This window comes from Halichoerus grypus, chromosome 5, assembly GCF_964656455.1.
Source record: "Halichoerus grypus chromosome 5, mHalGry1.hap1.1, whole genome shotgun sequence".
Lineage (NCBI taxonomy): Eukaryota > Metazoa > Chordata > Mammalia > Carnivora > Phocidae > Halichoerus > Halichoerus grypus.
This window is the reverse complement of record NC_135716.1, coordinates 115,660,497-115,948,854: the sequence shown is the minus strand read 5'-3', so window position 1 is coordinate 115,948,854 and position 288,358 is coordinate 115,660,497. Positions and strand designations below refer to the sequence as shown.

At 39.7% G+C, this 288,358-nt stretch overlaps 1 long non-coding RNA gene and 1 other non-coding gene across 6 annotated transcripts; one reads left to right on the top strand and one right to left on the bottom strand.

Moving 5' to 3' along the window:
* The first annotated feature begins 77,112 nt into the window (after positions 1-77,112).
* Positions 77,113-201,628, top strand: LOC118523599 (uncharacterized). Of its 5 annotated transcripts, none has more exons than XR_013447554.1 (6): positions 77,113-77,378; positions 108,131-108,213; positions 109,194-109,280; positions 111,177-111,368; positions 151,193-151,319; positions 201,288-201,628. It is a non-coding gene; the product is annotated as an uncharacterized LOC118523599 (long non-coding RNA). The 5 variants fall into 5 exon arrangements; XR_013447553.1 differs by lacking the exon at positions 201,288-201,628 and adding an exon at positions 173,676-174,288; XR_013447556.1 differs by lacking the exon at positions 201,288-201,628 and adding an exon at positions 154,801-154,847 and having other exon boundaries at positions 108,135-108,213.
* LOC118523616 (U6 spliceosomal RNA) lies at positions 90,810-90,916 on the bottom strand. The gene has a single exon (XR_004911205.1). It is a non-coding gene; the product is annotated as a U6 spliceosomal RNA (small nuclear RNA).
* Positions 201,629-288,358: the final 86,730 nt, after the last annotated feature.

Sequence of the window (288,358 nt, the reverse complement as noted above, 5' to 3'; positions counted from 1 at the left end):
AACAAATAATATTTGGGAAAGTGCTTTGTAGACTGTGAAACCTTGCACAAATGAAAAGAGGATGAGGATAATTGCTTATGAGGCTCAGAAACTGAAGTGGAACTCTTGTTCTAATGTTCTAGACACACACACACACACACACACACACACACATTTGCCCTTGAATAGTAGCTACATTTTTTTTTTTTTTTTAAATGGGAAAGATATTGGGACACTGGGTACTTTTTTTTTTTTTTTGAGATTTTATTTATTTGACAGAGAGAGAGAGAGAGAGCACAAGCTGGGGAAGCACCAGGCAGAGGGAGAGGGAGAAGCAGACTCCCAGCTGAGCAGGGAGCCCGATGCGGGACTCGATCCCGGGATCCTGGGATCATGACCTGAGCCGAAGGCAGACACTTAACCGACTGAGCCACCCAGGTGCCCCTCAGGACACTGGGTACTTTTTAAAAATTTAAATCAAAATGTATTTGCCTACTTTCTTATTACTGGTTGTTCCATTTGCTCTTCTGGCTTTTTTGGCAACCATATATTTATGTACTTAGTTACCTCGAAGCCTCCCCATCTTACCCATCTTGGGTCTGTGGTACAGTTTTGACTTGGATTTTCCAACTGTTAGACTGTCAGTCTTTCAAGGATGCATTCTTGAAAATCACTTTCTTTGGAAGCGCTTGAACCAGAAGTCAAATGGCATGATGTAAACGCACAGTTTTTCAATGAAGAAATGAAAAGTCTCAATAATGACAAACAAGAAATCTAACCTATTGACACCAATTTGGTTATACTGTATTGATTCCTACAAAAACATTATAAAAGAGAGTGCTACATATACTCTACTGATCAGATTACAAGTGTACTTCTCAGTAAAGACACAAATAGTGTAGGGTATAAGGGTTGGCCTTAAAGTGTCACCTGATGTTAGCTCTCCCTCACTGACTCGGGTATTTTCCTGGACTCAGACGGATCAGGCTGTCAGGAGAGAACTCACAACCTGCATGGGGCCATGGCTACACGATGGAGTGGGCATGATCTGGAGTTGCAGCAGGGGAATCTAGCATGAGGGTAGATGATAATGACCTAAAAAAACCCCCGGTTTTGCTACTTACTAAGTGACAGTGATTAGTAGGGTGTAAGAAAAGATGAAAATTCTAAAGGTTTCCACAAATGTCTCAGTTTCTTACTTAGGGCTTCAGGACCTTTAGAGATAGAGTCCAGAGTTGTTTTTTGGCTGTTTCACTTATTCTTGTGGAACCGGGTAGAAGTGGTGGTGGGTTGGGTGGGTGGGCGAGGCTTCACAGGCCCCTCATTCCTTCTGAGCTAAATGTACCAGGAGGGGTCCCTAGAGAAGCCAAGACAGTTCTATATATGCCAGCTTCCCACAGCTCAACAGGGACTCGACACTCGCACACTGTGCAGCTCTCATCCTTCTGGGCACTTGGCAAATCCAGAATTCCTAGATAGCACAGTTTAGGGTGGCAATCTGGAAAGTGGGGAGGATCGGGGGCCCTGTCTTGAGGCTGCTTTGCCTAGCAAGCATAAAATTTTTACTTAGCTCGAATGCTTATTTTGGCATATTTTGGAGATGAGCAGATGGAGATAATGGAGGGAGATGCTGAGAAAGCCCCAAGTCACCTGTAGGTGCTGCCTGTGGAACCCAGATTTGACGAACACTGCAAAGCCTCTCGTATCTGACTATGCTGTATTTGTGGACACATCTGTGCATATACTTTTCAGAGTTTCTACTGCTTTAATTTGATCATCTTGATTTAATCCCTGTGAGCTCATATTCTTTCAGTAAAGTCATCAAATTAAAGAAGGAAAAGGAACCTTGGGGGCCCATGCTGGATTTCCCTGAAGACAGGCCAGTGGGCACCCATCCAGCCTCTGTTGTGCCCTTCCTGTGACAGGGACATGCTGTCAGAGGATGCAGCCCATGATAACTAGACCTCCTCATTGTCACATAATTGTTTCCCTATGTTGGGCTAAACATTTCAACCTTTATCCTCCACACGCTGTCCTTATTTTGATCCCTTAAGCAATACAGATACCTTGTTTCTTGTTCTCATGTGAGAATGCTTCAAATACAGGAGCCAGTCACCATGTAGGGCTGGAGTTATAGAATTTGGGGGTGTAATGGGCTGAATTGTATTCGCTTCAAATTTGTGTGCTGGTCTTAAGCCCCAATAACTCAGAACATAACTGTATTGGAGATAGAGTCTTTAAAGAGGTATAAGTTAAAATGAGAATACTAAGGTGGCCACTAATCCAATATGGCTGGTATCCTTGTAAGAAGAAATCAGGACACAGAGACACATAGAAGAAAGACCATGTGAAGGCACAGGGACAAGACAGACTCTACAAGCCAAAGAGAGAGACCCCAGAAGAAACCAACCCTGCTGACATCTTGTCTTGGATTTCAAACCTCCAGAACTGCAAGAAAAGAAATGCCTGCTGTTGAAGCTAACCAGTCTGTGGTACTGTTATGGCAGCCCGAGCAGACTAATTCAGGAGTCAAATGTAGATGGGGTTGGAACCAAGGCCATGGGTGGGATCATCTAGGCAAATGAGTCGGATGAAGGGTAAGAGGGCATTGGAGGAAAATATGGGAAATAGGCCTACTTTTGAGAGTAGGCATAGGGAGAAGGCCCCAGGAGCAATCCTGAGAGAAGAATCAAGAGAAAGTGGAGTTAAGGAAGATCAGGGAAGAGAGAGTTCTCTGCTTCTTTTATATTGGGGTCTAAATTTCTTCACCTTGCATCCATTTTTGTCAAAGTTGTCTTCAGCATTGAAACTCTCTCTCATTTCTTTGCCTCCAAGCACCAGGGTAAGGCGTGAGTTTTAAATATGAAAGTCAGTCATCACAACATTCAAAGGTAGAGTGAAAGTGTTTATATGAGTGTCATTGAATTAGAGGTCAGTCTCAGAATTTGCTTGGCGAATTGTTGGAAGTGCACATTTCTTTGGCACCACACTATGAAACTAGATTTCAGTAGAAATTTGTGGTGGGGGTACTACCACATATTTTGAAAATAAGCAAACAAAGAAATAAAACCACACATAATTCCCCAGGTGTTCCTGATGTGCACACTGAGCTACATGAATCCAGATGAAAAAAAAAAAAATTTCTTTCTGCATGCCTGGAAATGATGCCAGACAATTATAAATTTCAAACTTCGCGGAAAATTGGCATTTCCCTCTTTTTGGGAGATTGTTTTATGAAGCCAGCAGACACAGCCTAAGTTTCCTATTCCTATTACCTTATTACTTTTAATATAATATTGAAAGCGAGGGTGCCTGGGTGGCTCAGTCGGTTAAGCGTCTGCCTTTGGCTTAGGTCATGGTCCCAGGGTCCTGGGATCGAGCCCCCGTGTCAGGCTTCCTGCTCAGTGGGGAATCTGCTTCTTCCTCTCCCTCTCCCTCTGCTCATGCTCTCTCTCTCTCAGACACTCACTCTTTCTCTCAAATAAATAAATAAAATATTAAAAAAAAAATAACATTGAAAGCGATAGTTGTCCTGGTAACCTTATGGGATGTTTATGCTCCTCTTCCCCACAACGGCCTCCCGTGGCCAGTGGGCACTGTTCTTTTCCCATAGTTCAGGATCTCAGTCTGAAATGGGCTATGAAAGCTTACAAGAGTCAATCATATTGACCATCCCATTATTCTTTGTGACTTGGGAGAATACCCCTGTTTCCTCAAATGCTCTACCTGTTGAGAATTAGGAACCATTTCCATGTAATAAAGAACTACTGCTCATCGGGAAGTATACTCTGCCTTCTTGTGGAATAAAACTTATGACATTGAACTTGATAAAAGCCATCATTTTCACAAGCTCAAATAAAATAAGTCTTATCTGTCTCCCCTCCCACTGCTAAATATTCACGTATGTGGAGAATACCAAACTGGAAAGAAGGCATCGTAGGCTTTAGGCTAAAATAAATCAGGGCTAACCAGGGTAATCCAATTTGTTATAGAAACAGTGAATTGCGCAACTTTAACTTAGATGTTCTAAAGAAACTCTATCATGCTTTTTATTCATTTCTGGACAATTGTTTAACCACTGCTTCATTCTTTCTGGGAAGGTGAGAAGGTAATAGGGTCTTGAGAAAAACCAGAATAGCCAGACTCTGTTAATTTAGTTCAGGTAATCAGGTGTTAGGTTAATTAGAATTAATTAGTATTAGGTTCCGAGTAGGTGGGTAGGTATAGCTCTTACACACTCTGCCTAAAACATCACAGTGGGAAGTTGTGTGTTTGGGGGGGCCGTGGGGGAGGGAGGGCCCTGTCCTGAAATTGACCAGGTATGCCTGATCAGGACTAACTTGACTGGTCCCTCTACTTTAGGGATGCTGCGAATATATTTCCCTGCCCAAAGTATATGTTATCCAGGTGTCACAGTGCCTGACATTCCACTTCTAAAGATTCATTCCTTTGGCTTTCTCCCCTTCCTTTCAAGTGGAAATTCTCTTGGTTTGTACAAAACACAAAAACTAATGCATGCAGGCAAACACACTAAGGTAGTCATCAGCTTTGTTTTCCAATGGCGAAAAGGGACTAGCAGAACTGAAAGAACCTTGGAGTTTCATCAGTGGGAATGATGGGGAGGTTCGCTAACGAGATCTGGGGAAAGCACCGAGAGAGGAGGGCAGGGCAGACAGACACACACTTTGCCCACTTGGGGATTTTGAACGGGGCTGAGTCTGCCCACTCAGTACTGACTCAAAGCAAAACACAACCCACGACATACCTTCAAGAGTTGCTTTAATCTCTTGCACAATTTCCATAGTTGAACTGGCCAGGACTTCTAGAGTAGAGAAGGGTGGTTAGCTCTGCAACTAGAGTGTGAGTGTAAATCATGACATTTATTTGGACCCAGAGGCTAGATCATTAATGTTCGAGGAGCACCTTTCAAAACTCAAATGCGGAGAACAGAAAACGGTGTCGGTCTTTTATACCACTTCTCCCTTTTTGAGGCAAGTTAGAGAGCTTGAGTCATGAAGCATTAAAAGATCATTTTGTTTCCACATTCCATTTCCTTCCTTTCACTTAGGAGAAAACTTTCCAGGCCAAAGACCGTTTGAGGTGGCCGTGGTCCCTCCATTTTCCACTCACCAGTCCCTCATTTCTGCCGGACCTGCATTTCAGTCGACCGTGTCTTGGGAGGGAAATGATTCTAGTGACCTCACTTTAGGGAGACAGGAACCTCTGGCATCCTCTCAAACTGCCCGGCTGTGCTACACAAGCCCGGCGCTTTGCTTTGGTGCAGGAAAGTAACGCAGTAGGTCACCGCTCAAGCGTCTTGGCGAAGCTGTTAAACGCGTGGGGACCGCTAACCACTGTTGTTGGCACAGAGACTGGGCACTTGCCTCTCACCTTCAGAATCTGGCCCTGATCAAATTCAGCTATGCAGGTGGGGTCCTGGTTCGTGAGAAGGGTACAGAGCCCGAGGATGTGCTGGCATTTCTTCCTCATCGTGCGTTCGGGGACACAGAAGGGTGTTCTGGCCAAAGTAGCCAGTTATTGGTCCCCCGGATAACTCTAGACTGAGACACCTGACTTGACTCTGTGAGTGAGTGGGAGGCTGTGTTCCCTGAGTGTTTTTGCCTCTCGGTTTTCATGTCACTACATGAACCTTCAGCCCACAGAGTGCTGCTATCTAATCAGGTGCATCAGTCCGTGGTGGAGACGAGAGGGGAGGAACGCCCCTCAGACTCAGATTCTGCACAAACCAACTCAGCCTTGTTAGCAAAGGCAGGGGAGAGCACCCGAGGCTGCTCGGATCAGATCTCTCCCCAGCAATCTGCTGGGCGGTGCAAATGGGTGAGCTTTTATGGCAAGATAAGCAACGCCGGGCTCCACTTTGGTATGCTAAATAAAATTAAAATGTCAATATTTACACATGACCTTCAAGGCTCTTACACTCTTGCTTTCTGAGGATTCCGTACAGACTGCGCTGTCTTTAGTCCGTTACCAACAGCTTGGAAATTCAGTTAGAGGACATAACCCAAATGTTCTCCAAATGTTGCTTCCAAATGGTCATCTTTGAAAAGTGCAGTTTGAAGGCGTGCACCCTCTCTGCACCGAGAGGGAGCTGTCACTCTGCTTGCCCAACTGCAGGGGAATTATCCAAAGACTAAAACCACCGATGATAAAGACAGTGCGGTGCAGCAGACTTTAATTTGTTGATAAGTAAAGCACAAGAGGCCTTTTTACATGCTTCTGGAAGCTTCACTATTGTGTATTGCACATTCTGCCCCTGCTTGTGTGCTGACACAAATAAACACGATCATAGCGGTTGAAATGTAGTTAGAAACACAATTGAGAACATCTGTATTGTAAGCAGAAATAAATGAGAAATACTGAAGTGTTTTGTAGCTGTGAAAACGAAGAAATAAAAAAATAACCCACAGTACCTGGATTAAGCGGTTATAAATAATGTATAAAGCAAAAATCTCATTACCCCCTGTGTAAACTCCCCCCTAATGAAATATATTTTATGAATGTAGTAACACTGTAATAACCAAAGCATTTGTTTTTCCCCACAAACTTTCCACTTCATAACTGTGGGATTGTTTGGATTTACAAGTTGGGGACGAAACATCACAGAATTTACCGGGTTGGGTTTCTTCCTTTTGACCTTCAGCTCCGGGACTACTGTGCCCCTTCACACTCCACCACATATCAGAACGCCGCTTTGCACAGGCAAACTTTCCCCTAAACGCCGTCACATGAAAGCCAACGGAAGTGAACACAAACCTCCCACAGACCTGGAGGCAAAGGCACTGAGGCTGCTGGCGTGCAAAAACCGTGGGGAAGGCAGGTGAATTTTACTTGTGCAGGTCAGCAACACCTGCCGCGGCTCTGGGGGCCCACGCCGAATCCAGGCTGCCGGGGATAGAATCCATCATGGTGCTGATGTCACCGTAAGTAAAGTGACAACTGTCCGGTTAGTGAGCTCTGTCCAGCGGAGCTCTGGGGCCATTCCAGGGGTGGCCAGAATGTTCCACTGGGCACCATCCTTAGCATTTCCAGGAACCAGAAAGAAAGCAGTTCTCTGCCTGGCCCTCTCACTCCTGCCTGCTGCAACTCTTCCCTGTAAGGTTTCTTGTTTGTTTGTTTGTTTTTAAAATCATAAACCCGTGGTCAGGCTCTGGAACATCATGGACCTCAGTAGCACGCTGAAGGGTCAAGCATGACTCTGGAGTCCTGTTATTTATGAAACCCTGTGTTCCTGGGCTAGGCAAGGTGAGCCCCATATCTTTAAGATATCCTAGGGCAAGAAGTAAAGCATGGAGAGCTGGCTCAATATATTCTTTGTATAATGGGAGCTACTGTAAGCCTAACTGTGTCCTACCTCAAATACCTACTGATTCCTCTGAGCTTCTAATTAATGAATTAATGTATTTTCTATCTGGCTCTCCTTATGCCCTTGGAATGTTTCCTAAGTGAATCACAGATATCCATACAGATAACTGCCTGAATCTAGCCTGATGCTTGAGCAGGTGAAGCTCATACCTGCATGACTTTTATCCATGTTCTATTTCTGCCCAACCTCATTGGGACGGCAGTGGGGGCCAGTGGGTAAGCAGAATAGACCCCATTAGATTCCCTTCTAGTATGATGTCATGCATGGACTCGTTTTTGGAGTCATAGTCAAAAACTTGAAATTTCTCCTCACTTTGGTATGCAGCTATGGCATAGTGAAGGAAATTATTGGATGCTGAGTCAAAAGACATGCTCTTAAGTCCCATCTTCCCTCTCACTACCTGAGTGATGTTGGATCAGTCCATTTCTGAGCCTCGAAAATGGGATTAACACTAACTCGTACTTTTTTTAGTGAGACTCAATAAGGTAATGCAAATAAGAGACTTTAGACCATTTAAAGTGATATTGAGTTATGGAGCAGTGTTACCTATTTGTCTTAGTCTGTTTGAGCTGCTATAGCAAAATACCAGAGGCTTCCAAATGGTCGAAGGGTGGAAGGTTGCTCTTTGGAGCTTCTCTCTTAAGGGCACTAATTCTGTTCGTGGGGTCTCCGCCCTCTTGAGCTAATCACCTCCCAAAGGCCCCACCTCCTAATACCATCACCTTATAGGTTAGGATATCCACATATGAATTTTGGGGGGACACAAACATTCAGACCATAACATCATTATTAAAAAGAAATGTTTATCCTACCTACATCAAATTAAATCAAATCTGTGAGGAGGGGCTTTGAAAAGTGTAAAGAGCTACACAGTGCAAAGTGCGTCACTATGTGGTGAATGGAGCGTCGTAGGTCAGCTGGATTAGCTGTGGTCCCTAGCTCCGAGTCTGCATGTGCCAGAGCAACAGTCTCGTAGACCGAAAAGGAGCTGCAGGGCCTGGAGTTGCTTTATCAAACTCTATCATGAGCCCCGCCATTAATTGTTTGGGATCTTTGTTTCATTTCTTTTACTTTGAACATGAAGAGAAAACTGTCCCCTCCTAATATAGTTGTTGGGGAAACATAATTGAAATGAGTTCCAAAGACAGCTTGAAGAACAAAGTTATGTGAAGGACATAAATTGTGCATGGACTCTTCCAGCAACGAATAGGCACATCTCCACATACCCCTAGGATCTCAAGCTGATAATGTAACAACAAGAACCTATTGAATCAGGACAAGGTGATGGTTCTGCTCGTGTGACAATCTAGGTCTCCGAGTCTGGTATGCGGGCAGGGTGTGAAGAGCAGATTGCATTTTTGAAAGAAAGGTTAAGCTTGAATGTTTTGGACAGGAGGTGGTTAGATGCATTTTTAAAAAGTCCTTGAATTTACCTGATGAATTTTGTGTCCTTGTGATGTTTGTAACCCATTCCAGGTTATGAATAAATTTAGCAACACAAAAGAGGTCATTGAAAAATCTCTCTGCTCAGATGCTCCATTTCCTCTGAAGCCCCCCCTCCAGCTTTCTCCTCTTCTTCACTAATTTGGCTGCCTTCCAGGCTGCCCTTCTGATCATCGTGAGTTTAAGATTAGTGGTATGTGGTTTTAGAAATGTTTTGAAACTTTTATAGGAGAGTTGTGGAAAGGTGGAGGTGTCCAGAAAAACCCTGAATAGAAGTTAATTAATTTTATTTATTTAGTTAGTTAGTTTTGGCTGTCAAACAACCTTTTATTTTGAATTAAGTTTAGACTTAAGAAATGTTGAAAAAATACTATAACAGAGTGTTCCTTCCTATCCTTCACTCTGCTTATGTTAACAAGTCTCATCTCCATATTATAATGATCAAGAATAGGAAAGTAGCATTAGTACAATATTATTAACTAAACTACAGACCTGATTAGAAATTCACCAATTTTCCTTCAAATCTCATTTTTTGGTTCCGGGATCTGATCCAAGACCCCACATTGCATCTTACCTCCAATCTGTGACAGGTCATCAGTCTTTGCTTGTCCTTCATGACTTTGGCACTTTTTGAAGAGTAACGAAGGGTGAGTAATTTTGTGGAATACCCTTTAATTTAGGTTTATCTAATAATGCTTTCTCACAAATGCAGTTTTGGCAAGAATACCACAGAAGTGATACTATGTCTCTTTTCAGCACATTAGATCAAGAGATTGATGATGCTATATGTCTTATTACTGGTGGTATTTACCTTGATCCCTTGGTTAGGCTGGTGTCTCCTGGTCTCTCCACTATGAAGTTACTATCTTTCCCTTTGTATTGTAAGTATTTTGAGGGAGATACTTCAAGTTTATGCAACTCCTGTTTGTGTTGAACTTCTTTTGCATAAAGGGGCAGACACCTGTGTATTTTCTTATATCTAAGTTCTGACACAAAGGATCATATACGCTTAGATACTCTTTGGAGTGTTAAAGAACAAAGATCCAACTGAATGAATTTAAAGATCTAATTGGCTTTATTCAACGATTCAGGAACCAGGCAGCATCCCCTCTAGCAAGTAGAAAGGAGCTCCCAGGAGTTGTACAAACTGGAAGAAGGTTTTTATAGGAAGAAGGAGGGTGATACAAGGAAGTTAAAAGAGTGGATTATTTCAGGCAAGGTTACTTTCCCTTAGGGGAAGGCAGGGGGTCTCATCATGCAGATTACCTCACTAGTGCTGATCAGGGAAATTCCAGAGTGATTGGTTTAAAATTCCACTCCTGGGAGAGGTTGAAACAGCAATTAGGTTTGTTAACCTTAAAATTAAAACTGCCGGTTATTCTACCAACAAAAATGGGTTTGTTCGGGAATAGCAGAGTATTGTTATCGAAGACAAGCAAGCTATGGCAAAACCATAGGCAAGTCCAACCAGCAAAAGAAAGGAATATCATTTTATAGAGAAGAAGGAGGAAGTTGGGAGTTGTTTTGAGTAGAAGTCCATGGAGAGAAGCAAGTGTTAAGGATGATGACAGTCTCTCATTGGCTGAGATGCAGGGGTGGTCTATTTCCTATAGAAGATGCAATGCTCATCTTTTCCTATTGGGGCCCATTACTGACAATTCTTTCTGTAATTGGCATTGAATGGTATGGCTCCCCCTTCCAGCCTCCCCTTCTAACATCCTGAGTCCACCTTAGTGAGGTTTTCCTTTATTAATTTTCACAGGTTCGGTATGAAGTCTTGATGGCGCTTAGCAAAAGTGACTCTATTTTGGGCCTGTTGTTTCTTTTAAACAGGGGTTTTGCCTTTTTTCACTTAATAATGAATGTCATGGTTTTTCTCATTCTTTTATACAGTTGTATAGTACTCTGCTGTGTGGGTCTACCAATTTATTCAAGCACTCTCCTACATATGGGCATTTAAGTGCTTTGCAATTATAAACAGTGCAGCAATGAATACATTTGTGCATATATATTTTCATATTACTGGAGATATATCTCCTAGAAGTGGGCTTGCTAGGTCAAAAATAAAATGTATATGCAATTTTGTTAGATGTTGCCAAATATCCCTGCAGGAGGTTTGTACCAATTTGCATTCCCACTGGGAATGTATGCAAGTGCCTGTTTCCCCGTAGCTTCACCAAGGAGCTTTACTCATAGAAAGTACTCTGATGTTTTTAGTTTTGCCAATTTGAGAGGTGAGAAATGGATTTCTTTAATTATGAGTGAGTTTGAGCATTTTCCCCTATGTTTGAGGGCCATTTTTAATCTCTCTTTTTTCAGTGAATTATCTGTTTATGTCTTTCCCTCATTTTTCTATCAGGGTTTTAGTCCTTTGTCCCTCAATTTTTAAGATTTCTTTATATATGGGGAATATAGCCCTTTTTCTCTAGTATATGTTAAAATATTGTCTCCCCATTTGTCTGTTGTCCTTTTACTTTGTTTATAGTGTTTTTGTCATGCAAAAGATTTAATTTGTATGCAGTCAAATTTATCAATTTTTGTTATATCTGTATTTTAAATTATATTTAGAAGGCCTTTTTCTTACCATGGTTAAAGAATAATTTGGCTATGTTTTTTTCTGTACTGTGTGGTTTCAATTTTTACATTTAGATTCCTAATCTACTTGGAGTTTATTCTACTGTACGATGTGAGATATGGATTTAATTTTATCTCTTTCCGAATGACTACCTAGTTGTTCCAGAGCTATTTATTAAAAAATTCATCTTTACCCCAGTGATTTGAGATGCCACTTTTCCCATATACTAAATTTCCATTTATATTTGGGTCTAATTCTGGACTATTCTATTCCTTTAGTCTGTTTGTCTATTTTTCTGTTCATAGTCCTGCACCACACTGTTTTAATTATCAGGGTTTTATAGAATGTTTTATTTTCTGGTACCACACACATTTTTTCTTTTTCAGTGTTTTTCTACCAATCTTGCAATTTTTTTTCCCCATATGAACTTTAGTAGCAAATTGTCTAACTCCAGAACATAGCTTGCTGGTATTTTATTGTAATTGTAGCAAATTTATAAATTAACTTAGGGAGAACTGATATTTTTATAATGCTATATAATCCTATCCAAGAACATGGGATGTCTTTCCATTTACTTTGAACTTTATTAGTATCTTTCAGGAGTGCTTAAAAATTTTTCCTTATACAGGCTTGCACATTTCTTGTTAAATTTCTTTGTAAGTATTTAAGTACTTGCTACAGTTTGAGGCTGTTGTAAATGGGGTTTTCTGTCATTATATCCCCTATTTATTGTTTGTTTGTATAAAGGCTATTGATTTTTATGCGTTAATTTTACATCCTATTACTTCAATAAATTCTTTTCTTGTTTGAGTTAGTTTTAGTATGATTATCTGGAGTTTTCCAGGTATATTGTCATATCTGCAAATATAGTTTTTTTTTTTTTCTTTAATTATTCTTATGCCTCTAACTGATTTCTCTTGTCCAATTGCATTGGCTAATTCAGTACTAACAGACATAGTGGACATTTGTAGCTTGTTCTTGATCATAATGGAAATGGCTCAAATGTTTCTCTATTAAATAAGATACTGGCTTTAGGAGTAATCATTGTGTTGAGAAAGTGTGCATTAATTCTATGTACTGGAGTAGTTTTACCATAAGTGTATGTTAAATGTTGTCAGTTGCTTTCTCAATGTCTCAATGGAAATAGTTATATTATCTTTCCCTTTAAGGCTCATTGCTGTGCGTAGTAGGCTGAATAATGGCCATCAGGCCCTACACCCCCAGAATCTGTAAATGTTATTGTCACCAGGTAGACCCCAAGACCTGACCTCTGCCATCCACTTGCTTGTACTCACTGACTTTTGTTTCACATTTTTGCTTAAGCTCTTCTTTCCAGCTTATCTCTTAACTCAGGGAAATGGAAAGTGAAACCACCCCTCCAGTGATAACAACTGCCCTGCCAGGACAAGACCTCCAGCCAGCCCAGACCACCCAGACCAGTTTGGACTTAACCCCTGAATCAAACCTGCGCAGATGGACCGTGGAGTGACCCCTAGAATGATGGAAAACTACCCTTACCTCATTATCATACTAAAATCTCCGCCCAAGGAGTTGGACAAGCCTCATTTACATAACACACAGTGTGTGTATTGGCATGTTTCCCTAAGGTGTATGCGTGACCTGTACATTATGATGACAGGACTTCCCGTTCTAAATATTCATCCTAACCCTAAATGAAGGGAACCCATCCACCCTTGCCTGGAGAGTCATGGCTTTGGAAGCAACTCCTGATGATCTTATTTGTTGCAAGTCAAGTATGCTTTGTGCCACAACTCAACCTGGCACAGTTTCTGACTCACCAAGGAGTGAACTCACATTAGTTTGGTCACATTATCTCCTATGATGAAGCTTTTGCAGGTGTGATTAAATTAAGGCTCTTCAGATGAGGGAATTATCTTAGAGATATTATATTCAATACTGGGTTATCCACATGGGCCCTGAAGGCATTAAGCATGTGGTTATAAGAGAGAGGTAGACTGGGATTAGACACATTCCCAGAGGAGAAGGTGATGGGGAGATAGGAGGATGGATTGCAGTGATGCCACAAGCCAAGGAAAGCTGGCAGCCACCAGGAGCCAGAGGAAGCAAGGAATAGATTCTCTAAGAGCCCGTAGGAGGAACGTGACCCTCCCAACGCTTTGATTTCAGACTCTTCACCTCCAGTTTAAATTCCTGTTTGAAGCCATAGAGTTTGTGAACATTTCTAAGACTGGCCATAAAAAAACAGGTGGAGATTTTGGTACTGGGAAGTGAGGTGTGGATGTAACAAATACCTAAAAATGTGGACGTGACTTTAAAATTGGATAATGGCTAGAGGCTAGAAGAATTTTGAGGTACATGATCGGAAAAGCCTGGGTTGCTAACCAATGTTAGTAGAAATATAAATTTTAAAGGTGCTTTTGATGAGGATCCAGAAGGAAATGAGGAGTCTGTTATTAGACACTGGGAGAGAGATGATCTTTGTTATACAGTGGTAGAAAAGTTAGCCAAACTGTGTCCTACAGTTGCGTGTAAAGCAGAATTTGTAAATAACGAAGCTGGATATTTAGCTAAGGAAATTTCCAAGCGAGGTATTGAAAGTGTGGCCTGGTCTCTTCTTGTTGCTTATAGTAAAATGACACAGGAAAGAGATAAATTGAAAAGAGAATTGTCAAGTGAAAAAGGAACCAGCACTTGATGATTTGGGAAGCCTATCTAGATTGCAAAGGAAGCCCAAATGAGGGGATTTAGGAATTTAGGACACTAGGAGTGTTTGCTCTGGAGAGAAGGCCAGAGGTGTGGCTGGACAACCTTTGGTTAGTGTCAAAGAGATGTAAGCATGTTGGATCATGTTTGCTAATCCAGACGGTTCCCCCATGTAGGATGGTTCGACTTGCAGTTTTTCAACTTTATCATGGTGCCAAAATGATATGCATTCAGAGGAATCGCACTTCGAATTTAGATCTTTCCCTGGACTAGAGATACGCCGTGCCATCCTCTCTTGTGATGCTGGGCAGAGGCAAGGACTGGGGCCACAGCTTCCAGTCAACCATGCAATCAGGAGGGTAAACAGCTGACACAATGACCATGGTGAACCACACAACCATTCTGTTTTTTACTTTCTATACAGTATTCAATAAATTACATCCAAGATTCAACACTTGATTATGAAATGGGCTTTATGGGAGATGATTTGGCCCAAGTGTAGGCTAATGTAAGTGATCTGAACACATTTAAGGTGGGCTAGGCTAAGCTTTGATATTCAGTAGGTTAGGAGTACTAAATGCATTTCTGACTTCAGGTATTTTCAACTTATGATGGTTTGATCAGGATGTAACCCCATCAAGTCGAGGAAGATCTGTATTTTGTTTAGAATTTTTGCACTGATATTTGTGAATGTTGAGCACTGTGGGTTTCTTTGTATTTTCTTTATTTGTTTAGATAGGAGTATTTGCACCGTAAAAAGGATTAAAAGGTCTTCTCTCATTTTCAGTGTTCCAAAGCAATTTATAGAGCACTGGGACTAGCTAGTATTCGAGGGTTTGGTACAATGCCTTGTGAAATCAGCTGTGCCTGGTGATTTTTTTGTGGGGAACTCCTTAATAACTGTACTTCTTATATGGAAATTGCTGTTTAAGCTTTTAACCCTACTGAGATCAATAGGTATTTCCCTAGGACGTTACCCATCTCATCTAGGTTTTTGAATTTATTTGCACAGAGGTTTTTAACTAAGTCTCACATAAAAAAAAAAAATTTCTGAAAAAAATTCTGTTTCAGTGATTATTTCCCTCTTTTCATTTCATTTCTTTTTTTTTTTCCCCTTGTACTTTTGTACATTTTCCCTTTTGAGGGAGATTAGGTTAGTTAGTGGTTTACCTATTTAAAAATTTTTTTTTCCTCCAGATCAGGATTTTGATCCTTTACCATCCACTGAATGCCTACATGGTAATGTAGGCATATCCACTTTTCTACCACTTCTCCTATTTTTTAGCTGCAGTATTTCTACTTTGTCACAATATACAACAGCTGTATGGTAGCCTTTACTCCCACCCCCACCTTTTTTTAGTATTATATGCACATTTATATGTTTTAAAATGCTCCATATCTGTCCTTTTATTGAAGTTCTCCCAGGCATGATTTGGTTGGAAGAAGCTTATTCTTTAGTAGATTCTTCACGGACAGTTCATAGGTCTAACATTCCATAAGTTCCTGTATATTGAAAATTATATGATATATTAGATATATCCTAATGTTAATTGATGTAGTCAAGGACTTTTTGACTATATATAAAATCCTTTTTTCACAATTTCTTTCATTGAACTCTTAAACAATGTTACTCTGCTGTTGCCTTCTTTGTACATTGGTTTTCAAAACTGATGTCAGTCGGGGCACCTGGCTCAGTTGGTTAAGTGTCTGACTCTTGATTTTGGCTCAGGTCATGATCTCAGGGTGGTGAAATCAAGCCCTGCCTTGGGCTCTGTGCTCAGTGAGGAGTCTGCTTGAAGATTCTCTCTATCCCTCTGCCCCTCCCGCTTGTGCTTTTGCAAATAAATAAATAAATAAATAATCTTTAAAGAAAAATTTAAAAATAAAATGAAAACTGATACCAGTCGAACTCTTCTACTGTTGTTAATTTTGCAGAAAAGAGTGTTTTGCAAAAATTAGTTGTTTTTTTTGCCTGGAGGTCTTGAAGATTATATCTTTGTCTTTGAGATCTAATGCTTTTACTAGAATTTGACTCTGTTTTGATCATTCTGGGTTAATTTTCCCAGTTACCTAGAAGCCTTTTCAAAGTGGGGTTTCAGGTCTTTTTCTATCTCTGGGAAAATTTCTTGGATTATCATTTTAAACAGTAGTTGTGTTTCATTTGTTTGCACTTTTTGTTCTTTAGGGACTCCAATAATACAAATATTACTCCTTCTTTGCCTGTTTTCTATTGCCACTATTTTTCTCTGATCCATTTTATATCCTCCTTTGTGTCATTTGCATGCTTTTGGATGTTTTCCTGCCTTTCTTTGATGCCCCTTATTAAATTTTCATTCAATTCTCTTTTCTCTTGGGCATTTTATAATTTCTTCTTTATTTCTGAGATAATACCATCTTTTTTCTTCCATTTTTTTTCCTTGAGTTCAATCAACTATTTTTTTAAATTTCTCTCTGCCTTTTTTTTAATTCTTTTGTCCATTTCTGTTCCTAGTGTTTGAATTTCTAATTTGAAGTGGTTTTTCATATCCTCAAATGCTTGTTAGGATATATTTAATTCGGTATTGAGCGTAAACTTAAAGTTTCCTTCTGCTTCATGTTTTTTTGGGGAGAGGTTGGCTTTTCCTCAGTTGATTTGTGTGAAAATTCATTCTGCAATAGTCCTTTTTGGAGTTTATTGTTCTGTCTTTCATTTTCACGATACTGGAATGTTTTTCATAGTTCCTAGTTACATGACATTCTTTACTGTCTAGTAAAATTCAGGTACTTTGGCAGGTTTTTGTTTGTTTTGGTGGTGGGGGAGGGATTATGAGTTCACTAATTTTGTTGATCTATTTTTTTTTTCTTGCAGGACTCTACATTTTTCTTCTTTTCTGCTTCACTGCCTAAATTGCTAAAAGATACTTCTCTCTTCTTCTTCTTCTTCTTCTTCTTCTTCCTTCTTCTTTCCTCCTAGAAGCTGTATGTTTGAGGCAGTCCCTTTAAATCACACTTGCTCATTTCAACTGTGTCTATCCCTTTAAATTGTGTGTCTGGCCCTTTTAGTAGCTGCCTACCTTTGTAAAAGGCACATACTTTTAAATCCCCTTCCTAAAGTCCTGCTCTATTTAATCTTTCTGGTGCACTCTCCAACTTTCCCTAAGGTCCTCTTGCCTACCCCTCCTCTGGATTCCTAGCAGTTTTTATTGGTCTGCCTTTGCTTATAGCCCAGCTCTCTGGTGGGAAAAGAAAGGGGCAGAAGGGCATGGGATTTGTTTCTTTTTCTCTTTTTACTCACAATTTTTTTTTTAAGCACTTTCAGCACTCAGCATTTTCTTCAAGTAGTATTGAGAGTGTGATTTTGCATAGAGATTTTATAGTTCTGAATTTATTTTATATTGTTTGGTGGAGGGAAGGGTTGGGAGGTTACTTACTAAACAGCTGTCATTGTTTTCAGCTACTCGAAAGTCCTCAAAGAATGTATGCTTGCATGTTAAAATAGTAAACTCATCCTTGCCAGTGGTTTAACTTACCACCCATATCACTAATGACTCCGATTTTAGATTTTGAAACTAGACTTTTTCATAAGTTTCGGGTCCATGTATCCAACTATAATCCTACAACCTCAAATTCACCAAATTCAAAACTCAACAATTTCCCTCCCCCACAATATTGATCTCACCTCTCCCCTCACACACATTCTGTTTCTTGTTGAAAAGTAGCATTCTCCATTTGGAGACTCAAGCCAGAAATTATGGAGTCATCGGGAGTCATCTAGCTCCCTTGCCTATGCATCCCATTGGTACTTAATAAATGGCTATTGGATGAAGGTCCTTAAAATTTCTGGAAGAAGATGAAAAAGAAACACTTCTGTCCCTGGACAACACCAGGCATAAGCCTGGGTGGGGTGTCTTTGCTACTCAGGCGTAGATCTTGCTAGTGGTGGGAATAACAGCACAGAATGCTTATAATTTAATAAAGAGTTTATAGGCATTGTAAACTTCTTATTAGAGTCCAAGATCTTGGAGGCAGGGACAATGTCTTATTCATTTGAGAATCTTTTACAGTACTTGGCAGAAAGCTTAATAAAGTTCATTAGGGATATTTTAAATAAATGAATGATAAAATGAATGGATGACCATTATATCATCTGTGATAATAGCATACATCTCCTAATGCAAAGAAAAAGTGATCTGAAGGATCACTCAACTTAAGCAAGTCAACTTAAAATCCTGCAAGCATTAGGGATGATACAAAAATGAATGACATGGACACTCAGGAACGTGGGCAAAATGTGAAATATAAAGGAAGCTTCTGACCCATTCTTTGTGTGTGCTTTTGGCATCTGGTGAAGCCTATTGACTCTCTCAGAATAATGATTTAATATGCATAACATAAAATACATAGAATTACAAAAGAAACCAATTACATAAATATAATTACCGAAGTATTAAAAAACACACAAATGTGTGATATAGTAATATATGTGCTTCTTTATTAATGTAGCAAATAACAATATCTAGCTGCCAGACCAATAACTATCATATTTTCAAGTATAGGTGAATAGAAGCAATTTTTCAACATATCTTCAACCACTGTAATGTGATATGAAAACATCTGCGATATCTGGGGCCCCCCCAGGGGGCTCAGGTGGTTAAGCATCCGACTCTTGATTTTGACTCAGGTCATGATCTCAGGGTTGTGAGATCGAGCCCCATGTTGGGCTCCATGCTCAGTGGGGCGTCTGCTTGAGATTCTCGCTCCCCCTGCCTCTCTGCCCCCCCACTACTCTCTCTCTCTCTCTCTCTAAATAAATAAATCTTAAAAAAAAACAAAAATAAAAACACAATCTGTGATTTCTGTTGGTGACACAGTTAAGCACTGTTAATACCACGGTAGTTTCTTGCCTATATTCATAATTGACTAAAATGCTAAATTTTAGTTAGACATTAGTAAAAGTAAAGATGCAATTTTTTCCCCATCTGAGTTCATAGCTTTCTGAATTCTAGACACACACCTGCATCCATGAACTCCAGGTTAAGAACCCCTGGTTTGGAAGGAGCAGGTGCTACTCAGCTCTGACTAGAGGCATGCAGAACTGGGAGACCCGTGGCCTGTGGGGGCTGTTTTTTGTGACCTCTGAACTAAGCCCCAGTGAAATTATGGGCCCATCATCCATATTCCCTCTATAAGAGTTGCCCTTGTGGGGAGAAAAGAAAAAAGATTGGAATGTGACAGCTAAGCTGTTCTTTGACGGGCAGAAAGGTCTGTTTTGCCTAAGACAAAATAGACTTGCTTTTTACAGAGTTAAAGATGATGTCCCTGAGACATTCTCTGTAAATGCCGGTCCGCGGGCTCTCTCGTGGCTCTCTCGTGGCTCTCTGGGCCATGTCAGAGGAGAGTGTGGAAAGTGATGGGACCTGGAAAACAAATTCTACAACTTGTAGATAATAAACGAGAATGGTGGGGACTTCCCACTGGCTGATAGAAAGAAAATGTCACAAACACGAAAACATAATAAAGCTGGGTTTGAGTCCTTGGTGCCGTCCCTTCATGATTAATGATTGGTCTCAAATAGGATGGGTAAAGGAAAGTGAAGTTCCTCTTGAAGTAGCTTTAAAAATGCCACAGCTTAAAAAAATTATTGTAACATCAATTTAAGAAAAAAAAAACTCGCTAAAATGTAAAGGTCAAGAAAGATTTGGGTGTTTTTAAATGCTGTCTTGAAGAAATTTTTATAAAGGTTAAGGTGTCATGTAGTTTCAGAGTTATGGGCATAGGAGGGGGTCTGGACCAAAGCAGCGCTGCCTCCGGGCCCTTGGTGACTGTGACCCATGCTGATAGTGGGCAGTAGGCAACAGTGTCGCTGTGTCAGTGGGGAGAAGCAGGTACCGCTCTCTTAGAACCTGGAAGCTGTGGGAACACTTCCCTTCCAGAGCTCTGTTCTGACGACGTGCAGGCCTTAAGGTGACCTGCCCCAAACCCCAAGCAGTGGTACTCAGAACAGCACGTACAGCCCCCAAGGTGAGGGGATTCTGAGCTCCTGCTGTCTCTCTTGCCTTCTCTCCCTCTGCCCTGAACTCCTGAATCCTTCAGCAGGAAGTTTCCACAGAGGGCCAGCCTGGGTTTTAGATTTATGGGATCTGGGAGAGTCTCCTGACATCCACGTATAGAGTGTTCTGTGAACACGGCAGAGGTTTCCATGACTTCACATCTAAGTGGTCTGGGAATAGCTGTCCATGTGGTCTCAGGTGTTCGAGTCACTAGCTAACAGACCCCTAAGGGACATCTCCTGGTCATGGCAAGCCTCCCCTGGGAAAGCAGAATAGAGTGCCTGTACACGAGGGCATCTGAGCAGGACCACACCTCAGGAACTGGGCGGGGGGGTGGGGGGGTGGGGGGTCACCTGGTCTTTGGAGACCAGTGGTTCTCAACCCTATGAACCTAATACTCCAATCACCTGGAAGTTATCCAGTTACACCTCTCCATGTCGTTTGTGGAGAAGCAGCTTTGGCATTACTTGGGAGCCTGTTAGAAGTGCCGAACCTCAGACCTCACTTAGACTTACTGAACCGAAAGCTGCATTTTAATAAGATGGCCCAGTGATGCATATACCCACTAAGAAACGCTGCTTGCTCAAGACATAGCTTTTGCATAAGTGCGTGCACCCCCAGAGGTCAGCTCCCCCATTGGGAATCTCTGTTCAATGGTAAGAGTAGGCCATAGCCCTCTGCCCTCTGAGGAAAAGGATGGAAAATACAATTGTAGAGAGTTCTAATCTGTCTTGCCAACATCTATGAAAAGAAACAAGAGCTTGACATTACCCCCTCACTATGGGCAGTTATCTTAGTCAGCTTGACCTGGATGATGTGGGGGCCTTTGAAGTGCGAGCCAAGTCATCTGACCCCTCACACCACCTCTCCACACAAGGTTCTAAGGGACATTAATTGATCATACGAGGGAGGACTGGGCTTTTAGGTAGGGTGCTAGATCTTTGCATCATTTGCGGAGTATCAGGGAATGATTTTCAAAACGTAATCTGAATGTCTTTCTTAACTGAGTCTGGAATCAAAGAGTCAACCAACCATTTATGTTAACTTGGAGTTTCTTGTTAAATACGCAAGCCTCACTGTCACAGCTCGGACCACTTCCCTAGTGTGGGTGACGTGCTTTCCCCGTTCTTCACCTGAGGGGGCTGTACCAAACTCTCTACCAAAGCCAGCTTCACTAACAGGATACTTCCTACTTATTACTGCTGCTGCTTCTTTCTGATTGTACTGATTTTCTATTTCGAAAATTCATTTAGCACTGGAAATATACTCTTTTGCTGTTTCATGTAGCCTGTCTTTCCAACTAGATTTATTTTTTCTTTAAAGATTTTATTTATTTGACAGAGAGAAACACAGAGAGAGAGGGAACACAAGCAGGGGGAGTGGGAGAGGGAGAAGCAGGCTCCCTGCGGAGCAGGGAGCCGGATGCGATCCCAGGACTCTGGGATCATGACCTGAGCTGAAGGCAGACGCTTAACGACTGAGCCACCCAGGCGCCCCTTTCCAACTAGATTTTTAAGCCGATCAAGGGCAGAGACATACCCTATTTCTTATATTTCAGACCCCAGCCCAGGATGCTATATCCAAGAGGGGTCTAATAAACTTAAAAATATATATATACTTTATATATATACACATATTTTATGTACATAAAACTATATAAATATATAAATATTTTATATATGAAATATATAAATATATGTAATATATGTTACATGTTGTATGTGTGTGTGTGTGTGTGTGTATAAAGTATCATAATCAGATATTAATGGTTCTAGTGCCAGTGCTTTCCAGATGCTGGGCGTTTCGCACATGTCAGCTCACGTGATCCTCACAGTTACCCTGGGCGGTTCCTGTGATCCCCATTCTAAGAGGAGAAGACCAAGGCTGAGACCACAGGGGACTTTGCAAAGTTATGTGGCCAATGTGGGGCCAGGCCAGATTTGAACTCAGATTTATCTGCCACGTTTCTCCCCTCCTCAGTAGTACTGTCGTGGGGATAAGTTTTCCTTTGGCTGCTATTGAGAGCAGATCCATAAAGGCTCTGGGAGAAGAAAGGCTGGCTTGGTTGGGAGATGCAAGACCAGGTCCCCATGAGCCGTCATTAGGCGTATGATAGTGGGAAATTTGTATCTTTCTCTGTATCCCTGCTTTGCAATCTCTAGCACGGGGGGGGTGGTTATCCCTAACTCACTGGGTGACTGAAAAGTTCAGCACTCCAGTGGTTCAAGAAGAATCAAGGAAGGGAAAGGACACTGAATGTGAGCACCAACCTCAGGGCTAGTCCCTTCCCGCGGAGGGTGGTTCTCCACACAGCGACTCGAGCTGCAGCATCTGGCTCTTTCTCCTCTTGTTTCTGGTGTCTTACAGGAGTTCTGGGCGGCCCTCGTAGCCTGAACGAGCCTGCAAAGGTCTAGCTCTCACCTTATGACATCAGAAAGAGCAGCTCTCCTCTTCACAGCACGCAGAAGCCAAAAACTGCTCATTTATGAACCTACTCACAAGGAAACAATTCAGGCTGAAGGGGCCTGGGGTTCTTTGACATTCACCACAAAAACCTTTGCTTTTGCAGGCATCCAAAAAACAAAACAAAACAAAGCAAAACACACGAAACAAAAACCTCATGACACCACGGATTCAGGAAGAAGTAGACCTAACGTGATTCTTCCCCAATCAATAGTCAATGAGGGACTTTAATTTGTGAACACAATTACCATGATTACTATGACCCCTATGGAGTCATTGCATTTTACTACTCATCCTGGGAACTGGATTTCCATATTTAGGAAGGAAAGTAAATGATATCAGGAATCTAGTGTAGCTATATAAAATTCTTTCCTGGATATGTAGTGCTTTTCCGAGAACCCTTTCTGACTGAATGATTCAATGTAATATCAAAATGTTTTACAGATGTATAATACAGCACCCCAATTAAAACAGTGCTAAGTGAAAGGGAACAAAGTTCAGGGGTCCCCCGTTTCTGTCAGAGCTGCCCTGACTCCACATGTGCCCTCTCGGAGCTGCCCATCGCGGCTGAGATTCTTGCATTTGAATGGTTCTCACCATTAGAGCAATTTATTTGGGTTAAGGCATTGTCTCTAGAAGGAACTTATTAAAAATACAGGTTACTTGGGCCTACTAACACAATTCCCACAATAACCATTATTCTAGCTGCATGAATTACTTTATCAGATTAATTAGCTGTCACCTATCAGACAATATGGCTCTGAGGAAATAAGGCATATTTTAATGGACATCATTGTCTGAAAAATATGAAGCAGTTCTAGAAGAGACAGCCCTGCTTGGGGGCCCTATGCTGGGGGTCTGGGAAGCTAGAAGACAGAGAAAGACACTGATTAAGAAGGGAATGCAGAGGAGAGAGAAGTGAGGGGAACATCAAAATCGAGCCTCTATCCTCTTCAGGTTTGCCTCTGGTTGCCCCATTCTTATTCTCTGTTGAAATGTTTTTAATACAAAGTGACCAAGATGATTTCTCTTTTGACCTAGGCCTCCAAAATATAGGTCCTACATGTATCAAAATTAGAAGTGAAGTGATTCTCGTGCCCATCCCTTCTGACCACGGTCACCCATAACTAGTTCTCCTCTCCTTCCTGGGCACACAGATCAGCAGCATTTTCTGCCCTCTGTGTCCAGATGGGCTCATGTCACTGAGGGCGGGGCACCAGAATGTGAGTGGCCATTAGACATTTCACATGGACTTCTCTCCTCTCTCTCTCTCTCTCCTCCCCTGAGTGGCTGAAAGGCAATAGCTAGAAGTCACAAGAGAGATGCAAGAAGGCCCTGGGTTACCACTTGGAGAAGAACAGCCCCGGGGTGTGTTGGACCAGGAACACCTACCTTGGGGACTTGCCATTAGTGAGAAATAAAACTGGATTGTGTGAAGACATTGAGATCTGGGTGTCTTTAATTATGTTTACCGTGACCGCTATAACTTTTACCGTCTATATTGATGTTTGTTATCACCAGCTTGCAGAATATTTAAATCTCCTGAGCAAACACGGCCTTTCAATTGATATTAAAAATAATATTATGCATATTAGCAGTTCCAGTTTGCTCGAGACTTTCTGTCAGGCACTAAGAGCTTTGCATTCCTATTTAATCCTTACAACAATCTTTTGAGGTGGATTTATTATGCCCATTTTATAGATGTGAAATGGACTCAGGAAGCCTATTAAAGAGCTTGCTTTAGGTCATACTGCTAATGAGTGGCGGCATTGTGACGGTGGGCCAAGTCGTTCAGTGTTCACACTGAACTCTTTGCCAGTGTGTGATTCTATTCTCACAGTTACTCAGGGGAAACAGGATTAGACCATGGAATGACACGGCAAGGGCACGCCAAGAACTGAGGAAAGGTCTTGGCCTTCAAGAGGAAAAAAAGGATCCTATCTCTCTGCCCACAAAATAGTTGAGAGAACATTTCCTTTACCTCCCTTCCACATCTCAAAAATATTGAGCTGATTTTCTGTGATTTCCTTTTTCTGCCCTCCATTGAAAGCCTTGATTATGCCCCAGTTTTCTGCAAAGAGAAAATTCTTGCTGCTGATTTTTAAATTCTGCAGATGAGGACGTTCTAACTAGGTTTCAACCTTGGGACTTTTATCTCCCCATTGATACATGCATAGAACTCCATCAGGGGAATGCTTTTCTGTAGGGGAAACAACATTCTGTTTCTGTAGAGGCAAGACAGGGGAAAAGGTGGGTGCAATGTGCGGGAGAGACATGCAGCCTGAAGGGAGAGGAAAAAAAGAATGTAGCTAAGGAGATATAGTTTATTGGCCGTTCTTGTGGATAGGGAATGTGGAATTTCAAGTTTTCTGTTTTAAGCAGAGAAGGCAGAGTTTTGCCTGACTGATCCCTATCATGACTGTTGCCATTCGAATTCAACAAGAAATTGCATGTGGAAGAGGCTTCCTAATTGTGTGGTGCCTCACACACAAAGGATCTGATGATTGTAGACTTTATTGATAGAAAATCTACCTATGGTGCTGTGTTAGAAGGCCCCCCCAGGAGCCCATGGCCGGATCAGATGGGAGAAACTAGAGTCCCCGGTCGTTTAGGGCACAGGCTATGGAGGCAGAGACTGGGGTTTAATCTGTCAGCTCTCCCCTGTCTAGCTGTACCATAGCTTGGTCACTTACTTAATCTTTCTAAGCTCCAGATTCCTCCTTCATAAAATGGGGATAATGTTATCTCCCTTATTGTGTTTTGAGAACGACACAGGATAATACACAAAAGCACTCATTAATCGTCACTTATTTGAGGGCAATGATGACGATGACTCAGACACAAAAGACAAAAGAGAGACAAGCCAGCTAATAACAAGAGCATGTTGGCTTTTCTGCTCTGATTATATAAGTTAGCATCAGCTTTATGGATAGGAAGGACAAAACCAAAATCAGACTAGCAGGAATCCCAGAGAGATTTGGCCAGGCAAGGACACAGACAGCTGGTCGACGCGGCACCCTGTAGGAGTTGGGACTTGAATAGTGGGGTGGTAGAAGGAGAAGTGAATCCTTTGAGTTTTGCACGAGAATCGTTGTCAGTTGAGATCTTGTCCAGGTCTCAGTAAGCACCTGCTCATCCGAGAAGGAATGAGTGTCCACAGAACATAGCTGGAAGCAGAAGTGGGCTTGTGAGGGATGATGGGGCTTCACATGGGCAGGGAGATATAGACAGACACTCGGACAGACAGAAAACTCTCACAATAGTCTTATAAGATCAGTTGGGATGTTAGGGAGGGGCTGGAGCCCTCCCCCGGGCTTGTCCTTTGGGCCAATCCTTCATGTTCCAGCATTTGATGTCCATCCTATGGTAGGGACCAATCATAGTCATTAGAGTTCAGAAAACAAAAGTTCCATGTTGTTTATTCTGGAATTTGTTTTACCCTTTCAATATTCTACAGGTTTCCCACCAGTCTCCTAAAGAATATCGCTTCTCTGAGGAACAGAATGCTCTGCTCTGATACTAAAAGTAAGATGTTTGTTTTTGAAGCCACATAGATTCAAATAGCGATAACAATTCTTTGTGGAAAATAAAAGCATCTTTATATTTATTTGAGTAAACAGAAAAATAGCACAATTGAAATGATTTCCCACCTGCCAAACAAAACCGTTTCCTTTTGTAAGCCGTGTTCCATATACGAGGGTGGTAAAAGCACAAGGCTGCACAAAGGGAACTGTGGTGCGTTCAGCTAGCGCGAGCACTGTCTGCTGACAGGAGTTCACCTTGCGCCATTATATTCCTCCTCAGCCCAAAATGCCACGGAGCACCCACCGGACTGACAGGCTCGGCTGCTTGGCAAAGGGTGTCCGCTCTCTTCACAAACTGCTGTTTTCCCTGGGAGTTAATTTGTGGAGATTCATGCCTGTTGAATTGGGCCTCAAGTCGACGCAAAACCTGGGTGAGACGGTCATGTAGCCCAGGCTAAACCAGAGATATTTACTGCGGTTCCTTTTTCAGCCAGATAGCTCTCGTCCTGGAGAGGGGCTGGGGTTTTCCACCTCGGGGGTGCGCTTGTATCTCGGGAGGCTGTAGTGAGGACATGTAGCCTTCCTTTTCTTCTTCATGGTTCCCTTTGCGGCTCTGGCAAGGCTGACCCACTGGGGCTCCACAGGATCAACCAGGCAGGATTCTGGGGGACGTAAAGTTTACACCCTCACAACTGAATTATTTTCGCTCTGTTCTTAGGGCTTTCCAGACCTAGTCCAGGGGCTTCTGGCTGGTTCCTGGCTCCCTGAGCCCTCCACTAGACACAGTAAGCCTAGGTCCAGGGACCTTAATTTAAAACTAAGAAGAAAAGTAGCAACGATAACAATTACGATGACCATTTTTTGGCTCTTTAGCAGGTGCCTAACCTTATAGGAAGCACTTTATTCACATCGACCTCCGAGACTTTCCGCAACAACCGTATGAAGCAGCTGTACGTGTGGCAGGTACTCTTGGTGGCCCTCTCTAACTCCTGGCCTGCCCTGGGAGGTCCTGTGTAGGCAGGCTGCTCTCCTGCACGACAGCAGTGGCCCTCTGGCCTCACGGGAAGATGCTCAGCCCAGTCACGGGAGAGTCTGGAAGCGCCCGTGCGTCGTTGGCCCAGGTGTGACCCTCAACCTTTGAGGTATGGGAGTTCCTGCATAAATCCCCCGATTTCCTCTCCCCTTGGTGGGACGAGTCTGAGGCAGTTTCTCACAGTTTCCCGAAGGGTCCTCAAAGGGACTGCATCAGCTGGCTGCAGAGGTAAGGCCCTCATCGAAGCTACTTTTTCCCTATCACACCTTCCCCATTCCCTCTTTGTGCTCCCTGGGATTACCACCCACACTTGCTCGGATCCTGGACTCCAGATTTGCCCTCGGGGGGGAATCCGAGGCAAGATACTACACAGTTGTTCTCACTTAACACAAGAGAAATAGAGGCTTACTGGGATTGACTCGCCTGCTGAGGGGTAGCTGCTGGTTGGCCAGGCAGGACTGTCTCCTCTCGTTACATTATTCTGCTTCCATCAGAAATGGCCCAAGTCTATTTTTCTAATTAATTAATGTAATTAATATGTTGCTTTTTTCTACAAAAGGACTTGAGTATGTAAAACATACTATCCTCCCTCCTTCCTTCAAAATATATTTGCCTTGTGTTTTGTTCCACTGAGACTCAGGATGCAGCTAACAATATAATTAGAGATAAATTGAATACATTAATTAATATTGCATGCTATTGTCTGAAAGTGGCTAAATGTAGGATACCGCCAGAGGTATTTACATTTTGCTGGGGGCTTTGGAGATTGCGACATCATAACTTCAAGAGAGGACTCTCTGTTACTGGAATTTCTGGCATCTCGTGGTCGAGGAGATCTCCTCTGCATGTTCACTGGGGCTGGGCGATGGGCCTTTTCCCACACCCCTTCGCCATTTGCTTGTTCTGCCTGCCCAGGCCGATGCTCTGTCTAATCATCAACAAGATTCCTCTTGAATTGGAAGGCAGAGTTCAACCCCGAATGTGTGCTAGCCTGGCTCCTTCTGAGTGACAAAGACATGCAACCCTCCTTTCTTTAAGTCCCAGCTCACCAGGGGACATAGAAGACCTGTTTGCCTGCCTTGGTTCCTGGGCCTGTAGGAGGAAGATAACCATTGCTCAACTTGCTTTTCAGGGGGCGATGTGAAGATAAACACGAGAATGTCTACAAAGTCCTCCGGATTCTTGGGATGAAAGACACTATGTAAATAGAACACAGTCTTCCAATGATTAAACTTTAATGCTGCAGCGCCCAGGCCTATAAAGGGAGCACGGCCTGGCTGGAAGGCAAGACTGCAGGGCTGTCCCCTGTAATCACGGCCCCTGTGAGTTCGCCATCCGGCAGCCGCATCTTAGAAGTGCCCATCCTTTCTGCTCGTTCAATTTGGTTTTTATTTTCAAGAGGCCAGTTAGGCGGTTATGTGTTTGCCCTTCACATTCTTCAGATTTGGGGTCAGGTTTCAGGAAACACGTACGTACAAACCTACTTGGGTCACCTAATAGATGACCCAACTCCGGCAACGGCCTAGGGGCTAGATCAAGAACTAGACATTTAGATATAAATTTTACTCTGAAGACAATATTCTTGACCCCCTGCAGGTCTGTCTGTGGCCTGACATACACTGGAGCATCTCCCATTTTCAAAACAACAAGCTATACAGTTTTCCTCTTTGTGACAGAATTAGAACTGGATTTCTCAGCAAAAGCAAAACAAAACAACCATAGAAAAACACCACCTTTTCCTTCCCAAATTAATTCTTTCAGTTTATGCTCCTGACTCCATAAAAATGTGGTTTAGCTTTTGAAGTTTTTATTAATATTTATAATGCCCGTTTGGTGCCCTTGAACCTCACAGAAACAGAGCCCTGATATAAATACTTACCGTCTAGGTGGTAGTACACCCAAGCCCAACCATAAACTTTAATGTTTATACATATATATGTTTGGCTTTGCTTTGTTTCTCCTGTCTCTGTAGAAGACTTTTTTTTAAAAATACTTTTTAAGATGCAAATTTTAATAGCTCATATTTTATTTTCAAAAATAATGCATGCTTGTAAAAAAAATACAGATGTGCATATAGAAACAAAGGAAAAAGACCCCCTTCCCCGATCCATTTCTAACAATCCCAGTGCCAAGAACTAAACAATGTAGTTTCAATCCTTTGTAAATTAGGGTCCTCTTAGTTTGAGAGATTGACATTGTCTTAAGAGGCTGGTAACCAGTTGTTTCTGAATAGAATTGTAAAAAAAAAAGTTGTAGAAAGTTTCAAAAAGGCAGTAAAACAATAAGAAAATAAAATCCCCCATCAAATCCATTACTCCCAAATAACGAATTTTTAACCTTTTGGTGTATTTCTTACAGAATTTTCCTCTGTAAGGAGGAATAAAACGGTACCCCATCCCCCTAACAATTTTGTGATGTCAAGGAACGGTCTCCCCAAAATCATGTTTTTGAATGGCTGTCAAATATTCTTTGGCAATTGCTTCACCTTAAATTGTTTCCACATAATAAGATGGGGGGAGGTGGGCACTGCTGATCCCTCACCTCATGTTTCCATGGTGGGGGTGGGGTGGGGAGGGCTTCCCCTCCACTGACCAGAGGGAGACATGTAGGCAGAACACTTGCTTGGTCACCTCTCGGGATCCCCAGGCAGAGTGATTTTCCTGGCAGGTGACATGAAGTTGTCAACTCAGTCATTCTCCAACACTATCCCATGAAGTCCCAAGACTGAGTTTCAGCCCCTTCCTTCATCCCCTTGGAACTGCTGATCTCCAGGATGCAGCCAGCTTCTGTTTCTCTTATTGTCTAAATAAGACTCGCTTATTTGGGCATGTTTTTGCCAAATGTTGAACAAAACAGGGGTGTTTAATTCTGAAGGAAAAGTAGTAGGCTTGTGGCCACAGGTGGGGCTGCTTGACTAATCTGGTTTAATCAACACTTAGGATTACATATGGATGCTCATCTGTTGGATTCTTGTGTTTGTCTCTCACCGTATTCTAAACACTAATGGGGAGACACTGAATTGAGAGAAAAAGTGTAACTGATTGTACCCCTAAATCCCAAATAATATTACTGTACTTAACATTTATTTACTATTGACTCGGTGCCAGGCTGCATTTTCTCATATAACTTTCTCAACAACCCTGTGAGATGGTATTATTCCCATTTTATAGATGGTAAAACTGAGGCATGGTGACACCCTGCCCCCCCCAGCTGAGGTGTGCTCCCAGGGACTTAACCACTTTACTGTATCACTTTTCATCTCTTCTATATCATAATCAACATGTGAACTTTTTTATATATAAATGGTAACTTGAGCTTGTAAACTACCCAAATGTTGTCTCTCATTATTGAATATATGTCTGTCATTACTTTTATAATATTTTATTGTAGTTATTGAATCCCTTTTAATACTATTTACAGTGACTTTTTTGGTGTACAGATTTCTATTTTTATGCAGCTAAATCTATTCTTATTTTCCTTCATGACTTTTCCATCTTGGCTTTTGTCCTTGCCTACCCCAATAGATTTTCACATATATTTTACTCTAAATTCCTATGGTTTTAATATTATAACTTTACCTCTAGAAATTATTTGGTAAAATAAAGTCTTTCAAAATGCTGGTTTTTTTCTGCTTTTTTTTTTTTTTAAGGAGAAAAAGAATAGTTGGCTCAGTATCATCCTTTCTCCCCTGATTTGTGATGCATATACCTGTTTTTGGTCTCTGTTTTTTTCCACTAGACTATACAATGTTTTATTGTAATTTCAGTCTATTTCTGTTTGCTTGTGGAAGTTTTTACTGTAGCTTTATGGTATATTTTAATATTTAGAAAGGTTAGTTTCTACTCATTACTCTTACTTTTAGAAACTTCTTTATTATTATCACATGATATTATTCTACATATATTTAAAAATTAGTTTATCAAGTCTCTACCCTAAAATCTTACTATGAATTTAGTAATATTTGTAACTCAACTTGGAAATATTTAACATCTTTATAAAATTCCTTTCTCCATCTAGGAACACGCGATTTATCTATTTTTAGTATTTTCTTTTGAGTGTCTCAAAGTGCCAAATATATCTTTATGTATGTAGGTGGTATTCTTTTTTTGTTGTTGTTCAAGTTATTTCTATTACTTTATGTTTTTTTGAGACTACTGGGAATGGAACTTTTCATAAATAATTATAATGATTTAATATTGATTAAACTAACTTGTTATCGCTGGCATATAGACATTTTAAAAATACTTTGTGCCTTCTTTATTAAACTCATTACTTTTGAAGTTTTTCCTTACATCCTCTTGAGTTGTCTATATATAACTATGTCACTTAAAATAATGATGATTTTTGGCACTTACAATTCTAATGGTTTTATTTTATTGACTGAAGCTTCTGAAATAATGTTAAATAATAGCAATTATAATGGGCATCCTTATTTTGTTTCTGACTTGAATGGGAATCCTATAAGATTTCACTGTAAAATATGGTGTAGTTTGTTGCTTTAGGATAGACATTTAATAGATTTAAATAGATAGATTTTAATAGTTTTGGATAGGTAGATTTAAATTATATCTGACAAGAAATAATATTTCTATTTATAAATATGAAGACTAGATACTGAATTTTATTATGCTGTTTTTCTTTGTTCCATTTATATTTTCAAACATTAAACCATCCTTGCATTTTTGGAATACTATCTACTTAATCAGGCAGGAGGCAATTCTTCACGGGTTTCTGCCATTTCTGTATATCTTGTAAGCAGAGGCACTGACTCTTCTTGGTTTCAAAGTATATTGTCAAGGATAGAGATGGTCTTTCCTTCCAGAACAAAGGTCAGGTTTGCTCAGAGCCTTGAAGATATAGTGTCTCCCCGTGGGGCGAACTGCAGGCAAGCTTACTGTCCACTATAACAAAGATGATGTCTCCCTTTGGGGTAATAGGCAGATGCTTAGTGCCCATTTTTAAAGATCCAAGTGCCCTAAGCTTAGGGTTCCTTTCCTGTAAGGCAACCCACTGACTGTGCCACCACCTACCTGGGCCCATATTGCATCAGCTCCCTGAGAATGCAGGGGCGGGGCTAAGGGGCATGGACATTCCTAAGGGATGTGCAGGCTGCTTCCTGTGTAATAAAATCCTTTGTCTCTGAACCCAAAGTCTCATTTTTCTGCCACATGAAGCTGTAGCTGGCTCACTTGTCAACTTGCAAGTAGGGTGAAAGCTCCAACGCTCACAGTTCTTACTGTTTGAGACTTTCCATCGTCTAGAAGTTTACTTACGAATTTACATCTCTATTCAGAAGTCCTATGAGTTTGTAATTGTTTTCCTCATACTATCTTTATTAGGTTTTTATGGCCATGCTAACTTTAAAAGGAATTTGAAAGTTTTCTATCTCTTTCTGTGCCAAAATGGCATATATCATGTGTGGATTAAAACTTGCAAAGGCTGGTGAAATAGTTTTGACTTAGAAACCTTATTGGAATTAACATCTTTTTCAATTTGTTTTTCACTGACAAAGGTTTATTTAGTTTACTCATTTTTAATTAATTTTAGCCATTTATATTTCCCCAGAAATCAGGGAATTTTGAAAATTTAACAGTATATGGTACTAATTTTGAAGTGTCTCACATCCATAGCTATATCTCATTTCTCATTTTATGTGTTGTTTTACACTCCTTCCCTTACTGACTTTCTTTTTTCTAGAGTTGCCAGAACATGCAAGACTATTATATTTTTAATGTTGGCTTTCATTACTCTTTGCTTTTGTTTTTGTTATTTGTTTCCTTCTGCTTTCGAAAGATACATATTTTTTTTATTTTCTAACTTCCTAAGTTTAAGCTTAATTCTTTTATTTGTGTTACTTCTGATCTAATAAAGCAAGCTTAGAAATCCGCTCCGTCCTCTGCATAGTGTCAGCTCAGTCGTACAAGATTTGATAGGTAGTGTTCCAATAGTCACAGTTTGTATTCACAATTTTTATCTTTTCCAAAAGTTACTTATGCACATGCTTTCTAATTTACAAGGAAACAGTTTCCTTTCTAAAAACGCTTGTTACTTACCCTAGTTTGTCTCTTTACAGTTGCGGAATGTAGGCTGCCTACTTTTCCTTGATGGATTTTATCAAACTTTTGTGTCCAGTTACACGATTAATGTACGATTAACTTCTAAAAATATTCCACAGATGTTTTAAAAGTATATTTACCCATGCAAGGGCGTAAACTTTGTTATAACAATTACATCAACTAGCAATTATTGGTTAGATCTTTATATTAGGCCTACTTGATTTCTGAGGAAGGAAAAGAGTTTCAAAATCTCAGTTGAGTGCCTGTTTCTCCCAGGAAATCAAAGAGTGGTGTGTTGATATAGTCTGACCGTAGTTACTAGGTACATGATGGCTCCTACCTACTCTACTTTTGTTGTGACGTCTACTTTTTTTAAGTACTCTAAATTTACAATCTTTGTTTTGTCCAGTGCCTATTGTCTTCTTTTTTGTGCTATTAATCTTTTTATTTACACAACATTGGTAGATCTTTATCTTTTTAAATTCATATGTATATTTTTAATCCAGCATATAGATAGTTGAATTTTGTTTCTTAACCTAAACTGAGAGCCTTGATCTTTTAATAAAGAGCTTTAATTTGTTTATATTTACTTTCATAACTGACATTTTTGCTTTTATTTATTTATTCTTGTTTGATGCTTTTCCTCTCTCTGGGAAGTTCTTTGCTGCTTTTTCTTTTGTTTGATATATGGACTAGGTTTACTTTGCTCTTTTTCCTCTTATGATTAGAATGTTTGCCAGTGTTTCCTTGAAATTTTAATTAACATATTTAATCCTATATTTCTTTAATCATGCCAAAAATGAAACAATCTACTGACCTTTTATTTTGTTAGATAATGAAATTAGCATGAATCAACCATTTTCTTGTTATCATGAAAAAATAATTTTACTTTCAAATATTAACTATGGGACAGCTCTGAAACCTTGGCTTCATTTTAGGAGCTAGTCAATGTTGCTAGAATTATGGAAATGTTGCTAGGGAATCTTAGATCTTCAATATTATCTAGTCCAAATGTATAATCCAATTTTTTTTTTTATTATACCACAAATCTCTATGTTTTCACATAAGTCTCTGGGCAGAGCATTGAGGCTGTTGGTCATTTACAGAGGACCTGCAGTTTATCCGTGAAGGATTTTTTTTTTTTTTGGTATAGTACATGATAAATACCTGATGAAATATTCTAGATTTGAAGAGGTTGAAGACAGATATAGAGATCTGGCCTGGTTCCTAGAATGTCTGAAGCTTATAGAGGAGGGTGTTAGGGTGTTTTTAAGGACTATATTGTCCTTATCCAGCTCCCCATTTCTTCACACACCTCTTTCTGCCAAGGAGCTTAGGGTGCTTTGTAGGTTATAACGAAATAATTGTCTAACATTCTGTAGACAGTGTTATCTCCATTTTGAAGAAAACACTCAAAAGAGAATTAATCAAGACCACACACAAACTTTCTCTCTAAATTAGCAAATGATCCACATACATTTACCTGCTGGCTTGTATGATTCTTAAATTTTAGAAATGGTGACACTAGATATGTGCTTACATGACCTTCAGTCCTTTTCATGCAGTGTCACCGGTCCTTGGGTAAATATTTGTGTTTACTATGATGGTCTGTGTGGTATTTATGCTTTAAAAATGGCCCATTCCTTTCTGGCTGGCTGGTGGCATCATTTCCAACATGACTTCAGTTGGGCTTGACAATGTAAATAGCTAAAACTCATTTCTTGATATCGGGTGTCACTGTGTTTGTCTTTGGAATCTCTTCAATCCATCCTGTTCATGTTCAGTTTTATGAACTATTTGGGAATCATGTCACAATCTCAGCTCAGCAAACCTAGCTACTGGGGAACAAGCTTGATGTTCATGTATGGACCATATCTTGACCATACTTTTTCTTGACTTTGGGTGATTCTCAACTTGAATGTGACATCACACCACTACTAGGTGGGTCAGTTCTACTGCTTTCTAGAACCATGGTTTTAAAATCGATGCCAGGCTGACAGTATGCTTTTTATTTATTTATTTATTTATTTATAAAAGATTTTATTTATTTATTTGAGAGAGAGAGAGCGCTCAAGTTGGTGGGGTGGGGGAAGGAACAGAAGGAGAGGGAGAAGCAGGCTCCCCACTGAGTACGGAGCCCGATACGAGGCTGGTGAGTGTTCAAAAGATACAGATCCTTGAACTTCAACAAGATCTGCTGAATCAGAATATCAGGAGTTCTAAAATCTGAGTTTTGGAACAGCAATTTAAATAATAGCAATGTTGCTGGATCCCTAATGGGAAGGACCACTGGTCTAGAAGCTGTGGAATGCTGCAGGTGTGTATGTATCTGTGTGAGAGGTACTAATTGGTAGTATCTTGGAATTAGAAGGAACCCTCCCAGCTCATTTCTCATTTTATGGGGGAGGAGGTCTTGGCCAGTTAAGTTACATGTCTAAGTACACACAATGGCTCAGTGGAGAAATGTGAAAAGCAAAGCAGAACAAAAACCAAGTGTCCCAATCCTTAATCTAAACTCATTTTCTTTAAATTAAACTATCTTTGAATATTTTCATAAAGTGTTCCCATTTATAAGTTCACTATTTTCACTAGGAGAGATAATTTAAATATAAGCTAAATACTTCCCTCCCCTGAGCATTAGAGCAAAAAAACAGAATTTGAGAAGCAATGAGTTAATGCAGCTTTACCACATCAGCAGCTGGCAGACGTTCACCAATTATTCAAAAAGGCCTTTTGGGCACAGGTTGGAATCAGCAGAGGCTGATGGGTGCACTGAGAGACGTGGAGGAACAGTATGGAACCAGTAAGCCTTTGTTGTCATGTAGCCTTAGGGTCAAATCCGGACTCACCTGTGTGGTTCTGGGCAACTGTAGGCCTCAGTTCTGGATCTATCAACTAGGTTCGATACCTTCCTCGCGTGGTTGGTATTAGGGTAAACAAAATAATGTATGGATGGTACCTGGTACATAGTAACTAATGACAAGTAATTTCTCATTTCTTCTTCCTCATTTTTTCTTTTTTGTTTCAAGTTTTTATTTAAATTCCAGTTAGTTAACATACAGTGTAATATTAGTTTCAGGAATAGAATCCAGTGACTCATCACTTACATATAATACCCAGTGCTCATCACAAGTGCCCTGCTTAATCCCCATCATCCATTTAACCCATCCCCTGCCCATGTCCCCTCCAGCAACCCTGAGTTTGTTCTCTGTTGTTAAGAGTCTGTTTTATGGTTTGCCTCTCTCTTTTTTTTCCCCCAAACCATCTGTTTGGTTTCTTAAATTCCACATATGAGTGAGGTCATATGGTATTTCTCTTTCTCTGACTTATTTCACTTAGCATAGTACACTCTAGCTCCAACCACATTGTTGCAAATGGCCAGATTTCATTCTTTTTTATAGCTGAGTAATATTCCATTGTATATGTATACCATATCTTCTTTATCCATTCATCAGTCAATGGACATTTGGGCTCTTTCCATAACTTGGCTAATGTTGCTAATGCTGCTATAAACATTGGGGTGCATGTGCCCCTTCAAATCAGTATTTTTGTATCCTTTGGGTAAATACCTAGTAGTGCAATTGCTGGATCATAGGGTAGTTCTATTTTTAACTTTTTGAGGAACCTCCATACTGTATTCCAGAGTGACTGCACCAGTTTGCATTCCCACCAACAGTGTAGGAGGGTTCCCCTTTCTCCACATCCTGGCCAACATCTGTTTTTTCCTGTGTTGTTACTTATAGCCATTCTGACAGGTGTGAGGTGATATCTCATCATGGTTTTGATTTGTGTTTCCCTGATGATGAATGATGTTGAGCATTTATTCATGTGTCTGTTGGCCATTTGTATGTCTTCTTTGGAGAAATGTCTGTTCATGTCTTCTGCCCATTTCTTAACTGGATTATTTATTTTTTGTGTGTTGAGTTTGATAAGTTCTTTATTTTTTTTTTAAGATTGTATTTATTTATTTGACAGAGAGCGACACAGCGAGAGAGGGAACACAAGCGGGGGGAGTGGGAGAAGGAGAAGCAGGTTTCCCACGGAGCAGGGGGGCTCGATCCCAGGACCCTGGGATCATGACCTGAGCCAAAGGCAGACGCTTAACGACTGAGCCACCCAGGTGCCCGAGTTTGATAAGTTCTTTATAGATTTTGGATACTAACCCCCCTTTATCAGGTATGTCATTTGCAAATATCTTCTCCCATTCTGAAGGTTTCCTTTTAGTTTTGTTGTTTCCTTTGCTGTGCAGAAGTTATCTTGATGAAGTTGCAAGAGTTCATTTTTGCCTTTGTTTCCCGTGCCTTTGTAGATAATTTCTTCTTTCTTTTTTTTTTAAGATTTTATTTATTTATTTGACAGAGAGAGACACAGCAAGAGAGGGAACACAAGCAGGGGGAGTGGGAGAGGAAAAGCAGGCTTCCCACAGAGCAGGGAGCCTGATGTGGGGCTCGATCCCAGGACCCCAGGATCATGTCTTGAGCCAAAGGCAGACATTTAATGACTGAGCCACCCAGGCGTCCTTTTTTTTTTTTTTTTTTTAAGATTTTATTTATAATTTCTTATTTCTTAAGTGCTTATTAAATTCCAGCCACTGGACAGACTATTAAAACTCACACTAATGCTATGAGTAGGTGTTATAATTATGCCCATCTTAGAGATGAGAATCTGAAGGTCAGAAATGTCCACTAACCTGCCTGGGTCATGGAAGTATTAAGAGGCCAAGTGTGGAGTTCTACCTGTCTTAAAATCCCCCGGTTTCATGAATCTATTATACTGTCTTTCAATAAATGATAGTTATCAGTATTGCCCCCATCCTCGCTCAGAAGTCAGTATAATTAGTGGTCAAGCACACAGCTAAGGAGCCAAAGTCATGGTTTAATCCAGTGCCTTCCCTTTCAATATCTAATAGCTACATGACCTTGGGTGAGCTCTTTAATTGCTCCATCAGTTTCCTCATTTGTGAAATGAGGATGACAATCTCGTTTATAGGGTTGTTGTGAGGCTACCCCGTAAGTCTCAATACTTCTTTTGCTTTTTACACACTAGCCAGTCTAATATTCTAAGTGAGAGTGCATGCTGAGTCTTGTCCTGGCCGTGTTTTGGAAGATTGTACAACAGCCTTTTAGGACTTTTCCCAAATCCCAGGTGCCGTCACAGTAGAAGTGCTTGCTGGAGGGCGATGGAAGAAAAGGTCGGTTGCACCTCCAAGGTTTCCCCAGCCAGAGCTGGTCTTTCCTCTTGCAGAGAGGAGACGCTACTCAAGGTCTGTGACCCTGAAGCCCTCTGAAACTCCAGAGGTTGCAGGGGAAGATGGGCCAGTATCTGAACAGCATCTTATCACCTCCCTTGTGACGTGCTTGGCGAGCATGCTTACAGAGAAGGGGCTCAGCTTTCTGGAGTCCTGGCCGCTCTGCCGGATAGAGCCTGGCTCCAATGAGGCAGTGATAACTGAAGCCACTGCCGAGAGGGCTGCTGGGATGCAAGGCTGAGGCACTGGGCCTGCTCGGGTACCGTCCATTCAAATGAAAGGTTTTGGCTTGTAAAAGCGGACGCTGCTAGTGACAGCCAGGGATATGTGTGTGTCTGTGCACTTGTGTGTGTGTGTGTGTTCACATGCTTTTAGCTTTCTTTTTGGTACTGAATCTAAGGAATGATCTTTTAAACACCATCTTTATATATTTTAGCTCTCTGAGGAGTAGAACTCTCATGAAAGGCATGAAATCACTGACTGTATTTCATCTCAGGAACCCGACGTTGGACAAGTCTCCCCCGCTCTCAGCCTTCCTAACAGAAACGCTGCACAGGTCCGCCTCGAGGCCTTCATAAGGCTTTGTTCTTTGTCATGCAAGAAAGGATTTTAAGGCTCCTTTATCTTCCTCCTTTGCGCACACTGTGCTCCTCAGCAAGTGCCAAGGTGAGGTGGCACCACAACCCGGGGTAGGGTTTCCATCTCAAGCCAGTTCTTTCCTGCACCTTCCACCTCTGCCAAGAGTTACATGCTTGACGGAACTAACGAAAGCCACTTGTGCTTTACTTACCTAAGTTAAAATATACCTGCTAAGGTCAACATTCTACTAAAATGTATCTATACGGTTCTATTAACAAGAATTGCTTTAACTCAGTCCTGAGTTAGATTAGAGGGCCGCGATTTTCCATGCCTATAAATACCTGGGTGCATAGAAAAATCAGATATGTGATGAGCTGAACTTACAAAATTGATAAAAACTGGGTGGTCATTTGAATTGCAAAGGAACCCTTCACTTTATTCAAATATTTCTTCAAAAGTAATAATAATGTCTTTACATTTGCACAGTGGGAAAGGCTTTGCGGATGTCTTTCACATACATTATCTCATTTGCTCCTCTCAACATTCCTGTGAACTAAGTGGAGTAGTGACTATTATCTGCATGCTTTATGGAGAAGAAAAATACAAAACATCCTTAGCACATTTGAGATGTAATTACCTTTACAAAGAAGTCAACTCATCATCACGTTAGGATGTATAATCCATTGTGAAAATGATGCCTACCTGTATTTGCTCATATGTATGGAGAGTTAGTGTCTTGGTTATCTCTTGCTATGTAACAGATTACACCCAAACTTAGTGGCTTAAAATATCATTTTATTCTATCTCACTATTTTTTTGTTAATAGTTTGAATAGGGCTCAGCTGGGTGATTCCTCTGTTCCTTGTGGAATCAACTGAGATCACTGGGGATACTCACCTGGCAGATGAGCTGGTCTGGAGATTCTAAGATGGCTTCATTCACAAATTTAGTGCCTTGGCTGGAAGACTGATTGGCTGAAACTGTCAATCAGAGTGCTCACATCTAGCCTCTCCAACATGGGAGCAGGGTAGTTGGGGATTCAGGGCTCCCAAAGACATCATTCCAAGAGAATGTAAGAGTAATGTAAGGCCTGGTTGGGTTCAACCACTGGCTTCGCATCACTTCTGCCATCTTTGATTCTGTTAATCAAAGAAAATCATGAAGCACACCCAGATTTAAGGAGAGGGGATATACACCCTATCCTCAATGAAGAGGTATCAGAGAATTTGTGGCAATCTTTAATCTGCCACAGTCCATTCTCTGGTCATGGATTATTCACATTCCTTCCTTATGTAAAAATACATTCACCCTCTCCAAAGAACCCCCAAATTCTTATCCATGATAGCACTGGGACCCAGGCAGCATGAAGGTTAGGTTCGAGATCCAGGAGCTTGCCATCCAAATCAGGTACAGGTGTGGATGAGACTCTTCAACTGCAACTCCAACAGTAGTTACTGTCATGCCTTTCCAGTATCACCAACAATCCCTTGCAGGTCCCCTCCAGCTTTCACTAGCAGTGTCTTTGAGGTCTTTCCAGCTTCTGCCCCATTGTCTGGTTCCAAAACCACTGCCACATGCTTTTGGTTTTATTATGGTGGCACTCTACTTCTGGGTATCAAATTCTGTTTCCATCATCTACTGCTGAATAATAAATTATCCCTAAACTTAGTAGCTAAAATAAGAACCATTTTTATTATATCAGGATTTTATTGCTCAGGCATTCAGGCATGGCTCAGTTTAGTGATACTTCTGCTCCCTCCTGAATTGAGGGAATTCTCCAAGTAGTCTTCAGCTGGTGAATGAGCTTGTCTGGAGGGTTCAGGACGGCTTCACTCACATGACTACCACCATGGCAGTTTTGCCTGGAAGGTGGGGCTCAGCTGCAATGGTTGACTGGGGTGTCTATATGTGGCCTGTCTAGCATGGAGGTAATAGGACTTCACATATAGTGATGCAGAGTTTCCAGAGAGAGCATTCCAAGAGATAGGATGTGGAAATTGTCAATATCTTAAGCCCTAGGCCTGGAATCTGGCACAGCCTCACTTTTTCTATATTCCATTTTATATTCTGTAGTCACAGAGCCCACCCAGATTCAAAGGCATGGGATATAGACCCCAGGTCTCTATGATAGGGATGTCAAAAAATTTTAGTAATACAGAAAAATAATGTTTAACTTTTCATTTTGAATTATTTACTAATACTTATAGGACTGCCTGACTCAATAGATTAATTCATGATTAGGAATTAGATGTTCAAATCCTGGTTCCATTTCTCCCATTACTTGGCTATGTTTGAGCTGAGGTAAAGGATCTTTGGGTTTCAGTTTCCATCATTGACAAAATGAAGATGAAGAAAATTGTTGGTACCCACTAGGCTTAAGGGCATGTTGTGCCTGTTAAAAAAAAAATCAGGGGCACCTGGGTAGCTCACTCATTAAGTGTCTGACTTGGGCTCAGGTCATGATCTTGGGATCCTGGGATGGAGCCCCACATAGAGCCCCGCATCATCAAGCCTGCATTGGTCTCCGTGCTCAGTGGGGAGTCTGCTTCTCCTTTGCCCCCTCCCTCTGCCCCTCTCCCCATTCTCTCTCTCTTTCAAGTGTTCAAAAAAGTACTCTCTGAAGTGCTCTAGGAAGTAGAATAATAAATTATTATAACTAATTGAGCCATTATAAATTTACCATATTTTTCTTTTAAGAGAGAAAATTGGGTCTTAATATTGCGTAGGATTAACAGAACCACGTAAGAATCTGGTCTTCCAACACTTACAATTCAAACACATGATCCCATGCCATTGCATGCATTTCTGCTGTTCCCGTGTGCCAGGCAATGTACATTTTCTCACCGAGTCTTTGCAACACCCCTGTGAGTAGGTGCCATTAGTAACATCTTAATCATGTTTTCTGAAACATTTTTGTTCTGGAGTTTAAATTCTAACACATCTTTTGCATATTTATACATAATACATCTTAAAAGAATCTAATGAAAACTTTAGTAGAGTCTGTAGGGGTTTTGTTTAAATTCTATGGAAATCTTCCCTTTTTATTTTATACAAATATTCTTGCAAAATGAGATAAAAGCAGATTTATGAAGATATCAAAATGATATAACTAAGGAGAGAGAGAAAATAAAAGCTGCAGAAGAATTAGCAGAAGCTAGTTTTACTTACTGAAGCCAGAAGGAAGATGAGGCAGTTGGTACTGTGGGAGGGCAGCGGGCTGGAGGCCAGGGCTCCTGGCCCTACCATGCTATTAACTACGAACTAGGTGTGCAACCTTGAAAAGTTTCTTCTCTCCTCTAGGCCTGAGTTTCTTTTGTGTCAAATGAGAGGGTGGAATAAGATGAACTCTAAAGACCATCTCAACTTTAACATTGTTTTATCTGCCAAGTGAAAGGATGAGGCACTAAATAAACATAAATATATGCCCCTATCAAGGAAGTAAAGATGTGAATTAGAAGATAGGTTTGGGAGGTGAAAAAGAGAGAGAGAGAGAGAGAGAGAATGTATGGAATTTTGACCTGGCAAGTTATAAGTAGTAGAATGACTATAGTGACTGAAAAACAAACCAGCAGACAAGGAGGGAAATCAAGATTTTATATATATACACACACACACACACACATATATATATATACACATACACACACATTAATATATATACAGAGTATATATATACACACATATAAAATATATTTAAATGTACCTAAAATATAAATATATATTTAAATATATTTAAAAATTCATATTTTTAAAGATTTTATTTATTTATATCACAGAGAGAGAGAGCGCGCTCATGCGAGAGAGCACCAGCAGGGAGAGAAGCAGAGGGAAAGGGAGAAGCAGGCTCCCTGCTGAGCAGGGAGCCCAAGATGAAAATGGGGCTCTATCCCAGGACCCCAGGATCACGACCTGAGTCGAAAGGCAGACGCTTAACTGACTGAGCCACCCAGGTGCCCTAAATATAGATATATATATAAATAGATAGATAGATAGATAGATTTCCCTCCTTGTCTGTTGGTTTGTTTTGTTTTATATATATGTATTTACATATCTACATCTATCTATCTATCTATCTATCTATCTATCTATCTATCTATACACTGAACCCAACCACCATGAAGACAATTTGTAAAAAAGAGGAAAAAATTGTATTTATTCTTTCAACAAATGTTTGTTGTGCCTGCTATGTGCCAGGGCCCATTCTGGGTATTTAGGGTATAGTAATTAACAAAAAATCTCTGCCCTCATGGAACTTACATTCTAGATTGAGGAATACAGGTGATAAACAAATTAAATAAGTAAAATATATAGTATGTTAGGTAATCGTAAGTGCTCAGCAGAAGAATGAAGTGGAGAAGGAGGGTTGAACGTGTTGAGTGGGTTTGTGACATCAGATAGTGTGGCCCAGGGAGACCTCCCTGGGTAAAGATCTGACGGAAGTCAGCAAATGAGCTGTGGTGACTTTGCTTCCATGTAGAGAATAGACTAAAAAAGGAGAAAGACAGAAAAAGGAGGAACAGTTAGGAGGTTACTGCACTAACCCAGGCAAGAGACGATGGTGGCTCAGACTAGAATGGTAGCAGTAGAAGCAATGAGAAGTGATGGGATTCTGGATATACCTGAATGTAGAATGAACAGGATTTGCCGACGGTTGGGATGTGGGGTATGAGAAAAGAGGAGTCAAGGAAACCTCAAGGGGTTTTGACTTCAGCTAAGAGTTGCCAATTGCCAAGTAAGAAAGACTGTGGGAGGAACAGTCTTGGTGGTTGTGGTGGTGGTAGGGTTACTGAACTTCAGTTTTGTTTTTTTTTTAAGATTTTATTTATTTATTTGAGAGAGAAAGAGAGAGAACAAGCAGAGGGGAGAGGGAGAAGCAGCCTCCCCGCTGAGCAGGGAACTCAACGTGGGGCTTGATCCCAGGACCCTGGGATCATGACTTGAGCCGAAGACAGACACTTAACCGACGGAGCCACCCAGGCGCCCCTGAGGTTTAGTTTTAGATGTGTCACCTGTTAGGTGCCTATTAAGTATCTAATCCATGCATGTATCATGTGTTATGGATACATGAGTGGATTTCAGGGCAGAGAGGCAGGCTGGAAGTATAAATGCATTCCAGCCATGAGGTTGGATCAGCTTCCCAGGAGAGTAAGCATAGATAGAAAAGAGACAGGGTCCAAGGATTGAACTTGGAAACTCCAATGCAGAAATGGGGACAAACATTGAGAATAAACAAAGAGGAATGACCAGAGAAGTAAGGATAAAACCAAACAAGCAGAGAGTCTTGGAAACCCAGGGAGCACTGAAGAGTGTTTCAAAGAGGAGACAGTGATTATGTCCAATGCTAATGATTGAGTGGGTGAGATGAAGACGGAGAAATGGCCACTGACTTAGCAAAGCAGAGGTCTTTAGGACCCTGATAAGAGGGGTGTTTCTAGAGAGGTCCAGGTGAAAGCCTGATTAGGGTATGTTCAAGAAAGAATGGGAGGAGAGAAATTGGAGAAGAGAGTATGGACACTCTTTCAAAGGGTTTTGCTCTAAAGGAAATGAGAGAAAGGTAAATAGCTACAGAGGAATTATAGTAAAGAGAGCTTTTACAAAACGTACGAGACAATGACACATTTGAACATTGAAGAGAGTCATCAAATAGAAAGAAAGAGACAATTTCTGGAGCAATGTCTTTTAGTAGGTGAGTGTTCTGGGATCTAGTGGCAAGTGGAGGGGTTGGTCTTGAGTAGGAGCATGGCAAGGAGAGAGGGTTGAGTAAATGGGCACAAATGCAGGGAGGAGAGCAGATGTCGTGGTGGAAGCTGAGTGACGTTCTCTTGGGTATTGTCATTTTCTTAGTGAACTAGGAAGCAAAGTCATCAGCCCAGAGTGAGGATGATGAAAGTAGAGGTTTGAAGAGTGAGGAGTGAGTATGAAACAATCATCTAGGAGAGTTGGTCCTTTTCAAACTGGTATTCTCAGAATAAGATATTCCTTGGAGTACCAATGGAGAGGAGAGGAGAAGGTGCCTAGAAGTTCATAAATGTCTTAAGTTGGAGCTGACAGAACATAACCTTTCTTCTAGAACACCACCAATATTTCCCTGGGATTTCTTATTGTAAGTCCCTTCTTCATTCCTCTCCCCCAGGGTCCCCTTCCTCAGTTTCCACAGTACAAATTGAGATGTAGCTAGATCAGTCACATATGGGTTTCAGAGAGCAGAACCACTTCCTCTACCTGACATGTTTGTTTTACTTTTGTATCAGTCAGCTTTTTCTGTTATTCTCTGGTAACAAACAATCCCCAGTTTTCAGAAGCTTACAAAAATCAGGATTTTTATCTTTCTTGTTACAGGATGGCTGTAGGGCAGTTTCAGTTCTGTTCCACATATCCTCATTCTGGAATTAAAGCTGAAGGAGGAGTCCATATTTAAGTCACACTATTTTCTGGGCAGAGGAAAAAGAGCAATGGTGGAATTAACCTGATGGCTCCCAAAGCTTCTGCATGGGAGTGGTAATTGCCACTTTTGCTCACATTTCATTGGTCAAAGCAAGTCATATGGCTCAGCCTGATGTCAATGGAATGGGAAAGCATAAACCGCTTTTAGGGAGGAACAAATAATTTGGAGCAATCATCATTAGCCACAACCTTTTCCATATGTGACAAGAGAAGTCCTTCTCAGGCAACACAATGGGTCAGATTGCTTCTTCCCAAACAGAATTGACATTTCGCCCTCAGGAGTAACCTCAGGGTGATTAGACAGTTGGTATAAATTTCTGGGTGCAATTTTATGTTTGGCACTGTGAGTGAGATTATTTAGCTTTAGAATTTAGGAAATATTTTATTACCTTCAGGGAGTCATGTCAGCTATTTTGTCACATACGTTATAGGTATTATAATATTAAAATCAACCATGCCAAGTTTTACAAAATATATCTTATAAGCTAGAAAAGAGAGTTCTGTCCAGACCTGTCTTTTGAGACCTTCTTAAGTTCCATGACCAATTTTATAATAATAGAAATATAATACAGGAAAGAGCTCTACCTGCAACTCAATAAAATAAAAATCCAGATAGAGAATTCCATATGTATTCCTTGTCTAGATGGAAGAATTTTCCAGCTTGATAAAGAGTTGGCATATTGCTTCAAGACACTGTGTAACCAAGGTCTATGACTCAAGACTTCCCATGCCAAGGATGGTGCCCTGAAGGACACAGTGTGTTGTTCTGAGTGATTGCCTAGCCCTGGCCTCCTAGAGATGAGAAACCTGAGACCAGCCATGAAGGTATGAAGGTTGACATGGATGCCTGGTACGTCGGTTTAAACATTTCTGTGTTTGGCTATTAACACAGAAGGAACCAGGGTCTGCTGCTGTTTGTTCTTGAGTTTCATGTTAGGGAAACTTTTCTTCTTTGTGTATGAATATATGATTCTGAGAGCTGACAAAGGACATTCCAAGAAATTAGCCAGAGCCCAAATTGTGCACTGCTGTGGGAATTTCTCCTCACAGATTTGTCCAATGACCCTGCTCTGGAGAAAACACTCAGGTAATGCATTCCCAGTGGTGGCTGAGCTCCCATCAACTCACCGCTGGTGCTCTCATTAGGGTGTTTTTCTTTCTTTAGGTTTTATTTTTTTTATGTATTTATTTTCGTAGCCCATCTCAACCTCCCACCACAGTGATTTCAGTGTCCATGAAGGGGACTGGGTCGCCATCCCCGGAGACTACCTTAGGTTTACTTTGAGTGCAGGCAGTTTGGAAAAATTACTTTCCCTTGCTGACTGCACTAGCACTGTCTTCACTCTGACTTTAGAATGCTGGACTTCTCACACTGGACTGAGGCTGAGCAGGTCACCCACACCTTCATCTTAAAGATGGCGCAATCACATTACAATGAGGATAAAAGATTTGCCAAGAGGTGCCCAGACATCCAAGAGTGTTTTTCTTTGGTCTTTTGGTCTCAGATCTGTAAGATGTTTAACTGTATAAAATTGTAAGTTTGTCTGACTAAATTGGACAGATTGCAGGTAAAAACCCTCACTCCCTAAATCCCAATTGATCCCCTGGGCCATCCATACTCCTTAAAAGTGTTATTATTACTATCAAGCTACATCCTTAAAAATTATTTCCCTTGGGAACACACATCTAACCTAGACAAAAAGATTACTGTTTTTTTTTTTCTTTTTTTTTTTTTACTCACTCAATAGGCTTTGTCCCAGCTTTCTTGTTTGTTTCTTTCTTCCCACCTTATGTCTCATTCAAAATGGTATCGAAATTCTATGATCGCCCTTGTCTTCTGTTTACTATCAAGTCGAACTGTATAATACTGCTAGTGTTCAGCTCTTTTTGACCCATGAGTGTGGCAGTTTCATGTGGTCTTTGGCCTAACCCAGTCAGAATGGGAGAGCCAATTGTGAAAACTTGCATGCAGAAAAATGCAGATTATTGACCAAGTTGATGGCAACTCATTGATAATAGGTAGTAGAGTTGAATGTGTATCTAAGCTTCCATATAATCCCTTGTAAAATGAAGGCTAACTAGCATGTTAAGTGAGAATTTTAATTTGGAAGAGAATTTCAACTTCTAACAAAAAAAAAATGCATATAACTGAGATGCACACGTACAAGTTAACGTGCCAACTCTCTGTGTGTGCGCTGCTCTGCACGTGCATCTTGTTTGGGTCTTTGGAAAAGCGGCCCTTCTATGCTCACGCTCTCTCTTTCTCGCCCACCCTCCCTCCCTGGCCTTTCATGGTTGGACTTTGGAAAAGAACAGTTTACACTCACTTTCTCCACATTCTTACTCTTACTCACTGTGTAACACACCGTAATCTGGCATCTGTCCCCAACACTCCACTAAAACTATTTTTGCCGAGGTCACTAATGACCTTTGATTGACAAGTTCAAGGGAAGCTTTTCTGTCTTTATCTTACTTAACTTCCCCGTTGCATTTGACAGGACGGGCCAAGATTTGCTTCTTAATATTTCATCTCTTTCCCTGACTTTCAGTGGTCTCTCTTGGTTATCATTCACTATGTGTCCTAATATCTAGTCTACTTATTAGTACTGAGAGGCACTTATCTAGCTTTGTTGAATAAATAAAGCCTGAATTAATGAAATTATTATTTTTTTAGTTAATTATTATTAGTCATTGCCAATAATCAATATAATCCACACTTCTAGCAACTTCTCTACCCACCATCCAGCGTACACATTTTTAGCAACATACAACCTTCAGCATGCCACGTTCTTCATGTTTCCATCTCAGAAATCCTCCTAGGTAGCTGGGGGTAAGGCAGGTATGACTGAGGAGGCTGCTGGTTCCTTTTTACATGACTCCCTCTAATTCTGAGCGTTTTCAGTATGCCGGGTCATCAGTCATGGTTTTTAGTAACCCCTCTTAGGAGAAAAGATTCATGTTCTTTTTCTTTCCTCCCCAGGATGTATCACTTAGAGATCCAATAAACTGCATTCACAAACAGCCACTTGTTGCTCACTTAGAGATATGACCTGACAAAATGATAGGGAAAAAGCCCAACACCAGACTCCGGGAGAACAAAAGAAACGCGCCAACAGAAAATGTGACACACGCATACACTTTATGCATGTTTAATTTCTGTTGTTTTGGTTGGAAAACAGCTGCAGGTGTCCTCTAATTATAACCCCATTTTCACAAATATCAACTGTCATATTTAATCTGTTATATTCACCATATAGCCTACTGTTACAGCACATTTCTTTCATTACAAATTTAGTAGCAGAGTTTCAAATGTGCAAGCTAACATTCAGGCTAGTCAATTAATGCATTATTTACAAGTTAAATGTTATTAAAAACAGGTTCTTAATTTGCTAATGATTTAGTAGACCCAAGGCAATATTCCAATTTTTTTTTTTTATTGAAAATGGAAGAACATTTAGAACAGTTGGGGTGGGGAGGGATGTCAGGCATATTTTGGCCTCCCTCACTATTTTCTGAGTCTCTTTTCTGCTTCCTTCTTTATTGTGTGCTGTTTTTGATGCTATACTATACTAATCAGTTGCAGCATGAGTGAGAAGAAAGACATATGAAAAATAAAAACAGCATAAATACTATTGTGAGCAGTGTTTGTAAAAACCACCAGGCAGTTTGGAATGACTCAATACACATGTTCGCCATACAATTCGGCGTATCTTGATTGACAGTGCTGTTCTAACAGCGCAGCAGGTTAGGAAGGTTAGAAGTCAAGGAAATTAAAGGTTATTAGCATTCCACTGTTGTCAGGCTACACAAGCGGAATATATGTCTTTTCAAATATACTTTGAAAAATTAAGAGTTTCTGAGGTTCAAGGGCCTCAGGATCATCACCACAATCTGGGTTTTGTTCTTTCTTTCAGTTTGTTCCTTCTTTTTCGTTTGACCTAGATCATGATCCAAATCCATATCTTTCGTGTTCTGTAATTCCATGACATGCTACTTATTTATGAAAGATAACTTGGGGTGAGCTCTTTGGTGACAAGGGATCTTGGCTGTGTGGAGCTAGCTGGTGACCCTGTCTTCATGCTTTTCTCTACAGCCATCTTCCTGGCTTAGCGCCACCCCTTTTCTCCACCCCACTTCTCCCCTGTCCTCTTCTACCTTTTTTTTCTTTTTTCTTTTTTTTTTTTTAGTGGGCAGGGAGGGGCAGAGAGAGAGGGAGAGAGAGAGAATCTTAAGCCCTGAGCTCCACGCGCCCAGCACCAAGCCTGACGTGGGGGTTGGGGGGGGGGGCTCAAGGTCATAATCCTCAGACCATGACCTGAGAAGAAATCAAGAGTCTGATGCTGAACTAACTGAGCCACCCAGGTGCCCCTACCTTTTAAAAAACTTAATGGAGATCCACCTTCTTCGCGGAAACTTGTCAAGATGATGTCTAGCTCACAAGAATCTTTTCCTTCCCTGATTCCTTTTTCATGTCTCTGTCACATAATCACTCACTCAAATGTGCATTACCCTACATTTTTCCTCTAGTTGTTTCTCTATCGGACAAACTCTAGAGTCAGAAAGACCTGCCATCGATCGGTGGTATGACCTAGGGCAAATTCTTTCTTTCCTCTTGGTCTCCCTTTTCTCTTCTCTTAAATGGAGATAAAAACCCTTATTTAATTGCTGTGAGAATTGGTGAGATCATATGTGGGAAGAATCCAGCTGAATTGTAGACTGCAACATGCGGTGGCTCTTGTTGCTGTAATGAAATAAGATAATTTATATAAATCTCCTAGCATAGTGCCTGGCTCGTGTTTGGTACTCGGTACAATAAATAGGTCATAAGCATTTCTTGTTTTCATTTTCACTCAGAGTCAAGTTTTCTCAAGGGCAAGACTAAATTTTTTTTTCATACTCCAGTTTGTGTGGATTAACGTTTCACCCTCCATATTTTGGAAGGCATGGTAGCTCAGGAGCTCGAGGTGGAGTGAGTGCCCACTGTCCATATCAGCAGCCCAGGCAAGGCTCTTCCTTATCCCTTGCCTCACTCTCCCTATCCCTTCAACTCCTGGGATCATCTTCCAAATAAACTACCAACACCCAAAGCTCTTGTCTCAGGCTCTACTTTTGGGGAAACGCAAACGAAGTAAGGAAAAGTTTCAAATGACAGAGAAAGACAATAAATTTAACAATGTGCAAAATAACAGAAGAACTTTCCGGGTTGCCCAAGGCAGAAGCAACAGGGGAATGTCAATAGAACAAAGCCAAGAATGGAATTCACTCATTCATTTATTCAAAAAAATGTGTATTGAGCACCTAGTAGGTGCCACAATAGATAAGGTCTTTTTGCCCCCGTGGCATTTACAATGTTGTGAAGGGACATGCAATAAACACATCAACATGCAAAATCATGTCAAGGAGTGCTAGCAGCTCTGAAGACAAAAAAGGCAAGGTCAGAGACTGTGTGCAGGAGAGGCTGCTATATTAGATAGTGTGATTTATTTAAAGTGAATCAAGGCCTGTTTGGGGAGGTGATACTTGAATGGAGACCCAGCTAGAGTGAGAGTGGCCCACCTTTTGTCCACTGCCTATTGTCTTCTGTAGTGAAAGTGGAAAACAAATGCTTTCTAGCCTGTGGATGGGATCATAAGACAGAATCATATCCCTGCTGGTTAGGAAAAATGGGGTGCAGAGACTTCTCAGGGTGCAGTCTTCCAAGCGGAGTGCTGGGCTGCTTCCAAAAGGCCCTGAAGACCCAACCTTGGCCTGCACCTCTTGTGAAGCCCTTCCTTCAGGAATTCCTCAGGACCCCTGCAGCCTTTGATCTTCTCTCCTGACTCTTGTTCGGTGTGACGCTCTTTCCAATATCTTAAATAAAAAGAATGCTCTTATTAATATACAATGTTAGGGTACATACAGAGCATACCTTGTCTCACTTAATTCTCACACAACTTTGTCCATTAAGTGTTTTCATCCTTTTTTTATAGATGAGGGAACAGGGACCTGGGGATTTCACTTGGGACCACTCAGCTATGTCCGAGACTGAACTCAAACTCAGTCATTTGGCTCCAACCCAATATTGGTGTCAATGCTGAGTCCATGAGCCACTTAATCGATTTTCACCCCTTCTTCTGCCACCTCCACCTGCCGGTCCCCATGGCAGCTAACATGCGTGGGCTGATGAGCTCCTCCTTCTATAGGATCCTGTCATTCTCACTTTCTAGCAGATCCCAGTAAACCCAGAGGTTTATTTTTTTAATTTTTTTTAGAAGATTTGATTTTTTAAAAAATTTTTATTTTATTATGTTAATCACCATACATCATTAATTTTTGATGTAGTGTTCCATGATTCATTGTTTGCATATAACACCCAGTGCTCCATTCAATACATGCCCTCTTTAATACCCATCACCAGGCTAACCCATCTCCCCACCCCCTCCCCTCTAGAACCCTCAGTTTGTTTCTCAGAGTCCATAGTCTCTCATGGTTCATCTCCTCCTCCGATTCCGCCCCTTCATTTTTCCCTTCCTACTATCTTCTTCTTCTTCTTTTTTAACATATAATGTATTATTTGTTTCAGAGGTACAGGTCTGTGATTCATCAGTCTTACACAATTCACAGCGCTCACCATAGCACATACCCTCCCCAATGTCTATCACACAGCCACCCCATCCCTCCCACCCCCCACCACTCCAGCAACCCTCAGTTTGTTTCCTGAGATTAAGAATTCCTCATATCAGTGAGATAATATGATACATGTCTTTCTCTGATTGACCCTCTATGTGTATACCACATCTTCTTTATCTATTCATCTGTTGATGAACATCTTGGCTCTTTCCATAGTTTGGCTATTGTGGACATTGCTGCTATAAACATTGGGATGCACGTACCCCTTCAGATCACTACATTTGTATCTTTGGGGTAAATACCCAGTAGTGCAATTGCTGGGTCGTAGGGTAGCTCTATTTTCAACTTTTTGAGGACCCTCCATACTGTTTTCTAGAGTGGCGGCACCAGCTTGCATTCCCACCAACAGTGTAGGAGGGTTCCCCTTTCTCTGCATCCTTGCCAACATCTGTCGTTTCCTGACTTGTTAATTTTAGCCATTCTAACTGGTGTGAGGTGGTATCTCATTGAGTTTTTTATTTGGATTTCCCTGATGCTGCACGATGTTGAGCACTTTTTCATGTGTCTGTTGGCCATTTGGATGTCTTCTTTGGAAAAATGTCTGTTCATGTCTTCTGCCCATTTCTTGATTGGATTCTTTGTTCTTTTGGTGTTGAGTTTGATAAGTTCTTTATAGATTTTGGATACTAGCCCTTTATCTGATATGTCATTTGCAAATATCTTCTCCCATTCTGTCAGTTGTCTTTTGGTTTTGTTGACTGTTTCCTTTGCTGTGCAAAAGCTTTTCATCTTGATGAAGTCCCAATAGTTCATTTTTGCCCTTGCTTCCCTTGCCTTTGGCAATGTTTCTAGGAAGAAGTTGCTGTGGCTGAGGTCAAAGAGGTTGCTGCCTGTGTTCTCCTCTAGGATTTTGATGGGCTCCTGTCTCACATTTAGGTCTTTCATCCATTTTGAGTCTATTTTTGTGTGTGGTGTAAGGAAATGGTCCAATTTCATTCTTCTGCATGTGGCTGTCCAATTTTCCCAACACCATTTGTTGAAGAGACTGTCTTTTTTCCATCGGACATTCTTTCCTGCTTTGTCGAAGATTAGTTGACCATAGAGTTGAGGGTCCATTTCTGGGCTCTCTATTCTGTTCCATTGATCTATGTGTCGTTTTTGTGCCAGTACCATACTGTCTTGATGATTACAGCTTTGTAATAGAGCTTGGAGTCCAGAATTGTGATGCCGCCAGCTTTGCTTTTCTTTTTCAACATTCCTCTGGCTATTTGGGATCTTTTCTGGTTCCATACAAATTTTAGGATTATTTGTTCCATTTCTTTGAAAAAAGTTGATGGTATTTTGATAGGGATTGCATTAAATGTGTAGATTGCTCTAGGTAGCATTGACATCTTCACAATATTTGTTCTTCCAATCCATGAGCATGGAACGTTTTTCCATTTCTTCATGTCTTCCTCAATTTCTTTCATGAGTATTCTATAGTTTTCTGAGTACAGATTCTTTGCCTCTTTGGTTAGATTTATTCCTAGGTATCTTATGGTTTTGGGTGCAATTGTAAATGGGATTGACTCCTTAATTTCTCTTTCTTCTGTCTTGTTGTTGGTGTATAGGAATGCCACTGATTTCTGTGCATTGATTTTATATCCTGCCACTTTACTGAATTCCTGTAGGAGTTCTAGAAGGTTTGGGGCAGAGTCTTTTGCATTTTCCACGTGAAGTATCAGATCATCTGCAGAGTGAGAGTTTGACTACTTTTTTGCCGATTTGGATGGCTTTTATTTCTTTTTGTTGTCTGATTGCTGCGGCTAGGACTTCTAGTACTATGTTGAATAGCAGTGGTGATAGTGGACATCCCTGCTCTGTTCCTGACCTTAGGGGAAAAGCTCTTAGTTTTTCCCCATTGAGAATGATTTTCGCTGTGGGTTTTTCATAGATGGCTTTTATGATATTGAGGTATGTACCCTCATTCCTTACACTCTGAAGAGTTTTAATCAAGAAAGGATGCTGTACTTTGTCAAATGCTTTTTATGCATCTATTGAGAGGATCATATGGTTCTTGTCCTTTCTTTTATTAATGTACTGTATCACATTGATTGATTTGTGGATGTTGAACCAACCTTGCAGCCCAGGAATAAATCCCACTTGGTCACGGTGAATAATCCTTTTAATGTACTGTTGGATCCTATTGGCTAGTATTTTGGTGAGAATTTTTGCATCCATGTTCATCAAGGATATTTGTCTGTAATTCTCCTTTTTGATGAGGTATTTGTCTGGTTTTGGGATCAAGGTAATGATGGCCTCATAAAATGAGTTTCAAAGTTTTCCTTCCATTTCCATTTTTTGGAACAGTTTCAGAAGAATAGGTATTAATTCTTCAAATGTTTGGTAGAATTCCCCTGGGAAGCCATCTGGCCCTGGGCTTTTGTTTGTTGGGAGATTTTTGATGACTACTTCAATTTCCTTAGTGGTTATAGGTCTGTTCAGGTTTTCTATTTCTTCCTGGTTCAGTTTTGGTGGTTTATACATCTCTAGGAATGCATCCATTTCTTCCAGATTATCTAATTTGCAGGCATATCGTTGCTCATAATATGTTCTTATAATTGCTTGTATTTCTTTGGTGTTGGTTGTGATCTCTCCTCTTTCATTCATGATTTTATTTATCTGGGTCGTTTCTCTTTTCTTTTTGATAAGTCTGGCCAGGGGTTTATCAATCTTATTAATTCTGTCAAAGAACCAGCTCCTAGTTTCGTTAATCTGTTCTGCTGTTCTTTTGGTTTCTATTTCATTGATTTCTGCTCTGATCTTTATTATTTCGTTTTTCCTGCTGGGTTTAGGCTTTATTTGCTGTTCTTTCTCCAGCTCCTTTAGGTGTAGGGCTAGGTTGTGTATTTGAGACCTTTCTTGTTTCTTGAGAAAGGCTTGTATTGCTATATACTTTCCTCTTAGGACTGCCTTTGCTGCATCCCAAAGATTTTGAACAGTTGTGTTTTCTTTTCATTTGTTTCCATGAATTTTTTTAATTCTTCTTTAATTTCCTGGTTGACCCATTCATTCTTTAGTGGGATGCTCTTTAGCCTCCATGAATTTGAGTTCTTTCTGACTTTCGTCTTGTGATTGAGTTCTAGTTTCAAAGCATTGTGGTCCGAAAATATGCAGGGAATGATTCCAATCTTTTGGTACTGGTTGAGACCTGATTTGTGACCTAGGATGTGATCTATTCTGGAGAATGTTCCATGGGCACTAGAGAAGAATGTGTATTCTGTTGCTTTGGGATGGAAATTTCTGAATATATCTGTGAAGTCCATTTGGTCCAGTGTGTCATTTAAAGTCTTTATTTCCTTGTTGATCTTTTGCTTAGATGATCTGTCTGTTTCAGTGAGGGGGGTGTTAACGTCCCCCACTATTATTGTATTGTTGTTGATGTGTTTCTTTGATTTTGTTATTAATTGGCTTATATAATTGGCTTCTCCCATGTTAGGAGCATAGATATTTACAATTGTTAGATCTCCTTGTTGGATAGACCCTTTAAGTAGGATATAGTGTCCTTCCTCATCTCTTATTATAGTCTTTGGTTTAAAATCTAATTTGTCTGATATAAGGATTGCCACCCCAGCTTTCTTTTGGTGTCCATTAGCATGGTAAATGGTTTTCTACTCCCTCACTTTCAATCTGGAGGTGTCTTTGGGTCTAAAATTTCTCTTGCAGACAGCATATCGATGGGTCTTGCTTTTTTATCCAATCTGATACCCTGTGTCTTTTGATTGGGGCATTTAGCCCATTTACATTCAGGGTAACTATTGAAAGATATGAATTTAGTGCCATTGTATTGCCTGTAAAGTAACTGTTACTGTATATTGTCTGTGTTCTTTTCTAGTCTATGTTACTTTTAGGCTCTCTCTTTGCTTAGAGGACCCCTTTCAATATTTCTTGTAGGGCTGGTTTCTTGTTTGCAAATTCCTTTAGTTTTTGTTTATCCTGGAAGCTTTTTATCTCTCCTTCTATTTTCAATGACAGCCTAGCTGGATATAGTATTCTTGGCTGCATATTTCTCATTTAGTGCTCTAAATATATCATGCCAGTCCTTTCTGGCCTGCCAGGTCTCTGTGGATAGGTCTGTTGCCAATCTAATGTTTCTACCATTGTAGGTTACACACCTCTTGTCCCGAGCTGCTTTCAGGATTTTCTCTTTGTCTCTGAGACTTGTATGTTTTACTATTAGATGTTGGGGTGTTGACCTATTTTAATTGATTTTGAGGGGGGTTCTCTGTGCCTCCTGGATTTTGATGCATGTTTCCTTCCCCAAATTAGGGAAGTTCTCTGCTATAATTTGCTCCAATATACCTTTTGCCCCTCTCTTTCTTTCTTCTTCTGGGATCCCAATTATTCTAATATTGTTTTGTCTGATGGTATCACTTATCTCTCGAATTCTGCCCTCGTGATCCAGTAGTTGTTTATCTCTTTTTCTCAGCTTCTTTATTCTCCATCATTTGGTCTTCTGTATCACTAATTCTCTCTTCTGCCTCATTTATCCTAGCAGTTAGAGCCTCCATTTTTGATTGCACCTCATTAATAACCTTTTTGATTTCGACTTGGTTAGATTTTAGTTCTTTTATTTCTCCAGAAAGGGTTTCTCTAGTATCTTCCATGCTTTTTTCAAGCCCAGCTAGTAGCTTTATAATAGTCATTCTGAACTCTAGTTCCGACATCTTACTAATGTCCGTATCGATTAGGTCCCTGGCAGTTGGTATTGCCTCTTGTTCTTTTTTTTTTTTGAGGTGAGTTTTTCTGTCTTGTCATTTTGTCCAGAGGAGAACAGATGAATGAGAGAACAAAATGCTAACAGGGTAACAATGACCCCAGAAAAATATACACTAAACAAATCAGAAAAGACCTTCCAGAAAGTGGTTACTTTTCTGTTCAGAGTTGCTGCTATTCTTTTCTTCGATCTCCTGTTGAGTTTGTAGGTGTTCAGAATGGTTTGATCCCTATCTAGCTGAATTCCTGGGACCAGACGAAATTTAGGTCTCCTACTCCTCCGCCATCTTGCTCCTCCTAGAAGATTTGATTTTTAAGTAATCTCTATGCCCAATGTGGGGCTCTGAACTCACAACCCTGATATCAAGAGTCACATGCTCCCCTGACTGAGTCAGCCAGGGGCCACCAAACCCAGAGGTTTATAACTGGAAAGTCTGAGGAAAATCCTTTCAAGAGACCCGGTCTTCAGTATTCCAGCTTAGCCCAGGTGCTATACTCTTGACTGGATTTTCTCACTGCCATATTAAAATTACCAAAAATTTTCTTACAAGTAATAATTATATTTAAGTATGTGCTAAGGTAGCTGATCCTTAATTCTCCTCCTTTTGAGAAAACATGTAGTGAAATTTGACATAATTGCTCCTGGATCGGTTCCACGCTGCATACGGGACTGTTTGTTTTTGTTTTCTTGTAGGACATTGCACTAGATTCTGAATCTGAAAGACTTGATCCCTCAGCGATGGTTCCTCTAACATCTGTGGGAACTCAGAGGTGATTTCCTCTGTTGGGAACTCTGCTTACAGTGTCAGGCTGAGTGGGACTCTTCCTTTGGTTTGCAGTTGGAAACTGTACAATTTTGTTTTATTTATTTATTTTTTAAAGATTTTATTTATTTATTTGACAGAGAGAGAGAGAGAGTACAAGCAGGGGGAGCGGCAGGCAGAGGGAGAGGGAGAAGCAGGCTCCCTGCTGAGCAGGGAGCCCAATGCTGGACTCAGTCTGAGGACCACAGGATCATGACCTGAGCTGAAGGCAGCTGCTTAACCAACTGAGGCACTCAGGTGCCCCTTGAAACTCCACAATTTTAAAAGTTTAAAACCCAATGTTCTAGGTCAGCATCTCAAAGAATATATGGGCATCTACTGCACTTTTAAGGAGATTGCTCTTAAAATGTTGGAAATTCAAGATGACAAATGTCCACTTAAGGTCATTTCTTCTGGCATATAAATTGATAAGGCTGAACATTTTTAAAGTTTTGGTGTTTTGTTTTGTGGTATGCAAACCTCCAATGAATAATTTTCAATCATCACAATAACTCAGTGTGAGGTAGGTATTTTTCCAATTTCCATTTTATGCTTTGGTAGCACTTTCTACTTCCCCTTTAAGACACTGTGCTCATTTATAATGATTTAACAACTCAGCTGTTGGAACTATTTGTTCAATATGCCCGAGTTGAAAAGGCAAGTTCTTGAACCAGACCGACTTTGTTAGGATTCCTGGTTCTGAAAGCTGTATGCCCCAGGACCGTGGGAAGATATCTTAATGCCTCCCTGCCTTGGTTTCCTCATCTGTAGAATGTGAACAATGACAGTATTGGCTTCATCGGACTGTTCTGAGTTTTAAAAGTGATCACGTGGGGCGTCTGGGTGACCCAGTTGGTTAAGCGTCTGCCTTCTGTTCAGGTCATGATCCCAGGGTCCTGGGATCGAGTCCTGAATCGGGCTCTGTGCTCAGCGGGAGCCTGCTTCTCCCTCTGCCTGCTGCTCCTCTCCACGTGCTCTCTCTCTCTGACAAATAAATAAATAAAATACTAAAAAAAAAAATAAGGTGATCACGTGAGCAGGGCTCGGTACAGTGCCTGGGATACTGCAAGCATGCCACAACTGTCAGCAGTCGTTATGATGCTCTAGTTCTGTAATAAGTAGATGGCCATCTGTCATGGGTTGCTAGGGACAGTCCTGATTTGCCAGTCGTCTTGCCATAATTATTAATAGTATCCCTCTGTGCTCTCAAAAGTGCCCCCGTTTGGAAACACTATAGAAATCGTGGGACTGATTAGTGGTTGCCTGGGTGAGGGAAGGGAAACTGGGAAAATCTGAATAAGGTTAGTGGACAATATCAATGTCTACATTTTGGTTGTGCTATTGTGCTATTGTTTTACAAGCTGTTCCTGTCAAGGAAAATTGGGGAGGAAGTACACCGCATCTCTCTGTGTTATTTCTTACAATTCCACATAAATCTATAAGGATTTCAAAATAAAAAGTTTTGTTAAAAGAAGAAAACAAGTCCCAGTGTGAAAGTTAAATCATTGTGTGGTCATCCTAGAAACAACAATCATTGTCCCACCAAGACATGACCACCTTTTATGAAAAGACCTGCCATTGGTTCCGTCTATTTCCTTTATTGGGTTTTATTTTTATTCAGAGTACTTACCTCCACTTGACATACCATATTTATTTGTCTCCTCTTTCAACAACTCTATTTTGAATGTCTACTACAATGCCTACTACGTGCTAATGAACAAACAATGTATCAATGAACAAACTCCTTGTGAAGCTTACATTCTACTGGAGGAAATAAATAATAAACCAAAGACATAATTGATAAATTATTTAGTATGTTGAAAAATGATCAGTGTGTTGGAGAAAGAATATAGAGTAGATGTATTTATTAGCCAGGGTTCTTCAGAAAAACTGAACCAACAGGATCTATATAAATATTTATTATAAGGAATTAGTTCACATGATAATGGAGGCTGGGAAGTCCCAACATGTGCAGTTGGCAAGCTCTAGACCCAGGAGAACTAACGGTATAATTCCAGTCCAAGTCCAAAGGCTGGAGAAGCAGAAGAGTTGATGGCATAAGTTCTAATCTGAAAGCTGCCAGGCTCAAGACCCATGAAGAGTCAATGTTTCAGTTCAAGTCCAAAGACAGGCAAGGCAGTCAAAAGCTGATATCCCAGTTCCAAGGTGGTCATAAAGGAGGAGTTGTGTTGGAAGGGTCAGGCCTTCAACTGATTGGATGAAGCTCACCTCCATTGGGCAGAACAATCTGTTTTGCTTGATCTACTGACTCAAATGTTAATCTCAGCTAAAAACACCCTCACACCCAGAATAATGTTTGAGCAAACATGTGGCCACCTCATGGCCCAATTAAGATGACACATAAAATCAACCAACACAGCAGGATAAACGGAAATGGATATTGGGTCATCGTTAAAATTTTGAACAGGGTGGTCATGTCGCATTTTTGGGAAATGGATAGTTGAGCAAAGACTTGAAGACTTAAGAAGTCTTCTTATTATCACTTACTGACTTATTGCTCAAATTTCCTTATCAGAATGAAAGCTTTATGAAGCCAGAGATTTAATTATTTATGGCTATATTCCCAAAACCTGGTGCTTATTAGGTCCTCAAAAGTATTTGTTGGGTCGATGAGTGAATGGTTGGGAATGGGGACTACGGTCTGCTGTCTTTAGTGCAGTGTTTGACACATCCTTAGCCGTCGGTAAGTATTATTTTTTTATTCCTATGATTGTTAATAATAGATGATAAATGTCACTGTGGACACGGGCTTACTCGTTTTGTTTGCTGTTATGTCCCAGCACTTCAGCACTCAACACTGTGCCTGGAACACACGGAATAATTAGTCAGTAACGACCATTATTGCCTATGGGCTCAGGTATGGAGACAGACTTGTGAAGTGGGTCCCATGGTCCCATGGCCAGGAAGCAGCAGGGCTGGGGCCTTCACATTGATTTTCCAACTTTCAAATCGCAGTCTTTTATCCATACCCAACTGCTTTTAAAACCATCCTGGGGTCTCTCATTTGGCCACGGCCATTCTGTCACACACCCCGCTTGCGCCTTATGTGCTCACACCAGGCTGTGCTGTGACGTGCCCCTGAGTGACAGGCAGGCAGGTTATGTTGCATTGTCAGTGTACACACCTCCCCGAGGACAGCCACCTTCCCCAGACACCGCAGGGTCAAGGGATACCCCCTCACGTTAACTCAACGGAGAAGTAACGTAACCTTTTGGCGACCATTGACTTTGTCAGACAATAGTGGGTGCAGTTCAGTTTGAAAGACTCCACCGGGAAGTTGTAGACTTTTAAAACTAATTTGGTGTTTATTCAACTTTGCAATCACTTCTATGTACTATCTGTGTTTCACACACCGTGAAACGGCGCTACACTGTGCAATTGAATTAGTTGTACAGTGACTCAAAGGCATTAAACAATGACTTTGATATTTTAAGTACTGACTAGGAGGGATTTTTAATTCCTTCCTCATAATGAAAGCAACAAAAAAACCCAGTTACACAACCCTGGAACACTTATTCTCTTTTCTATTCTGGGTGGACCCCACTGAGACAGAAAAAAATCTCTGAGCGTTTAGTTTGCTTAATGGCAGAAGAAAAATTAAACAAGCATAGACGTGCAACCTTAATGACACCCAGCAACACTAGAATAACAGTTCCCAGCTTCTAAAACCTGTTATTTAATATAATGGGTAAATCTTGTGGGAGCTTTTCAGGTGCTGCTGAGTCTGAAAAAACAGCTACTTTGTGAGAAGGGGCGGGGGCAGAGGCAGGGCGCGGGCCCCACTTGGCGCTCGTTGGCCTGGGAGGGTTTCCGTGCTCTGTCCAGGCCGGGCAGGTGCTGGCCGAGACCCAGCATGGGCCGGACGGTCCCTGGAGGCTGCGGCCTTTCTGGAAACAGCACCGTGGCTACGTGGGCCACACGTGTTGTCGGCCCTGCCGGTGCCAATAAGGAACTTTCACGACAGAGCCTCTCTGGAGATGGCATTGACAGAAAGGAAGAAGAGGGAGAGAGAGAGAGAAAGAAAAAAAAAAAAACAACAGCAACAAAAAAAAACAACACAAAACAAAACCACAGCAAGTGAATTAGTGCCGTGAACCTACAAGCATTAGCTGGTAGTAGTTCAGGGCAAAGCACCTAAGTGATGATTCACATCTGACAATAAATATATGAATAGCTGTTGAAAGCTTGTTTGATTTTCACAAAGAGGTTTGAACAAACATTCGTTTGTTCATTAGTCTTAAGCAACACTTTTATGGCAGGGGATGCATTAAACCTAACATATGTCTGCTACCGAGATATTTGGTGGTTTTAAAGATGAAGACACAAAGCCATGCATATCATTTTGTGGAGCAGCCTTGAACTACCTGTAATGGAGTGAGATACAGTTATTATGTATTAATGCTGTGAATCTTCATCCAGCGAGAGAAAACAAACAGGCGAAAAGGACTGCCGTGTCTTTGAGGATAAAGACTTAGAGGGCCCCGTCCTGCCATCGGTATGGAGTTTGCATAAACTCATTTTGTTGTTGTTGTTGTTGTTGCATAATTTTTAAAAACGCAAGTGGCTTAAATCTGTTCCCCGAGGTAATTTATGCTAAACTAGCATTCCAACACCATAAATTCTCCGCTTATGGCAATCTCTGCTTGGGTGTCAGGTCGGCCTAGGTTACTGAGCAAATGGCCGCTTCAAAATTTTTAGGGTAATTGCCTCTATAACTCGTTTAGCAAACGCCCTGTCAGGAAATCTCTCATTGTCACTGCCGCTTCTGTTCCCTGTTTCCCTCCTCCTCCTTTTCCACACTGTTGTACTGACGACCACTCTCCGGGGCAGAATGACACTGGGCCTTTCATCTTCTGTAGCACCTGCATTTTGTCACCATCCCAGCCTTGCTCATGACAACACGATGTCATGCCTGATGAGGCCCAGAGGGTGGTGGTTTGGCTGAGCACCCTCTGTCCCACCCGTCTCCATCTTTGCCGAAGAAATCATCAGTTGAGAGGAGATAGGTCGATTGGGATAAAATGAAGAGCAGATGACCAGAAGCCCAAATTCTTCCAATTCTGTTTTGCTTTGTTTTGTTTTACAAAGCTTGGGTTGGTTATTGATGTCTACCAGAACGGTGTGAGCGATTTCAATGGTGTACTTTGATCTCTTCTCTCGTGGTCTCAGGGGTGTGGACAGGGGGCCTTGGCAGGAAGGATGTCACTGGGACTGTATCTTGGACACACGTCCTGGAGCTTCTATTGATAGGTGGCTCCGTATGGGGATTTTTCATCAAACTGCCTCATAAAATATGTTAAATACCCAACTCCTAAATCTAATTCATTAATTATCGTGCTTAAAATATACTTCAAATATATCACATTTGACATGGTATGTCACTGATAGCAGAGGGAAATGATAACCCTTAAAATCAATAAATGTTTTAAATTTATTTTACTTATTATGGTTGTCATAACATTTTGACATGGAGGGCTGATATGTCAACAATGCTGTTATCACGATGTAAAGCAATGGCATTGAACTGTCTCACCTTCCATGTTGCTGTTGCAGGGGAAAGTGGGCCCAGGGGGAAAATACAGCTAAAATCTCCAAGGAAGCATCTGCTGATGGAGTCAATACAGGTCATCACTGAATAAAGCAGCCTGAGTGCAAAACAAAAGCCAGGCGAGAAAGTCCTTGCTCTAATCTGTTACCTTTCTCTGAGTGGATTAAAAAATGATCGGAGTTAAAATGTATGGAGGGCTTTCTATGTGCCAGACCCTGTATCATGTATTTTACTTCATTTCATCCTGTGAGGTGAGGTCCTTGTATTTCTGATTCATAGATGAGAAAACCGAGTTCTGCAAAGAATACGTAACATGTCCAAGGTCACAAAACTAGCAAGAGGTGGAGCCCAGGTTTTGAGTATCAATGCTTGGTTCTACTGAGACACCAAGGCCAGCAGTGTTCCATGTGGTTTGGAACTCCAGTTGATTCTGGCCTCTGGCTCAGCCTGACTTCCTACCAGAAGACGGCCTCATTTCCAAGCACTTACCATCTCCAACTGCCGGATGCTGAGATGGTAGCTACTGAATATGGACCGTGGGTTGGGGTTTACAAAATGCTTTCGTGCTCCTAGAGAGGAGAGGTTTGGAAGCTACTAGCACTCTTTTCTTTGTCTCCAAGCTTTAGAGATTAAAGGCAGAGTCAAAGGAAACTGCAAGAAAGGAGCACTTGAGAGCGACGCTTTTTCTGCTAGTTAGGACACAAGCGAAACTAGATTTTTTTAAAGGGTTAAATGTAGGCTTGACCCTGCTGGAACTAACTCCAAAGCAATGAGTAATAGATGTGACTTGGAATCCTTCGGAGCAGCAGTATTTTCGATGCCCAGCTAATTAAAGTTCAGCAAAGGGCTCCTGGTGGGAAGGGTCAATGTCTTCTATACCTCGGTCTCTGTATTGTGTGCAGTGGGTGCCTAACGAATATTTGTTCAGTGTGTTGTTCATCCATGGCCAGCGATCAGCAGCTTTGTTCATTTCTTAAGTCCTCTCCTTTCAACTGCTGATTTGTTTGTAAAGTGTTTTTGTTTTTACTGGGGGGTCCACACCAGCTCCTTAACAATTAACCTTGGCAGCTAAAAGGTAGTCATTTCTTTCACGGATACATATTTGCTGTTACTGTTATGGACAAAGCTCTGGGTGAGGCACTGGGGAATACAGCAGTACTGAATAAGATAGACAAATGTGGGAGATTGACGTCAGTCAACTAATGAAACAGTTCTCTAATTATCATAGTGACAAGTCTTATGGTATAAGACTTCAGGAAAAACTCAAGGTATAAAATGTTATGGGTGCCCCTACTAGGAGAACTTGGCCCCGACTGGGGGATCTAGGAAGGCTTTCTTGGAGAAATGACGTTTGAGCTGAACTGTTAAAGGTGGATGAGAATTAACCAGGGCAAGCCGAGTAGGGAAATGATAGGAGGCAGGGTGTCAAATAAATAATCCAGGGAGAGAGAATGCATGGGTGAGACCACTTTGCTCGGAAGCAGCTCAGTAGTATTCTGAAACAGAAACCAGATCTGTTTGGCTGGAATGGGAGTGGTGTGGTAGAGAGCAGGGCAGCAAAATGAGACTTTTTTTAAACCAGTTAAAACTTTGGTTACGATAATAAGGGGACTCTGTTAGCTTAGTAAACAGAAAACTCCAGAGGTAGAATGGCTTATGACCTCGTCAGAGTCAGAACTTCATCAGAGTTCTCCATTCCTCCCCGGTTTTCTTGGCCCTAATCTCCCTCATGTGTTGACACGTGTCTCCTAAGGGAGTTAAGAAACTGCAACGGCCCCAGCACCCACGCCTGCCTTCTACACCACCCGGAAGAGCGAGAAATGGGTTAGATTCCTAATAAGAGCCCTGACGATTCACCCTGATAGGAGCAGTGGTCGTCACACGGCCAGCCCTGAACCACACCAGGTGTTGAGGAGGCAGGAATGGCCTGCTGAGTTTGGCCTGGAACAGGTGGGCTGTCTCTGGAGCCGAGGGACAAGTCAGCTTCCCTGAAAACACTGAGATTATAAAGCAGAAGTCAGGGCTGCTGCAAGCACACGATGGGCGATGGGGAGGCCACAGTGTCTGCTACAAGGCTGGAGAGGTCAAGATAGGCCTGTGCGGTGGGATTTGGGGCTTATTAAAACCATCAGGGGTCATTAAAGGACTCTCAGCAAGTCAGTAATGTCACTAGATTACAGTGAGATATTTAAAAACAGCATTATGAACTCCATCTTGATGTTCCTACGTCTATAGTTCCTAAGAAGACAATCATTGCCAGGCAAACAAATCATTAGGTTAAAAACAAAAATGCAAATAATAATTTTTTTTAGTGTTCCTAATAATAATAGCAATGGCTAATTCTTATTAGTCCACTCTACTGTTAGTAATAGCTAATAATAGTAATGAACCAGCCACTTTGATGAACAGAGCTTTACAAGCATTATTTTATATAATCTTCACTATACTCCTAGAAGGTAAGTCCCACTATTACCCCATATTAGTGATGGAGAAGCTGAGGTCTGGAGAGATTAAGTACCTTACCCAAGGTTACACAGCTAGTAAAATAGCAAGACTGAAAGCTGCCCGAATTGAAATATTGTGCCTATTTCCACTGAACTCTGGAATATCACTGGGGCAGTGGAAATCGTGTCTTTATTTATTTGGCAAACAATCACTGAATAAAGCCTTGTGCCAGGACTCAGGAGTCTCAACTGACTAGCCATCTGCCAAAATTAAAAAAATAAAATTGTGATAAAATGCATATAATGTAAAAATTTGCCACTTAAACCATTTTTAAGTGTACAGTTCAGTGGCATTAATTACATTCACAATGCTATGCAACCACCCTCCCCATCTACTTCCAAAAGTTTTTCATCATCTCAGACAGAAACTGTAACCATTAAGCAAACGCACCCCACTCTCCTCTCCCCCCAGCCTCTGGTAACCTCTTATTGACTTTCTGTGTCTATGAATTTGCCTATTCTAGATATTTTATAGAAGTGGAATCATACAGTATTTGTTCTCTTGTGTCTTATTTTATTTTATGCTTTACTTCACTTAACATAATGTTTTCGAGTTTCATCCATGTTGTAGCATGGGTTAGAGCTCGATTCCTTTTCCTGGAAGAATAATCTGCCAGCAGTTTGACAAAACTATTTTTGTTAGTACAGTGATGACAAAATATTTGAAGTTGAAAAAGTATAATTTTAAAAGTTAGCTTTGCATTCTCTAGTTTTCACTGTCCTTATAATCTTCTGTTGTTTTTTTTTTCTTAGAGAGGGGGAGGGGCAGCGGAAGAGGGAAAGAGAGAATCATAAGAACCTCACAGCCCCGAGATCATGACCTGAGCCGAAACCAAGAGTCGGGCGCTTAAGCGACTGAGCCACCCAGGCACCCCAATCTTCTGTTGTCTTAAAGTTAGTAACTTACTTCCGCTCATTGATGTCCCCTGCCCGGCTCCTGAGGCATTTGTGGTTGTAACCACTGCGCTTGCCGTCTGGGGTGACAGAGCTCTTGGAGATTGTTGAGACTGAGTCCTCTCCTCAAGAAGGTAGAAACTGGTCTCTGTGCTCCTTTCTGCCATCACCTAATGCCATGGTGACTTACATGCTAGGTGCTTAATGAAAATTTGTGGGTTCCAGTTCCAATTCAACGTAGCAAATCTTTATCAAATGTTTGTAATATTCCAGGCACCCATGCAAAGGGTTATATAAGGATACAATGGAGAGGAAAAGAAATGTGTTTCCTGTTAGCTCAGAGAACTATGCTATAGGTAGACAATAATGATGTTAAGAGCTGAGGATCTTAAAAATAGTCATGTCTTCTATTTTTGTAGTTTTTTTGTTTCCAAAGAATGTTCTTGTATATTAGCTCGTTTAGTGCCATGATGTTTGATGTATATTACTTTTGAAAACTAATGGCTATGTTTTAGTTTATTCCAAATGGAACAAGTCGGGAGAAGTTATTGGTTAACCAAGATTTTAAAGTTTGATTTGATGGGGTGGTAAATGATGAATTAATTCTCTCAGAAGGTTTTTTCAAATCTAAAAATAGTTGGTGTAAAGGAAATTGTTTCTCAGCCAAGTTGGGAGATGTGCCAATTTTTGCTGTGCTCTAAGAATCCTTACCAACTTTCCTGCCATTTTATGGGCCTCACTCTCTTGACAGCTCCAGGATTTAAGTTAAAAGGGTGCCTTAAAACAAAATCCAGAGTGCACTGCCCTTGTCTCTTCATGTGTGTTATCTGTGCCGAGATCAGTCGTGAGGGCTTTTAGAGAGTGAGCAGCTTCGGAGTGTCCTTGTGGAGGTTTCCTGAGTTCACCAGACTTGCTGTCACCTGGAACTGTCCCACTGATTTGGTCATCAACAGCATCCTCGTGGAAAAGGGAGTAATGCAACCACAGCTGCCACCCAGCCCTCAGCAACTCTCCATCCTGCTGTGTAGCTGAAAGTGTGGGTCTCTGTCTTCATGTAGCACAGCCTCCCCACCCTGGAGATGTGGGAAAGAGCCAGCATTCAGTCAGTGGGATGACCGAGAGGAGCTGGTGTCTGAGTTCTCTATAATAACGTAGTCCTGTGTCGTTACCAACGAGAGCGAAAGGGGCCCGCGGAGAGCAGTGGACTAGAATCCTTGAAAGAATCCAGATGCAAATTACAAAAAGTGCTTTTTGTCAAACATTAGGAAAGAACATTAATACATCTGAACAAACCTACCTAAGAAAATTGTGTAGGAGGCAGAGGAGATTCTTGGAATGGGAGGAAATGCCAGTTCAGTCTGGTTTAGAGAAACTCCAACCACAAGCTCTTTTCAAAAGGATATCAGGATTCAAGCATTACATCATCTAAAGAAATTCTCATTGGTGTTCAGACCCTGTCTGGCTGGAATCTGATTCTCTTTATTTAACCCTTTCTCAGCTGAGACATAGCCCATTCTAACTTTGGGAATGTATGTTCCATGTTGTTTGCAACAGCCGTTAGCATTTGAGCAGAAAGCATTGGGAGGGAGTTGCTTTCTATAAACCCCTCAGCTCAGTGTAAGTTTTTATGCTTAGAGTGTCAAAAAGTTATTTCAAACGCTTTGTTGCTATGTAATTGCAAAAGCAGCATTCCTGGGAGAAACGCTTCAATGAAAGCCTTTGAAAAATAGAGAACATCTAGTCATTGTATGATTACTTTTCCCACACCTCAGTCTCCTTTCTCTGATTGTTTTTTCCAGCTTTATTGAGAGGTAATTGACACGTAACATTGTGTCAGTTTAAGGTATACAGCAGAATGATTTGATATGCATGTGTATTGCAAAATGATCACCGCAATAAGGTTACCTCTGTCTCCTCGCATAACTATCATTTTTTAAATAGTGAGAACATTTAAGGTTTACTCGATTAGCAACTTTCCAGTATATAATACAGTATTGCTGACTAGAGTCACCATGCTGCACATTAGATCCCCAGAACTTATTCATCTTATAACTGGAAGTTCGTACCCTTTGACTAACATCTCTCCATTTTCGCTATCTTCCCAGCACCTGGCCACCACCATTTTACTCCCTGTTTCTCTGAGTTCAGCTTTTTTAGATTCCACATATAAGTGAGATCATGCAGTATTTGTCTTCCTGCGTCTGACATATTTCACTTACCACAGTGCCCTCAAGGACCATCTGTGTTGTTGCAAAGAGCAGAACTTCCTTTTTAATGGCTGAGTAATAGTCCATTATCTATGTATCTATATATCTGCACCTATATCCATATCATCTTCTTTATCCATTCACCCCCTGAGGGACACTAAGGTTGTTTCCATACCCTGGCGATTGTGAATCATGCTGCAATGAACAGGGGAGTGCGTCTATCTCTTCATGAAAATGATTCCATTTCCTTCGGATATATACACAGAAGTGGGATTGCTAAATCATAGGGTAGTTGTGTTTTTAATTTTTTGAAGAACCTGTATACAGTTTTCTGCAGTGGCTGCACCAGTTAGCACTCCAATCAACAGGGAACAAGGGTTCCCTTGTCTCCACATCCTCACCAACACTATATCTCTTGTCCTTTTGAGAACAGCCATTTTGAAAGGTGTGAAGTGTTATCTCACTGTGGTTTTGATTTGCATTTCCCTGATGATGAGTGATGTGAAGTATTTTTTCATGTACACATTGACCATTTATATATCTTCTTTGGAAAAATGTCTATTCAGGTCCTCTGTCCATTTTTTAATCAGAATGTTTGATTTTTTTCTATTGAATTGCATGAGTTCCTTATATATTTTGGATATTAACTCCTTATGAGATACATGATTTGCAAATAGTTTCTCCATTTCCTGGATTGGCCTTTCATCTTGTTGACTGTTTCTTTTGCTGTGTAGAAGCTTTTTAGTTTGATATAGTCCCACTTATTAATTTTTTGCTTCTGTTGCTTATGATTTTGGTATCAAATCGAATAAAATTGTTGCCAAGAACAATGTCAAGGAGATTTTTCCCTATGGTCTGTTCTAGGAATTTTATGGTCTCAGGTCTTACATTTAAGTCTTTAATTCATTTCAATTTAATTTTTGTGTGTGGCGTAAGACAGGGGCTCAATTGAACTCTTTTGCTGTGAATATCCAATTTTCTCAGCACTATTTATTGAAGAGACTATCATTTCCCCATTGAGTATTCTTGGCACCCTTGTCAAGTATTAGTTGACCATATATGGGTGGGCTTATTTCTGGGTTCTAGATTCTGTTTTGTTGGTCTCTGTGTTTATGCCAGTACCATATTGCTTTGATTAATATAGCTTTGTAATATAGTTTGAAATCAGGTAACGTGAGGCCTTCAAATTCATTGTTTCTCAGGAATGCTTTGGCCATTTGGGTTCTTAAGTGGTTCCATACAAATTTCAGTATTTTAAAAAAAAATTCTGTGAAAAAATGCCATTGGAATTTTGATAGGATTGCACTGAATTTATAGATAGGTTTGGCTGGTATGGTCAATCTCCTTTCTCTTATAATCACACTCTTAACTTTTGGTCAACATTTATATCAGATTGTTGCTCTACCTTGTCTTTATGGGTGAATTTTAAAATTATGGACTTATAACTAAACAACCATTTACAAAAAGTGAAGTGACATACCATGGCCACCAAAGAGATATGTAAGCATTTTGGCTAAATGGTGCCATTTTACTTGGGTATTTCCCACCTAATCTAGGAACAGGCACTGATACAGTTAATGATTTCAAAAGTATACCATTCTGGAATTGGCCTGTAGTCTTCTTGTCTTCCCACTGGATGCTTGAATGGAACCAGATAGACACAGTAATTGTGGGTCAGAGTGATAAAATGCCTCATAACAGCTTGGGAGTTGTGAAACTTAGGGCTATTATCTTAGTTTCATATCACTTTCCCTTTCTTCTAATGGTGATATTGGAAATACATGTTTTCCAGTTAATAAATTAAAACCCTCTCGACTTCAATCATTTTTGGTTTTCATGACATCCCTAGAGATAAGTGGAGACAACTAACAGAGGTAAGAAACATAGGTCTGGAGGCATGACAAATTGTATAGGATAGAGGAAAATAGGGAAGAGAAATAGGGCACTGTGATCCCCTACCCATTTGCAGGAGGACTGGTGGCTGAGATATAACTGACAGCCAGTCGACTAGGGAGCAAGTAGCTACTTCTTGGGGTTTTCAAGCATGATGTGCTTACCCTCCCTTCTGATTCTATTACTACCAAAAAAAAAAAAAAAAAATCATAATCTTGGCCCCAGCAGTCAGGATTTGGTCCCCAAAAATAGGAAGAGAAGGGTGGGAGAGTGAAACTCCCAATGTATTGACCTTCAGAGGAGATAGAAAATTCAGACAAAGAGTATGTGGACTCGGGGAGTATTAGCTGTTTCTTTACCTTCTTCCACACAGACACCTACATTTCAACTGATACAGAATTGGCAATTGACTCATAATGATAGAGTGTTTATACTATAAAATTATTTGTGTTTGAAAGAGTAACACATATATTCTTTACCAGCCTTAACAATGTTCTTTTGCCACCTGCAAAAACTATTTTCTAGAATGAAGATTCCCTTTTAGCCCAAAGCTCAAAATTATCAGTCATTATTGAAAAGAAGAGTAAAAACAAGCCAATAAACTGTTGTGCATTTGATTCCAGCTCAGAAATCCATTATCTTTCAAATGTTCATGTTGTAAGTCAAGTTCTTCAAGAAGCAGACTCAGAGGATGTACTGGGTAGTGCTCTGCCTTTGGGGGAAGGGAAGGGAATAGGATTGGGGAAAGAGAGAAGTCAAACTGTGATACAATCCCAGCAAAGGGCTCAGAGTCCTGTGACCTTCATCATAGGGCCTTTTGGGGATCTCTGAAGCTGGGCTACCTCTGCAGAGTTGTCCTCAATTGGGACTAGAGGACTGGGCCTTTATACCCCTGTAGTGACCAGTCATGGGATGTGGGTGGCTCTAGGGGTAGGGTATGACCCTGGATGAGGTGAATCTTTAGAGCGAGTCCTAGAGAGGCACTCAGCTAAGGGTTGTAGGTCGTCAACACTGCCAGTGGCTGAGGGAATGAGTGTCTCAGTCCCAGAGGATGGATTTGGGTGGTGCACCACAGCATCCACCACAATGCAGACAAAAGGTCTCAGCAAAATAAACTTCTAAGATTATTCAGTCCTTTCAAAAGTTGCCAAAGTAAATTAAGGTGATAAAGACTTCAAAGAGAACCCTGAATGGCCCAGAGATGGCAGATTTCTTAGAAATTATAGGGCAAGGCTCTTATTTAGAACCTTTTTACTCAAATCATCAAATGAATGACTTTTCCATATACTAGATAGTACCAAGAGCACAGGGTCTTTTCTGGTTTTTGATGTGTAGTATAGTGGGGGACAGAGGTAGGAGTATAGCTGCCTCCATCATGATCCGCTTGACAGAATAAAAAGCATTTGGCTTAACCTTCACCACCTCAGCTTGAGTCCGCATTCTTGGAGGATGAGCTAAAGGTTGCATTCTGGATCTTTCTTTGAAAGAAGGGGCGAAATCTGCTGCCAAGTATAGGAGCACTGGAGCCTTGAAATGGACTCCAAAAACTGGTGGTGGATTTGGAAACAATGCCTTATATGGCATCGCTGTTCAGAGCCACTTCAGGGAGCTAGGGGATCATCATGGCATTGCCTACGGTAATCAGGGCCTGTCTGACATTCAGGAGGTGAAGCAAGAAGATGTGTGTGCCTAATGTTGAAGAAAAGCATTTTTATGTCTGTTAACATTTCTGGTGTCCGATTGAGTGGGTTAGCAAAATAAAGACAGATGGCAACAGATTAATGCGAACACTTACAATACCTACAAGATTGCACCCACTCCAGCCGAAGCTCTTGCGCTCAACTTCCTCTACAACTCACAGTCAAATGTCACTTAGTGACCCTGAAGAGAAGAGCAATTTATGATGGATCAGGAATCAGGATTAACCATACATTTATCATGGAATGAGGAATCAGAAACTTCATTTAATGTATAACTGTGATGTTTGTCTGGGGCTGGTGGATCATTACTTTGCAATCACTCCTTGTGTTAGGAAGCAGGAATTGATTAGCCTAGGGTCATTAAGTCCATCCCGTGCCTCCAGGCTGTACAGTTCGTGTAAATGGTTCCAGCTGGATATGCCTTTATGCTATTCTTAAGGAGCTCCTGAAGAGGAAATTACGAGATGTCCCAGAGGAGCACATTGTGAGGGTCTCAGAGCCCTAAGATCCAGAAGTTCTTTTCCATATTTAAGGAGCACTGGACTAGGGAGTCATGAAACCTGGACTCTCTTATCAGCTCTGATATTTAGCAGTGGTTAGACCTTGGGGTAGCTATTCTTTGACCTAGTTTTTTCATATGTAGGAGAAGATTGAAAGTATTTTTCCAGACACGCCTGACACTTCCACAAGACTGTCGGGAGCATCAAAGGAGGCAGTGAGATGTAGAACACTGTTGAATTTCTAAATTAGGTTGTGATTCACCAATTCAAGGGTACAAATGGAGATCAGTTAGGTACAATTAAGGACTGATCAGGCCATGGAGAAGCAGATGCGACTTTACGGTGAAAAGCCTCTGCGAATTTAGATTGAGAGAACAGGTCTAAGATGGAGTCAGTCACGCTTACAGTTGAATGCTAAGTGCATTCGACTTGGTCATGTTCAAGCCTGTTGCCCCCATCACAATGTGATACCAAAGGTTAAGTTATCTGGTATGACGGTTTCAGTCGTCATTGTTGGGTTTAAGTACCATTTGGAATGAGTTTTGTTTCTAGCTTTAAGATGCTCAGTGACCTGGAATGCACTGTCCTGTATTCGGCTGAATCCAATTACTAGTAGGACAGTGTGGGTTTGGTGTTGAACCAGAAACCCACCCACTCACTGCACATGTGTTTCCATATCACATAGTGAAAAATACATTGTAGCTTCAAGCCTCTGATAAATGGTGGTAAATTTTTCCAACGCTGGAATTTTTCTAATGTCTGATAAATGTCTTTCATAATTCACCAAAGCTTTTTGAGTACAAGAGAACATCCATTATAAAGCAGAGATATGAATTTTCCCTGTATATGCCTTCTGACATGACCCCACCTTTGCTTTGCCGGCACTGAGTCAAGGCTGTTTTGTTCTTGCTGCCCAATGGGCTCCACGGCTGCACTGGAAGAGTTGTGACCCTCTCTCCCTCGACACTTGGACACAATTTGTCCTGTCTTTTTCACCCTTGGAGAGCCTCACAGCTGGTCTGCATGATACCCGATATCATTTTTATGATAAATGAAGGCCTTTCTTAAAGCGCAGTATCTCTGTCCTGCTATGGTGAACGAAATGCCTCCTCCAAGGACAATGCACTTCCTATTCGTTGCAGCTATGCACAGCCATTTCTGTTCTTGGATTTTTGCATCTCCCAAAGTTTGGGTATATTTCCTTCCGTCCTTTTCTATTTGATTCCCGGGGCGTGATAGCAGAGTTTGTTTGAAGCTCCTGTCTTTCAGAGGCTTTTTGAAGTTTTTTATTTATTTACTTTTAAAGTAATGAGTGGAGGGTTATGAAAAACAACAAATTGTGAAGATGGAAAATAATTTAACAGCACATACTGTTAGTATTTAACAGTACATAATAGCATTAGAAATAATACTTAATAATTCATAATATTATCACTTAGCAAGAACTTCCATTACCAAGATAGACCCCGATTTCATTGATGCTCACAATGGTGCCACAAGGTAGGTAAGGAAACAGACCAGAAAACTGGGGCTCCATGAATTGAGGTGTTTTCTTCATTTTCTTATTTCTAGTAAGGGATGGTATCAGTATTCAAGCTCAAGTCTTCTCATTATTTGTCTCATGTCTTTTCAACTTGATCACAGTGTTTAGTACTAAATCAAACTTACAATGATATTTATTTGACACAGTTAATGACATGAATACTGGTGATTGGGCTGGCAGCCATGGTAAGTTACATCAAAGAAAAGAGTGAGTGTGCTTTAAGTACAAAGTCAGCATTCATAAGGGTGGCTGGGGAGTGAGCAAAGAAGAACAAAAGAGGTTGTAGCTCCAGGAGTTCTTCCTTGCAGGCTTTAGGAGGTTCATTTTAGGGAGGGTACAATTCTGCTTCAAGTCAGTTCTGGTGCCCCAGGCTTGGGAAGTGAGACAAGACAGGCTGGGGGTGGTGAACCTCTTCCCTTTCGCAGAACTTGCCTTGTGAGGGCCATCCTTTAATTCTAGAAGACAGAAAGAAAATATATGCCCCAGAGAAGCCTATTTTAGGGTTTAGTAGGTGACTAAGGTGACAATTGTACATCTGTGATGGTTCATTTTATGAGTCAACTTGACTGGGCTGTGGGGTACCCAGATATTTGGTCAAACACTATTCTGGGTGTGTCTGTATGGGTGTTTTGGAATTAACATTCGACTCATAAGACTGAGTAAAGCAGATTGCTCTTCCTAATGTGGGTGGGCCTTATCCAATCAGTTGAAGGCACCAATAGAGCAAAAAGGTTGATCCTCCCCTGAGTAAGAGAGAATTCTTCCTGCCTGACCCCCTTTTGAACCAAGACATCAGCTTTTGCCAGGCTTCAGACTCGAAGTGAAACATCAGCCCTTCCTTGGTCTCAAGCCTTCCAGCATTCAGACTGGAACTTTATCATCGGTTCTCCTGCGTCCCCAGGTTGCTGACTGCAGATCTTGGGACTTCTGGGCCTCCACTATCATGTGAGACAATTCCTTATAATAAATCTCTTTCTATATATACATCCTGTTGCTTTTGTTTCTTTGGAGAACCCCGACTAATATAACATACCTCCAATGAGGTAGGTGGTAAATAGTAAATGATGAGGCAGAAGTGAGTTTACTATGGAAGTCTGGTGGAGGGGTGTTGGGGCCCTGGCAGAGAAGGTACTCAAGAAACAGGAGATAAAAACGAGAAGAAGCTACACTCTCCGTACAGTGTATGGGTGCAATTTCTCAGGTTGCTGTGACCTATCAGGGCAGGAAGGCTGATGGGGAAGTGGTGAATGGAAGGAGCTGGAGAGTGAAGGCAATTTGGGAGCATAAATGGGGAGGCCTGGGCTAGGTTCCAAGCAAGGGTTTTGAGCAGTCACAGGACAGTATGAAGTGTGGGGGGTGAGGAGCATTAGAGAAATGTAGAGAGGCAGACAGGGTGAGGGAGAGCTATTCTGAGAGGATGAGTGGAGATCACACACAGAGAGCACCTCCAAGACTCTGACCTTTGCCTCAGCCAGCCTTGCTTGCTCCCCTCCTAGAGATGAAGGTAGCTGCCATTTTATTCTATCAAAACTTACCCTATTGTAACTCAATCCAGCAAACACTTGCTTATTCATTTGCTCAACAAACATTTATTGAGTGCTTACTGTTTCAGACACTGTTGTCAAGTCCTGGAGATACAGCAATAAACCAAAGAGATAAAATTCCCTGCCCTCCTGGGGTTTCCATTCTTATGCTCTGTCAGGCTCTGGGCGATCCATTATAGACAAATACACATCTCCCCTCCTGTACCTCAGATCATGGCTCCTGCTCTGCTCAAAGCCCAAATTCTGAACAAAATTATGCATGTGTAAATCACCCTATTGGACTATACGCTCCTTCAGATCAGGGAGTGTATCTGAAGGAGCGTATAGTCCAATAGGGTGATTTACACATGCATAATTAACGATAAAACATAATATGACACATGGGAAAAGGTTTGAGGGAATGAGACTCAGTCCCTCCTAATGTTATTTGACCTACTTTGAGATCTTGCCCTTAAAATGTGACTATCTAGTGCCTCACAGATTACAAACTGCATTTGATATCTATTATCTCACTTCATGCTCTGAACAATCCTTTAAGTTAGATAAAAATAGGTATTATTAGGGGCACCTGGGTGGCTCAGATGGTTAAGCTTCTGCCTTTGGCTCAGGTCATGATCCTGGGATCTAGTCCTGAATCAGGGAACCTGCTTCTTCCTCTGCCTCTCTCTCTCTCTCTCTCATGAATAAATAAGTAAAATCTTTTTAAAAAAATAGGCGTTATTATTATTTGAAAGTTTGAGAAAATGAACACTCAAATGTTAATGGTTCTGATTTTATGCAGAAGTCTGTATTTCCCTTTCTATCAGGCCAGACCACTTGTCCCACCTTTCCTAACCTCTCCCATTGGCAGGAGAAGTGAAGTATTGGGTGCAAAGCACTGGGCAAGTCAGTGGCAGTGAGCTGGTTCTGAGGCGTTACTAATTGCGACTAACCAGGTGGGTGGGCGCAAAGGGCAGTATGGTGTGGTGGGTGCAGGAGTGGCATTTCGTGCTGCAGTTGGCCATGCATGCCCAATTTATGTGTCATGCAATGTGAGGGAGGAGTGTTATATGGTATTAAAAATTTCTAGAGAACATACACCCTCCACCTACAGACAACCTTTAATATGCACAGATGTATGGCTCTTTCCCTGTCAGGCAGATCCCACATAGGGAAGGCTGAGCAGTGGGAATGGAAGGCAGCCTGAGAGAAAGGGGCCATCCTGTTTTGGAAAGCTTTCCTTGCCTTTCCCAAAATATGGGGACAGGAGGACCAGTTCTCCCAGGATGCTCCTAGGACGGACCCAAGGAATTGCTGCAGCCCAAAAGTCAAGGAGACTGCAGAACAAGGACTCCGATTTTCCTCTAGCAACGTGTTTAGAAGAGTTTGCCAGACCCTTTCATCCTCACCATCCTCCTGAGAGCTGGGTGACACAGGTACTGATATCCCCACATTATTGGTGAGGAACCTGAACCTGAGAGCTTCAGTAATTTATGGAGATTATACATGAGCTGCAAGTGGAGTGGAGATTTTGAATTCAAGTACGTCTGACATTTAAACCACAGGTTTCCTCTTCTATGCTACATTTTTTCCCCCATGAATAAAAAGTGAGAAAGAATTGGTGATTAAATTAAATATTATAACTAGTTATATATGTGTATAAATTTAATTATTTAACAAGCCCACATAAGGTTTACTCATATTACTGTTTTTATTTTTCTCCATTAATTGTGGCTTATAGAGTGTTAGAGTCTCAACCTTGCTGCTCATCTGGAACTTTTCAAAAACATAGATGTGTGCATGTGTGTGTGTGCGTGTGTGCATGTGTGGGTATGTGTGTGTAGAGAGGTATCAGCTTTGATATTGAATCAGAATTTCTAGGAGAAAATTTCCAGGTTGTTCTGTTGGGCAGTCAGGTTTAGAAGCTACTAATAGGTCCCATGCTTAAGCAGATTCTAGCTCTGATGGTGTATGGCTTGACTAAGTCTCCCCAAATGGTGTCCAAACAGTGACCATGCTTGTATATACTCGTAACTTAGCAAGACCCATACGGTTGACAATCATAGAACAGCCTACTTGTAGTAGGTAGAATTCTAAGATAACCCCAGTGACCCATACCTGGTATATGCCTCTACCCTTGAGTGAGGGCTGTAGCTGTGAAGATGATGAGATAGTCACTCCCTTGATTGATTACACAGTATGGTGAAGATGAATGGATTTTACAGCTGTGATTAAGATCTCCAGTCAGTTGACTCTAAGTTCATCAGAAGAAGGATTATTGTGGATGGACCTGACCTAATTATATGAGCCATTTAAAACAGAGTCTACAAATCAGGATCAGAAAAAACAATAGAGATGCTTTTCTATTACCTGTGAAGAAAGCAACTTTCATGTTGTGGAACAGGCCACATGGTAGGGAAGGGTGGAGCCTCGAGGAATGGAAGGCCTCAGTCCTATAACTTCAAGGAACTGAATTCTTCCAATTAACTTGGAAGAGGACTCTGAGCCCTAGATGAGATCTGCAGCTCTTGCTGACACCTTGATTTTAGCCTGGTGACACCCTGAACAGAAGACCCAACTCACCAGTGCTTGACCCCTGACCCATGGGAACTGTGAGATAACAAATTTATGTGGTTTTAAGCCTCTAAGTTTGTGGTAATCTCTTATGCAGCAATAAAGATTACTAATACAAATATCAAAGTCCAAATGAAAATTTTGAAGTATGTAGGTTATATCAATTTAAAAATTATAATACATTTTAACTTAATATTTCTTGCATACACATCATGGGTTAGAGGTGAGTGGAGATTTGATTGCAAGGATGTCTGACATTGAAGTTTGTTTGCTTTTTTTTTTTTCCACTATGTAGTTCTTTTTTGACCTAGAATACCTAAAAAAGGAAAGCACTGATATAGTTCCAAGATTTTTGTAAACCTGTACCCCTTAGCAATCATTACCCATTTCCCCCCTCTATAACTCCTGTGATCACAAATCTGTTTTCTATCTCTATGGATTTGCCTATTGTGGACACTTCATAGTCATGGAATTATACAATATGAGGCCTTTTGAGTCTGGCTTCTTTCACTGAGCATAATGGATTCAAGATTCATGTGTTATATAATACGCAAAATGTGTCATATCCATGCAATAGATATTATTCAGCCATAAAAAGGAATGAAATACACTTTTGCTTTATAGATATTGGTTTTCTGTTGTTAGGTATATAATGTTTAAAATTATGTCATATTGATGGATTGATATTTTTGTTATTTTAAAGTGTGCTTCTTTGTCTGTAGTAACAACTTTGTCTTAAAGTCTATTTTGTCTGATATTCTCATTGCCACACAAACTCTCTTCTGGTTGCTATTTGTACGGAATATCTTTCTTCATATTTTTACTTTTAACTTATTTCCACCTTTGAATCTAAAGTCTGTCACTTGTAGACAGCATATAGTTGGATCATGCTTTATAAAATCCATTCTGCTGATCTTTTTTTCTTTTATTGGAGTGTTTAATCTATTTTCATTTAACATAACTACCAATAAGGTAAGATTGATGTCTGCCATTTTTCTATTTGTTTTCTGTATGTCATATGTCCTTTTGTTCCTAGTTTTTCCATTAATGACTTCTGTGTTAAATATTTTCTAGTGTGACATCTTAATCCTCTTGTTGTTTCTTTTACTATATTTTTAGAGTTATTTTCTTAATGGTTGCCATGAGGATTACAATTAACATCATAATTAATCACAATTTAGTTTGTATGAATACCAACTTAATTTCAGTAGTATACAAAATCTTTGTTCCTAGCTACATTCCTGGCCCTCTCCTTTGTCATATTATTGTCATACAAATGACATCTTTATACATTATTTGCCTAAAAACAGCTATAGTTATTTCCCTACACAGTTTTATTCTAAATCTTATGGAAGAAAAGAATTACAAATAGAAAATAAATTTATACTGTTTTTTATATTTATCTGTAGTTACCTTTACCAGTGCTCTCCATTTCTTCATGTGGATTTGTTTTACTGTCTAGTGTCCTTTCTTTTCATCATAAAGGATTCTCTTTAGTATTTCTTGTAGGGCATGTCAGCTAGTGGCAAATTCTCTGCTTTGTTCATCTGGGAATGTTTTGATTTTTCTTTTATTTCTGAAGGATAGTTTTTCTGGATATAGAATTATTGCTTGATAAGTCTTTTTTTTTTCAGCACTTTGAATTTGTTAACTCGCTTCCTTCTGGCCTCCAAGGTATTTTATAAAAAAATTAGATGTTAATCTTAATGGTGATTCCTTATACATGATGCAGCACTTCACTCTTATTGCTTTCAAGATTTTCTCATTGTGTTTCAAAAATTTCATTGCAATGTATCTCGGTGTGGATCCCTTTGAGTTTTATCCTATTTATTTGTGGGATTGAGCTTCTTGGATGTATGGATTAATGTTTTTCATCATATTTTGGGAGTTTGGGCCATTATTTCTTCAAATATTTTTTTCTGCTCCTTTCTTTCTTCTACTGGACTCCCATTTTGCATATGTTGATACCCTTTTTGGTGTGCTACTAAGTATCTGAGACTGCTCATTTTCCTTCATTCTTTTTTCTTTCTGTTCTTCAGACTGGATAATCTCAATCATCAAGTTCACTGATGCTTTCTTCTGCCAGTTAAAATATGATATTGATCCCCTTTTAGTGAATTTTTTATTTCAATTATTGTACTTTTCAACTCCATAATTTCTATTTGTGCTTTCAAAATAGAAATATCTTTTTATTGATATTTTCTAAATGGTGAGACCATCATTCTCATACTTTTATTTAATTCTTTAGATGTGGTGTCCTTTAGTTCTTTGAATATATTTAAAATATCTGATTTAAAATCTTTGTCTACCAAGTCTAACATCTGGGCTTCCTTGGGGACAGTTTCTCTTGATATTTTTTCTTTTGCAAGTTTCACAACTTTGTTGAAAAAAAAAAGATGTTTAAAATAATACAACATGGTAACTGTGGAAATCAGATGCAGAATTTTTTGTTGTTTGTTTACTTAGTGATCCTCTTGAACTAATTTTTAAAATCTGTTTTATTTGTCATGTTTAACCACTGACAGCTTGTTTGGTTAACTTAGAAGAAACCTAATGATTGGGAAGAGATTTTCTTTTTTTTTTTTTTTTAAAGATTTTATTTATTTATTTGAGACAGACAGAATGAGAGAGAGAGAGCACATGAGAGAGGGGAGGGTCAGAGGGAGAAGCAGGCTCCTTGCTGAGCAGGGAGCCCGATGCGGGACTCGATCCAGGGACTCCAGGATCATGACCTGAGCCGAAGGCAGTCGCTCAACCAACTGAGCCACCCAGGCGCCCTGGGAAGAGATTTTCTTAAATACCTGGAGCCAGTAAGTCTCCCAGCCTTTGCTGAAGGGCTTTGCATGTGTATTGGGATCCATCTTCAACACTCAGGTTGGAGGTCTACAACTCTACATTAGCCTTTGCATCTTGCTTCCAGAGAGCCTCAAGATTAGCCAGACATGTAAGTTTAGGGCCTTCTCAGCTCTTACCTAGATATGTGAACAGCTCTATACATGCACATGGATTTCTAGATTCCCAGAAATATGTCAGCATTTTTAAAGCTGCAATGAACATTTCATTCCCAAGATTTTTAAGTTTTTTTGGTTAGCTTCTAATTTGTCCCAATTATTATCACTGCCTCAGGTAACTGCAATGTTATACAATTGCTGCTGATTGTTTTTGACAAACACAAGGCTTTTCACCCTAAGTGAGCTCTGAGTCAGGTCAAATAGAGATAATCCTTCAAGTGGGGGTTTTCAGGAAACTGGCAGACTGGTAAAATAATGACAGTTCACTTCGACCCCTCCAGTGGCTGCTAGGCTGCTGGTTTTTACTGTAATTGTTGGATTGTTGGTTTTCAAGTTTACATCAGCACTGAGGAAAGTGGGATGGGAATAGGACAAGTTATCATACCACAAAGCTTGCTTTTCTTACGGAGATTCAGCTGTTTTTCTTGAGTAAATACTCCTCATTGCAAGCCTTTGGTTAATTTCCAGAGTTTTGAAAAATTTGATTCTGACAATTTTTGGCTGGTGTTGTTTTTGCTTTATGATGGAGCAGAGTTTTGGAGGTCCTCACTCTACCATTCCCATTGATATCATCTTCTTCAACTCATGTTTATCCTTCAACAGTTTTCTAAGATTCCATACTTCCTCTATTTGGAAAGTGCACCTGTCTCATTTTAGGCTTATGGTAAGAACTAAATACGATAATACACCTGGACTATAAAAAGTTCAAAATAAGGGCAAATTGAAATTGAATATATACTGTCATAGTTCTTTTGTTTATATATATGTGAACAATATGTTTTATATATATATATATGTGCACACACACACACATACATATATATATAATCAGCCTAGTATTCTGGCAGAAGTGGTTGGCTGTCCTCAACATTCGTTCTCCTCTTCCAGGGTATAGAGTTATCGATTGGAAATGATTTCTCAGCCATGGACTATATTTTTAGCTCCCCACCCCTTATATCTAGTAGGGATGATATAATTGGTTTTCACCAATGGATCGTATGCAGTGTGTTGATGCTGAGTCAAGAGCATTAAGAAACAGTGTGCCTCTCTTTCCCCTTCTCTCAGTTTGATGTCAAAGAGTGTGGTGACCTTGGGGGCCATGTGTTAAAGACAGTGGAGCTATAATGTGGAATGAGTCTGGGACCCTGGATCATTTTCCTGAAAAAGCACCCATTCTGGGGTTTTTCAAGTGAGAAATAAACTGTTATGTTTTATCAATTAATGCCTTTTGGGGTTCTTTTGTTATAGCAAATAGGATTTCCTTAATACAAGAGGCAGTCCTACAAAAACACTGATGTTACAGGATAAGGCTGACAACTGGGTCAATATATTATCCTGTATGTAGTAACAACATTTTTGGAAAAATTATTTCACCTGATCATTTGTATTTGAGGATCATGGAGTGAAGGTCTCCACTGTATATATGGGCATACTTAGACATGTTTATCTGGGTTCATGAAATTAGCTGGTGAAACTTTCTTTGGACAGAGGAGAGGATTAATAGCTGTCAGGTTGGAGTTGATGACTTGCCCCCCAAGGAGAAAACCCTCCCAAGAATAAATGGCCAGCCTTTAACTTCCTAGATAATATGTTAGACAGAGGAAGAATGGGCTCCTTTTATTTAGGCCCAGGAAAGCTTCTCCAGGCCAAGGTCACACTCTTAAAAGAGATTATGTTGGGATGGAAATATTTGGCTAGAGGACTGATGTCAGTTTTAACATCTGGAGTGTCATTCTAGGAGTCAGGAATGACAGAAAGTTGAGGAAACGCCATAAAGCGGATGCAGAGGACACTGGCAGTGATCTGGGACACACACGAGACACACCCCAGGGACCCCTTGAATCAGAAACGGACGAGGGAATCTCGAGATGTTGCCAGTGAGGGTTATGTAAAGGACAGGTCTTTTGTTGCTTTATTGTGACATACATTTCTGATTGAACCATCAGGCTTTTGAAACCTGAGGAAATGTGGCCTACGCATATATGCCATGATGAGCTGGGTTATACAGCTTATAATGGAGGTAGAAAAAGATAACTGTGATTCGTGTCTGTCCTTTGCTCATTCTCTTTTATTGTCTGAAGTTCACTTTTTTTTCCTAATTGTATGACCACTGAGACTAGAAATCCACTATGGATGGAGTTCTGAGAAATCCAGGGGAATGTTGTAATAAGAAAGTGTTTCCTATTGATCTTCTCCCCTCCCAGTAAGCTCTGTATTTGGATTGCTTTGGGCGTGGGGGGAATGGGGCGAGGGCAAACATCCAGTAACTTACATTTTCAGGAGCTTTGTGGTTTATACTCAGAAACTCAGTGAACTGATAATGATGGCAAGCAGAGGTTAAATCTCCATTTCATCATCAAACTGGGAAGAATAAAGGATTTGTATTCAGTCACACAATGTGGAATGAGGGCAGCTCTTAAAATGATTGCTTAAGGTGCTTTTTTCACACAGCCTCTGTTTGGCTGGTTGTGACAAAGTCTGCTCAAAAAGAAACTTTGGACTAGATATATAATAAATGAGAAATGCCCTTGGGAAAAGGGAAACACCTGTTCCCCCCACCCCCTCAGTTCAATTCCTACCCAGTAATTACTTAGGAATATTTAGGTGGCAGACGTGGAGAGTACAGCACCCCCATCCCCTAGCCCCCGCCCCAACACAAGTCCCTTTGGCATTTTCAAATTAAGAGTTTGGGCTTTTGTTGTTGTTGTTGTTGTTTTTCTGCTTTGGCAACCGGTTTGTTTTTATACTGCCTCTATGGGGCCATAGGAATACCCTGTCCCTAAACATACACAAACCCAAATTTGAAAAGCCCGATGTGGGAATGATCCATAGAAACAAGAGAATGCCTTTGCTTTTGACCATACATGGATCTTGGCACTGCAGCGCGGGGAATTTGCCCGGTCTGTCACACAGCCTCTGCCCTGTGCCCTCAGCGGGCAGGCAGCTGTGCTTTCTTTAGCATGGATGCTTCCGGAGAGTGACCGCTCATAAACCTCAGATGCTTTCCCTTCACAACAGAAGGGCCCCGCCTCAGGATTTTAGCCAGAGCAGACATGACTCAAAGGGAGATGTTTGCGGAACATCCTCTCCCCTTAAATCCATTCTGCTCCTCACCATAGCCTTGCAAGGATCCTTTTTTATTGCCGCCTCCCACAAAAGTTTAGAAAATGTTTCTTTTCCACTTAATTTACTTTCCAGTTCCTTACTCATACTTGGCTTCCATCTTTATTTTACTTCCGCACGACTTGAAGGTAATAATATTATTTAATAGTCATATATACACCTTCCCACGTGGGGTCTACATCCTTGTTACGTTACAAGCCCGCAGCTCCCCATTTTATTCCTCGACATCCAGAGGAAACCCCCCTCCCGCCCCCCACAGAAGGTGCTAGATAATTAGCTTGGCTACCGTTTGCTGCAGAAAGCGTTTTTGGTTGGCTCTGGTCACAGCGCCTGGGCTTTGGGGCTGGGCCTCCCGCTTCATTGGAAGGACAGTGAGGACGGCGGGCTGCCGCCAGACCCCGGCTCCCTCACCACAAGCCCTTAATTGTTTATTAATGAAGCTTTGGCCAAGCAAATCTACACATTGTCTAAACCCTCCGCCCCCGGAGTACATTCCAGCCCGCCCACGAACGTGTACTGTGAGGCTGCTCTCTGCGAAGTCTCATTCCTTCCCTGGCAGAGTTGGTTAGGATTCAAACTTTTTCTTTTTTTTTTAACTTTTATTGTCAGCACCGGCTCCATTTGAGATTGTTTCTGATCCCCTAAAAATGGCAGCACAGGTGTTACGGCTCAAAGCTGAGCTCGCATCCCCTTGCCCCGTATACCCCCTGAGAACGGTGTCCCTTTCTGCTCCTCAGCTGGTCTCTAGGCCTAGCAGACAGGAAAGCCCTGGTGGAAATTCCTCCCAAACGCCCAGTGGATGGAGCAATCCAGCAGGAATAAGCCAACAGTTGCTGCTTGGTATTTGAACATCATTTAATGAGTGCCCAGAATTCATCTGTAAATGCACATTGTTAATTTAGGGCCTGCTATTCATTAATTAGGGGTTTAGTGGCAAGTGCCATTGAGCTATCTGCAATGTTTAAGGTTATGTCAAGCCCTAGTAAACGGCTTGCTGATAACAAGCTGCATCCATCTTCATTACTCGGCCACTCCTGTCTGACTTTGCTCAGCATCTTCGAAGGGCTATGCCTCTTGGAACTGAAGAATTAAACTTTTATCCAAACCAGATTCTGCTCTTTCACCTCTTCTGATTCCTTGAGTACTTCTCATTTATTTTGCCTAAATGACATCTGATTACCTAACATGGAGTGGAGCAAGGTCTTAACCTAAAACAGCCTGCAGACCTCAGTTCTCAGCTGGAGAATTCCAGTGGGTTAACGCTAAGGAAATCCTTACATTTCCATTTCATCTGATACTGGGCTCAGTGTAAAAGAAATAGTTTCTGATTTTTCTTCTCATAAAGTTGCAGTTCCAGTAGAATTTTTTCTAAAGCCAGAGAAATACAGGAAATTAATTTTAAACCTGGAGAATAAATGTCCCTATTGGTTCAAGTTTACTTTCGCAGTGTTTCTTTCCCTGAAAATATGTATCATTTGAGGCGATCGTGGTGCCAAATGAAATAATTCCAACCATCTAAAGAGCCCCGCGTGCCAAGCCTCAGCTGTACAAACGTGGTCATGGTGGAGGTACCTGCTCAGTCCCCAGGCGGGCTCCAGTACCTGGCCTCCTCTCCTGTTTCTAGGCCCACGGTGGAAGCAGGCTGCTTGAGAGGACAATTAGGGAGATACTTGCTCTTAGAGAAAAACTATACACGTACAAGTTTGTATATCCTTCAAATGCTAGGTTAGAGAACTTGCCTAAAAACGCACTTCCACTGACAGATGGTCTCTATAAGTAGCTGGTTCGGAGAAGGGAGGGAGCTACCTGGCATGGCTGTTTTGCACATTAGGGTGCTTGCGGGGAGAGCCTACTACTCCCCTGAACCATGGTTCAATTTTAAGCATCACTGGCCAGGATGGGTTATTGTAACTATGTGGAGAAGGGCACTTGAGAGCCCGATGCTCAGTGTGTGTGAGGGAGAGGGGAGGAGGAGGAGGAGAATGAGAGCCCAAGGGAGGGTATCTGAAAACCTTTGCACCACTGAACTGGCACACTTATCACAGGGTGACAGTCTAGACCACAGGCCTGCAGTGCATTGCTGTTGGTGGTGCATGCTGCCAATTGGCTTAGAAAATGCAGATCCCCCTCTCAGATAGAGAGAGCAGGAGGCAGGATGTCAGCTGACTGACATCCCCCACAATAGGGCTTCCCAGGCTCTGGATGCCAAGTGTGGCTCCTCGCCGGGTCGGCCAGGTGGGAGGTAGCTCTTCCCAGGGGAGGCGCTGCTCTCCAGGCCTTCACCACGAACTGCCCCCCCACCCCGAACCCAGGCTGGCATTCAGCCAGAGGCCCCCCCCCCCATCCCTTTCCCCAAGGTGGATGGCAGGAATGCCATCTTGTCTTTAACTTGGTAATTAAGTTCCACAACACAAAGATTTAAAAAAAAAATTGAGTTGTATTTGTGGATCATCATCTTGTCCTGCATCTTGCATCTTACTAAACACAAAATAGAAAATGTCCTAGAGACTATGGTAAGAAAAAAAAAACCAAAACAACAAAGCCAACAAAAGGCTTGGTTTATAACATTTAGCCATGAAGTTATCTGCATTATATGCAATTGAAAGAGACAATCTTAAGCTGAGGATTTCTTAAATTTACCATAATGATGCACTGGACACTTGAAGTAAGAGCCCTTTGAAGCTGACGTTCTGCGGGAGGAAGCACACTCTTTCTTTGGAAAAGAGAAAGCCAATATATCGTGGTGGCAGAAGGAACAATGGAGCCAATGAAACAGAGGTCAGAGCTGAAGGTTTCTGCTAGAAGCAAGCTACACACAGGTATTTTAATTTTTTTTTCATTCAGACAGAAACTCTGCTCTGGGACCCGCAGCACTGCATGCAGACTGCTGGTAAGAAAAGCATTCAATTGTTCAATTTTTATTATTCAATATTGTATTAAAATTTTTTTAGGCTCTTCGGGTCAAGGCAACTTTTAAAAGGTTAAAAGCTATTCAAAAGGGTTACCATATCCATAAAAGCAAATGAGATTAAGCCTAAAGACTGATGGAGGAAAAACAATAATTTAGATAAACTGCCACCGCCTCAAAAATGTTTTGACTTTTACCAGAGAAAGGGAATGCAGAGATTCTTGGATTGGTTGTCATATCAAAGAAAGATTCATTAAATTTGAAGTATTTATTTTTGTGCTTTTTATTGTTTGGTGTGTTTTAGGCCCGCTTCCACCTTTCTTCAGTTACATTCTTTATAATGGTTTGGGAAATGTAATTGCTTGGCTCCAACTTCCATCTGTCAACTATTGACCTTGCTCGTTGGGCATCTGTAACATCAGACACTATTGTCATGGAAAGAATTATGATGTTTCAATCAAATGTATTGCAAAGTTAACAAATCCATAACATGGGCTGGGCCACATGGAAGAGTTTAGAAAATGTGTTTCAGAGACCTCAGGGAAAAGCAAATAGGCTATCCCCATTAATGGTGATCTCCATCGCTTGCCATTCATCGTGGACGTTATCGTATTACAACAGAAGAGCTAAATTTGAACCTCGGACTTGAAGGGGAGTACTTCAAATCAAAATGTGGGGTTCAGCAAGGGAGACCAAAACCACTATATGCTCCCAATGCGAAGTTCTGCATTCATACCCTTGATTGAGCTGGTGGCAACCTTGGGATATCTGCGTATGCCGATTCTCCTTAGTTTCTTTCAAAGCACATGAAGATAGGCTTTCGTCTGGTTTTTGTTGCTGATCTCCGAAAACTAAATCTGCCAGAGGGTGGGACTCACAGAGCTGGTAGATCAGTCAAAGAGGTGATTGCAGCAATCAGGGTTAGCTGATATTTACTCGAAAGTCTAAGCATATAGAACAGCAAATTTCTTGACATTAAAGTGAGAAGTGAGTTGATATAAAAATTTAATTTCATCTGCTTTGGAAACTGGGTCTGGCCTGACAAAATTAAAATGGATAGAAATAATATTCTGGACCCTCAAATTTTATTTTCACTGTCCTGTGTCTGAACAAATAAGCATTCCAAGTAAGTAAGAGGAGCTAAAATTTCCATTTCACGAGAAATATTCCCTGACAAAGAGTTTTTGTGCTACATATCTTTCACTTTTATAAACTCTAAAAGGAGAACGGTTGTTGTGGACGTTAAAATAATCGGGTTTCTTGAATCACAAAATGGCAAAGCAAAGGTGATGCGTCTGAGAAAAGCTAAAAAAGCATGAATCAGTTTGGTCCTGCCTGAAGAAAATCTATTATATGCAAACAAAAATTTACAGATGAATAAATTAGGGGGTGATTATTCATATTGTAAAAGCATCTTTAAAGGATTCCCCTAGGATTCTTTTAAAAGGCTTAGCTCCACTAGTTCATGTAAGTGTTTGTGTGCAGATCATTAACTATCTGACAGGCAGCCCGGAAATGCAGGTAGAGAACCAGTGGGGGAAGGGAGAGAATGTTCAGGAGGCAGAGGAATAGCCGACAGACACCTGAGGCTTGCGAAGCCTCAAGATGAACGTTGATGAAACAATGATGGAAGTCAAAGTGAAAATATGATATTTATTTCCAAGTTATGCTTTATATACCAGGGCAGGCTGCTTGGGTTCAGATGCCAGCTCCATCACCTATTTAGCTGTGTGACTTTGGACAGGTTGTACAACCTCTCTGAATGCCAACCCTCTAGGGCTGTGTAAGTATTACATGAGTTAATATATATAAAGCACTTAGCACTGTGGCCCGGCAGTAAATGCTGTATACATGTTTCTAAGATGATTCTGGAACAGGCTATTACAAAATATCAGGTATTCTCTAAAGCAGGGACTATTAGTGTGATTAGGATACTGGAAGTGATTTAACAAAAGCAAAATACTCCCTCCCTAGCCCCCCAAAGAAAAAAACAAAAAACCCCACAAAGGAACATTGAGGAATGAATACTGCTGTCTTTTTGGGTTTCCCAAGGAAGTCAATCTGAAATTTAAACTTCTTTGAAATTATTATCCTAATTTCAATTTTCCTAGGGGTTTGGCAAAATTTCCAAGATGGAGATGCACATAGAGGCAATCAGCAACCTAGTGTCTGTTGACTTTTCTATGTTAAAAGGCTTTGATTTATCTATTATTGCATTTGTCATTTTAAGAACTGTAGTAAACAAGTTGAAGTATAACTTTTTCATTTGTGGGAAAGAAAACTTTTTGCTTGTTAGGTTTTGCTTGGTTTGCACAAAAATGAACTCTTTCTATGCATCCTATCCAGTGCATCTGTGCATATGGAGTTGTGGGCTTGGAATAGACATTCATTGATTCTTTCCAAAGGAACAACCAGTAACGAAGTGTCCCAATCTGCCCTTCTAGTCTGATCAAATAGTTAACAGATTGCCAAACCAGAAGAATCAGCAGTGGTATGTGTGGGTGCAGATAGTGTGGCCCCAGGAATCTCAGTGTCAGGTAGATAGATGGAAGGAAGGGTACAAATGTTCATTGTCGTTGAGGTGGCCCATTTGGGGGTCTTGGCAGTTGATAATTGGCTTTACCATGTCAGTTTTGACATGGCACATGAGAAAGCCCAGACTACTTTAAGGGCCGGTCATGACACTTTTATTAAATTATAAAATTATTTCACCAAAATTCTCTTTGGTATCCCCCCAAAACTCTTCTGTTCAAGACAGGCCTCCTTGACTGACTAGCCCTCTGATCATATCAGAAGACCTACTCCTTTCTCACATTCTATTCTGTATCCCATTGGATACAGGCTGAATAAAAATATGCTTTCTGGTCCTCACACTTAGTTTATATGAGTGAATGCTGATGGAAATGGGTAAGTAACTAGTTTTTAAGTGCAGGAGATCAAATTACTTCCTTCATAACTTGAAGTTCTTGACAGCTCTGGAAATACTAGGCTTTTTTTTTTGCATGTTAAAGTGGGTTGATCTTTACCTAGCCTTACAGCAGATTGCCAAATTGTCAGCTTTCAATATATTATTTTTTGAAACAAAATTATGTGACCTGATTCATTTTGGGGAAAAATTTCTCAAGTCAGAAAACTTAAAACCATGGAAATCTGTAAATGCTTTTTGAGTTATATAGAGTAAGGGACAGAATTTACTTAAGTGGGAACTAGTTTAGTTGCTTTTATTTTTTAATTTTTGCTTGTTTTTTTAAAAAAATGTGGAATGCTTCATGAATTTGCATGTCATCCTTGTGCAGGGACCAGGCTAATCTTCTCTGTGTCATTTGAATTTTAGTATGTGTGCTGCCGAAGAGGGCACTAGTTGCTTTTAGTTAAACATTTGTCTCTTACTGGTTATTTCCTGTGTCCAAAGAAATATGTTAGTACCAAGAATTCAGATTTTGTTAAACTTTGCTTATTATACAACTTTGCCCAAAGCAACTTGGTTTCCCAGGCTTACATTCCCCTGTTATATTTTCTCACTATATATTCATCCTTCACAGCATGTAACACAAGTGTATTGAGCAAGGTATTTGTGTAATTATTTGTTTAATTCCTATCTTAATGGATAGACAGTAATCTCTTTCATCATAGGGGCCGCGTCTATCTGGCTCACTGTTATAGACTCAGTGCTGAGCACAGGAACACACACAGAGTAGGTGCTCAAAGAATTTGTTGAATCAACAGATATTTGCTAGTAAATTTTCTGTGCTGATTCTGCTTAGTAGTAATGAAATATCTATCATATATATAAGTTCCATTGAAGTTTTTCCTATTTATGATTTTTTTGCTTTTAAATGTTATACACACACACACACACACACACACACGTAATATTGTATATATATGTGATAGTTAAAATATTCAAACTTGTATAGATGGGAACTGGATGAAAAGCCAAATTTATCCTCACTGCCCTTTACTGATGTCCAAAGATTTCCAGAGTTAATGACTTTAATTGCTTCACTTTTTAGCTCTTCTGGTATTTGCCATCATATTTCTAAAGAACACATTTTATTCTTGATTTTCTTAAGACTTCAGGTAGTATCTATGGATTTCCAGATGAAAGATGTGAAATTTCATACACTCATACTTTTACTTTCTCCCTTCTTCCCTATTCTCCTCTAAGTTCAGGGTTTTTGTTGTTGTTTATTGTTTTCATTTTTCTATTAGTTATCTTTGTTACTTAACATTATTCTTAACCTATGTTTTTTAATCATCAGCTTCAGACTGACTCTATTTTCCCCATACTAGGTGAGATGAGGAAATCAGTGTGCCTATACTTTCTTCTTTTCTTCTTCCCTGTTGACTTCTGTCAGCTAAGTTACTATATTTTACTTTTTTTTAGTTTAAAGCAATTTATATGCAAACATTATTATTTTAATAATTTATACTTGTATATTGTGCCATTACATTTCCTTCTATATCCAGTGTCTTTCAAACATTGTCTATAGTTTTATTTTAAACATAGGAACATCTGAAATAATCAATATATAAACATTATGAATATTACTCTTTCTATAACCACATAGTATAATTAAGCACATGGAGAAAGTAGTGTAATCCCACATAGTCCCAAACACCAAAGTCTGAGAGATTAACATAGAAATAATATAATTAATACTACATATTATTTATTATTAATATAAATTAAATAAATATGATATAGTTATATATTAATATGTTATATATATCAACAATGGCTCAAAATAATGTCATGTTTTAGTTTGCTTCATATGATACCAAGACTTTCTTTTACATTTATTTTCATATGTACACTACCATCCTCAACCCACCTCCAGGTTTTTTTTTTCCATAAAGTTCTCTGGTTTCCTTCTAATTTCTATTCATTACTTTTTGGGTGTACTTCTCATTCTGAGATTTCTTTCATTGTACCTCTGGATTAGATGAAACTGTTTCTTAGATTCCTTTTCTTCCTCTTTCTTATTTTTTCATATTACTGGAGTACATCCTCATAATATTTTCCTTAAAAAAGGTGGATGAGGGGTTTCTTTAAAAAAGGTGGCTCAGCTGGTTAAGCATCTGACTCTTGGTTTCGGCTCAGGTCATGATCTCAGGTCATGAGATCGAGCTCTGCATCAGGCTCCCTGCTCAGTGTGGAGCCTGCTTAAGATTCTCTCTCTCTCTCCCCCTTTGCCCCTCTCCTTGCTCAGACATGCTCTCTCTCTTTCTCTCTAAAGTAAATAAATAAATAAAATCTTTTTTTTTTTTTAAAGGTTTTATTTATTTGACAGAGAGAAAGACAGCCAGAGAGGGAACACAAGCAGGGGGAGTGGGAGAGGGAGAAGCAGGCTTCCCGCCGAGCAGGGAGCCCGATGCGGGGCTTGATCCCAAGACCCCGGGATCATGACCTGAGCCGAAGGCAGACGCTTAACGACTGAGCCACCCAGGCGCCCCATAAATAAAATCTTTTAAAAAAATAATAAAAAAGGTAGATGTGGAATAGACTATTTGAGTTCTTTATGTCTAAAATGCCTTTATTCTTCACTTGAATTTTATTTATAATTGCACTTCATATGGTATTCTAGGTTTAAAGTTGCTTTATAGGCTTTTAGGATCCAGTGTTGTTGTTAAGGCATTGATGTAGATCTGATGGTCATTTCTTTTTGAGCACTTTTTATTTCTCTCTTTTTAAAATCTTTTAGAATTTTTCTCTTCAAGCTTAGTTCTGAAATTTTACAAGTATGTATCTAATGCATTTTTGTCCACTTGCCATTTGGTGAGTCTGCCAATCGTTGAGTTGATACGTTTCCCAGCTCCAGAAAATTTTCTTCATCTATTTTCTTTTGTTATTTCTTTGATTACTTCAACTCCTTCATTGTTTATGTTGTCTTCCTCTAAACCACCTTTTAGATACACGTAAGACCTTCTTAATATGTACTTTATATCAGTGCTTTCAAGTTTTAATGTATGTGAATTACCCACAGATCTTTTCAAAATGAAGAATCTGAGTCAATAAGTCTTAAGTGAGGCCCGTGACTTTGCATTTCTAATGAGATATCTAGATAATGCTGATCCTGCCGGTGTGTGAACCACATTTTGAATAGTGGGGCTTTATATTTCTTGAAATAACTTTTTGTGCATTTTTTTCTTTTTTTTTCCCCTTTCTGTTATGGAATGTTTTATTAATTCCACTTTCCAAATTAAATTTCAGTCTTTACTTCTGTCTGCTATGGTTTAGCTCACAGTTTAACTTATTTTTATGTAATTATATATTTTTTTTAATTTTCAAGAACTCGTAGCAGCCTCTTTTTATATTATGAACACAATATATTCTTGAAATTTTGAAGATACTAATAAGAACCTTTTCAAGTTCTCTTTTCTTCCTTGTATTACCACTGTCTCTTCTGTGGTCGGTTTTTATTTACCTTTGTCTTTCTTTTTCTTCTACTCGATTTCCCTTAAATATCTGGAAATCCTTGGTTCCTCACTAATTTGGGGATGTAAAGGACTATATTATAAATACATTATGTTTATGTTTATATTTATAACAGTTGGTCTTCATATCCTTTGAGGTCTAATGAATCATTTTACCCAAAAGGCCTGTGTTCTGAATGAGGGGGCTGCCTTTAGGCTGTGTCAAAAGGTGAATGCTACTGACAAATGGCTTCTTTTTTTAAGCACATTAACAAGCATGGGGCATCACAACTGCCAAATAAGCCAACTATTCCATATACAGAGGAAGAAGAGGGGCTCTCTAGCACAGCTGTTCTGAAAATGGTCTTCCCGTTAACAGAACTTTATTACTACCCCTTAGCAATTTGTTCTTTCTGTACCTGTTTGGAGCCTCTCCAGATGTATTTTAAAGAAAATGAACACCACCTCCACTACACCTCTTTTCTATGTGTGTATTTTGGGTTGTGATTTACTCTGCTAGTGTTTATCCAACAATAAATCCAAACTACTTCCTAGCTTCCGAGACTTTGTCAGACTTTCTGGCCTGCTAATGTCATCCCCCTGTTGCCTCCTTTTTTTTTGGCTTGTTTCAAGTGTTGTCAAGGATTTATTTATTTTTATATATAAATTGTCATTTCAATGGGAATTTAGCATGGAAAGGAGGCAAAACAGGTCCTGTCCATCATCTTGAATTAAGAAACTATATGGCTATCTTAGAACTGTTCTAAATGCTTATCTGAACCTGGCTAACACTCATCTGGCTGTTCACAAACAGACAGACCTAACTGTAAATAGGTAAATTCCCATACAAGTTACCCAGACCTTGCTAATTATTCTTCATGGATCAAGTAGGATTTAATAGTGTTAAGGGCTTTGGATGATTTTAAATTGTTCCCTAAGCCTCTTGGCAGTCCCTTGTGTGTACAGAATAGCGTGATCACAAAAGAAAGTAACTATAGAGAAGTACCTAACCTAAAAAGGCTAGGATAAAAATTAAAGTTAAAAAGGAACTTGAACTCGCCTACAATTTACTTTGGTGTGTTACATATTTTTATGTTAGTTGAGCTTGACCAACTCTACCTTGGATTTGCCAAGAAAATAATTGATGTAATCACAGAGCCAAGAATGATAACATGTGAAGATCTGTGGAGGATTGGCAGGACCCCAGATCACTGGGGAAAAGCCAATGGAATACCTATTTTTAAAAGGCAATAAAAAGTTGCTTGAGAATTAATGACCTTTAATAGAGTGAAAAAGCAGAGCATACGGATTACCTTGACCCAAATAAGTTTTAGATAGTCTTACATAGTAATGGCAGTAATGAGTAGAGGAAATATGTATTCGTATATTATACCAACATAACATTAAGTATCCAAAACTGGATAAATGTTTTTAATGTAAAAATATTAGATTTTTATTTATTTTATTTGTTGCTATCATTTTGTTAGGATTAAGTCCATATCTTGTCAAGCATCTAGATAATTGAAGACATCTAGATTTTGGCCACATTTCTCAATTTTTGCATAGACATGCATTGTTATGTAGATGGTCCTAATAACATAGAAGTATGACGTTAAATTGAAAATACTAATAGAACCATTATTCAGATGCCAAATCCTTCCTTGATAACATATGTAGGGTATATGTTAAAATTTTGCATATAGGACTGAAACCTGATGGTGGCTGCTTTACTCTAGAATTTAAAATTAAATTCAAGATGATTTCAATAACCTAAGTCATTATTCTGAAATAAAACCAAATAAAACAGAACAAGTGCTGATCATAAGTTGTTTTAATTAAGAAAGAAGAAGGAATCCCCACATTTTTGAAATAGGGGATAACTATTAGGCAATAATTGGGTAGAAGAAAAAGATTAGGAGTTCTCAGAGTCCCCAAGCAGTATTATCCACTGACTATAATTTGATGAGATCTTTCACACCTCTGGCCTTTGTCTATAATGCTTCCACTGCTGGGATCTATTTCTTTCCCTTCTTTATCTTGCAAATTTTCCACTGGTCCTTCCAGTCTGAACCCTGCAAAGTCTTTCTTGCTATACATTTTGAGTTAGTTTCTCTGTCTTCTGTGTTTCCTTGATATTTTGGACATTGAGATACAATTAACATTTGTTGAGTGCCTACTAACCTACCAGGCAGGGCACCAGGAAATAATAACTATATCACAGGAGCATGTAGTGGACTTGCATTAAAGGCAAGCTGGATTTAGTTTTAAGTAATTACCTTTCTCATCTCTCAGAAGTAAGCATTCGATAGATACTCATTAACATTCTTACCTCCATGTTTTATGCTAATTTTGGTTTAGGTAGAAGCGTTATAATGAGTAGTGATGAAAATATGGACAGTAAAAAAAAATAAATAAATAAGGGAACTAGGTGTGCTTGAGGTAGGACAATGCTGATGGTTTTGTTCTAGTGCCTCAGACAATATTAAGAATGGATCAGTTCATTTTTATTAGATATTTATTTATTTATTTATTATATTTAATGTGCATAAGTACTTCATCAGTCATTATGGAAATAATAAAGTATATAGACACAGTCCCTGTCTTCAGCATAAGACAAGCATGTAAGAGATGCGTATACATAATGACAATCCAAGGGAGTTTGTGTTGGTGCTACAGAGTCAGAAAATAATGTGCATAGTGACCAGGCTAGGGTGTCTAAAGAGTCGGTATGCAAGCCAGGCCTTCGACAGGGCCTAACAGGTGGTAGAGGTGCTCAATGTTTGCAGAATGTTGAGTGACATTTTGAAGGTTGAAGTTTAGGGGACAAGAGTGTTCACTCATCCATTCATTCACCCAGTACGTATTTGAATGCATGCTAGATACCAGACACTCTCCCTGGCCCTGGGATATTGACTGTTATCCCAGATATGGATCTTTCTTCAAATACATCCTCATCATGTTAGATTCTTAAATAATAATCAAATTTCAGGATTGGGAAGGATCTTTAAAGGTCATCCACCTCACTTTTGGTTTAACTTCTAGAATAGTGGTAGCTACCAGAGAATTAATATAAATGCTGGATTTTAAGCATGCATTCATTCCTCACTCCATTCTCAGAAAATTTACCAAAACAACCATAAGAGAAAACCACAAGTATGACCTAGTGCTCCCTTTCACATGCTTCCAGCTCCATGGCTCACCACTGTAAGTGAAGAATTAAAGCTGCAACAAAAGATCAGCAGTACTTTAAGAAACAAATTGACAGTTAGTCCAGATAAATCTTTCTTACTGATATTAGATACTAGCTACTAGTGCAGCAGGATCTGGGTAAATAAGTTTAAAAAGAATTATCTGTCACATTGAGAGAATTTGAAAAATATTAAAAAGTACACATTACTTAGCCCAAGATGATATTAAGACAATCACAAGAATATCATCCATTAGTTCTAGTCATTCCCTTCCTGAGTATGAGAATGGCTGGCTACATTTGAGAGCATCCCACTGCACCGTAGACATTTTGAAAGAGGGTTAGTGGCTCTGAAAGAAGGGGGATAGAAAGTCCCCATTGGTTCTGAGGCTCTCACCAAGAGAGCTCATAAAAATTTGGCAAGAATCAAAATTCACTTGACCAGCTTCTGCCTATAGCCACAGTCCTTGATGTTGAGCTGGGAACAAACACTCTAATTTCTTTTTACCATCAACATTTGTAAGAGAAAGAGAAAAAGAGTCTTAGACACCTCAAAACAAGACTTATCTAACAAAAATTATTTTGTAGAAATAAGTGTTCACTTCCTGACTGAAAACCTGCCACATTTCACATTAGCCTAATACGTTTTTAAAGTGATGAAGTACTTGACAATTGAAAAATGATTAACAAGTAGGAAAATGCATATTGAAGCGCTCATCTTGTGGAGGGTCTCATAAGGGGAGGGGTGGGCACATGAAGACTCAGGTTGCAATGTCTGTCTTGAACTTCAGAATAATTGTATCAGTTATTTTGCAGATAATTGTTGAGGAAAAACACTGAAAGGAAGTGTCCAATTGACTTCATCTCTCTTTCACTTTGTCATAGAGCCACACAATGAATCTTCTAGTTACTCTCTTCATTTTGTGGCCGTTTCCTCTCTCCTTTTGCCAGAAGAGCTGGTTCTGAGTGCTACCCTGGCCTAGCGCTTCCTTTCCTACCTGCACACCTAGGAGGTTATTCCTTTTCCCTACTCCAACATCCAGAAAAGAGAAGCTCATTGCTTATGCTGCAATTTTGATAACCTACCTGGCAGAGCAGTTATTCAAATTTTAAGCTTCTGAATGCAGCAAGATCAACCTGGCCTATCCACATAAATAATTTTGACACGATAAGTATGCGAGAGCGATGATAACCGATAAGTGAAGCAATTACCTTGCTTTTTTGGATTATATTAAATGAAGATTCTGATAGAGTAATGAAAAGAGACAAAGCAGACAAAAAGTCGGCTGCAGAGCTTTTGGGCACTGTGTTATCTCTATTATACCATATTGAAATAGAGAAGCTATCACCAATCATGCATTTCTATGTAACTTCTGGCTTCTAACAGTGAACAATGAATAAATTGTCACAAGACAGTAACTGATAAATTGGGATTGGCAGTGCTTTTTAAAAAGCATAAATAAACTTACTAGTCACCTTTTTCTTTCTCAAAGCAGTTTTTAGGGGACTCCAGGAGAGGGAAATGCGGTGCAACTTATGTTCCCTTCTGTTCCCTGTCTCTACCCCAGTCCCTTTGCTGCCCCTGTTCTTTGTTTGCTACTCAGTTTTAAGGAGTCAGGACTGTGTTCTGGTGTTATCACCAAATTTCACCAATCCGTGGTCCTTTTCACCTGGGATGTGGCTTGACTGGGTGGAATTCACAGCAACATCAAGTTAGTTTACAAAGTTTACTTCAGGTGACGCAAGTTTCGCAAATAAGAGTGAGTATAAAATATGGACAATTAGTTCCATGAGCTCTGGGTTCCAGCAGAATAAAAGTTCTTTAACAGCCCAGAGATGCTTTAATGATGGCCCTGTCCTGTATTCACAGATTGTTCAGAAACAATATCCCCTTGTTGGAGGGAGTAGCAATAGGCACTTCTTCCATCAGAAACCACCTAAATTAGAGAGGGCCTTAGGTGTGAGTGAATGAAGTTTTCTAATTCGAATCACTCTAGCCCTTTGCTGGTTTAAGGATGACTTGTTTATTTATTTATATTTTCTTTTGAGACAGTCTGTGGTCTAATGGGGTATGGTTTAGGAATGAATAGAATTCAGTTGTTTTTACAATTACAGCACGGGCCACCTAAGCTAGTTATAGTGACGCACCACCCGCCATGGTGTAGACGCTGGGGCTCGAATGTGGAGGTAGAAGGACAGGGTTCAAGTCCCAAAGTCACCACTTACTTATGGTGTGGCATTGGGCAAGCCAGTGTTCCCTCGTGTATCTCATCTGTGAAATGGGAGTCATAGGATTTAAAAGGAGTGCATGTTAGCGAAAGTGCTTTGTGAATGATTAGGCACAGTGCGCACGTGAGTACTGACCTGCCTGGTGGATACCTTCAAGATTCCGGGAGAGGACCAGGCCCAATGCTGCCACTGGTTTTATCAAGGCCAATGGCTTATTAATGGCGGGGTTTGCTGACTTAGTTCCACGAAACAAAGAGTGTGCGAATAAGCATCATTAGTCATTTATTTCCTCTTTTGTTAAAAATGCAAAAGCAAACTATTCACATGGCCACTTTTCAAAATGAAAGGGCCAATAAGGTTATTAAAAGCAAATCACATTTGATTAAATTATTATCATGATGGTGTTTAAAATAACATTTGTTCTGTTTATCAAACTCCGGTCTTACCGCACTAGTAAAGAATTTGCCTTTTAAAAGAGCAGAAAAACAAGAAAATGGAAAGGAAGGCCAGTGTCCTCACCAAAGACTGGATCCTTGGATCATTTTTCACGAGTTCTTTACAAGCCTGCACTGCTAGAGCTCAGCCTTCCAGACCAGTCATACAAGTTAACGACAGTGGGGTTGGGAGAATCAAAGAATGTGGAGGGAGAGATGGGAGGAGAAGAAAGGAAATGTTGACATTGCTAACCCCGGTCTGCTTTTACATTTGCTTGGCAGCTCTTCCACTTTTATGACACATTTAGCTAGCTGACCTTACATAACTATTTGTTACTCATCCCGGTCTTCTTAAATGTATAATTTCTTCCCTACAATAAAAAAGATGGGTTGTTGGTGTCACTTGAAATAAAGGGAAAGAACATTTGTCAGTTTGTAGATGGTCCACCAACCTTATCCCTCAACATTAGAAATCAGCAATTATAAAGTATATTGCAATGAGCTTTACCATGACTGGTCATAACTGGAAAGACAGGGATTCACCAGATGTGGACCAGGTACATGCCTCAGGCACAGCGCCAGTTATGAGGACTGGTCAAGAACATCAGCCAGGAGCTCCAAAATTACTCCCCCTGCCAAATTACTGCCACCAGAGCGGCCCCCATGCTTCTTCCAGAACTCCCTGCCACCGATAACTAAAACTCCATGTACCCATTCCGATTGGTTAGTAGGTCCTACTGGTTGTTAAGTATTTGATATCTTGGATATCCACTTAGTATTACACAGTTAAGTAGACCGAATAGAGAGCTGTATTTCAGCCCATGGAAATGAACTTATGTCTGCAGTCCTTAAAAGAAATCAAGGTAAGCCTAACAGAATTCAAGCAGGAAAACTTAGAGACATATAATACTTTTAATCTATGTCTTATATTTATGTTTTTATAGGTTACTCTGGGTATACTTGATAAGGATACATGAGCTTTCCACTTCGGATGGGTATTAAACACATGGAGGGAACCAAAGTCATAGGGTTTTAGCACTCACTGACAAAGGTTTTTGCACCAGTCAAACACCTTTGCAAATCTCTTATGGTATTATACCTTTGACAACTAACCTTAAATAACACGGGGTAGATCGAAAGGAAGGAAGCTTGACCCAGCACATGCCATTTAAAAGAAGAGCACTGACATATTATAAGACCTGCAAAAACTATGCCAGGCCTGTTTATGTCCCAGGACCGAAATATGGTTTCTATAAAACCTAGAAAGTATTCCAAGATAGTCCAGGATTCTAGCTAATAACCCATTGCTTATGGACTGTATCCTTTTTGAGCACTTGACTTCAGAAGAGGAATAAAAACAAGGGCTTCTGATGAGACAGTAACAAAGGATCTGGCCATGATTGAATGAGTGCGTTTGGAGGCTGGAGCTCGTGCGCTGGGGAAACCCGGCATTTGCCACTGACTCGCATCTGAGTTCACCAGTATTGGTTCTGTCACATGAAAAGCAGGAGCCGTGGTGATATTTGTGTGAGTAGGGCCTAAGGAGTTAGGGGAGGCAGGCAGAGTCTCTCTCACACTACGGAGAGTATAAGCTCTGGTATATTCTCTCTCCCATTCCCTTGAGGGTTCATGTTCCATATCCCTAGTGTCTAGCACATAGGGGACGTTTAGCAAATATTCACAGAAAAAAATAAATAGTCTCAGAGATGAAATGTTAAGTTTTTTTTTCATACCTCATACGGGGTCTTCTCCTTGGAATGATTTTCTTTTCATTCGCTTTATGCCTACTCCTTCTCATTCTTCATTTATTTATTCATCAAATATTTACTGAGTGCTTACTGTAAGCCAGGAGCCATGTCAAGCACTGGGATCCAGCCCTGAACAAGACCTGGCTCAAAGGTCACTGCCTCTGAGAAGCGTTCCCCAAGTCTCTTGAGCAGGAGTTGCCCCACATCTAGGTCCCATATTATCTCTGCTGTTATTTATTACATCGCATTTTAATTAGCTGTGTCTAGTTCTTTCCCCACTCTAAAGCGATTTTCTCGAAGGCAATGATTGGATCTTGGTTATCACTATATTCTCACAGCCATTAAAACATTATCTGTGACAGTGGTAGATTGGTGGCAAACATGACTGATTCTTCACATTTTCCTGCAGCCTTGGCCTTTGTCATATGACCTTGTAGCTCTGTTCATCAAGAGGCCAATCTTATTTCCCAATTCCTGGAATCTGGGTTGACCTTGTGACTTGCTCTGGCCAGTAGAACATGGCAGGAGTAATTCCATAATAGTTCTGAGCTTATTTCTCAAGAAAGAATAAGCCTCATCTAGCCTGGTGGGTGATGGGAGGCCCATAGCTTCATCACCTTTGTCTCCCCAGCTAACAGCCAGCCAAATGCCACACATGTGAGCAAGGCTGTCCTACACCAGCAGCCCTCAGCCAACTCACCAGCTGAGCACAAACATACGAACATGTCCTGTTAAGGTAAGTTGAGCCTTGTCCAGATCAGCCAACTGCCCAGCTGATCCACAGACTTAGAAAAACTAATCAGTACTTATTGTCTAAAACCACTGAGTTTTGGTGCGACTTGCTACCCAGCACTGGCTAACTGATACAATGATATTTTAAGACAAATTTTCTTTTCTTTCACTTAAACAGCCACAACCAAAGATGGTGTATACTCTTGATTAGAAAGTTTAACATTTTGTTTGGGGAAAAGCAGTCAGTTCTTTATCTTTCTGACGTTAGGGGCTGCCAGTCTTGGCCCTGGTAAAGATCATGAACACCTGGATGTCAGAGCTGGAAATAACCTAGTGGTCATCTTACTTACACCCCTCAATTTCTTGAAAAGGAAAATGAGCCAAGAAAAGTGGTGTAACTTACTCAAGGTCACCCAGCCTCTCACCAAGTGCAGATTCAACCGCAGTCTATTTTGGCATAGTACTGGAAGAGAACTGTGGGCCTCCACAGCCACAACACATTTCTCACCCCCCAACCAAGCTTTGGTAACTGAAGTCTTCCATTTATCTTCTTTTTTTTAAAAGGTGCAGCTGGCACAAACTATTCATAAACATAGTCGAACTTAATGAGGAACACTATAAGCATCCAAGAACAAGGTTATCTAAGTGCTTCGATTACTAAAGAAATGCAGTATGTGTATTTTCTTCTGCCCCATTTATAATGTTTTTGGACCCTCACTGCAGGCTAAATTGATGCCAAGAGTTCCCCAACAGACAGATGTGTGTTCATGCATGCCCCCTCAGCTTGGAGCTTATTAGTCTTACAAAACACCAATTTCTCAACTGGCCACACGATTATTAAACTCTGACTCGGGGGATATGATCACTCCTAAAGTTTGTTTGGTAGAGGAATTTCCTTTGCTGCTGGATCATGTGATTCTAGGAGGACTATAATCAAGCGGTGCTCAGGCACAGGAGCTCTTCGAGGAACATTGTTTTCCAGCAAGAAAACGAGCAACTTCATCTGAAACACACTTCGGCGTTTGGCTTAGTAGGATGTAACGGAAGCCTTCTTTGCTGAGTAGGCAAAGGAACCATGGATTGGAGATTGGGAGGAAAGAGCTGAGGGTTGTGGTTGAAGCATCTAGGTGTTGGTACAGTATTTTCCCAATGAAAGTCAATGGCTGAAAAACTGATACATATCCCTGGTCTAAATTTATAATAATCAACAGCTATGAAGACAAAGCATTTGGTATCGATCTTCTCTTAATCAGAAATCAAACTGAACCTTATCTCATGACAAAATAAAATTAACTCTTTTGTTAATTACTGTGATTATCTTCCCCACATTTATTTTGACAGCAGAGTCAATGGTGGAAAACTATCTCCTTAAATTGCCTCTTGCCTATTATGGATTACAAATTCATACAATTTTGATAGATGATTTTATTCTCTCTTTTACACTTGCTTTGGGGTCTTTTGCAACACATGATTTTTTCACAGAAATGCCTTGGTGACTTAAAAATAAAGAAATGAGAGGAAAGCTCATATCCAAAGGATGAACTATTTGGAGAGACACCAGATCTTAGAACTACATATCAATCACAGGGATTCTCATCTTTCCTTTAAGTTTCCCTCTAAGGATGTTCCAGAATTCTGGAATGTTATAAGCAGAAATTAAAAGATTATTGTGATTGGTTTAGGGGTTGTCAGTCCAGGATTACCTCAAATGTGATGTTTGGCTTAAGGCCTAGTGTTACCCCAATGTTGCATTACTTCCTTAAGGAGGTAGAAGAAAATTCTCAGGTCACCATAAGCATTCAAACTCAGGAATAAAGGTCGTTGTCTGTGCAAATCTCCATCAGTCACCACTGAGACTCCAGACTTCCCTGACTTTACCATAGTTCCGCTCTTGGGCTTTACAAATCATCCTTCAGCTCCCTTTTCTGGTTCCTTCAGAAGCCAAAAGAGCTTGGATAAGAGAATGGCCTCTGTCAGGATCAAAGGGAACATATTATTTGCTAATTTAAACCCTTTATTCTCTGGAGAGGCACAACTTCTCTGAAGAGTTGGCTGTTGGCAGCATTTTCCCAAAGCACAAGTTCTTTACTAAAAATGTTAATCCTCCAAAATGGCCTTGTTCACCCAACTTGTGAAGCAGATGGGGGAAAGGTAAATGTCAAGCTTTACTGCTATTTTATTATGATCCTCAGAATATAATGAAATTCATTCATTCATGCATTCACTCATCAGTTATTAGGCATCAAGTATGTGCCAGGTCAGTATTAGGAGGACCCATATTTTTCTTTCCAATGTTCAAAGACCAGTAGGAGAGGCATGCACATAGGAGGTTGTAGAACATTGGTAGGGACATTTTTTTTCAGCTCTTATGCTGGGTCCCTCTTAGTAAACCTAATTTCTGTGTCTTACTTGGTATTCACAGGAAAATAAAGAATCTGTACTTTGGAAATCTGTAGATTGGGGAGAATGCCAACAAAAAAGTAAAAAGTTAAGCTAGAGTCAGGCACAGGAGAACATAGAAAATGCACCTCATCAATGTTTGAGAGTGGAGTGGGAGGACGAGAAAAGGCGTGCAGGAAAAGGTAGATTCTTCAATAAATCTCAGTATAAATATGAGTTCATTTTAAAGCAGTTCCACAGACAGAATATTGGAGAGGGACCCACTCTGTATCTTCCCCATGCAACCTCTACCCTTCCTAAGCCACTATGCTCTAGAGTGCTCTGATGAACTGGAAGCCTCTCAGGGTTGCCCATTTTATACTCTGGCAAGCCACCAGAGAACTTTCTGTGCACAGATCAGCTTTGTCATGCTGGCAAGTCTATTAACTAGCGTGGCCTACCCAACTGGAGTGTCATGTGGTTTGTACTGTGTTTTGTGGTTAATGTTCATGTACGTTATTATTACTGATATTATCTGCTGTCGATGCTCTAGTGAAAACCTTTTTTTGCTTCCTCCCTAGTGGCTCAAGGAAAAGGAGAGTTTTACAAACAAATAAATAAACTTAAAATTTCCCGACACATAGAAAACATGGAGAGGGCTGTTCCTGGATAAACACATTGGCATTTTCATTTGGAAGGTTCTTGTTTTCTAACGAATGACTTTCTTATTGTCCCCAAGTAGTTCTACAGTACTTTACAATAGAACACAAAAGATTGAAAAGATAGGTAATTTTCTCAGTTAAATTGAGACTTGAAAATTTCTTTGGACTTTTTAGTGATTTTTCTTGCACATTTTGCACATTTTATACATTTTCAATTTAATACACTCACGAAGGCAGTTCTGGCTTATCTATGAGTAACTAGGCACTACCTTGGCTCAGACATTCCTAAATCCATCTATTTTAAGAATTTTAAAGTACCTCTTATCATTTCAGAATTCAGATTCAAAGTCAGGGAAAGGAAGAGAGATATTTGTTCTTGGCCTCAGTCCCATTCTGAACAATATGAGGTTGATATGGTAGCTTGGAGAATGAATTTGGGATGTGTATAGATTTTATTTTAAAACTACTTACATTTCCTCTTTCATGAACAAGCAAATGGTGGTTTTTGCAACTGTCTTCCCCAACTAGGAACACATCTTTTGTGAAAGGAACACTCTCTTAGCTCACTGTGTCTTTTTTTTTTTAAATAAAAATAAAACTGTATCTTATTTTTGTGTGTGGGAAGATTAAGATACTTTCCTTAGAAAACCTCTAGTATAGAGAGAAAGTCAATAAAAAGCCTGAGATCATTTATCTCATGAATTCTTGGAAACTTAGGTACCTGGACCGGAAAGGTGAAACACGGAATCAAGCCCTATTTCCAGTTCATAACTCAAATGAGCTGGGCAAACTGAGGCCTCCAGGCTCTTTCAGCCCCATGAAAAATCGCACAGGAATTCTTTAGGCCATCAATTTTCCTCTGTGTTTTGGAGTTTTACTATTTCTAGAAATAACTAAAATGACTCCACAGTGAGATTAGAAAGACCACAGAGTCTCTGCTTCCTAGACGACGCTGTCCCGTTGTCAATGCCATTATCCTCTTCTGTGTAGAAAGGTATAGCATGTGTGGAGTCTCTTCCCTTCCTTCCCAATATCCTGGGATATTAAAAGTTAAAAGTTAGTCTTCAAAGTCAGTCTTAACCTTAGAACTATCGACAAGTTTTAGAGAAACCCTCAAGTCCCCTCTTGTGGGTCCGGTGGCTGTGTCTCATTGGCTCTCACGGAGGCTGTGGACCACTCTTTCTGGCAACCCGCACATGCTCACATCCCAGTAATTTCTTTCATGTCCTGGCTCTTCTATTTCATTATGGCTCTTCCTCCATGGGCTCTTGTTTTCAATCAAGTTTTTCTTTAGTGAGACGTGAGAAATGGCCCTTTCGTTTTCTTTGCCGTTTGTACTTCTCTTCACCATCACCGTGGGGCCGTTTCACACTATCATTTTTAAAGGTCACTTGTTTTGTTCTATGTGCAGTTGAGCCTGACAATGGGCTAACGACACCCTAACAAGCCATATTAAAATTACGGGCTGTATGATCGTAAACAACTATTGAGTAAAAGGAGAAGAAAGTAAACACGCTCCCTTCCAAGAAACCGACACTGAAGATATTAGTTAAAATGTTAAAGTATATTAGCCAATTACATAAAATCCTTTTAAATTGCCTTGCTTCATTTCAAACATGGCATGGGCTATTTTGTCTGTGAACTCAAGTGGAACAAAGAGCTACAGAATGCAATTTGTGTCAGGAGCTGGACTACAGAAGGACAACTAATTCTAATTAGTACGAATTCCCCATGGGCCAGAGGGAGGCCAAGTGCAGGAACCAACTGCCTAATGCTCTTTCTATCTTGCAACAGGTGGGCCGAGGCCTTCTAAAGGTTGTCATGGCAATAGCTAATGGTAGACCTTTAGCTGGACACCAGTAATTAATTGCAGGCATGTCTAGCCTTTGAATGTGATATCTTTTAATACATTTCTGAACGAAAAGAAGATTGGCTCTTCTAATTGGTTAAAATTAAAACAGCAGAAGCCTTTGCCAAGAAGTACTGCGATATAGTACAAGTCTGATTTCAGCTTCTCAAACTCAGATTCTTTGCCTATCACTACATGAAGGAGTAAAGAGAAAGGTATTCACTTCTGATAAGGCTAATATTCAGTTGAATGTGGGCTCAAGAGCAAAATATTCACACAATCCCCTGCTCAGCCGTGCTTATGGCCTTTACAAAGCGTACCTTCAAAATTCTGACAGATGATCAGAAATGTGCATTTGATCGCCCTGAGCGTTTATAGCCTGCAGGGCAGCTAGCACTTAGTAGCGATCTCCTGTGATGGCCTTCTGCTGGAAGGGTGACCTCGGCACACCGCTTGACTTGCAGATGTGGCTCAGAGCTGGGGAGTGCTGGAGCCCCTTGTGGGATGAGGGGACTTCAGAAGACAGCTGAGCCAGGTACTCTACGGGAGTCCCCTGGATGCCCAGCTGCAGACCCTGGGTGGACACTCTCACCTTGGTAAGCAACCCTAAAACCTGGGCAAGGCTGTAATGGTGGCCCACTGGAGCAACAGGGCCTGGTCCAGTTTTCCCAAAGTGCCTGCGGATAGTGTAAAAGAGAATATTCTCTTCCTTTGGGTTTGGAATTGTGCTGTTGCATATTCTGGAAAAAAGACCAACCAGGACAGAAATTAATAGCTAAACGTGGATTGAGTCTTCCTATATGTCAGGCATCGTACTAAGTACTTTGCGTGCGTGATTCTTCCAGGAACATCAGGAAACAGGTGTTATTATGATTCTAGTTTTAAGGATTGGGAAACTGAGTCATAGAGAAGTTGACTTGTTTCTTGTTTCCCAGACAGGAAGGGACAGAATCAGGATTTGAATCCAAGCCTGACCCCAAGGCTTGAGCTGTTCACAGAACAGAAAGCCATTGAAACGGTAAGTTGAGTTGTGTTTATTTATTGCAGAACGCAACCGATCCCCCTTTTAAATGATTCAATCCAAAACACAACATGTAATCTTTGAACTCTGAGTTCTGAGTTCAGGAACCTGAATTTCTGAACTTTGACCCCATGTATTAAAATGATTTTTTTCAAGGGACCCTGTATTAAATGCTTATATTTCTAATTGCAGGTCCATTCATCCTTTTTCCCTTTCTGTTGAACAAAATGGGAAGTGCAACTATTCTTTTCCCTTGTTCTAATGGTAGAAGAAATAAATAAATAAATGAGGATCTGTCCCCCTTCTCACTGTATCAGCCAAAAACACATTTGAAATTTTCCAGCCACTTCTCTTTTATGTCTGATGTTTTAAAAAAAAAATAATGTTTTAGTGAAACAAACAGATTCAATCCATTTTAAGAAATGGATGTTTTAAAAATATGAGGTTCTAAGCGAAATTATGCTGAATTATATATTTATGAGGATTAACTTGTTTTCATGAATAGTACAGCTTTTCCTGGGTGAATAATTTCCTTTTGGCTTCATTGGATGAGAAAAATATACATAGGAGTGTTTTTTTTTTTTTTTTTTTTAAGAGATCTTCATTCTTTAGGTGAACACTTGAGTTCGAAATATTTATTCTTGCTACTCTCCAAGTGTGCATGAATAAAAAGTATATGAGGGAAAAGAAAACTAAAGCATCTTCAGGAGTTCGGTTCCTTGAAAAAAAGTCTTAGCACAGTTCTCTGACCATCTTACTGTGATACGTTATGTGGGCAACAGACTCCCATCCCGTGTTACGACACGTCCCCTATGTTGATGTACGTATGTGCTGGTGTAGTCACCTTTACCTACGCATGTGCAAAGCAGAACAGTTTTTAATTCATTGTAACAGATGGAAAATTTCTGGGCTGTGGACCACAAAAGGAGGAAGATATTTTAGAGAGTGTTATTGCTTTAATACTGTTTCTTTATCAGGGCCTACTCCTCGGTAAATAAGGCAGCAATCGGATTCCCCGTGGATTTACTTTTACTAAACAACTGGACTGAAAATGCTCCAGAGAGGTATGCCCTCCCCCCACCCTCCACACACCCCCTTCTGTTACTAGAATCGTTTTATTAATAAAATGCTTTTAACATGACCTCCCAAGATTTTTGACTCTTATTGCTTGGGTGGCACTGGAGGCTAAAACGAGGCTCCTTTTAATAACACATTTGCATAAGTTGATCTGAAAGATCCCCATGCGATTACATGACTCCAGGGTTGGCCTGTCATCTCAGAAAAGCCTGAGGTACTCGTCCCAAAGAGATCAAAACTCAAGAATTAACTAGTCTTCATAAAACGAGAACATCTCTAGGAGCAGTAAAACAAATGATTATCATTTCTTTTTGGCGTTGGACTATGCCAAGCTAGAGAAAAACAGAGCTTTCAAACGTTGACAATCTGGTATATTGAAGTATGACCATTATTTTTTATTTTCCACATTTTTGGTCCAAAGACAGTTCTGAGTAATTGATTCCCATAATGAGCTATGGTTCGTTAGTCAATTTAATTTATAATTGAATTGGATGGATGTAACTCTGTGTAAAATTGTCTCTGAAGAATCTGTTTTGTTCGTCTGTTCAACTTCTGACAGGGATGGAAGAAAATCTAAATTATTCCCTCCTGCAAGGGGGAAAAATTCAGAGTCTCAGCCTCCCTGGTGAAATTAAGAGAAAAAAATATTTTTAATAGTTGCCATGCAAAAATATTATGGCTTTACTAAAATTTAGACAAGCATGTCAATTAACACATTCATGGCGAGGTTGGTGGATTCAGGCGTCTGCGTGCTGCCTGAGGCAAAGGCCTTTCCCGAGCGCCGAGAAGGGTTTCTCATTATTAGAACGAGCACCAAATCTCCCTGCATTTATTTTTATCAGTTATTGACAAAGATGGTCGCATCGCTACATAAATATGCCCAGAAAACAATAGCTCTAATTCTCCAGGTGTTTAGCAATCATCACAACTTGTATTTTCTATATACATTTCCGCTAATGGTGTAAATTTGGGGATCAATTATTAAAATAACCACGTGGCGTTTTTTTCTGAAGTTTTGAAAGACTGTCCGGAAAAAAAAATTTTTTTAACTTTAATTGTTAACAACAGGCTTTCATTTTTGTTCAAAGATTTTTCCTCTGCTTCCCCAAGCCCTTCACATTTAAAACTTTTACAACCATCTTAGCACACACTCAAAACAAAGCCATAATTATGTAAAAAGAAATGTTTTACAGTTAATGCCATCTAAGACACTCACCAAGTGCCAAAATGCATAGGATTTTGGTAAAAGGCAATCTGTTCTTTGAGGATAATGCATGCAAACCAGTCTTGTGCAAAACCTGAGGCAGGAATAGTATACCGCCTCGGATCACACCTATGGAGCTGACTTTGATGCTATGCCCAGAAGTGGGTTACAGGCTGGGATTTGAATGAAGTTTAATCATTTTTAGAAGCGAAGGCCCTTCAGGGTACTCTTGTTCCATAAGACTTATTGTATCTCCGACAGACGAAGGCAGAGGCTGTATTCTTCCTTGTTAACAGTAGTAATACAGTAATGATCTCTAATGACGGACTGTTGTATGGAATAGACTGACTGGGATGAAAACAGCTATCATTTTCCCGTCGTCAAACCCCGTCCTTCTGTGGCGAAAGGGATCATGAATGCACATCCCAGAATCCGACGGAGAAGGCATTCTATCGCTGTGTGTCCACTGCCATTTGTGTGGGCTTTAATCTAATCCCTTGCAAATGTTAAAAATATATATTTCAGTTAGCTACAATGATATGAATAAATAAGGTCGAATTAAGGTGGGTCAGGATCTAAAGTTCAAATGTTCCAGTTCCCAAGAGACAGGTACACCTGACTGTTCCATCTTTCTTGGACCTTCGTGGGGTTTTGAGCAGCTTCTTTTTTTTTTTTTTAGTTTCTGACATGGACAAGAAAGATATTTCACTTGGAAAAATACCACGCAAATGAGCCAGGCTTGACGTCAGCCCCCTGATTCTAAACAAAGCAGGAATTAACTTTGTCGGATGAACAAAATCACAGGAGATCACTTAAATTCATAATTGTTACAGTCCTCCCAAAGAACTTTTCAGGAGAACTCATCTTTTATGTAAGTCAGCTATGTAAAATGGATTGAAAGTTGAATCTAACAAAATATTCAAACCCACATCAATCATTCATACATAATGCACACAGTTCAATGAGGGCCGACTCCAGGGCCCAGATAAGCAGTGTCACAGTAAGTTATGTTCTGTGGCAGCAAAATCAGTTGTGATCAATCACCTAGTAACCAGCGTAAGTTACATTTTTACTTTAGTCCTTAAACTCTTTGGAGTGTACTTTGAAAAGTATTGTTTTTAACTAAAGTAGTAGATCAATACTGGTGATCGATAAGCACTCATTTCCAACTAACGAGGACAATGGTGAGTGAGTTCCTTTAAACATTTTCATAGCGGCAAATGTTGGGTTGAATAGGAGATCATTAATATGTCAAATTTTAAGCAGGATCTTAAAAATCTCCTCTGGGACCACTCTCAAAGGGCGCCCACGTTCTTCAAGACAACTGTTCCGTTTCTAGGATTTCCGGTAAACTCATCAAAACCTTGTATATTGATAGGTCCTGCAGTTTCAGTCCAGACCCAGGAAAGTCTAAATCATTAGGTATTGAAAGTCTGGGGCGTTGTGAAACTTCATCATGCATTTTGTGAGATGAGGTGAAAGCCCTTGGGATGGCCCTCGTGAATATCAAGAAGAGAAAATAAGGGGTTCTCATCGTGGGCCCACGCTTCCTGTCAGACGTGAGACCATGGAAAGAAGCTTGTTGCCCACTCTTAAGAGTAGGAGAAAGAAGGAAGGTTTGGACACTGGTGACATTAATCGATTTTTCCACAGTTGACACATTCTCTCTTTTAACCAATTCCTCGAGGGCAGGGACTATGGCTTATATTTTATTGTATTCAGGAGTTGCTAGTGTATTTTTGGCACCAACAAAAATATTGAAGGAATATCCACCGGTGATATTTCTCCAGCACCTTACAGTTTTGACTTAAAAGCCACAGCTGGCCATGGATCCAGTGGCTTGACTTCAACAACAGTAGAGGGTTGACCTGGATGAGAGATACATGGAAACTGGGTAGTTATCGCAAGACAGGATGGACCATAAAGTGGCCTTTAAAGGAGTCGCAGGTTTTTGGCTTTGAGAGAGTGGAGGGGGACAGAAGGGAAGGTAGAAGGTGGAATGGACAAGAAGGAAGGGACTTGCTCCTCCCTGGACCCATGTTATTCAAGCTTTTTTTTTTTATTGCACAGCGTTCAATTAAAAAAAAATCCTTTGAGCATACAACTATCCGTGTTTGTCTATAAATTGTATACATGTGCTGGTATCATCAGTTAATATCTCAAGCACAACACCCAGAGCAAAATTTATCATTTCTAATAATGAAAGTGGCTGACTTAAAAATTTTTTTTTCCTGTTTTTGGTTGATGTCATATAGAATTATATTGTCCTTATTTTGGTTAGTAATGTGGCCGTGCTGAGCTCCTGCTTGGGAGAGCGTGTGCGGCAGCTCCACCTCGGAGTGCCGGCATCAGTTTTGATCTGTAGGTTTCGCAATCTGTATTAATTTCAACCTGTAGTTTTGCAGCAACTTTCAAACATAAGGTGACTACTTTGTGAGGTCAGTATAGCTAAAGTTAGATAACAGACTCCATAAATCCATCTTCTCAGTACGGGTAACCCTCAGTGATTGCGTGTTGTGTGTGCTCTCACTGCTCACCTCAGAATCCAGCGGTTCCCACACTACTCGAGGCTGTCTGGGGTACATACAAATCGGGTGGGCATTTCGATTCATATGGCAATTCATATGGCGCATACTTGTAAAGCTTATTTTTTATGTATGTATGTATTTATTTATTGGAGAGAGGGAGAGAGAGAGAGAGAGTGTGCGCACACTCTCGTGTGAACTGGGGGGGAAAGGGACAGAGTCGGAGAAGGAGAGAGAGAAAGTCTTAAGCAGGCTCCACACCCAGCAAGGAGCCTGACTCAGGGCTTGATCTCACGACGCTGAGATCATGACTTGAGCTGAAACTGAGAGTCAGATGTTTAACCGACTGAGCCACCCAGGCCTCCCCGCAAAGCTTATTTTTAATATAAGTATAAATGAACATCCTAGCACTTTTCTCTGCATACCAAAAGATCATCCTGCACAGCCCATTTTAGAGAACACTGCGCTTGACTACAGGAAAATGCCCAACTGTTCTCTGGGTCTGAATAGACTTCATCTGACATGAACACCAAAGACCCTGACTTCCATACTCCTATGTGGGGGAAGGTAGCATTGTATTACAGACAAAGAGAGTCACTTCTGCCTCCTCCTCCTTTAAGCAATACATAGAGATAGGAATTTATTCATCCATTCATTGATTCTATAAATATTTACTGGGAGCAATCTGTAAGTCTGGCATTCAGTCCTCTGTCCATATGGAATTTATGGTCTAATGGAGACTATGGAGGCAGGACATTATAATGCATCAGGATGAGCGCACCAATGGCAGCAAGCACAGGTGCTCTGTGCACCAGGAGGGACGGCTCACTGAGATGTGGAAGGTCAGGAAGAGCTCCCTACAGGAGGTGGCATGGGCATTGAGACCATCAAACGAAGTGAGACTGGTACTAAAGGGAGGGAGAGCAAGGTGTCTTACGACCGAAAGAACTCCTTGAAGGCTGGCGTGTAGAACATTAAGGCAGTGAGAAGTGAGACCGGAAGGTTAAAAGAGAGATTAGCTTTAGCAAGGCCTTATCTATGTTGTTATTAAAGTTTAAATTTCATCCTGAGGGCAAAGGAAAGCCATTTCAACAGGGGACAATATGATTAAAGGAAGTCAACTATGGAGAGTATTTACTAGGATGCCCGGCTCTTGCTAAGTACTCAGTAAGTGGCAGCTCTGATGAACGTTATCAATACCAATATCATTATCAATCTTGGTTTCTCAATATTATTATCAGCTTTGATCTGTGGAGTCATCCTTCCAGTTGCAATTTGGAGAGTAGATTGAAAGGGACAAGACATTTTATCTGAGCTCTTTGTTCTTAACTTCTTTTCTTCTGGAGATTTGCTGAGCCCACTTAGTTCTATGCTTTCCTTCTTAAAGAATCTTTTATAAAATTTTAATTTTATCTACATATTTATTACTGAAATGGATTTAATGGGAAGAGGTAAATAGAAAAGGGTAAGACTTGGAGATGTGTTTTTGAAGAGCTTTGATCATAGAGAATCACATATCTCATGTGGAAAGCATTTCACACTGGGCCAGTTAGGTGCACATACTTAATAAATACTTGTTGACTGACATAGTTTTTCTGCTAACTTGAGGAAACCTCTCACTCTCAAAAGCCTGGATGACTTATTCTTTTCCTATATGAAAATGTCTACTCTCCCCCCTTTCCTTTGCAGTGTGTGTGTGTGTATGTGTGTGCACGTGTGCATGCATGCACTCATGTTTGTGTTTGCATGAGATGTGGGGCTGTTTGGTAAGTTTATATAACTGCGGGGTCAGCTCCTTTGGCCCGCCTTCCTGGAGCAATTAAAAAGGCAAGTGCTTTCCCTTTTAAATGTTGTACTGAGCACATTAGTCTACCATTTTGTAAGAGCTTCACGAGTCACATCTCATTGAGGGAAATTCTTCATCAAGCACTGAGGATTGAACATTTCTTTAGATTATGCAAATATTAACAAAGATATTGTCAATGGAATTGCCGATGATTTTGAAGATAATTTCTCTTTGTGTCATCAACATCTGCTCAGAAAAATTTGGAGAGCCTGTTTTTCTTTGATGTCCTTAGGCTGCCATCTTGTCAAAGGAAAGCAGCCCCCAACCTTTCTTCTGTGTGTTAATCTCAGTTCAAAAAGTGTCCAAATGAATACAGATGTGGAGTTTTACATCCTTAGTGTGGAAGATGGACTATGGAAAATTATCTTAGGAATGATCATGAGAACCCATAAGAAGTACCATTTTTACAGGAACAGGCACTGGTTGTTAAGGGGATAAAGAGCTAGATGATGTAAAAACCTAGCTGTGTTTTAGGCATTTCATCATTCAAGGAAACAGGCGGCTTATTCCCATTTTTGGAAACAGCAATGCCTGCTGTGCTGAAATTAAACATTGCATGAAACAGGTATTTAGAATGCCCATCAGTAAAAAGATTAAAAACAGTAAATCTCAGGCCCGTGAGGCCTAGACTCAATCTGGCAAGCAGCCTATTCTGCAAAAGACTTCCTACTTTTGAAGACAGCAAACTTCAGTCTGGCCAGGCAAAGACCAAACACAAATACGGCGAGGGAATCCTTTATTTTTCTTTCTTGCTTGAAGGGTACTGATACCTCAATCCTTTTCTTAGTTAACACGGAATCTAGTCCCAAAGGCAAGAACTTAATTCCCCGAGACAAAAGTGTGAAAAACCTACCGAAAGAAATAATGTGCAAGCAAGAAGCACACCTCTTCAGATGACGAAGGGGGCAGTCCACATGGAGGCGTCTGAAGGAACGGGTCTGTTTGTGGGACGGATCATGTCCACCTGTCAAAGTGTGTGATTGTGAGATCCCACCTTCACTGAGTTATACACAAGGAGAGATGATTTTCCTCCAAATAAACAACAAAACAAATATTAGTTTGTGATTCTGCTTATGTCTGAAAATGCACGAGAAAGTCAAACATAATTTAAAGTTGGCATTACAAAGCTAAGGGTATACAATCTGGAATGGATGATCTTTTTTTTTTTTTGTGCACATTGTCAAGTTATAGTTTATCTTTGACTTTTATGTGTGCTTTCCCTTTTGGGTGCATTTTCATCCAATACTGTTCCAGATTTATATACGTAATATCACCTAGAGAATGAGGTACAATATGCAATACTGGTACTGTTGGTATAATCCATTTACAATAATAAAAAGTTAAAAAGACAAAATGTAAGGATAATAGTGAACAACAAAAAAAATCAGTGCATTTCTAGTTTCCTACTTCTAACTTTTCATTCTCTAACATGTCCTCTGGCGCGTATGTGTTAAGAAGTGGAGTGTCTTACACCCTTTCTCTTTTCACCCCCACTTCCATTTTGTCCCCCTTGTCGCTGTATTCATCCAGGACCTTAACTCCTCCGACACTTCCTCTTGTTTTCATATTTATAATATGCTTTAAAAATTTCATTTGACATCCTCCATTACTCGATTTCATTTTAAATACTCAAGATTTTTCATTTTTAAATATTCAATCTGCCATATTATTATTATTATTTTGCCATTAGCTTCCGTTTATTTCTCGGTTTTTGCAGAGTGCTTCTGAAGCACCGCTTTTGTCTCTACCCTTCCTTCCCCTTTTTCATATTCTCCCTTTCTCCCAGCTTCTACTGCCTCAGCCTGTGTCTCTCCTCTTCACTCTTCATCTTCAATGATGCCTTTTCCTCTGCTCCTTTCATCTGCTTCTTCTTCCTTCCCTCCCTCCCGGACTCTTTTCCTCCTTGTATGACATTCTTTTTTTCTATTGGTTTATTTCTACTCAGAGCAAGTACACCTGACATTTCCTCTCATTTCATTGGCTCAAGCAAGTCACATGCCTAAACCTGACACCAGGTGGGCAGAATTTACTTCTCCCCGGGAAGGTGTTGTAAGTCACATGGCAATAGACTGGAAATAGAATATTCTTGCAGGGAAATGGGAGTGAATAACTGTGAACAATAATATGATTATGATACCTAATAAATGCTACTGAATTGAATTATAATCAGAAACACTTAATGACCAATGTATTCTATTGAGAATGTGCAGACTTATGAGAGTTTTAAGAATTATTCTTATTTTTTATTTATTGTCCTCCTCAAAATCCTCCACTCACAAGAGGATTTGAAAAACATCAAACTCAGATTGAGTACTGATTCAACAGGCATAAAATTGATCGTGAAGTGTTTAAACAACAAAGATAATATGACACAGGAAGAAACTACAGGGTTATTTTTTTAAGCACCGGGGAAAGATTTTTGGTGGAGTGCTCACATCAGAAATTGTTCTACTTGCACCCAGATCCAGAGGAGTTTTTTTTTTCTTTTTTTAAAATCCTGTTCACTACAACTAGCATGGAGGGAAGAAAGAGGATGACTCTATAGATTGTCCATCCTGAGAAATATGAGCCAGTCTTTGCACAGATTGGTGCAGCAGCTAATCAAAACGTACTGCTACAGCAAAAGACTTAGGACCGGAAAGTCTGCACCTTCTCTCACTTACCAGACAAGGGACACTTCACAGCCTAAGCGCCTCTCTTCTCTAGCTGCCGGCACAGTTTGCATGTTGTTCTTGGATCACTCTTTCTCCACGGGGCTGGTGCCCTGACCAGGGTAGGTAGGTGCTCAATAAATATGTATTTGTCCAGTGAATCCATGACTGTGTAGCAGTTGCAGACAGAGAGGCTGAATATTCTCTACCGGTAGTGTATCAGTCTTGATAAAAGAAAGTGACGGCTCTAGTTTAAATTCCTGTTGGATGTAGACGAGTATGTGTGATAGTGCAAGAGACCAGAAGTGAGGTGTTAGGCAAATAAGCATTGCTTTAACTCACTTCTAAATACAAGGGAACTTTAGTTCATCCCAGACACATACTGTAGTTAGATTTGTATCTTAATTGTAGCCTGTTGTCTATGGCCATATCTATAATTAAATTTTTTAGCTTACTCTGTATATTTCATTGCATAACATGCAATTGGCCCTTCTAAATTTTCCCCTTTTTAATTTTAAAATTTTTTTCTGAATTTCTAAAATCTTTTCTGGTATGGCTAAGAAGTTCTAAAATGGATGGAGCTAAACCAACCTTCATCATGTGTCCAGATGGTCAGAGAGGGAAGATCACAGGGTAAATAACATCCCTCTCAGACTCGACCTGAGTAAGACCTGAGTCCCTCTGGGTCATCCCCATCTACACAAACATCTTACATACAATAAGCACTCAATAAAAATTTGCTGGATCAAATAGGAGAGTTAGAGACAGGTTGTGGTGATCAGAAAGGCTAGCTCGCACACCACCCAGAAATCCCAAGACTCATCACCAGCTGAATATGTCTGAACAACTCATTAAAAACCAGGGGAAATGCGGGAGAGCATTTCTTCCCTACCCCATTACTCTGTGGGAAATATAAATGAAATAGATCATTTACATAACGGCATAATGTGCCTAGATATAACAGATTATTTGCATAACTGCATAATGCCACCAATCAGGAAAAAAAGCCTTAAATATTTCTGGGATACGAACATACAGAATTATAGAAGGTATGCATATCAACCAATAATCAGAGCCTTATCTTTTTTGTAACTTGTATCCCAATAGAGTGAAACAAATCTACAGAAATGAATGAACCACCCAGCACCATGAAATGAAGGGGGCAGTGCTTGTGAGACCCAAAACCGCATGGTCTGGGTTCAGTTTCCCCAGACCAACGTTCTCTTCCTGCATAATGAATGATTGATAGGGACCTGTACTGATTGGAATACAAGAGCAAGGCCTTTTGAAAATAATTTTAGAGCGAGTAATGAGGAAGGAAGGACGAGATTGTTCTCTTAGGTATCAAATGCCTTACCTTTCTTGTTAACAATGATAGCACTTCGAGGCACTAGCAGGATAAGGAAGAAAAAAAAAAACAGTACGGTTTAGAGAGCTTTAATAATCTTTTTTTTTTTTTTTTTCCATAACCAGAGTAGCTATGCCAGGTTATATATTTACCTTAGTGCAAAAGTTCTTTAGTGTGTACAATTCCGCTGAGTTCATTATATTTTTAATGTATCTCAGACTCATTTCAGATCTTGATTTCCCAGTACAAACTAGAGTAACAAATATATAATTATTCTCATAAATAACTCAGCACCTTATATTTCAAACAAGTTTCCCCACAAGGCACAAGTGCCCTATATTGAATTCTTTTAAGTGTAAGTTGATTAAGGTAAAAATTAGTTGTTATTACCTTATGGACATTTTAGTTTTAGCAGCAATTCAAAGCCAGATCTATCACAAGTAGATTTGTTGCTGCCCACAGGTATAATCATCAGGAAAATTAATAATCATGTTCAGTATGACTATAAATCATTGTGGTTTAGGCAATTAATTTCTGTAGAAAAATGAAAGATCTATAAGTATTATTACTGTGCAAACTACATGTTGTGAAAACCTAGATCCAACACAGTCAAATTGCAAATGCAGGGTTTCTAATTTCAGAGTGTGATAATATGGGGTCATCAGGGGAAGCTGATGGCTCTGAATAAATAATGTGGTAATTTTTAGCGGTTTATGGCTGTAGTTTTCAGTGCATACAGCATCCAGAATCTCTAAACCAGATGCGGTGGAAAGAGTTCTTAATTTCTGGTAAAGGTAGAGAAAACGACTAGACAAAAATGCACACGGGGATATTTGAGAGAGTCCACGCTGCGGGCGGGGCATGTGCCCTGAGACCCCAGGCGTGAGGCACACCCCTGCTTCCATGAGACTGCTCTCGTCCTCGTCCATCTGTGCGGGGCGCGCAGGCCCACCGGGGACACAAAGACCTCCTCCGGTAAAGCAGCGGCCACACCTACTCATCTGCGAGTGGTCACTGCGGACCCGAAACTCTCCGAGGCACTTACCTTTTGCATTTAATTCTCACAACCACTTTAGACGGCGTGTATGATTATCTGCATCCATGGGTGAAGAAAGAAGCTCAGAATGGTTAAAGAATGTGTTCAAGGTCAAAAGGCCCAGAGCTGGTAGAGTCATGATTCCCACCCAAGTTGACCTCGGAAGTTTATGGTCTCCTTCTCTAATTTTATTCTCTTCTTTTTCTTCACCCTTCCTCTCTCCTCTCCTTCCTTCCTCTTTCCTTTTTATGTGTCTATTATCTGATTTTCTTTTCCAGATTTATTTTTCCTCTATCTTAAGACTTTTCCCTGATGTTTCGGGTCCCCTGCTGATGCCTGTGAGTGTTTCTTAGCCAGTTGGTGGCCTCTTGGCTCAAGAGGCTGCTTCCCCTTTGTGCAGTTGTGGCATTGGTAGGGATGGCTATTTTTATTTTTTTAAGATTTTATTTATCTATTTCTCAGAGAGAGGGGGAGCGAGCACAAGCAGGGAGAGTGGCAGGCAGAGGGAGAAGCAGGTTTCCCGCTGAGCAAGGAGCCGGATGCGGGGCTCGATCCTAGGACCCTGGGATCATGACCTGAGCCGAAGGCAGATGCTTAACCAGCTGAGCCACTCAGACGTCCCAAGGGATGGATATTTGAAGGACAGTTTGTTTCTCTTCATTGTTGTGGGTATTCTCTTTTTTCAAGCCTGCCTCAGTCTGTAGAGTCTTGGTCCCATCCCATCCCAATTTATTACAGTTTCTTTTCTAAGAGGTACTAATCTTTGTTTTATTTGTGTCTTGCATTTCCCAAGATAGGTTCTGTCCTGCCTCGTGGTTTAAAGAAACCATACAGGTAAAATGAGGAAAAAAAGGAAGACACGAAGGAAGGAAGGAAGGAAGGAAGGAAGGAAGGAAAGAAGGAAGGGAGGAAGGAAGGAAGGGAGGGAGGAAGGAAGAGAGATTGTAGAATGACTGTTCACATTAAGAACGATGTCACTTTCTAAAAGATTCATAGCAGGTTTCTTTTTTTTTTTAAATAGCAAACTAATTTAAAACGTCGACTACTATTTGATTTGTGCAACTTTTTGGGAAGTCACTCATTTGCATAAAGTGAGCCACCTCTGTTATTAGTTCAGCAATACCTCCCCTTACAGAATACAATTTATAGTTAATGATGTATTTTTACCAATCTAATTCATTTGACTCAAAAAACACATGGGGTGGGCAGGGAAAAGGTCTTATTTCTGTTTTCACCTGAGGAAGGAATTTAGACTCTGAGGGACTAAGTGATTTGCTTAAGCCACAAACGGAGAGGAGACCTAAGATAAGAACTCAAACCCCGGTCTCTGACTCCAAAGCCATGGCTCTTTAAATTACACAAACTAACTGGGCTTCTGTTCCCATGATGTTGCAATTGCTCTGATTAATTAATGCAACCAGAACTCAACCAACTTACTCAATCCGTTGGACACCATGCAATCCTTACCTTACCTGATCTCCGGACAGCCTTGACACCCTTGAAATTTCCTTGTGTTTCAAGGACTCTTCTCTCTTCTTTCTCTTCCTCCTTCTCATATCACTCTTTCTCACTCTCTTTTAGTGGTTCTTCCTTCTCCACACACTTAAATGTTAATTTGGTTTTGGCCCATTTCTCACTTAAACTCTCTCCCTGTACATTCTTCTTTTTTCCCAGAGTCAGCTACTGCTCATGGCTGAAGGTGAATGTGTATTCATACCTTCAGCCCAGATTCTGGCCCTTAGCACCATGTCTATAGTTTCAACTGATAAATGGATATATTCGTTGGAATATCAAAAAGGCAACTCAAACTCAATTATATCCCAAATTAAACTTACCTTCCCCACCAAATCAACTTTTCCATTTGCTTCCTACCTAGGAATGTCACCATCCCACAATCCTGACTAGAAACCAACCTTCAACAAAAGTGGGTCACCAAGCTCTGTTGGATCTTCTTTCTAAATATGTCTTGGGTCTGTTCCTCTCTATTTTCCACCTTTACTCAAGAAAGCATATCAGGAACGTGGTTGAGCTTCAGATTAATGGGAAAAACATCAGCTTGACTCAGGTCTTTATCCACCAGGACCCCAAGCCAGCCCCCAAACTCAGCCCCTGTAGTTCACAGCTGCTTACTCTTTTTACCCTTTTTTCCCCAGCACATAAATTTTTAAGCATTATGTTATACATGCACATTTATCATTGAATGTCTCCTTCACTTTAAACTTCAAAACATGAGGGACTTTGTCATCTTCACTACTGTTTGTCAGGGCTAAGAAGAGTTCCTGCTTCATAGTAAGTGTGAGAGAAGTGCATGAGTATCAGTCATCATCCTTGCAGAAACAGAAGGCACACTTAAACTGGATATGTTAAGATTTAATAAAGGGACTATTTACTAAGGTGTGGATAAAGTTTAGGAAAAGGGACAAAAGGTCACATGGGATCTCAGGCTGGTAAGAGCTGGGAACACATACACCTGTTGACTGAGTGGGTAAAGGAGGGGTCAGTTACTGGAACAATTGCTGGGATGTGGAAAGAAAGCTGTGTGAGAGAACCACCTGATAGGAGCTGTGACCTTCTGTAGAGAGGCACCAACCTAACAGGGAAGGAAGAAAATTCCTGATTTATCATCTTGCCCTCCAATTTCTTGCTCATGCCCCTATTGTCCTAACCCAGTTGACAGCTAGAAAGCAAGGGAGCCCATGAATGTGGTTAATAACAGTTCCCAGTCCACAGTAGCATGGAGAGAGACACAAGGCAGATCTCAGCATATGTGTTCTAAAGTGAATCAATGAGAAACTGGTGAATGAATGATAATCTTAATTTTATTCTAATACATATAAAAGTAGTATGCCACTCAAAACTGTATCAATTTAACTGGAGTGAACACAAAATTGCTTTTGATGTACCTCACACCCTGTGCAGATACACCCTGGCTGAGAACCACTACTACCCACTGAGGCCAATGGCCTCAGTTCTTCTCTGAACTTCTCTTTTTAAAGTTCTTCTCTGATCACATCAGTGTCCTTTTTAAACTGGCAACAGATCCTCTTAGCCTAGGAAACATCTTCCAGGCTCTTTGCCTGTCATACCAAGTCCATCGTGATTTGACTCTGTTCCTTTTCTGGGCTTATCCTCTCTTGCCCAGAGCACCAGAGCTACTCACCCAGTGCATTTGGAGAAAGGACTACACCAGTCCTTTACGCTACCATGTCTTGGTTCATGTTCCTTCTACTGCCTATAGTTTTTTTCACCCTGATCTCCTTTCCATCTTGCATACCCCTTCCCTGGCTAAATCATGATTTTCTTCAAGAATGCCTGGAGTATAATGTCTCTGATGCTTTCTATGGCACTCTATCCCACTCTGCATGATTTTCTTTGCTTATGATCACCTTACTTCATTCCAAAGAGATTCAAGGTAGGGATCTTACACAGTTAGACCTCCTTCATTTGGACTCTCATAACATTTTGAAATGTTTTTATTTATACTTTCATCCTTGTATTGTATTATTTAAATTTCTGTTACAGGATTGTCCTTGAGAGCAAAGACTCTGGATTTATTTACAATGGAACTCCAACATCTAGAAAACACCCAGCACACAGTACTCAGTACTTACATAATTGTGTAATGAATAAATGAGTAACAAAAAGGAGACTAAAGTACTGAACCATCCAGTATGACTCCAACTCATGGGATTCTAAAGTTTTAGAATCCAAGGAATAAAGCAGAATTGAGTTTTGTGATTGTAAAAGTGGAAATGGAAGCGATTCTTTGGATTCTTACGTACAAGTATATGGATAAACAAATCATCCTTTGATGTTCATTCATTAGCTGAAAATATGAGTAGTCCAAGGAAGCTAAAAACACTTAGAGAAGTAAAGGAACAAATGGAAGGTATAGATCTTAAAATAGCACCAAAGCATACCTCCTTTCACATATTAAACACCCTGTCAATTATAAATCACTATACAAATATTAATGACTTATCATCATTATAATTGGTCATCATCACCCAGTAAGAGATACACTTAATTCTGAAAAGTGTTAAATATTTGCAATGATAGAATAAAATACGTCCACTCTTCCTGCCTGGCCTTTGTGTTTTTCCTCTGTAACTTTAACATTTCATAGACTTGTTCTCCTTTTGGAGACTAGATAAATCCCTGAGATAGAGAGAGAGTGGTAGAGAAGAAATATTTAGTGAGCTTAGAGAACATTTGGAGGCCAGAACTGGGTATTTTACAAAGTTTGGAGCAGCTCAGTTCACCTCTAGTGTACTTTTCCTTCACTATTTTTCTTTTTTACATTTCTTTTGAGATAAAATATACGTGCATTGGAATTCATAGATCTTAAGTGTACAATTCTATAAATTCTGACAAATATATATACACATGCTACAAACATCCTTATCAAGAAATAGAGCATTTTCAACACTCCAGAAATTTCCCTTGTGTTTTCTTCTGATCAATCCTCATCCCTATAGGCAACCACTGTTCTGATTTCTAATACCATAGATTAGTTTGGTCTATTCCTGCACTTTATATAAATGGAACTTATATAGTAGGTATTCATTTGTGTCTAGCTGTGCATCAACATAATGGTTATGTGATTCATCCATACTATTGTATGTTTCAGTAGTTTGTTCCTTTTAATTACTGCATACTATTATAATGTACGAATATACCACAATTTCTTTATCTATTCTCCTAGGTGATGACTTGTGGGTTGTTTACAGTTTTCAGTTACTATGAATAAAGCAGCTGTAAACATTCATGTATAAAACTTCTTGCAAACATATGCTTTTATTTCTCTTTGGTACATCTCTAAGAATGGGATTACTGGGTAGGTGTATGTTTAACTTTATCAGAAGTCCCAAATGTTTTCCCCAAATTTTTGTGCCATTTTATACTCTCATCAGCAATATGTGAGAATTGTAGTTATACCACATTCTTGCTAATTTAGTGTTATCAGTCTTTTTAATTGTAGCCATTGTAGTGGATGTGAAGAGGAACCTCACCAAGATTTAATTTGCATTTCTTTGACCATTAGTGAGGGATGTTGGACACCTTTTCATGTCTTACTGAATTTTTGTGATGTGTCTGTTCAAGTCCTTTCTCTTTTTTTAAATTGAAGGGTTTGTCTTATTACTGAGTTGTAAGAGTTCTTTATACACGCTAGATACATGTCCTTCATTAGACACACACACACACACACACACAGCTGGAATGGGGAAAATGAGAAAATACTGAAAGGTTAATTTGCTTAACAGTGCTTTTAATGAGGAGACATTTTTATTTTTGATGAAGTTTTATTTAGTTTTTTTCTTTTATGATTAGTGCTTTTTGCATCCTCTTGAATTATTTTCTGAATATGAAAGTCATTTTAGCCTTCATGGTTAGATCTATGGGGATCTATGTCATATTACTGTTTGTGTGTGGTATGAAGTAGTGGCCAATGTTTGTTTTATTTTTTCATATGGCTATCCAAGTGTTCCAGTACCAATTTTTGAAAAGGCTTTTTTTCCTCCATGGAACTGCCTTAGCACCTTTGTCAAAACCCAATTGACCAGGTGTGTGTGGGTCTATTTCTGGACCCTCTATTCAGTTGCATTGACCTATGTGTCCATCCTTTCATCAATACCACACTGTCTTGATTGCTGTGGCTTTAGAGAAAATCTTTAAATCAGAAGACAAGTGGAGTCCCTCAACTTTGCTTTTCTTTTTCAGGATCGCTCTGTCTTTTCTAGGTTCTATCATCAGGGAAATTTTAGAGTCAACTTGTCAATTTCTGAAAAAAAGCCAGTGAAAACCTATTTGACCATGATTTCATTGAATATCTAGGTGAGTTTGGGAAGAATTGACATTGTAATAATATTCATATTCAATATCCTAATATTGTTAGTATCAATAATAATACTGAATTTTCAAATCCAAGACTATTGTCTTAGCTCGAGCTGCCATAACAAAATACTACAGATGGGGTGGCTTAAGCAACAGAAATGTATCTTCTCAAAGCTCTGGAGGCTGGGAAGTCTAACATCAAGGTGTTGGTTGAAGTCTGTCTTCCTTGCTTGCCTACAGCTATTGTGGCCATGAGAGAGAGAACTCTGGCATCTCCTACTTCTCTTTTGAGGCACCAACCCAATCAGAGTAGGGCCCCACCCTTATGACCTCATTTAACCTTAATTACCTCTTACAGGCCCTATTTCCAAGTACAGTCACATTGCACGTTAGGGCTTCAGCATGTGAATTTGGGGAGGAGACAATTCAGCCCATAGCAACTATATTATATCTCTTCATTTATTTAGGCCTTTTTTAGTTTCACTCAGCAATATTTTATAATTTTCAATATAGTGGTCTTGCACATCTTTTGTTAAATATATTCCTAAGTATTTTGGGTTTTAATGTTATTTTAAATGTAATTTTAAATTTGATTTTCTGGTTTTTTGCTTCTAGTACATATATAAATACAGTTGATTTTCATATATTCCTTCTTTTAAGGGACATTTTTGAAGGAAGACTTGGCTGTGAAAATTTGACTTAGAAGAACTTGAGAATGTCTAGCAAATGAGACACAAGCATTCCGTTTCACAGTTATCTCTTTAGAATTAGGCTGAGGTAGACACACAGTTCTTAACTTATAAATCCCAGATGCAAGGGGCAAACACCACCTTCTCGTAGTGAAGTAGCCATTCTTCACTTTCTCCCAAGGAGCCAGTATTGCCTCTGAGAGATCCTTTCAAGATGGCTCCTGTCTGGGATCCTGTTTCTGACACGAGGGCAACAAGAAAGCTGTGTTTTTGTCAGTCAAATATTATTGTCCACGTGGGTAGCTGTCCAGTCCCGTGGTCTAGCTCCTTGACCAAAGACACCATTGTGGTGCCACATATTTTTGTGACAGATTCTGTTTTTAAGCAGTAGAAAGCATACTGAATATAATAATTGAAAACTTTTCTAGGACCTATCTACAGATTTAAAGTTTCTGGGTAGCCAGGGTATGCAGCTGTGGGTTTTTTATTTTTTTAAATTTTTTAAATGGGTTAAATGGAGATTGGATAAACCATGAACCACAACAAGGAGAAAATCTAAATGAGACCAACAATTCTTTATGGAAAATTTAACTCTGTGGTCATGGTATTTCTGATATTTTCACCTTGGGCACAATGTTAGAGGAGTCCCGTATAGAAGAAAACATATTGTTTATAGGTTGTGTATGCCTCAAAGACACTTACTTGGACCTTTAAAGACCTTTTTCTTTATTTCTTTATTTTTATTGTGGTGGGGGAGGGTCATAAACCTTTAGGTGAGAAAGTAAAATTGTTTATTCCAAACAAGCTTGAATTTTTGCCACATTCTTCTCTGAAATGTAACCAGTACTTAAGCTGCAGAGGAAGACCAAAGATAGGAGCAATCAGGGCTTTCCTAAATGAAGTCATACACCTTCTGGGGAGATATTGAACAGAAGCACTGAAAATTCAGCTCTTCATATTCTCCTCCATTTGATACAGGGCCAACTTTTCTATTTAGGTGAACTCACCTCATGTCTTCAAATAAAGTGTCTCACTAAATACTAAAGAAGACGCTGATTCTCCACAGTATATTTGTACGATGTGATTCTTACTGTCATAAAATAACTGCAAGGACCAGCAAATTTATTATAATCTGTGAAGTAATACGCAGTGATTCACTTGTCATTCTCAGAGTTTGTATTGTTGCTAGATACCTCAGTAAAGACAGAATTGCAGTAGGCCATCCATTCAGTCTGGTGATGTTTATTTAGCCTCTTTTAGTTTATCCTCTGGAGAAGCTTTTGATTCCAAAGAGACAGGGGCCATAAATCCATCAGCAGGGATTTAGGACAAATTAGGTTTAATAGCCACAGAGTTGAAATTTTGCCACTGTACTTTTTAAATATCCATTCCAATTTGTTAATACAGCATAGATTAGTTTGAGGATGATTTCAGACTCCCCTGTCAAGAGTTTTACATATGTAAAATCTCTTTAAGGTCAGAAGTTAAGTGTTCATAGTTACAAAGGGACTTCAACCTCATAGGATAATAATACAATTTTGTGGTCTAGGTTAAGAATTCTTCTCCCAGTTATTAAGGCTAAAGAATGAACCTTAGACCCAAAGAAAACATGCCTAAAGAGTGAGAAACGTGGCTACTGTTCATATCCCAACAGCAGAGCTGCCACAGGGAAGGCAGAAGATAAAAGTAAGAAAAAGAAAACAAAAAGGCTTCCAACAGACAATTCACACATGTCACAAAAATCCACCCTCCTGTGTCTGAAGTCACACATATGTCTCTGTATTTCTATATTTAGGCTTATCTTTGCAATATCTTTGATTGTAGAAGCTATAGAGCTTTTTATTCAAATGGGCATTTGCAAACGATATGTTTCCATTTGCAACACACATCATTTCAAATCATCCAGATGCCATGAGCTCTTGCTTAGTCCACTAATTTATGTGACTTTGGAATTGTCAGATTAAAGCCTAATTTGACGACCAAATTTCCTTGTAAATGTAATTAGAAATACAAGGCATGAGGCAACCATACGGCAGCTCTAGCTGAGTTAAAAGTATCTACACATCCTAAAACTTTTACTCCTTTTTATTTGAATCATCCATGTCTTATTTTAGATATGTATTTCATTGCCATCAACAATAGAATTATTTTCATGTTGTGCCACACTGTCTTAAAAGATAATGTCAAATCTATGTGGCTTTTATCAAGGTTTTATGAAGAATGCCACGTGACCTCTGCAGATGGAAGAAAGCCACACAAGCATTTGCAAACTGGGTAAATATTCTGTGCTTGAGTTTGTATGTGAGGGAAGCTACCATTAGCTGATTTAGTGCGTCTATCTCTATATCTAAGAGGTGAAACTTAAAAGGAGTTAATTTCTCTCCTATGTGAAGAGTAAAATAAGTGTTCATGATGGGTGAGGTGACCCTCGTCCAAATGGGGGTTCAGGGACCCAGAATCCTTTCATCTTGTGGTTGTACAATCCTCAGCTTGTGACTGTTGAGGACACCTTCCTCACATGCATCAAGCTGGTGAACGTCGCAAGAATATGATGGCTAGCAAGTGGAGGTTCTTACAGGTCAGGCTGGGAGCTGGCATGTGTCACTTCTCACATTTCATTGGCTAGAAGTCAATCATGTGGGCTCATGTAACTGCAACGCTGGATGGGAAATGTCGTCTGGCTTTGTGCCCTGGAGAACAGGGACATCTTTATCAGTAAAGATAGCTGTGCGTACTTTTTTGTCATATCAAAGTAAATAACTGAAATTTTTTCACAGAGGATCTTCAATAGAAAATCTAAGGATGAATATTTTTCTCTAATTTGTGGGCACACCAGAAATTGAGAGCTAAGATGAGAACATTGTATTTTCTGTCTCTCTTAGAAGGAATGTTCCTTACAGAAGTGGTGTGGCATGGTAGAAAAAGAATAGACCCAGATTCATAAAATCTGAATTGTTTTTTCCCATCTGCTGCTAATTACTTGAGTGACCTTAGGCAAGTCACTTTCTGGGCTTCATTTTTTTCTCATTGGTAAAATTAGACATTAAGTTAAATGATTGGTTGGGTTCCATTCAAATGCTAACAGTTTGTGATTCACTGACCTTGTTTTGTTTTCTTATATTATGGTATACCTACAGTAAGGGGAATGCTAAATGAATATTAGGATGTTACTTATGCTGTATAGTGGAACTATTATTTTATCTTTAATTATAGGGCTTATATGAGTATTTGATACAATTTTTTTTGCCTTTTCCCCTTCTGCACACCAAAGCTTTTTTTTTTTTTTAATATTTTATTTATTTATTTGCCAGAGAGAGAGAAAGAGAGAGAGAGAGTACAAGCAGGGGGAGTGGCAGGCAGAGGGAGAAGTAGGCTCCCTGCTAAGCAAGGAGCCCGATGCGGGACTCCATCCCAGGACCCTGAGATCATGACCTGAGCCGAAGGCAGACGCTTAGCCATCTGAGCCACCCAGGAGCCCTCTGTACACCAAAGCTTTTAAGGATTCACCCTTTTTCAAGTTTCTCACTGCCTATTTTTTGTGGAACAAAGGTTAACAAAGATACCACTTTTACAGATAGCTACTCATTAAATCATTACAATCTTAGGTTTACAGAATAAACTGGGTCATGAAGCTTACTGGCTGTCATCTGTGAGGACAGTGAGTGAGGAACTGAACTTAGGTCTTTTCAATCCCCAGCTGTCAAATTGCCTCTAGACAATAGATGGGATATTGTTTTACATTCAAATGTTTCTTGAAGGTCTTTGTGCTCCCTATATCCAAAATCATCATAGAAAACAGATTTTCACAGTAAGATTTTTACTCTTTTCCCTAATTTCTTATTTCCTTTACTTCCATGGGCATAGATGGTGTGTGTGTGTGTGTGTGTGTGTGTGTGTGTGTGTGTGTTTATGCGGGTGTGTGTGTGTATATTAAAATAATGCACATGCTTTCCCATTTCCTTCACTCTTGAGCATATTTTTGCTGCCCTGATATTCTCAAGAGGGAAATGGATTAAGATTTTTTGCAACTTAATTCTTCCAGACCTTTCTTATCCTGCCCAGTGTTTTACAAAAGCCTATCTTCTCATTTTAATAAATTTACGTAGGACAAGATCTGGAAAGTCTCCCACTGAGTGGCAGAAGATGATATGCCAGTGGGCTTCATTTTCTTGGATCAGAGCATATAATTGTGGCCCATGGATCTTACAGCATTTTCTTTTTTTGCTAGTGGGGAGAAAACAAAAAGAAAGCAAAACAACACAACATAAATGTTTAAGGACCTGTTTCTTTTTGCAGGATAAGTATCATAGTAAGAGGCCAGGGCCTCACCCTTCTCAATCCTCCTAGACAGATATTTCTTTAATTCCCACTGGGCTCAAGGGAATAAGGATCTGGATAAATACCTGGTTTCACATTATCTGTTTTCATCACAAAACTTCAAGACACTTTACCAACATAGATTCATTCCCATCACACTTACAAGAAGTAATATTGTCCTCGTTTTGCTGATGGGAAAAGTGGGGCACCGAGGAAATAAGGGACAGACTCAGAGCATGTGGTGGAGCAGACAATCGTACCCAGGGCTCTGGAGAGCCAGGCCTCTACTCTAACAACTACATAAGACTTCTTCCGAGGATGTGGCTCACATTTAAAAAAAAAAAAAGTCTTATTTTATTTTTAAGGCACAGAGAAACTGTTGAAGAGACAGAGGGATGAAAAAATTTAATAACTCTTACTTAGAAGGTTGAATGATGCATATTGTTAGAACGTAGAAAATATCACCCACCTGGAACAATCCAAGGCACTGAAAAGCTGTGAAACTATTAACAAACAGCAAAATAGGAAATGAAAAATATTCATAGGGGTTTTTAAAAATAGAAATGTCTTGGGCTAAACACTAAATTTGAAAATGAAACTATCCCAGCTTCTTTTAAATATACAACTTCATTACTGATTCTCGCCAATGAAAACATATTTGGATGCTTTCAACTAGACACATTCTCCGTGCATCTATCTCTCCATCAGTATATTCCCAGTGTGATCTTTGTCATTTGATACTTTCATTTGGACAAGATAGGCGTGTGTATTAAGCAAAAACCAAAATATGCCAAATGTGATGAACTGTTTCAGTTTTGAAAACATCAGCTTAGGTAAGCTTTTCAACAATAAGACATTAATAATCTTCTGCAGATGATATGAAGGAACTTTTAATGATTGATTAATAACTCTCTGATGCAAACAGTGGTAACAATGAATGTACATGTTCATTGTCGTGCAGGCAGATAGAGAGATCGTGATTCAAATAAAAATTAACCCATAATTAATAAGCACATGTTAAAGTCAAATATTTGTGCCTCCAGCCCTATATACATACATACATACATATATATATATATATATATATATATATATATATATATATATATAGTGAACATATATAAAGTTTGTCAGGATTTTTAATTTCACTTAAAGAACAAGCATGCATAAAGTGAGAGAAGGAGGACAGAAGGGTAGCTTTGTCAGGAAAGGATGTGCTTTTAAAAACTTGCCCAATAAAATCATGCAAATAAGCAGATTTTCATAAGCCCTAGCTGAAAAAAAAAAAAAAAAACAAATCAAAAAAACAAACCAAAAACATTTCTGGACTTACAGGGAATCAGGCAATCCACCCAAAAGAGATGTTCCACTTTGCTTCTCTTACTTTTTTCTCATTCAAAAGTCTCTGTTGACAGAGCGGCTCTGACTCAGTCTCCTGCGGGGCTGGCGTTTGTATTCCTTTATGGTGAGAGCACTTGGAAGAAGTGATGGTTGGGCCTGGTGACCAGGAGGAAGCGTGGGGTGGTGAGGCCCATGCAAACGGGGGAGTGGGGGGGGGTGGGAGGAGTGGGAGCCCAGTAAGACTTGAAGGATGTTTATGGAATTTTTCAAATCCATTTGGAAGGAGAGGATACAGAACCCAGCTGTTGGAAGGATGTATAGAATTGTAAACCTTTTAGTAATTGTGTCTCTGCCAAATTATATTTTCTTTTTGATTTACTCGGCTAAGTCCTACACAGTCCAGAGGAACTCAATATGTAACAATGATAGAAATGATGGGAATTGCAAATTGGAAAAGATTTGTATTGTGGTTTTTGTAGAGCAATGGTTCTCAAAGTGTGGTCCCTGGACCAACAGAATCTGCTCCCGGGAACATATTAGAAATGCAATTCCTGGGCCCCACCCCAGACCTACTGAATCTGGGTGTGGAGCCCAGGAAGATATATTTTAACAAGCTTTCCAGATGATTCTGATCCACATTGAAGTTTGAGAATTGGTGTTACAAGAACCAAGCAGGGCTCCTGGGGTAACCGTCGACTTTAGGGGAGGGTCAAACCAAATGGGATCTTCTTCAGAAGGTTTGAGTCTTGGAGCTGACACGAAGGTTCTAAACCTTCATCAGGAAGGACTCAGGAAGAGTCTTAAAACCAAGTACACGAATCCTAAAAGGTCTTTAAATCAAATAACAATTTGTATTTTGAGAGCTGGCTTAAAATTTTCCTCAGTGGTACACTCTGGGTTAAGTGGTGGTGAGCCAGGAGCAGCCCTAGCCAACTTCCCAGAATATCCTGTAGAGAAACAACAAACAGGGTTTCTTACAACTTTTTTCTTGTTAAGGCGATAATGTTAATCCCTCAACCCAAATTCCTCTCAGTGATCTTTCTAGCTGTTACTGAAACTAGAATTACAAACATGGATTGGATTCCTTTTATACTGTAGTAAGCTCACTGGACATGTTTGGGTTGGACAGAGGGAGGTTTAGCAAATCAGATTTTATACCATATCACCCCTTAAAATATTAGAATATCAAACTCAATGTGAAATCTGTGTATTGTAAAAACAGAGAATTTGTGACATAAATTTAAAATTATCCCAAAAGTAATAAGCAAATATTGTGTCTATCTCCTTGTCAGTATAGTCTCAGTGTTATCTTTGCCACTTGCACAGAAAGATGCAGAGGGATAAGTATGATAGCACAAGGGTGATGCAGGGGGCTTTTGATTAGTACACGGAAGCACTTCTTTAGCCACAAGTTTGGTAAGACGTAGAAACTGGCTACTAAGAGAGATGATGCCTACCATCTACAAATATTTTAAAGACCTCATCAATTCTGAAGAGTGTTTTCATCTTCTTAGCCTGGAGGCAGGGCTTGGGTGTACTCCATCTAGAATCCAGACAGCTTCTCAAGACCTGTCAGAGCACTCTGTGATTCATTCCATGGGTTTTGTTCTCCCTCACCTCCTTCCCACCAGCTTCACCTTTATTTCTTGCTCTTTCTCTTCCTTCCTTCTCAATATTGGCCATATCTCTGACCTTCCTGTTTCTTTCACTTCAGTCCTCTTTCCTGTGTCTCCAGACTCTTCGTTGGCAGCTATCTGGGGGGATGTGGCAACTGGGCTCATCGTGTTCCAAGACCAGCCCCCACCTCAGCTCACCAACAGAGCTTGTGAAATGTGTTTCAGACCACCTGCTCAGCCTGGGACTGGAGGACAATCCTGGATTTGGCTTTGGATCTGGGGTGCAGCCCAGAGGCAACTGGCAACAGAGGAGACAGCCTGCTCTAACCAGCTAGGGAAGGCCATACCCAACATGGTGACTGCCCTGGACGGGGACACTTACCAACTCAGACAATCACTGGAGAAAAAAGAGCTGCTTCTGCTGTTTGCGTGCCTAAGTATAATTCCCACAGCTGACCAGTGGAAACCAGGGAGTACCTGGGCAGCAGGGGATGCTGATTTCCATGTTTATTCACTTCCCCTAGGCCTCTTCTGCTCTCACTCTCCTCTCTTAAGAATCCAGTGCCAAGAATGTAAATTGGTACAGCCACTGTGGAAGACAGTGGAGGAACCTATGAAGGTTCCTCAAAAAGTTAAAGATAGAACTCCCACAGGATTTAGCAATCCCACTCTGGTTATATTTGAAAGGAAGGAATCACTATCTCGAAGAAATTTCTGTACTCCCATGTTTATCACAGCATTATTTACAATAGCCAACACATGGAAACAACCTAAGTGTCCATCGATGGGATGAATGGATAAGAAATTGTGGTATAATACAAAATTTTTTTTTTAAAGATTTTATTTATTTATTTGACAGAGAGAAACATAGCGAGAGAGGGAACACAAGCAGGGGGAGTGGGAGAGGGAGAAGCAGGCTTCCTGCCGAGCAGGGAGCCCGAAGTGGGGCTTGAACCCAGGACCCTGGGATCATGACCTCAGCCGAAGGCAGATGCTTAACGACTGAGCCACCCAGGTGCCCCGAAATTGTGGTATAATATTATACAGTAGAATATTACTCAGTCACAAAAAGAAAGAAATTATGCCATTTGTAATAAGACAGATGAATCTTGAGGGCATTTTGCTAAGTGAAATAAACCAGACAGAGAAAGACAAATACTGCATGATTTCACTTATATGTGGAGTCAAAAAAAAAAACCTGAATTCATAGAAACAAAAAGTAGATCGGTGGTGGCCAGGGGTGTGGGGTGGGGGAAATGGAGAGATGTTAGTCAAAGAGTACAAATGTCCGGTTATAATTAGGTTCTGAGGTCCTTAATACAGCATGATAACTAGAGTTAACAATACTGCATTATACACTTAAAAGTTGCTAAGAAAGTAACTCTTTAGGGGCACCTGGGTACCTCAGTTGGTTAAGCTTCTGACTCTTGATTTTGGCTTAGGTCATGATCTCAGGGTCCTGGGATCGAGCCCCACGTCAGGCTCTGGGCTCAGCAGGAAGTCTGCTTGGGATTCTCTCTCCCTCTCCCTCTGCCCCTCCCTCACCCCCCCCACCCCGCTCCACTCTCTCTCTCTCTCTCAAATAAATAAATAAAATTAAAAAAAAAAAGAAGAAAGTAACTCTTCCAATTTGCCACGACACACACAAACACACACACACAGGTAACTAAGTGAGGTGATAGATGTGTTAACTAATCTTTTTTGTGGTAATCATTTTGCACATACAGACATGTACCAAATCATCATGTTGTATACCTTAAACTTACACAGTGTTATGTGTCAGTTATATCTCGGTATATCTGGGGGGTGGGGAAAGAGAATTCAATGCCTTCCTGTTGCCTTGGGCACATCAGACCTACTTTTGTCCCCATCACTTTGGCTTTTCCTCTTGGGATGGCACCTCGTGCCCTGGACGCCTCCAACGTCACCCCATCACTCCTCCCGTGCTGTTGTCTGGTCTCATCGGGCATATGCCCTCTCTCTGAAGTGCCTCCTTCTCAGGTGAATTTCTTTGAGAGCCTTTTATTTTTGAACCTTTTATTTTTGTGTTCCCTACACTATCTGAACCTGGACACAGAAGTCCCCCAGTAAGTGTGTTTGATAAATGTGAGTTTATTGAAATTACATTGCTGTCCTATCCCCAGCTTTCATCTCCTCCCTCATTCTTTCTGAGAGGCACTAGAAAGGGAACTGGCCCCAGAGTCAGGACACGGTGGTGGCCCTGGACCCACACCTCGTTTCCTGTGAACCCTTGGGCAAGTTGCTTTACCTTTCTGAATCTGGTCTCCGATTACAACACAAGAATCGCAGCCGTTTTCTGTTTTATGTCTCATAATATTGTTAGGATTAAATGAGAGAATGTGGTTGAAAGGGTTTTATGAATTAGAAAATGCTCTATATTTAGAGCACTTCTTATGGCAAAATCTGAGTTAATGACCGACAATTGCTTAAAATATTACTTTTCTCAGATAACTTGCATGCTTGCATTATGAGAGAGGACATCATTTTAAAAATCTAATTCTGTTCAGCAAGGAATTATTCAATGTCTATTATGTGTCCAGCAATTTCGTATACACTGTGAAGGTTTTAGAAGAGGTGTAAGAAATGAATACTTTCTGAGAAATTATGACATAATTAGAGGGTACACGTGACTCTGAGGAGCTGCCTTCTTAGGGCTTAATGCCTGGTCCTAAGACTTTGGAACTAGACTTCTCAGACCAGTAAAAATACGAAAGAAAACAAATTGGGGGACCAACATAGAGCTACCAAGTTTTAACTTGTCTCATCTATTCAATAGTTTTACAGTTATATTTGGACTTTGTATACAACGGCATGAAAAACTATAACATCAGGAAAAATCTGTAAAAAGCTAAAACTTGCCTCATTTGAGCTTTATGGAAAACATAAGATGTGGCCAGATCTTTCTTGCTTCACTTGGAGCCACTCTGTGTGTCGTTCCGGAGAAGGAACTGGGGCCCACCGCTGAACAGACAGAGCTGCTGACTGGGCGTCAGCCCCCTTGCTCTCATATAGATTGTTTTTCGTTAAGTGTGTGTGAGCCCGCACAAGGCCTTGGACTTCTCTAGCTCCCTTACCCCTTCGTAAACCAGAGGGTTGAACCAGGATCTCTTCGGTGCTAGAGGCTATGGTAGCCACCAGCCACCTGTGGCCATTTACTTTTAAATTAAATAACATTAAAAATGTAATTCCTTAGTTGCGCCAGCCACATTTCAAATACCTACTGGCTATCAGTGGCAAATGGTGATAGTTCCAGAAAGTGCAGATTTAGACCATAGCCAGCACTGCAGAGAGTTCCATTGGATAGTGCTAGACTACGTGAGCCCCCAAATTTTCTTAATTTTAAAATTCCAGGATTTTCGTGGTTATATGTAGGTTACATTCTTAGCTTCTGAGTCACACTGTGGCCTAACCCATAGTAATGTTTTTCAATTGCCTCTTAAATTCAAATCGTGATGATAATTCTTATTGAATTCTGATGGATGACAAAGATACCAATTACTGCCTAAGAAGTATTATAATTTTACTGTAAATGCTATGTAGTTTGGTTAAACCAAAGTCTCGTATTCAATGTTCTGTATCTTTCTGAAAGGTTTCCCTCCATTTGAATACCCACTTTTTCTAATCCATACCAGGTATTGCTTGCTTGCTTTCCCTCTTTCTTTCTCTCTCTTTCTTTCTTTCTCTCTCTCTCTTTCTTTCTTTTTCTTTCTTTCTTTCTTTCTTTCTTTCTTTCTTTCTTTCTTTCTTTCTTTCTTTCTTTCTTTCTTTCTTCTTTCTTCTTCCTTTCTTCCTTTTTTCTTCTTTTGGTCTGAGATTAATCTCTCTTAACATTTTCACAATCTTATGGGGAAAACTAATCTAAATGATAAGTAGGTTCTTTTTGCTTCTTCAATCTACCATAAAATTGCCAATGTGTTGTTAAAACCACTATTTTTATAGAACTTGTGTAAACACTGTTTTGGACTCCATCTGTTGAATCGGTCCCAGCCGCTAACAAGTATTGTTGGGAGATGTGCCGTCATCGGTGATGTGGCCGGGGTACAAACTGAGATGGCTTGGCAACATGCAGGGCCACATAAATTAAGCCATTGTTGTCACCGTTAAAGGAAAGCACCAACGCCACTTCAACTCTGCGCAAAGTGGATGGTGGGGGGAAGGACCCAGCATTTGCTTTCTGAATCCGAAAGAACAAAATCATAGAAAAATACTAAAGTGATGTCCAAATTCCCAAGGTATTAAAACAAAATAAAAGGAACAAGTGTGAGAGGGGGAGAAAGAGAACTCGGGGGTCCCTAAAAATGACCCAATAAACTCTACTACGGAAACATATGGCAGTTTCTGAACATCCACACCAATCCCCTCAGTATTCTTTCTTAAACTTGACCTTTCTCTGAGCAAGCAGGAGTTAGCAAGGAGGAGCCAACACCATTTTCCTGCACACCCCGCAGGAAGCACGATGAAACAAGGGAAATCTGACTATACCTGGTTATTATACACTTGAGGCCGGACCGGCCAACAGAACTGGCGAGAATGTTCAGCAAAGACCTGTGACATAATCCATCCCAGCTTTGCAAACTCACGCGCTCTGACCTTCATGCCTGCTCAGACTCTGCTTCTTGTCAGTGAGGCGCTCTTGCCCGTTTCCCACATTGCCCACGAGCTGTGCTTAGAGCAGAGAAAGTCTGCCCCTGCAGTGGGCTTGTGTCAACATTTTTATTGCAAATTCCCATTTTCTGATCATTAAAAAGCTTTCGGCACAGAAGTAGCTTTGCGAGAGTTCAAGCTTTGAAAGGATTCATTTAATGGCTTAAAAATAACACTTGGGCCACACCCATAATTTAAAATGGTCTAGCTGGCTTTGTGGCCTGGGTTTTTTCAAAATGCGTAAACTTAAAATATGAAGGGACTCAGGACTTGGAGCAGTTCCAAAGATTGGTTTTTAGTGTTTGGTGAGCTGGAATGAGGTTCCTTAATGGTGAGCTTTACTTGCAGAAATGAAATTGTAGGATCAATTTAGTTGGAATGTTGTCTAGCTTCAGCTGAAAGGGGTCTCTCAATCCATTTCTCACAGGGTTATGAGGGAAGAAGGGCTGGGCCTAGGACAGGCTACATAATTTGGGGGGCCCAGTGCAAAGTGCAAATGTGGGGCTCCTTGTTCAAAATTATTAGGAGTTTCAAGACAGTGACAGCAGAGCATTAAGGCAAGTGTGGGGCCCTTCCAAGTATGGGGCCCTGTGCTCCCACCTAGGGTGCTTGTCCATGAAGCTGGTCCTAACGAGGCCCTCTCTTGATTTCCTTTCCTTCTTTCTTCCTTCTCTACTTTTTCCTTTCTTTCTTTCCTCCCTCCCTCCCTCCCTCCCTTCCTTCCTTCCTTCCTTCCTTCCCCTCTCCCTCCCTCCCTGTCTTCCTTTCTCCGTCTCTCTGTCCCTCCCTCCCTACCCTTGCTTCTTTCTTTCCTTCTTGTTCACAAGGCATACTAGAGATTTTGCTCTTACTAAAGCGCTAATAATGGGCAAAATCAGCTCAAGTATAATTTATATATGAGCACTGTTATTTTAACAGTGTCTGTCTTCTTTCACAAAATACAGGTATTCTTTTCTTTCCAAAGTTATTTAAGAACAACCATGAAAACACATACGAAGAGATGGTTCTCTAAAGCTGGTAAAATGTTTTCATAACTGTTTTCAAATGTGATCTTCAAAATAATCCCATAAGGTCATTAAACTAAATGAACCCATTTTTTTCAGATTGAGGAACTGAGGCTTCATTGTAATATTCAGTGATTTGCATAAAGCTTTCCAGGTCTCTCTTGGTCGAATCAAGATCAGAATGTCAGTCTTTTGACAACTTAATCCTATTTTGAGTGCAAGGGTGCCAGATATCACCAAGCTTAACACCAAAAGGAAGGAGCCTTTGGACCAAGAAATGATGGAAAAATTATGAAATGAGCTTGTTTCCCATAATTCTGGGACTGGACCAAACTAACTCCCTGCAAAGACTTTAAATGTTCAAGTTTTTATGAAATTTGATCTGCCCCTGGAGACCAGTCCTGCAGCCTGGCTGAATTCATGTGATATGACATTGTGCTCTAATTGGGCTCGTTTACAACTTGGTGAATAAAAAGATGGAAGGGGCTAGCCATGGATTGCTGTCGAATACCAAGAAAAACTTTCAGAAAGACTAGATAATAGAGCTTTGAGGTTTGAGGCTCATATTTGTTTACTGACATTTTGTGGGTCCTGCACTTCCCAGTGCATCCCGTAGGCCATTAATAATGTGTTACTTAAAAATAAATAAATAAATAAAATTAAAAAAATAAAGAAGAAGCTCTTTTTGGTCAATTAAGTTTAGGGAAACAATGACTTTGACAAAGTTAAATAGCTTCCTAACTGCAGGACATGTCAAACCTTTAATGAGCCACTGTGATTTGTGACTTTTTAAGAGTGAATGCAGCTTTCCAAACTTTGTTGACCACAGTACATCTTAACTCACTTTCTTTCTCTTTCTTTCTCTCTCTTTCTCTCTCTCTCTTTCTTTCTTTCTTTCTTTCTTTCTTTCTTTCTTTCTTTCTTTCTTTCTTTCTTTCTTTCTTTCTTTCTCTCCCCTTCCTTCTTTCCTTCCTTCTCTTCCCTCCCTCCCTCCCTTCCTTCCTTCCTTCCCTCCCTTCCTTCCTTCCTTCCTTCCTTCTTTTATGTTCAAAGAGTCTCAAGGAGCTCGGGCTCCACAGAGCTTACTTTGTGAAGTGGGGCCTTGGATTAAGAACCAGCATCACTGATGATAGTCTTGGAATGGGGTGCATTGTGGCCCTCAGGGGATATGTCTACCTGGAACCTCAGAATGTGACTTTATTTGGAATGAAGGTCCAAATATAGATGTAACTAAGGTAAGGATCCTGAAAGGAATTATTCTGGACTTAGAATGGATGCCCTAAGTCCAATGACTAGTATCCTTATAAGAGCAAGGAAAGGGACATTTGAAATCCAGAGGCACACAGAAAGCCACATGAAGGTGGAAGTAGAGACTAGAGTCATGTGGCCACGAGTCATAAATGCCAGGAGCCAACAGAAGCTGGAAGAGGCAAGGAAGGATTCTCCACTAGAGCCTCTGGACTTGTAGCCTTCAGAACCGGTTCTTATGGGAGCCCTAGGAAACTAATACAAGACCCACTGGTAGAAGAGAGCTGAGCACGTGCCCCATCTACGTGTGAGGAAATAGGAGTGGCCTGACACACTTGGAAATGCAAGTTTGTTGTCAGGCAAGCAGCTGGACCAGAGCTCAGCTGTCCTTGCTGGGACTGCTTGGGAGGAATGGGAAGTTGCTTCCCAGAGAGTTCACGTAAGACCTTGGTAAGTTGAAGTGAATGAACCCTACAGAAAAGGCCAAAGCCGTCAGAAGTCCAACTGTTGTGGAAAGGGAAATGATGCTATGTGACAAAGAGTCATTGGTGGGCTCCTGACAATGTCACTCCTGTCCTAAGGGGATTCTCCCACGGGTCTCCAAGTTGCCTGTGGGGTGAGAACCCTAAATGCTCTCAACCGTCTCACCCCTGCCTCCTGGCTCTCACATAAGACTGGGAAAATTTCCAAGCTCGCTTTGTGTGCTGACCCTCTAAGCATGCTCATGGTTTGTTCTCTTTGCTCTTAGTTGAAGAGGGCATTTCTTTTCTTTGTCTCTCTGCAGCCTTTCCCCCACATTGTTGCCTTAGTCATTTATTTCTAACCTATAATTGGGCAGCATCATAAGGGCTTTCTTTGGCTCAGAGCAAGGAGGAGTTGTGTTAAATAAACGAAACTAGTCTCTAATTACTGGCATGCTTATTGTGTATTAGCAGAAGTGGCTAAAATGTCAAGGAAGCTTTTGCTCAATGGCTTTCACTCTGGAGATTTAGAGGTTATAGCAGCCCGGGGGGGAGTGGTACTTGAGCTACACTGGGTTTTGTGACTCTTATTAATGCAAAATAAGGCAAGTGGAAGGCTACAACTCATACACTCATGACCCTCCCATTCTAGAAACTCAAAGTAGTGAATCTAACTGGACCCACCGTTCTCAGAAGGTGATGGACGTTCTGGCCAGGACTTTCAGAAACCCACTCACCCAGTTGCTTCCAGCAACTGCCTGATGCTTGCCTCCTAAAGGCCTTTCTAGAGTTCCTTTCCTCTGTCACACCAGTAGGGGGCATCCTGGCAGGGACAAGAGTGGAGAGAGAAGTGTGGGTGAGGGTTCTGAAGTCCTGCTTTCCTGGTCTGTCCTCTGCCCCTACTGACAAGAAAGCAGATTGGAAGGGAGACTGGTGTCCAAACAACCTCCTGGTACCACTGCAGAGAGCGACCTGGCTGGGAGCAGAGAAGTGATTCAGAGGTGGTGAAAAGGGGACTCAGAGAAATTTCCCGCCTGTGACTGATCCATAAATTTTGGAAACCTTGGTGATCACCCTCATTAAAAAGGCAAAAATATGGGCCACAACGAGGTTATTCCAAGTTCATCCTGAGACACTGGGGCAGTACTGGAAAATAAACTTCTGCCTCCTGATTCCTGCTCTACAATGCGGTTCCTGGATGAACTGTCACCCCTAGCCTGTCACCCCACCAATAAATATAAGCAGATGAATCCACTTCCCAAATTCTTTTGCCTGTTCCTCTTACTTTAACTAGATGTCCCTCCCAGACTAGAGTGCAGGACAAATATGTCAGGCAGTGAAAGCTTTCAGGGGACCTTGTGCAAGAAAGCAAGGAAGCCAAACGTAATAGGTAGTAGAAAAAGACCAGAGAAACATCTGGAAAAAATACCAGAGTGCATAATTATGATAACAGCTCCCAGAAAGGTCTCAGCTTAAGATTTCTAGGGATCCTCTTTTCCTTATCTGTTGTATGCCCCTCCCCGCTGCCCCAAAGCAAAGCAGACCTCTTTGCCCTGGCATCTCCCCGCAACCATGGGTAACTCCCGATCCTCTGCATCATTAAAAAAAATGACTACTTTATAAATCTTTCTAGAGTTACTTTCTTATTTTTAATATTTATTTGCTTCTAACATGCAGGGACCATAGACTTTCTTCTAATGATTTAAGATGGAATAATTAGCTAGCAGACCTATCTGAAAACAGATACCCTTAAGATGCAGTTCCTTTCTTTGATAAATGGTTGGAAGAACCTGCTCTGGGCTGTTTTTAAGCGAGACAACTCCTCTTTAGGAGGTTCAAAACACATCCTTTGCCCTCCTCAGTCAGCGCTTGTTAAAACCCTGCCACAGTGAGACTGCCCATATTTAGATCAAACATCCAAGTAAAAAATCTGAAGGAATGGAGACTAATTCGAGAATGTAAGATCCATTAAACTATGCAAGTATGCATGAACTGGAAAAAGTGGATCCCATACATAGCGCTATAGCCCTTAGCTGTTAGCAGGTGTGAGTCAGTCAGTTGTACAATTCATTTGTCTACCTAATTGCACTGAAGATAGGCTTTTACTTTGCCTATAACATCTCTAATGAGTAGGTTTTCAGTTCGATCTAACTAATTAATTCTTGTTAACTTCCTTTGCATTGCTGTTCTTTTAATTTAACCAGAGACAGCCCAGAGTTGCTACTAGTGTTTAGGCTCAACTAGATTACCCCTATTCATTAAGGGCTGTAATTGTTGGTCATACCCTTCCAAGCGGTCATTACAACCTCTGGCTTGCATATTGAATAACAGCAATTTCCTGACTCCAACAGACTCTTGTGTGAGGGAGGAGAAAATGCTAATAAAGAAAGAATAAATGATTCTCGACTCCATTCAGGGCTGCGTAGATTTCTTTTGCAGCAGAAATTGTACCGAGGTGGTAAGACGGGCTCCTTGTAGGCCCCCTACCTCCACCCTGAGCGAAAACAATAAGAACCAAGTGAAGCATTCCCTGCTACTGTGATTACAGCATCCGTGAAAGTGATTATATAGCTGCTGTAATCAACTTCCATGAAAGCTGCCTGTTAGAGCCTCAATAATTACTCATTTCTGCTAACAGCTTGCTTTCAGTTTAGCACTTTGAGGCCAAGGCGGGGGGGGGAAACTAGGAGCATTTTAATAAAGGGTCCCACTCACGTGATATTTTTGGGGGGTAAGTGCTTGTGTGTGGGCAAAAAAAAAAAAAAATGCACATGTAAGTTTTTTGTCCCTTTCTCAATAGCAGCCCCCTTTCATTTTAAGCTTAGATTCTATTTAACCAGCAAAAGCCCAAGTTCATACAGGGTTCAATCATGTACTGAATGTTTACTGAAGGAGACACAATAGTTTAAATAAAGTGGTGGTTTTAAATATTTTACCCATTTCTTTAAACAAATTGCCAATCCTTAAAGTCTGTGCTAAACACATTTCAAAAGCAAAATACCACAAGGATCTTTCAATAAAACGTCTGCACTGAGTGTTTCACTTACTCTCCTACACTCTCCCTGGTCCTCCCTTGCCTGAGATGCATTTTATTATTTATTTTCTAGGAGAGGGCACGTTTGGGAGCATCAGGTTGGTTCCAAATGCTTTCAAATATTTGTTCTAAATACCTTCGTTGGAGGACATAAAGTAAAAGAAAAGATTATTTTAAGCCTAGTGACATCATTCACTTGGGTGGGCATGTCTTGGAGGCTCTGGGAAAAGTGTGATTTGGTGGACAGGGAAGTGCATCAGACCCACTAACTCGATCATGCCCTGGATGTCTCGCTCATGCCCTGGATGTCTCGCTCAGGTCACACTTTCAGCATTTTTCTAGAAAAACAGGTTGAGTGAATATAATATTCCAAAAACCAGAAAAATAGAGACCTTGTTTTTTCCAAGACAAAAAGCAAGGTTGCTAAAGTACACAAGTTCTTTGAGTTCGTTTTGGTCATCATCCAATAAATCTATTCCCCTCCCCCCAGGACCATCCCCCACAAACTGACAAAAAGGAAAACCTTACGAGAAAGTTGGATTGTCAGTGCTGTATTTCCCTGTCTTCAAAGTTCAGATAATCTGGGAAGTCCTCAAAATGCAGATGCGGTTTCATACCAAATCTAAACTTTTGTTTTGTTTTGTTTTGTTTCTCCACAACAAACAAAATCTAAAATATATCAAATTCAAATTCCGGTGCCTTCAAAAAATTGCTTAGAAAAAAAATCCACTGCAGTTTAGTTTTTATAGTTCTCAAATGACTAAATGATAAGTGAGGGAAATCTATTAATTTTTTGAAAACTGTGTGATGAAAATATCATTAAAGTGCCTTAATGAAGCAAAGACAGTTGTGTTTTATCAGGAGTAATAATCCCACTGACTTTGATTTTACTTATTTTCTTTGAAGGGCTCAAAGGTCACCTATTTCAAGATTTCACTGCATTGTCATATACAGTGCATGGCAAGAGGATAGCTCATCTAGGAAATAAACATTCTTCAGCAGTACATGTGACAGTGCTCAGCACAGGAACAGAATCCACATTTCTGAGACTTCCTGATTTAATAGAGTAAAGGAACATGTTTTCATCCATCTTTCTTCATCATTGTTCCACTGGTTCAAATGGACTTCCATCTAAGCTGTGTCTCCCCGGTTGACATGTTGGCAGATATCTGCCTCTCTTCCGTCACATCACCCTCAGGTTTTGCTTCAGAGTGAAGCATCCTCCATTGGACCATCTGTCAATGCTCCTAACCCAGTTGCTATCTCTACTGAAGTCAGACTGTGTGCAGAGAATAGGGCTGGGCTTGGGTGGGGAGTGTGGGTGGGCTCGGGGCTGGGACCCTGGACGGAGGGAGTAGAGCACTCAAAGAGATTTTCCCATTGTATGTTTAAGGCTGTTGTTTCAATAGCCCTCCCAGCTCTCTGGCACCAGAAAGGTTGTGGGACCCCAAAAGCAAGTTTATTGTGCTGATCCTTTCTTTCTTTATTTCCTTCCATATTGCCAAGCCATCATGGCCTCATTCTAAATGGGATTGTTCTATCATCTTCTCCATTAGATATTTTTCTGTACTTTTATGAAGAGGGAAAGATGAAGCTACATAGTTGGACTACAAGTAAAAATAGGATAGTCCCCTTTATATACTTAATTTTTTTTGAGAAACTAGAATGTAACTATTAATAGAGCTTTAAGATGATTTTTGTTTACATTTATCTATGTAAAGTTACAACTCAAACACAAGAGAATTTAGGTTTTTGATTAGCAGCTCTGTAAAATTCACCATATGTGAAATATAAGATAATCAGCGTCCTTGAAAGGATTTGGGGGTAGGGGGATTATTTTTGGCTTCTGTTGAAAATAGCCACATTCTACCAAAATCTCAAGGAGTTACCACTAGCATATACATATCAGGTTTATGCCGTACAGGCTCAGAAACTTAGCATGTTGTATTCTGCAAAATGTTGTGTTCTTTGAGTGAGAAAAGAGATAAGATTAGCCTTTGAAGTCAAAAGCATGCAGAGATTTTTCCCTGGGTGGTTCTTCCACTAAGATTTGTATGTCATAGTTGGCTCCTGTAGTTTCTAGTTTAGTGTTTCTTCTGGTTTCTAAACCCTAGTGTATCTGTCTCTCTTTGTTTATGTGATATAGTACTACCCTGGTGTCTCCAATAAACAGCCATGTTTGATGGGATTCAGGTCTTTCGAGCCAGGGCATCCAGGAAGACAAGTAAATTGGTGATGTTCTGACATAGTGTATTCTTAAGACAGGATGATTGGCTTTAAACCTTTTAGTAGGAGGAGATGATTAAGAAAGACAGACTTGGTAGGTATTGAGAGACAGTGGTATGTTAGTGCTGTAGATTCTGGCCACCTTATCAAATTTCAGCATTAGATAAGCCTCTGCCTCCCAATCACACTCTCCACCAAATACCAGGATTCCCTGGTTGTTGGGAGCTGGGCATGGGGAATAAAGTCTACTAAAGATTTCAAGAGTGAATCTATTCACAATTAGTCATTTCACTTGCCAACTGACAGAACTGGAGTTAAATGGTTGGTATAATTCTTGCTTAGAGGCAAAATAATATCTTTTTGATTTTTTTTAATCATTACTGTTGCTCTGGGAATTGGTGAACTACAGGATGCTCCCAATTTGGAACACCTATCACAGTGCCTTGTGCTTCTAAAACACTTTCAATAAATATTTGTTTCATCTGTTGTTGATTTTTTTTACGTTAATCAGAATACCTACTTTTGAAAGAACTATCTTATATGCAATTTCTTTTTCTACTGGAGCCCCTAAACTTTTCAAGAGAAGGAGGTAGAATTTAAAATAAGTCCCCTTTGGTTTTAGATGGGCAGAAGTGTCCAGGGCCTCAGCAATGTGTAGAAGGAATGACAAGTGTCTCTTAGAAAGCTAGACCTTATTTTAACATTATTTATCTAACTTTTAATATGGCATCCTTGAGTTGAGCATCCAGAACTGTCCTTATATTAACGGCCCTGACATTTTGTCCCAAATCCCTAAAAAACTATTATATCTCTCCTACTTCATGAAAAAAATTATTTGGCTAACGTTATCATATTATGAGACTCTCCCAAGACTTCAAGATGTTGCTTTTATAACTGCAGCTTAAGACTGAGATTTAATGCTAAAGAATAAATGAATACGTTGATGACATTGATGATGGTGAAAGTGTGGCAAACAGGACATGCTCATATCCCATTGGTCAGAGTGTATGTTGATAGAACTTCTTTGCAGGGTAATTAGGCAGAATCTATCAAAATTTAAAAAATACATACTTTTGAACCAGTAAGACTCCCTCTAAAGAGTATTCTGCAAAAATATTTGTACCGGTGTGTAAGAAAACGTGTACAAGAATGCTTACTGTAGCATTACTTGTATTATGAAAAACATTGGAAAACAAATTGGAGACAACCTAAATGTTCATCAGTAGGAGAAAAGTTAAATAAATTATGGTACAGCCATGGAACACAATGCAGCCATGAGAATGAATGAAAATGATGTGGAAAACTGCCTGCAATATACCTCTAAGTGAAAATAAGCAAGTTGGCAAACAGAATGTACAGTCTCTTTCCATGGGTAGCTTAAAATATACCTATGTGTATTGACAACGGTCTAGAGGAACACAAACTTGCCTTTACAATGATACTTGGGGAGTGGGTATGAAGAGTCTGGGAAGTGAATAGTACTTTTTTTTAAAAAAATTTTTTTTTTTTTTGGAGAGAGAGAGCATGAGCAGGGGGGCGGGGCAGAGGAAGAGAGAGAATCTTTTTTTTTTTTTTAAGATTTTTTTTTTATTTATTTATTTGAGAGAGAGAGTGAGAGAGAGAAAGAGCACAAGAGGGGGGGAGCGGGAGAGGGAGAAGCAGACTCCCTGCTGAGCAGGTAGCCCGATGCGGGACTCGATCCTGGGACTCCAGGATCATGACCTGAGCCGAAGGCAGTCGCTTAACCAACTAAGCCACCCAGGCGCCCTGAATAGTACTTTTGACTTTATATCATTTTGTACTGACTAATTCTGATTTAATTTTGTTTAATGAGTAAGTGCTACTTACTGTTAAAAATATAATTTATTTTTCAGGATTGAATGAATAAATTCATGGGGAACTTGCAGTTTCAAATCTCTAATATCATTATCCATATTTTAAATAATGAAAATATTAGCTAATTACTAAAGTAAATGACATTCGGATTATTGGATTCTGGATTAAAATGAGAAATGTAAGACATTTGAATATCAGAATAGAGCCCATCTAAAATGCCCATCTAGGAAATGGGCTTTTATAATGATTTATCAAACACATTATGTAGCTAGATTGGCTCTCGGGGTTAAACAAGCAGAAATTCTCTTAGGTCAGCTTTTAAAAGATGGTTTATTTGGGGGATAAACATAGACTAGAATTTAAACTGAAATTTTAGGAATTGAGGAGTTTCTGGAGTCAGGTTTCTGTCCTCTCTCTGCGTCAGTATCAGTATGCTTTTGTTTTAAGTAGAAAGAGCCAATCAAAGTGGCTTAAACAATAAAGGAGGCTGAGTAGTTTCAATTTAAAAAAAGGGTGGGGGGCAGGGGAGAGGCAGAGCTTCAGATAAGGTTCCATCCAGCAGCTTCAAAATAGCACCAAAGACCCAGAGTCTTTTCGTCTCTGTGTCGCTGCTGTTCTTTCCATGGTGTCAGCTTTTTTCTAAGGTTGACCAACTTTGATTCCAAAATGGTTACTAGTGGCTCTCAGAAATGGTCTTTTCTTATTTTTAGCAGAGAGGAGAGAGAGGGATTCTTTTCTAGCATTTACAACAAAAATCCTGCTATACACCATAATTGCTTAGGCCACATTCCTCCCCCTACACCAATCACTGTGGCTGGTTGATAGCTTGTTGGCTTAGCCTAGGTCACTGTTTCACCCTGAGAGCGAGAATGGAGTCACATGCTCAGGATCACATAGTTGCCAAATGAAAATGGGGTTGCTAAGGAGAGAATCAATGTGGGAAGACAACTTAGAAGTGTTCACTGTGGTCTCCCAAAGCATATCTGCCCCTCCTAGGCCATCTGCTCCATTCTCTTGTCTCCACCGACCTGTTTCTCCAGCTTACCATAGTTTTCATTCCTTCATAACTTCAGTTTATCTTGGCAATTGTGCCCTCTCTCTGCTTAGTCCCCACTTCTACCAGTAATATTGTGACTTTTCAGTTTCAGCTCCCATGGTGCTGGAAAATTATTTTTATATTTCTTAATTCATGTCTCAAAATTGAAATTCTAATTGGCTCAGTTCATCTTTGGAACCAGGCTACATGTATTGACCAGTTTGCAGACTGGTTGTTCTGAATCAGGCATCCATCCCTGGTCTAATGATCTGTAAATGAGGGGTAGAGTTTGGATAGTCCAGTTACATGGTCTAACACATGGGCACTTGAGTAAGAGAGGCCGGGGACAGAGTGCACCCCCATAGGTGGGAGTGCAAGTGAGGCACATGGACTCAAAGGTTGAGCAATAAAAGACTACCTCTTCTTATTGGACTTTTGCTATAAGTATATTTAAAAGGCAGCCACATTTTATATGAAAAAATATGATTTTACTCTTTGTGAGTTTCTCGCATGGCCTGTATTATATTTATTTGCAAATTGGGACTTACCTTTGTCTTTTGAAAGTTGAGTTTTGGAAAGAGCCAGAAGTTATTTAGAGCCATTTCTGATTAAAGGTAATGAAGATAGGTATTATAAACTTGTCAAAAACGAGGTGTGACTATAAAAAAGAGAGGTAAATTACCTTTTGTGGTTCATAAACTGACCCTGAAGGCAATTCCAAGAGGAGTTTTAAAAGTGTTTTGAGCAACGACAGAACATTAAATAATTGTATTATCCCCCTGAGGTGATTGGTTCATTTGAAGGACAAAATTTAGGTATTTGTTCAGGTTGGTGAGCGCGTGCATGCACGTGTGTGTGTGTGTGTGTGTGTGTGTGTGTGTGTCTTATTACATTGTGATTAATCTTCATTTCATAATCTTCTTTCACTTCAAGACGATTTCAGTGAGGGAAACACTGATCTGAATCTAAGTTCACGAAGAGCCGATACTCAGTAGGTGGGCCCTGCTACGGTGGCATTGGGTGTTCACAGCTGTAATCCATTCCAGTTGGACCCTCTGTGCATTGGTATATATCAATAAATAGTTGATAAATATTTTTAATATCATCCCTGACTGGGACTCCTACCATCAATGATTAACTCCCATGCAGTGAAGGGAAGGCTGATGGACTATTTTGTAGGACACTCACACCCCACAGGAAAACTCAAAGGCATGAGGAAGGTCACGACTAATCCAGAAAAGGTGTGCAACAAGTGAATTCAGATCACTTGTGTCTGTTCTCTAACTCCCGGTATTGTTATATTCAATATGCTTCCAGAGGATGTTGGATATTTGATATGCTTCCAGAAAATGTTGGATTTCTTAAGATTTCCATTAAGAATTAAAGACACTTGAGGACAACAATTTAAACAGCATGGCCTCCACTGATGGGCAATCAATGAGTGTGTGCTCTTTGCTGAGTTCTTCCTACAGAGACCTGGGGGATGTGGAAAGTACAGTATGACCCCCAAGGAGTTTACCATTAGGGAGTGGGGGTGTTTCACTTCTGGGGAGCCATGTAGAGAACTGGCCATCTGACACAATTATCTAGAATGATGCTTTCTTTCTTCCTCAGGTACTGATATCCATTCCCTTGTGTACTCCCTTTTATTATTCAAGCATTAACATCAGGCAGGAAAGGGTGCTCAAACATTAAGGCATTTTATCTACAGGACCCATGTAAGTGGTGAGGTTATTACTATGACATAATAAGATAACAGAAAAAGAATAAGTCAGACCCAAATTTGAATTCTGGACCTGGAAGCTACTCACTGTGTTGCCTTGAGGAAAGCCACTGGAAAGTTCTTAACTTCTTTGCAACCTCTGTTTCGTCATCTGTGCAAAATAGGCAATATCAAATGAGATGATGCATGCAAAGCACTCTTATAGTTTACCTCTTACAGTTCCAGGTAAAACATAAGTTTTTTTTTTTCTTTTTTCAGGTAAAACATGTTGTCAAAAAGGGCATCTCTTTCAATCCAATGGAACCCCTGCTGTCATTTGGCATCTCTATTTCTTCAGGATTTGTGTAGGTTCTTCTGTGTGCCAGGAACTCTCCTCCATGTTAAGGTAATGGTGGATAATATGCTTTTACAACCCATTCTAATTCCATAGATGTCAATTTTTTTATCCTTCAACATTGCCCCTAAAGTTAATTTTCACCTGCTTTTATCTATATGGAAATATTGCAGTGCTCTTCCTCAGAAGCCAAATTTTTCTTAGGGATGACTCTGATTCTGGCAGAGACAAAGTTGTCACTAGAGATCATATGTGTTGGTGGGGGGCGGGGGGATTGAGGCAGCTGCAGGACACAGACCCAGTAAACTGGTATCCAAAGTTGATAATTTATAATTGATCCAGAGGCTTCATTCTATACTTATCCTGAAGTCCTCATCTATGATCTATTGCTTAATGAAAGAAGAAATTAATTAATTAAGAATATGTGCAAGGAAGCCCAAGGGTTCAATTTTAATGTAAAGTAAGTAGTTTACATCTAGTCAAGTGGTTTTAACAATGTAGTTCAACCACAGGCAAGGCACCTTGAAAAGCAAGGTCTAGGCCAGAGGGATGTGTGTCTGAAGTCTTTTCCTTTACCATCTGAACTGTTTTCTCTGTGGTTAGTTGAATATCACAGACACGAGGTCATGGTTTTCAGTTCAGTCACTTCTGGGGCCCTCAACACTGTTCTGGTTCATGGCCAGAATTTAAATTCTGAACTCCAATTATCCATTTTGCAAATCCTGCCACTGGTCATGGTGCTATCATTTCTCTTCTAGTACTGGTTTCATTGCTTTGGTTTTATTTGTTTTCATGACTCTTTTCTCTACCAACCTATGAACTCCGTGGGATTGTATATTACTCATTTTTTGTTTCTGTAGAACCTAGTACATCTAGATGGTCAATGATTGTTTATTGAATAAATGAATCAATAAAAGACAAAGGAGAAGAGACAATTATTCCTGGCTCAAGGAACAAGTCTATTACCACAATTATTAGACTACCCTGTATTGTAAAAATCAACCAACTTTCCTTTTCACAGTTATGGGTTCAGGTATCACCTCCACAGGTGAAGAACAACTCATTGACATGGAGTTTGTTTTAGTGTCCTGGTTAGTTCTGTTTCCAGGTGAGACTTTCAGAAGCCCCCTTTAATGCTGCTTCCTATTCATAGGGCCCCAGGTCATTCCCCCACATAGTGACACCATCTCATTAGTTTTGCAGAAAGGTGAGATTTACAACTTCTGTAGGAGCTTTCCTGTACAGGGTGACAGGGAAGGAAGCTGTAACTGCTTGCATTAGCGCAACATATTTGCTTTCCTTCTGGCTGCCATAAATTCTTAGGAAGACACAGAATCAGCATTTCAGATGATTATATCTGGCTTGTAAATTGTCCTCCAAATTGTCACCTTTTTTTTTTTCCCTAACCCCACCTGGAGGATTTAGCTATAGGGATAGCCCTGACCTCTGGCCTTAGAGTCAAGGTTAATGGACAGCAAGGTCACATGACTTGCTGCTTATTTCAAGTTATGCCTTAGGAATTCTACTAGGTTCTTTCAGAAGTATTTGATTTTTTTTTTTTTTTTTTACTGGAAAACTCTGTATTGTCGAGACCTCTGTTATAAGACTCTGCCCAGGACTCTTCAAAAAATGTCAAAGCCACACTTAGCTCATTGGAAACTAAACTATCTAATAAAGGATATGTTACGGATTACTAGCAGTAGGTAGGTCACAAGTGGTCTTGGAACTGATGAAATTTCCAGGCACTGCACTCTGAATGATCAATTATGATATCTTCAGAACAAATATTTACTTATTGGTTAATCCAGTTATGATAAAGAACCAAGAAGGAAATAAATTTTATTTTTAATTTCAAGATGGAAAAGTAAACAGATTCTTAAATATCACGTTTCTGTGGACATTCAGAATTGGAGTGGCAGACTTTGGGCTGAATGTCTATATATTTCTTAGAGACTACCAAAAGGAATCTTTCTGTAGTAGGACACATTTGAAGGAACTAGGTGAATGTAAGCTGTCCATTCAGGTTGACATCAATAAGTGATCTTGAATGATTTATAATGTAAATAGGAAAATGTAGGTAACTTTGCAAAGCATGAGTTAATTCAGTTTTGTCCCAGCTCAGAAGCTGATAGGAAAACTTCATAATAAGCTTTTGGGAAAGAAAAAAATTGGCGTTAATGTTTTCCAATAAGAGATCCTGGAGAAGTCATGAAATTAAAGAGCATTTCCCCAGTTCCTTCCTGGATGCTGGGCAAATATGCAAAGCTTCTTGAAAATTTTATAGTCAATCATGAGCACCAAACTGAAAAAAACAAACGAAGAGGAAGATATAGGTGATATCCTGAATAATTCTTTAAAGCACTCGGGTTAATTAATGTCATTCCTAAAGAAACTATATGCTAAACTCTGGTAAAATTTTTTTACTTCATCTGTCTCTTCAATTTCAACAAGATGTGATGTCAACAAGAACTCAGATACTCCTCTTTCACCTGGGGCAGAATTTAGAGAACTATCTTCCTTTTTGAATGAATCAAGTAGGTCACTTCACTTCTCTGAACATCAGTTGACTGTAGAATGTGTCTCCAAGTCTCCCCTCACCCCCTTCAGCTTACAATAAACCTTAGATAGTCATACCCTCTGGCTGGATTCAAAACATCTGAGGTTAGATAGATGTAGAAAGGAAAAGAACAGTTAAACTCTTTCAGTTAAAGGAAAGAAGAAGGAAGGAAGGAAGGAAGGAAGGAAGGGAGGGAGGAAGGAAGGAAGGAAGGAAGGAAAAGAAGTTTGCTTGTTTATAGACTCCCTGGGGCTACACATTGTATCTATTTCCCCAATAATGATCCTGTGGAGGAAAGAGTGACACTTGGAACAGCTCACTTCTTATGCCCCTGTTCTCACCTGAGCTTTCTCATTCTTGTTTGGCAGGGATCCCTGAGGATCTATCTTGCCATAACTGGACTTCAAAGGACTAATAATCCAAGGCAAAACCATATAGGTTGGGTCCTGCTTTTGAACCCCTTGAATGCGATGCATTTAAATAAATTTATTATCGCAAAGAAAAGCTTTTGTTCATTGCAACCTAGCACCGTTTGCCTTTATTGTGGTAGATAGAGACTGTCCTAGCCTAATGAAGATATTTAGAAATCTTTCCTTGCTTTGTGATGTAGAAATTATTTTTTAAATCTGACTAAATAGGAGCACAAAGTGGACAACTTTTAGTATCACTTGGATTTGCCTCTAAAACAATATTCAATTTCGGAGAGATAAAAGCAGAAAGAATTTAAGTCACTTGCCCAAGTACCCAAGCTACTTCCTGTTAGAAGCCAGGAGTATCTCTAGTTAGGGGATGAAGAAATCATGGTGGTGAAAGGTACAGCATAGGGAATATAGTCTATGGTATTGTAATAGGCTTGTATGGTGACGAGTGGTAACTATACCTGTGAGCATAGCATAATATATGAAGTTGTTGAATTACTATTTTGGATACCTGAAACTAATGTAACACTGTGTGTCAACTATACTGAAATTGAAGAAGAAGAAAAGAAGAAGAAGAAGAAGAAGAAGGAAGAGGAGAAGAAGGTAGGAGATCTCTTTTGTCCTGTTCGTATGTGTGTATGCTCTTTTTAAGGTGAGGGCAGCCATTAGGAAGGGGTTTTCCTATTGTCATTATTACAACTGGGCTGCAATGTAGGTTTGGTAAACTCAACATGTTTTGGCATAGGATTTTTATAAAGTTCAACTGTTTGGGTTGCCTCCAGAATGCATCCTCCTCCTGTTCCTCCCTCTAATTTCCATTTTGTGAAATGTGTGCTTCCTAGGAAACAGTTTCCTTTCCTGACTTCAGGGTTAGAGCATGTGACCCAGGCCAAGCCCATGAATGCAAGCCCTTGCCAACCTCAGTGATTTAGGAGGGTCCATGTGACCAAAGCTGGTCCAATTAGAGGAATATTAGGATTTGCTAGAAATGCTGAAATAGTGCTCTTTTTGTTCCAGAAAGAGGAAATACATAGGCCCCGGAGACTGGTGATCTCTCTTTAGCACTACAGTAGGAGTCATCTTTAGGATGGAGTGACATCACCGAAGAAAGAACAGAAAAACAAAGAAAGAAATACTTGGTGACAGTGTTGAGTGACTGGATTAAGGCTCACTTGATTTTTGCCATATTTCTGGGTTTTTCACTTATAAATCATAAATCCCACTTTTTTGTTTAGATCAGTTTCAGTTATGTTTTCTTTAACTAAAACTGAATGCATTTCAACTGATACAGTAATAAGAATGGGAAGGCAAAGCGGTTATAGGGTAGGGGTGGGACTGGGAGTCAGTTTTGAATTTACCATGAGCATGACATTAACTGGGTGTATCTCCCTCACCCAAGGGCAGATATCCTAAGCCTTTACTCTTCAGAGATAAACACGAAGTCTCTGAAATCTCTACCCTCATAAAAATAAACATAAATATTTCTTGTTTTGTTGTACTGAGATGGTTAAAGCCAATGTTCTTGTGGGGAAAAAAGAGCTATTCGCTTGTGTGAGTGAGTGAGTGTGTGTGTGTGTGTGTGTGTGTGTGTGTATGCATGAGCACAAGTACTGATGGAGAATGGCATGGTGACTGGAGTAAGTATGTGCCATTTGCCCCTACACATTTCTCATGAAAATTTCAGTGGACAGCAGAGAGGAAGCTTGCAAGGGGATAGCACTGGCCAGAGGTTTAAGATCAACTAATTGGAGATCTGAGTTATGCCGCAGAATTGAGTAAAAACTAGAGTGTAAAGTGTATGAAATTTAAAAAATTAATAATTATATTTACAGATAAATTGCTATTTTAAAAATCTCTTTCACTGGAGAGATTTTTTAAAAAGACAAGAGGGTCAAAAGTCATGTCATTTATCAGGCATCTAAAACAATGTTTCCCTCCTTCTCTGAGGGCAGGGTCACTCGAGCAATTTAAGCAGAGAGAAAGGCAAAGCCCGGGGCCTGTGAGGGTCTGAGGAATGAACAAGAGCTGTCAGAGGCATGCAGAAATGCAGAAAGCTTTGCCTTCTTCAGCATTTGTGAAACCTGGTGGGATCATGCTCATAACCAGAATGCAAGCAGTCCTATCAGGGCATTAGAATTCAAGAGAGCTAATTTGGGGGAATTAAAAAAAAATCTAGTGAGTATGGTATTGAAGGAGGGAATACTAAAGCCCAGGAGAAGGGCAGGCTGCTGGAGTATCCACCATAATTAAAGCAGATTACAATTGCTCTGAGAAAAGAGGAACGCAAAGAGTAAGAATATCCAACGTGCCTGATCAAGACTGATGGGACAGAGGCTCTGTAATGGCAGTGAGGAAATTGGGAGGGAACCCTAGAGAAATTTCTCATAATACCTATTCTTTTTTTTTAAAGAGGAAATGATAATTATGACAAAAACCAGAATGAATAAGCTGAATAAAGTAGCTAAGTTGAAGAAGAGGCATTTTGTACCTCATATGGGAAAGCAAGCAGGACCACTAATATGAATCCCAATCAATGAGGTAATACTCTGTTTTTAAACTCTTTTAAAATGAGGGGCATGAAAAAAATACTTTAAAAACTCTGACACCTCTGTTAGAGTCACAAAACAGGAAAAAATTTTGAACAGGTACACTGACACTTTTTGGAAATCAACAGATCTAGATGACAGACATAGGGTGGCTGTTAAAGAAGACAGGGGACAAATTTAGACCCACTGATTTTTTTTCTCTCCCCAAGGACTGGGAAAAGGAGTGTGGAGGTTTTAAATCTGTGTGATACTTTCCCTTCCTTTTAATTCTAAAGGAAATACATCAAAAAAGTCCCCTTTCTTAGAAAAAAAATACTTTCTACCTTAACGATAAAATAAAATAGAACACACTGATCAAGCAATTAATGAAAACTGAGAGGTGTTAATGAATCAGCAGATATGGGAAATGCTGAAAGAATGGAATGACTATCTACAAGACTGGAAATAAATTTGGAAAATACTGCCTGAAAGGCCTGGCAATACCACCTAAATGATATTAAAAATTGTCCCATTGAACTAGATGCATTTGTCAGTGTGACAGGAGCATCACTCACAGAAATGGGCAGACACTCCTCAGTGGGTCCCCTGATAGTCTCAAAGAAAAAACACACATGTTAATGAGCTGCCATTTCATGTTTGTGGACTGGCCATGATGTACAGAGTGTTGGTTAACCCTTATGGGCAATTCCTACCATCAAGAAGTATGCAGTCTAGTTGGAAGCAAGGTAATGCATCCATAAAAGTAGCTAACAGTGTAAAGTAATAAACAATAAGTGCACTTCAGACTCAGGAGGCTAGAGCACAGATGGGAACCAGAGCTGAGGACTCGGGTATAGGAGACCACAGAATTCTAGGCAGGAGTAGAAAGCCAGAATTATCCAATATTAGTATTTTTTTTTAAAGGATGAGTTATGAAATTGCAATGAGTTTATCAATCTGCCTTGAATAGAATTCAAAAGTGGGTACTGATATCTCACCAAAGGAAATTAATTGAAAATGGATTATAATCCTGAAAGTGAAATATAAAACAATGAAATTTTAAGGAGAAAACATGAGAAAATATTGTCTTATTTTCATGGTTTTGGGGAAAGGAAAGATTTCTTAAACTGGATACAAACAATGCTAACCATAAAATAAAAGATTAATAAATTGAACTATTTCTATCAATCAAAAGTTTCCATTAAGAGAATAAAGAGACAAGCCACAGACTGAGAGAAGATATTTGTATATCTATCTATCTATATATATATATACATCTATTTTTAAATATATGTAAAATATCTGGTAATGAACTTGTATCCAAAATACATAAAGACCTTCTATAAAATGATAAGAAAAGGCAATTGTGCAATAAAAGACATGGGCAAAAAACTTGAACAGGCACTTCATTAAAAAATGATATCCAAATGGCTAATACGCATATGGAAGGGAGGTCAGTAGGATTTATCAACAGGAAATGAAAATTTCAGTCATAGGGAGATACTACTACACACTTACCAGATTGGCTAAAATTAAAAGGACATAGAGTACCAAGTATTCTAAAGATGTGGAACAATAGAATTCTTATGCATTGCTTGCTGGTTGGAATATAAATTGTTTCAACTAGTTTGGAAAACTGTTAGTTTCTATGAATTTGAATATTCATACACACTATAACTCAGAAATTCTACTCCTAGTAGTATACTTAAGATAAATAAGTGCTTATGTTTACAAAAGGACATATCCAAGAATATTCATTGCAGTTTTATTCATTACAGCCAAAGAAAGAGGAAACTATTTGTCCATCAATTTAAAAGAATAAATTAGTAAGTTAGGTTATATTCACATGATAGAATATTACATGTATTGAAAAAGAGCATACAACTCTATAGTAGTATTACATTATGTTGAGTAAAAGAATAGCATTCATTGAAGGAAGCCGGACACAACAGTACACATTGTACAATTACATTTATGTAAAGTTCAGAACAGGCAAAACTAATCTATGGTAATAATGGCCAGGAGAGCTGCACTCTCGGGAGCATAGTCTAGGAGGTGAATGATAGAGGTTCCTGGGGAAGCCGATAATGTCCGGCAACTTGATTTCAATAATAGTTTCTCAGGTAGATACATATGTAAAAATTTACTGAGGTATACACTTAAGATTTGTGCACTTTACTGTATGTCATTCACACCTCAATTAAAAGGAGGGTAGTGGAAAATAAAATCGAAGGGGAAATTAAATGAGAAGAAATATATAAAGTGTCTCATAACAGATAATAAATACTTCTTTTTTTTTTTCTACTACCTTTTAGGATGTGGGGGTCAGATTGTGGAGTATGGTCGAATAGCGGGATGAGGAATATAGATTCTGTTTTGTAGGCAGTAAGAAGCATTGCAAACCTTTTGGAAATAATTGATAGTTTGGGAAGATTAACCGGGTAGATACATGCAGGAAAAAAATTGGAAAAGAGAGAGAAAGAAGGGGGGCAGATAGAATCATTCAGAAGTAGCTAGGAGGAGTGCCTGGCTGGCTCAGTCAGTAGAGCATGTGACTCTTGATCTTGGGATCATGAGTTCAAGCCCCATGTTGGGTATAGAGATTACTTTAAAAAAAGAAGAATAAGAAGAAGTAGCTAGGAAAATGTCGCAAGAATACAGTCAGTATGTGCACGAAAGTCAGCTTTCCAGGCGTAGGGTGCAATAACCAATCAATTTTAATTTTTCAATAAATTGCCTATAATCCTATGCGCATTTATTTTCAGGAAGTTCAGTATTTCATTTTTGAGGTCCACCTGCTTCTGCATTGTCCAGGAATCAATTCTGAGGGATTGTACCGTCACAAGGATGACGGAACTGTTTCACACTTCAGCCACAAGATGTCACTGTTGAAGACTGGTCCTGCGCTTGCAGGGATGCAGTGGGGCCTGCTTGCCTTTCCTGGGGAATCAAAATAGCTTTTCATTCAATATCACTTGCATAGCCATTTTATTCTTCAAATCGCAACATTGTTTCAGTGTGGCTGGATCCTGAGGGCCTTCTACACATAGGCACAGGGTGTGCTGGAACCAGTTCTCCCACCCAACCCGTGGATGTGTTGAGCTTAAGTCATGAGCCAGGCCCCTTATTCCTACTGGTAGGTTTTTCTTTGGGGTTTTTGGGGACCTCTCCTGTTAGTGGACCTTGGACAGGGCAGCTATAGTCTAATATGAGATCTACCCATCACCTCAAATCTCAGAGAATCAGAGTAAATTGATCTTCTTATAAAAATTGGTCAATTCCATTTCCAGAACTCTCTATACTATAGAATCCCAGAAGGTGTCATCTTTTCCAAGCCACTATTTTTCACTATGGGCCTTTCCCTTTGGCGGTAAGTCTTCACTCTTCTCTTTCTACATTTTCTTAACAAAAGAGGCTCACTTAAGTAAAGCCTCTCACAATGATGAAAACCTGCCCCCAAATAATTTGATGTTTTTATCTGTGGGCAGAGAAGCAGTTGAAATAATTTCTAAAATTCTACCTCACCAGGTAAGCAGGGTGTTATATAAATAGATAAAAAAAATCAAAAATAAAAAAACCTGAACTAAGCTCATCTATTTCCATTTAGTATATCATAAGTGATTAAAAATTGTTATGTCTCGTACGCTAAAACAATAGATGGCATATTTTAGATAAACAACAAATTAAACTAGGATTTAGAGATGGCTATTTAAAGAGGTTAAAATAAAAATAAAGTAAGCAACAGGTATTAATATGTACAGATGGGATAGAGGATAAAAACTTGGAACTGGAAAGACTGAGTTCAAATCCTGGCTCTGCCATTTATTATCTATGTGACCTTACGTAGTTTATTAATTTCTCCAAGCCTCCATTTTCACACATAAAAACAAAATATCTTCAAAGAGTTGGGGTGAGGATTTGATGAGACAAGGCCTATGAAAACATATTTCACACAGTCAGTCCGACAGCAAAATATCAGTCAGTGTTTGCAAACTGAAATCTGACTTGAAGCAGGAAAGGAAGCTTTTTAATAGTTGGGTCTCAAAGTCAATAGTAAAGCCTTATTTGTTTATTCATTTGCCTTTGTTAGTGACTTGGAAAATGAAGCAACTCAGATAAAGGTGACAGTAAATTGTGATGTTGAACTTGTGAAGTAATTATGGAATAATTGTGATAGATAGTTTTAAAAGAACATAAATTGCTCTGAATCAGGGATCATGCTTAGGCCCACCATAGGTTCCTTGGGTGAGGTGGCAGAAAATGCCTCAGAATTAGAATAATTAGAAACAGCCCTATAGTCCGTGGGGCTCAGTGCAGGAAACAGAGACCTCTATCTTTTTAAAGCCTGGGCTACCAGATCTGCATCTACCTTAATACCATAAGGAAAAGGAAAATACAGATTGGCTCCAGATCAGGAAAATTCCAAATGGTTATTGGAACAAACCGATCAAGAAGAGGTTAAAGAAGTCTGTGTACCCGTGCTGAATGGTGACAGGGCTCTTGGCAGTGGAATATGACAAAAGTCTTCAAGTGTTTGGCATGGCGATACAGTATATTAACTGAATAAAGGAAGAACAATAAAGCCCACCTGATACAAAATAGCATTACTAGGGAAGAAGAACCAGACTCTGGCTAGATAACACTTAGACTTGAATTTAGGACATAAAATAGACTTTTGACAGTGGGGCTTTCATTTAGGAGTAAGATTATAGAAAATAGAAAAATCACCCACAAAAAGGTGAGTAATCACCATTTCCTAGAAAATCTTGAAATTATTTCTATGCTAAATGGAATTTGGGGAGCTATACCTCTCATTTACCAAGCTTTTTGGTGTTTTTGTTTTAAATTGGAAATACAAATTGTTTGGTTTTTTCCTCCTTAAGGTATCATGATAATGATTGAAAAGTTGTCACCAGAGAGCCTGAGACTCGGGAGTATTGTATGAACTTTGCTTTTATGGTCTCTCTAGGAAAGAAAATTGTAGTGAAGTATTTCTTTTCCTGCTCCAAATGTGCAAACCTCTTTCATTCATTGTACAAGTAAACAAAGAGAAAAGAATTTCTCTTCTTGCTTTAATTCTCAGAACTCTCAATATGAAGTAGATGATCCTGTTAACATCCTCTCCTCTAAATGTCTCCTCCACCCTACCTCAGCCCCTCATTCCCACAGGTAGTCTAGACCTTATCTTTATAATAGCTAAAACCCCTGGATAATCTCATTTCCAGATATTCAGTACCAATTCTTATCTGTGCAGCTGACTCTGGCTGGTCCATCTTCAACAATTCTTTAACCCTACTGGGATCTCCAATCCACTGATTGTACCAGCTTTTCAGTATCCCTCTCCCCTTGATGACCTCCCCTTCTTCACTGCCTAGCTTAAATTCCATGTTCCATAATCATTCCCTTGCTCATGCCCTCACTTTGCCCCATCTCCGGCATCTCTCCTGCAGTCTGTTTTCATTGTGAGACTAGAGTGCTCTTTTTAAAACCTAAGTGAGGTAAGTCAATTCCTTGCTCAAATACTGCAGTGGTTCCCTATTTTTTTCTTATCAAAAAGCCAACAGCTACAGTGGAAAAGCTAAACTTGGTATTTTCATATAAAGCCAGGATTCTCAAATGGGAATGAATGTTCTCTGTTTGGTAGTTTAATTGCAGAAACAAATGAAAAAGGTTTTTAGAGGAAAACACCCCAGTTTAGAGCTGTTTGATTCCCAGAGATGAAAATCACTTAAATATGAGCCCACAATTAAAAAAAAAAAAAAAAAAAAACTCCAACACAGAGGAAAACCAACTAGGATAAGTGACCATGAGTTGAAACAACAAAGATCGAGAGTCTTAAGGACTTCAGATATTACATTGGTAGGTACGCAATATAAAATAAAAGTATACAAAAAGTGTATGTAATGTTTAAGGAAATAAAAGAGCATAAAAATGAATAAATTTCCAGGAGTTCTTAAATATCCCTTGAAAATTTTTGGTAAAATGAAAACAAAAACAAAAAACACCCAAAATTTATGGATAAAAATATTACTGCAATTAGAAACAGATAATGATGGATAAACAATTAATAAATGGAAATGTAGATCTGGATAAATTATTAAGAAAGTTTTCCAGAGAGACAAAAAGATAGAAAATATGAGAATGGTTGAGTCATAGGAGACAGAATGAGAGTCATAAAGAGAACACAGAATGAAGGAGTTGTAATAATCAAAGAGTTAACAGCTTGAAATTTCCTGAAACTGATAAAAGTGTTGAATCTATGAAGGAAGCCAAATCATAGCAAGCTGTATAAATAAGAAACATCCACATCTAGATGTACTACAGTGAATTTGCAGATTATCAAAAACAAACAGAAAAATCTTACCAGCAGCAAGTGAGAAAGAAAACACCTAGAAAGGAAGGACAATTTTACTGACAGCAGACTTTGCTTCAGCAATAATGGATACCATAAAAGCAGGTTGGGGTGGGGGGAGTGTGTGTGTGTGTGTGTGTGTGTGTGTGTGTGTGTATACACAAAATAGCTATACACATAGAATTGTGTACCTTGCAAATTATATTTTGAAAAAAATGAGAGCTTGTAATATAAACAAAAGCATGTTTATCATTAGCAAATCTTCATTAAAGGGACTTCTAAAGAACATTCTCTTCTCTTCAAGGAGAATAAAAATGAGCCCAGGAGTAGTTGCACTGTAAGATAAAAAGGTAAACAAGCAACTTATTAAACGCATAGATAACTTTAAAAAGTATGTTTTCTGTCTGTATAAATTAATTTAAAAATAAGAATTAATTTATAGAGTTCAAAAGACATAGGATTAAAATACTGGGCAGTACCAGCATGAAAGTCATGGGGCAGGTCACAGTAAAAATGTTCTAAGATCTTCATATTATTCAGGATAAGACATTACTAAATTGATACTTCATTAAGTTAGCAGGCATGGGAAAAATTTCAAGGGTGACCTTAAAATTATAGAAATAGCATACATAACTTTTAAACCCATAAAAGGGAAAATGTAATAATAAACATTAACATTTTATTAACATAAATAATACATTTACAATAAAACATTTAACATTTATTAACATAAATAATACACATTTAAAAAATAAATTCTCAGTCAATTACAAGAAATAAGAAATAAGAATAAAAAGAGGCAAGATGGTAGAAACAATCTAAAATTATAGTTATAACAAATACAAGTAGATTAAATATGCTTATTAAATGACAGTTTGTCACATTGATTAAAAATAAAATCCATTGATATTTTATAAGAGGTACAACCAACGTTTAAAGATAAAGAAAGGCTGAAATTGAAAACATGAAAAATAGTAGGCAAATGCTAACCACAATACAAATAGAAGAGTGGTATTAGTGTTAAACAAAATCGACTTTAAGATAAAAAATAAACATTATTTGGGAGTAAGAGGATTACTTCCAATAACAATTTTAATTTAGCAAGAATTATAACTGTCCTATGCTTGAGTTGATCTAATGAAGTAGCCTTGAAATATGAAAAGGAATTATTGATAGTTTAAGGAGAACTGGACAAAATCCCCACTGCAGTGGAAGATTTTAACATACCTCCCTCAATTATTGATCAAGTCAAGTAACAATACATTAGTAAAGATAGAGAATAATTGAGCTCTATCATGAGCAAACATGATTAAATGAACATCTATAGAACTCACTCTAAAAATAGACAATACATATTATATTCAAATACATATGGGATCTTTATAAATGTTACCATATATTAAGACATCAATAAGTGGCAACAAATTAAAAAAAATTAGTATTACATAGAGGCAATTAAATTAGAGGTCAATAACAAAATAAATTGAAATCTGTACATTTTGGGGAATTAAACACACACCATTTTTCTAAATTACTCAAGGTCAAAGCAAACATCACAATTACAATGTAATATTCACTTATAACTGAGTGATATTGATAGCATTACACACCAAAACATATGAAATCCAGTTGAAAACAGACTGTAAAGGTCATTTATGATCTAAAATAATTATATTTTTAACAAGTCTAAAAATTAATGAGCTATGTATCCAATTTAATAAGCTAAACCAGTTACTCTCAAACATTCAAGTTTCAGGACATTAACACTCTTAAAAATTATCAAGGGCTTGGGGTGCCTGGGTGGCTCAGTCAGTTAAGTGTCTGTCTTCAACTCAGGTCATGATCCCAGGGTCCTGGGATTGAGCTCCCTTTTGGGCTCCCAGCTCAGCAGGGAGTCTGCTTCTCCCTCTCTCTGCCCCAACCCGCCCTCCCCCCATGCTTGCTCCCATGCTCTCTCTCTCTCTCTTCCCTCAAATAAATAAATGAAATCTTTAAAAAAAATTATCAAGGGGTTCCAAAGAGCTTTTACTTATGTGATTATAACAGTCAATATTTACAGAATTAGAAATTAAATGTTTGAGATATATATTAATTCATTTAAAAGTAATAATAAATCCATCATATATTAACATTATATTTTAACAAAAATATTTTCCTAAACTTAAGTATTTAGTGAGAAGCATGGAATTGTTTTACATTATTGCAAATCTCTTTAATGTCTGACCTAACATAAGAGAGCTAGATTCTCGTATCTGCTTCTGCATTCAATTTGCTATAATATATTAGTTTGGCTGAAGTATATAAAGACTATCTGGCCTCACACAGACATGTATTGGGAAAAGGAGAGCATTTTTAACAGCCTTTTTATATAATTGTGAGAATTTTTCTTTGATACTATGCCAAATCTCCACTAGTGGTAATCTTTTAAAGGTTAGTTGCAATGTGGAATCTGAAACCACATCAATGAATCTTTCATGGTCCGTTACGCTAAGATCTGTTGGTATGTCTTGCACTTTGAATCTTTTACCCATGCGTGATTTTGTAATAACATGTATTGATAATCTGGAATATATTGGTATGCTGAGTTACAAAGATCTTCTGAATGTTGACATATTTCGTTATATGAAAAAAACACACTTATTAATAACACCACTGATTTCACTGGAACAGCCTTTAAGTATTGGAAAGCTGTCAAGCTCACATTGAAGGCTCAAATTTTAACATGGGTAATACATATTTTCGGCTGTTTTCAGGCTCATTTCATTCATTTTTGAGAAAATGTCTGCTAAATACTAAAAGCTGAGTACCCATAGTCTGTCTAGTTCTTTAAAGTGAAAATGGTGTTCCATGATAAGAATGGCTAGTTGAGCTTGCAACTCCAACAATCACATAGTACTTTTCCTTGAGACAATTATTATATTTAAAATGCAGCAGAATGGGGCACCTGGGTGGCTCAGTCGTTAAGTGTCTGCCTTAGGCTCAGGTCATGATCCCAGGGTCCTGGGATTGAGCCCCGCATCGGGCTCCCTACTCTGCTGGAAGCCTGCTTCTCCCTCTCCCGCTCCCCCTGCTTGTGTTCGCTCTCTCGCTGTCTCTCTCTCTGTCAAAAAAATTAATAAAATTTTTTTAAAAAATGTAGCAGAAGTGTTTTATGTATAAATCCCAACTCAACAGACTATTAAAAAGACATGCAATTAAGGATCAAGATTTAATAAAATTAATAATTTTTACAGTTTCATTAAAGTCATTCTTAAGTGAAATTGGCATTTATTTTTATAGTGAGGATGCATTGGTGACTAATACTATGACCACTGCCTTGATTTGTGTTAAGGTGCCAGCAATTTTATCCACCCTAGCTTTTGCACTGTTAGTTCAAGGTAACATAGTGAAAAAGTCAAATAACATCCTAGCATTATCATGAAAATAGTTTTGAGCTTACCTCCTGAAAGTTTCCCAGGGATCCCTTGAGAAGTCTGTAGAACACATATTGAAAACCAGAAAGTTAGGCCAAGACTCAATGAACTATGGACTATGGGCCAAATCTTGTCCCTGTTTTTTTTTTTTTTTAAAGATTTTATATATTTATTTGACAGAGAGAGACACAGCAAGAGAGGGAACACAAGCAGGGGGAGTGGGAGAGGGAGAAGCAGGCTTCCCGCTGAGCAGGGAGCCCGATGCGGGGCTTGATCCCAGGACCCTGGGACCATGACCTGAGCCGAAGGCAGACGCTTAACAACCGAGCCACCCAGGCGTCCCTCTTGTCCCTGTTTTTATAAATAAAGTTTTACTGGAACACAGTCATGCCTAATCATGCACATGTTGTCTAGGGCTGCTCTCATGCCACAGAGGCATGAATTGAGCAGTGGCAACAGAAGATGTATAGCTCACAAATCCTAAAATATTTACTATTTAGCCCTTTCATAGAAATGTTTGCCAACCTCAGAATTAGGCTATAACAATAGACTAAATCTTACAAAAGTATTTGAAAGATGTAATGAAGATTAAAAGTTAATGTGAAATGAAAATGATAATATAACATAAAGGATGAACAAAGACAAATGCTAATTCTTTGAGAAGACTAATGAAATACAAAACTCCCTGGCAAGATTGATTTTAAAAAGTGAAAAAGAATACTTATATCAATACTTATTAATAATGATAAAGGGAGGCTGAGATATGATGGAGGTTTAAAACATAAGGGATACATTTGAATAATTTTAAGTTAATAATTTAAAACTATGAATAGAATAAATACCAAGAAAAATCTGAAATGCAAAATCTGACAAAAGAAAAACTATAGTCCACAGGTGGTTTTGCAAACAAGTTCTGCAAAATATTCAAAGAACAGATTCTTCCAAATTTAAATTTTTTTACAAAATAGAAAAAAAGGCTGTTTTCCAATTTTTTATATATAAAGCTAGTATTACCAAAATAATAATAAAAAACAGACAAAGGTAAAAGAATAAAGGAAAACTGTAGTCTCATTCCACTCATAATTATGAGTTTGACAATTAGAAACCTGCTTATAGTAGTTTATGAGAAAGAATAACTCATCCTGAGTTATTATAACCAAGTTTAGTTTATTTCAGAAATGCAAGGAAGATTTGGGTTTAGAAGTTTGATCAACATAATTACTTCAGTAATAAATTAAAGGATAAAAACCAGTATGAATTTTTTCAATAGATACAGGAAAAGCATTTGATAAAACTTAACAGGCATTTATGATTTAAAATCCAAGCAAAATTCTTAGCAAATTAGGAGTGAAGGGAACTTCCTTTTTAGAAAAATCTATAATAAACATCAACTGTTTTTATTTTTTTTTAAAGATTTTATTTATTTGACAGAGAGAGACACAGTGAGAGAGGGAACACAAGCAGGGGGAGTGGGAGAAGGAGAAGCAGGCTTCCCGCGGAGCAGGGAGCCTGATGCAGGGCTCGATCCCAGGACCCTGGGATCATGACCTGAGCTGAAAGCAGACATTTAACGACTGAGCCACCCAGGTGCCCCTAAACATCAACTGTTAATTATCAAAAGTTAGAAGCATATGCTTTAATATCAGGAAGTAGACAAGGATTTTACCTATTCTAGTCAACATTCTACTGGAGGATATAGCCAGTACAATAATTAAAAAGAAATGTTTTAATGAAATAAAATTAAAACTGGAAAAGAACAAATAGAACTGCCATTATTCTCAAATTATATTATTTTCTATGAAAAAAATGTAAAGTAATCTATACAGATATTTGCAAATGATATAAAAATTTACTAAGATGGGTAGATATACAACCAATCTATAAAAATAAGTTACAGGGCGCCTGGGTGGCTCAGTTGGTTAAGCGACTGCCTTCAGCTCAGGTCATGATCCTGGAGTCCCGGGATCAAGTCCCACATCGGGCTCCCTGCTCGGCGGGGGGTCTGCTTCTCCCTCTGATCCTCTTCCCTCTTGTGCTCTCTGTCTCTCATTCTCTCTCTCTCAAATAAATAAATAAAATCTTAAAAAAAAAAAAGTTACATATCTATACATGGGCAACAAAACAGAAGACATACTTAAAGTATGTCTATATGCCATTTATAATTTTAACAAACTATAAGATACCTAGGAATAAGTATAACAAAAAGTATAAGACTTGTTTGGGAAAAATTTTAAACTTCAGTGAAATACATAGAAGATCTAATAATTGGAGAGGTAAACCATGATCTTAGATGGGAAATCTTAATATTTTAAGAATTTCAGTTATTCCCAATTTTAACTATAGTTTACTGCATTTAAAAAAAATCCAAAAGGAACTTGATAAGGTGATTTTGAAATTTACAAGAACAAAGGCCCAAGAATTGTCAAGACCCTTCTGAAGAAGACAAAACAACAACAACAACAAAAACACAAAAAACCCACAAAAAAACAAAAACAAAACTAAAGGGTTTTACTCTTCCACATATCAAGATATACTATAAATATATAGTATCTCAGCCAGTGTATTCGCACAGGGATAATCAAAGGGAGCAATGCAACAGAAAAGGGAACTCTGAGACAGATCCACACTTACGTGGAAGCCTGGCAGAGTTTGCCATAAATGGTCACTGAGATAAGTGGTATAGCAGCTCACCTGATCACACAGTACATGGTGCTTAGACTGCTATCCATATGGACAAAGAATGGAATGAATCTCTACCTTACTTGTTCAGAAAAGCAAATTCCAGACAGATTAAAACTAAACAAGTAAAGACAAAACTTTAAATGTCTTAGAAGAATATGCAACACAACAATTTTATTATTACAAAAACAAAACCTATGAGCTTACTATTGTTCATCAAAAAGCACCAAAAGAAAAGTATAAGGATAACTAGAAGATATTGTAATACATATGCTGTGGACTGAATTGTGTCCTCCCTCCAGATTCATATGTTGAAGCCCTAACCATCTCTGCCCCACTGTGATGGTTTTTGAAGATCGGTCCCCTGGAAGGGAATTGGGGTTAGATGAGGTTATGAGGGTGGGGACCTCATGGTGGGATTAGTGCCTTTATAAGGAGAGATACCAGAATGTGCATGTGCGTGCTCTCCTTCTCTCTCCCTGCCATGTGAGGACATAGTGAAAAGGTGGGTGTCTATAAGCTAGGAAGAGGGCTCTCACCAGAAACTGACCATGCTGGCACCCCGATCTCAGACTTCCAGCCTCCAGAACTGTGACAAATAATCTGTTGTTTGAACCAGTCTACAATTTTTTTTTATGATAGCCCCTGCTGATTAAGACAACATATAACCAACAAAGTATCCTGAATATATAAAAAATTCTTTCAAGTCAGTAAGAAAAAGAAAGTTCACCAAATTAAAAATGGGTAAAATATTTGAACAGGCATATCACAAAGAAGAAATACTTAAAGCAAACATGATATACAAAAATGCCCCAAATCATTAGTAATACAAATCAAGACCATGATAGAATTCGTATCTACAAAACTGGCAAAAATTCAGGCTGATATCAACTATTAGTGAGGATGTGGCACGCATGGACATACTTTGCTGTTCGGACTAAAAAGTGGCATGACTAGTTTGGGAAACCACATTGTGAAATCCAACATTCTCATACCCTAAGACCTAGCAATCCCTTACCTTGACCAGGTTGCCCGACAGCAGAGGTTTTAACTTATCTGTCGTGGTAGACTGTGTCGGGGAGCAGTTGCGGTGGTGCTGGTGGGGTCGCTGAGTGGGGCCAGAGCGGTGGCAGGCCCAGCAAGGTGCAGGTGAGGTCACGTGAGCGCAGACTGACAGTGCAGTGATGTGGAAAAGACTGGGAAGCACTGTCCGAGAGAACTTCTGGCTCATGTGTACCAGGACATAGATAAAGGACATTCAGAGGGGCTCCTTGGGAAGAGGATGATTCAAGAAATTGTGATATAGTCAGAGAATACTCTATAGCTTTGGAAATGGATGAACTCTAGCTCTGGGCACAACTGTCACAGACACTTGAGTGTCTGCAACAAAATCAATTGTGAAAAGCTGCATTATACCAGTCCCATTTTTACAGAAGTCATTGCAACTCCAAGCAAAAAAATATGAAATTCAGGACAATATTCTGAGATCATCTTACAAAATTAAAATACACGTTTATTGAGCATTTACTATGTGGAAGGCATCATGTTATCTTACAGGATTCCAGAAATACTGAAACAGTATCTGCCTTCAAAAAATACCCACCGTGGGAGCCAAGGTGCAAACCTTTAAAAGGTTTTCAATCATAAATTTTCTTTAGAAGTGGCCATTCCCTCTGATGCAAGCATGGTGAAGAACAGCAACATGCCTTCTCCTTGGATTAATGGGCCCCGGGGGCCTGTGTAGGTCTTCAAACAGTGAACATTTCCTGCCCTCTTTTTGACAAACTACATGTTTGCTCTAGACTCCTGTAAGCAGTTGGAGAGCAAAGAATTAATCTATATTTGATTAAAAATAACAATATAATTGCTGATAATAATCATGATAATAAGAACAGTAACGAAAAAGGGACCCACCTGTGAGTTATTTCTAGTCACGTATGGATTTAAACTAAACATTAACTCAGAAGCGAAGCGTAGACTAATGTATTTTGGCTATTCTTTAGAAAGAGTGGTGAACTGTTAATCTAACCATCTAGACACAGATCTGGGAGGATGCATGTGGGAAGTAAAAAATAAATATATAAAAACGGAGCTTAAGTCTTTTTTTTCTTTTAACTGATGTTTTGCCAGTATGTTATGGGCTTCCTCAGAGAATGCAAACACAAACTTTTGTTTGGACATCAAAGCATTTTTCAATTCTTGCTTAGGTAATGAAATAAATGTGTAAAGTCACAGATCCAGGGATGGCTTTGTGTAGCTGGTTGTTTTATCACAACATTTAAAAAAAAAAAGGTAGTTATGTAGATTTAACTTTAATTCCTGAAAAAAAAATCTGGAAAGTCATCAAGAAATTGATTTGCAAACGAGGAGAAGATACTAGCTAGTGCTCAGTGTGGCTTATTCAGAATAAATTCCACCAGATTAATCTGATCTCTTTAGACAGAGTGACATACCTGACAAATGATGGGCCCTGGGTGTTTGAGAAGAGGGAGCAAGGAAAAAATATATAAGGAGATGTCAATGCCGAGGCGCATTTAAAACTAGTTTCATGTTAGTTTATTCTAGATATATGAACACATACCACTTTTCCAAAAGTAATTTTCTCTTTAGTGCCCTTTGAGGCTCAATTGCCTCATCTATAAAATGAGAAGTGGATTAGATAAGTGTTTTTCAAACTGCATCTCATGGCCTTTTTGAGGGTCATGAAATTAACCTAGTAGGTAACAACTAGCAATTTTAAAAACATGAGGTAGAATAGATGAGAATGGAAACCATCAGAGTTAATTGCATGTGTAAAGATAAGTCCTCTTATATAACTTTTGTTTCAACTGTGTACGCTGTGTGTGTGTTTAGTGGGATATAATATAAAATGTATTTTTTATTGTGAGTTGCAGTCACAAATGCTCAAAAGCCACTGGACTTAATGATATCTAAGATCCCATGTGAATTTTTTTCTCCCTTCAGCAAGTTATTTATGGCACATACCATATGCTTGTAGTCCCTTCTGGCACTAACATTTCATATTCCTAAGAAAGATCCCAGGGCACCCAATTAACAACAACATATAAATGTTGAAATTATCAGTATGATAGATCAGAATTCTATCTTGCCTATTCTTATAACAATAAAGTACAGTTGAATGACATCACACAGACATTTAACCTATGTAGGTTCAGCAAGCAGTAAATTAAAAACATACTTGCTTCAAGTACTTTGGCTCCTAAATGCAAATCAAAAAATTCATTCGGTGCTCTTCTGAAAACAACAGCGACAACACCAAAAAACAGTAAACTTTTCCAACACCGTGAGGGAAACTATTTAGAACTTTCAATTAAGAGTTGCACTTAGGGGCGCCTGGGTGGCTTAGCTGGTTGGTTAAGAGCCTGACTCTTGATTTCGGCTCAGGTCATAATCTTGGCTCGGGGTCGTGAGACGGAGCCCAGAGTCGGGCTCTGTGCTGGGCGTGGAGTCTGCTTGAGATTCTTTCTCCCTCCGCCCCTCCCCCCCACTCATGCTCATACTGTCTCTCTTTCTTAAAAAAACAAAATTAAAAGAGTTGGCATGTAAACCCCAACCCCAAATAAGAGAAATTAGAAATATTACAGTTTTGTATAATAGAAGCTAGAAACGCAGCCCTATGTGAACTTCAACCACATTGGAAGTCTATTGTAAAAGAGAAGCTTGGATGGCTGTCCTTCTCACCTTCCTTCTGAAGAGCAGAAATCAGCTTTCTTCTTTCTGTCCCCCTCCTTGTCCTTTTCTTTCTCTTCCCCCCTTCCCTATCTTCTCCCCCCTCCCCATCCTTCTTCTTATTTTTGATCACAATGGAACCCTAACCATTTGTGTATGATATTAATATCTATGAAATATTAATTCATTAATAAGAACATATGTGACATAAATTTTGTTATTGCTATCTCAGAACTGAAGGCTTAGAGAAGATAAGAACTTGCCAAAACCACAGAGCAAGCAAGGGACAGAACTCTCTGACAGATAAAGCTCTGGGAACAAAAATGACAATGACTTGAATTTATTTTATTTATTATTTATTTATTTATTTATTTATTTTTTGAGAGAGAGAGAGAAAGTGTGTGCACGAGAAGGGGAGGGGCAGAGGGAGAAGGAGAGAGAATCTCAAGCCGACTGCGTGCTCAGTACAGTTCGCAACGCAGGGCTCTATCTCACGTCCCTGAGATCATGACCTGAGTCAAAATCAAGAGTCGGGCACTTAACCAACTGAGCCACCCCTTGAATCTATTTTAAGACAGGATTCTTCTGGTTCTTTTCCTTCTTCCCTGTCCCTTCTCTACATCATTATTATTATTATTATTAATCTGAGAATGTTAAGTGATTGTTTGTTAACTTGGCCAATAGAATTAGATGTTATGTATCATGTTCTAGACATATTCCCCAATACCTAAGGGGAAATTTGTTCCATTTGGGCTCATTTTCTTTTTTTCAGCGATTCAGTATTTGTGAGAATTTCTTAAAGGAAGAAGCATCTTATACTATTTGAGTCTTAAGAGCATGAGCTCTGATGCTGTCCATGCCCAGCAAGACTTGGAAATATGAGTGGAAGACTGGAGCAAAAGACATTCATCAAGCAACACTGAAGATCCATCCTGAATGACGTGAAAAAAAACAGGTTTCCACGCAAATCAAAAAATAACAAAGCAAAGCCCTAAGGATGAAATAATTTCTCCATCAAAAATCACATTGGCTGAAATATGTACTGACACCTGGATTTGCAAAATAGAAATAGGATACCGAAAAAGATTTAGAGTCCCCTTTCAATTAATAAATCTTGGCTACTGTTGCTAACACTCAGTTTTGTTTTCCAAATGAGGTTTAAAGCTATATTTTGGAAAAATGCAAAATGACAGATACTTAAACTTGTCCACCTCCTGCAAGCACTTTCCCTGAGATCTGCTTTGACTTGGTCTTTTTAACCATACACTCGTCACACGTACATTCCACCCAGGACCATTGGCCGGGGCGTCCACAGTGGTCAATAGAGCAGTATGCTGCTCACCTCACACCCTTCAGGCTGAAAAAGTGCCCTTTTGTTAGAGAACACTCCCTCTGGACAGTCCATCAATTAGGCAGAAAATTACAACAAATAAAACCTGCAAATACCTTGCAATGACTAAAAGTTAGAAAAAACCGGAGGCCTGGAGGTGGGAGGTAGGGGGAATAAAACCAGAGTAAAAAGAAAGTTAGTGGGGAGAAAAATACGGTGGCTTTTCTTCTTTGCAAATTTGGAGAAATCTTTTCTTCTCCAAAGACTCAGGTCGGGAAAGATCTGACTGTTTGCCAGGATCAAAGTACACATAGCTTTAAATGAAAGTTTCAGGGCGGCTATTTGAGAACGTTAGGACTCCTGAAACGATTATCTGTTTGAGCAGGTGGTGTCCATGAGCTGGTCCGGAGGACCTATTCCTCTGGTCTTTTAAGTCTGAGGTCAAACATTTCGCAGACTCTGCCACACTAAGTGATTAACAAAACTAAGTTGTAGCTGGTAGACAGCTGGGTGCTTATTGCCTTGTAAGCCCTAGTGGTTTAGGCTTGTCTTTGATTATAGGAGCTGACCTTGGTCTCCACAATGGTTGGGAAATCTGTGGGACCGGACAAACTGCAAATAGATTGCTCCGAGTTTCCTGTTTTCATTCAGATGTGTACAAATTACCTCAACATGCCCTTTTTTTCAGAAAACACTAAGGTCTGAAAGAAACTCTTGTTATATTGTTGCCACTTAGGTTTCACTGAGCCTGCATTATCTACTCACAGCTTTAATGACTTCCTGCTGAGAGAGGTTCTGTAGCAGTCTTGGCAGCAGGGCTAAGAATAGCATTAAATGCAAGGTTATCTAGGCATTACACTCACTGTAACATGCAATTAACTCTCCTCTTCCATTTTCATTACACAATTATTCATTAATGTCAATTTAATTTTATGCATTGTTCTACATGACCGAAGGCTGATTACGGGCCTTTTCACTCCAATATCCCAAGTTAACTGGTGCCAGCCGCACTCAGGGCTGCCTAATTGCAATTTCGCCCAGACAATTCCTCCCATTTTTGCCCTCCAGTAATGGAACAACAGATCATGGCCAGGTAAAGATTTTAAGGTGGAAATAAAGCCCAAGCTACAAAACACTAAAGTTCAGAAAAGCCTTTTCCCTTTTTCAACTTAATGGAATAAAGACTCACTGGAAAAATTACATGAAGCAAGTTTTTTTTTTTTTTCTTTTTTAGAAAAATATGATGCTTTTGTGAGCTGTGTGCTTTAAGTCGTTTTAACCTAACTACCGAAGTCACAGCGGACCCCGGGTCTGAAGACCCCACTGGACTGCTTTAGTTTAGGCAAAATCATTATAACACAGAGCTATACTGTCCACACCTAGAAATTCTGAATGATAACGTGGACTCCACAGGAGCATTAGATAGTAGTTTCCACGGGTTTCACGGTTTTTCTTGACATTAATGAATAATTATTTGTTGGTGTTGCTCTTTTAGGGTATGAGAAGGTTGTAGGGTTCTGAAGTTCAGTCCTCTTACAGCAGCAACTGAATGTCTTTTGAACAGCATCCCTCAGGTGGTAGAAATGAAAAGAATCTTGCTTCTCTCAAAAGCTTCCAACTATAGTCTTTCTAGTTCAAATCAAAATAAGATCATTAGATATCCACCTTAAAACACTAGTAGTGATGTAGACTAAAAGTAATTCAGATCCTCATTCATTCTCGTGTCCAAGTAATTCATATTATCGTTGAATCTGCACAAACAGCTCATCATTAGCTTTTCTAGTTTTACCAGCAGACAATTGTCAAAAATTAAGATTTAAAGAACCATTAAAGAGAAAGCTTGGACTGCTCCCTGCTTTCTGGTGGTAGCTATTGTTGTTAAATCCAGGGGAAAGTGTGTCTCTGGGATAATGGAATCTAGGAAAAGTCAGGAAAATCAGTCTGCCCTCTTGTGCAATGAGTGACCAGATTCCTTTCCAAGGAGGGTTCTGTTCTAGCTTCTTGGCAAACCCTAGAGAATCAGAACATAGGCATAGACAAATGCCTCTAAGCAGTGTATAGGGTATAATGCCCAAGGCTAGGCCCCAGGCGCCTCTTCTAAAAGCAACAATAAAGCAAACAAGTTACAAATAGGCCTTATAGATCCTCTCTTCTTGCCACTCTGGGTAAAGCTGTGTCAGCATTTCCACTTGGAACCACCCCCCCAAACCTTTCCAGGGGCTTTATAACTCAGTCATAAAAATTAGTTCCAAGCAAAAACTTGGCATGCAAAGTTTCAGCCTTAGAGTGAACTTTTTATTTTTTCACAAATTGTCAAAGGCGGAAAAAAAAAAAAAAAAAGACCCAGCCCTCTGGCTATTTTTACTTTTTTTTTTTCAAGGCACAAAAATAGAAAACAGAAATGTACTGGTTGTGCACTTTTTTGGAACTCTTACAAAAACATTTATAGGCCATTATGAGGCATGAGTGTTTTTGGAGTACTCCAGGTTTTCTCGACAGATGATTTTATACGACTAACATGATCAGGGCTTGTGAGGTGACTTTCAAAAGTGTTGTCTGTTGTATCTCTTTCTTTTCAGTCACATGGAACTTATCTGCCTTATAAGCGGGCTTGACGGTTCTGATGTACACAATAGTGAGTCGTTGTGGTCTATTAGCTCAATAATCCGTGCTCTGAAGTATCCGTCAATATAAATTTAGCCAATAGACCGCAGAGACTGGGAAGAAGCTTCTAGAGTTCGCAGAGCAATTGCAGTGTGTTCTAACAATCTCTAAATATGTAGGAAAACAATCAGGCCCGCGTGTGAGTTTTCAAACTCTTTTGAAAGCAACGGGCCAAGTTCCCACTCGATGTAACTCTAGGGGAGAATTAAATAACTCGAAATAGCAGCACTCAAAACTTAATTAACATGATTCAGGCGGAGTTGTGCAAGTTTGGTGATACAAACCGCCAGTGGTAATAGAATCACACTTGCGGCTACCCGTGACTCACCCCATTGTTCAAAAATACAGATGAGGTCTCCGAGTGGCTTGTGATGTTTCGACACCATATGGGCTATGACAACTTGGTACAAGCAGCTGACAAGTTGGGGACAGTGGCAGTGAATTAAAAATGACGCTCACGCAAACTTACTGAGCTTGCAAAGACATCATGAAAGAGTTTACATTATTATTATAACCATTACTATTATTTGTATTCAGGTTGCTTGTGTTAAGTTACATGGAGACCATAACCACTGAACTTAGCGCCCCCCCCTCTTTGATTTTACACTTAATTTATATGTTACTAATAGCCAACTGCTGTCTAAAGCCTTTTGATTCATGCTCTGTTTGCTTTCCTTCTGTGAGGTTTATGGTCAAGGGACCTAATTTGCTGGCTTCATTATAAACTGCATTTTGGACAAAATATGAACTAATGGGGTTGAATATAGGCCCTCAACTTTGCCTCAGAAGTCAGACCATGGCTTTTTAACAAAGAGGTATTTAGCAGTGTCATTGGAGCTTTTAGCTTCCTGAAGTTCACATATGATTAGAAGTTAAATATCTAAAAATCCATTTATTTGCTTAATAACACTGCCAAATTGAACCCGTCTGTGGTTTCTGCATTATAAAGCCACTAAAGGACTCTTTTGAGGTACTGTGTATGTGATTACTAACTTAATAGATTTCAACCAGCACCACTCAAATCAAATCATCATTCCTCATGGACTGTGCACCTAGTACAGCAACGCCCTGCGTCAGGCACCAGGGGATGCGCCGTTTCTCACACGTTCCTTTAGGATCATGCTGATCACGTTGTAGTTTAATTATTTGAGCGCCCCACTCCCCAGTGCCTGATGGAACCTGTGTGTATGTGTATCCCGGGCTCCACAACGCGGAGCCCGTGGTAGGGTGAGCCCTCTCTATGTGCAATGGCTAACACTGACTGAGTGCTTTAAGATGCTCCAGGTCCTATTCTAAGCTTGGTATCTGAAAAACTTCCTAAAATCCTCCAACAACCTAATGAGGCAAGTCCTGTCATATTCCCCATTTTACAGATGAGAAAACAGAGGTACACAGAGATATTAGGCCCCTGGCCAACATCACGTACTAGTAAGAGACATGGCCGGTTTTCACATGGAGGCATCTATCCAAAAAGCTTGGCTTCCCAACTCCAGACTCCTCTGCCTCTTTCCGTGTGCCCTGAAGGACTCTCTGGCAGAGTGCTCATTCTTGAGGAAATGATAACCTGGCTGAGCTGATGAGCTTTATAGTACCCACGTGGGTAATGAAGGACCGCGTGTGATTAGGAACTAAAGGTAAGGCACACGTAGTAGGTGCTGTCAGCATCTGAGCGGACAGCTTTCAATGTCTGTTAGCGTGCTAGTCAGGGGAGGCTTCCTGGAGAAACTATGACTATTTTTGAGATTTGGAGGATGTAAAGGCCTTGGGTAGGTGGCAAGGAAGTGGGGGTTATTTCCTCTGTGGGGGTGGGGTGGGTAGGAAGGGGGGAACAGAGTTCATCCTTGCAGGACTGGCAAACCTGGCAAAGGAATGGTGGGAGAGGTTGTCCAGATATACAGGGGCCTTGGAAGCCAGGGTGAGAAAGAGGAATATAGCGCAAAGACGGCACACGATCGTATGTCTCAGGAAATCATCTCCTTCCAGTTTGTTTGACAAGCTAGGAAATGAAAAGTGCTCACAGGAAGGGCTTGCTGTTTCAGCATGGGAGAGAGCCATGACGGACCCCTCCCTCTGCCACTCAGCAGCTGGTCTCAGGTCCTGCTCAGGTTTTCCTGGAGCTGAGGCAGCACGACGTCAGCTGAGTCTCAGGATCAGGAGGATGCGAGCAGCGGTTCATCCATATTTGGCAGGGGCTGGTGTCCGAGGTTACCTGGCTGACGGTCTTGGATACTGGAGACTATATCAACGCATGCATTTCTTGGATTAAGAGTTCAGCCTCCCATGTTCAGATTCTGAGGATCTTGGCTAAGTTCAGTGATTCTTCCCCCCATCTCCCCACAAAAAGCATTTAGCCAATCTCAGCATCTCTCATAAAATCTGGTCCAAAAAGTATATGTGTTCTGAAAGGCTCACATTGATGTACAGCTAATAACAAGATAGCACATCATAAAACAGTCATCAAGGATTCAACCGGGGGAGCACCGCACTCTTGGAAAAAGATACCCACATTTGGAATTCCACTTGAGATACTCATATTGTGCTGAATTCTCTCTGCCAAATTGGGGCCCAGAGCACTGTAGATTTTCAAAACAAGCTCTTATCCCAGGGGCTCCCGGTGATCCGTGCCTAGGACTTAAAACTGGTGCATCCCATTACATGGACCAGATTGGAGATTGTTGACATTTTAGGTGGAAGGTGTTTCACTGTACTCTTTTAGATTTTTAGAGGTTAATGTTTTGTTTTGTTTTTTAAAGATTCTATATATTCATTTGACACAGAGAGATACAGAGAGAGAGAGAGAGAGAGAGCACGAACAGGGGAGAGAGGGAGAAGCAGACTCCCTGCTGAGCTGGGAGCCTGACATGGGGCTCCATCCCAGGACCCCGACATCATGACCTGAGCCAAAGGCAGACGCTGAACCAACTGAGCCACCCAGGCGCCCCGAGGGTAATGTTTTTAATGCATCCTGTCAAAATGTTTTTACAAGTTAGGAGGATGTATGTTTTTCATGTGCCTTAAAATAATAGAATTTAGTATTGGAGGGTATGTCCCTACCTGATAGAATCCATCCCTTCTCATTCGACAAATGACAAACCCTTAAACCCAGACAGGCTGAGTGATTTGCCAATCCTGAAAAGAGGCATTACACCAGGACCTCCTAACGTGTACTCCCGTGCTTTCATAGTTCCCTGTGCTCTTTCCTGATTTATCTTTGAGGTCGTTCAGATGATTAAGGCTAATTAGAGAGAGTTCTCGTTGGTACGGATAATTAGCAGAGAGGTACCAGCTTTGAGTCAGAAATCCTAGGCTGCAGTCCAAGCCCTTACTACCTGAAAAACCTAAAGTAAATCATTTAACTTTTCTGATCCTCAATTTCCTCATCTGTAAAATGTGTATATTAACAGTACCTGGTGCCCTGGGCTATTAAGAGCATCAAAGAAGATACTACATGGAACTTGTTTAATGGATCATAAAGCACTCTGCAAATCAAGTTGTAAAAAAGGATGAAAATACGAGTTTAAAATGTGATAATGTTTATATTGACATAGTTTATATCTGTGTATAATTTCTCTCCTCCCACTACCCCCTAAAATAAAAAAACAAAGAAATTGCTTTTAGAACAGACTGCATTCCTGCCAAATTTTTATTCTAAATTGAGTGCTCTTGGAAGGTTACAAGGCACAAGAAATGGCACATTCTAAATCATTCCTGTTGAAATACATCAACATGCTAACAGTGGTTTTTATAGGGTAGTAGGAATGTAGGATCCTCTTTTCCTCTTTTTAAGATTCCTTTCTATTTTCTCAATTATCGATAATGAAAACGTATTAGTCTCATAATTAAGCGAAAAGCATTTAAAAATAAATCTGGTGGTGCATTTGTAAAGGTCTCTATTTGATAATGATAATAATTGCTTCCATTTATCCATCGTTTACTATGTGGCGTATCCTTGACATATATTGCTTTATTAAATTTTTTAAAAGTCCTGCCTGCTTGGTAAGTATTATTGTCCCCTTTATAGATGATAACCTGAGTGAGATTCAATCACTCAGTGATTTTTAAATCTAATCTCAGTGAGATTAAAACACTTGCCAAGGCTGCACAGCACATTCCACGGAGTCCCTCTGATTCCAGAGCCCGTGTTCTTTCCGGCCCGGCCACGCTGTGCTGCCAGGCTGCAGTCGAACCTTGGTGTTTAACCTCCGTGCTCCCACTAAACAACGCGGTTAGAGCAGACTGCTGGACCTAAATGTGGCAGAGCCCACGGAGCCCTGGCTTCTTTTGGGTCAGAAGGAGTGCGTTCCGGGTCTGATTCTGCCGGTTTGGAGTTGGAGCTTGAACTTCACACGGGCCCCTTTCTCTCTCTGGAGCCTGTGTTTTTTCATCATTAAACGAAGAGCTTGGATTAAATAAATGGTTTTCAAACTAGTTTTAGCTGTAGACCTAACCCACTTTTTCTTTTCAAGTGAAAGTTTCATTGCCTGGCCCTGGAGTGAGGATCTCTTTGGCCATTAAGATCCAGAAGAGGAGACTCCGATTCAGCCCACACGGGGAGGGGGGCAATGTGGGGCAAGACAGTTCCGGGGGCCTCACTCAGTGGGCCCCGCCGCCACTGGGGAGGGATTCTGTTTTGCCTGTTCCCCACTTCAGGGATTCAGGCAGAAAACTTAGCTCTTTACCTTCATTTACACTAAAAACCACAGCAACCAGTAGTCACCGGAGTCGTTGGGTCTCTAGAAGAATTTACTGATTGTTTTGGGAAGATGAACTTATTTACAAACAGTTTAAATTTCCTATTTGATATTCATGCCGCTGAATGCTTTTTGTCTATTTTTTAAAACTTGGGATTCAGCCTCTGGTCAAGCTGCCCCTTCTCGCTCACTCGTGCCCTCACGTCCCGCCTTGTCCCCCCTTCCCATCTCCTAGGATCCTGGATTCCTGTTTCTCACACAGAGGAGATTAGCTCCCTCTTTGTGGCCTTCCAGACCACAGTGTACGCAGGCTCACTTTCCTTCCCAAGCAGTAAATCCTGTACTTTTCCTGAATAAAATATCCATCTTGAGGAATTTGTGTGACAGGTGTTGACAGTATCTTTTTTTTTTTTTAAACAATGCGTCATTTGGCACTTCTTTATAAAATTGATACGTAGTGATGCTTTCTGTTGGAAGCTGCAGAGGAGGGCCCAGCACCTGGCTTCCTGAGGCACGCTAGCACTCAGAGGAGCACGGCTGGAAAACCACTGGCATTTAAGGTGGGATCTTCGAAAAGTATCCCCTTCTCTGCATCGTCCCGAAGACAGTCGGCCACTTTCTCCTTTGAAACCCCACTCTACTCCAAGCAGGTCAGGCAGAACATCTAAAACGTGTTTGCATGTCTCTGCGTGAATATCTGTCTCACGGGCTAGACTGTGAGAAAGGAGGGCATATTCGGATTTATCTCTGCGCCCCAGGGGCTTGCTAAGCAGGTCATATTGACCGCATGTGGACCAGAGTCCATGGCTATGTGTGACCCCTCAGTAACACATTACCCGCTAGAAGGAGACGAGCTAAAAGGGACCATACAGACCAGAAAGAAAAAGCAAACCCTCTGCACTGTGCTTGGGGGTGGGGTGGGGTAGGGGGGACGGTGAACAGCATCTTGCTCTCTGCCCTCCGCTCTGAGTGTGCAATCTGGAGCATGCAGTTGTGCATGGTGGTGGCATGAAGTTCTACTTGAAAGCCTCATTTGTACGCTTTCTATCATCAGCCCAGTTGGCCATTTTATTTAGATCATTTCATGAAAGACCATGTTTGGATTAGTGTTGGGCATCAGTAAAGGGCACTTCTTTATCCGTTCTGAAATGCTGAAATGGCTCACCGAGGTGTCAGTGCAGCTGTTGCAGAACGTGTAATGGCATCAGGCGCTGAGTTGGAGGGGAGTCTGGTGCCAGACGTTTCTGGCAGCCGCTGTACGTCTCGTGATGCTCCCGGTGAGAAGGCTGTCATTAGCGGCAGTGCTGGGGGCAAGCGAGGCCCGTCAGTGGGTGATTTGTTGGGGTAGAATCCTGGGTTTCAACACAAGGGAGGAGGGAGAAGGAGTTTTACTCTTGAGTCACGATCATTAGAGATCATTTTTGAAATTCCATTTCAATAACTGGGAGTGAAGTGTTCAAAACCCAAAGTGATTTTATCTGTAACTTATATGTTTTATGTAGCTTCTTCTTCCCTCCCTCCCCTGTTCCCTCCTTTCCCTACTGGTCAGATGGTGTAAACCAAAGAGAACTTATTACAGTACTCTACCCTCACTAGCTTTGGGGGGGGGGCACTATGTCTTTTAACTCTCATATTCTGATCTTTTTTTTTTTTTTTTTTTTGGTAGAGGGGAGAAGTTTGGTCCTCTTATGTCCATCACTGTCCTATTTCTTTTTATAGTGAACAGGCAGATCAGGAGAATTACTGTTATTATATCTCTGGGTAAGTTACCAAGCTCTCTTTAAGAATCAATGGGAAATCTTCACATTTTTCAATCATATACACAGACTCTTTCTCTCTTTCCTTTTCTCCACCCTCCCTGTATAAAAATGCATATACAGAAAAATAGGGTGACTAAATCAGAACACAGTCCTGGAGAAGCATGGGTAATTTTTGTGGATGGCCGTTCCAAAGGAAACTTTATAATTAAATGACAGACTAAGATTAGCTGTAAGTCAAGTGCTGATACGTACAGAAATGTAAAGATGTGGAAGCATATGGAATAGCTTATAATGCTTACCCATTAAAGGTCAGAGACTCCTCTAATTATTCCCACCTCTAAGGGTTTTTGGCAGAGTTACATGCTACATATACATCTGTGAGACTCAAATGTGCATATTCTTGACCATCAGATAAGTTCCCATGGAGCACTGGGCAAAACTTTCTTCTCTGTGGAAGATGTACCATTACAAAGGTTATTGATCGGACATTCTGTTATACACTCATTCATTTCTTCCATCCACAAACATTTCTTAAGCATCCTCATTGAGGCTTTAGTCTCCATAAATAATAACACCCTTCCTTGCCTCATGTTTAAAACCATTTCAAAGATAGATGCACAGTCAGAAAGATGCAGATCAAATATCAACTTTATTACTGATTAAGCTGATTGAAGAAATGGTCATATAGACTTGTTAACATAATCAGCACTCTCTGAGTTAAATTTATCACCGAACTTGTTTAGTAAGCTATTAGCACAGTAGAGAGAGAATGTGAATTCCTTAAGGCAGGCTGACTCCTTCCGAAGCACCCCCATGATCATCTGCCAAGCTTGCTGTATGAGTCAAGGTTCTCCAGAGAAACAGGATCAACAGGATGTATATATGTAGATAAAGAGATTATCGGAAGGCATTGGCTCACGCAATTTTGGAGGCTGAGAAGTCCTAAGATAGAGAGTTGGTGAGCAGGAGACCAAGGAAAGCAGATATGTACTTCCAGTATGAGAACCGACAGACCTGAGACCCCCAAACAGCCAATGTTTCAAAAGGAGCATGAAGGCTGGAAAGGACCAGTGTTCCAACTCGAATAGTCAGGTAGGAGTTCTTTTACACTCAGCCTTTTTGTTTTATTCAGTTCTTCAATTGACAGGATGAGGCCCACCCACATTAGGAAGGGCAATCTGATTTACTCAGTCAAGAGATTCAAATGTTAATCTCATTCAGAAACACTCTCACAGATGCCCAGGATAATGTTTGACCAAATGTCTGGGCACCTATGGCTCATTCAAGTTGACACATAAAATTACCCATTACACTTGCCAACTAGAGAAGTTACCCCCCTCCCTCCCCTTCTTCCAGGAAGACATGAGCAAGGTTGAGCAGTGAGTGAGGAGCCAGACAGAAGCCTGGATTTCTGTATTCACAGACATTTCTTCTCATGGGAATCTGAGGTGTGGAGAAGCAAGGGTTCCTCCCAATAGCAGGCAGTAGGTTAAACAGTGACAAGGCAAAAAATGAATATGAAAGAGTCCCTGATACCAAAACCACATGAACAGAATAGAGACCTTAAAATATGTGTTTTAATACAATGTAGTAAAAGCTAATAGAGATGAAGGCACGCACAAAAAGGCATAGTACTGAGAAACTAATTTGCCTCCTGTGAGAAGCTAACATTTCTTCCAGGATATTATTTGATTCAATAAGCAAACATTGTGTCTTCCCCATACTAGGCTCCAACTGGATTTGACACATGTCCATGAACACGTGTGGGTCATGGGCAGTGTAAATCCTCCTACAAGACCACCAGGTGCAGTGACCAGGATGGGATTAAAGGAATTATCCGAATGGTGGCTTCTCAAAGGGGCAGAGATACCAGTATGTCAGCATGTAGGACAGTAATAGAAAATTCCCTGGTTGTCACCACTGCTCTACCCTAATTATTACCTAGTTAGCTCTGGATTCCTCTGACACTGGGTTTTTAGCTTAGGAATGATCTGAATTTTTGCTGCTCTTCCTGTTGACCTGCTGCCAGAAGGAGGCCAAGGGGAATTACTGACAATGAAATGCCAACCAGTTGATCTAGTAAATCTGACACATTGCAGTCTCGTGGGAACAGTCTAGGAGTTGAGGTAGAAGGATCTGGATTCAAATCCCGCCTCCACTCTCCTTGGCTCTGTGACCTTGGGCATGCATTTAAATCTGTGTGAGACTTTGTAAAATGAGGATGTTATAAAAGGATAATTTATAAACTTACACTGAGGATGAAATGAGATCATGCATGTGGTCGAGCTCTGGAAAATACAGCGTTATGCAATATCAGTTATTATCTGATGAGACATTCAGAGGGGCTGCAAGTTGAAACAAATGGCTGAAATAGTCCGTGAATCTTTTCCTTCTCCCTTTCTCCTGCTGTCCTATTTCCTTCCCAAATTCTGAATTCTGCCCTTCCATTATTACATGCTCATATCCACCACCTGAAAGACATACACCTCACATGGTGACCAGGGTAGTGAAGTGGTAGTGAAGTGCTGCATTTACAGGAGGCCTCTCCTGTCAGGCCAGCCTCGTGGGCCTTAGAGGCTAATTTCTAAGCCAACACCGTTGAACCAAGTAGCCTCAGTTTACTCCGTGTGAGGCTTTGTCTCAGCCAAGATAGTACTGCTGCCTGAGTCAGGCTTTGGCAAAGATTGCATCCACTTCAGGCCAGCTCTGGGTTTCTGGGTTTCGGTTTCCCTCGTGGGGAAAAACAACAAACAACAAACAAACAAACAAACAAAAACACCACAGTAATATGAGAGAAAGGTAAGAACAGGCAATATCTCACCTAAGTGAAAAATAAGACTGCCAGAAACTTCAAGAAGCCAGGCTATCATAGGGCACCCAGAAAAATGTATTCCTTTTAGGCCTAACTCCCTCCTTCCTGCTCCCCAAATCAAACCACATCAAATGGAAACGTAATTCCCCTGATTATAAAGGGGGAGGGGAAGGAAAACTTAAAAAATCAAAGAATTTGATAAAAAAAGAGTTATAAAAATTCAACAGAACAAGGGCATTTCAAACAGAGGCATACGTGCCTCACACACATATATAAAAACTACAGGGTTTTAGGCTCAAAGAGATTTCAGGAGTCGTCTGGTTAATACATATATCAAATCATTATGTTGTACACCTTATGCAAGTGTTATATGCAAGCTATATTTCAACACAACTGGAGAAAAATGTAAAAATAATTCAATTTACTGTATCTAAAATATCTCAAGCACTGTGTGTGTCAGCGTTGGGGAGACAAATATGTAAAGATGTGGGTCCTGCTTTCACAGAAACACACACATACCACTTATGATGTAATGGGGCTGTGTGAGATTTATAGCAGGAATAAAGAATAACAGTTTTAGAGAGCACTGAAAGGTGAAGGCTCAGAGGCGTTGGAAGTTTCAGGAGTCAGGGCACCTGGGTGGCTCATTCGGTTAAGCATCTGCCTTCGGCTCAGGTCGTGATTCCAGGGTCCTGGGATCGAGTCCTGCATCAGGCTCTCTGCTCAGCGAGGGGCCTGCTTCTCTCTCTGCCCCTCCCCCCCAATTCGTGCTTTCTCTCTCTCTCTCAAGTAAATAAATAATTTTTTTTTTTTTTAAAAAGAAGTTTCAGGAGTCACGGAAAGATCATGGGGAGATAAAAGTTGAGCAAGATGCTGGAGGGTGAGTGAGGGTCTGCACAGCCACTCAGGACAAGGGAGGGAGAAACCTCAAGGAAGGAAAAGAGCAAGCATGATCTAAGGGAAGAAATGCCAACCAGAAGGAGCAATCAGAAAATGACTAGCACTTTATTTACCCATGGAAGGCAATTAAAACAGGCTGGGGAGGGAAGCTGGACTTTTAAACTATGGTGGGTTTAAAAAGCAACCTTAGATGGAAGTTAAGAACATGACTGCCCAGGTTCAAATTCTAGCTCTGCCACCTATTAGCTGTGAGACTTGTGGAGGTTGCATGGCCTCTCTCTGCTTCTACATCTGAAAAATGGAGATGATGATGTCAAGTCTCCATGTCACAGAATTATTGTAAAGATTAGAGTAGACAATACATGTAAAGTACTTATAACAGTGTCTGGTACATAGTAGGTCCTCAACAATAATTACTAGAAGCTTATTGCTATGAATTGAATTGTGTCCCCTCCCCCCCATTCATCTGTTAAAGCCCTTACCCCTAAAGTATTTGGAGAGAGGGCTTTCAGGAGGTCATTAAGGTTAACTCAGCTCATAGGGTGAGATCCTAACTCGATAGGATTTGTGGCCTCATAGGAAGAGAAAGAGAGAGCTGTTGCTGTGTGTTGGAGCGCGCTGAGGAAAGGGTGTGTGAGAGCACTCAGAGAAGGTGGCCATCCACAAGCCGGGAAGAGGGCTCCCACCAGAACCTGACCCTGCTGACGTCCTGATTGCAATTGCCAGCCTCCAGGACTTGGAGAAGTACATTTCTGTTGTTCAGGCCACCCAGCATAGGGTGTTTTGTTATGGCAGCCAGAGCTGACTACCGCCCTTATAGACTAGGGATTGCAAACTCAAATGACTATGGAGTGACACAGGTAGTACAATGAACTTATAGGGAGTGACAGCCAGGTTGAAAGGTAGCAGCCAGCACTTGAGTTGAGTCAATTGATTGTTGTTGTGCGAGAAACGACCTAGCATTCCAGGACTGTCGGATGTTTTAAAGAAAAGATTGACTGTGTTTTATTTGTTGGAAGGTGGGAAGTTCTAAATTTTAAAAGGTAGACAAAAATACTATGAAGGCATAAAGACTTGGCCCACAGGCCACTGAGTTACTCTATGGAAAATACCTGAGACTGGTGCTTGGGAAACTGGTCTGGGGAGAGGACAGAAGAGTGACCGGGAGACCGGTTGGGAGGAGGGAGAAGTGCCAAGATGGGAGATGGGAAGGGACTGGGATTTCCAGGTAGGCATAAATTTAGGCTCCATTTTAGCTCTGGAACCTTTAGCTAATATCAGAATCTTTTGGAGACTCGGGTTTTTCAACAGAAAAGTGGTAATGAAAATACACCAGTGTTTTATGGTTCTTGAAGAAATGAATGGCAAGTGTGCATAGAGTGCCCAGTGAGCACTTCAAAATGTTAGTTCCTTCTCTTCTCTCAGTTGGTAGGTGAGAAAACCTGACCAAAGGAAATGGTGGTGGAATAAAGACGATCCTCTGAAGGCATTGCAAGCATAGAATGATTAGGATTTATCTGGATGAGGAAGACTTCGAAGTCGATGACCCTGGGGAGGGAAGGGATAATGAAGTTGTCCACTGTGGTTCACAGGAGGGGAAGAGATTAATTATCTGTGTTTTAGATAAACTGAACTTGTGAAGCCTATGGAATATTTAGGTTGAAAAGTCCTACTGGTGTCCAAGTAAGTGTTATGAGGACAGTAGTGAGGGATAGAGATATAGTTTTGGGTCCTATCATCTTATAAGGAATAGTTGAAGCCATAGAGTGGTTGGGATTTTTTAAAGAGATCAAGTAGTATAAGAGGATAAATAGGCCCAGGAAGGTCCAGAATGGTACAAGGAGAGAGAGTGATGGAAGAAAAGCCAACTTGGCATAGAGAGGAAGAACAGGCAGAGGGATATCCACAAGACAAAGAGCAAATAGAGGGAAGGAATATTTTGAGAAAGAAGAGATTATTTTAGAAATATGAAGTAGAATGAAAAGAAAAAAGAGAAACCTTGGTTTTTATAATTCGAAGTTTACCAGTGACCTTTTAGGAGAACAATATGATGAGAAACTAACCTCTGATAGTCCACCCACTTAAAAAAATCAGCCCTGGTGACACCCCGCCCACTACTTTATCTCCACTTTTCTAACAGTGTTGACTTCAATCCACCAAGGAAACATTAAATTATGTTTAGAACAAAGAAGGTATATTTACACTTAGGATGAGATATTTCTAGAAAATATGTTGTAAATTAAGCCTGATTTTCTTGAAGTGAGAATGATGTAGAGAAGAGGATTGTGCTCTTGACATAGGGCCTTGTGCCCAACATTTTATAGGCATGAACACAAATTCCATATTGAATTAATTATAAATGATAACCATGTATAATATAAAGCCTCTTCAAGTATACATAATTAAACAGGGTAATACAAAAACCAATCGCATAAATTATATTTAATGTGAGGGAATAGCATAAATATTAAACAAAGTTATTATTTTATTTCCTGACATTCTTTCTCATTGGCAAGTAGATAGGAATTTTGGTATCATAGAATCAGAGGGAATCTTTTGGAAAGTTTTCACAGACTTTTCTTAGAAGACCTACGAGGCTAATGGGGCTGCTTGATGCCTCTGTGAAGAGTTGATGGACTATGTTTCTGCTCTCTTCTTTTGCTCATAATGGTTTCCGGAGAAAGCGTTGGAGGCCAAGATGTTGCCTCTTCTTTTACCATCAAGAATAAAGTCTTTCTGCTTTCTTAATCTGCCATCTTCCAGGGTTAGCACCCTCTACTCCTACACTGAGATTTTACACAGAATTTGGACTTGGAACCACATATAAACCATTTATGTATGTATGAATGTACGTATGTATGTATGTATGTATGTATTTATGAGAGAGAAAGAGAGAGGATGAGCAGGGGGAGGGGCAGGGGGAGAGAGAGAGAGAGAAAGAGAATCTCAAACAGACTCCACAGTGAGTGCAGACTCCTATGTGGGGCTCGATCCCACGACCCTGAGATCATGACCTGAGCCAAAATCAAGAGTTGGATACTCAACCCACTGAGTCACCCGGGTGCTCCTAAACCACATTTTAATATTGACTCTCACCTTGCTACTCTATTCAATGTCAAAGAAAGCTCAAAGCTCTTCCTTAAATGGTAGAAAACTCCACTAAAATTAAGTTTGATCCAAATCTGTGGCGAGTTTCAGTGAATCTTAACAATTGTCAGGGGTTTGACCTGTTCAATAGAAACTTTAGAGAAGTTGTGTCTTATGGGATTATAAAGAAATGAGATCTGACTTTCTGATAAGCATTGAGAATGTCTCATTTATAATAGCAAATATTTATTTGGTGTTGTCCTCTGGAATGTATTTATTTTATTTTTTTAAAGATTTATTTATTTATTTGAAAGAGAGAGAGAGAGCACGAGAAGGAGAGACAGGAGAGAGGAAGAGAGAATCTGAAGCAGACTTGGTGCTCAGCAAGGAGCCCGAATAGAGGCTCCATCCCATGACCCTGAGATCAGGGCCTGAGAAGAACCAAGAGTCTGATACTTAACCAGCTGCACCACCCAGGCACTCCCCATCCTCTGGAATTTATAAAACACTCCCTAACTATTAACCCATTGTAGCCTCAAAGTGTTCTCTTATATTTAATAGCAGGGACATTATTATTTTTAATTGTCATAGCTAAAGATTGAGGATCAATGAGATTAAATGCCTTTCCCTGAGCAACAGACACAGTCAATAAAGCACAGAATGAGGAACTAGAACCCAGGTCCTCTAATTCCTAAGCTGGAGCTCTTTCCAAGAAGCTATTCCTTCTAATTAGCAGACCCCCTTTCCTTTGGGATGCTGTGCATTTATTTGAATATCGGTATAATTGCTCAAAATATTTTTAGAAAATTTGTTTTTAGGTGTGTTTTCTCAATCACACTAGAAACCTGGTCTCAACATTATCCACCATGTCTTACCATTTAGAGCTCCACTGTCTTCCTCTCCTACCCTGAGGGGTCAGCGCTGCTGCTTTCTGGTGCAGATGTTTGGGAGGGCTCTGTGCCTGCATGAAGTGAAGCAGACAGCCAAACTAAGACTATGGGGAAGGGAACTCTTGCAAAGTCTGTTAGGCTGCCACCAGAATCTCTTGGGGACACTTGACTGTCATTGTCCTCTTCTCTCTGCTAATGGCTGATCACATAGGGATAGCGAGCTAGTTTCATTATGAAGAATTGCTGCACATCAAATTGCCAGAAGTCAAGCATTACCTATTCCTTCCTTATGAAAGCAGGGCAATGCACCACAAATATTTCCATTAAAATGATTATAATTTTATTTCCACATTTTGGCTTTATAAAAGTATGTTTTATGTCTTTGAAAATTTTGTTTATGTAAAATCTCTCCTTCCTTTTTAGTACCACTAAAGAATTTCCAGGTCAACCTAAAATGGCAGACAATGAAGAGATGTCATTTATATTGATGATAAACAGAAATAGAAGGAGAAGAATGTTTATGACAAATTTGAGTGAATCACCAAGTGAGATAGTATAATTTTTTTTCTGAATATCTCCATAAACAATATATTATCTTTTCTAAAGGGAAATGAGGTTACTAGACTTTGTGACTCTTTATAAAGTCTTTCATGTTTTTTGAGTAATTCTTTTCTTGTTGACATGATGGGCTCGCCCTCTCCAGCCATCCACATTCTCCTTGACCAAGGTTATGCACGTTCAAAATGGCTGACTTAAGAAGAGTATATTAGGATGCTCACTAGAGATTAAAAGTGACATTTTTTTTTTGTAATGACCATTAAAGGTCTGTATTTAGATCCTTCCAAAGAAGGTAAGGGTGAGTGAGGGTGTTTGTGTGAACATATATAGGGAGACCACCCTCTCAAAGGTGCTGAAGTCATCTCCTTTCCTAAATGTGTGTGTGTGTGTGTGTGTGTGTGTGTGTGTGTGTGTGTGTGTTGGAAGGAATGAAGGAACTGGATATACTGGGACCTATTTTTGCAAAGTGTAAAGGAGGCTGGATAATATTCAAGAGGGAAAAATGGTGATTGTGGTGGTGGGGGTAGTTGGGGCAAAAGGGAAACGATGAGTACAGAAGGTGATTAAAACCTGAAATTCTCCTGGCCATGATCTGATGATGAACTCGGAAAAAGCTCTTCACGTAGACAAGGGGAAGCCTGTCCCTGATGGGTTTTGTGCAGAGCCTGGAGCAGTGGCTCTTTGGTGTTTCACGACATAAGCCAGGCAGGACAGCTACTACCCTGCTGAGGGCATCCTCTCTCATGGTCCCAGCAGGGGATGATGCCAATGAGTCAGGTACTGGGGCTCCAACCCTGGCACGTGGGTGAGCCTGAAAGATCCAAATGATTTGAATACAATGCTTCCTGGAGATAAAGGGATGAAAGGGTTACTCTGAATTCCTTGTCTCCCCCCCCATTACTCCCACACTTATCTATGACTTTTATTATCTGCCTAAAAATCATTTTTTAACCACCTCATAGGAATTCCTAAATGTGTTGGCTCCACAAGTCCCTGAAGGCTCCTGTTATCCTCTAGGGTCCCGAAGAAAATTTCAGTTTGTCTTATAGGTTCCCTCACTTCTGAAATCGTCTGGAATTATTTCTAGCTCCTCTTTTACTATAGGTTCACAAACCCTTATCTAAAATTCTTGGGGTCAAATGTATTTCTGAGTTCAGATCTACTAAGATTTTAGATCAGTGATAATATAAATTACATACCATCCCTAGTAGTACACCTAGTAACACAAGAAATTAATATTCCCATATTGAATGCACGAACATTCGTGCTACAGAGATAAAGATCACAAAGAGTCTCATGACAATTTGCACCAGCTTTCACTGCTACTGAATCTGTACCAAATTTATGAAAGAAAAATATCAGTTTTGAGAGCTTTTAGGATTTCAGAACTGTGGACAAGGGATTGTGAACTTCATACTACTGTTGTTAAACATCATGAAGGCCAGGAGAGAGTGACAGGTACATCCGAAAGTCTCAAAGATTGTCATTTCCTTGTGTCGTAGTCTGAACAATGGCCCCCAAAGATAGCAGGCCCTCATCCCTAGATTGGGTGAATATTGTCTTATATGGCAAAAGAAGTGATGAAATTTAGGATCTTGAAATGGGGAAGTTATCCTGGATTATCCTGGTGGTCCCTAAATGCAATCACAGGTATCTTTGTGAGATGGAAGCAGAGGGAGCTGTCACATGCACAGAGGAGAAGATGGCAACATGAAGGCAGAGAAGAGCGAGACGTGAAGATGCTGGCCTTGTGGATGGAAGCCGTGCAGCCCCAATCCGAGGCGTGCCGGCGACCACAGGAAGCCGGAAGAGGCAAGGAACGGATTCTCCCCCAGAGTCTTAGGAGACAGCAAATCTCTGTGGACACCTTGGTTTCAGCCCATTGAGATTGATTTTGGACTTCTGGCGCCCAGAACAGTGAGAGAATTGATTCTGCTGTTTTAAGTCACCAAGCTTGTGGTATTTTGTTATAGCAGTCACCCCAATGAGGGGTGTCTTCACACCCCATTCAAGTCCTTTAAATGGTAGTCACTCTTTTTTAGATCATCTGTCTTTTCCCACTGACTTATTGGGTGTTACTTAATTCACCTGAATCTCAGTTTCTTTGTTTGTAAAATGAGGATATCATAGGGTTGTTGTAAGAATTAACTTTAAAACGTATACATATAAACTGCTTAGCATATCACTGACATCAAGTTAGTGCTTAATAAATGCTGGTTGGTTGATGACATTACTATGTTCTGAGAATCCCTTTATACCTTTCCAGGACATGTGAATTTACATTTAGGTTTGAGTCCATCTGTATTACAGAGAGAATTGATCAATCAAATCTCAATTTTTCCTCATCTAAAAGATTTTGCCAGCCCATTTATATTCACCAATGTCACAATGATGATGCATTTGATGTCTAAGAGTGTTAGAGGTCTAAAGACATACCAATCAGTCCTGCGAGGCTGAGTTCTATTTTTATCCCAAACATTTTTACTTTCCCAAAGGCTGAAGTCTTTGAACTTGGTGTCTTCAATCAAATCAGTGCTAATTTGCCCAACAAATGTTTAGAAATGTGCCCATTTGCAGATGGGCATGCCTGTTGATATTAGGCAAAGTGTCTTTTTCCAAAAGTGGGAAAGCATATAAAAATATGAAAAAAATAATCCGAGGGGCTAGTACACTTTGAAAGGGAATAATTCATAATTGTAAAATCACCCAAAGTCATAAAACAAAAAAATAAATAGGACAACAAATTTATTAAAACCCATCCACCAGGAGATAAGTGTGGAGAATGGAAACTGATGGATGGCAAAAACAGGAAATAATTTATTTGAGTATCTTCTATGGCTAGGCATGGTGCTAGGCATAGTCATATACTGATAGGTATTTGTTCTACTTAGCACCAGTCAGAACAAATATTTTTTATAGTTTAAAATGTTCTGCTATAGCAGTCCTCATTTGCACAGGACTGGTTTTACTATTTACAGATACATAACCTTATCTCTTCAGAGGTAACTTTTTTGAGCATAATGTACATTTAGAATACATTATTCTTCTTGCCCTCCCTCCATCCCTCCCTCCCTCATTCCCTCCCTCCCTCCCTTCCTCCCACCCTTTCATCCTTCTTTCCCTCCCTCTCCCTCCCTCCCTTCCTCCCACCCTTTCATCCTTCCTTCCCTCCCTCTTTCCTTCCTCCCTCCCTTCCACCCTTCCCTCCCCCCTTCCTTCCTTCCTCTCTTTCTTTCTCTCTCTCTTTCTTCCTTCCTTCCTTCCTCCCTTTCTTCTTTCTTTCTCTCTCTCTTCTTTCTTTCTCTCTCTCTCTCTCTTTCTCCCTCCCTCCCTCCCTCCCTCCCTCCCTTCCTTCCTTCCTTCCTTCCTTCCTTCCTTCCTTCCAATTTATTATTTATTTGAGAGAGAGAGAAAAAAAGACAGTGAGAGAGTGCATGATCAGGGGAAGGAGCAGAGGGAGAGGGAGAGAAGCAGACTCCCTGCTGAGCATGGAGCCCAATGCGGGGCTGGATCCCACCACCCTGAGATCATGACCAGAGCTGAAACCAAGAGTCGAATGCTCAACCACTAAGCCCCACAGTTTAGGTTTTCTTTCTTTTTTTTTTTTTTTAAAGATTTTATTTATTTATTTGACAGAGAGAAACACAGCAAGAGAGGGAACGCAAGCAGAGGGAGTGGGAGAGGGAGAAGCAGGCTTCCCGCAGAGCAGGGAGCCTGATGCGGGGCTCGATCCCAGGACCCTGGGACCATGACCTGAGCCGAAGGCAGACGCTTAACGACTGAGCCACCCAGGCGTCCCAGTTTGGGTTTTCTTATGTTTAGAGTCAAGTTGTACATTTTGGGCAGAAATAATACATAAGTAATGTACCCTTCTTTCTCAGTGCATCACATTAGAAGATATGTATGTATATACAATATCACATTGTATATATGTATATATGATGACTCTTTGTAATTAATAAGTAATTTGTGGGAAGATATTTTGAGGTCATCTAAATATCCTATTTATTCATCAAATTTTCACCAAGTAGTGTTATTATCCATTAATGAATCTTGCCTGAATCAATTATTGCTATATGGTTGCAAAATGGTAATTTTCTCACTCCATTATTCCCTCTACATTTTTTAGTTGACATTCTACTTTAATTCAATAATATATTTACTAACAGGATACTCTCATGAATTCTTATTTTATTCAATGAAGTATAATCCCTTAGTGTCATTATTTATTTTGATGTTTCAATTGTCCCAGATTTGGCCAGTGGGAGCCCCTTCAAGCTGGCTTCTGTGTCCTTTTGATACGTCCTCATCATTTCTTGAGCATAAAGAAGCATTTTATCGTCTTCATTTTTGAAGAATATTTTGACTGGCTATAAAATTATAGATTGGTAGTAACTTTCTTTCGTTGTTTTAAATGTCTTTTATTATTCTCTGACAACCATTGTTTTTTGTTGTTAAATCAACCCCAAGAATTAGTATTGCTCCTTTGAAGGCAATGTCTCTTTTTTTAAAGATTTTATTTATTTAGTATTTATTTTAGAGAGAGATAGAGAGGGAACATGAGGTGGGGAAGGGGAAAGGGCAGAGGGAGAGGGAGAGAGAGAATCTCAAGCAGACTCCTTGCTGAGCATGGAGCCTGATGAAGGGCTTGATCTCACGACCCTGAGATCATGACCTGAGCCAAAATCGAGAGTTAGATGCTTAAACGACTGAGCCACCCAGGCGCCCTGGCAATGTGTCTTTTTTCCCCCTCTGCCTACTTTTAAGATTTTCTCTTTGTCTTTGATTTTAGCACATTTTATTATGTTGTTGCTGATATGTAATTTTCTTTATATTTATCCTGCTTTGGCTTTTTAAAGCTTAATCAATCTGTGGTTTGATGCCTTTCCATTTTGGAAAGTCTCAAGTATTATTTCTTCAAATATTGTTTCTGTCTCATGTTCCCACTCCTTCCTTTGTAGGACTCCAGTTACACATGTTGGCCATTTTCCTTATGTCCTACCTCTCTCTTTTACTCTTCTTCCTAACTTTTATATTTTTTTCTTCCTGTACTCCAATTTGGGTACTTTAAACTTACCTGTCTGTATTCTAGTTTATAACTATGTCTTCCATGCTGTCTAATCTGCTATTAAACCCATCTATTGAATTCTTCATTTCAGATATTGTATTTTTTGGTTCTATAAAATTTTCATATAGATTACATTTCTGTTGAAATCTTCCATACTTGCCTCTGTTTTCTTGAACATAGTTATCTTAATGTCCCTGTCTAATAATTCTAATATCTGAATCATCTGTAGCTCTGTTTCTGCTTACCTTTTGCTCAATTGGTTTTTCTTATTCTTTTTTTTTTTTTAACATGTCTCATACTTTTTGGCTAGTTGCTGGACACTGTATATTAATTACATAAATATTGTAGAGTCTGGATGTGTTATCCTTCTTCTAAGAGAGTTAATATCTTTTCGGGCAACAAAGAGTACATGCAGATCACCTTAATTCTATTGAAGACTGATTTTAGGGCTATTCTATTTTATTTTGTCTTAACTCTTAGGATGCAGACTTTTCCATGTCTCAGCTAAGAGTCTGGAATGTTTACCAGGGCCATTCCATGTTGGCTGGCTTTGAATTCTTTCCTCTGTCTCCCCAGAAGGCAAGCCTTCCAAAATCTCTGCTCAGTCCTTTGGCCTTCTAGCTGCTGTTCCTGATAGTTTTTTGAAATCATATCCTGTGTGCAGCTTAGAAATTGGCCAAATCCTTATGTGGAGTTTTAATAGCGATTCTTAGGCTGACTTCCCTGTGGTTTTCTTCTTTAGGATTTTATTCCTCAACTCATAGCTGCTTCAGCTCTCCTAAACTCCAAGATCTGTCTTCTCAGACCATTGAAACTGTCACTTTCTGCTGGGATTCTAATCTTTCATGTTAAAAGTTTGCAAATGCCCATGAGGGAAAAGCTAGGTAATGTGGATCTCACTTAGAGTGCTTCCCTTCCCTCAAGGGATTTAGAATCTCTCAAGTTCTGTCTGTGTTGGTTGCTCTCCAATGTTTAAAAAATTTTTTTAGTGTCTCTTATACAGGTTTTATAGTAGATTTAAATGGGGAAGAGCTTAGACCAAATCAAGCTTGCTGAAGGCAAAAATTTTTTCCATTTAGTAATTACATTAAAAATTTCAGAAATATTTTTCAGGTTCTCATTTTGTTTTTGATATTTAATATTATAGTGTTATGGTCAGATAATAGTTTATGGGATATATTAGTTCAGGCCAAATAAAATTGTCATTTTGGGGCAACTGGGTAGCTCAGTCAATTCAGCGTCCAACTCTTGGTTTTGGCTGGGGTCATAGTCTCGGGGTCATGGGAGTCAACAACTCCCTGTGTTGGGCTCTGTGCTCAGCAGGGAGCACAGAGGGAGTCTGCTTGGGATTCTCTCTCCTTCTCCCTCTGCCTTTCCCCCTGTTCACTCTCTTGAATAAATAAATAAATCTTTAAAAAAGAAGCTCTTGCTTCTCTTCTCTGTGTGAAGCAGAGCTGCAGATTCTTGACTCCTGAAAGCAATACAAGCCAATGCGGCCAGTTTAAACCAGAGAGACCAGGGAACCTCCCAAACACCAGTAACTGTCTAGTTAGATAAGGTTTCTTATTTCAGACACCGAAAGAGTTAAGCCTCATAAAAAGGAAAAGGCAGAGTCATCACCAGACTGGACTCTCCCACCCCCAGCCCCCCAGTGGTGGAGAAGCAAAGAGAAAGAGGAGACAGGGCCTCTCCTTGCTGCAGATCCCTGTGTTCTGTCAGCATTATAAGAGGAGAGGAAGAGAGATTTAGTCTTAACTAGATTGAACTTTTAATAACGGACAGTTACCAAAGAGTTAGGCATTTGTCCAAGTTGTCATTAAAGAATTCTAAATGGAGGGCGCCTGGGTGACTCAGTCAGTTAAGCGTCTGCCTTTGGCTCAGGTCATGATCCCAGGGTCCTGGGATCAGGCCCTGTGTCAGGCTCCCTGCTCAGCAGGGAGTCTGCTTCTCCCTCTCCCTCTGTCCCTCCCCACTGCTTGTTCTCTCTCGCTCTCTCAAATAAATAAATAAAATATTAAAAAACAAAAACAAAAAAGAATGCTAAAGGGATATTTGACAATATAAGGTGGAAAGAAGTTCTTGGAAATGGTAAAACCACTTCATGCTTGTCCTCACTGAGTTTATATTTCACAATAACTGCTTGTATATATATTGACAATACATGAAGCTTATTAAGGATATTATTCACATCTTTCACATCATTGCTTAATTTTTTTTTTTCTACCTGATCTATCAGATTCTGAAAGAGGTCAGTTAAATCTCCAAGTACTATTGCTGATTTAGCCACCTATTTTCTGTAGTTCTGTTGACTATTGCTATATAAATTTTCAGGCTATATTGTTAAGTGGGTATATATTCATAATAATTATACCTTCTTGATATTGTTTCTCGCAAATATTGTTTTTTCTCTCATGACTTAAATTCTCTTTTGTCTGATATTAAAATTTTTAGCCTGGTTTCTTTGGGTTCATGTTACCTAGAATATTTTCCAATAAATTATTTTTAACCTTTCAGTATGTTTTATATTAGGATTTATTTCTGAGTTTTAATTTAATATTTTTGTTTATTATTTATCCTTTTGCCTTTTACCCCTATTTTCCACTGGATAAATCAAATTTTATTTTGTTACTCTGAAGATTACACATGCTATCTTTATTCTCTGAATGAATATCCCTAGCTTATTTATACCCTTAATTCTCTGCAGTTACCTCCATCAACATCAAAAGCTTATCAATAGCTGTATCTTCCCTCTGGACATGACAAGAATTCTAGCACTCTCTTACTTCCTCTTCTCTATACCTGCTTTTGCCCTTATGTAAGCATTCAGAATTTTGATGTGGTCTTTGATACCCTTAACTATCACTCTATTAGACTTTTAAATCTTTCCTTAACTTTTGAGAAATCCTCTGACATCTTCCTATTTCCTCCTTTATATTTTCTTTCTCTTCTCTTCTTCTTCTTATTTTTTTTTTCCTTATTGGGACTCCTGTTGGTCAGATTTGGAATATTTTGCTTCAATGCCCCTTCCTTGATTTCTTTCATTTTAACCCTACTAAGACCTTATGTTTTATGGCTGTGTCTATTCTTCTCTTCAACCAATCCAATCAGTTTTTAAATTCAACTATTATATTTTTTATACCCAGTAATTCTGATTTTCCTTTAAAAAGTTTGCTCCTACTTTATGATACATTATCTACCCTTTCTCTCTCTCTCTCTGAAGACATTTATTACATTTATTTCAAATTCTTGTTCTATCTGTTTCATTTATTTGACTCTCTTTGGCGTAGGTCATTCCAATTGTTGTTCATGTTACTGATGCTTTTCAGATGTCTTATTTTTCTCTCCTGTGAGTTCACCCTTGTTCTCTTTTGCTAGTCCTGTCAATATGGGAGGAGTGGCAAAAGTCTAGATCCTGGCCTGTGCTCTTCCAGGGAAGAGTTTTTGTTTTTGTTTTGTTTTTTGGGGTCTTCCTTTGTTTGTTTGTTTGTTTGTTTTGAGATGGGCATGATGGAGAGCAAGAACTTCTAGAGATGACTTTTCTGGGTTTAACTCATTCCTGTTTCTTTCTTTCCACAAATTTAATCTCACACCTCACATAGTGGAGGAAAGAAGGGAGGGGTGGAAATGCTTCTGGGGTCGGCCAGTGCACCTGTGTTTAAAAGACAGTGGCTTCCCACCCTCCCCTGGCGTTATTTAACCTGACTTAGCTCCAGTGCCCCAAGATGGCTGTAGGCTTCCAGAGCTGGTTTCTGGTCCCTAATAGCCACAGTACAGAAAGGATCCATTTAGGGGGGCAAAAAGGGCACAACTAGAAATCTCTCCCCCATTTAGTCTACCCTCTGGGGTCCAATGCCTTCTCCTGCTCAAGCTACCATTCCCGTCCCCCAACACTAGCCCCTCTGTTAGGATTTCTCACCACTTTTAAGATTCTTGGGTGAATGAGAGGCTGAAGTTCTGACACTCATCAGCCTCTATATCCTGAGTCATCTATGTTCAGCTCAGGGAATGGAGACAATAGCCCATCATGACCAGGGCTGTGAATAAATGGTCTGTTTCTCACTAATAGGAATTAAGGCCTTCAGCTCTGTCTCCATCAGAGACAAAATTTTGCAGCAAAATGCTTGCAAATGGCCTCAACACATATAGGGTTAATAAATAAAACAAAATATAACTTTAAGATCTTTTATAGAACCTTCAGGATTTTTTTCCCCTAGGTTTCTACTCAATATTAATGTTTACCTCAGGGAGAAAAAGGACCTTATGCAAAAATCTCTTATCCTCCCTTCCCCCATTTATATTAAATAACACAAAATTATTTTAATAATGTGATATGGAATCCAGAGACAAACACTTTGGTCTACAAAAGGGAACCAATTTATTTCATAAATCACATTCTTCTGCTCCTTCCAGCAATTTCCCTTTTCCCTGGGAGGGGGGATGTTATTGTGTTCTTTCTGTGGCTCTTTGTGTAATTTTAATTTATCATTAAGTAACACTTTGCTTTTTAACATAAAGAATTCAGTGTGCTTGATGGAGCAACGCTCCATGGAAAGTTACTTCACAGCAACAACTGTTTGGAGCAGAGGAGTTTATTAATTTATCAGAACCTTATGTTCAATTTCAGATTTCTCGGCCTAGGAACCCACAATCAGCTGCACCTGTTGCCAATTAAAGTATTAATGGCACATCAATCAAAGAAAAATCACTGCAAATGGAGATTATACAAGCTCTTTACTCATGTCATTTTTTGGAAGTCATCCTTTATCTCAAAAATAAGAGATCTGCAAGCCGTACCTTTCCATCTGCATCCTCCACTTTTCCTTGTTGATGGTTTTAGTGGCAGAACGTCTTAGACTATGAGGGCAAATGTATTTTCCACCGGAGGAAACTGTTGTCTCGTATTTAAAGAGTAATAATGTTGCTGTACATGTGGAGAGTGGCAGGACCCCGTGAACATTTTTAGGAAGCTTGACGTAAGTTAATTATTTTTTTTTTAAGATTTTATTTATTTATCTGATAGAGAGAAAGAGAGCACAAGCAGGGGGAGAGGCAGAGGGAGAAGCAGACACCCCATTGAGCAAGGAGCCCAATGCGGGACTCGATCCCAGGACCCTGAGATCATGGCCTGAGCGGAAGGCAGACGCTTAACCGACTGAGCCACCCGGGTGTCCCGACATAAGTTAATTATTAGGTTTACAAAATGTGGGTAGTACTAGCACTCTCAAGAGGGATGCAATCTTTATTGCCCAAAAAGCTTTCTACGTTTACTTAGAAGAAGAAATCCATGGTGGTAGCACAGGCCAGTCCTGTGTTTTTAATGCCTTATTTTGAATAGCTCAGCATTTTCTGGGGGATGCAAAGGGATGAGGACGGTGACATGGGAGGGGGGAGATGAAGTTGAAAGAACGTAGGCTGTGGAAGCACACAAATCAATCTGTGTTCCAATTCCAGTGGCTTCACTTCTGACTGTAACCTTGCTCTCATTGGTTAGTCATTCTGGATAACAGTTTTCACACCTATAAGGAAGGGATAAGATGATTCCCTCCTGGGGCCTTGGGAGGATTAGATGAGAGTGTGTGGAAGAGTCTAGCACCGTACCTGACACAAGTGGGCTCTTCTCCATTCCTTTCCACTGCCAAGATTGGGGATCACGGTGTGGACGGCATTACCACCTCCCTGGACTACCGCAAGGTATGTAGAAGTCACTTCCCAGTAATTGTCCTGAGCCTGGGGGCAGAGGCCTTTTGATGGCTGAGCCCCTTCCCTAAACTCTTTGGCCAGCTCTGCAAAATGGGCATCAACACAGTCTAGTCCACAAGAGTTAGTGTGATGTGGGTGCAAACATCTCAGAGTGCCCGAGAACACGTGGCTCTTCGTTGTTGTTATTCATCAGATAGGACCAGAGTGGAGAAATCCACCAGATCCTAGGGTTTCTGGCAGGTGTGATGGGCTCGGCAGGAAACACATCAAGTAAAGGAGAAACAAGTAAAAACAAGGAGAAGATTCTAAAGCAGGGGCTGTTTTCTCTCTGGCCTAATAAATAAAACTCAGGTGACATTTGCCCTTTGAGGCAGGGACAGAAGATGCTAGGACCAAGGCCACCTGATATCTTTATGGAAACTTTCAGGTGCACCTGCCTTATACCCCCTTATATCCCAATTGGAATATAAGCTCCAAGGTAGGTGCTGTGGTTTCTTCTTTGTTGTGTTCTCCCTTGTGTCCAGCACAAAGCTTTACACATAGTAGGTGTCCAATTACTATGTGTTGATCAATGGAAGGATGTCATTGTTAGTAACCTAGGTGTCTCTAGTTATCTCAGAAGTTTCCATGTAATGCTCCGCTGAGCAGGGAGCCCGAAGAAAAGAAAAAATCCATCGTACTATAAGAAATATACCAATATCATCTCAAACACTTTTGATGGCAAAAGGTTGGGCAAGAGAGGAGAGTAAATATAAAGGCTCTCAGTGCCGAAATGGTGTGAAATTACTGCTTTAAAGCATGGCTGCAATTGCCGTCCTCTGTAGTGGGGTGCTCAGGTATACATATTGTTTTCCTACCCACATTTTTCCCTTTTCAGAGCTACCTTGTACCCATTCTTTGTGGTGTGATGAATGAATTGTGATTCATGATACTCCAGGTTCCCTTCCCAAATCTCCACTGCCAAGCCTTAAAGAATGATGTGACCCATCAAAGCACCTCCATCCTCCAGTAACAGAGACCGGTCCATGGCATGGATGGGCACGTGGCCAGAACAAGGCCAACCAAACTGTTTGGGATGCCATGCTTAAAAAGTCATTTTTTCCTCTTGGGTTTCTCAGCCGGGGCTTCCAGAGGTTATTCTCCACTAACTGAATACTTTCTGCAGTCCTAGTACACAGAGGCCCCACTGAGCAAAGAGAAGAAGCAAAATGAGAGAAACAAAAGGAGAGTGCAAGGGTCCCGTAAGCAGAGAATCCCTGGTTTCAGCTGCTGGGCTTTTGCTGATGTCCTCCCTTCACTTCTGGAAGCTATGCAGCATCTTTTCCAGGCTTGCAAGTGAATATCAATTTTTTTTTTTTTTTTTTTGGTAGCTAATTTGAGTTGGGTGTCTTGTTGCTTGCAACTAAAGGAGGCTGACTCACACATTCAGGTTCTAAAACGTCCACCTCAGAGCCCCTACCATCTCTCACCCCAAAGTCCAGAACAGTTGCATATTTAATTATGGGAATGCTGGTGTTACATAAACACACCCATCTGACATTTCGTTCTGAGCACATTACATGTATACATCAGGATGTCCCAACCTTGGCATTACTGACGTTTTGGATTGAATAACTCTTTGTGCAGCACAAAATATTTAAAATTATCCTTGACTTCTATTTTTTTTTTAACGATTTTATTTTTATTTATTTGAGGGAGAGAGACAGATAGTGACAGAGATAGTGAGAGAGAGCACAAGCAGGGAGGAGAGGGAGAAGCAGGCTCCCGCTGAGCAGGGAGCCCGATGTGGGCCTCAGTCCCAAGACTCTGGGATCATGACCTGGGCCGAAGGCAGACACTTAACTGACTGAGCCACCCAGGTGCCCCATCCCTGACTTCTAGTCACCGAGTGCTGGTAGCACCACTCCCTCTGTCATAATAAAGATGTCCAAAATGTCCCCAGACTTTGCCCAGTGTCACCAGGGAGTGGCGGTGGGTGGGCGGGGAGTGCAAAACTTACCCGTTAAGAACCGCTGGTATATACAGAGGGTAAGCTCCGTGAGAGCAGGATTTCGTCTTCTTTTCTTTCTTTCAGATATGTCTCCCCTGGATCGAAAACAATGCTTGCCTCATAGTAGGTGCCCAGGATTTATTTATTCAATGAGAAAACAAATGGGCTCTGTGTAAATGGAGGGTGCTGTTGCAGATGCTGCTAGAATAAAAAAAAAACAAGGAAAAGAAGACCAAGGGAAGCAAATGTGTCACCGCCTAATTTTATGGCCCACGGTTAAAAACTAAACAAAACAGAACAACAGCGTGCATAATTTGACAAACTAAGAATCCTATGTATAGTACAGTTTCTTTCAACAAGGCAAGTAGAGAGTTGGGTCAGGAGGAGGGAAAATCATTTCAGGAATTGTCCTTAAAGCACCGTGGCCTTCTACATTCTCATTTTTGTTGTTGTTGTTGTTTTTGTTTCCTATTTAAACAGAACAACAGTGTTCCCAACAGTGGCGGCTGATCTGGGACCTGGGTAGTTAATACAGAACCTGGGAAAATGTCTCAGGAGGAAGAGAATGTCTATGGTAATTTTTTGCTTTCATTCACTAAAAAAACGATGCATGCTTTTTGAAGTGTAGTCTGATTTCCACACCTTCACCGGGTACTTTTCCCATCAGGATTGAAATGATGAGCACATAGGAGAGCCCCCCCCCCCCCATTTTATCTTCTTCCTTTTATTGTAACTCAATATAAAAATATGTGAGTCAAGGAATTTAGTTTTACAATAAGTTTTCCCATCTTGAGGGACACCTGATACATGAAAATATACATGCATCTTCTCGGCAGTAGTAATGTGGCATTCGTGAAATGATTGAGACCTATATGATCCCAGCCCATGATATTAGACACAAATCACAGCCTCTCCACCCACACACAGAGGCAATGACCCAGCCTGTAAATTGCCGTGACAACCTCCATTCGCAGAGCTGTTCCCAAACTGCACCGCCTCCTTTCTCCACGCCCCGTTCCCCTGAGCACCATGAGATTATGGTTGATTGAGGCCTCTATCAATCCTTAAATTCTTAAAAATCATGACTTTCTTTCCAGTTTGATCACCAGTCCCAAGCAATTAGTTTACTTTCCAGCAGCGCTTCCCACGAAGCCGTTTCGTTTATTTGTTCATTGCTGGGAGTGCAGAGCAATAAAGCCTCCGGGAGAGTTGCCCCGGGCTGGTCAGCCCGGCCCTCCACCAGTTAAATGATTCTGTTTCTACCTCCAGCCGCAAGAACAGGCCAGCGAATTTCATGCCTCGGTACGATTTAAAACACTGTGTTGTTGGGAGGCAGGATAATGTGGTCGAAGATACTCACTTTGGAGTTAGACCAGCCTGGGTTTGCAAATTGACTAACTGGGGGCTAGTGACATAACTGCTCTGAGTCTGTTTACATGGTGGTACTCAAAAGGTGTGCCGTGGTGATTAACTTCGTTCAGGGTCACTCACAAATAAGGAAAACCCTGAATGTTTAAGCCATGAATGCAAAGATACATGATGCAGTTTTAAGGTTCAAATGGTGATAATAAAATACAGTTAAGTATCCCAGGTTTCAAATGTTTTGAGGCTTCTGGACAGCTCTGGGGACCAAATCCACTGATTGGTTGCAGGTTGGAGTAAACTCCTAGGTTTCCTGGTTCAAATCTTGCCTCTGAGGTGGCTACACTCAGAATTCAAATCTCCAAAGAAGCCATGAGGTGGTTCTGGAGTATCTTCCACTTGGACATGATTCTATCCAGACTAGCCTAGAACCTAGCTGTCTGTTCTTTCCTACTTTGCCTTTGGGGATAATAAAACCACTCCATCGAAATGAAGTCAACTAGTATCCTATTGGAAGCTGTAAAGCTGTGGCCAGTAAATCACCAATTAATTAACAATTACCCAATGACCAATTAATTAGCAATCAATTAATATCAAATAGTTAATAATCAATTAATGTCTAAACTACATAAGCATAATTTATTTTGCTAATAATATATGTGCCAAATCAATAGGCAAGCCATTGAAAGTTCTGAAATCAAGAAATCATCCTTCCTAGGATGATCCAAAGTGTTAACTTCTTTTGGAAAATTGAGGTTAAAGTCCTATTTTAAAAAGAAATACATCTTGGACAGACAATACCACAGTCATTTATCTTAAGAGTATTTGAACTACCTTTCCAAGGTACTAGAAAGCTCTAATTATGACCAATCTGCTTATGATACTACACTGAGTGTTGAACAAACTGAAATAAGCTTGCCCCGATATACAGCGCTGATGCAGATAAAGATCATATTACACTATGGGAAAACATTAATAGAAAGAGCAACATGGAGGCTTCCAATTGTTTGTGATTTTCAGTTTCAGGTGGCTAAATTTGAATAAATAACTGTAACCTGGGTAGGTGAGCAAACTTCGTGGAACAATGAAGAAGGATTAAGTGTGCTAATTTTCAAGTATTTCTCAAATTCATCTACTTCTCTCTAACTCTACTCCTACACACTCTAGGCCACCATCATGTCTTGCCTGAGTTACTATAACATCCTTCTCACTGGTCCTCAGTCTTGCCCCTTGTGGCAGATCATTTTCTCAAGTGGAATCAGGCAATTTTCAAGAGTGGGCACTGACTGGTTCATTTCCCTGCTTAACACCCTTCAGTGGCTCCCCAGTGCTCTTGGATCAAAGTCAAACACTTTGGGCTTCCAAGGTGCCCAGTGTGATTTAGCTTTTGCCTACCTTTCTAGCCATTTCAGCCCTTACAAAAGACGGCACAGCTTCTAACACAGCTGGTTAATGCCTCCTTGTCCCCAGGTCTCCGCTCTGGCATTGCTGCCTTCTGGTCTGTGAGGTCAGGTTAGCTGATCTTTTTATATGCTACCATAGTTCTAGATAGTCACCCTCTTATGACACCTTCTTATAATAATACAATCATTTACCTTTTTGAATCTCCACTGGTTTCTAAGTTTCATGTGGGCAGGGCCATCCATTTCCTGTTTACCATCATAGCCTTAACATTTGGTAAAAAAGTAAATACATAGGAAGCATTTTATTGAGTTAGGGGATTCTGGTTTTCAGTGGTTTAGTTGCTCATTGCACTGGTGTCTACACCAGCGGCTCCCAGTTCAGCTCTGATAGGACTTGCCATGATGATGGGAAGAGTCTGTGCCTGTGCTTGGCTGATACAGTAGCCCTTGGCCACGTGTGGTCATTGAACACTGGAAGTGTGGTTGGTGTCATTATAGGAACTAAACCTTTACTTATTTCTAATTGTAATTAATTTAAATTTAAATAGCTCATGCGGATAGACCTATTGGACGACACGGTTCCGGAAGAACTTTATTAGATTCGGATGCAGTCTAGTTTTTTCAGGAAATGGGTCAAGAGCTGTCTTTTCCAGCAGTAGCCACTAGCCACATGGGGCTGTTGAAATTTTAATTAATTAAAATGAAATAAAAGTTAAATATTAGGTTCTTCAATCATGCTAGCCACATTTCAAATGCTCAAAAGCCAGATGCAGCCGGTGGGTACCACACTGGGCATCACAGAAGATTCTAATGGATGGCACAAGTTTGGAGAATGGCTCACCTGAGAGAAACGAAGATGCACATTCTCCACACCCATGGGGTGGCTTGTTAACCACCACCTTCCTGTGTGGTCCCGACTGTTAGGAAGACTCAGCTAGAGAATTGGGGTCATAGTACCACTAGATATCTGGTAAGACCCGACTCTTGCTCACCTTATGTGAATCCGATACCGACCTCTAGATCCCAGGGTAACCATAAATTAGAAACACCGATGAGAACAAAGCAGCTGACACCCACCAGGGAAGACCAAGTTGACTCAGGCAAGCATTCTCTTGTGAGAGAGTGTCAGGGCCAATTTCAATGCTCCCAACTCAGACTTCTTTTTATTTCCAGGCATGTCAGCTGGCAAGGTGGGAGTGACCTCTCGGCCCTAGCTGCTACCTGTTTCCCAGAAGGGAACCTCTTCCCAGAGCATGTCTCTTTTCTTTTTATTTGCATAGCTCTGAGATTGGCCACCTCTCCTCCCCCCTGATGCACTTATTGGCAGCTACTCCAGTCTTTGTTGCCTCCAGAATGGATAACCACAAAGTATCCCTGGAAGGCCACCCAGAAGCTTCAGCTGGCTCAGTGTGGCGCTATCCATCTGCCTGAAGGCACTGGGCATCCCGCGCCAGGAACACCTGCGCTCCACAGTTTGCCCTGGCTACCTCGTCACTTTGCAGTGACATTCAAGGTGCAGTCCTGAATGCCCACGCTTGAAATGGCTACGTTGGAGCATGCCCCTCAGCCCCATCACAGCAGGGGGATGCTGATCAGCTGAGAATGGTCCAGAGCTGGGGGTGAGAGTCGGAGCATTTCCTGAGGAATTTACTTCCTCTCCTGGTTTGACAAAGCCGACTTTTCTGCATTCAGGGACACAGTGGAAAAGCCATCTGTTTAGTTCCGATTCTGCCATGAAGGGTGGTCTTGGGGAATAGATATTTAAGAGTGTTTTTCTGCTCTCTTCATATACATTTAGAATTTTAAAAGCACACTAAAAAAAAAAACCCAAGTGATTAACTACAAGCCTTCCGTTTTTACTCGGACGCCTTTAATTTTTTTTTTTTTTAAGTTGATTTTCTCCTCAACTTCGTGACTCTTTCCCCAGAATAGTCAATGGTTCCTTCACTCGGCACGTCTCCGCTTCCTAAGCCTAATTTCTCCATCTTCGGCCACAAGAAGGACTTGGCTTTGGTCGCCGTTTTCCTTCTCCAGTTTACTTCCTCTCGTGCCCACGCCACCCCAGCTCTTTGAAAGCACAGCCGTTAAAAAGTTCTTTTAAAAAACACTTCAATATTATCCCCTCCCTAAAAATGTCAGATTTCTTCCTCTTGTTTGCTTCAGAAAGTGGCGCTTTGATTGTCCATTAGAGAGTTGTTTACATTTCTCCAAAAGCCCCATTTAGTTTCCTTGACAAGGTGGAATAAGTGACTGGCTGTGATGGATAGAGGCACCTGTCCTAATGGCTGCTCACACTGTGCCCACCAGTGCAGGTTACATTGATAAATTGACAACAGTTGGGACATGCTCTGCTAGCAGCAAGAATGAGGCTACGAGGACAAACACAGGCGGTGAGACAGTCTGCTTTCAGAAGCCTGGGAAAGGTGTGCAGCCTCCTCATCTGACCCCCCAACAGCTGCGGGGAGGGATTAGCGCCCGGGCAGAATTTCTTTGTTACCTTGACGCCACCTCTGCTAGTGAGTCTAGAATTCTCTTTAATGTCGTCGAAGCCTCCGGCTTGCAGTTTACACGCCTGCCATCCGCGAGTTCGGTGCTCTGATGAAAACTGCCGCGGAAGATTGAAATGGTATGCGCTCACGTATTTATTTGGGTTGTTGCGTCCCTTCAGTGGAGACTTCTCTTTTCCCTCTGATGAGAAAGACGACTTGAAGGACAACAAAATGCTGCCTATTAGCTAGGGGTTGATTACCAAGCAAATGTGGGAAGTAGCCTTATCAAGGCTAAGGTGTTAATTATCTGGAATAAGGAGCTCAGGAGGTTCCAAATCTGAGTAATGAAGAGGTGACTGTCTATCACTACACCCGCTCAGCCGGGGGTCTTAGAAGGTGTTCAGTTCCCTTTCGAGCCTACCCTTTCATTTTCTTTTTTCCTCTCCGATGGTTTCCTGTTACCTTTAATAAGCCAGGAACAGCAGCGAGGCCCAGCAGTGGCCCGTCCCCTGTTGACAGAGGCCGACGCAGGCGCCCGGCGGCGGGGGCAGCTCCCCGATCCCGCAGATCCCGCAGGCTCCCTGCCCCGGCAGATAAGTTGGGAGCCCGGCAAAGTGGTGGGTGGGTCCGCTGACACCAGAGGGCCCTGAGCGGGAGCCCAGGCAGCGATCTCGCTTCATCCATTACATGCTTATCTTAACTGAAGACTAATCTAAAGGAACAAATGACCACTGAGAAAATGTTCCAACTTAATACAGAGTCATAAAAAAAAAAAAAAGGGTGGGGGAGAGAGAGAGAGAGAATGCAGGAGCAAAAGAAGCATGGACTTAATAATGCTTTCCTGAGCTTCGCTTTTAAATGGCCTAGTTACTGATTTTATGATAAGACACAGTTTGCCTTTATGATTTGCATGGGTAATGAAGCAATTAGCAGCCATCATATATAAAACATGCTCGTTCTTCATTAGATACCAAACAAAATGGCATCACACAAGATGCATAGTGTGGTGAGGCTCAAGTGACTCACTCGTTCTATTTACTTTGTATGGACTTTTGTTGGAAGCCGGCTGGCTGCACGCATCACATTAGAAGGCTAGACTGTGGTTAGTTTGATGTGAAATTCTGACTGGCTGGCAGTCGCCTCCACTCCCCACCCCCTAACTGCTACTAAATTTCATTTCAAGTTATAATTATTGACATTGGAAACAGCTACTCGGATCACAACAACAAAGCAACAATTATACAGGATCTGGTGTTTCTCATGCAAATTACAGCAATAAAATACAGGAAAATCCGGCCCACTTACAGACCAGTCTTTGTCTTTGGAGAACACAGTCTGAACTATTTGGTTAACTAAATTAAAATGTAAATCTTGGCTGGCTTTTCTTCTTAGATAGCGATATGAAACAGTTTCTAAAAGACAGAAAAAGCTTAAGGGACCACATTTCAAACAACTTGTCATGAATATACTTTTTTAATGAATTAGGGCTGAAAAGCTTAACTGTCTGTAACAATCAAGGATTCTAAAATGCTCTTCAAAGAGGAAAAGCATAAGGGGAGAGAGAGTCCTGTGTATTTACCCCTTCTCTGTTTGTTTATAAAGGAACTGGGGAGCTTTGGAAAGATGCACGGTGAAGAGGGTCCCTTGCGTTTTCACCAGTAAAGCCGTATATCTCTCTTATTCCCGGTTGGCATAATGTGTATAATGAAACGTATAACCCAGAGAAGGAGATTAGTGAGCATTAAAACTGAGTTCTTGTACTTTATTAGAGTTGCTTTCCTTCCTGGCTTTGTCTCTTCTTCCACACAAAAACCAAGCCTGAGAAAGTGTCACAGTCAGGGAGGGCGAAATTAAAAAGTCAACCACAGTCCCATTAGCATTAAGGAGCTGTGAATGCAGCCCCTGCAGCCACATGGAGTTCTGCAGAGAACCGGAAACAATGATTTCACTCTATAGGGAAATGCTATGGCTTCCGAGATCCATTATCATTACTGCTTAAAAAAAAAAACTAAACTAAACTAAACTAAACTAAACTAAACTAAACAAAGCACCCCTCCACCAGCATGGAAAAGGGTTGGATCCCAGCATGAAAAAGGGTTGGATCCACAAGGTGACAATCAGAACTACAGAAGACGACATCAAAGAAAAGGAGAAGAAAAGCGAGTGCCCGTGCCCCTGGCCAGGATTCATCTAACTCCGGGTCTGCTTTGAAAGCCATACCTCTGAGTTTGACCACAAGTAAAGTGACCCATGTGAAGCCACGACAGTGGAGGATACTGACATTTAATTTATGTATTTAATTTTTTTTTATACAGGGAAAAGAAATTGTGTGATCACATCTCATTTATAAGAAATCTGATCTTTAAAAGGCAATAATTTTACAAATGCACTTTTGCATTAAGAATACTGTTATCATAAGCATGGAGCAAACGCCGTGTGGGCAGTCACTCTGACTTATAGCAGCTCGGTACAGCCGCTGCAAGATAACCAAGAGTAATGGTTTTTGATAATCAGGCCACACTATTAATATAACATGAACCACAAGTGCTTTTGTACTGCAGCCCTGGTTAAACTAGCAAATCTCATTGGAATATAAAGAAGGGGTGGGGAGTCAGGTTCTGTTTTCTGCTGCTTCTGCACTGAAAAATATGCCTTGTGGTGCTGTCTTAGGTGTTTCATGTCTTAGGGAACACACGGCAGCGTTTGAAGAATGTTTCCCTTTAGAACCTCTGGTCCTTTCTGCTCACTTCGAGCTCAGCAACTACCTGCTAGGTCAGAATTAAGTCCATGAATTGTAACAGATGGATTTCGAATGGCAGTTCTGTTGGCTGGGGTAAAGCTGGTGAAGCATGCCGACGTCCATAGCAAGCTGGGTTTGCGCTGGTCTCACTGGTCTGTGACTGTTGAAATATTGCTGGGTGTAAAGGGGCTCATTTTGGCCAATGTGAGCAATGGGGAATGCTGGCCCTTCATTGTAAATGTTAATGTGAAGGAAAATATGAGGGAAGCACTTCTGGTGGTAAGAGTCAGGCAACATAATCATAACAAGTAAAACCAGGCTTAAGCATGTCACTCCGGTGTTTATTCGTATAGTGACATTTATTGTAATTTTCCTCTAAAAGGCAATGGTTTCCTCAGATTTTAAAGACCCAGAAACCATTATGAAGTTATCTTTGGACACATGATGTGTATGTATCTCTGTCACAGACCTCTCCATTTCCTAGGCTGTGTGTGCTGGGGTGAATTCTGTCTTCAAAATCAATGTTTGGACTATTTCGGTAAATTTGAGGAGGCACATATTCAGTAAAGAGATGCACAGTTCCTGAATTTCACGACGGAGAGAGAGGGTTGGAAAAGCCTGGTTAGAGAAGCTGAGGCTCAGTGAGACTGAGTGCCATGTTCAACCACTTAAGAACCTCCTCTGGTGCCACGTTTTTCCTAAAACTTTCCCTAATAATGCAAATCAGGAGTAGATCTCCCTGGACCTCTCCAGCTTTCATAGCAGAGATGAAGGTGAATGTCTATAGTATTTTGATTGTGATGCTCTTGGTGGCGATGGCCGTATACTGCCCTTATACTGTTAGTCACTCATTCATCAGATATTTATTGAGCACTTACTATGTGTCAGCTAACAGACCAGGCATGGAGAAGGAGGATGAAATAAATCTGCTCCAAGGAGATCAGAATCTGGTAAGAATGAATAGACATGTACATAATTGATTATAATACGTGGTAAAATGTGATAAGGAGAAGTCCATTTAAGCTGCAGTGGGCAAGATTACATTGAACAAGAAAGAATTAATGACGATTTTGATGCATTTAAGCTGAGTCTTGAAAAACGTGTAAGCTTTGCATAGATGTTTTATCTTCTCTGCTATGTTGTAAATTAGTTGAGATTAGTCACTATGTCTAATTTATATCTTTACATATTATTACGTTGAACAGAATGTTTGGTCTCTAGATGCATTATATTAATTGCTACCATCTATAGAGAACTTACTACGTTTTAGGCATTGTTAGAAGCATATGTTATCAGATTTAATCCTTGTAGCGCCTCCTGAAGTAGGATCCAAATTATCCCCATTTTACAGAGGAAACTGAGGCACAGAGAGGTCAACTAGGTTGCCCAAGGTCACAGCTATTAAGTGGAAAAGGTGGACTGGAGCCAGGGCAGTCTGGTCTGATTGCAGAGACTACATTCCTCACCATGCACTCTGCCTGTGGCCAATAAACATTGTTTGAATGTTAAATAAGCTAGCAGGAGTTTCTCAACAGTTACAATGTGATTTCATTTACCACTGCAGAATTTCTTAAGAACACTTAGCTCAGGAAACAAAACAAAAAAATCATCAGGGCGCATAAAAATCAGTTTATGATTAAATTATTAATCTCTGCAAGAGAGTCAAGCGCTTGCCCACAATATATTTGTTCTTTAAAAAGCCTTCAGGTTGCGGATTATCTAAAGGGTCTTGACTTATGCTGATACTTTTTGAAAATAGTTTATACTGTTGGATGAATACACATCATTGCTCTTGGCACCAAGTCCATTCTCACTGCACAGTGTAATGAGACACATGCATACAGTAAACTTGGGTTCTACGTTCCTGAGTCTCCAACACCCTTGGTGTTCTGCAGGAAGTGCAGAACAATCCTTCCTTGTCAGAGGGGGATCATGGACATCTAGATCCAAAGATGATCAATAGCTTGATCTTGTCTGCAAAAATAGGACCTCTTAGTGGCATAGATTGTAGGGAGTTGGTAGACCAACTGGGTAGAGAATAAGCAATGGTACCATCCATGCAAGCAGATAGCCGTTCAGTTGGAAAAGTGAGGAAACCGAATGTGTCCCAGGTGGGGAATATACCTGCATTTCACTGCGTTCAGTCTCTGCTTCAATCCTTTCTCCACAATACAGCTAAACTTGTTTCAAAAAAAAAAGTTGTGAAAAAAGTGCGTATGAAACTAACAGATAGCCTTATTCTCCTAAAAATTGGCAAAGAACAAAGAAAGCTGTAATATCCAGTTTGTTGAGGTTGCTGACAAATGGCTATTCTTATACATCACTGCATGAAGTACAAAAAAATTTGCCTTCATGGTAATTTGGAAACTTCTTCTAGAGCTATAAAATGTTATGCCAAAGGTACACCTAATTTCATGGTTAGTAATTCATCATACGAAAATAATTAGCTATGAACATAAAGGTTTGTGGACACTGATGCACATCTAAAATTATTTAAAATATTAAAAGGTAGAAATAGCCTAAATGTTCATCAATAGGCAAGTGAATAAATACATCTTAGCACATGTATAAAATAAAATCCAAAAAAAAGACCAGAGTAAAAAACTGTACATACAATGTTGTCTTGATTTAGGGTAAAGAAAATGCACCACGGAGTAAACAGATATTAACCTGCATGGTAAAATACTGATACTTTTTGTTGTTCTCTTTTACACATTTTATCTATTTTTCCAAATTTTATACCATGAACATGTATTGTTTTTATATTGTGAGTAAAAAGGAAACAAAGTCCTATTTATTTATTTATTTATTTATTTATTTTTAAGTAGGCTCCATGCTAGGCAACGTGGGGCTTGAACTCATGACCCTGAGATGAAGACCTGAGCTAAGATCAAGACCTGAGCTGGGAAAAAAAAAAAAAAAGACCTGAGCTGAGATCAAGAGTCAACGCTTAACCAAATGAGCCACCCAAGTGCCTCTATAAAGTCCTATTTAGAAGACTGTGGACATGTTGAAGATCCATCCAGAAAGACCTTGGACTCTCTCTGTGAGGATAAGGCTTGTCCCTTCTGTTCCCAGTGTCCACTCTCAATTGCTAAAATCAGTGATGCCTTTTTCCTCACTCTTCCACAGTAAACTGTAGGAAAGGTGGAACTTTCTGATAGGGTATGAGAGAACAACCATTAGAAGAACTTGGAAAAGGAATGGGTATTTGGAATATATCTCCAAGGGAAAAATATAAGCAAGTTGATACGGAGAACTTGTTAGAAAACAGAAAATGTTCTTCCTGACTGAGTGATTTCTAACTGCTGTATGGGTGAATTAGTTTCCGGGCTACGGACATAGGCATACAGTACAGATTGCTCTTTGCTTTGTAAGTGATAATGCCTAACTTGAACAAGTCAAACATTACGAACAGATTTTAGCATGAAGTTTTTAAGAGAAGAGGAGATAGAAGGAAGCAGTATTGAAAGCAGATGTGAAAATTTCTTGCTTTGGACTTCCCTAGGTAAGTGTTAATTTCTACATGGCTACCATGGACTAATGCTGGCAAATACTAATTACTATACCATTGACTTGTGATGGCAACAATGCTGGCACATTCCGTAAATGCTTCTTTTTAGTTTAAACCTATGAATCAAATAAGTTTGATTTTCCCAGGTATTGCCAAGATGCAATGTCATTCATTCTCAATTATATTCCTGTTCATATGATTCTGTAAAATTTAATTCCCTTGTTTTCACACTTGACATTCATTCATTTATTGAATATTTACTGACTTCCTATTATGTAACAAGAAACAAGACCTTTAATTTGCTCTTTAAATTTTATTTCCAACCTCTTAGGGATCTTCTGACCCTAATACTAATTATTTTTCTCTTATTCCTCCATCCGGTACCCAAAATGGCATGTGGCATGTTTATTTTTTAAATTAAAGTGAATTAAAATAAATTTTTAAAAATTTCATTATATCCCTTGAGATAATTGGAAACATAAAATAACATACCATAGAAGAAAACTTGCCTTTATATCTGTGTGTGTGTGAATATGTGTTTAGTATTGGAAAGAAGTCTCACAGCTAATCAGTTAGATAATACATGATCAGGAAAGCAACAAAAATTTTTAATAGTCCTTAAAAAAAGTTAACTGTAACTGACAATTAATTTTCATATAATAACTTGGAGAAAATGGAAATATTTTAGTTTGTTCAACTTTTAGATTTGAATAGCAATAACAAAAAATTCTTGTTAACTGTAGTTGTGGCTCTAATTGCATTAAAATAATTTAATAAAATTAAAGCTATTATTTAATTTAATATACTAAAATTTATAATTTAATTAAATAAAAATAAATAATTTAAAATAATAAGGGACACTATGATCTAATGGCACAGTCTATTAATGTAGCCCCAGCAAAGAAAAATGTCTTAGTATCACAAAAAACTAAAATTGGAGTCAACTTTCTATAATTCCAACCACTCATTTTAAGAATAAGGAAATATAGTTGTAGACAAGTTGAGAAACTTGTCCAATATTCTCTAGTCAGCCAGTGGTGAGCCCAACATGAAATTCAGGTTTTCAGACTTCCTTCTTGGTCTTGTTGCCTCAGCCTGCATAAGGCAAATTGCTCTGCTAAAACTCTGATCTGTTTTGTAAATGGTTTCTTTGCTAGCGACCAGCCTACCTTTAAGAAACCTCAGTGTCAAAAAAAAAAAAAAAAAAAGAGAAAGAAGAAAGAAAGAAAAAAGAAAAAGAAAAGAAAGGAAGAAATCATCGGCCAGTGTAGGTAAATGAAAATGAATATTTACTATAAAAAATAGGAACACAAATGTCTTGTGTAGTATAAAATATATGGAGAATTAAAATGCATAGAAAATAATATAAGTGATAGAAAGGACAAAGGAAGTAAAAATGTAATATCAGCATTATCTGAGAAAGGGTAAAAACATGGACTGTAATAAAACAAGGATGCATACTTTAATCTCTAGAGTAATCATTAAAAATAATGATAAAATACTAATGAACTAATAGAAAATGGGATGATAAAAAATAATTTAAAAGAAGGAAAAAAGGGAGAGAAGACCACATATAAAGCAGAAGGAACAAATAGAAAACAAGTAGTAAGATTATAGCTATAAAACTATAGACATCAGTAATTACATTTAATGTAAATGGTCCAAAACTCCCATTCAAAGAAAGAGGTGGTCAGATTGTATGAAAAACAAAAGCCAACTATATGTTGCTTATAGGAGACACATCTTAGATATAAATATACAGATAATTTGAAAGTAATAGGATGGACAAAGGAATAATGCAAATCCTAACCAAAAAAAAAAAAAAAGTTGCCGTATTTATAATAATATTAAAAAAAGAAGTATTTTTAGAGAGAAACAGTGACATTTCAAAATGATAAAAGGATCAAACTGTCAGGTATATATAATAATTGTAAGCTCCTAATAACATAGTTCCAAAATAACAAGTCAAAAACTAACAGAAACAAAAATATGCATAGATGTATCTGTAACTGTGGTAAGACAGTATAACACATCCTATTAATTGATAAAACAGACAAAATTCAATGAAGACATAAAATACCTGAATCTAACAATACATATTATATTCATGTGCATGTGGAATATTTACCAAAGTTGACCATATCCTGGCTTGTCAAACAAGTTTCAAATTTTGGAAGACTGAGATCAGAGTGTGTTCTCTGACTTGAGCAGAATTAAGCTAGAAATTAATAAAAATATTTTTTAAAATCCCAATTTTTGGAGATCAAGGAACTTATTTAAAAATCGTCTATCTAAGGATGCCTGGGTGGCACAGTTAGTTAAGCATCTGACTCAGTTTCAGCTCCTGGTTCATGGCTGTGATCTCTGGGTCATGAGATGGAGCCCTGCATTGGCTCAGAATTCAGCACAGGGTCTGCTTATGTTTCTTTCTCCCTCTGCCTCTGCCCCTCCCCCCCACGTTTGCTCACTCTCTCTCTGTCTCTCTCAGATAAATAGATAAATTTTAAAAATCCCCTCATAAAAATAAGAAATTACTAGGGAAATTAGAAAATATTTTGAGCTAAATGATAATGAAAATATAACATCAAAACTTTTAGAAATTTGTGAAGGCTGTGATCAGAGGGAAATTGATAGCCTGAAATGGATACACAGGAAAGAAAGGCTGAAAATCAATAATGTGAGAATTGACCTAAAGAAATGTAAGGTAAGAAACCAAAACAAATGGAAAGCAAAAAAAAAAAAAAAAAAAAGAAAGAAAGAAAGGAACTACTAAGGACAAAAACAGAAGATAAGGAAACAGACAAACAAAATTTACAAGGAGAATAAATCAACAAAGTCAGAGGTTTATTCTTTGAAAAGACACTTAAATTGATAGGCTGATCAAAAAGAGGAAGAAGATACAAATTATCAGTCTTAGAACTGAAAAATGGGATATCACTACAATTCTAGAGATATTGAAAGGATACTGAGAGCATAATATGGAGAACTTTATGCCTATAAACTTGAAAATTTAGATGAAATAGATAAATTTCTAGAAAAATACAAGTTTTCAAAACTAATGCAATATTAAATAGAAAATTCATAGAGTTCTTATATCCATTAAATAAACTGAATCCTTAATGAAAACCTTCCCACAAAAAAAAAATCTTTAAATCCAGATGGCTTCAGCAGTGAATTCTTCCAAACATTTAAGGAAAACTACACCAATCTTTTATACAAATTCTCCCAGAGAATTGAACTGAAAACACTTTCCCACTCATTTAAAAAGGCTAAGATAACCCTGATACTAAAACCTGTAAAGGACTTTAAAAGAAAAGATAAATACAAGCCAATTTCTCATGTAAATATTGCTGGAAGGAGTGCCTGGCTGGCTCACTCAGTTAAGTGTCCCACTCTTGGTTTCAGCTCAGTCATGATCTCATGGGTGGTGGGATGGAGCCCCAAGTCAGACTCTGCGCTCAGCTGTTGGGGGGGGAAGGGGGTGAGTCTGCTTGAAGATGCTCTCCCTCTACCCCTCCCCCCACTCACATACATACTCTCTCTCTGTCGCTCTAAAATAAATAGATAAATCTTTAAAAATATATATTGCTGCAAAAATCCTAAGTGATATATTAAAAAACAGAATCTAGTGATATATTAAAATAATAAATACATCATAATCAAGTCAAGCTTATCCCAAAAATTCATTTTTAGTTTAATATTCAAAAATTAATCAGTGAATCGCCCATATTAATAGAATAAAGAAAAAATATGATCACCTCAAGGATATAAAAAAATGGATAAAATTTAATATCCATTCATGACTATGAAAAGTTTTGGGAAATTAAGAATAGAAGAGAATTTACTTAATCTGATACAGATTATTTTTACAAAATCATTGACCATATGACTTTAAGCACTGCCAAGATATTTGGCTTCCTTTAAAATGCTGATCACCCAGAACAGCCTCTGGGAAATTATGGATCATCAGGGATTAAAGCTAAGAGTTTTTAAACAGGTTAACTAGTATCCAAATCAGTTATTAATTCCCCAGAATTAGCTTGTTCTGTCATCCTTCCTAGATTAGAGTTGGTGACTCCCTACATTATACTAGGAAACTTCTTGAGTTCCTTTAAAGAACTTGCCTCTCTTCGTTCTCATTCTGTAAACATATCTGATAGGATATATTGCATTTACTCTGAACATTTATGTATTTTTCTAAGTATACTTAATGAATTATTATGACATAAAGACAAACTTTTTCATCACTGATTAAAAATTTTTAAAAATCATGGGCCCTCAAGTAGAAAGTATAACTCAAAGTATAGGGGAAGGAAAAGGCATATGATGGCCTCATGAGGGGATGAGTTCAGAATAGATAAATCATTTAAAGGTTTAGAGTTTCTGTTTTGAGAGACAGACAATTCGCCTGAAGAAATTTATTGCTTAAAGAAATAGTAAGAATGGGGAAGGAGCTAGACCAACAGAACTATTCTTCCAAACCTGAAAGCAAAATTCTACTAGCATTCCTTTAGTTATAATTAGATGATGAAGGTTTATAATAAAGAAAACAACGCCACAATACCCACTTAGGCTGATCTTTTTCTTTAACTTCACTGCAGGATATAGGACTTTAACTTCCTTGTAACCAAACCCTGAGTTAGTTACACTTCAGCTGATGTGCACCTAAGTGTAAAGTGGGCCACTCTCTGGTAGGATGGTCATATTTTTCCATGCAGTAAGTTACCAAACTTGACATACCATGAGGAAGAACCTTTGTAAATGCAGGAGGACTCAGGAAAAAGTCTACAATCTGGAGTGGGTTGAAAGATACGGTCCAATGTGGGAGTCAGATTAGTGAAAACCAGATGTTAGTTTCTTTACTGCACGCAGGTGGGATGGAGACATCTAGAGACGGTCATAGGAAGAGAAAGGGGACACATAAGGAAATTTAACATGGAACAGTTTAGAAAAAACTGTCAAACCTGGTTGAATATTTGCATATATGTAGAGATTTCTTTTGGTATTTACCCTGTCTGAGTGAGTTAATACCAGTAGAAAGGATTGAACAAAATGGATTTAGGAGAATAATTGTTTTAGCTGTTCGTGTCTGCTTAAGACAAAGGTAATGACAGGAATCATTAGTAATTGGCCTCCCACAAGAGGTATGCTTGCCATGTATGTGACCTTCTCAGAGATTTACCTTCAGGCTATTTACACTACAGTATGGCCTGACTCTCTAGGGGTAGGTGTGTCTGGCTGATGCACTGCTATACGCCCATAGTCTCATACAGTGCCTGGCACATTGTAGGTGCTCAGTAACTATATTTGGAATGAATGACACCTGAGATCAACTACTAGTGATAGTAGTTGGGTCTGTTTTTCTCTTGACACCTGTATCAATCAAAAATAAAACTTCTGACAAAAGTGTCTTTTTTCCCTGCTTTTTATCTTTTCTTCATAGTTAATAAACCCTTGATAGTCTGATGTTAATTTATGGATCTTTGTATCTATATATTTACATCTATCATCTATCTTTCTGTCTATTGAGAGAATACATATATGTATTCACAGATACATATAATTTGTGAATACTTTTTACAGTAGTTTCTAAAAGCCAACTCTGTGTTATGCATTTTCCATGTTTGGAAAATTAGGACACATTGCCTACTATGTCCCCATTATATTAAAGAAAATTAAGAGACTGCTCCCGTCTTTGTACATATGTGACATGGCCAATGACCTTGTGGTCCCAAAAGCACCCAATATATCTGCAGGAAACTGCATCTTCTTTAGACTGCAGACTAAAATATGTACATTGTCTTAACAAGGGTCAAAAATACTGATTTTCCTAATTGCTTACAATTTGTCTGAAAGAACAAGGAAAATAATGTGCTGTAAAAATATATTGCCCATTCATTCATATAGCAGTGCACAAATATAGAAAAACATGTCAATTTATATTCATATGGAAATCCGTATTTACTCACACCATTAGGAACAGAAAGGAGCCATTCTATTATGAGGGATAAAATTCACTCACATTTCAAATTCACTGTAAATTGTTTGAAATAAGAAGAATACACTAACTTTGTGCCTTTCTTGAAAGTTTTATTATTTTCTTACTTAGAGGTCAAAAGCGCTAAGGTCTTAAAACGTGTTAAGAAACAAAGCATATGAGATGTAAATAATCATGGTAGAGATTTACTGTTTACCAGGGAAAAGTACTGTTAACATATCTATGATGTCTTCTCTGGGCTATATTTTTAAAGGAAATTTAGACATAATTTAGGCATGATTCTGTACTCAAGAAACTTAGAGTCTGGTAGAGAGAGCATGAAGGAGAAATACATGAAAAATTATTGAACAGTGTAATTGATCTGCCTGACATGTTGCAATCTGTCAACTTGTCAGAAGTCAAGAAAGCTCTTTCTATCACTGTCTTTTGCATGCTATGTTTTCTTAAATGCAAGGCATTGAGGCCACTACGAAGATGACTTCACTTGAGTTTTATGAACTTTTAGTTTGTCTGTTTTGTTCCTTTGCATAGCTAATTCTAGTCTAGCTGGGTCCAACAGTGGTATGACCTCTTGAGTAGGGTTATGCCGGCATTTGCTATCATGCCTTTTCTCGTTGCTTTTCCACAATGTTCTGCAATGAAACTTTTGAACACATTTGTTTCCTGTTTGGGGGCCTTTTCATAGTCTTCTTCCTCTGCCTGGAACTCTCTCCTCTCAATGTCTTTGCTTGAATAATAACTATTCATTTTTAGGTCTCAGCTTAAATATACTTTCCGCCATTTGGCATGAATCTCTAAAAATCATTGGGTTCCCCTCTTAGGTTCCTTGATAATAGCTTCTTGTTCTTAGGTATATTACACTTCAATGCTGTATTTCACTTGGCTATTTTTACTTAGCATCACTCTCACTAGACTGTAAGCTCATTAGGGTAGAGAGTGGGGTTGATGTCTTGTTCAAGATTATATGCCATTTTTGTATTGATGTATTCTGTATTCTTTATGTATATGTGTTCTAATATATCTATGTATAATAATATATTAAGACCATATAACAGAGTGGTTAGGTTGAGCCTGGACTCTGTAACTAGTCTGCCTGGGTTAGAATCTCAGTTCTGCCACCTGCTAGTAATGCGATCATTATTTCTTCCATGCCTCAGTTGCATCATGTATGAATCAGAGATGACAATAACATCAGAGAGTTGTTGTAAATGTTAAGTAATTTAATAAATGTAAAGGTCTTAGTACCTTGTAGATGCTATGTAAATACTTGCTATTATTATCATAAATATTCAATAAATAAATGAATTAATCAGTATTGATTAATCAGTTAATTCAGTAAATAAATGAATTAATCAATCTCAATATTACATTCACCTAAGTGCTACACATCCCCTTCCCTCTAGTGATACCATCCATCTTTTCCTTCCCAACCTCATATTGTCCCCTTTTTAATTGCTTTATTGAATCCTAGACACCCGAGTTCCACTTGATATCGTCACTTCTCCACTTCAATTCTGAATTGATCACAAGGCCAAGGGCAGAACATTTGGTCATTGGAGGATTACTATCTCTCAGTGCTGGTTCATCCCTCTTTGGATGTCGCAAGTGCCCTTGCCCATGGTCACCAGTCTGCAAATAATATTGTTGAAACAATGTAATTATTGGGAGCTGAGATGTGGAGCTCTTGCCCCATCACTCCTCAAGGAAAAGGAGCTTTGAAGTGTGCCACAGACAAAAACAAAGTCCTTATCCACAGAAAGTGTCCCTACTTTACTGGAGTGTGGTGCTCTTATTGGAAGGAATGAATAGCTTATAAAATGAACCAGCCTGGGATAATCACTTCCCTCTCTTAACTACTTTCCATCATGTTCTCTCTTCTCTAATTGTCTTCCCATGAGACTGGTATGGCAGGACTAGTCCCCAAGACTTCTCTTGATCAAAGAACACTTCCACTAGAATACATAATAGCAGGGTAGGTCCCAGGAGAAGTGAATACGAAAAGCTACTCAGAGATCTTCCTCTCCTGGGTTTGCTAGGTGGGCATTAGAAGCCACTGGCTCTCACACATGGGCTAAGAGGGAACAGTAGACCAGATGACCAGATGTGATATGGGCTGCAGCCCTCAACTGTATTTACCTACAATATTTTTTATGATTATATTCTTGAGGAAGCTGGTAGAATGATAGGATAGATGGAATTTAATCATTAAGAGACTCTGTTCTAGGCCACATACTTTTAGGACTAACAGCACTAAACTTCCATCAAAGGAAGAGATTTTTTAAAAGGATAGAAAATGATGAGAGAAATTTTCTAAAACCGACAATTTATTTAGGGTTTATAATGAACATTGCACATTGTAGAACTTCTTTGGTGCTCTAGGACTTGCTTTGAAATTGACAAAAAACAAGATAAAATATCACTGAAGCTACATGATAGAGGTCAATTTTAAAATTAAATTATTAGAGAAAAGAGCCACTTCACACAATTAGAAATTTATTACTTCTAATGAAAAATGTGGTTAATTGGGGGAATAATTTAATAATCAAAATAAAACTAAAAATAATTTTTAAAATTTCTTGTTAAAATTTTAAAAATTATATTTTTAAATAACATGCATCAAAGAAGAACTTATAATAGATTTGGAAAATATTTTAAATTTAATAAAAATAAAAATACTATGTAACAAAAATTGTAGAGTACAGCTAAAGAAGTACATGGAAGAAAATTTATAGCCTTAAATTCTTCTAAGAAAACTGACGATTATTGAATTATTATTCTACCAAGAAGTTAGAGAAAGCACAACAGAGTAAAGCCAAAGAAAGAAGAAGTAGGAAATGTTAAAAGTCAGAGCAAAAATTAAAATAAAAGATATAAGAGAAAGAATTTAAAATTCTGGGGATTATTTGAAAAGACTAAAGTATAGGCAAAACTGGTAAAACTGATTGAAGAGAAACAAAAGTGGCATAAAATAGAAATAAAAATATTAAGAATAACAAGGTATAACTATAAGGAGTACAAATTTATTAAGAAAATGGTGTGAGACATGTTATGTGAATATATTTGAAAAATTAGATGGGATAGAAAAATTTCTAGAAAACTACAATTTACCACAACTGACTCCAAAAGTAATAGAAATTATGACTAGGCCTGGAAAAAGAAATAAATTGTATAAATAGTTAAAATTCTACCACAATAAAACACCAGACATTAAATGATTTTAAAGATAATCTTTTCTAAACATTCGAGGGACAGATAACCCCAATCATAAATAAACTGTTCTAGAAAGAAAAAAAATAATAGTTCTTCCTTAATTTTATTAGCCTATTGCAACTTTAAAATCTAAATCAGACAAGAACATTGTGAGAAAATAATACTGAGACAATCTTATTTGTGAATATAGATTAAAAATCACAAATAAAGGAGATGCCTGTACAGCACATTCATAGCAGCATGATGCACAATAGCCAAAAGGTGGAAGCAACCCATGTGCCCGTGGATGGATGAATGGATAAATAAAATGTGGTACATATGCATAAAACATATACATATAGGTGGAATATTATTCAGCATTAAAAAGGAAGGAAAACCTGACACATACTACAACATGGATGAACCTATGAACCTTGAGGACCTTATTATAAATAAAATGAGACAATCACAAAAAGACAAATATTCTATGGTTCTACCTATATAAGGTAGTTAAATTCATATGGAAAAAAATAAAATGGTGATTGTTGAGGGCTGGTGGTGGGGGTGGGGGGGCGGGCAGTTATTGTGTCGTGGGTATAGAGTTCCAGTTTTGCAAAATGAAAAATTTCTGAAGATTGGTCATGCAACGTTGTGCATATACTTAATACTAAACTGTACACTTTAAAATTGTTAAGATAGTAAATTTTATGGTATGTATATTTTCCCAGAATAAAAAACAAATTGTAAATAAAATGTATCCAACAATATATTAAAAGAAATAACATCGTGACCTAACTGAGGATGTTTCAGAATTGCAAGTTTGGCTTAATATTAAGAAATCTATTGAGGCAACTCACTACATTAACGAATTTAAGGAGAAAAAACACATGAGATCACTCATCAGATGCAGAAAAAGTGATGAAATTCAATGCTTCATTGGGAGAAAAAGTTACAGTAATCTAGAAATAGAAAGGAAATTCTCCAAAATGATAAAAAAAAAAACAACCTTGCTAAATCAGCAGCAAAAATCATTCTTAATGGTGAAATATTTTTAAAAATTTCAGAGATAAGAGATATGGAACACTAACTTGCCTTCATTTGTATGCTGGGGGTCCTAGCTATGTTTACTATATTAGATGAATACATTTTTAAAAATAAACTAAAAATAAGGAAGGAAAAGATTTATAATTCATTAATGACATTTTTTTTTTTTAAGAAAAGAGTACATACTGACAATGTTTAAGACTTCAAAGAGACTTCAGCAAGGTTTTTGGATAAATGATCAATATACAAAATTGCAGTACATTCCTGTAAGCAACAATTAGACAAATATTTAGAAAAGAGATTCCAACAAAAATTTTGAAGGAAAAAGATTTAAAGCTTTAAGGAAATCTAGACAAATGGAGGGACCAAATTCATGGATAGGAAAACATCATTATAATGACATAGTTTCTCTCCAAATTAAAGTATGAAGTCTAGTCAAAATTTGAATAGGATTTTTAAAACATAATCTGACAAGTTATTATAAATTTAATATGGAAATGCAAAGGGCTAAGATGATTTAAAATAATAAGAAAAAGATGGGGCATGCGATATTATATGTCAAGAAGGATTATTATAATAATTATACTCGCAGTAATTAATACAGTATGATAGTGAGTCAGGAATAGACACATTGGACTATGGAGCAGAAGCAACCGGAGGAGTTTTCCAGAAGAAAGCCAAGAACATATAGAACTCTAATTTATGACTGAGATAGCACGACAAATCCATGGTCTGCCATGTTAACCCTAGATAACCATATGGGGAAAAAACTGAATTCCTACCTCATAACAAACACAAATGTGTTCCTGGTGAATTAGAGACCTCAATATGAAAGCAGAACTTAAAAACACTTGGAAGAAATTAGAGAATACCTTTATGATCTCGATGTAGGACAAGATATTTTAATAGTAAAGCCATAAGGAAAAATTTGACAACATTGAAAACTTCTGTCCAACAAAATACAGACTGGGTGAAATGATTTGTAATATGTAACTGACAGGCATTATCATCCTCAGTACATAAAAACTTCCCACAAATCAATGATAAAAAGGAAAGCATTCCATTTTAAAAATGAGCAAGTGAGAAAAAAATGAATGAGCAGGCAAAATAGAAAACAGAGTGGCCAACACTAGACAACAAACTCTGATTGAACAAAAAGATGCTCCGTTTCCTTGGTAGCCATGAATTGCAAGTTTAATTTACAGCAGTATGCAATTTCTTATCCACGAGATTTGCAAAATCTAAGTATGAAAATATCAAGAGTTGGTGAGATAACAGGGTAGAAAGGTATAAACTGATACAGCCACGTTGGAGACAGTTTGGCACTATAAGTAAAACCAAAGATGAGCATAGCATATGATCCAGCAATTAGAGAAATTCCAGCCTGGGAACCTAGCATTCACATACAAGAATGCTCATGAGGGTCTTCCACAGAATGGAAACTTCATGAGGATGGGAGGTTGGTTTTATTCACTACTATGTCTCAGAGCCTAGAACAGTGTCTGGAGCCAAATGATAAATAAATAAATAAATAAATAAATAAATAAATAAATAAATAAATAAAACTTTAAAATGCATCTAAAGTAAATAAAATTAAAGATAATAATGAAAGTCAGTTCTATGAACTTGAAGGACAATCTGAGCTTTTGGTTTAATCACTCTGCTTTACTCCCCTTTTTGTCAGGCGAACCTAGAATCTGCTCAGCCTGTGTGCTAACTACTTTAGCATATATTGTCTTTTCTTATCCTGCAGGTCATACTTCTGGTTGTCACAGAATGGCTTGGGGAGAGCCTATTGCTGTTCAGTCTAATGACTCATGGTTATTATATATATATATATATATATATATATATATATATATATATATATATATATATATTCTCTACTATTACCTGGGGAAAAAGAAAACCCTGAGAATGTCACATCTTTGAAATAGCATCCTTTTGAGATAAGATGATGGCACCATGTAAGGTCCTTCTGCATTCAGCCCAATGGCACTGATGCCTTGAAAGATGGGCCTGTCTCTCGTTCCTTCCTTCAGCAAAGAGTAGAGGGCTCTCGGGCAGTTCCAGACACTAGCGACAAAGGTTGACTCGAGGCATCAGAACAAGAAGTATTATGTAGATTAAATTGTATTATTTTCTTTAACAGGAGATAAAAATGGGCCTGTGTACAAAAATGATTTCACTAATCATTTTGGAGATCAAAGATTTCATTTCCTAAGAGCTCAAACTTCACATCTTTCAGCAAGGACTTACTTTGAACCCTGTTTAATGATGCTGTAGAACTTTTTTCTCTTGAACTACAGCTAAAAGACTTGTAAAAAAATGTTGTTTCAACACTGAAGCACTTTAAATGACTGACTCTAACCACAATGTATAAAAAGTATAATTCAGACTTGGCAGAGTGAGCTAAATAAATAGTGATGATAAGCGACCTATCTAACAATGTAGCGTCGTGTCTTGTCATTAACACAATTATGTCAGCACAGTCAATCAGCACGTTGCCTTGACTTTAAAGCCAGGGACTGAATACATGCTTTTAAAGTTGGAGGGCGCAGAATGAGAGAGAAGAGCTATCACACTTAAGCCAGCAATGCGACTTCACAGTTATTCAAGGCTTTAAAAAAAAAAAAACAACAAGGTTATACATTTACAAAATGCTTTGTTGTTGCAGTAATGCTAAAATTATTCTTATGAGTTCAATACCAGCTATAATAACTCTCCGGTGATCCCAAACAAAAAGAGGGACTCGGGTTGCAGCCTTCTGTTCACATAGGAGAGACTGATTTACTATCTGAAGTGATAATTAATGGGATTCCGTTCAGTTTCAAGTGAGATGAACTGCATGAGAGGTGAGTATGGGATCTCAGAATGGCAATATTCTTCTGAGAGCTCTCCCAAGCGTTCTGGGCTGAAAACCCTCCGTAATGGTAAGCAGCAGGTGACAGCACCTGCCAGCCGAATATCACCCATGATGACAGGCAGAGGGACTGAGCCACAGAAAAGGGAAGGACCTATCTAAGAATCCTCTGTGTTATTTCTCTTCTGTTTAGCTCTATAAAGCTCACCCAGGCTACAACAATCTGTTTGTATCATTTGTTGGAGTGACTTCAATTTCATTCACGGACACAACTAACACACCACAGAAAACACTTGGCGTTCCTTTGAGTTTAAGACAGTTTTATGCAGACTGGGGGAGAGGGCAAGTGTTTTTAAAATTCAGTGAAGACGTCTGCCTATCAGAGCTTGAACAATAAATACTACGTTGATACTTAAAATGGAAGGGGGGGAGGCGCAGCGTCCTGGCTTGATTAGATTAACTTTTATCCCACGAGTTCTATGATGTGGGCTATTTCTACAAGTAATAGCCATCGTGCATGGCTCGTGGTGGCGGGCAGAGGATGCTGATTCTCTGGTGTCCCTCTATCCACAGCAGCCCCTCCCCACCCCCCCAACACTCCACAGGGTCCCTAGCTTGCTTTATTTTGCTCCATTTATTTTGTACCATCTGACATATTATAGGTTATGTATTATTTATTTCTTTGCCTGTTAATGTCTGCCTCCTCATCTGGAATACACGCTTCTAGAAAGCAAGGGTTTTTGTGTGGGCTTCCCTGCGGTATTCTTGGTGCCAAAACAGGGCCCCTCGTGTCAGGACTGTTCAGGGAAGAATGAATGCCCACCACCACTATGGTTTTATAGGTGAGGTGATTAAGGATCGGGGAATCCTGCCCAAGGTCACACAGAACTTTAAGAGAAGGAGCCGCCTTTTGAACCAAGTCTGAGGATTGTCTGGTCTTCTTAGCTCCACCGAGCCACACTGCTTTCAACACAGAGGTTATGTGTTCGTTTAAGAACTGACAAATACCAGCTCCCAGCTTTATCAGTTTGTGGGCAGATCAAAATCAGGAAAGAAAAAATATGGTGAAATTTATTGGTTTCAGGAAATTGGCTTTAATATTCTAGTTAAAAAAAAAAAAAAAAAGTCACCCAACCTGGGTAGGAAGTGAAATTGCTTGGTTATTTCCCAAACAATTCTGAAAAGCAGTGTTGAGGTTTCAGAAATAATTTAATGACAAGCATGATGTAACTGAATACAAATTTTAAACACTGTGGGGGTGGGGGTGAGGTGGGGACTACTTTTTATGATATTAAAAATAAAAATATTAATTCCCCACTCCCCACTCCAACTAACACCATATCATTTTTCACTTCTTCCTAAACATTGGATGGCAGCTTGTTTAACTAAAGCAAGGTAGAACTATGTTTATTTAAATCATGAAGTGTTTTGGGTGGAAATGAGCAAGGCATATCTCAAGGTATTTGGACACTTAACACAAGAGTCAAGGATTTGGGCTTTACTTTGGATATATCTGAAAATCATTAACAATTTCATGGACAACAGAGGTTTTTCCAGGAAGAACAAAAGAGAGTTTAGAATGTTTGCCAAGGACCTGAAACAGAAAGGAAAGAGCAGAAGAGGTCCACCATTTACCACCTCATATAAATATTAGAAAGTATGCCCAGTTATCCTATGAAAGGATCATCATATCCATTTTACAGATAAAAATGAAGCTTCTAACAGCTAAAACCCTTGCCTAGGATCACACAGTTCATAAGACATAGAACTGGGATTCAAATCCAGATACGTTGGTTGCGAATTTAAAGCTGCTTAAGAGACAATATGGTGACACAACTACTTTATTTAGAGCCCATTCATTGCCTGGGAGACTGCCTTAAAATGAGATGTGGTATGAAGAGATCCAAATTTTGCAGTTAATTAGCTCTAATAAACAGAAAAACCATGATCCTCGGTTTCCTTTTATGCAACGAGGGGCTAATAATACCGACCTTACAGGTTTGGCATGAAGATGAAAAGAAACGAGATGACAGACGTGTACAAACCATGCAGGCCCTTGATGCTCAACACACTTCAGGGCCATCAGAATTCTTTCTCATGCTTTCATCTAGAACAGCCTTCAACGTCTCTGGTGTGAGCTGAGGGGGAGAGGGGTAGCACTTGCCAAATATATTTAACTGTGAATCTCCAACGAGGGATGATACATATTGACAAGGATTTTAACAGAAAAGTAAAAGGAATTTCCTATTTCCCAATTTTCTAGAGTGGGTGAAATTGGCAGAGAGATCTGCCCTTGCTGGCATGGGAAAAGGAGAACACGATGAATTTGGGGGACTGAAACCTCAAAGCTTGGCAAACATGCTCTTTCAACTGTTACAGTCTCGAGAAATGTCAGCTTTGATAATACTGAAAAAAAAAAAAAAAGAAAGAAAAAAGAAAAAGAAACAAAGTCACCCTCAAGAAGAACCTGAATCTGAAAGCTTTTCCACATATAACTGGACTCACCCATTTGCTGAACAATTCCTATATAAGTGACATTGTACTAAGTGTTTACATATATTATCTCTTTACAACAGCTTTTGAATTAGGTATCACGCCCATTTTGCAGAGAAGGCAACTGAGGCCTGTAGCAGTTAAGGAACTTGCCCAAGTTTGCTCAGCAAAAATAGACCCCAAATCTGGACTCTGTCTTTAAGGTTGCTGCGTGTAACCACTAAGCCATGAAATAAAACTAAACTCTTCAGGTATAAGATGTGATTTGATCGCTTACTACCATCCCAGACAAGGAGATCATTATCATTTGTGGAAGGAGACTACATTTCTTCCCCTCCCAGCCCCCCAGCAACAGGGTGGAGCTGGGCTCCCTGCAGAGGGGATGAGGTGTTTCTTTCTGTAGCGGTTTGCCCCATGGGGGTCAGCGGTGATGCATACAACAGTGAAGGAGCACCCCGAGTCCCCCATTTCCAGAGCAGAAAGATGAGGGCCAGCCTGAGCTAGGCAACTGCTTATGTAATGAGTGGCCTGGAATACAGAGAAAGGTTAAGGATGTAAACTGGAGAGACGGCTGACTAAGCAACAATTAACAGGGATGTGTTGACAATTTACAAACACTGGCAGTCTGCAAATATCAAGGAGAGAGATTTGCTAAAGCAGAGTAAGAAAAGGTGTAACAAAAGTAAGGCATAATGGTATAATAATTGCTCTTCAAATTGCATTGAATAAAATTAAGCAAAGAAAAAAATTAGGCCAAATGTCAAGAAAAACTGCCACCCTGACAGAATTAATATCAGCTGGAGCGTGGAGGGTGTCTGCCTGACTCTGGCTTCACAGCCCCCCTTTGTAGCGAGGCTGCAGACATACTTCCGCCATTGGAGACGAACCCCACTAAGTGCCCGAGTCAGGACCTTTGGCCAGTGTGGAAGTGTTCTCACACAGAGTGCTGGGGCACAGCATCATGTCACCTTCTGGTGCTTCAAGTCACTCTTTCATGTAGGCTTCTGTTTCTTACAACTGCCTTTTTATCTATTTCTAGACCTGGTTTCCTCTTTTTACCCTTGTCCTGGTTACTGGTTATCTGTCTTGTTTCCTGAACCTAAACCCCATTTTATGAAGCTATTCAGCCATCCCTGAGCCCAGGGACTGTAGTTCTGCTCTTTCTAACAAAATTCCCATATATCAGATAATCATCTGCCTGCTCAGGTTAATCAACTGCTACGGGTGGATTTCCTTTGTCAAACTTCATCTCCCTATTAGGAAACCCATGACTTTCAACGACTCTCTTTAGATCTGAACTATCATCCGCAGCATATGGATCCGTCCCAAGGCCTCCATGCTCAATGTCCTGGGCCAGACTTCTTCCCTGCTTCCTTAGCGAGGCATGGCCTCACCCCCAAGGAGATCCAAACTTTGACCGTGGTGACGTAGTGTGGGTATGTAGCCATGACTATACAGATTGAATGGAAGAGTCACTCGAAGGGCCTTCTTGATTGGGCAACCCTTGAGCAGAGTCTTGAAAAATAAGTTGTTCATCAGCTTGTCAGTGGGAGGAGAGAGCACGGAGCAAAAGGCATTTCAAATAGAGGGACTAGCAAAGGTGTGAAAGCATGACATGGCTTTCAGCTGTAGGCAGTGGAGTGCACCAGGAGGGTGACATGTGCAAGGAGGAATGGCAAAGACGACGTTGGAGAAGGAAGAGGACAAACTGAGAAGGAATTCACACGCCATGTGAAAGAGTTCGGGCTTTGTCTTGAAAGCAATGGGAAGACACCAAAAGATTTTAATTGGATTCATTAATTTGATCTACTTGTATAAGTACTTTAGAACCATAATTTGAGTAAATAGAGTGGGAGGTGGAGACTGAACATGCAGTCAGGTAAACAGGTGGGAGCCTAGTGCAATGTTCCAGTCAAGTGTTGATGAAAAAATGAATTCAACTAAATGGCAGTGGGGAGAAGAAAGAGAAGAGTGATATAAAGGACTGGGAGAAAACTTTTTGAGGTAGAACTGATTAGACCCGGTGGCTTATTAGCCAGAGGAGGTGAGGAGGACGGAGGAATCTAGAACAAGTCCTAATTTCTAGATTAGACCAAGGGATGCATTCCTCTCTTAGATGAGCAAAAAAGCCGGATACTGGATTTCTCCAGGGATATGGTCTTGGTAAGGCCCAAGGATGAGAGCACAGCACAAAGGGGAATTGAAAGCCAGGCAGGCACTGCACAAAAGCATCAATCTGGAGTAGCTTAGTGGAGAGAGAAGCTAAGTACAAGACTATAAACCCAGAACCAGAAGATTCTAAATGGTGGGGGGCGGGGGCGGTACAAGTCAGAGACATTCTCTGAGCTACTCTCACACCTACGTTATGGGCCAGGGAGGAGAGATGATGAATTCAGTCTGGGGTATGCTGAGTGTGCACTGTCTATTGGCCAGCCTAGTGGAGATGGCTCAGTGCGCAGTTGGATTTACGGTCCGGTGCAAGGGAACGAGTTATGAGCATATAGGCTGGATCTAGTCCATGGGGATGGGTGAGGTTGCCCAGCATGAATTGAATGTACTGTTCTGGGGATAGTTAGCCCATACTTGTGTCCTCTTTCTTGTCCCATAAGACATTCTAATTCTCTCTCATCATTCCTCTGCCATTAGGAGTTCCTTTGACTTCTGCTTGTTACACTGATCCACTCACAGCTTCTTTGGAGCCCCTACAATCCTCCTTGAGCCTCCCTTTGCTGTTCTGATCCCTTCTATGCCTCCCCTGTGAGTCTTCAATTATCTCTCAGCTTTTCTGAGTCCCTCAAATCCCTTAAATCTCAGCTGTGAAAAGCATACTATTCCTAGTAGACATGCCCCTTTTGAAGTCATTGGGAATTTACAAACAACAACAATAAAAAATAAACACGATCCATCTGCCATAAAACATTGATGCAATTTAAGAGAAAACTAGAAGTGGTAGTTTTTAACTACAGTATCTAATCTTTCCTTCTTTTGAAAGAATAATATCTAGTAAAGATTTCAGATCATATTTTCCCCCATCATTTCTACATTTTAATTTTAATCTAAACCGTTCTCCATTAAAAGGGGGTCTCAAGTCAACCACTCAATGTAATGTCCAGAATTGTACACATGCTCACCTGACCCAAATCAGCTTCTATAACTAGTAACTGGGGGTAAAGGGAAATCAATTTCCAAATGAGTTTTGAACAACAGAATTTCATCCGATATTATTACAAATGGTTGTAGAAGTCACACAAAGCCAGGTTTGGAGTCATGAGGTTGATGAGCCCTTTTAATGCACTTTTATTAAAGATACTCATCAAGTCATGTGCCACATTTGAAGACACAGGTATCCATCAATTACAATTTAAACTTCCTTTGTGTGCTGTGAGACAATGAATTACTTTAACTCATGTTTACAAAAGACAGAATGGTATATTGCAAAGGTCCCAAGATTTGGAGGCGGGGATATCTGTCTTCTAATTCCACTTCTGAATTCTTTGCAAGCAGCGTGTGTGTGTGTGTGTGTGTGTGTGTGTGTGTGTGTTTGGAGAAAGAACTACCATTTTGTGATCATTTAATGTCTTTGAGTCATCTCTCAAGCTGAATTACAGATATGATTTCCAATCCTTAACCACTATGAAATATCATTATCCCATTTTACAGGTAAGAAAACTGAGGCCAAAAAAGTCTAAGTGTCTCACATACTTGCAAATTAAACAGTAGTTCCTGGATCCAGACTCAGGTTTCGTGTGCTCAGTGAGACTACAGCCTTCTCTCTGTATGTCACTGCCTTTCCTATCAACGACCTCTTTTACTAATAAGCTATGTGAAAACCTTAACGTTGCTAAGCCTCAGTAACTTAATCTTTAAAATGAGGACAATTACTTGTATGTAGAACTATTATGGGGATCCAAGGAGGAAATACATAATTAAGTACCTGGCACATAGTAAGTGTTCACAAAATTGTATTTTTTTTTCTTTTTTTCGTAGCTGAGAATCTTAGAAGGGAAGTATCTTAGTTTTTGTTAGTGGGATATAGTATAAGCAGACAAATCACAGAAACGCTCTCATCCTCCTCCAAGTGAAAAGGGGTTTCTGCTTCTTAGAAGAGACACTTTTTGTCTGTCTAGAGTTTTCTAGCTGACCCTAGAAGGATGCCATCAAGTGTTCATTCATTCTATAGTAAATAATGGTACTAAAGTTCTTTGTGTGCTCTTATTTTAACTAGTGGTTCAAGAATATGTTTAGTTAACTTGTGCCCCTGTTTACTACTATGCTGCATCAGCAAAAAAATCAGTAAGGAACATTAATTATCAAATGTGCCAGTTTTGTGACCATTAAGTACCTCATTAGATTCTGTTTCAGAAATTGCATTTATGAGCATCTTTACAGAAAAGAGCACGATCTGATTGGCATTGCTTAACCATAGCACAGTCTAAACAAAATCACTTATTTAGTGCACCTCTTTTATTATTATTATGCCACAAAACAACAAAATGATAATTTTTTTTTTTTTTGCAAGCATAACTAAAAATAATTTACAACCTCAGCCTCCAAACACATACCTTGTTTAAGGGGAAAATTATAATCTTCATATTAAAAAAACCCAACTTTGTAGATTAAAAAAAAAAAGATATATCTTGAAGATCAACCTGTAATTTTTGTTTTGTATTTAAGTTCCTTGTTTGAATGGTGAAACTTGTCTACACTTATAATCATCCTTCCTTGTTGTGCTTGCTGGAATGTGGGCAAAACTGGTCTCTGTTGACAGGTTTTATATCATATTGTCCTTATAGGCACTGATTTTTTTTAGTAGTGGTTAGCATGCAAATCTGATATGCTTCAACTGGGAAGGGAAAAAAAATAGAAAAGAGAAAAAAATAAATTAAAACTATGTTTAAAATATATGATATTGCCTAACCTTTTCTCCATTAGGGAAACTATAGCTGCAAAAAAGATTAAATACAAATTCGCTTTGCTTTTAAACCTACTTAAGAAGCACCTATCCTATCTGTCCATATAAATTCCAATGGAAAACATGATGACATGCAATTATTAATCTCAATGTACACAGCTATGCCTCGGGGACTCGGTGGTTCATATTTTACTGTTCTGTAATCAAATACAAAACTAATGAGTAAAAATATGCTTCCCCCAATAAATTTCCAGCACCTGGACAAGTATCTGACAAGGAAATGGAGGATGCACACACAAAATTCATTCTGCAAAGCTATTAAAGTGTTATACTTGCCAACAAGTGTTCATTAAACAAGAATGAAGGATCTTTATGCCAGTTTCTTACCAAAGGCTTTTTAATATTTTAATGGAGAGTAAAGACTATTTATCTGAACTCTGATCAGTTAACGTTCAGATCTGTTATGAAGAAACAAGGAATCCTTTATAATACCTTTCATAAAAATCCACTTTGCAATGCTTCAAATAAAGACTAAGGACTGTAAAAGATTATGCTGCATATAAACAAAATCAGTATCGTTTTGAAATTATATGGTTTTCCGTGGAATTCCTTAGTACATTAGAATCATGCTGTATTTTTATTTAAAAAGTGGTTAACAAAAATCCAGTATACAGATGGAAAATGGGATTAGAGGTGGCATCTCTGCCATGTGACTTTATCCAGGCCCCAGAAAGTAGCACAGTTAATGGTGCAGATGATGGGAGTGGAAGGCTCTTCTGCCATCTAGGACTTGAGAAAGGAAGGGAAGGGGAGGGGAGGGAAGGGAAGGGAAGGGATGGGGAGGGGAGGAAAGGGAAGGGAAGGGAGGAGAGGGAAGGGAAGGGAAGGGAGATGCCAAAACATCAATGTGTGCTGATAGGACTACTTTTCAAACCAGAATTCAAATAGATAAGCTCTCTACCTAGGAGTCAAAATATATGAACACAGAACAAAAAAGTTGCAAAATAAAAGCAGTCGTTTACGTGTTATAACCCAGTGCCTCTGAGGCAATGTTTTAGTGCCAGGTTGCTATTCACATTCATTGTTATCACCTAATTCTACCACAAAAATATATTCACGTATCCATTTATGCATACGTGTATGTACACAGACACTTTTCTCACACACACACACACACACACACACACACACAAATCTGAGTGTTGGAGCAGATGTTGATTATGGAGGCAGGGATCTAGACCTTGGCTATCAGATACAGTGACAATTTTCAGGACTTTATCCCCAGTGCCTGTGTTTGCCACACGCTAAGTTCACCCTTGTACATGCCTACAAGGCAACCCAACAGATAAGACAGAGCAGGAGCAAGGTCTCATCTAACTTAATTTTTTTCCTTATTCCAAAAAAAGAGATTAATAATAGTAATAGTAATAATGGTAATAATAATGCTTAAGCTAGCACTTAGACAGTATGTGCCAGCACTGTTCTAAGAACTTTCCATTTATTTTTGTACATGGTCTTCAAAATAACCCAATGAGAGATAAACTATTACCAACCTTATTTTCCAGAGAAGGAAAGTGGGCCTCAGAGAGCACGCCGCTGGTTCTTGCAGGGGGCTGGATACACATCCGGGCCGTCTGCACTTGATAACCAGACATTTGACCGAAAACATTAGGAGTTAGAACAGGTGATGCTAGTTTGTATTCCTTGCACCTGCATTACCAAAGTGGCTGAGTATATATATATATATATATACATATATATATATATGAAAAGAGAGAGGGGTCAGGATTTGGATTAATGAATTTGACATTCAGGCCAATGGCCTATTTAGGTCACAGGGAAAGCACATTTATAGACCAGTGGGTTTAGTTTGTAAAGAACACTTGTTCCCCCAGTCACAAGGAACTATCCCCCTTCCCCAGGGTCTGTGTTCATAAAATCATTTAGCTGTTATGAGTGAGGTACAGTGAGACCCAAAACTTCCTTATAACGCTAACCAAAACCATCTGAAGCCAATACCATCTCCCATAACTCACAGGCAGACTGCTTTCAGTGTGAAAACCCAGCAGGAATGTTAGCATTGATGTCCGTGAATAAATAGAAGGTTCTGATCTTCCTCCTTGTAACAAGAGGGATCTGAATTTTAAAAACCATGGGGAGAAATAATGACTAACAATTTAGAAAACCCCACTAGCAAGAAAATGCTAGAAAAGAGGGGACGAGTGGCTAAATGTGATTTTTTAAAAATAAACATATGCATAAAAAATAAACATATGCGTATACACTGTGGAATGAGAACGAGGATTTCAATTTTATTTAACTTCTTTAACAAGCGGAGAGTGTGCCTTGTTATGTGCCAGACAGGGTTCTAAGCACTGAACAAATATTAACTCACCGAATTTTCTTTTTTGATGCACTATTAAGCCTAAAAGATTGTTTTATTCTGAAACCTGGAACAGAGATAAGGTTGTCTCTGTACATTAAAATGTCTTGCCTTATAAGGAAGCGTTTGACTGCACTAGATTAAACTCATAAAAGCTAATGAAGAGTCCTCCTTAATACACATTTCTTTTTTCCTGTTTAGACTTGAAGTGACAACATTACAGAAACACCCTGCAGGTCTTTATCTAAATAGCATCCTATAAAACAATGTCCTCTTGTCAGTCACCACTAATTCAGCCCAGTCAAGCTATAAATCTGTCCAAAGGCCAGCAAAGTGCTTAACTTGGCACATCACTAATAAAATTAGGAATGTGGGTTTATTACATGAACCTTAAGTAGGTTTGGCCAAGATATTAAGATTTTTGCTTATGGCAACCATAGCTAATGTGGATTGGTATTTTCATTATAACACACCCCACAGCATTTCCCAGTACATCTCAGGTTTCCAAATTAGAGACTAATCTCCCATGCTCTCACACTCACTCGTAGGTGCTGCAGCCCGGGCCCCATCGCTAAAGCCTCACGCACTTTAGGGTACTCAAGAATGGGAAAGACTTTTCAATAATGCTAATTCTGCTGAATAAAATTAGAGCAAATTAATTAATACTTCTATTAACGTAACCTGATTTCACTTTGTTCAAGAACAGAAGCACTTACAGGCTTTTAACATGCGCTCAGAAATATCATTTCAGCTCAGGGCAATTTTGAGAAGTGATTTATAAGCAGTTGCAAATGCTTCTAAAATGGTAAGATTTTGAGAAAGCTGAAGGTACGTTAACCAAGTTGTCCTGCGGTCTTGGGTGTTTTATTTTATTTTTTAAATTACGGACGAACAATAAATACATCCTCACTCTGAGCCAACACTCAACACGTGATGGCCTCTATTTGCATAGTGATTTAGTTTGCGGAGTGGGCTCCTGGGCTTCCCGCGAACGACTCGACAAGGTGGATGTTGCAGGCGTTATTATCCTCATTTTCCAGATGAGGACACATGGCAAGGACCAGAGTGAAAAGTGGGAGTCGGCTCTCTACCTCACGTGAAGAATGTCTCTCATAATTGTGAATATTTACAGTCTTACAGAATGTTATCACATCCGTCGGATCCGTTAACCACCTAGACAGGTGGTGCGCGCGGAAGTGTGCATCCATGTGCATGCTTCATCTTTTTCGTTCATCTATTTTCCCTGATCTATGGGCTGTTTGAATCATCCCTTCCCAACACCAGCTTCCTTCGACGTTCCTTTCTTACCAAGCCCGCTGAGAGTGCCTGTGTTGGCAAGCTGCTTTAGGGTGGCCGCATTATGAGGTTGGAGATGCGACTGTGCAGGGGGAGATGAGAAGCTCTCCTTTGCATGCCACAATCTCAAAAACCTGTAGCTGGGCAAAGTCACTAAAGTTCACTTCATGAAAAATACAACACACCACAGAGAGCAAGTATGATTGATGCCTGCAGAGCAAACTGTTTATCAGACAAACACATTTTGCAAACTTTGACATAAATTGTTAAGTTGCCTTATCACTCAGACAGTGTAAGACTAGCATCTTTGTAGGAACTTCCCCCAAACTCTTTAATGACCTCTAAAAAGCTTTATCTTATCATGATCTGATTTGCTACTACAATAAATCATTTACACATAGTTTAAAAGAAAAGCTAGTATTGGAAATACGGAGTCATTTTCCAAATATAAGAAAGCTTCCGCACTTGTCTGGCTCTTGTGAGCTCTGAAGGCATGAGAAAGCACTCCAGATGCTCAGTGCAAGAATATTCTACAGGAGTCAGGGGCTGCAGCCTATCCGGGTCTAACTGGAGGCTGATCACACATTTGGTAACCCACACAGGCCCTTCCATTTTCTCCCTTCCTGCTTTCTGACTTATATTACTGATGGTAGGGGTGGGAATAAACAAAGGAAGTTAAATTATTCAATTTCTAGTGTTTCTGGTATTTGAAAATTAAAATGATATCTGGAGGTAGCGGTATACAATTGGCCCTCAGGATGCTGGTGTTTAAATCGTGGCTTTGTCTTACACAATCTGATTTAATTCAATCAGATCAGTGACTAAACACTGAGCACCTGCTATGAGCCAGACATTGTGCTAGGCATGAGGGATGTGACATGAGTATGATATCGCTGATGTCAAGTGACCCTAAGTTCTGATAAGTCACAACTACTCAACGCATGCTCTTCTTCACCTCTAAAAGGACTCAGATGACCTAAGTAATTTTTAGGTCTTTCTCATTTTTGTGTGGATGATGATGACAGTTTTGCCGAATCTTGTCTATTTGCTCCTCCGAAATTTCCCACTCTTCTTCACCCAACTCTTTGCCTTGGGAGAGTGAGGATGGGCCATTTTGCCCTTTGGCTTTAGTTGTGTCCAGTCAATGGGAAGTCCCTGTGGGGGAACAGAAAGGAGAGAGAGGTCAAAATATTTGTTCCTCTGGCTCATCAATTTGCAGGGATGACTTGAATTGGCTGTGTCACTCTACGGAAAGTCCCTGTTTTTTTTTCTGGGTAGTGTTTCTATGTGCCTCTCTCTCACAGGATCCTGGTAACTGGCCTGTCCCGTCCCTTTGGGCAAGAGCATGGCAAGAGCACCACTGTTACTAGCCCCAGGGCACTGTGCTATCCCTGTGGCTTCCTTACACCCCACCCACTAATTTTTAATTAGTAAATTGTCTTCAAGTCTACTTACTTTGAGGATGCCATCTGTTCTCTGCCAGGGCCCTGGTTGATATACCACAAGATTTTTTTTGTCAATTGAAATTGATTTTTGAAATCTCGAGAAGTCAGTGTAAGGGAGAAATTCTGAGGAAGGGTTGGAGGATTTATTAATTCCTATAACAGTTTAGCCATTTTCTTTGGCATAGGAAACACATTCTAACATTTAATTTAATAAGGCTGACAGGTGGCATATGATGAGAGAATCAGGAGCCGCAGTAATTCGCAAGGCTGAACTGCATTTTCCAGAATTCCCTTCCTGTACATCATGGGCAATGCTGGGCCACAGTTGGAGGATGGAAGTGACAGTGGTCACATTGTCTTATATTTTCAAAAGGTCAGGGCAGGGTTGCCAGGCAATTTTGCAGCTCATGCTTTTGTCTACTTCTGATTTGGCTTACTTCACTGCTGTGGGATAGCAGCGGGACCTGCAACCACTCTCTCCCTCTGGGTTCTCCTTCAGCTTCCTCAGCTCCTGGCACAGGTGTCAAGCTCAATAATGAGGGGAACTAACTTCTGTGAAATATGATTATCATCAAGGTTGTAGGGCACTAAGAACCGATAGGGGTTCCTGTGCAGAGAACCGACGTGTGGCTTCCAACTTGCGTTGGCAGGTGCCAGCTTGTTCTTGCTCTTCTACATGTTACGTCCAACCTCCTTCTCAATTCCCTGCCCCTAGGACTTCAACCTCCAGCATAAAATGTAAAGAGAGCAGCATTACAGAGACTGTTTTGCTTGCTCCCTTAGTTGTATAAGAAGGAAATCCCTATAATAAATTTTTTTCTTTCTCCCTCTATCTCACTGGTGTATGTGTGTGTATTTAACATATATATATATATCATATATTTAAATCCTTGCTATGTATCTACTCATTATATATATATATCTATGTCTGTCTGTCTGTCCTTATCTATCTATCTATCTTGTTGGTTCTACTGCTCAGACTTCATCCCGACTTATATACTGACTAAGGCTTTTTAGTAGCCTAAGCTTCAGGCATGTCCCTTCAAAGTTGGATCTGCTCTTCATATTGTCAGCCAAGAACACATTAGCCAAGACTGAACCTTGACTATCGTCCCAAAAGCAAAGAAACACTTCTTCTTAAAAAAGCTCACTTGGCAAAGGGACATTAAAAAATGGGTAAGATTTTTTAATTGGGAAATTGTATGAAAATAACTAAGAGAGGCTAATGAACATACCTGTTGGCTTACCATGAATCCTACCCTGGAGATGCCACAAAAGGAAGATTGAGGTCAATGAATCTGAGAAAACAAAACTGTGAGGCCCCCGGGGATAAAGAAAATGTTTGGATCAGGGTGTCTGTGTGTGGGGAAGGTAAAGATGAGCAGCCCAGAGTGGACAAATATTTGTGTAATAGTGAAGTAATAGGTTGGGAGTGAGATTCTTAGATGTACTTATTACCCATTCCAAAACCACCATGAGGAGAAAAATATTAGTACCATTCCAGCCCAGTGACAGCCAGAAAGATAGGGTGACATCAAGATGATACAGAGGTCTGGCTGGATGGGAGAGTGGAAGGCCATGAGTATAGCCATTATTCTCCTTCTTAAAAATACTAAACTATTTGAGGTACACAAGCCAAGAAAGATAAAAACCAAAGCTATATATTTTTTACACATGAAGTGGAATTAATGGGCCAAAGAGAACACGAATCACGAATTTAAAATAATCATAGTAAACATCCTGAAATAAGGTAAGTTGGCATTTTGATAACATGAAATAGTTATGACAAAGAGAAATCAACTCAAAATCTAAGGAAAATATGGCAGACCAAAGAACTTCATAGAAATGTAAAATGGCAGACACATCTGAAAAATAAATTAGTGAGTTGGAGGATCAGATCAAGAGGTTCTCTCAGCAGACAAAGAGGAGGCATAAGAGAAAAGTTACAAGATACAGAGGATAGAGGAGATACCAAGATATGGGTAATAGAAGACCCAGAAGGAGAGGTACAAGGAAATGAGAGAAAAAAATATTTGATGAAATACCCAAGAATTTACCAGCAATAGAGATGAAACTCATCTAATTAAAAAGACTCACAAATTACCAAACAAGAAAGAGCAAAAACCCCACACCTGAATACACGATAGCTAGGTTTAAGAGCATCAAAGTCAAAAAGTCAAGTCCAAAAGTTGCTAGAGAGAAAGAGCACACCAGTAGAAAGGAAAGTGCTTGATTGACATCAGACTTCACTGAGCAGAGGGAAAAATAGTCAAGAAAATAGGGACCAGGAAGATTTGTCCAGAAAGAAGATTTGTGTTCTGTATCTAATGGAGTATTGTCAGGTGCAGAAGAGTCACGAAAGCTACATCCCCTCTCCTCTTCGCTGTAGCTCCATCAGCGCGGGGGTCCCGACGGAGTGAAGGCCGCATGCTGCAGCCTTTCCCTATGTGCTGGCTTCCTCACTCTGTTCCCCCGATGCCTGGGCGGCTGTGTGTCAGAGACTCTTCATCTCCCCACTTTGCCTGGAGCAAAGAAAATGTTCCAGTAAGTGCGTCCTGAATTTGTTGTACTGGTCTAAAAGTCCATGATATTTCTTCTCCACTGAGAACTTGATTAATTAAACCAACTCAACAAATTTAATCAATAAACTATGGAAATGGAATAAACCAAACACATCCCATCAACAAATATTTATTATACATAACCCAAAGCACTAGGTGCTATGAAAATGTCAGCATGGATAAAGCCCAACTCCTGAAAAAAAATGTAGGAGCTAATGGCTTATATGCAAAAAGTGAAGGTACAAAATATCTTAAGTATCAGTCACAGGCAGGGGAGGGAGAAACCTGATTCAGGAATTCAGAGGAAGGAGGCATCACTTTCATTCAAAATGATAAGGGGAGTCTTCACGGAAAGAATGGCATTTAACTTTGGGTTCTGAAGAAATGATAAGATTCCAAGAGGCAACAAACTGGTGCTTGGATTCCAAGTGGAAGAAATAGCAGAAACACAGGAGAAAGGATTCTGAAACCTTCAAAAATCCAAGTGCAGCTGGAAGTGAGGGTTCATAGGGGATAGTAGGAGACAAGCCTGAAAAGACTGGGTAGGTCCAGGTTGCGGAGGACTTCAAAGCAAAACCAGCGAGCTGGACTAAATGTAGTGGGTCTGTAGACCACTGAAATGTTATGAGCCAGAGGAGAGCATGGTGGAAACCAGAGGACTGAATGCAGCTTAATTTTGCACCAATGAAACATATATATTGGTTGGAGAAATCCTAGAGTCAGAAAGAAGACTGCACTAATTTGAGCAGAGAAATAATTAGATCATAAACTAGGAAGATAATAATAGCCAAGAAAAGGAGACATGAGACAGTGACTACTCAGCTATTGAGTTTGAAGAAAAAGAAAGCTAGATGGTTGATAGGGGTTCCTGCAAAACATCAGCAACTCCTAGAGTATGAGGCATCCGTGTCTAATCTTGGTTCCAACCAATGGGAGGGAAGAGTATATATGTGTGCAGTTTTTTTTGTTTTTGTTTTTGTTTTTTTTCCATTCAAGAACCAAGGCACAGTTTTTTCATGAAAACATGTTCTTTGCAACTTTTGGACCAAAAAGTATTTTATCCAAAGGATCCAGATATTTTGAATTTCTACCTCTCTTCTTCGGCTGCCAGAAAATGCCAATGCCAATCCAGTTTGATTATTTTGAGTTAACTACCTTTCATAAAGTTTAATTTAACATTTTGAAAGCCTAGAAGCAGCCAAAACTTGCCTTGAGTTCCCAAATCTTCCCAGGCATTTGGATTCGTGAAAACTGTAAAGACCAAGGCGGGGGTGGAATCTTGTTTTGCAAGAGAAAACTCACAGTGAGCAATATAGAGTAAATTTACTTCAATTTAATATGGATAATCATATGCAGGTCTAGAGTCTTTGTATTTTATAGCTCTCCTTAATTCCACATCTTCCTACTGCAGACAATATAGATATAAAACAGTTCATCGCAGTGTTTAGGGATTTTTTTTTCCTTAACAGAAAAATGAAAGGAAGCGAAAAGGAAAAAAAAGTTCTTCCCTAATAGCATATACTCTCCAAATCCCCAGCTATATTATTTGCAACGGTGTTTTCTATGTCAGGGTTACAATACTGCACTGACGTGTCTAATTGAGAATAAACTGAGAAATGCACAATGAAGGGAGCAATACTAGAAACAGAGCTGCGTTTTTTGTTGTTGTTGTTGTTGCTGTTTTGTTTTTGTTTTCAGGCCTCATTTTAGAGATAAGTGTTACTGATAAAATGTTTATTTTACTACTAAATATTTGCCATGCTGCATTTAGATCACATCCATTGCCAGCTCTTCGCTCCAAAGGAACAAGCGTTATTACCCCCTTTCGTGTTTACCATGTGTCTTGCCTTCCTTTAGACATCACCACAGTTCATGCCCACATGGTGGGGGGGCTGGGTGTGCTCAGACACCTGCACACACATGTACACAGAGAATCCACCGTAGATCACCAACCACCCTGGGTATCAAAAGTTAATGGACTCTGAAATTGATACAATTCCAAATATTGCAGCTCATAAAAATCAGGGTGATATTTTATTTGTGACCTACATCATTCACGTTTAAGATCCAGAGGGAATTAGGACACCCTTCTGCATTTCACCTACATAACTGCTTCATTCATTTTTTGGACGGTGTTCTTTTTTAAATTGTGGTAAGATACATGTATTATACAATTTGCCATCTTAACCATTTTTAAGTGCACAGTTTGGTAGTGTTAAGAACATTCACATTGTTGTGGAACCAATCCCCAGAACTCTTTCCTGGTCGTGCAAAACTGAAACTCTACACCCATTAAACAATTCCGCATTTACCTCTCCCCTTAGCCTCTGGCAACCCCCATTCTACTTTCTGTCTCTGTGAGCTTGACTACCGGACATACTGCGGGTAAGTGGAATTACACAACATTGTCTTTTTTGTGACTGGCTTATTTCACTTAGCTTAATGTCCTCAAGGGTCATCCCATGTTGTAATATGTGTCACTGTTTCCCTCCTTTTTAGGCTAAATCATATTCCATTGTATGTACGTACCATATTTTGTTTATCTAGTCATCTGTTGATGGACACTCAAGTTGCTTCCACCTTTTGGCTTTTGTGAATAATTTGGGTGTACAAATATCTGCTTGAGTTCCTGTTTTCACTTCTTTTGGGTATATACCTGGAAGTGGAGTTGCTGGATCATATGATAGTTCTATTTCTAAATTTTTGAGGAACTGTCACACTTGTTTTCCATAGAAATTGCACCATTTTCTATTCCCACCATCAGTGCACCAAGGTTACAATTTCTCCACAACCTTGCCAACAGTTGTTATCTTCTGTTTTCCTTTTTTCTTCTTCTCTGACAGTAGCCAGCCTAATGGGTGTGAGGTGGTATCTCACTGCAGTTTTGACTTGCACTGGTGATGGTGAGCACCTTTTCATGTGCTATTGGCCTATGGGATACCTTTTGACCAAAACAGGGATGAAGGCAAGGATGGGAAACAAATTTCCTAAATTTCTCAGGACTTCGGAGTGGCAATCAACAAACATTTATTGAGTATATTCTCAAGAGGAGGCTCTGGGCTAGGGTTAGAGATTTTTAAAAATAAGTAAAATGGAGGAGTTGGAGAGGAGTCTGCCTGCAGGAATCTGGTGGGGAAGACAACATGCGTGCAGTAGAATAGTGACTCTCCTTGAGACCGTGGATCCCTTGGCGAATTTCTAGCACTGGGCCATCGTATGCCGCATCTTTTGTATTTTTTTTTTTTAACAGATGAATAAACTCATTCTTTATATATGTGATCTTCAAAAGAACACTCCAGAGCAAACTTTTTATGCTTTTTCCAAGCGATGAGCTTCAATATAGATCAACATACACTACACTCTTGTAAGTCTTCTGGAAACAGTTGCCTTTGAAGAGGTGTGAATTTCCCTTACTTTCCCTAAAAGGGTGTTAACTTCAAAAGGCGACCTGGTGAGTGTTAAAAAATTAACACATTTAAGTCAGTAGCCAAAACATCACCCCCGGATCTGTGAACCTGAAATTGAACTGGTAGACTGAGCTGACTCTGATTTGGATGCCAAAAAAGTCATCACTCAGCACTAATCTGGACCAATGGAAATTTGTTCTTCCCTTAGGTGGAGGAGAGGAAAGGATTTGGAGGATGGTGATGTTAGCAGGGCATAAAAGTAGAAGGCAGCTAGTTATAAAATCTTCTAGACCCTTCTAACCCCTTAAACTTGCTTTAAAAGCTGCTTTACTGCAGAGAATGTGCACTTTAGCTGGCAATCATAAAAAGAAACCTCTTTTTATTAACAGCGGAATTGTTTATTTGTGGAGAAAATTGACTGGAATATCTTTGCTGGGCCCCTTCTCCTCCCTTCTCTCCTTGTTTCTCATCCAGTCAGAACACAAACATAGATATTTTTTTTCTTCAGTTCCCCGTCACTTTGTATGGCATATACCAATATGTTGCTTGGCTCCCCTTTTCTCTCCATAGCCCTTGTTTGGAAATGAACTTAACTACTAGATTCTGGTCAACAGAAGTATAGCAAATGCAGGAGTACTGCTGTCAGGCTCCACATCAGGGACTTTTAATGCTAAAAGGAACTCTCCGAGGGCACCTGGATCTACCCTTCTGCCTCTGGGCACGACTGCACTTAGCTGATGCCATTACAAAGGCTTTCATGCCACAGAGGCAAGACATCACAGTCTGGTTGTGAAATACTAGGAAACATCAGGAGCAGAAAAAGAAAGCTGGCGTGTAACAGAAGTACTGAAAAAAATTTTTTTTAAATAAAGGTTTCTAAAAGAATTGGAGATCAAGAGGCCATGACCCAGGCTATAGTTTTGCTAAAGCTCTAAAGCAGTAGATAGTACATGAGAGTTTCTAAAAGGGAAAGATCTGGCTGTGGAGCGGTCTCCTTCGTCACTGCTCAGAACTCTGACAATCACACACACTGATCCAAGCCCTGTAGCCCACTGCTTGCTTTGCCTGGGAGATGCGGTTCTAATAGCTATCCCTACTCATTCACCGGGTCGTTCATTCCTCCATTCAACAGAGATTTATTAAGTGCTAATGGCCCGTCAGGCACTTTGCTAGGTGCTGAGAGTAGGGGGATGAATATGACCTATTAACTCCGTGAAGGGTCTCCCGGTCTAGTAAGGAAAAGCCCATCTAAATATGAATTACAATGCAAGGAGATAGGCTCGGCAGCACCCCCATGGTAGGGGTAAGGCTAGAAGTATGCAGGGAAGAGAGACACTATGTCTCTTGGTGAGTCAGTGAAGAAGCTTTTTGGAAGTTTTTCTTTGTCATTTTATTATCTGTCTCCTGATGCGTTTCTCCATTAGCATCTACACTGGCCCACAGGGCCTCTTCCCTTCCCCACCGCCTCTCCTGCTTTGGGTTTGGAGCCCAGGACAGAGACAACCTAGGGATATGAGGGATATATGCCTTGTTTCATTTAATTTGTTAGTACATATTAATATTTAGTGAGCTCTTACAACCTGCCAGCCACTTTTGTAAGCACTATACATGACTTATGCTATTTTGCAGCCCTTGCAGCCCCCTTATGAGGTAGGTCCGTTTTCCATCATCATTTGATAGATGAGAAATCTGATGCATAAAGATGTTACATAACTCCCCAGGGTAGCAAACTAAGTGGTGGGGAAGCCAGGATTTGAAGCCACTGAGGAGTGGACATATGTAGCACGCAGACCCAGGTGGAGATGGTAGCAAAGGATGGTGCAAAGGTAGGGAAGATGATGGCGATCTAGAGGACGTGCTGTCCTGCAAGCCCAGGGAAAGGAGAGCTTCAGGATGACATGACCCCAGGCAGCTTGCATTTTGAAAAGAGTGCTGAAGAGGGTGGGGATGGAGGTGAAGACTTCCCAAGTCCTGGTCATGACACTGACATGTGTGGGCTTGGGAAGGTCACTTAACCCTCCAAGCGCTTGTTTCCTCATTGTAAAATAGTGATAATCTTTATGTACCACAGAGGTTTTTATAGAGCTCATGCCAGAAGTTTTCTGAGGACCACCTTGAATATAGTATAGAACATTCATTATGTGTTTTATTATTTATTTATTTTTTACTTATATTATACTATGCTATTTATTTATACTATCATATAGTATAAAACATTTATTATAGTGTGTTTATCATTATACCCTTCCTCCTGAAACTGATTTAATTCAAACATTAATGAAAATTGCCCTGAAGTTTCCTAATTTTTACTTTAAGTATATGCATGAATGTATATTTTATCTCCCTTATAACTTCTGTGAGAAAAATGTAATATGATATAATTAATCCATATGACTATTAAAGCCCTAAATTATTAGTTTATGCATGCATTGATTAACTAAAATTTTGGGTGCTTTTATACTAAGTTTTGAGTAAAGCTTTGATTATTATATTCGAATCAAAACTATGTTCAACTTACGATTTCTTCATAAAATAATTTACAATCTAGACCAGAAATCTATCTGTAAACAGATAACTTCAGTACGATGGTTCTAAACTGGGGGTGGCATTGCCCCTCAATGGGACACTTGGTAATGGCTGGAGATATTTCTGGTTATTACAGCGAGGTGGGGGTGGGGGTGCTAGTGGCATCTTGTTGGTAGGAGTCAGGGATGCTGCTAATCATCCTACAAAGCACAAGATAATGTCCCCTCTCCCACCTCCACAAGAAATTATTCAGCCCCAAATGTCAATAAGGCCACAGTTGAGAATGCTGCTCTAGTGTACTGAACTAGGGGTGGTAAGAGAGGATGTGAAAGATGACCCAAAGGAAGAAGCACTAACACATTTCCTGGGAAAATAGGCAAGTGACTCTTGGCCTTAATAAGTACATTTGGATCTTGTACAATCTATGCCAGAGATAATTCCCATTTCACTGAAACTTTTTAAATGACACTTGCATGTGTAAGCAGCTACACAAACTATTCAATGCTTTCAGCACAACTCACTTGAATGGGAAATTTTCATGAAGTGCTTTTGTGCCAGGGCTTAGACTACATTATATATTAGTTCACTAGTATCTAATTGCTTGTATATCATACTAGTCAGGGACTAAGTCAAGAAAATCAAAACCACTGTAGATATTTTGAAAAGAGATAATTTGTAATTTAGATGATGGAAGAGCTGAGAAGCCAAAGAGGAAATAGCCAGGCAACCCAGCGATTAGCAGGAAGGCATGACCACACTGAGGGGTGGAGGAAACAAGGAAAGCTAATGTTAATAAGACCTAAAAGCTGGTGAAAAACAGTTGGGGCTAGAACCACAGACGGGGCTGCCTAGCAGAAGCTGGAATTGGGGAGGGAGTTCTGTCAAGTAGGAGCTAGAGCAATGGAGGAAATACAAGACAGCCAGAGATGTCACCTTAGAAGGTATCAGAGGGAGAAAGACCCCCACCTCTCCCCTCGTCTCTTCTTCCTACCCTCAGGCTTCTTCCAGTCCCTCCCATGGGCTGAAACTACCCCATAACTAGTTGGCAAGGGATTCTGGGAAATGTAGTTCCCAGTGACACAGATGGAAGCAGGAGAAAGGTAGGGAAGGAGCAGGAGGCAAACATCTGGCATCATTGTTAAGAAGATAAGGAATACCTATCCCTTAAAAAGAAAGTGGTCATTGACCTTAATTACATTTTAAATAAATAATATTTACTCAAATGTGTAATCAAAACGGCTGAGACATTTTTATGTTGGTGATGCATGACAAAGAAGCTCTCTGAAGTTTACTTTGTAGCATGCAACATCTAAGATTTAGTTTTCTTGTAGTTCCAAAAAAGAGGTGAATATACAAGGCATTAGCCATTAAGTGGAATCATCACTTACTTGACTAAAGAGAACCCAGCCTTGCGACTATGTGTGAGGGTATAGTTAAGTGTTCAAGTAAAAGCAGATCAATGAGACATGTATGTCTGTAAATCTAATTAAATATAGTTGTCACAATTACTGTCTTATACAGGAGATTGTTGATACGGAAGTAGTCTTGTCTGAGTACTTATATTTATGAGGTTACAGGGAAGCAAAAATTGACATAGTATGAAAATATTCTTTAATGTACTGAGCATTTGCAATTAATGCTCACACCAACATGCTTGCCAAAGATGGCCCAGGATCTCTCCCTTCCAAAAAATTTAAAGTTTTTATTGGTCATCATTTCATTGACTATCAAACATTGTACCACAAAAGGAAAACAAAACAAGTATATTATGGAGTGAAACAAAATCTTAAAAAAAATTAAGTTGATGACAGTGATTCTGATTGCCAATGACAATGACCAAAACCAATAACAAAGGAGAATCTTATCGAAATAAACCAGTTAACAAACAAAGAAGAGAAATGGACAAGAAGAGTAAATGGAACGTCAAGTGAGAAGGATTTTAGTATTTAAGGATTAATAGAGGCCTCGAGGAAAACTGAAGTTTCCTGAATATTACAAAAATGGTTATGATTGCATAGTAGGTCAAATTTGAAATGAATGTTGTTCAATCAGGCTATCATCAAATACCTTTGAAAAACATCACCCCAAAAGTAATCACTTGATCCATTCTTTGCTCATTTTAAGAATTAAAGCTGGTTGGAAATATAATTGAAATGGTGTTATTTTAGATAAAATAGTACACTTATTCTCCTATGCGCTAGATTCTGTTTCAATATGAAATCACAGTAAAGTGCTTTTTCACGATTGCTTATGAAAAGTTGGTCCCCACTTAATGTGGATTCCCTGTAAGTGGCCTCCTCTCATAAAAATCATCTTCAAATAGAAAAGTTGTGCTGGTCCTCTCACGGTGCTAGAGCAACATTTGTTTATGTTTGTCTTGCACTCTAAACACTGAGTCCCTGGAAGTAGCCAGGGACAGTGACAACAGGCAGTCACTTCAATACCACTGCAAAGTACCATCTACAGCTTTTCTGGCGCACAGATTGGTTCAAAAGCCAATTGCTATAACTTTTAAAAAGCAATCGAAATAGGAGCAGATAATAGAGGAAGCAGACTCATAAAATGTTATAGCTGAAAGGGACTTTAACATCATCTAGTGTCCATCCTCTTCATTTTACCACTGAGGAAACTGAAGAGTTGAGAGCCGTAACTTGTCCGGTGTCATGCCGCTAGCTTGTGGCAGAGCTGTTCCTTGAAACCAGGTCTCTGGACTCCCGTCTAGAACATCCTCCTAAACGGCACGTCAGCAATCATAGCAGGTGAGGAACTCTGTGTAGCCGAGGCAGACGTTGCGTATTTCGGGGACCTAGCAGTCACTAGCCGCTGGGTCATCTGCAGGGAGCTCTGTGATTGGCAGGCACGGTATTGCACAGCGGTGACAAACCCAGGCTCCGGAGCCGGACCGCCTGGGCTTTAGGAGGCTCAGCCACTTCCTAGCTGAGCGACCTTGGACAGCTACCTAATCCCTCTGTGCTTCAATTTCCTCAATATTTTCTGAATACCTACTATGTGCCAGGAGATAGCAATACCCCCTACCACAGAGGGTCTACATTTAGCGAACTTTATGTAAGCTATTTAGAATATGGCCTGGTTCATAGTAACCTCTCAGCCTCTTCAGGCATGAAAGATGGAGGAATTAGCAAGTCGGTATCAGAGATCAGGGGCACAGAAGAAGGAGTTCTGTAGAAAAACCACCCACAACAGCTGACCACCCAGTAGCCTGAGGCTGGGTGGATAATGTCAGAAGCACCTAGGTGCTCTTGACTTACTCCTCTATGGGATCAGCTCTATGTATTTACCTATTTAAGTTGAAGATTCAATAAATCTATAGTTCATGGTCTTTCTCAACTCTTATCTCTTATTTCCTCTTCAAAGTCTTCAGTTAAAAATTAATTCAGATATTGTTAAGATGTCAGAACAGATCACATTCATTAGTCTGGTTTTCTGATAGGGAGCAACTTATTGTTGATAGATTAGATCAACAAAGCCTTGAAGAATTGAAGGTCTGGCCAGAAGCAGCCTTGTTTGGCTGACACAGATAAACCACCACTTACAATACAAGCTACACACGTGCGCATGTATGTACACAAACCAACACAGCACTTTGGATTCAACTTTCCTATCCTGTGCTGCAGACAAATTTAAGTTCATGCATGCCAAATTTCTTCACAGATTTTTTTTTAAAGATTTTATTTATTTATTTGACAGAGAGAGAGAGGGCGAGAGAGGGAACACAAGCAGGGGGAGTGGGAGAGGGAGAAGCAGGCTTCCCGCAGAGCAGGGAGCCCGATGTGGGGCTCGATGCCAGGACCCTGGGATCATGACCTGAGCCGAAGGCAGACGCTTAATGACTGAGCCACCCAGGCGCCCCTTCACAGATTTTGCCAATAAGGTACTGGTCACAGAAAATATGTCTCTAAGGCCAGTAGAATTAAGACTTTCTATTTAATAAAAACGTCTGTTGAATAAATCTAGCCTAATTCCTCTGAAGTCCGGAACCCATGCTAATTTGCATAATCTATCAATCCTGCTCTTAAACTTTCCTGAGAAGTAGATTCTTCAACCTTGCCTAGAATTCCCTTTCAGTTTCTCACAAGAAATGCCAGGCAACTAGCTAAATTACAAAATGAGAATCTGAAGGAAACAGACAATCCTACAGGTATGTCTCCAATCCCTCTACCTAGTCCATCAGACTAGGTAGTGCTAATACCATTTTATTCCTTCTTTTAAAGTTGCAGAGAAAAATACCCAAACTATTATAAGATCAGTCCTCCATGGGGGGTCGGAGGGAAACTCATTCCAGGAGGCTCGTTTTAGAGGATTCTCGAGGATTGTGAAATGCTCCTTCTAAAAATTAGAGAAGATAGGACACAAAAGACTGCAACTGAACGTCCGATGCAAATGGAATTAAACTGTGGAAAGCTCCAGGGAACAAAGAAAATTCAGTTAAGCTTTTGTTTTTCTGTAAATATATCAATCATTCTTTCAATATTTATTGAGAGGCATAGAAGGGTGGGGTTAAGAGCTTGGGCTTTGGAGTCAGGTACACATGGAGTCAAGTCCTGGTTCTGCCACTTACTAAGTGTGAGATCTTGGGTAAATTGCAAGTTTCTCCGAACCACCGTTTTATCGATTATAAAATGAGGATACTACGATACCTATCTCATAAGGTGGTGAAGATTAAATCAGATAATGCATACAGTGTACCTCACATTGTTTTGACACCCTATAAGCGTTAATTTGCTATGTGTCTGCTGAGTGAGTATTATATGCAGGCAGTTAATGAAACAAAGTCCCCAGTATCTTGGAAGTAAGTTCTAGTTGAGAGAATAGGAAACTGGCCACACACACACACACACACACACACACACACAAATATCTATATCTCTATCGATCAGTCTTTCTCTCTCTATATATATATCGACACCCCCCACCCCAATTTAAAGCAATGTAAAGAGACAGAAAAGGATGGAGTTGGGTGATGTCACTACTTTATATAAGGAGTTCGAGAAAAGCTTCTATGGTTATTGACATCTAACCGGAGACCTAAAGGAAGCAGGGCAGTAAGTCCTGCAGACACGTAGGAGTCAGGTGTTTCAGGCAGAGGGAACACTGCAGAAGCCCCAGGGCGGGAGAGTGCAGTGGTGTGCCGGACGAACCACAAGGAGGCCAGCGTGGGTGTGGCAGATCCAAAGGCAGCTGGGGCAAGAACAAGGAGGTCATTGTAGGTTGCTCGTGAGGAGTTGGAATTTGATTTGGAATTTGATATTGGGTGAGGCGAAAGTCATGGGAGGGTTCTGAGCGAGAAGTGACATGAACTGACTTGGGTTTTAAAAGGATCACTTGGTCTCTGAGTAGAGAATGACCTGCAGGGTGAAGGTAAGGATGCAGGGAGAAACAGGAGGGTTTTGCAATAATGCAAGCAGGAGATAGTAGAGGCTTAAACTAGGTGGGGAATGGAAGAGGCGGTGGGTCATGATTAAAGTCTGGATATATTTTGAAGGTAACTCTAAAAGATTCTGCTGCTGAGTTTGATGTGTCCTATGAGAGGAAGAGAGAAGTCAATGATGATGACAAGGCTCTAGTCTGCTTATGAAAAATACAGGGGCTGCAGGGGCGCCTGGGTGGCTCAGCCCGGTAAGCGTCTGCCTCTTGATTTCGGCTCAGGTCGTGATCTCAGGGTCATGAGCTCAGTGCTGGGGTGCCGGTAGATTTGCTTGGCTTAACTTACTGAAACAATATAAAATAAAACAGGGCCTAGCCTCATGAGGAGGCTTTTTCCCTCCGTACTTTTGGCCTTTCCACCTTCTTCCTGGAATGCAGAAAGGGGACTTAAGTTGCAGCAGCCGTCGGTGGTAAGAACCAAATGTGTACCATGAAGACAGTAGAACTGGGAGATAGGAGAGTGGGTTCTTGATGTCACCATAGAGCAACGGCATCTGCCCTGGACCGAGTGACATAAATAGCCTGTCATGTCAATCAAGTGTTCTGTTACTCATAGCAGAACGCATTCTTAACTGATACAAAGGTATATTGGACATCTAAGTGGAGATAATGAGGAGGTAGTTTGAAAATATAGAGGTTAAGTCTGAAAATATAGGCCAGGACATTGGCAGCTTGCAGGTATTCAAAGCTGTGGGGTGGACTGGACAAACTCACAGGGAGAGCAAGCGTGGGGAGAGAAGGGGGCACTCTGAATGGGGACCCTGTGGAGCTCTGGGATCAGAGTCAGAAAGAGAGGAGAATCAGAAAAGGAGAGGGAAAAGGCACGGCCAGCCAGTGAGAAGCCGATCCATGTGGTGTCCGAGCAGCGCCTTGAAGAGTATCTTTCAAGGAAGGAGTGATTAGCTGTGTCAGATGTTAATGGGAGCTGATGTAAAATGCATCCATGGACGTGGAAATATGGAGGTCAATGGTGACCTTGACAAGAGCATTTGCAAGTCAATGCACCGGAGCTAGACTTCTTACTGTGTGTCTACTATGCCCAGACTCTGATGGGACCTATGCGTATCAGAAACTAACCTGAACACTATCTCCCTTTTCCTGAAAACCAAAAAGCAACTGATCAACCATCTCAACAAACGAAAGGACAGTTTTCACTGACTGAATTTCAGTAAGTGAGGGAGAGGATGACTTTCTTTTTCTGCTAATAATAATAGCATTTCCACAGTCTTCTTCTCTGGGTGTGAACCTTGTGAGCGAGACATGGGCGATGAGTGTTAAGAGGAGGATGGGACTGAGCTCTGGCTCTTCCCCACCCCTTCTCACCGTGTCACAGCCTGAATGGGTCATTGACCCAACCTGGGCTCATTTCCTCATCCCTACAGAAGATTGGACTAAAATTCCCTTCCTATTCTAATCTGCTGCATTTCTAGACTAATTAATGGATATTTTCAAATTCATAGTACCCAAAACAGCACCCAGCATGTTGTGGGCACTCAAGAAATATATTTTAATAAAGAGTGAATATACATGTTAAGAGACCTCGACATGATGTTAGGTGACTTGTCTAGTCAGAGATGGCAAGTAGGACAGCCAAGTGCTTGGTCTTCCAACTCCAAGGTTAGTTGATTTTGCCTAGATTGCAAGATGTAAAATATACAATCTTTCTGTCCGTAAAAACACCTCTCTCTTTTTGTACATTTACAATGATATGGATACCAGCCAAGGAAAATAGCCAAGTCTCCTTGACTAATTGGTCTGGATTTCAGAGGCCTTCAAGAGATACATACACCTCCCGAATCCTAGGACAACGGATTCGGATACTACAGTTATTGTTTAAAATAGCTCAGTGTTTCTTTAGTTAAAAGGCAAGAACAAAGTCATTCAAAGAGTAGAGAAAATATTTTTATTTTTATTTTTATTTTTGGAAGGTTTATTTGTTTGATTCCTGAAAGTAAAATGCCCCAAATTCCCACACAAGCAGAAACATAGTTAAGCTGCATGGTTCTGTCTTGAGTATGCAAATATCACAGCCCAGTCTTATGTCAGCTTGAAAGATAATGTCATGCAGAAAATTAAGACCATCTGATGAAATCATGTTATGAAATGTGGCTTGAGAGAGCAGCTTTTTGTGTGTTAAGATTTGATATATTTTCACACCAAAACTCAAATGAACAGGCAAAGGAGCCTCAGTTAATGCAAAATTTGAAAATTTCAGACAAATTTACAAGGTGTTTGCTGAGGAGGAAAGGGAGGGGGGGACATCTTAAATACTGTCTTCTGGTAACAGCCTTGATTTGATGTTCTGTGTCTGAGGAACCGAATGCCTCAGCTTTTCATTTAGAGTTTTGAATTTAATCTGATGGCAGTTTGGATATAATAATGATGCATTTATTGTTAATTTCCTTAAAGCCCTACTATCTAACAATGTAGACCATTATCACCCCAAATACTTTCTGTGTTTGTAAGGATTTCCATATTCCACAGTGCACAGAAGCCAATTCTGAAGCAAGGCTAAGAGGAATATATGAGAAGCAAGAATATATTTCCTTAGTAACTAGCTGGTCCTTTTTTCATCTCTGCAGACCTGTTTTCCAGAAGATGGGAAGGAGACTTGACAGGACTTTATTGGTTCATAAATTAACTTGGTAGATTTACAATCATTACTTGGAATGCCGGGAACTCTTTTTAGGAACTTATTTTCAAGAGAGGAAAAAAAAAAAAAAAACATGTTTAACTCAGAATATGAAATTGGCACTGCAGTTGGCCTAGAAGATGGGTTCGTTTGTTTTTCACCTACGGTCCTGATCTCATCTGCCACTGACACGGTTATTTTTGGCTGAAGGGAATATTTAAACAGATATTCACGATTACGTTTTCTTTCCAGGGTAAATGAATAAACAATAAACCATCATAAGCCATGTGATCACTGAGGTGTAGTCAGTCAAATTTGCTGGCTTCTCTAAGAGACTCTGATGAAGTGGAGAAGGTCAAATGAGCACCACCCAAGAGTCTAAAGTATCCAGAGCTTCCTGCTAACCAGCAAGTCCAACCCAAGAGTGAAGAAAGATAGGTTAATATCTGGGTGACCTTCTCCTCCCGACTCCCACCCAAAGCCAACTTTTGGAGATAAATGACTCCATCCTGAGCAGACCTCTGGGATCAGGGTTCATGGGAGAGGTATTCTTCTAAGTGCATAAGTGAAGGAGATTCTACATTGACCAGGGGTGGGGAGAAATTCCCACCCATGTCTATTGGATCAAAACTCCCTCTCTGTTTATCTTGTTTTTTCCATGCCCAGAAGAGAGCTACACAGAGGTCTCCAGCCCTCTCGGAAGAATGGATACAGAAGGGCAAATATTTAAATTCAGTGCCCCACACTCTGTGGAAAAACATAGGCTACTAATGAAGGAATTGTTCATTTGGCCAAAGCAAACCGGGCAAGCAAATTAAAAATAAAAAAAAAATTTTTTTTCAAATAAGATGGGACTAATTATAGAAGGCAGAGAGTAGGTAAAATGGGTCCTTGTTCAGAAGCATCCACATATTTTCCTGAGATGAAGAGCAAATATTTTGTTTAAATAGCAAACAATTTTCTATAAAAGTGCTACTGCTTGGAAATGCTCTTTATGATTTATTGCTGCCTTTTAACCTGAAAAAAAATATTAATAACTGAGGAGCCCTTGTTGGCATCTTTATTATGCTTAAACCCAAATAGCCATAATATTATAACTGGTGTGGTCACATTCAATATTTTTCCTTCATGAATGCAGCATGGGCTTATTAAGAGAGACCAGAAAATAAAACTGGAGGCGACCTTCCAGGCTTTAGTTTTGTGGAGATACCCCAGCAGTAAAAAGGCAGCTAACTTCCAGAAGACGGTGGGGTGAGGCCACGCAGAGACTCTCTCCACGTTTTCCCCTTTTCTACCAGATAGAGCACTCTCTCTGTGTGTGGGTTCATGTCATCATTCAGCTGTTTCTTCTGGCAAAGCCAGAATCCAGAACAGAATCTCAGTGAAAACGAAACCAATAAATTAGATCTCTTTGTGAGCAATTTGCCGTTAGTTCTATTGTCCTTGCCTATTAAGATTCTTTATTTACTTCACCAAGAGATTCCTGCTGACAAGTCCATCCATTTACCACTAGCCTAGATAACATGATAATAAACAAAATGTCAAAAAAATGTATTCATGGGACCTTCCCCATTCCCACCCCCTTCCCCTTCTCCTTTATCATCAAGCCGGTATATTAAAAAAAAAAAAAAAAAAAAAACATTGGAGCTAAAAAGTTTAAAACTGACACAGTGGCAAAGGCTTTTAGTTTAGCTAATTAATTATATTTTACGACGACGTTTAAGTATTATATATTTATAATTGTATATATGTGCATGCACACATAAATATCACATCCAAAGCTGGGCCGGTCAGAAGGCCAAGTATCTTTCAGCTCCTGCTGCTTCTGTTCCTGATCTGATCTGGCTAATAATCACGTCTCCAGAATGGGGAGGTGGAATGGAGGCATACTGGGGGAAAGGAAATTTTCCATTTTATGCTTATGGATGATTCCCAGAGAAATCTTTTGTTTCAAAGTATCTTTCTAGTCCTTTGGGTGAGAGGCAAACGCTGAGCAGTTCTATCTCGCACATAACTCCAATGGAGACACCTATAATACAAAACAGAGATCCCCCGAGGGCACCGTTATACATTTATTATAAAGCAAAGATTAAAACAATTTTATGGAAATTAAAGATAATATGGAACATTTGTCTCTCTCTCAGTCAAAGAGTAACATGAAGCAGTTCAACAAACAGCTCCAGGCAGTTCCACGCGAGGTGATCGAATGGCTGGGACTAAGGGGCACGCAGGGTGGCGGCGGCAGATTGCGAGGCATGGGTTTTTTACCGGGGCATCTTGCGGGTGCTTGGTAACTGCGCTGAGTGAAAAATGATACTCCTGCAAAATCAGAACAATGGGCCAGTCGAAGGGTACTTAGGTGGTTGGCTCTTCTGAAATCTATCTCAGCAGGACGGGATACAAACAGCCGGGTGGGAACCAGGAGGGGTGCTCCGGAGAGCTTTTTATGTTTTGTCTGTTTTGGAGTGTGTATGTGTGTGTGTGTGTGTGTGTGTGTGTGCGCGCGCGCGCGCGTGTCCGTGTGTGTGCGCGCGCGCGGTTTGTTCTGTTCCTACTTGATTCACATGCTCACTAGAAAAAGAATGTACAAAAGCTGAAAATTTGCAAAAACTCCAAGCTGGTAGCATTTCCATTTTATATATAATAGAATCCTGTTACCAAAAATGTGGTTGTCAGAGGAGAGTAAAACATCTGTGTTAAGCGAGAGATCCTCTACTTCATTTGCACACAGGGGTCTGATTTGACCTCCAGCACACCGAATTTATGGCAAAAGGAATGCTTTTAAATTGAGTTTGTTTTATTTTGATCCTCTGTCTGGATATTTCTTTCATACCTCCCAGGCAGTAGCTCTCATGGGTAAGCTTATACTTTTGTTAATAAAAAAAAAATGCAATTGGTGCTAATCTGGACTTCCATCATGGTCATTCAAGCTTTCCAATGTTAATAACCACTCCCAAAGAAAGGATCATCAAAAGAGTTCAGACTACGTGGTTTTGCGGTCAAGGCAGTGAGCCATATTCAGAAATGTCTGCTTCCCTCTCCTTGGTCCACTGCTGGATAACTATGTGACATTTATAAGTTAATTGTTTTCTTTCAGTCCTGATTCCTTCAGCTGTAAAAGGCTACTCTTTATTTACTTATTTAACATGGGTCTCGGGATGGCAATGATTTATGGAATCAACTAGTTAAGATATTGGGCTCTTGATCTGCCTGACCTGGGCAGGAATCTTTCCTCATTACTCACTAGTCGTGTGACTTAAGATAGTTATCAACTGTAACTTGTGTGTGTGTGTGTGTGTGTGCGCACGTGCACGCACGTGCACATGCACATGTGTATAATATATGTAATGTCTATGCATATACATTAGTTATTGTGAAGATTAACTGAGATAATGTATGTAAAATATGTTAAGACAGTGACTGGCACATGGCACTCAATAAACATCCAGATTTTATAAATAATAATAATAGCTAAGTGTACTTAAGCCTCCACACAAATAATTAACTAAAGAGGAAGCATTATCATACAATTATTATTCATAAATAATAACAGCAACATTTATATACAGGTTTTTATGAGCTCTACCCAGCAATGAATTTTAATGCCAGATCACAAGCACCATACTTCACTTTTCATTTTAAACTATACGACTTTTTCATATAGTGGCATAATGTAGTACAGACGCTTGAAACACCTCCAATTTTAATTCTCCTCCTCCCCCACTGCCTCCCGCTTTGTGCTCTCTAATGAAAAGTAAAGGTTAAGGGCAATCTGTTGGAGGCTAAGGCTTACTAGACAGAGCAGGCCAGCTGATGGCGCAGGGCTCAGAGAGTGATATGAACAGGAAAGGGGACACGGAGAAACTTATGAAACACACAGAAGGTGTCTGCACTTTCGTATTAAAAATACACTAGGGGAAAAAAAACTCAGCACCAAAAATAGCAGAAAAAATATTTTCAGGCACTTCTCATTTGCTTCCTTTCGTCCTTCCAATAGGAACTATTTCCCCCCAAATGGATGGATGTGTTAGTACAATAAATACAAAAGCCCTCTTGTTAGAATTCATTAAAAAAAATAAATGTAAAAGAGACCTCCTTTATAATCACAAAAAGACACGGAAGCCAGGGGTTCCTGGGTAATAACACACATCAAGGGGCATTAAAGGGACAAGGCCTTCATTTTTACTTAATAACATTCACCCTGGAGTGTCATTGCTTAATTATGGTTTCTCAAAAGTTTGGGCAATAAAGGAGTCAGAATTTATTTTCAAGCACATATTGATGTACAGCCAAACAATATTGTTTTTTCTTATCTATTAATGAGGTTAAGACCTATGCCTTTAAAGAGACCACAAATAAATTCTTGGGTGTATTTTGCCTTTTAAATATTTTGAATATATGAATTCATCAGGATTTGGGGATTAGGTAACTGCTGTCTACACAAAAAAATCTGCAAAATTTTTCATTACTTTTTTATTAGTTGGCAGCAAATACTCTAACTGAACTTTTATGAAGCTATAAACATAAAGGACCTTCTGATACTGGTATGATGATAATTCTAAATTTCCTCTTTGCAGCTGTGGTTGATCCCCTCTATTTGGTACAATCTATTTTTTTGTGACTTAACAGAAAAAAAGTTGGCTCACTACCGTATTGCCTTCAAGCACTTTCTTGGGAAGTTCTTGAATTAAATCCACATGGAAACCCAATTCTCCTCTCCACCTTTCCCTTAAGGTAGTTATAAAATGTCAGTAGAAAGCAAAGCTGTTTATTTTACTTAGGGTTGGATTCTGTTAGTAAATGAGTTTTTGGTGGGGCTTATGCGCAAACCACATCTTTCAATCAGATTCTTTACATTACTAAATGTGTATTAAATTGTGCCATAAATATTAATTTAAAATTCAAAAGTTCAGATTTCACCTAAATCCAAGGGAATAAGCAGAGAGACAAACTGTTTGACAAGTTCTAGATTCATATTCTAGCTCTACTAGCAAAACACTGCTTGACTTCGGGGTGTAGTAAACCAGAGGGACAACTGTGCTGTCTTCCCAGTGGGCAGATTCCCCAACAGGGGGAGATCTCTCTGTGAGCCGGCTCCACGACAGCTTAGAGATCTCTGCAAAGAGAGGGTGGCATCCGGTCAGGGCGGGCGGTTCTCCTCCTGGCACCCAGGGAGACGGTCTACACTAAGGCAGGCCCTGGCTGCCGAGCCATATCTAATGCTTCAAGGGTTGGGACGGTTTTCAAATATGACCGAACAAGGCAGTGACCTGGGAGGTGCCAGGATAAGAAGATGCTGGGAGGTCGATTCACCTGCGATAATGTTTTCTCTGGGCTGGACGTTAGCGCTCTCTCTTGTGAAACTGAGCTCTGTTTCCAGGGTCTGAGAGGCAAGAGGCCCTCACGGGACCCTTAGTGGTTCCGTCCAGCTCTCTCCAGCTAGAATCTTTGAAGAGTATCGCACAAAGTGCCACAGACTGCAAGGTGCTCCTAATAGTGCATGTGCAGGTAGAACATGAAGACAAAGACTTCGGTTACGTTTTCCTCTGCATGTGACTCGGCTTGGCTCTGGAGGTATTTTACCTTTTCTCTTACGAAATTCAAGGTAGTATAAAGAAAAGAACAGTAACATCAGCAGAAACTGAGGATGCATGGTAGAGACCACCTACTCCCCTTTCTTTTTTTCCTGTTTTCCTGCAGACCTGAGCCTGTTCTCCCTACGGGAAGCTGTAAGTGGCTACCCATTTGTTTCAGGGCTGTGAGGTGTCGATGTAAAAATTCTTTAATTAAAGAGATACAAGTTACTCTTTGCTCCCTGTATTTCTGTCCTGCTTAAATTTAAAAATTCTTGAGGCCACAATATGATGATATCCAATGGTCCTCCATCTTTGCTTTTGGGAAAACCCATTTAATTTTGTTACAGAGTCTCATGATCCTCCATGTATGTGCTTTAAAATCTGTATTATTAGTCACATCCACCTCTGCAGGTCTTTGAAAATACATCAAAAAATAATAAATGTATCTGTATGAAATATAATGCTATTTGAGATAATCCTTGGTTTTAGCTTCTCTGATATTAATTCTGCTGTTTCCCAGGAGCCTGGAGCCCACGTATTGGCAAGCACTGAACTCCCTGAATGGAGGTGGCTGTGGGACGGCATTTGCTGTGGTCTTCAGTGCAACGATGTTAACCGAATGGAGCTTTCAGTATTGTCCGGGATCTACCTGCTGGTATCATCCTGGTCCCTCAATACACAAAAACAGGGCCTGCCTGGATTAGAAGATCTCCCTCCAATGACAGCGAATGTGTAATGGATAAGCATGCCTCCTGACTACGTGGGTAACTCTATCGTCTCTGTGTCATTAGCTTGTAGGTTTGTGGTGTTCTCTACACTAATTATATGACCACTCAAAAAAAAAAAAAAAAAAGAGGACTGAGGTCAATATTCTGAGAAGAAAGGTAAAAAACAGGTTATGTGTAGTGGTAGAACTCTCCTCACTTTTCCTTCTATGCAACGCTTCAAGGCTTAGGTTTGAATGATACGTTTGACCCAAACAGTAAGAATCTATAAAATGTAGCGGAAGAGGAGTAGAAGGTAGTGGTCGAGAGAATAGGCTTTGGAGTCATATCTGGGCTTACTTAAATATTTCAGTACTTACCCAGCTATATGAGCTTGGGCAAGTAACTCTAACTCTCTCCAAGTCTAGGTTTTATCATCCCTAAAGGAGCAATAATATTTATACCTATAAGTTAGTGATTATTAAATAATAAAATTATGTAAAGGCTTAACACAATCGCTGGTGCCTAGTAGCACTCAAAAATTGTAGTAACAGTTGTAAGTACCTTGTGACAGGTTAGAAGAAAGAGGTTCCAGGGAATAATATTTAGAGTTTAATTTCTTTTGGCTATTTCTCCTCAAAATCAGTTGGCTCTGTCTTCACTGTGCAGGGTTCTCGGTGGCGGTCAGGTTGAAGTGCTCACATGTGCTGGTCCGTACATGGAGACAGGAGCGCGGCGGGGCTCTGACGACCTGCAGATGCGTCTGTAGCTGAGGGAGCAGAGAGGGTAGTGGAGGATGGTGGAGACACTGTGAGGAAAGGGAGAAACCAAAAAAACAAGAAAAGGAAAGAAAAAGGATATTGGCAAACAACGGAAGGACATTTAGAGAGCCGGTGAAATACTTCCAATCACTGTATGAAGGCATTAAGTTGAAAAGGCCCAGAAGCCTGAGAATGTGCTGCTGAGTTAACATCAGCAAAGTGTCTAGTATCTGAGCTGTCACTGGGAGCTGGGGCAGAGAAAGCATGCCTTCCTGTTTAGGCCTCCTATTTTTATGGAGCTTTGGTATCACCACTTAATAAAAAAGAAACCACTACTACTGGTAATAATAATGATAACTAATTTTAGCTGGGTTCTTGCCATGTGACAGGCTTGCAGACATGCATTAGCTCATTAAACCTTCATGACACAGGTAATATTTTATTATTGCCACTTATACATGAGAAGTCTGTGGCTTGTGGAGATTATATGATTGGTTCGTTGTAATGCAGGGAGTAAATGGCAATGCTTAGACAAACCCCAATCCTTCTCACTCTGCAACCTGAGTCCTTAATGGGGTTGCTATGTATGGCTGCGAAGGTTGTGCGCTGCACAATTCCTGGTGTTGGCTTTCATTCAGAATATGATGGGAATGGACAACTCTGGAACTGTGTAATACAGAGGCCTCAGTTCTTAATCTCTACCCTGTAACTCAAATTGAATGCCTCTAAACTCTCCCTTTAAATGAGCAAGTAAAGCTTTATGTCACCGCTAACTTAATGCCTTCAATTAGAAGAGGGTCCTTGGCCTTATCTTTTCTTCTGTACTTTTCACAAAAATGGTAATTCATGTCTCTAAATGTCTTTCAAATGTAGGCAATAGTTAAAAAAGTCAAGATCATAACCAACTATCCTGCTCAAGATAAATTCAGGTTAATCAAATATTCTTAAATAAATTCTAGACTCTGCTAGTCTAAACCAGAATCACTTCTAAAATTTGAACTTGTTCATTAACTTAAAGTGGAAGGGAGAGACCTATTTCAATGAATCCTTAACACTGAGGACCACCACCACGAAATTGATAGGGTGTGTGATCATTGTCCCAACTGCTGTGATCTGTGAAAACTAAGAGTATCCAAAGTTGGCTGTCCATCCTGGTAAATGAAATCTGGCTTCCGAGTAAAACAAGATCTGTCTTTTCTAAATCCTGAGGACAGGATGGTTGGTTGCCCATGGGAGCTCAGGTTCAGATTTCAAGACTGTGGCTGAAGTCTAGAAACATTAAAAAAATCAAAATTTTATTATGCAGCCAAAGCTAAAGGCAGGTGGAAGCTAGATGCTGCAACAGCGGCAGTCACTGCATGGAAAATCAGACCGGGGAGCAGAAGCACCAGTGATTTCCCTACAAGATGAGAAGAATCTAAAAGAGAACCAATTTCTTAGCTGGCCAGCTCCACTCTCATCATTGCCATTATTATGTTTAGGATTACTGCTGCTCGCTGATTCATCGACAATCACTGGCAGAAATGACTCAGGCTTTTTTGGACTTATTAAACACTGAGAGCAGTACGCTTTCTGCCAACACCTTGCCTGCATTTTTTTTTTCCCCTGTAATGGCTTCCTCTTCTATCTGCCTATCCTGCGTTTACTTTGTCCCTGTCCCTGTTATGGCTCACGTGTCCTTTCTTTACACATGTGTGTCACCAGCTTCTCAAACTCCACTGTATTCCTTTCCTCCCCAAATTGTAGAGACTATTATCTTCCCATTAGAGCAGAACACCAGGACACTGAGAACGGTTTAGCATTCCAAGATTCCATAAACAGCCCAAGTGATTGCTCAGTTTCACACGACCTCTACACATCATTTTAGCAAATGGAGATGCATTAAATTGTTCCAACAGGTGTATGATTATAAAAAGAATGTCAGATTTTTGTGGAAATTAATATTGGAGTATAGGTTCTATTATTACTGCTTAGCAGCAAATGGTTTAAGTAGTATAATAATATGGCAGGCTCAGGGAGCCAATTAATCCATTAGAGGAAAATTCCATTTATTTTAAAAAAAAGCATTTTTAGCTTTAAAGAGGAATTGCAGACAACAATTCTAAGTGGAATTCATCTTAGCAAGTCACACACTGTTTTGTGGATAATGTAAAATCCAGTTATGGGAGGCAAAAAAGGGTATCAAGGAGACATGATTGCTATTTTTAATAAAATGCACTTTTGAGGGGTAGACTGAAACTTTATATCACTGACACTAATTAGTTTGGCATCTTATTGGCAGTCACAATTGGACAAAAAGTGCAAGTACGTACATGCAACACGAGTTCTTGGCTTCATTTCTTCATCCCTACATACTTCAAGGTTTTATTTATGGCTAAATTGAACGCTGGATGTCAAATCTGGGCCCCTCAGAACAAAATCTTAATAATTAACTGGCAAAACTGAACATGATCACTTCTGACACACCTACACTGGTAATTATTGCTTTGAGGCCATTTACTAATGAAATTAATGTATTCATTGCCCTAACAAATTAGCATAACTCATACATAATGCCCCACATTTCAAGACCTCACTAGAAAAACAACACTTAATACTGCAGAATGAGGTGGCGAGGGCATTACATGGAGACAGTATTCACTGAATTACTACATGTGAAAAACCACAATAGCTAAGTGTTCATCGCAATGCAAAATGTAAACACAATGTGGGTATTAAAGCCATTAATAGTGTAGTCAAGAGTGTACAATTGATGATTATCTTTGTACTTCAAATAAGCAGATATCACAATAGCAGTAACCATGGAATCTAATTAACTGGCTACTTTTAGAGCTACGAAGTAGGAAAAGAATGCTCCGCAGACAGCCTCTTCTTCCCCACAGCATTGATAAAGAATACCGTTCAGCTGGGCCACTTCTCTGCGTTTTACACTAAATGAACTCAACCGCACACTAATTAAATCCTGCCCCCCTACCCCAGCAGCAAGAGGGTTAAAAAACAGAAGGTAAACATTTTCAGGATCTACGTGTTATTCTTAAAGGGGGAAATGTGAAAATGATCCTCGTGTAAGCTTAATGCTTTAGTGTAAGAGGTGATTTTTGTTCTTATTTTTTACATGCTTTTCACTTCGAATGACAGAGATAATTATGTAAGTCCCTTAGGGTAATAAGAAAACAAACCAAAAAAAAAAAAAAAAGGAAAAGAGACTCTAAACTATATTTCTTTGACAAGTGTAGTGAAAGGTGGTGGTGGCGTTTTCATGACCCCTGCCCTAGACCCACTTTGAGGGACTTGTACCCTGAAATAATCATATTCTCCACTGCGGGTGGTGTTTACAGGTGCACCATGCATCCGTGCACACATTGAGAGTCAGCAGTCATTCATTGGAAAGTTGAGGTTTGGGTTTGACTTCTGTTTGACGAAACAATGATGTTTATTACAAAGAGACTTGCATCGACAGCATTCTTCAATTCGCAAGAATTTGCCTTTCTTCAGTACATAGAAATACGCATTTCATCACAACGCGGGACATAATAACCGGGAGCACTCCTGGAACTGATTACAATGGAAGGCTTAAATCTTCGTGGATGGAAGGAAACTTGGGGATCTTATCATTCAACTTTCTCACTTTGTAAATAAGGAAAGAAACATTTTGAGCATTTAAGCAACTCGTTCAAAGTATCACAGTTACTAGGTTCTCAGCGGCAGGCTGGGTTTTCTAACTTCAGTTCCAGAGCTCCTTTCATCACACTGATGAGAAAGTGAATTCACGCATTCTAAGGAAAGGAATTGTAGGTGTCTCCTTGTGTCACTTAATGGGAAAAATAACTGATAAGCATATCTTAGAATCAGGGACTTTTGCAGTTTCATTTATATTTGTTTTTGCATTGCAGAGACCAAGCCTTAAGGTTGTTCACAGATTCTTATGAAAATGAAATCAAACAGAAATAGAACAAAGACTAAAGTAGTGAGAGTACTATATTTCTGTTACACCCACTACATGATTGTCATTTGGTCTGTGGACTGGTTTCTATTTCATTTGCACATAAGAGGTCTTGTGCTTTTATAATTTCCACAGCTCTCTTTGAGCATGGCTATGTTCTAACACAGTGTGTCTATCCCTACTGTTTTCACCCTTGATTCCTCCCTCCTTCCTTCCCTCTTTCTTTCCTTCCTCCCTCCCTCCCTCCCTCCCTTCCTTCCTTCCTTCCTTCCTTCTTTTGTTCCTCTGTCCATTGTCCATCCTCTACACCTCACTGAATATCCCATAAAACTGGCCAGAGCGCGTGACTGACGGTGATAAAAACTTCAACTCGTTACCCGGCACCAATGACTCCTTTACTTCCTTATTTGCAGCACACTTTGGAGAGATGGAGATTGTGAGGGGTTAGGAGACCAGCCGTAGCTATCTCTGTGTTCTCTCTGTTCCCTTCTGAGGCCAAAAGGAAAGATATTAATAAGGCGACATGACAAATACTAACAGGCACGTTTAGCTATGCATTTAGGTCCTTGAGTGGTAAAGGCAGCATTTACAGGAGACAAGTGAGGAAGGCCTTGAGACAGATAGGAAAACTTGAGCATAACAAATGTGCTTTTTTATGTATAGAATATGGACTTGAACCAAATGAAATGTTGGCTAAAGCTCAGTTCTAAGAATATTTTGATACTCTAAGAATATTTTCGGTTTAGTCAATGTACAAAACATATAGATTTGATACTAGTTGAAGCTTATAGCCAATACTACTATTAATTTAAAAACAACAGGAGTAATAGCTACCAGAGTTTTGAGTGATATATGCTAGGCAATATATGCTAAGAATTTTACTATCTCAAATAATCCTCAAGGAATACTATGAGGTAGGCTTTATTTTTAGAATTATACTCATTTTAACCCTCTGGAGTCAAAGTTTTATTATTATTATGATTACTATTATTACTAGAATAGGAATAATTAACAATTTTTATGTTTCTTATGTGGTAAGCCCTACTCTACAGGTCTACGTTTAATCTTATGTAATCTTCACAGCAATGCAAGAAACTAGGTATTTTGATCCTCGTTTTACAAAGGAGAAAATTAACGAACAGAGAGGTTAAGTAATGAAAGGACACGCATCTGGTAAGTAGTGAAGCCAAGTGAACCCTATAAACCTGACTCCACGGTTCACACTTCTAACCATAATTCACTACCCCCCCAAGTAACTTGTTAAGATAATACAGAGAAAAGCCAAGATTTGGAGGCAAATCTTCGAGGTACCATATCCCTCTCCTTTCTGTTTGTTTACACACAGGAAGTTTCTCCTCTACCCAGAGCTCTGTGCTCCTGACTTTCCCCAAGTTCATTTTGCGATCCCGAATGGATGCAGCCCCTTCTGAGAGAGGCCTTTTTGGCATACCTGATCTAAGTATGTTGCCCAGGTATTCCACATTACACTAACTTACCTTCTCGGTGGCATTTATCACTGTATATATTATGTCATCATATGTTTACTTGTTTGCTGATGGTTTATTGTCTGACTCCTCAATTCTTAGCTCCATGAAGGCAAGAACCGTGATGTATTTTCTTCACCAGGGTACAGGAGGATTTGCCTTAATGCTTTGCAGAGAGTAGGTGCTCAAAACTGCTTGTCGAGCGAAAGAATAAGTGAATATACTTAGCCTCTGTGTTATAACTATGACTCTCCCTGGTTTGCCAAATGGCTGCTTGTGGTATTTTATATAGTGGCATAGTATTAAAAAAAAAACCCAAAACAAAATCACTTTGCTTCAATGTTGAGCAGGTTTTACTTTAGCATCATGGTTTGGTTCAAGTTCCTGTTATGAAAAGTTATGAGAAGAAAGACACTAGGGACACAACTTTATACCCTACTTTTATAGGCACTCATGCTGATTTTCTGGCCCCTAAGTGGAGTTTTCTGTCTACGTAGGCCTTCAAAAGTTGCATTGTAATTGGAATTTTCATTTTGCTCTAAGCTCATGGCACAATACTGTTTGGACAACAGCTACAGAATTGACCGTCAGAAGGAGCAACTGTCACTTGGAAATTCACTAAAGAAGAATCTGGAAAGTTGATCACCTTTTCCTTCATTTCCATGACAATCAACTATTCTTTCATTAAAAAAAAATGTATCCCAGTTTTCTATTTAGAGTCTATGTGTCTACACCACATTGAGAGAACGTAACTTCAGCTTGTATGTGAGTCTGGGTAGGTGTGAAGATAAAATCAATCAAGAGTTTCTTTAATGCCGTTCTAATTTAGGGCAATACCAGTGGATGGAGACAGGGAGTGGCAGAGTAGGCACCTTGACCAAAAGTCATTTCTTCAATCACATCCTAACCATTTCTGGACTCCAGGCAGGGATATAGGAGAGAACAGGTTGTAAGTAGCCTAAGGGGATAGGTTAGCAAAGGTATTTATGTTGTTTAAAAAATGGTGAAACATGGACAATGCACCATCATTGTATAGTGGTTAAATATTGTATGGGAGTTAAAGTCTAGGGAGCTCTTTTATGTCAGGAATGGCCCTCCACACCCTCAGTCTTACTTATTAAGCACTTACTGCATGCCAACCACTGCTAGGTATTAGACGTACCTTAACTCCCTAAATCCTTGTGTCAGGTAATTCTTATGACCTGCATTTTATTGATGAGGAAATTGAAGCATGAAGAATTAAGTAACTTGTCCAGGGCCACCTAGCAATTAACTGCCAGATTCAGGATTCAAACTCCAGTCTGACCGCTACCCAGTTCTTTGCCTCCTATGATCCCCTATTCTTTTTGGAAGGAATTTTTCCAGAAGATCTCAGGCAGGGTGAGTTCTTAATTAAGAAAGTTCCCCATTTTGAAGGCGGGGTGGAGGTTGGCAGAGGAATAAGCCATCTCCCTTCCTCCGAACATGGCTGTCTGCAGCTCAGTTAGATTTGGACAGCGAGGTAGAGAGAGTGATTTGTGTGTGTGTTTAAAAAATGGTCTATAAAATCATGCTGAGAGGAGAAAACAGAATTGAAAGGGAAACATAATTTTATGTGTTTCAAAACATGGTACAGAAATGGAAAGGGGAAAAAAACCACTCCTAATGATCCAAAAGTTAAAAAGATGCGATAAGAGGAAATCCAGCAAAGTTCTGTAAAGCACAAGTCACGATTTGGCCATTTGAATCTACTGTGGTTCAAATAATGACCCTGAGATATAATGCCAAAGAGTAACAGTTAACGTGACACAATTACCCCATAAGGTGGATGGTGGGTCCTGTCCACTGGCCCCACACTTTAAAGGGCTGGGGTTGTCTGTCTGTCACAGCACACACACGTACAGACATGCCCACACATCCACTGAACTGTAATATTTGGTATTTTAGGACAATGTCATAACAACGTCAAAACATTGTTGGGGCCCAGACTGTTGTCTAGGATCTGAAATTTTAACACCAAGGCTCTGGGAGTGATGATCTCTGAGAATTCCCCAGTGGCCTTTATTTTTTATGGCCTTAAAATCCTGTACTTGCATGTCTGCGTAGTGAGGGAGGCTAAGGACGAGAAGAGTCTTGCTTAAGGAACAGCTTGAGCTTATCACCACCGCACCGAATGTCTGGGCATGGCGGACTTCACGGAAATGTCAGAAGCCTCCCCTGAGGGTGGGGATGCAGCTGCAGTGCCCTGCACCGCGTGGCTGGGATTGCCCCCCTTTAGTGGTGTTCACAGACCTCTCAGTCCTAGATTTCGTACTGCAGCAGTGCTACAAGTCCGGTTTTCTCAGGAACTCTGTGGGCTCGTCAGGCCAGAGCCTCAAGGAATGCCACATTGCGGGGGTCAAGTGCTAAGAACCCAGGGACTGAAAAAGACCCAGATTGGTGAAACTTATGAGAAACATTACTAAGAGGCAATCAATCTTCCTCTGGCAACATGCTGGCCAGAGTACAGGGCTGCTGAGTGGACTCACTGGGGGGTTAGCGCTGGGAGAGCCAGTGTGGGCAGCCGGCCTCCCCTTGCAACTGAAGGGTGAGCTGTGTCTGGAGAGAGAACTTTGGGTGACCTCAAGGAGCGACGCATGCGGCCTAGCCTAGGACACCCGTGAGAATGTTCTCTGTTATGTTTATAAACTTTACAAAGTTATGCTCACAGTTATATAACCCCTATGTGGTGCCATAGTTAATGAAGTGCTGGAAGCTAGAAAAATAGCAATGCTGTTGTTTTGCCTGTGCTAGTCTTTCCTATATAAGGGTTAAACTCAGTGCTAATTTGCTGATGTGACACAGGATGCGATCTCTCTAGCACCAGCCACAGGTCAAGTCAATCTTCTATTTCAGGAAACTCGTAGCAATCGAATTAATATACAACCATATTAAAGTCATTTCAAAGAAGGAATGCTAATGAGTGACTGAAATTTGCGGCTTAATCCAAAAGCAGAGCAAGATCACCCCATAAAAATAGCTATAATAATAATTTGTTGACTCAATAGTTTATCCTTGCTTTTATTTTTCGTGCATCAGTCTGTAATACCAAACGCCCCTTTTGAAAAATGCCACCATTCCATCGCCTCCTCCCACAGCTGCTGCATGCTTGCCTATTTAGAAAGAGCTCATCGGCTTTTTCCGATAGCTTTCTAATTCTTATCTTTGTAATAATAATAAAAATAAACAAAACTTGGATGGTTTTCGTCCTTACATCCATCTCTCACCACACCTCTGGGCATACACATAGCGCCTAAGTGTTGCTTTGCACATAGGAAGCGCTCAACACATGTTGGTTGAATAAATGCAATGAATCGGCACAACCATTTGCTGATAAAGCTCACTTTCACCTGAAGTAGAACCTGGAGGTTCAAGTCAATATTTAATTAAAGAACTAATAGTTGTGTTAAAGCTAATGAATTGCTGTATCTACAAATGTCATAACGTTTCTCTCTTAAGAGATCACAAAGGGACTCTGATGGCCAAAGAAGTGCTTGGATCGGTAAACTATTTGGAGAACTATAAAAATCTTAGTGTCAGTTGGATGAATAAAACATTATATAAAGTAATAGATGGCTGGAGCCATATCCTTCCACTAAAAATATTCCATTTCATAAGCGCATTTGGAGGGAAACAATATGATTGTGATATTCAAATACATTCAAGACGACAATATGTTCTTTTCCTTAGTTTTCTCAGAGGACGAAGTATTCACCAAAATCACTTGTTGGTGTACTTAAAATGCTGAAGTGATAATATTTAAAATATTTATATTATTTATTAACATTTTTTCAGAGGTAGTATTTTAAGAGTTTGAACCTTACGATCGTTTTTCTACCTCGATCCTATTGCTCTAGGCAGATTCCTCAAAACAGAAAGAGGGAAATAAACCTTTTTTTTTTTTTTATATAGAAGACATATAAGACCGGTTACAAGATGAATAAAACTCATAAAGAAAATAAAACAACCAAATATCAAATTGAACAAGATAAGAATTATGATGTTATTTCACCTTTTATCATCTTAGATATGAAAATTTAAAAATCCTCCATTTTCCTTTGAAAGAAAAATAAGCATATAAAATGTCAACAAGGCTTCTCTTAAATTTTTAACAGACTCATAAAAAAGTAAACTGCAAAAAAACTTGAGAAACATTTTGCATATGATTTCCATAAAGTTGTTTCACTTCCGGAAAACTCAGAATAGTACTGCACATGTTCGGTACAGCACAGCGTGGGGAAGCGTGCCAGTGAAGAGACTTGCAGATTTCAGAGTTCTTCTATCAAAAATAATGTGTTTTATATCTTTATAATTGAGTATATCCTTAGATTTTCAAATCACAAGTCTTGTGGAACCCACCACCACATCTTGAAAGAGAATGTGGCATGTTTCATAACATTTCATGTCCAATTTCCTCTAAAGGTATATCTGTGTTAACTTCTCTGGTGTTTGGGACTGTGGCTGACCCATTAGTTTTGTGTATGAGGGGAAGGAGTGCTCACATCAGGGTAAATAACATTGTTTTCTCCTGGTCTGAAGCAGTCAATTAATCAAGAGGGAAGAGATCGCTTTAAATCAAATGTGAGAGCCTGGGGGGCATATCATGTTCTTCTCGAAACGTGTAGTAACCTGTTGTCCTATTTAACCTATTCCTCAAAACCTCTTCATGAAAATCTATTTCCACTTTACTGAGAACAGTGGATAAACAAAGGCAAGTTACAAGCTTAAAAGCAAAACCAGAAAAAAAAAAAAAACCTTTTCACCTCAGGAAACACTAGACCTTTCCTCTTGTTACGCCCCCCAAATATCCTCACTACTCAGATTTAAATACATATTTCTTACAAATATTTTGGCTGCATTGTGCCATGTATATGTAAATGACTGAAATGATGACCATGTATTTTGATCTCATGTAATTCTCCATGATTTTAATAAATGTTAAACATGATTAATCTACCTATGAGGAAATTCTTACATTTAGGAATAATTACCATAGTTCTTTCATCTGTGAGCAACTACTTTACTTTTGAAAGTCCAACACAACGTTATTTCCTTATACAGAAAACCAGAATTTTGCTTTGGAAGGATGGCTCTCTCTTCTTCCGTGCCCTGCCACCCATCCAGGCCCTGTTTATGGCCTGTTGCTGGCTGTAAGCTACATCTCATAGATGGATTGCTAGCTCTTGGATGCCACAAGTGGGTGAGGATGAATCTATTCAGAGTTCTGAGGGGAGCTGGTGAGAGCAATTAAACTACTTAATGCGCAGCTATGGGAAACACCCAATTAGAAAAGTCCAAGAAGATAGTACAGCCAAGAAACAGCATATTTTGGTGGAAATTATGGCAATAGAAAAGAAATGGAGGTCAAGAATAGAAAACCTTGAAGTATATTCTTCAAGCATGGGACAGAAGTGGCTGTGTATGCCTTGACTGGCTATCTGCCTAATGATGACCTCGAGTATTAATGCTGGATGAACAATGCTCACAGATTTAGCACATTAGCTATCCTGGACCAACAGCCAATTACTCACTCAGAGTACAATGCCTTTCATATGTGAATGCATGGGTTATAAATCGTTTGTTTTCCATTAGCAGAGCTCATCTTTGAACAAATCATGGCAAGACAAACAGCTGTGTTTCTTACCACAGGGGTACAGCTTTCGATCTAGGCCTTTCTTCCTGAAGAGAATTCTATTAGAAAAAAAATGTGTTTTTAGTGAGAAGACCACTTTAAAGATTATATGTACCAGAAAGATACATATAAAACATATTAGCATCTATCCTACTCCCCCCCCACCATATTAGCAGAAAATAACAGAGCCGAAAGGATAGTGAAAAGCACACTGTAATATTTAAAATCTGGTTCATATTTGATAATTGGCATCTTCTTTGTATTCATATGTGTCATTTTAGGAAAGAATCTCCAAGAGTCTTCTAGCTAACAAGACATGAAAAGGTAATCCCTTAAAAGTGCCTTAAACATTGAGTTCACACCGGCATTCTGACTTGGGATGCTCTTTGAACCTTCAGAAATATTCAGAACTCACGGTGTTAGACCATCATCCTGAAGAGAACCCACATATCATGTAGCATGGCTAGGCATGATATAAAACAGGCAAATTAGTGTGTTCTAGGAGCATGACCTCCAAAAATAAAGCCAAGGCATGTATGGAGGAGCGATGTACAGAAATGGAAACCTCTTCTAACTCCATAACCATATAAAGAGTTGGGCCTTAAGGCAAGTAAGAAAAAGGAGACCCTCACCTGAGACGAAGACGTGTATAGGGCACTTACAAAGTATGCCACCTATGGGAAGCTTCAGTGAGGGCAGGTCAGCTACAAACATTCGGTATAACAGGAGAGCATGATGTTTCTTCTTGGAGAAATGCGTTTTCCTTATATTTGAATGGAGAAGTTTGAATCATCCCATAATTTTTAAAAAGTGCATAAAAAACCTACCGTTTTTTTCAGAAATTAAATAAGGTAGAGAGATAAACTTTAATACTGCAAAACAATATATATCTTGTAAAACAAGATATCTAATTGTACATGTCTTCAAGTTACAATTGCTTTTACAATTTACTTTTCTCCAACTACAAAAAAATGTAGTTTTTGAACACTATTTTTGAATGAATATCACTACCTATTATTTGATTACAGCTTTTAAGTCGGCTAATAAGGGCGCCTGGGTGGCTCAGTTGGTTAAGCAACTGCCTTCGGCTCAGGTCATGATCCTGGAGTCCCTGGATCGAGTCCCGCATCGGGGTCCCTGCTCGGCGGGGAGTCTGCTTCTCCCTCTGACCCTCCCGACCCTCCCCCCTCTCATGTGCTCTCTCTCTCAGTCTCTCTCTCTCAAATAAATAAATAAAATCTTAAAAAAAATAAATCGGCTAATAAGAATTTTGAACAAAATCATAACTATATTTTATGTTTTGACATCTGTAAATACATCCATCCATCCATAAACAAACAACAAGCAAGTTACTCCGGAATGTTGTCATTATCTTAGGGCTTTCTGTGAGACCCCAAAAGAAAAGATCTCTCCCTCCAGAAATTCTATAATATTAATTGTCTGAGTTCTTACCACTTTGAGCCCACAGTTTTCCATCAGTGTTATTTGTGTGTATGACTGGTTGCCACAGAAAACCATAAGCTCTCAGATGGCCTCTTTCTGAAGGCTTCTACAGTTTTTTGACCTAAACCACAGAACAGCGATTAATAACGTGTGATGAGTGAATAAATAAATGTGGATAAATTTTTCTTCTTCTAAGGGATACCAGATTAGTCTCATAATTTCCTTTAGTGGAATTAGTTTCAGGATATTAAATTGAGGTTTTTAAAATTAATAGTAGCCCAAAATACTGTAGCTAAAATGGAGAGGACTGGTATGACTAAAATCATCCCTCCAAATACGAGGCACTTCCAAGCTATGTCAAGTCTCACTGCTAATTTATTTTTTAGTTAAATTTTTATAACAACAACAACAAAAATGGAACCTAAATGTCCCCAAACGAAAGAATCGTTAAGTAGATTAAGATGTGCTTGTATAATTAAATACCTCACACCAATCAAAAATGCTCTTTTGAGGAATTTTTAATGACTTGGGGAGAAGTTTATATCATGCTTTGTGGAGGGGAAAAAAAGCAGGATATAAAATTGAATGTTGGGACACCTGGGTGGCTCAGCTGATTGGGTGCTGACTCTTGATTTCCGCTCAGGTCATGATCCTGGGGTCGTGAGATCAGGCTCCGCTTCGGGCTCCACACTCAGTGCAGAGTTGGCTTGAAGATACCTTCCCCCTCTTCCCCTGCCCACCCCCTGCACTTTCTCTCTCTCGAATAAGTAAATAAATCTTTAAAAAAACAAAATAAAATTTAATGTATGGCATAATTTTGTGATAAAGAAAAAGGGGAAGAAATAGAAGGAGAGGAGGGAAAATGTATAATTGAAATTTCTTTGTAGGACCTTTTGGGTGAATTTTATTCTTCTCCATTTCTGTAGTTTCTGAAATTTCTATAATAGGCATATGATAGTTTTATAATTGAAAGGTTATGAAATTGTATGGAAGAGGGTGAATTTGAATGGCAAAGAAAAAAAAGCAAAACAAACAAAAATGGCCCTAAAAAAAAAAATCTGTTTTTATTAGGGGAACTCCAAAGGAGCTAAGACAGCAAATGTCAGGAACATACAGTACAGACATTACAAACAATTTAAGATATTAAAACTTTTTAGTTTTTTCTCTCAAAATTACTGCCAAACATGTTCTAGTCTAAGGGACACATTTCAGTATTCACATGAAAACATCCTGAAATTAGAATGTTCTAAATTTCTTTTTTTTTTGTCATCCAAAAGCTGTTAATAAACCTTACCGTACCCTCTTATAAGAGATGTTTTATAAATCTGGATTGCCATATATAATTCTCAGTTCTTTTTTGCCCACCTGTCTGACTGTCTTCCTTCCTTCCTTCCTTCTTCCCTTCCTTCCTGCCTTCCTTCCTTCCTTCCTTCCTTCCTTCCTTCCTTCCTACCTTCCTTCTTCCTTTCCTTCTATGTAACATGATGGAAGATGTACTATGCACTGTGCTTAGGCCAAGTGATACAGTATAACTATGACATGGTCCCTTTCCTCAAGTTGCTAACAGTCAAGTGAGGAGCAGACACTCTTAGGAAGAGGCTATTTCAATAAAGTGTGAGGAACATTGTGATGGGGTAGGTGGACACAGGGTGCTGTGGGGGCACGGAGGAGGGCACCACCCCAGAGTGGGTTTCCCAGAGTGACATTTGAGCAGAGACCTGGAATACCCAGGTGAGAGGCAGTGAGGTGGAGAGTGTCCCCAGTGACAGAGGATAAACACACAAACACATAGAGAGGGTAAGAGAGTCTGAGAGAGAAATAGAAATAGAGATGGACAGTGACAGAGACCCAGTGAAGAGACACAGAGAGCAAGGGCTGAGTGAACTGGTAGTAGTTCAGCCTGGCTGGGGTGTTGATTTTAAGCTAAAGAAAGTCAAGAACTGGGGCCTACAAGGGAAGCGAGGATCAGATCACACTAGTGGCCTTAGGCCTTTTGTGCCACATTAAGGATTTGAGCTGACTCCTAAAGGATTGAAGTACAGAGTGAGAGTTTTATGCATGATGTGGTTTAGTCTCAGAGAGATTCTCTCATTATTACATCTCTAATTGTACTTATGTCTCTAATTGTCACGCATCCCCTTTGACTTATCACTTTTTTGTCCCTGTTATTCCAACCTGGGGGGGGAGTGGAATCCCAACTCAGTTTGCCAGGTCACTCCAATCATCAGTCTTCCAGGTAGAATTAGTCACTTCTTCCTTTGTGTCTCTCATCACTTCGCCTGCGCATGGAACATGGCACAGCTTAATTTGCCTGTGTCCTGGCAGTCCATCCGCCCCGGTGGCAGCACTGTGCTCTACAGGAGAAATGACATGGGCTTAGTTTGGGCTTGGGCGGAATAACTTGAAACCCTGCTCCACTGTCTACTTCCTATGTGGCCTTGAACAAATTTATATCACTCATAAAATCTCAGTTTCCTCATCGGAATCAATACCGATATCATATGGGATTTGCAAGGATTAGATGAAAAAGCTCTATGAAATGCTTGACTTGTGCTAGGTGCTCAGAGTGTCCTCTTCCTCCTGTGATTGATTTGTTTCCATAGTGTTTCCACAATGTCTGGTAAAATGTTTGCACATAATACGTACTAAAGGCATGGTTGCTAAATGAATGAAGATCATGTTTAATGGACTAAAATCTCCCAAGTCAGATCTGTGTCCTTCATTACGTTTTGGACAAATATTTGTCTGATTTTATTTAAATTCTTTTTAATAGTGGATCCTACGATGCATCCCCCGAATCTATGTTCAGGATCGAAGGCCTTCTTCCCCCGATGCTGGGAGTGCTGCCAGCCCTGCCAGCAGACAGCCCTCAGCAGCAGCCCTCCTCTGAAACTGCTTTGATGTGGGGATCCACCTCGCCCCAGGTGGTGCCCACTCCTAGGGTCGGTCTGCATCCAAGGCCTAGTCCACCCAGAAGTAAAAGGATGGTTTCCTCACCCAACTCTGACCGTCCACCTAGTGCAGAGCTCCCAGGGGCTTGGCTGAGGCCTTGTTTGAGATTGCATGACAGCCCAACCTCTCCCTTTACCCCAGTTCTACTTCCTTCCTTTCCCTCCCTTCCAAGTGCTGACCCCATATCAACCTTGGACATATCCTCATCCCAGAGTGTGCTCGCTCTCAGTGCAAACAGATCAGTGACACTTCTGAAGTCAAAATCAACCTTTTTCCTTTTGAAAATGCCTCTCAAAAGCCTTAGAATGCCATGTGTTATTTTTCAGTGATTGGCTATGTTTACTAAGCCCCCTGTAACTGCAGGGCTGTGTCTATGAATGTTTCATGGTACACTCCTGTGAAACCGCATTTTTTCAGTGAACCCCTCTACTCCCCAGTTCCCCAGGGACAAATAAAACTTTCCTAGCCAGAGTTGGAGGTAAGCAAACTCCAAGGGAACAGTTTCCTCCCATATTTTAAAATAGTATAATTTATAACATGAAATTAAAAACAACATAAATTAGTAATTCAATCCCAGCATTCCAATTTAATGAACTAGAGGTTTCATTGCATTATTGTTTTGTTCCACTGGACCAATCTTTTGGTGTATGAATAGAAAGTTTTTCTTTATTAATAAATAAGTACATAAAAAAATTAAAGGTGCCCTTTGTGCAATTATGTTGATGTCTCATAGGAGTGCAAATTCAATAATTTAAAATATTATTTTCTTAGCATATTCACAACCACGGTAGATAAGAAAGTGAAATTTGTGTCTTTTTAGTTTAAACTCTTTTTAAGTGCAGTGCGGCAAAGCGATTGCTCCCTAGTGGCACGTGAGAAGCACTTACCGGGAAAATTGTTATTGGATTACAGTTCTGGCAGCATAAAATGTGAAAAAAAAAAAAAAAAAAAAGGACATCTCTGACATCCAAAAAGTGACCAAGGATCAGAGATGTGTAACACCTACAGAAGATTCAAGGTCAATGCAGGACTTCTTGTCTACCTAAAACAAAAGTGATACCTGGGATTTCAGTTGTAGCTCATTCATTACTATTTCACAATACTTCATCGACTGTAATTTGGATACACAGTAGATGCAAAAATCCTATTACCAATATTTTAAAATTCTGCAGACCTGGTAAAGGCATTTCCCTAAATGCTCATCCTTATCTAGACATCATGATCTTGTTAAGAGATCTTATTTGCCCCTGAAGAATGTAGGTCTATACATGGAATGTCACTGCCATATGCAAGAGTGATATTTCCTAGATTATTTTCTTAACCTTCTTTTGCCTGAACAGCCACCCTTCCTATAGTCTATGGATTTCCTATTTGCTCTCACCAGCTCTTGTTCCTACTTTGGTTTTTCTCCATTCAGACCACTTCAGTTTGTTGTATGCACCTTCAGACTACTTTCACACCGACATAAGCTCTGTGAAGGCAAGAATCCTACGTGTTTTATCTCCAACTGCACCCTTGTGTGTCCTGACCTACAGCAAGTGCACAATGCCTATCTGCTGACTGGATGAACACATGGGTGAATATCTGGCTTCTACCTTCATTTTTCAGGTTGACTTGTGTTTCTCACTTCTCATACTGTATATATGCATGCTAATAAACTTACAACAGATTATTTTTAATCTCAAAATCTATGGAACCCCCCCCACTCACACACACATCTATTACCCCTTGGGTAGTTCTGTCATGAATTAGAACTAAAATTTTATGATTTGATGAACTTTGTCTCTTTTCAATATTCAAAAATAATAAAAATGCTTAAGAAAAGGATGAAAAAGAACTTCCATATTAGAATATGTGCAGCTAGATATCTTAAACAATTATCCAGCTATAAAAAATTCTATATAAACAAATGCTAAGTTTTTTAAAATGTTTAACTGAGTAAGCAAGAGGGTAGAGGAAATCCTCAGGGACCAAACATAAGTGAATCCAGAGCAGTAAGGGCTTTGAAACCCAAAATAAAAACAAGCAAAACCAAAATAACTTGAGAGGCAACTGTTATTCTTTGGGGATCTGAAATTCAGCCTTGATGAATCTGAGACAGGAGACAAATCCATAGAGACCATCTAACTTGGGCATTCTGACAGGCCAACATCACATAAAGCCAAGATCACAAAGGTCTTCACCCATAGGGAATTGGATGAAGGAGCAGAAAACTTGTCTTACAGGGGAAGCAACAGAGAAACTTATGTCTAGGTAGAGGGAAAATTTTCTCCTGTTAATTCATAAGCCAGCCTTCACTTAAGGTTGTAGCCCATATATTTATACTACCTATCTTACCAAAAAAGAAAATTCAGATAAAAAAATTATGTCAAAAGATATTCTGATTTGGAAGTTCAAATTGGTAGTAAATATCCTCCATAGAGGTGAACCCCTTGAAATTAAGTCTCAAGGCATTTCCCTGGATAAAATTCTATCAAACATAAACCTGGACAAAACAGTACAAAATAAAATAGAGAAATTAATCTGAATCTGGTAGCCACAATACATTGAAATGAATGAAACATTCCAGTTAGAAGACAAATGTTGGGAATACAAGACAAATATTGGATGAAGGAATTTTTAAAAAATCCACATATTTTCTATTTACAAGAAAAATATCTAAAATATAAGACTAAAAAATACTTAAAATACAAGGCTAAAAGAGAAAAAAATACAAAAAAGGATTAGTATATTGCAGTAATAAGGTAATTCAAATAATTCAAAATAGACTTCAATACCAAGAGCATTACTAGATATTAAAAGGATTACTACTTGAAAAGATCTAATATACCTGGAAGATATCATGTTCTAAATGTGTTTATTACTATTAACACAGCCAAAGAGTATATAAATCAAAAATAGAAAGAACTACATAAAGAAAATAATAAATATGCTTTCATTGGGGGATATTTTAATACAGGTATTTCAACAATTGCTAGACTGAGCAGACAAAAATGAATAAGAATATAAATTTGAAAACCACATATAGCAAACTAAAATACTTGTATAAAACAACATCTAACAATTGAATTTGAAAATTGACCACCCACTAGACCATAAAGCAAGACTCAACAAAATTAAAAATATTTCTAAATAAATAATGAGTCAAGGAATAAACAGTAATAGAAATTAGAAAATAGTACAGAATACTATATGTAACAGGTATCAAAACTTGAAAAATGCAGCTAATGTGGTCATTAGAGGAAAAATTATAGCCTTAAAAATGCTAACAATTAGAAAAACAGAAAGTTTCAAAATTAATAAGCTATATATCTAAGTTTTAGAGTTAGAAAAAAGTACAGAACAAGCCCTAAGAAAATGAAATAAAGGAAAAGAAGAAATAGATAAAGGCAGAAAATAATGAAATAGAAAACAAATGTAGACAAATTCAACAAAATCTAAGATTTTTTGTTCAGAGAGATTAATAAAATTCATAAAACTAAGACAAGATTGACCAGACAACTGTAAAACATTTTAATATTTGAAAGTTAAGGGGTCATTACAACAAAACCTAGAGAGATTTAAAAGAATAAAAGGTTAATGTGAACGACTTTCTGCCAATAAATTTGATAACATTTATGAAAGGGATATGTTCCTAGGAAAATACAACCAAATTTGAGTCAAGGAAAAGAAAAACAAAAGGGAAAACATATATAGTCCTTTAACTATTCAAGAAATTAAAACAGATTTAAAAATTTCCTACCAAGAAAATGTAAAGCCCAAGTAGTTTTACAAAGTAGTTATACTGAACATTGAAAGAATATGTTATTTCTGTACATAAAATCTGACAGAGAATAGCAGAGGAAAGAACATACCCTGATTCGTTTTATGAGATTTTTAGTGTAAACTGAAAACCAACACCATACAAGAACTGTGTCAGAGGCAAACCACTATCCTCTCTCATCTGTCACATGAGCATAGATGGAAAAATTTCCAAACAAAACTAACAAACAGAATCCCACCATGTATAACAAAGAAAATATATCAAATCTATTGTAGATTTATTACAGAAATACAAGTGTGACTCAACATTAGAAGTTCCATCAGTGCATACTTTATCATATCTCACAGATTAAAGGGAAAAAAACCAAAAATCTTCTGAAGATGCAGAAGCATTTGATGATAGTAAAATTTTATTCATGAAAAAAGTTCTTAGTATAAAAATGAAAGGGCAGGGCACATGGGTGGCTCAGTTGGTTGGGCGTCTGCCTTTGGCTCAGGTCATGATCTCAGGGTCCTGGGATCGAGCCCTGCATCAGGCTCCCTGCTCAGCGAGAGGCTGATTCTCCCTCTCCCCCCACTCATGCTCTCTTCTCGCTATCTCTGTGTCACTCTCAAATAAATAAATAAAACCTTTAAAAAAAAGTTAAAAATTAAAAAAATGAAAGGGCTTTTCTTAAACTCATTAAGGGCATCTGCAAAAAAAATCTTATTACAATCATGGTACTTAATGGTAAAACTTGAAAATATTTTCTTTAAAATCAGTTACCTGACAAGATGCGAGCCATCAACACTTCTATTCATCATTATATTTGAGGCCCTTAGCAGTACAATAAGAAAAAAAAAAAATGACATAAGAATTAGAAAGAAGAAAGAAAAGTATAATATGCTGAGAACATAACTGTCTACAAAGATATACAAAGAATATTCCTAGGAAATTACTGACAAATTATTAGGATTAATAAGAAGGTTTACTAAACTGTCACATAAAAAAAGAGTTAATTACATTTGTCTATACAAGTAGTAATTAAAAAGATAAAAAATTAAAAGGATATTATTTATAATAACAGTACAAAATGTAAGGGATCCAGGAATAAATCTAACAGAAGTCAGACAAAAATTTTATGGAACAAAATTTGGTATTTATTCAAAGAATATTAATGAAGACCAAGAAAAATTTAGAGGTAGACTATATTCAAGGATAGTAAGTCTCAATTTTATCAAAATGTCAATCCTCCCCAATTTCATCTATAGGTTCAGTGTAATGCCAACTAAATTTCCAAGGTTTTTTTTTTCCCCAAGTATAATCGTGAATATGGTAATTCTGAAATTTATATGGAAAATAAGAGAACAACAACAGCCCAAGATATTCCTAAAGAAGTTGGAGTGGTCAGCACTATCATATATCAAGAGTAATTAGAACTATAGTAATAAAGATACTATGGTATTGGTCAGAAATATATGAATTGACTAGTGGATTCAATAGGGAGCCAAGATATAGACCCAACTATATATGAAATTTGATGTATAAAAAACTGATGATTAAGTCCATTGGGAAAGCATGGGCAATTCAGTAAATTAGTATGGGACTAATGGTTAGAGATAAGCAACAATCCAACCTCACAACATACACAATTCTTGGTGGCCTAACAGTTTAAATGTGGAAAACAAAAAGCTTTTGGAAAGATGTTTAGGAGAACATTTTTATGATTTGGGGATAGGAAAGGCTTCTTTAAACTAGATCCTCAAAAGGGCAGATTATAAAATTAAATGTTGATAAAATTCCTTCCATTAAAATTTATAACCTTTAATCAAAAGTTAGCATAAAGAGAATAAAAAGGCAAGCCACAAAATGGGAGAAGGTATGTGCAATATTTAGAGGTCTAAAGAATGATATCCAGAATGTAAAAAAGAACAAGTCAATAAAAGGATAAATAACTCAATATTAAAATATTCAAAAGATTAGACTAGCGTTATAATAAGAAGAAACATGCATAGCCCTAAGATGTTCAATTCACTAGTCAACACATAAATGAAAATTAAAGCCATTATATGATACCATTTGCTATCAAACAGATTTTAAATGATATAAAAGCCTGACAATATTAAATGTCTTCAAGGGCATAAACAATAACTTGTATATGCTGCTGGTAGGAGTATAAACTGATACAACCACTTTTAAAAACAATTTGAGATTATTTTGGAAAGCAATTCAACTCCTGGGCAGTGGTTCTCAACGTGTGATCTAAGAAATTTTTCAGCATTTTTGCAAGGTCCCCTCATTTTCAACTGCATATTTGTGTGAGAACAGATGTTTTTCAAATACTTCAACCAAAACTACAAACCCCACAGACTGAAAGAAGAGCAGAGATGCGAATTTGGTTTGCTTTAAAAGAGACATTAAACAATTTCCAAAAATTAAAAATAATGTCACTTTTTTCATTAACTTATTTTCATTTTTTAAAAATAGCTATTTTTATAGAAATGTTATTGGCATGAACTTAGCAAAGGGGTTATTCTTATTTTTATTTGATTATTATTTTTTTTAAAAGATTTTATTTATTTATATGAGAGAGAGAGAGAGAGAGAGAGCACGCATAAGCAGGGGAGGGGCAAAGGGAGAGGGAGAAGCAGGCTCTCCGCTGAGCAGGGAGCCCGATGCGGGGCTCGATCCCAGGACCCTGGGATCATGACCTGAGCCGAAGGCAGACGCTTAACGACTGAGCCACCTAGGCATCCCTTATTTGATTATTTTTTATTGAAGTATGATTGAGATACATTATATTAGTTTCAGGCATACAGCATAATGATTTGATATTCGTATACTGCAAAATGATCAACACATTACATTTATTTACCATCTGTCACCATACAAAGTTACATTTTTTTTTCTTGTAATGAGAGCTTTTAAGATTTACTTTATTAGCAACTTTTAAATTTGCAATACAATGTCATTGGCCATAGTTCTCATGCTCTATGTCATATCCACGGGACTTATTTTTTACTGGAAGTTTGTACCTATTAATCTTTTTCACTAATTTTGCCAAGCCCCTAACCTCCTCTCCTCCAGCAACCACCAATCTGTTCCCTGTATCTATGAGTTTTGTTTTGTTTATTCATTTTTTAGATTCCAGATATAAGTGAAATCATTCAGTAGTTATCTTTCTCTGTCTGACTTATTTCACTTAGCAAAATACCCTCAGGACCCATCCATGGATGGATGGCAAGATTTCATTCTTTTTTTATAACTAAGTAATATTCCTTTATATATGTATACCACATCTTCTTTATCCATCCATCCATTAATGGCCATTTAGAATGTTTCCATATCTTGGCTATGTAAATAATGATGCAGTGAACTTTGCAAAGATGCACATATCTTTTCCAATTAGTGTTTTCATTTTCTTTGACTAAATATCCAGTAGCGGAATTACTAGGTCATACGATATTTCTATTTTTAACTTTTTAAGGATCCTCCATACTGTTTTCTACAGTGGCTGCGCCAATTTATATTCCCACCAACAGTGTATGAACATTCCCTTCTCTCCACATCTTTGCCAACACTTATTAAATTTTTGTCTTTTTGATAATAGCCATTCTGACAAGTGTGAGGTGATATCTCATCGTGGTTTTGATTTGCATTTCCCTGATGATTAGTGATATTGAGCAACTTTTCATGTGCCCATTGACCATCTGTATGTCTTCTTTGAAAACTGTTTATTCAGATCCTCTGCTCATTTTTAAAATTGGATTGTTTTGTTGTTGTTGTTGTTATTGAGTTATATGTGTTCTTCATATATTTTAGATATTAACCTCTTCTTGATATATGATTTGGAAATATATTCTCTCATTCGACAGGTTGTCTTCTTATTTTGTTGATGGTTTCCTTAGCTGTGCAGACACCTTTTAGTGTGATGGAGTCCCATTTATTTTTGCTTTTGTTGCCATTGCTTCTGGAGTCAGATTCAAAAAGATATTGCTAAGACCAATGTCAAGGAGCTTACCACCTATATTTACTTCTATGAGTATTA